Source organism: Pogoniulus pusillus, chromosome 6 (genome assembly GCF_015220805.1).
Source record: "Pogoniulus pusillus isolate bPogPus1 chromosome 6, bPogPus1.pri, whole genome shotgun sequence".
NCBI lineage: Eukaryota > Metazoa > Chordata > Aves > Piciformes > Lybiidae > Pogoniulus > Pogoniulus pusillus.
Window position 1 is genome coordinate 33,120,281 of NC_087269.1, and position 222,572 is coordinate 33,342,852.

General features: G+C 42.4%; 2 protein-coding genes and 3 long non-coding RNA genes across 7 annotated transcripts; 2 read left to right on the forward strand and 3 right to left on the reverse strand.

The window, feature by feature from the left end:
• Positions 1 to 17,140: 17,140 nt before the first annotated feature.
• Positions 17,141 to 34,267, reverse strand: LOC135176537 (uncharacterized). Its single transcript, XR_010302701.1, has 4 exons — positions 34,174 to 34,267; positions 27,429 to 27,545; positions 18,166 to 18,265; positions 17,141 to 17,298 (listed from the first exon to the last, which is right to left on the reverse strand). It is a non-coding gene; the product is annotated as an uncharacterized LOC135176537 (long non-coding RNA).
• Positions 34,268 to 40,961: 6,694 nt separating this feature from the next.
• LOC135176538 (uncharacterized) lies at positions 40,962 to 42,508 on the reverse strand. Its single transcript, XR_010302702.1, has 2 exons — positions 42,293 to 42,508; positions 40,962 to 41,449 (listed from the first exon to the last, which is right to left on the reverse strand). It is a non-coding gene; the product is annotated as an uncharacterized LOC135176538 (long non-coding RNA).
• Positions 42,509 to 52,986: 10,478 nt separating this feature from the next.
• LOC135176248 (uncharacterized) lies at positions 52,987 to 84,716 on the reverse strand. Of its 2 annotated transcripts, none has more exons than XR_010302580.1 (5): positions 84,628 to 84,716; positions 84,057 to 84,222; positions 81,782 to 81,861; positions 65,240 to 65,283; positions 52,987 to 53,501 (listed from the first exon to the last, which is right to left on the reverse strand). It is a non-coding gene; the product is annotated as an uncharacterized LOC135176248 (long non-coding RNA). The 2 variants fall into 2 exon arrangements; XR_010302579.1 differs by lacking the exon at positions 52,987 to 53,501 and adding an exon at positions 64,129 to 64,546.
• On the forward strand, positions 53,323 to 62,135 carry LOC135176247 (protein NDNF-like). The gene is made up of 3 exons (XM_064145139.1): positions 53,323 to 53,508; positions 58,074 to 58,207; positions 59,815 to 62,135. Exons 1-3 carry the CDS (start codon positions 53,327 to 53,329, stop codon positions 61,164 to 61,166), a joined length of 1,668 nt encoding a protein of 555 aa, XP_064001209.1. The 5' UTR covers positions 53,323 to 53,326; the 3' UTR covers positions 61,167 to 62,135.
• A 9,512-nt stretch (positions 84,717 to 94,228) lies between the features above and the next one.
• Positions 94,229 to 222,285, forward strand: BICC1 (BicC family RNA binding protein 1). Of its 2 annotated transcripts, XM_064145141.1 has the most exons (22): positions 94,229 to 94,683; positions 141,495 to 141,541; positions 162,622 to 162,691; positions 186,195 to 186,274; positions 187,823 to 187,981; positions 189,595 to 189,648; positions 191,106 to 191,300; positions 193,149 to 193,400; positions 197,094 to 197,225; positions 199,010 to 199,196; positions 200,993 to 201,151; positions 201,537 to 201,733; positions 202,027 to 202,168; positions 203,955 to 204,111; positions 206,097 to 206,262; positions 208,046 to 208,085; positions 208,715 to 208,869; positions 211,175 to 211,331; positions 214,431 to 214,591; positions 216,754 to 216,853; positions 219,391 to 219,523; positions 220,027 to 222,285. In XM_064145141.1, exons 1-21 carry the CDS (start codon positions 94,236 to 94,238, stop codon positions 219,519 to 219,521), a joined length of 3,189 nt encoding a protein of 1,062 aa, XP_064001211.1. In that variant the 5' UTR covers positions 94,229 to 94,235; the 3' UTR covers positions 219,522 to 219,523; positions 220,027 to 222,285. The 2 variants fall into 2 exon arrangements, with proteins under 2 accessions (XP_064001211.1, XP_064001210.1); XM_064145140.1 differs by having other exon boundaries at positions 219,391 to 222,285.
• The last annotated feature ends 287 nt before the right edge of the window (positions 222,286 to 222,572 follow it).

A 222,572-nucleotide genomic window follows, 5' to 3' on the forward strand; every position in this document is an offset into this window, starting at 1 on the left:
AAGATGGCAAAGATGGCAGTAAAATTCCCTCCATCTTCCCAATCTTTCTCCACGGCCAGTTCCCAAACTTTTTAATGGCTTCAAAAAAACATAAGAAGCAGAGTCATTCCACCATTATTCTGCCTGCTAGTTAGTGCTAATTGCCAGCACATCAATTATGACCCATTAATTTCTGGTTCTATTCCTCCCTTGTTCACCAGACATGATGTCAACCCAGTCTTTGGGTTGTATCAGTAGATGTTTTTGTTTTCATTCGTTCAGTAAGCCACCATCTCTCTCAACAATCATTGTTACAGGCAAATAGGCCATTTTCTGAAATGACTCTCACTTAAAAATGCAGATAACAGTTTGGTTCAGTCCAATAAGAACTCAGCAATTACAAGAGAAGGAAGAGCATACAGTGCTTTCACTTTGACAATTGTGTCACTCCTTAGTGCTCCTGGTACCAAGAGTATTTCCACAAGGGCAGTATTAGTTTTACTCAGCCACTATATGCAGCATGTCAAGCTGCTCTTTTCACATTATGCACTAACTGAAAGAACAACCAAGTACAATGACAGGTTGGGTTCAAAACTCTCTGAAGGACGGACCTGCATACAGCAAATCAGCTGATATTTTGTGCCCTCAACTATGACTTGTTCCTATTCCCTTAAATTACATTTTACCGCCTGATCAGTTCATAAAGTAAATGGACAGCTGCAGCAGAGAGCAGACATTGTAAGAGCTGAGTGCTGTAGATATGGCTGGCTGCCAAAGAACACATTGTTAAAGCAAGCAGCATAAAATGAAAAATTAAGATATTGGCACCAGGACCTATTGGTAAGAGCTGAGGGTCAGTAAAGGACAGAGCAATAATCTAAAAGATTTTTTCCACTAGATTAAATTTAGGACAGGCAAAGCATCCTTGCTTTGGAGAAGTGTTCTGCAGTGCTGGGAACTGAGGCGAGGCTCAAAACAAACATAACAGACCCTGCTGGCAGTCTGGCCACCACCGCTTCTCATTGGCAATTTGGTACAATCCTTCTTTATAGCACGGTTGCCGCAGCTGGACACACTCCTCAGATCAGTTCTGAAACGTACTTTGTCAGTAATCAATACATACTTTAATGTCTGTGTTTTATTTCATGCTCTATTTTGTTCTATTGGGAAAACAACAACAATTTCTTGAAATTGCCTTTTGCCTGAAAGAGATGCAGAATAACAGCAGCAAGGCAAAATAATGCATTCAGATGCTCCTTCTTCAGTAGCTGTCACCATTATCACCAGTTAATGTACATTGCATATGAAAATGGTTTGGAGAAATTCTCTAGCTGAATGGCTGAACATTCATTATTCAGGAAACTCCAGACTTGTGATTGTACAGCTTTTCCTCTGGGTACATACATCATGCACCAGTCTTTACTTACTTGTCATCCTGTACTGTTTCTCAAATAGTATCATGATTTTTTTATTGCTGCCCTATACAATAGCCTGTGATGTGTCTTTGTTCCTCTTAGTAATGCTATTGTCACTACAACCTACTGCTGCTTTATCGACTCTGAAGTCTTTGCATAAGTTGCATTTTACTCCACAGATGCATCTAAATAGTTTGTCAGTCTATATATCCCATCCCTTTTATTTCTGTGCCTGAGGTTATTCCTTCCTTTTGAGCAATTTAGAGCTGAAGCAATTAAGCAAACGGCTCCAAACTGAGATGGTGAGGCTCTTCAACAATGTCACATGGCATGTGACTTAATATTGCACTATAATCCTAAATATTGTTTTTCTGATTTCTTTATGTGGAGTCTAGGAATACTCCCAGTAGTCTCTGGAGAGCTAAGAATTAGAAGTCTTCTCAACATGTGGCTGTTCACAAGCAACAGGTGATCATGGCTACAGATTTCATTACTTGGAATCATTTAGCCAAAGCCCAAGATTTGAAATACAGCCTCTGTATGTGCCAGGAAATCTTGTCAGCTCAATGCAGTGAGATTTTTATCTCTCGAGGCAAGGCAGCTCTGAAGTTTCTAAGGTGAATTATGAAGAGTGTCCTTTTGTGAATATTTATTATAAAGGAGGAGCATCACTAACTCTTTCAATAGCTTATAAAGTGAATTCAGGGACTGAGACTGAACATCTTCAGCACAATATTCATTACTCATCTATGTCAGTCAAACATAGATCACTCTTACCTATATTGCACTGAACAAGAAAGCAACCTGTCTGTGATTATCAGCAAAGATAACCAACCCTGCCATGGAAGGTGATAACAAGGAGGAGAGAGAAGGAGAGATTTACTCAACCACATGATGGAAAACACATCACTTGGCATCAAGTTTTTGTGCCACATTCAGTCATGCACACATGGGAGAAGGGGAGGTGTATGCTTCCCTTGGAGTTTCCTCTTCACGCACCTAAATCTAGCTTATTTAACTGTTGGTTCTGATTATAATTGATACTTCTTTGGAAAGATTGCAACTTCTATGCTTTAAGGGCAAGACTTTAACATAAGGTGTTTCTCTGACCTTGCTCCAGGTTATATTTAGACATCAGGAATGAATTACTGGTATGAATAATGTAGCTTTCAGACATTTTGCATTAGAAAACTATACAGGAGAGCTTGGAAAACATTACTGATTTCAGCAGTTTAATGCAAATGAAACCAATAGGGGAAAATAGCCTTTTTCACATTACATGTTTTAAAAGGGAAATGTGTGGCATCTGTACCACCATCTAATTTCTCTTATGCAAATCATATCAACATGAAATGAAATTAGAAGTCACAGATTCATTCTCCTAAGCTTTCTCTGTGAACATTTCAGCTTGGATAATCCTGTGTCTGACACTTTAATCAAAAGGTGTTTAAAAAGGCAAGCCTCTACTCTACATACATAGCATCCATGTGGATTTTCTAAGCATATCCATACTGGCCCTAATTGGTTGTGATTGCCCACTTACTTTATCTTATAACAGTCAGAGGGTCCAGGTCAATTTCTCATCAGAAAACTAAATTACATTTGCATTATGTTAATACCAGATGAAGAAACAGGCTGAATATAAGGAAAGGCTAAAACCTGGCATAGAAAAATGAATCAGACTGCTTATGCACAGCTTGTCTTGGGCTGTACCAATCAGGGCTGATACAAATACATAATGTTAAGCTCCCTTCCACTTCAAGCAGCCCATTAAAAAGACCTGAAAAGTAGGACAACTTAGCAGCTTAATGTCAATCTAACAAAATAGTCTCTAATATCTTTGTTCAGGACACTCCCACCTGGGTTCTCTGCCAACACTCCTTCCCTCAGCTCTGTCTCAGCAAAGGAAGATCTAGGTCCTGGAGTGATTGAGGTCACTGGAGCAGCCAGCCCAGTGATATAATCACAAGACTACAAACCATAGGCATTTGAGCCTGCCCTAGCTGATAAAATCACAGCCTCTGGCTGACCCACATAAGGGGAGAGAGGAGACCCAGACAGACTAACAGCTGAGACAGCCATCAATAGAGATGCCCCACAGCCTCCAAACAAGCAGAAGTTCTCACTGATATTCTGCCTCAGGAGGCATTGTAAGCATCATTCATCACTAGGATCTCTGATCAGAAAGACACTACTAGTAGTAGCAAAGAGAATATATTAAAAAGGCTACAACAGCAGATCCTTTTCTGAGAGTTGTATGGAATAGGCTAAATCTAATCAGAGGCTGAAGACTGAAGGCTAGGATGAGTAATCTTTAGCCTAACACTTCCTCCATATATTACTGTTGCTAATGTTGAGACGTCAATACAAAAGGCCATTTTAAGGAACAAAAAAATTAAGCACAGGCATAAATTAATGAAGTTAAATGGAGTCAAATAACAGTAACAACCATAACGACTGCAGTAAAGAAAATGATAATATATATACCTCTTGTGAAAATAGTTTTCAGGAGAGCTCTTGCTAGACATTTTAGTTTTATTTGAAATACAGTGCTTATATTTTGCATAAATCTTGCACAATGGCAATGCAAACAAGGTACCCAGAAATCCAAAGTTGTGGTGCATGGCAGAAGATCTCAACTTCTAAACGAAAAGTTACACTGTTAGGCAGTGTAAGAAGCTATGAGTGGCACACTACTAGAACTCTCTTTCCATGCCCAATGCTACTCTCATGTTGTAGCAAACTTCCTGCAGCTTTTCTTGGGTGCATCTTGATTCTGCTGGGAAGGGTTGAGTCTCATGGGGAAAGATGTTTAAGCACAAGGATTGTTGCTGCAAATAAAGTTCCTGCAATCTTGCAGGGTATTTGTCTTCTGCTACTAGGAATGCCAAGACTCTGAAGAATGCCAAGAACTAAAATAATTAGTGGTGGAGATTTTTTCAGGATAGTTAGCAATTAGGCCGTGTTATTTACTTGGGTTTAAATTGTGAGTTACTAATTGAATTAATATAATTTTTTGAGCTGAGTAGGTGCAGGATTCATATTGTTTGTTTCTTTGTTTTTGAGCTTCCTGATACTTCAAACTAGACTATAAATTCCTAAAAGAACCCAAACCAAAAATCTCCAAACTATATTTCAGCTTATGTGATAATTTACCAAATAATTTACAATAAATATAAGTAAGTCTTTTGTGTATATGCATTCTTGAAATAAATTCCAGAAGAAATGAAGGACTTCATGCTCAAGCAAAATATTTGAAATACAAAGGCTGTCTCTAAGGTCTTATCTCTAAGACCTTGACTGCTAATTCCATATTTTAATAAAACAAAGTTAAATACTCTAAGCTCAACTTGTAAAACCTACTGCAAAGATTTAATGGACTTTAGTACTCACTTTCATTTATTCAGGATCCTATGGGACTCAGGCTGTGAATATCTAGTGACAGCTCATCCTCACATACCTCTTCTTAGATGCTCTCACAGCTAGTCACACAAATCCCCAGGCTGCTTTGTTCTTTGCTAAAAGATGAGTAGAACCAAAGGAGTGCCAATAGTACAGTATCCTCTGAAAGCTGTGAAGGGGGATAAATAGGGACACGAGCAAAACTTTAAATACCCTGGTTTCTCTGGTCTGTTGTGAACCCTGTCTCTTATTTTCTCATCTGTTTCAGATATCCCTCCCCCTTTGCAGCATGTGCTGACTTTGATATAAACAGTCTCCATTTGTTTTTCCATTGCCTTGAAATTATGGTCCGAAGCCTAAGGAACTACTTTTAAATGGCTTAAACACACTTTCCTAGTCCTTAGACTTGCAAAAATGACCAAAAACATGAGATCAAAGGGGAAGATAATGTGTTGACACTTGCTCAAATCCAAGACCACCAAAAACAATCCATCCATTTGAGAAATGAAAAACAGTGCATTCAACCTAAATGAACTGTTAGTTCTATACTTGCAGCTGAATATACAGTAATGCTTAGCAGAAGTTTCTAGCTAACACCTTTAAGAGAACTCTTAGCTTCCTGCTTCATGTTTACACATATCTGAGATGCTGTGTTCTACTCAGATAATTCCATTGTATTTGAATGGGTTTAGTATAAAAATATGTAGCTCACAGGCAGCAATTTCTAAATAGCAAACTGAATGCTATTGTACTGCTGGGAAATACACTTTTGTATCTTTTATATTATTAATGCTTCTTTCAGTGAGATAAATTCAAGTTTAGCTTCATTTGTGCTATACAGAAATCTTAGAAGCTGTAAAAACAACAACCAGCAACCAAATTGCTTATCAGCATTTTGTATTACAATATGCAAAGCCATGAACATCCCCAAAGTAAAGCTGACCAGGAGATGGAGTTTATGTATAATCTAGGACTCCTAGGCTAGACACAGGCAATAGTCAGGCATCCTCATAGCACCAATTCTGCCAGCATGCTAAAATTTTCCCAAACACTACAACAGCTTCAACAGGAATTAAAGTAATTGCCCTCAAGAAGATCAGCTCACTCCCATTTGCATGAAAAGACCAAAGTTTGAAACACCACAGTCCTAGAGACACCCTTGAGCATATTTCTTGTAAAGGCTGGAAGGAACAGATGGCTTTTGAACCCTGATGCTACTGGTGCTGTCTGCATGATGAAGCACTGTATCCTCATTTGTACTGATTGGGGTCAAATCAGCTCTAGGCTTTAATTCACTCTAACCACTGAGTATTTTTTCTAATTAGACTATATGTCATTACCTGTTCCTACAGTAATGATAACCTACTGAACTCTAATGAATCAATCCCATCTGCCTTGCTGTGCAAATACTCAGTCATTTAGCCACTCAGAATCAAAGGAATACACCACGACACAGAAGCTAGAAAGCAGAAGTGCTGCTCCATGCCTTGCAATGCAAATTGAGCATTTATTTTTGCTCCTGCTGTGATTTTCAGCAGAATTTTATTACTGGAGAGTTTCTAAGGTCATTCCCACAAGAACCTCTGACAGGCTGGAGAGCTAAACACAAAATACAAGAGCATGGATGCTATTCTTCAGCTATGAATTTATAGTCTTTTGTGAAGGGCAGAGATAAAGGCCACAGGTGCAATCCATCTAAATACCAAAACTTAAGGTCCGGTAAGAGTTCATATAGGTTGAATTTTGTTGACTCCAGCACCTGGTTTAGATCAGAACCTTTGGAGCATCACCCAAACAGGTAACAGATGTAACCCTGGCAGCTACTACAAAGTAATATTTGGAGCCCTCACAGATCCATTGATGTCCTGGAACACCAGTGCAACGGTTCATTTTATCCTACAAAAGATGCCTTACAGGCAGGAGAGACACGGAAGGGTCACATCCCATGTGTTAAGCTCAAAAGCAATTTAGAAACTGCTGCTTATTTAAGGGGGATTTAACTACTGATTCCAGCTCATTCTACCATAAATAGGAATCATTTGCAGGAAGAGAGAGAGAGAAAAAAAAAAAAAAAAAAAAAAAAAAAAAGAGGACAACAGCAGGTTTACAAAGTTTGAGGGAGAACAGATTTGCTATTCTCCCCTAAACCTGTACACATTCAGTACACCTCATTGCTTTGCAATGTCTTCTCTTTGTGCTTTTCTTCTCGTTTTCATGCCCAACCAACAGCCACTTTATAAGAAATGATTGTCCTGGTTTGAGGCTAATTGAAATATTTTAGTGAGAGAAATTAGTGCCATGGGCTAGTTGACTGAATAGGGCTGGGTGGTAGGTTGGACTGGATGATCTTGTAAGTCTCTTCCAACCTGGTTGATTCTATGATTATACCACTGGCTGGAAGAGAGAGAAGTGACTAAATTGTTATGTTCTTTCAGCTAAGATGTATCTGTGCTTGCTTTATGTACATTATGACAGTGAAAAGAGAGGCTTTTAGCTTTACATGTCCAGTCTAGATGTCTCTCTTTCCCAAAGAAAAGCCTTAGGAAAGTTTGGCTCTACATGCAAGATATTTTCCAATTGAATTTGTATGGGTAGATTTGGACAAGAATCTTAAGTCAATTTCCAGGTACAGTTATTTGCTTCTGGAGCATGAAGAACAAAGGGCTTGTTTATGGATTTCTCCATTGGCAATCAGTGATCTGCCAATAAAATATAGATGCAGCAACAAACTCCAGAGGTTTTGTCAGCATAAACTGATGCAGAACAACTGAAAATTTGCTCTGCTCTTGTGAGACCCCACCTCAAATATTGCTTATAGTTCTACTATCCCCATCATAAGGAGGACACAGAGCTGTTGGAGCAAGTCCAGAGGAGGGCCACAAAGATGATCCAAGCACTGGAACACCTCTGCTATGACGATAGGATGAGGGAGCTGGGGTTGTTCAATCTAGAGAAGAGAAGACTCCAGGGGGAGATTAGAGCTGCCCATCAATACCAGGAGGGATCCTACAGGAAGGCTGAAGAGAGATTTTTCATAAGGGTGTCTAGCAACAGGACCAGAGGGAATGGTATTAAACTAAGGGAGAATATGTGTAGACTGGATCTCAGGAAGAAGTTCTTCAGTACAAAGATGGTCAGACTATGGAATAGGTTGTCCAGGAAGGTTGTGGATGTCTCCTCCCTGAGGGTGTTCAAGGGCAGGCTGAATGAGGCCTTGAGCAGCTGAGTCTAGTTGAGAGGCATCCCTGCCCATAGTGGGGAGATTTGACCAGATGATCTCTAAGATCCATTCCAATCTAAGCCATTCTAAGATTCTATGAAAATTTGTAGTGACAGATTCCATACCAAATTCTCAAAGAAGAGATGCAGCAGGGATTAATTTCTATAGGGAAAGCTGTTAGATAGTCCAGCTACCTACTGTCAGCTGGCCTGGTGGATCTACTGGATCTCCCAAACAAATGGCATCAGGAACATCAGTGTCCCATGAATATTAATTATCAAAATAACAGGTTGCTTTCTAACAGCTTAGTGTACTATTTTCTTTCTAGTCTGGAATTCACACAAAGAATAGATGATAACTGCTCTGCAGACAGAAAAGCAAGATTACATGCTGGCTACCTGTGGAGCTATATTGCTTCAGGAGGATTATACAACACGGTTACCTGCAGTGCCAGGAAAGGAGACAGGATGGCCAAAAAGATCCATTCTTGCCTTCTTGTATCATGGGCTAACCTGCTTTTGGTCCCAAATATGCACTGTTGGCGAGTTTTTCATTGATCAGTGTAGGAATGGAATGGCTGTAATAGTCCATTAATGCAAGTATTGCATTATTCTATCCGATTACAGGAGGCATAAGAGGGCAGACACGGAGTCTTGAGTACACAACAGAAGTACAGATCTATACCTCCATAGAAAGCTGGTCTTGAAAGGATTGTGAAGGTCATTTAGCTGTGTCCTGGTAGGGTATAAATCCTGCCAGGCTGGTTTAACCCTTGCTCTCCTCATCCTGTTGTGGGTCTGGGAGTGGAGTCAGATGAACAAACAACAAGGGTTTGGCCCCAGCAAAGCTTTGAGGGCTAGCAGACTTAGTACCACCTGTCAGGTGTCTTGTGCTGCCCTCAACATGCCTGCGTGGTCTAATGAGGCACAAAGCTTTGAATTCATTGGCCAGAACAATGGTGCTAGTGTCTATTGGCCAGTTCCATTTTCAAATGAACTATTTAAAGGGGGATGATTTAGAAAAACACACCTTTCTGCATCAGCCTTCCTCTGCATTCAGCCTTCCTGCCTCTCCTCGTTTGTGGCTAGTTAAAGACAGCCACGTATTTACAGCTCACAGGTGCCAGCTTAGCAGCAACTCAGCTCTCCTTTCCTCTGCCTGGAATATTTTGTATTTTAGTCAGGTGGGGGGTGGCCCCTTTTCCCAGGTAACCACCAATAGAACAAGGGGACACAGTCTCAAGTTGTGCTGGGGGAAGTATAGGCTGGATGTTAGGAGGAAGTTCTTCACAGAGAGAGTGATTTGCCATTGGAATGGGCTGCCCAGGGAGGTGGTGGAGGCACTGTCTGTGGAGGTCTTCAAGAAAAGACTGGATGAGGCACTTAGTGCCATGGTCTAGTTGACTGGATAGGACTGGGTGATAGTTTGGAATGGATGATCTTGGAGGTCTCTTCCAACCTGGTTGGTTCTATGATTGCGAGTTTGAAAGTGTCTTTGATTCAGGAGACTTACTCAGGGACCAAAGCGTTGTGAGTACATATGCTGGAGTGAATGCCAAGACTCCATAAGCATAGTTGGAATGTTTCCTGGTTTCACATTCCTGTTTTCCAAGTACTCCTTGTTTACACTGTTTAATTCTGTGGAACTACTTCCTGTCAACTGAAAATCAAAGAATCTCAGGGAATCTTCCTGCTTCTTAAATAATAACTTGAAAATTAATATTCACACATTAATTAATATTAATAATTCATAATCAATTATTAATTTCCAATACAAGCTGTTTTGGGGCAATTAGTGGGAAAAGCTATCTAAAGTACCCCTGACAGGACCTGGGCCTGTAGAGTTAGGATCAGGGCCCAAGCAACTCTTGGGATATACAAGATGGTACACGGGACAACCTTACCCCATTCTGCACTGATCAGTCACTGATCATCTACAGGATGAGCCTGCTAAATAGAAAAGTGTGGTCAAACATATAGTTATGACATTATATCCCATGATACAACTTCAGGGCAAGATTTATTAATGCCTCTTTGCTTCTTGCACAACTGAAAAGTCAGCTTAGCTGGGTACTTGAGTATTATGATAGTTTATTTTGTGGTTTCTCTGAGATTTAAAGAAAGAATGAGAACCTATGCTTAACTAGGAGCTACACAAACACCCAGTTCTATTACTTGTGCCTTAAGGAAGTACATTCATCCTCTCAGAATAGTTATCATATGATTTAAAACAATATTTGACCTATACTCAGTTAATCACATCATGTAAATCTCATTGCAGTTATACATCTTACTTCCATGGGACAACAGCACTTCACCTACAGACTAATGCAAAGATTGATCCCATGTGCTATGTTCCCCCATTCAGCTCTACAGTGTACCTAGCTCACCATCATTATGTCTTTTCCATAGCAGAAGGTTCCTCTTGTACTGTCACGAGAGCAGAAAGAACTCTCCATGTGCTGAAGGAGAGCTGAGTATCAGAGCCACATGGGTTAACTGAACAGGCCAGGGAATTGATTTGTCCGCAGTGATACAGCAGAATGATGCATCACAGGATGACACTGCACAATCAGGGAGTCATACCCCCAGGGATGCAAGAGGAATTTTCCAGGTATCTGAACACTGAAGAGAGGTGTCTGAAATACATATTAATGTGCTTATGAGACTGAAATGGACCTATGCAAGGGCATCCAGCATATTCTGCATCAATAAACAAAATGTTTACCACACAAGTGATGCACAAGTTTAAGTTGCAAACTACAGATTTTTCCTTATGTTTAATACAAAGGACAACAGTTAAGGGAACTTGATGGGAAATTAATCAAATACATTTTATCTTTCCCCCCTTCAGTCTGTGACAGCTTTCCCAGCTGCAGTCTGGACTGCATTCAGCTCAAATCCTGCCCAATCCAATTCATAAACCAACTTCTCTTTTTCAGTCTGATTTTTCCCTGTTGTATATAAAGAGCTTGAGATGTTGAGAAGCTACCTGAACTTGTATCAGTGAAGTTAATCTCTCAGGCTTTCAGGTCTTACTTATGGTGGCAATTAGAACAAACAGAACAGTAATAATTTTTTTTCTTTTCAAAACCTTTATCCTGTGGCATCTACAAATCTCTTTGGCCTCAAATGAGAGCAGACAGGCAAGGACACTGCCACCCTCCAGGGACCTGGCCAGCTGCACTGAATGTGCATGTCACAGACAAATAGCAAGGGGCATTCATTTATTTTTTGGTCTTAGTTAACAGTTTGGCAGCTTCCAAGCCAGCACACAAGCAGGTTTCTTGTGCTGGAAGTCTAATCCCACTTCAGAATATTATGTCTATTTATTACTTCATTTTATTATGGGGAGTTTCCTTTCTGAGGTACCACAATCAGGAAGACCACTATGGTAGTTTGAAGCAGGCTAGAATGTTTTGGTGAGAAGAACTAGATAACAGGCTGTGGAAAGAAAACAATAGAGGTTGCTGAAGTTTCTTCATGGCCACCTAAATAAAGACTGAGGGCAGTTGCTTCGCAGTAGCCCCGAGAGTTGGGTGTATATTGAATATGCACCCTAAATAAATGAGGGGGAAAATCCAGGAGGAAAGGAAACCCAAGTTTCATCAGTTAGCACATTGAACAGAGTATGCTGTGCATCTGCTCCTGAGTTACCACAATTACATTTGTAGCTAAATTGCCATATCTAAATAGCGATGCTATAATTACAGTTTAGGGGGTTTTCTTCTGTTCAGAATAGCCATTTTCTTCCTTTTGTAACTATCTCAAGCTGTAGAATAGTCTGAAGTAGATCATGTAAGTTGTAGCCCAGAAATACTAAGCAGTATAATCCTTTCTAATTAGGCGAATAATAAAAAGAGTCTTAAAGTACCCAACGCCACAGATTGCTCTTGGCATGTGCATCTCCCTAACCCACCTCTGCTTCTTCCCAGCTCATAAACCCATTCATGGCAGTGCCTAGAGATGGAAGATAAACACATCCCATTGCATCCAGGCCTTTTCTGCCGACACACAGGCAGTCTTTATGACCATGGATGACTAACAGTACTTCTTACTTGTGCTAGAAGCTGCTGTGTGGCCCGGTGGAGAGTCAAACATACCAGCCTCATGCAGCCCTTGTGCTGGGAAACTTGTAAAGGTGGCCATGCAGGCACTGCTCACAGAGAACATCTGGAGCCCATTTCCACATTACTCTCAGGAAACCTACTCACTGAGACATACACACTGATGTGCTCTTTCATTCCTTGCCTTTATTCATGCATTTCTTACAGCTCAGCTATAATTACAAGCCCCACCCATGCCTCCTGAAGTCAGCAGAAGATCCCCACTGGAGCAGTGCTTTTGAAGTTGTGGAGGCTTTTTTTGTAGTCAATTTAGATTTGAATTAACATGAAAAACTTTCTACTTTATTAATTTCATTATGAGTCTTTTTATGCAGTTGAGCAATTAATTTCAATTCTCAATCAGGGCTTTCATTAAAGCATTGCTATTGTTGCAACCCTATTTTCAAGAAAGAATGAGGCATTCATCTCTAGAAAGATATTTAAACAGTTCCTCAATGTTAGATAAAGTTGCAATGTGATTGAAATTACTCATTATATACTATTCAGTTTAGGCTTTATGGTGTTTCCAGGCTCATGCCTAAAATTAAAATGAAGACTAGCTTTTTTCATAAGCTTATACAGGAACTGCATTGTTTCTGGTTTCAAAGTAGCTAGTTGTTTGCTTTGAATTCACACTGTACATAGATGGCTTAAGAAAATAATGTAACAAGCTGATATGCTCCACTCAATAATTTCACAATTTAATATAAATGTAGAGTACAGGCAACAGCCTACATTTTTTTACGTATACTTTGCCTCAGCAGCATGAGATTTAATTATTCTATTGAGTTTTGTAGAGAATTGAAATTTCTTTTGTTCCCTATTTCTTGCATGCCTGGGATGCACTAACCAGAGTTACGGCACTTTATGTGTGTGTATCGAAGACAGCAGGAAATCAGCATGTGATATCCCAGTTCTCTAGGTTCCACATGGGGAAAGGAGCAAGCAAAAGAAGTTGCCATGTAAAACCTTTGTGCTTTGAAGCTGCTTTTTCAGATATAGTCTTAATCCAGATTCTGCATAGCCAGAACAAACTGGAACCAGCCTGAGGCATTTCAGCATCAACTCTGCTCTTTATATACACTGAGGGGATAAAGAACAGCAGTATTTCCATGTACTGACCTGCCACTTCCCTCCTCCATCTTCCTCCCTGCCTTGCCCAGGCTCAGAGGTGCTCAGTGCCTTGGTTGCAGCTCTAAGATGCCTTCCATACAGGACAGTGTTAGTATTGTTTCCAAATCCTCTATTCACTGTTACAGCAACAAGAGCAAGCCACTAAAAAAAAACAAAAAATCACCAAACAACAACAACAACAACAAACCAACCTAAAAACCAAAGGCAGCAATCCCACTCTAACATATGGAGAGGTTGACAGCAAGGATGTTCACTGTCCTTGAAGGGCAAAGAGGACCTATTCCTAACAGGCACTGCTCTGAAGGCTGATCTCAGCTGCAGCACCATCTCAGTTGGTCTTCTCTCAGCCTAGGACTCTTCTGTGAGGGGTTCTGGCTGATGTGGGGGGGAAGATATTAATAGAGCATGGTACATGGTGCTGCATAAGTCAATGTGGTGTCTGAGTATTGACTTCCTACCATGAAGGCTGAGAATGGGGCCTGACCTCTGCCTGCACACATGGTGGTTGCTTTGTCTAAGCTCTGGAAAACTGGGTTAAATCTACATGCTTATTATTTGATTTCTTTCATTGCTTTTCAGAAGCAAGCACATTTTTTTCCCTAGAAACAGGAAAAAAAGAGTGGAACAGGTATTTATTCTGTGAGAATAAACATGATTTTTCCCTCTGTGTTTTGAGAAGGAATAAAAGGGCAGCAGTAAACAGCAAAGCTTCAGATTCAATAAGCTCCTTAAAGCAGCTGTGCTGATGCCTCCAGCCAGCAATGTGCTCATTTCAACAGCTGCATGACATAAATAGAAGCTGCTCACTCTTATCTCTCAGCTAAATACAGGCCTATGGGCTTTAACCCTTGTAAAAACCCTGTACTGTTCCTTCTGGGGGAAGCAATTGTTTCCTAATTGAAATGCCTCTAACCACATCAAAACCAAGTTAAATCACCAGGAGACCTGCTACAGCTTCCTCTTGTGTGCATATTGAGCATCCCTGGGTCTCTGATGAGGTCCGAGCTAAGGGAATCTGACCTGCATACTTATCCCAGTATGGAGATTGTCCAGACCATTACATTAATAAATACCCCAACAGTTATTTTGCTGAACATTCAGCACAGGTCCTAAGCATCCACAGGAATACTTCAAAAAGATGCAGTTACAGCCGAGATTTTCCCACATTTACACTTTCCCATGGTTTTAAGAGTAGATCCAAGTCTCCACTCTGAGGCAGACTTCTACTACCTTAGCCACCTGTAGGCCACAGTGGTCCAGCATGTTTCTGCAGTTTGTGGAACTTCTGACTTGGGTGAAATAAGCAATCTCATCACAGAAATCACAGTGCAGGTCAGCAACTCACCATCTGACTTTGCTAAACACAGTATTTGATAGATACTTATGCAGTGTGTGATCCCAAGGCCAGAGGTTGAAGCATCACTGCAAGACAAGGTGGTGCTTTCACTACAGAAAGCAGCCCCAGCTGCTGCCTCATAAAAACAGTTAGTGCCAGATTTAGAGTTTGATGGAAAAGGACCTTGCCTTGCTGTTTCAGAAGTTCTGGGCCCCTCAATTCAAGAAAGATGTTGAGGTGCTGGAACATGTCCAGAGAAGGGCAACAAAGCTGGTGAGGGGCCTGGAGCACAAATCCTATGAGGAGAGGTTGAGGGAGCTGGGCCTGTTTAGCCTGGAGAAGAGGAGGCTCAGGGGTGATCTTATTACTGTCTACAACTACCTGAAGGGGCATTGTAGCCAGGTGGGGGGTGGCCTCTTCTCCCAGGCAACCAGCAATAGAACAAGGGGATACAGTCTCAAGTTGTGCCAGGGTAGGTGTAGGCTGGATATTAGGAAGAAGTTCTTCACAGAGAGGGTGATTTCCCATTGGAATGGGCTGCCCAGGGAGGTGGTGGAGGCACCGTCCCTGGGGGTCTTCAAGAAAAGCCTGGATGAGGCACTTAGTGCCATGGTCTAGTTGACTGGCTAGGGCTGGGTGCTAGGTTGGACTGGATGATCTTGGAGGTCTCTTCCAACCTGGTTGATTCTATGATTCTATGATTCTACTACAACTCCAGCACAAACTGGTTTACAGAGTCTTTAGCATTACACTAACAAAGTAAAAAGCAAAATATTACTTCTAGCACTTATTAAAAATAATAAGCAAAATATTCCATTCACAACACAAATAAATGACATGTAGAGTTGTTTGCCTTCCTGTCTGTTAAATAAAATCTGACAGGCATAAGAAAAGCATTTGCTAAATTTATGCTGCCATCTCCCATGCCTCTGAGAAACTGTTTTTGGTTTTATTAAGTAAGACTCAAAACAGTTTATTGGATGCCCAAATGTATGTGAAGTGGTTTTGAGAGTTTCCTAATGAGGTGTACAGAAAAGAGTAGATGTAAAGTGTAGAAGTGATTATTGTGGAAAAAATGCCATTTCTTCCTAATGGAGCTGTTAAAAGCCTGCACTCTTCATGGAATTTTATTGCATGCATGAACAGGGGTGTTAAGTAGTACTTTAAGAGGATAGAATCTGCAGTGTGCCTGACAACACCTTCAGTACAGGAATTCGTTACTCTCATTATACAAAAGATGCATTCCAAGATGAGGAATTGTGAGAAAAATTAAAATATGGTGGGGGGCAGGGGGATTTTTTTTCCACTGTCTGCTGAATTAGTGCTAGTTCAGAGTATTTAATAATTCCTTGCAATCAAAGGTTGAGGTATGAACTACAGCAGCTTCCTTAAGTAGAATAATCCCCAGGGGTGTTCATGCATTCTCTTCTCAGAGCTGAAAAATGATGATTTATCTATTGCTCTAAAACATGGATTGTGTTTTTCAAATTGAAAAAATCCTAGCAAAAATAGATGTGATAAGTATTTCCAGATGCAGTCTTGTAATTAACATCAACAGCTACTTAGGGCTTTATGCTAATTGTGTTACCCAAATACAGGCTAATAATGTGAAAAATGAGAGGGGGAGGGCATTCTTAGCTGTCTTTACTGTATTGGGCAATTATCCAATTAGACTAAAAGATACCTCTAGGCTAATCCCTGCTCAGATGTTCAAGATAGCCAGACAATTTTAGAAACATTACTGATTGTCTGGAATGGTAACTTCTTATTTGTGAAACTGCTTGAATTGTAAGGCCAGATCTGTAAGACTTCCCCATGCAGAGAGGATGACTGAGGTTGCTTCAGTAAGGAGAGATGACCAAACACAAGTTTCAGGGGATTTGCAACAGGATAGCAGCCTTTTGCTCTTATGTCACTGGTTCAAATGCTGTCCAGATGGGAAATGGAAGTAACTAGAGGCCTTGGCAGCTGGCTAAATGGGTTTGTACTCTCCAACCAGTTGTAATGGGTGAAGCCACTCTCCCAGACTTCAGGCGTGACTGGAGAAGTGAGCACATGCTTAAAGCAAGCATCCTTCCCTAACATACTGCAGTTGTGAGCTCTAATTACAACGGCAAAGCCCTTTAAGATATTGAAGTGTTTTGCAGTGTATGGAATAGGTGTTTTATGGATCTCACCACACTAAGCTGCTCCATTTGCCTTCCCCCCTACACACACACAGTAGGTCAGGATTTGAATTCACAACTGAAGCAAAACTCACTGATTGATGTCTGACAGCATTTGGGTCCACTCTAATGAGAGCAGGACAGCAGCTTCAGTTCCACCTCCTCAGACAGCAGACTAGCTGTAAAATCTAGTCCAAACTGAAAAAAAAAAAAGAAACAAACCCAGGTCTGGAGCAGCAGGATCAGTTATGGGGCTGTCTGTGACCATGTGGCACTCCCTATCCTGTGCTCCTGGCACATGAAAGCTTCTAGTGTTACAAGCTGAACTTGCTAACATACCAGGCATATACCATGGTCCTCAGAGTGCTTTACAATGACTCTTTATTTTGTACATTAGTGTATTATACTACACATGGGAATAAATGCACAGCTGTTAAGATTCATGGCAGACTGTAGGCATCACTTTATGTTGCTGCTTCCCAAATGTGCAGACATTCCTGTTGCAGTTTACAGAAGATGCATTTTCAGTAGCCTGATTAATCCTGAATACATAAATAATGATGATAATCACTTTCTGGAAGCTCAGTTTATAGTTTAATTAACCTACATCTGCTGCCAAGAATCAAAGGCAGAAAAATATTGTTGAGGTATTAAATGATAGCTACCATTACACTTCCAGGGCATTACACACAACTGTAGTCACAGCTCTTACTGATTTTAGAGATGATCACATGGCTTCAGTGCCATGTAAGACTGAAAAATCTGGGAACTGAAGAGCCCATCTAACCTGCTCAGCATGCTAAGCATCCAAGAGCAGCAGTGAACACTTAGCACAATTAACAGAGAGAAAACAGATTTTTAAACAGTTTTTCAAAACTATTGAAGCTCCTAATGTGCATTTAAAGATTTGAGTTGTGCAGAGATCTTTGGAGAAACCTCTGGAAGAAGCAAATAAATCTAAGAAATTCAAGAGTTATTCTAGAAAATAGTGCAAGTCCTTAAGGAGGTATAACACAGCTTCATAGAATCCTTGAGTGGCTCAGGGTGGAAAAGACCTTAGAGATCATCTACACCAACACAGGCAGGGACACTTCTCAGACTCAGCTGCTCGAGGCCTCATCCAGTCTGACCTTGAACATCCCTGAGGGAGGAGGCATCCACAACCTTCCTGAGCAACCTATTCCAGAGTCTCACCACCCTTGTACTGAAAAACTCCTTCCTAAGATCCAGTTTAACACATAATACAGCAATACTGTTAAGTAGTAACTAAACAACACTGACTTAAGGCTCCAGCTTTGCCAGTGGGTTTATACACAAAGTAAGCATCTTATTTTCAGTTAGAACGTGGCATAGTGGTGCTGTTCTCTAAAGCAAGCACTCAATTTTCACTTTTCATTTAGTTAACTCACCTTTCAAATACAGGACTGTTCTAACCCAAGCAGTGATGCACTCTGGTATACATAATCTTCCCAGTTCAAGCCTTGATGCAGTATATCCAGGGAGGTCAAGCTGCAAACAAGCAAAGGCAGTTATGGCTTTCAAGGTTTATGTGGTAAATTCCTCTTTTCCTGTTTAGATGCCCATTTTATAAAGTTGCTAGGTTCATTTGTCCATTACTCTTGTGTTTTCTTGCTATCAGCTAGAAGGAGGTGTAATGCAGCCAAAATACACTAAGCCTTTCTGTCTTCCAGAGGATTAAATCTAGTACAAAACAAGGTGTGGCATGAGAGTACAAACCAAATGAAAGAGCATTGCTCATTCTGACAGGCAGCGATCCCAACACACCAGCAGTTTTCTCTAGCTCTTAAACCCCTTTGTTTGTTATTGAGGACAGAAGACAGTTTTGAAGAGATTCAGATTATTTTTAGTACCATTTTTACTAGTATTTGTTATGGAAAACCCTGAGGAATGCAAGAAATTTGTTGTACTGATATAAAACATGAGACCTTTGAAGCCAAAAGGATGGTGAAAGCTGTTGTGGGCCTGTCAGAAGCAAGAATTGACATCTCACTGCCAAGGAGGCACTAGGCTGTAAAAACAGGCAGAGAGATCAATAAATCTCATATTCTAGAATAGAAGAGGGTGAAAGATAGGAAACTGAATTTAACCCAAGACAAATTCCTTGCCTCAGCATACCATGACTCTGTGGGAAGTTTTGCTGAGATTGAAAAGGAACATACTACAGCAACAGGGATTGCAGCCTGAGTAGGAGGTTTAACGTGGATGGAAGGGAGGAACTGTATTATTTAAAGCTTTTGTTCAAGGTCAGCTTATGAAATATAGACCCATTTTGGACATAAGGACATTTGATTTGCAGAGCTCTAGATGATATTCACACAGTGGATATCACCCTGAGTCTCAGCAGGATAGTGGTGATACCTGCAGTAGTTAGAAAGAAAAAGTTGAGAAGCTGTGTTAAGGTTGACACAGACATGGTAGCAGCAAGGCTGGCCAAGGCTTTCATTTGGAAAGAGAGGGGATAACAGGAAAAGGATGCTGAAGTGTTCCAAAAGTCAGCGATTCCCTGGAGCTTTACATGCAAGATTTCTTGCAGCCAAGGAGGAGGAAGAAAATGGGATCAAAACTCCTGTGACCTTTCCAGCAGTCTCCCAGATCATTAGAGGAAGATCTTCTAGTAGACATCGCTGAAGGGCAGACAAAGGGCTACACAATGACAGTGTCACAGCAAGCAAAGGACAGGTTTAAGGAGGACAAACATATGGATGAATGTGGAAGGCAGCTGACAGGCCCATAATGGTGAACAGGGCATGCTTGATATGGGCTCTGTGAGGCCTGAGAGGGTTTAGCGGCATGAGGAGTTTTACTCAAGAGAAAACAGTGTCAAGGTCAATCTGGAAAGAAAGGGACTCCAGACAGGAAGGACAGGCAGCAATCACAACACAGCAGTAAACAGGACAGCAGCAGAAACTGGAGAAGCAGGCAGAGAGCGTGGGTAGGATTCTAAAGAACATTCGTCCACATTTTGTGCTACCAGCTAGCAGAAGCACTGCTCACACTGTCAGGGTTGAGTTTCAGCTTCCATGATAACACCTCTTTCACTCCCTCATCACTTTCTGAAAAAAAAAAAATCCTTAAGGACTGTAATTTTCCACGTTTGGTTGCAGCTTAGAGGGTGAAAGTGCAGAGTACTGAGGCTCAGCAAATGCCTGCAGCACTTGTGTTTCCCCCCACCCCCTAGCACATTTCTGCAGATGCATGCACACATCCATAATTTAACACTCTCCATAATCTATTGATAGTACATTGCTTGACAAAGAATATGCAATAGAGAGGTAGTATTACACATCCAATGAGAAGTGAAAGGGTCCATCTGGGCTTCAAACCTCTCTTCTGCATTTCTGCACATTGGATTTCAATTTTAAATTGCATTTCCAGATAAAGGCTTGATGGATCATTTTACTACTGGCATTGCACGTACAAAACACAAAGATAAAAGGATAGACATATTGATGTATGAAAGGTGCCTACAAAATATCATTCTAACACTAGATGGAAGAGTATTTCCCAGATGCAACATAAAATTATTTCAGAATTTCAACCTGAAATTGAAGCAAAAACTGAATGAAATGAATTGAAACGAACTGGAAAATGCCACCAATGTTTCTTCCTAACCTGCTTTTTCTAACAATGTATTCTGAAAGTCTGATTTTTTTTTTTCCCCTGGTAACTGCTGTATTCCAGTTTTCCACATGTAGTTCCTCCCAGATAGGAACACAATTTTAGACTGGAGAAATTAAGAAAATAGTAGTAATATATTTTCTTGGAAGCACAAATTCAGGTCACAACTTTGTGGTGAAATATTGAAGTATTAACCTTGTCTTTGCAGAGGATAAGAAACTGAAATCCATGAGGATGCCACAGAATGAGCCAAAAGGAGCAGATTTGCTGTTTGCAGCCTTGCATTCAGCCCTGGCTGTCACACTGCTCCAAATGCCATCCAAGCTGTTTGCTGCAGCACACAGCAAGGGTGCTCAGAGAGAACACAGCACTGGTGGCAGAGCATCCCAGCAGCCTTTCTTGAAGGCAGCCCATAGGCTGTGGTAACAGCTCACAGGCTGCCCAAGTTCACTAGTTTTCCATGCTGTGCATAACACACAGTTCATAGGTGTCACATCAACTGACTGCGACTTCTGTGCTCAGATCTGGGACAGCAGAGTAGGTGCAGATCTCCCTGCTACAAGAGGCTGGTGAGGGCTGCAGCCTGCTCCAGCCAGCAACCCAAATGTGCCATACACTCCATGCAGGGAGCTCTGCAGCTCCAACAGTTCAGCAGCATCAGCCTGCTGTCCTCCCAGACAGGGATCTCTGAGGCATTTACGTGTTTGAACGGTGACTAACACTGCAAGGCCATGTCCAGCACTGACACAAATAAGCAGCAATCAGATAGGGAAGGCAGAGCATGAGCTTTATCCAAGGCTGTGCAAAACTCCTGTCTGAAAAACAACAGAGCAAGGAGGTCCAGTATCCCTCCTGTTGCAAGGCAGGCAACATCTGACCATGAGAGACGGATTACACTAGCTGTGACGCAAGAGAAAGTGAAGAGGCACCAGGATAAAAATAGTGGGTGACAATTGCATCTTAGTCTTAGAGGATAAACACTTTATATTGCTGCTTTCAAGCACTAGCTTCAGGTATACATTATTCAAAGTTAATTATTTTTTCAAGTAATGAAATCACGACTACTTCCATGGCTTTGTTTTTACTCAAAAATTAATTATTGGCATTTATTCATGTCTGTAAAAGATGCCATCTGGGCTGTAAAACAACACACATTGCTAACCGAATGCTGAATAAAACAGGCAATCATTTCCAGGACTGGCAAGCTTTAAACTCAAATGTTTTAATCATAACCAAAGCAAATTTGCATAGAAAGGCAGTTTGAGGATATAAGTGGTTCTAATTGGCTTCTGTCTGTTATAGGCCTCCGTTATCAGAAGTGCAGCATTTATCCTCAACTTTGAGCCCAGCCTGACAGCAAAAAGAAACCTTTCAATATTAACCTTTCATTTGGTACCCTCTGCTGGCCAAAGCCAGCACAGACAGGGAAGCCAAAGCCCCAACCTCCAGTAATGAAAAAGAAGCTGAGAACCCATCAGTGACCTTCAGCAGAGACGACCTAATCTGTCACAGGGAAGAAAGCTAACAAGCACACTCAACCCGAAGTAGAAAAATCAATACAAGGCAATGCAATGCATCTCTCAAAGCCTAAGCAGATTTTCACAGTGCAGGTAGTGACACAAGCACTCTCAGATGTATCATCAGCTCTATTCACCTTCCTAGCATTAGCTTTTGTTAAAAATAAAATTGCTGCTCAGTCACCTGGAAGGAATGGTGAAAGCCTGAGGTATTTGGCTGCTCCTTCCTCCTTCTACTTAAGGAGGAATGTATGTGAATCACATCATAATCTGATCCTTCCTTCTCCTTTTCTACAGTGAAACTTTTAAGCAAGACATTTTTCAGTAGCTGTTATGCCCTGAGCAGGCAGGCCCAGAGCACTTCTCACCACTCTCACATGCTCTCTTTGCAACCCAGGAAGTGTTTTCCTCTAGGGATGCTCTCAGGCACAGGCCAGCATTGAGCAGTGCCCTGCTCTGCACAGTGATGTGCAGCCCAGGCTTTTCTCTTGGCAGCACAGTGCTTTGCCTTCCCTTGTTGGGGGCTCTACCCTGGCTTACTCAACACAATACATCTGCTCTAGGTTTGGCCTAGACAAGAACAGCCACCTCCAAGCATAGCTGACTATGAGCAGACCAAATAGTTATTCCCAATGAGGTAGGCTTTAATTTATCACAAATATATGATCAAGGTAACCTGTGAGCAATTGCTGTCAGCCTGCACTCGGCTCAAATCTTACTGCTGCTTTTCAAGCCCAGGAAGAAAGGAGCCTTCCTGTAGCTTGTATTAATCCATCTAGCCTAGACTTTACCACTCTCTACAAACTGCTGGGATAATAACTGGCTTAACTCACAAGAGAGTCCCCAGACAAGTATTTAGGAGGTTCAGCTCCCGATTCACAGCTCCAGTGCCACCTCATTGCTGATCCTGGCAGTCAATACTGTACAATTGCCTGCTTCCCTCTTGAAATAACCATCCTCGGCACAAGCAGATGAAGGTAAAGGCAGACCTCTCCTCTTGCATTTTGTCTCCTGTTTCAGGAGAAACCTCTGCAGGCTCACAGGAGGCAGTGAAGTTGTTAGACGTTCACGTCAAGTAACAAAAGCCAAGCAGAAGCCTGCAGCACACACGTGCCTTGGCCCTCCCCAGGTCAGGATGCAGTGTGCAATCCAGACACCTCAGGAAAACTGTCACTGTGCAGCGATACCAAAAAGCTCTGTCTGCTTAATGAAATCACATGCAATTCTTCTTCATCTACAGCTTATAAAAGCAGAGCCAAAACACTTCACCAGGAGTTAACCATCAGCACAGGCATACCTTGGCAACTGCTGGCTGAACTGGGCTTTTAAGTGGCACCTTGAAAAGGTTCTGCCTTTGTTAGGATCCACAAGGCCTCAAAGCTGTGCTTCCTGAGCTAGCAAAATGCCTGAACCAAATTTCTGGCAGCAGGGGAGAAGCTTCAGCAAGCAGCAAGGTGGAAGTCTTGTCACTGCCTTTGCAACTACAGAGTTACTCTTTTTTTTAGCCCTTTATCCCCAGACAGGAGAAAGATTCCCGACCACCACAGGTAACTTAGCTTTGCAGATCTCATGTGATCCTCCACCACAGGGATTTTGGGTTTTCTTCCTATGCCAAAATTTGGGAGCTTGAGGCCCCTTAAATAAAGGTTCCATATCTTTCCTATTTAATCTTTGAGGATGGCAGGAAAGAAAGAAAACCAAAAAGCAGGTACTGGGCATCTCTTACCTAGAAGTGCTCAAGAGCAGTTCTTGCAGCTCAAGAAGAGTCAGCCCACTCAAGCAGTTCCCTATCATTCTGGTACTTCTCTGTATTGGTGAACACCCCTTGGACAAGCCTGGCTCAGCTGGGGCAGCACACCAGCTCTCCTCATGTCTTCTAGGGTGGCTCTTCCCCGAGCAGGTGATGGGGACCAGATGAGCAGACAAGTAACAAATTAGCCAAGGCTCAGACAGGGAAGCTGTGCTCTTTCTTCTCTGGGCTACCTGGACTCTATGTACAGATGGCAACACAGCCATTTGTGCTGTACTCCAGAGTATTCAGGCTAGAAGCCAGATTAAAGTAAAAACAGGACAGAGAGGGGTAAAAAAATATTCTTCCTAACTATAGTGCAGCTTCTTGGAAAAAATGTTTTAAGAAGAGTTTTATTGTGAGAACTGCTGGGGTTCTGCTCCAGCTTAAGTCCCTGTCACTTAAATAACCTCTCAGGTTATTGAGGACCAAATGTGGCATCAGGTGAGAGCATTCACATACTCTGGCATACATTCAGTCCTGTTTTCTGTCCCATAGATGCTAGTTGCTTGGGTTTTTTTTTACCTGACAACACACAGCAACATCCCAGTCTTCTCCTGAGTCATTCATTAATCAGCTGGCAGCTCTTCAATGCTTGTGCATGGTTTAAAACAATTCATTCTTCCCATTGGCATGATACAGCATTTCTTGATTCTGTATTTAAATTGCCATTGCAAAGCACTGAAATCTGAAACCTCCTTAGAATTCCTATTGTCTCCATCTTGCTTAACCTTGACTATCACTATTCCTTGTGCAATGTGTAATTTAATCTGGGTCTTAACAAAATCTTAAGGCACATCATAATTAATGCAGCTTTGTGATGAAATTTTACTAAAAAGCTCTTCATCACTTTGTCTTCTAACCTGTAAGTAAACCAGGGCATTGCTTTAATCCATTGTAGCTTAGCACTCTAATAAGCTCTTAAGAACTGTGTTAGCAACAGATATTTTGTGAGATTAAACTTGGGAAAGTATGCCTTTGTCCACTGTTCTGTGGGTGAGATTCAGCAAATTAGAGGGACACAAGTTCCTCTGAAGTAGCCATTATCCAAACAAGATTAGAGGATGGCGTTTTAAAAACTCCCTAAATACTGCTGCAGCCAAAATGCAGGCTGGACAAAGCAAGACATTGCTCCCAACTTCTGTTTCGCATTCTTGGTTTCTCACAGTTTTAAAAATACACAGAATATGCTCAACCTTCCATTATTATAAAAATGCTTTCATTATCTAAGTTTATTCCTTCCTTCCCTTTTGGGAATATTGCAGTGGAAAGTCTGCACCTCAGAATATAGCAGAAACCACAGCTCTTGGCCAGCAAGAGCTAAAGAATCTTCCAGTTTATCTAGGCTGTGGCCTGGCATGGAGTACCAAAGCATTTTTCCACTACATATTAAACATGAAAATCCCCTCCTGTTAAATAACAAACACATCATTTCTATAAATCAGGCAGGAAGAAAATCCTGCTTCCTTTTCCAGATGCGTTTTCACTCCTCTTAAATGGAAGGCATTTAATTTCCAGATGTATTGAGCCCACGGGGGGAGAAGGTACCTCCTGAAGGCTGCATCTCTGGAGAAGTCTTTTGTCCTTCTCCAAGTACTGTCTTATACTCAGCATTGGTCGGGCAACACCTTGAGTCCTGTGTCCAGTTCTGAGCTCCCCAATTCAAGAGAGATGTTGAGATACTGGAACGTGTCCAGAGAAGGGCAACAAAGCTGGTGAGGGACCTGGAACACAGCCCTGTGAAGAGAGGCTGAGGGAGCTGGGGGTGTGCAGCCTAGAGAAGAGGAGGCTCAAGGGTGACCTCATTGCTCTCTATAACTACCTGAAGGGAGCCTGCAGCCAGGTGGAATTGGTCTCTTATCCCAGGCAAGCAGCAACAGAACAAGGGGACACAGTCTCCAGTTGTGCCAGGGGAGGTATAGGCTGGATGTTAGGAGGAAGTTCTTCCCAGAGAGAGTGATTTGCCATTGGAATGGGCTGCCCAGGGAGGTGGTGGAGTCACTGTCCCTGGAGGTGTTCAAGAAAAGACTGGCTGAGGCACTTAGTGCCATGGTCTAGTTGACTGGATGGGGCTGGGGGAGGATAGGTTGGACTGGATGATCTTGGAGGTCTCTTCCAACCTGTTTGATTCTATGATTCTATACAATTCAAAGTAAGGTCAAAGCCTGAAATAAAGAGTGATGAGCAGGCACCAGTACCTCCTGAAGCTCCAGGATTCTCATCTCACCAAACTGATTTTTACAGCAGCTTTGGGGCAAGGAAAGCTAGAGCATGAAGTAAGAACAAGCTGGTGAGTTGCTTGTTAGGGAAGAGACATGCAGGTGCTCCACAGCAGAGCCTGCTAAAAAGAACCCTGGTAGTACTAGCATCACTGGTAAACGTCTGACAGTGTAGTCCTAGCTCCTATTACTATTGGTTTATGTGAAAACAAAGCAGACTTTAGCCATTTTCATTTAAAGCAATACACGATTATTAACTATAGCACCCTAAATAAGGATGATATTTCCAGTTGACAGCTCTTCAAGTTCACCAATCTCTGTAGCTTGTGTTTCTCATTCCTGAGAAACTCTCAGATGCTGTAACCATTAATGGCTTACCTGCCACACTCTTGGGAGGGGCCTACTGTTTCTCTTGACCATATACATGAAGATCAGATTTGCCAGAGGTCATTCAGGGAGACAGCGGAGAACTAAAATGTCTTTGCAGTTTTAGTTCAGCCCCACCAAGGAAGCTTTTTAGCCTACATGAGAGGGGACAAACTGAAAGACTAAACCTTGAGAACTATTCCAAACAACTAACGAGGCAAAGTCTCAGAGTTAGCATAGATGGCATCCTTTTTGGCCTTCAAGAACTTTAATATCAATTATTGCCTAACACCAGAAGAGGCAATCTTATATTCTTTATCAAATCTTCATTATGTTTATTTATTTTACTCACAAATTCCAGCCTAGAACTGAGGTCCCTTAAACTCTGATCTCTTCTACAAATTTATGCAGATATAAAACAGGACCAATGTTTTCTGACACTGTGTATTTGAGCTTAAGGGGGCAAGAAACAAGAAAGGGAGAGCAAAGGAAGAAATGGTAAAGGAATCAGGGAAACGTATGAAAAAAAAATCCCACTTGAAAAGTATGACTGGCATAAAAATAATGTATTTTTTCCTTCCTCCTGTCTATTTTTCCCCTGACACTTAGCTTCCTTCCAAACACTTCTGTTACTTTCTGCTCCATTCCTGGCACTGGCAAGACGAAGCATGGCTAAATTAAAAGTCAGGCCCTCAGAACTACTTGATTGACTTACAGATCACATAGATCTTGAAAACAGCTCCCCTGTGGCGTGCCCGCAGAGTTCCTTTCTTCACAACAGAGCATATGCCCACAAGGAGCTTAGAGTAACAGCTGATACACTAAATGCTATTAGAGAAGAGAAATTCTTACTAGCTCTCCTTGGCCCTGACAGGCCAGACCAAAGCCAGCTATATAAACCGTAGTGTTCTAGAGAGTTTTGCATTTAAACTCGGACCTTAAAAGGACAGTCACGCTTACCCATACAAAACCTTTTCCTCTGTTTTCCAGGTTACTAGGATTTGCTGAGATCATGTTTCTCTGCAACCATATGGACATTTCCCCCCTTTTTTCTACACAGAAGCTGTAAATAAAGCTCATGAGAAACATGAAGCAAGCCAGAGCTAGCAACACTCTGGCATTCTTTCAAAAAGTAAGCTTACTTTAATTGATATTTAGCTCAAGGGCATGTTGCAAACACTTGAGGCACTGCAGTGTTCCCACAATTCTTCAAAGACAGCAAGTCTGTTATTTGCAATCTACTTTCCATCCTCTGAGTCCTGTGACACAGATAGAAAACAAGAAGGTTGACCTGGATGAGTGGATCAGCTGTTTGGTAGATGGCTCAGAAACCTGGTACAAGGATTTCACATAAGTAGCAAATCCCTGAAACATTCTGTTAGCATGGCACTCAAATAAATAACTCCTGCTGGAACCCCTAGGTCAACCAAGCACACAAATGGAGTTACAGTCTATAGGGTAAATTTGTTATATATATTTCACAGCCAGAAGGCTAGAAAATTACCTGGTTGATAAGGTACAGTTTAAATACATGCCAGTTTATGGGTTCCCAGAAACCAGCCATGTTCAGTGGCAGCAGCACAAAGCAAATAAAAACCACTTGGAACAAAAGACTTATTTAATAGCCAGGAAACAAGCAGGTCGTTAAAGTTGTGAGGGAGACCTTTAATTACTTGCAGAAGCTGTAGGAAACACTACCAGTTACATCTCTATAATAGATTTGAATTTGCAAGTCATCACTGGGAGGCTGTAATAGATCCTGAACTTGTTTTGCAAACAAGTTTAAATGTGGAAACAAATACTGTGTCTTTTCAATGGCAAGGAGAGAATATTTACTTTTTTACCAGCTCCATATTTCCAGAAGATTATCTAAAAACAAAAAGCTTTTAAAACACAGCTGCAATCATCAGGCTTGAGAGGTATTACAGAACATGGAACCATGCAAAGGGATTAATTCCTAATATCATCCAGCTGAACAGCATGAGCTCATCTGGGCTTGACCTTCGAATCCATCCCATTTGTAGGACCCAGGGAAAAACAATAAATCACATCTAACAAGCAGGCAATTTTTGGTTAAAACATTAAGAGAGATGGATGACTTCCCCTGCATCTCTATTAAGGAACCAAATTTTTCCTGGAGAGGGCATATTTATCTGTTCATGGCTGCTATGTTCCCATTAGTGCCAGGCAAATCATTCATGAGGGATCATCCGACACGGCACATCCCTTTGAGCTCTCAGATTGGCCATGAACGTGCTGTATTTCTCTCTGACCCGTTTGTAAACACAGAATGAGGAGCACAGGGCTGGCAGGTGGAGTGCAATTGCCACTTAGCACTTAGACCTGGGGACATAGCATTGCAGAGGGCATACATCCTTGTCTGGCTCAAATGAGAGAGACATTCAGCAAATTGCTTGCAGTGTATGGTGGAGAACGAAACCCATTTCCTACCTCTGACTTGTATTTTGGCTTTTCTATTCAAGAATTTAGTGATGGAGCAGAAATCACCCTGGAGACCTGCTCCAGGTAGACCTGCTCAGAGAGATGGGAACAGCCCTTGGGCTGCAGTGAACACCAAACAGGGGAGAAGAGGGCCCCACAGGAATCAGTCTGAGTTGCCACTGAAGGGTGGGTGGAGTGACAGGTAAAAGGCAATTCCAGTGCCTCAGAGTATGATTTTTTTCAGTGAATATCTGTCTAGCAAATCCAAGGCATTAAAAAAGGTCCAAACCAGTCCCTATATACCCTGCCTGCAACCAAACTGATAAATTGAAAGAAAACCAAATGAGACAGTGGGGCTTATGAAGACTCTGTGTGTGACATAGAAACAGGACATTACCAGTGGAATGTCTGAGATAGGTCTTTGCTGTTTTCAACTGTCTGTTGACCATAACCTCTGCCTACTGTCCATGCCTGTAATGTCTCAGTCCTCGACAGCAATCTAGAGTTGAGTGCTTCACAGAAGAGGGACTCAAGACTCCAGTGAAGCAGGACATGCCAACACCCATTTCTGTGCACTGTTGAGCAGTCTTTGGGTATCCCATCCCTTAAGCCAGTTGCACTGCCACCCTGGGAGCACTCAGAGGGAGACACTTGGAAATGCTTCGCTGCCCATCCTACACAAAAAGATTGTCACACAAATAGCCCAGCAAAATGGATCTCTCCCTCCCTTCTCCCCAGATAAGCTATTCAGAGCAGCTTTCCCACTCCCAAGTGCCCTCTAATAATCCCTGCCCATACAATCTCGGCAGTCAATGCCAGCCCAGTCTCTAGTTGCCTGTATCAGCAACATGCTGCTGTTTCAACACCTGGCATTAGCCCCAGTTACATCTCCACCTGTCTAGGGCTGGGAGAGCTGGCAGAGAGTAGGCAGCCTTCTGGGCCCCAAGGTACCTCTTGGCCCTAAGAAGATTTTCGCAAATGAGCATAATGATGTCAGTGGGGAAAGGGAATTATGGCTTGGAGCTAAATGCAGACAGAGCACACAACCTCATGGGTCTCAGTAGTGGTGAGCCAGCTGGCTGCCAGTCTCTGAAGGAAGAAAACCACAAATTTCTGCTTTTTGTGTCTTTGCCCTTTCAAAAGGCTGGTTCTAGAAAAACTAGTGGCCAGTACAGTCAAACACTGAGTCAAGAGGAGGCCGTCAGAATGACAAGATCTACCAGAAGTAACACAGAAGTACCAAAGCAGATAGTAAACCAAGGATTGAGAACAGGAGGATACAAACTGAACTGCTCTGGCAGCCTCTCTGCTCGCCCTTCATTGAGATAAAGACTCATTGCTTTACTGAAGAAAAACACCAACCAAGCAAACAACCAAACAACATAAAGACTCTTTCTACTGCAGTTTGCATGGTTCCCCATTCCCTTTCTGCACAGCCAGGAGGACTGAATGGGAAGAGCCAGGCAGAGTGGCCTGACTGCTTGTCCACGTTTCAATCTCATCTGGGTGGGAAGGCTGCAGCATGGCTGTTTTTTTTTTGACATAGAATCATAGAATCAACCAGGTTGGAAGAGATCTCCAAGATCATCCAGTCCAACCTATCATCCAGCCCTGTCCAATCAACCAGACTGTGGGAATGCAAAGTGAAGAAGGATGTGGGAATGGAGTGAAGAAGAATAATAACAGGTGGATGCTGACCTTGGTTCCCACCAGCTGCTGGCTACCTTATCTCAGAAAGGATAGATAATGGACACCTCATTAATAAGAAAAACAAGGTGTGGTTTATGCTGATGGAGTGGGTTGTCCTTGACTAATTATGCTAATGTGTAGGTGTGTGCATGTGGCCCTGAGAGTATTTATTGAGAGCCAAGCGATCAATAGAGGTCTCTGGCATAATTCACATTGAAACGTCTGGAGTCCATGTGGCATTGCCTTTGATCACACTGATCTGCCCATGGGCAAGCAATCAAGCAGCTAATTTTACAACACCAGACCATAGCACTAAGTGCCTCATCCAGGCTTTGCTTCAAGACCTCCAGGGATGGCGACTCCACCATCTCCCCAGGCAGCCCATTCCAGTGCCAATCACTCTCTCTGGCAGGAGCTTCCTCTTAACATCCAGCCTATATCTCCCCCGGCACAACTCGAGACTGTGTCCCCTTGTTCTCTTACTAGTTGCCTGGGAGAAGAGTCCAACCCCTACCTGGCTACAACCTCCTTTCAGGTCATTGCACAGAGCAATAAGGTCTCTCTTTTGTTATTTTAAAAAATTCCAGGAGTGCTGCCTTTCCAATAGCTGAACTACACACAAGAAATATGATGCACCACCATCATTAGTGCTAATTAAGTCTTACCATTACGAAGAACACACGCGAAATAAAAAAATTACAACCAACACACTAAGTCAGTTTAAGAGTAAGCTTCCTCAAAACATATAAACCACATTCTTAGTAAACACTTACTAAGTCACTCAAATTCACTTGCCAGGACCACTGCTTCCTGAGTTTGTGCACAGTTGCTGCAAAATTCCTTTCAATCGAGGTAACTTGGCAAGTTGAATATCAAATGTAATTGCTGTTTTGCTCTGATCGAGGCAGCGCATCTGCTGTGTGGGCCTTTTCCTTAACGTTAGCTTTCACCAGTGATCCCACTGGAAAGGGTATCTGAGAGCAGAGGTTGGCTTTCCTTTGGGGAACGCAGCCTGCCAAGGTCATTGCCCTTGTCTGCATCCCTCCTGCCTGTTATTTTTGTCCCTTACTGCCCTGACAAAACATGCCAACACACAAAGGCCAAGTAGCAGACTCCAGATGAGTTTTCACCTTACTGCTCACTGCATGTGTGCCAGGTTTCAGGTGGCAGAGGAAACAAACATCATTCACACACCTGCTGGGCTGGCTCGTGAAGTGCATGCAGAGAGGCTGCTGAACAGAAAGACTTTCAGGAAATAGTTGTAAAGAAATTAGCTGTAAAGGTGGATTCAAAATGTGTGTCTCTAGCTACTTTGACACACTGGGAGGTGGACACCTTTCCTACACCTGGGCTAGAGGAGAGCCCAACACAGCTGTAATCATGATGGTTGAACACATATTTGATTTTTGTTTTCTTGTTTAACCTCAAATATTGTAAAATTCCTCTATTTTTTCCTCAGCTGTCCAACTAGAATCCGGCAGCTGTACCACTTAACAAGGAGAGATCAGAAACTGTAAATCCACAGAAGCACAATCCCTTTCCTCTTTCCTATTCAGAGGAATCAGGCAAAAATTCGACCACAACTGCTGAGCTGCAGGGGGTTGCAGCTCCTAGCCATGGAATACATTATAGGGCCTCATCTTTCCCTGCTTCGCATCAACAGCTGCCTAAAGTCATGTGCAGTGCTCCTGGATAATGCCTGGTTGATTGTAAAAGCAAAAGGATGCTGCAATTGTAACTCCTGTTCTGCTCCAGAAGTCTTCCTATAGGTATTGCAACAAGAACCTCGCACTGTGCAGAAACCCAAACAGCATGTGCCAGCCTTAACATATAGATTGGCAAGGGGACCTCAATTCCATGCAGCTTCCTGCAGAAAGCAGCATCCATAAGCCACCTCAAACACAACCACATTCCCACCAATGCACAAGGCACTTAGACTAGTCAGCAGGTCACAGAGCAGTTACTGATTGGGCAACAGAAACCATGTAGCTCCAGCAGCTACATGCACCCTCAGCTTGTAGTGGTTTGGGAGCAGGAGGAGTCATATGAATATTTAATGTCTTCTTCATGTTTATTAATAGAGAGGAATTTCTTTCCAGTGCTTTCATTTGTAAAAATGTAACTCTCAGCACTAAGGATTGCCCCAGCTGCCCCTTTAACTTTGATAGGGGAGCAGCATGAGCCATTAGCTTCCTAAGGGACAGGAAGGGAGGCAGGCACAGTAACAGATGGCAGGACAGGTGCCTTACCAGACAGAGACCCTTCCCACAGTACCTAAGCAAGGCAGATTGGCGATAGCAGCCTCACATAGAGGTTGGACGTTAGGAGGAAGTTCTTAACTGAGAGTAATTTGCCATTGGAATGGGCTGCCCAGGGAGATGGTGGAGTCACCATCCCTGGAGGTGTTCAAGGAAAGAGTGGATGAGGCACTTAGTGCCATGGTCTAGATGACTGGATAGGGCTGGATGATCTTGGAGGTCTCTTCCAACATGGTTGATTATATGAAGATCATTCATTAAGCTAACCTACAGCTCTGGAGTAGAAGGGTCCACAGCAAATCACAAGCATAGCTGAGCTGAAGACAAGCATTTCTGCAACACAGCTCTGACCAGAGCTGAGAGCCCAGGGCTGGGCTTAAATAAAGCTCTGGGCAGAGGCTGGACAGGCCCATAAAAGCCTATTATTGGGGCTGGTAAGGACTAGTTTCTCCACAAAAGGTAGCAGTTTGTTCATCAGAAACACAAGTGAACTATCCAGAGGCTTTTTGTTTGTGCCTCAGAACAGCAGTGATAGAGAGGTGATAGCAAAACACACCAAGCTGCCTTGTCCTTATCTCCCTGTGCAGTGTGATTGTTTTCTACTGTAAAAATGAAGTGAATATTGATCAAAGTTATTGATTGTCAGCTCTGCAGATAGATATCCTGTGTGCATCCACAGAGCAGGCACTGCAAACAAAGACATGACAAATACAATGTCAATGGATGCAGGAAGACAATGACAGTCCTTCCATGATGTCAGGAAGAAACTGCTCTGGAGATTCTGTAATCTGGAGATTACACAGAGTGTAAACAATACCCTTTCCTAAATTTTAGCTGCTCAATGTGATGAGACTGCATAGCCTCACTATTTAAAAATCATTTTGAACATGACTTTAAGCATTTATATGCACCAACCCTTTCAGATCACTCAGTTTAAGAAACATTTCCATCCAGTTTTCATAACCCCCTTCAGCCCTTTCCCATTCTTTATGCAGCAGCAGGTTCTGTACAGCCTCCAACTGTGCTGGTGAGGCATTTGCATACTTTCCTCATCAAAAGTACCAAAACTGACTGTAATCAGAGGTCTATTGGGGAAGGAAGGGAGAGACAGAGATAAATCTGTGATTCTGTGATTCTGTGATTCTGTGATACCAGAGATCAGGGAAGTGAGAAGCCCTGCCAGCAATTTAACCCCTCATACCATAGCATTTTGTCTCTGTCTCGGTTCTAGTTTAAATTTCCCAGAGACTCAAAGATAGTTAATAGAACCAATAACAATTCACAGGATGCCTTTCCCTCTTCCTCCTCTCCTTTCCCAAAGAAAAGTAATAAGATGCAAAGAAGAAAAGGTAAAGTACACCCAAATAAATAGTCTCCCTTTGGTTTGGAAGTTAAAAGAAGAAGACAATTTCAACAATAAATAAAAGGTATCTGAGGTAGGGAAGTTACAGAAAGGTATAGGGAAGGGAAAGCAAGATACAAAATATATAAATACAACCAGATTCGATGGCAATGGTTTCATCCACCTCGTGGATTGTGGCCAGGTGGTAAAACAAAGAGCAGCAGGAAGCAGGATGGTGACACTGGGAAGCAGAGAGGCAGGGCAAGAGAGAAAAAGAAACAGCATCTTCCTCTGTTTTTTATAGGGGTCTCACCAGGAAGTGGGAGTGAGCTAACCACCACACCTGGTAGTGTTCACACCCACCCCTGGGGAGGAGTCAGGAGGACCTGGGGTCAGAGTCAGGACCACTCCCCCAGAAGGGTTAACCCTTTACAGTCTGCTACATGAATAATCCAGATGCTTGAAAAGTGCTGTTAACACTGGGGAGCGGCGCTAAACTGTTGGCTCTGGGTGGGTGCTGCTTCGTGTCAGCTGTTTCACAATACTGTAACTCACTTGTGTCCTTTACAGGTATTATTTTGTCATGCTTCTTCACAGTACTAATGAAAAATAGATAGAATGATATTAATAAGAACCCAGCCTATATTGTCAGCTATTACAACTGAGGACAAGGAACAATCTGACTGGCATCATAGAATCATAGAATCAACCAGGTTGGAAGAGACCTCCAAGATCATCCAGTCCAACCTATCACCCTGCCCTATCCAATCAACTAGACCATGGCACTAAGTGCCTCAGCCAGTCTTTTCTTGAAGACCCCCAGGGACGGTGCCTCCACCACCTCCCTGGGCAGCCCATTCCAATGCCAATCACTCTCTCTGTGAAGAACTTCTTCCTAATATCCAGCCTATACCTACCCTGGCACAACTTGAGACTATGTCCCCTTGTTCTATTGCTGGTTGCCTGGGAGAAGAGGCCACCCACCACCTGGCTACAATGCCCCTTCAGGTAGTTGTAGACAGTAATAAGATCATCTCTGAGCCTCCTCTTCTCCAGGCTAAACAGGCCCAGTTCCCTCAACCTCTCCTCATAGCAAATCTTCCTGGAGGCCCATCAGCATGTACTAAGTTAAATGAAAGCTTTTCAGCAACTGATTGGGAGTTCTGTGAACTCTAGGTAACATTCAACTATTCCTCTCCTGTGCACTGATGGGGAAGCTAATGAGAGCAGGAGCAGGGAGGTCATTCTGCCCCTGTACTTTGCACTGGTTAGACCACACCTTGAGTACTGTGTCCAGTTCTGGGCCCCTCAATTTAAGAAGGACATTGAGATGCTTGAGCGTGTCCAGAGGAGGGCAACGAGGCTGGTGAGAGGTCTTGAGCACAGCCCTGCGAGGAGAGGCTGAGGGAGCTGGGATTGGTTAGCCTGGAGAAGAGGAGGCTCAGGGGTGACCTTATTGCTGTCTACAACTACCTGAGGGGTGGTTGTGGCCAGGAGGAGGTTGCTCTCTTCTCTCAGGTGGCCAGCACCAGAACAAGAGGACACAGCCTCAAGCTGCACCGGTGGAAATTTAGGCTTGAGGTGAGGAGAAAGTTCTTCACTGAGAGAGTCATTGGACACTGGAATGGGCTGCCCAGGGAGGTGGTGGAGTCGCTGTCCCTGGAGCTGTTCAAGGCAAGATTGGACGTGGCACTTGGTGCCATGGTCTACCCTTGAGCTCTGTGGTAACAGGTAGGATTTGATGATCTATGATGTCTCTTCCAACCTTGGTGATACTGTGATACTGTGAGAGGGAAGAATGAAGTACTGGGAACCTCTGGCCTGACTTCTGTTGTGATGTGCACTCAGGCATGCCCAAAATAGAGATCTTAGTTGTGACCAGGTTGCTTATCTGTTAGAAAAAAACCCAAACCTCTAAAAGCTCATTTGTCTAGAAACACAAAGCCAAGAAGTTTAGGACTTCAGTGGAGGTCAGGAAATCTATTTTTTTCACCATCTGACTTGAATGGCAGCAGTGTGGTGTAACAGTGATCAATACCAAGAATAAATGATGAAACTCTAAATGGACTCTCAACATCAAGCTGTGCTACACTGTTCTGTCTAGCAGTCCATCTCAGATAAGAATGCATCGCAGATAGAACTGATAAAGGCCCTTAGACAAACCACAGGTGGGAGTAGATTAACTGATTATCATTCATTTCAGCATGCATCCATCTACTTGTATATGTCAGTCTTAAGGAAACAGCCTTGCTTCCTGTTTAATCTGTTGTCTTCTAAAAGTCAGATCAGTGATTCAACTTTTCCCAGCTGTGACTCCCCACCGAAGTGCACTGCCTGCTAGGTCCTCACCTCACACTGTTCCATTCAGCAGTGCAGAAAGGACAAGAGAGTCACAGTCTGAAAACAGAAAACAATGGACTTAGATGTAGGAGGAGCTGCATACTCACATAATTGATGTCTCAGGACATATTCATGAGGGAGAGAGGCAATCTGCGCTCTCATTTATGTCCATTCTGTGAAACAAGCGGCATCCCTGAGTGTGCAACTTCACATTCCTGTCTGAAGAGAGGAATTCTTTACATCAGCAAAGAGCATGCTTACCAAAGACTCCAGGGTTGGAAACACAAGTAGGAATTCCTCACTGTGCTCCTTAGTGCAGAATTATATGTTGCATACTATGTTTTTCTTCAGGGATGCCTGGATAGGTTTGGTATCCCTGATGAAACTGGAAGCTTTATTATTTCATTCTACTACCTTTAGTATTGTTTCTAATGATGATAATGTATTTATAATCTCTAGCATGGCATTATAAACACACCTGTTCTTCAATCTGCAGGAGCACTAAATGGGTAGACCACATACTACAAAGTAAATTTCCATTAATAAAGGTGCATGCTTTCCTCATACCTGTGGCAGAGAGGCACAAGAGTCATGCTGTCTGGTATTTTGTCCTTTGGCTAGCAGCAGCTCTGCAAGGAGGGAATCTCTTCTTCCTAATATAAAGACACACAACAGGTGAGGCAAGAACCTAGGCTAAAATCTTTTGAACAGCAGGCTAGAGGAGCAAGTACCAAATCTGCCACCAAGCAGTACTGCTATTGTCCAAAAAGCCAACATACTTTTTTCTTCCATTTAAGTTTAAAAGGCTGTTTTAAAGAAGTCTTCCACATGGAAAGGGTTTCCCTCTGACCACTCCTCTCTGTCTCACAAGACTTAACTGTCTTCAGTTAAGTCTCACATCTGACATCGCCCCTGACCACCTGTGTTTCCATCACTACATTGCATGCCCCATTCCTAGGCACAGAAAATGCTTGTAAAGTTCTGCTGGGAGCTAACCCACTGGAAGGCTTCACATCACAGAGGCAGGAATCACTCTGTCTGTTTATATGGGAGAGGGGAAAGGGTTGTCACAGAAAACAAATGTGTGTCACAGAGTGATTTTGCTTCTAAAGTAAAAGAAATCATTCAAGCTGACATAGCAAATCCATCTGATCACAGTCTTTATTTACTCTTGCAGTTCTTTAGGTGCATGTTAAGCACATGAATGTTAAGCATATGGAAGATCATATATGTGGGTGCACACTGCAGAGCACCCAAAGCCACTGGAAATGGGGCCCTCTCCCCTCATAAAACTTCTCACTTCACAAGAGACTGTTACATCCAAGGCTTGTACATCAGTCAAGGTCTCATTGTGGTGTTTGCCTTAAAGTCCTACCAGACATTTATATGAAGGGTTAAAGCCCAGTCTGATTGTATCACCTCCTGCCAAAAGCAGTGGGCAGACATGCTGTGCAGGGACTCTGAAGGTCAATGACAGAGGTCTGATCTGTGCTGTGGATGCTATATGCTTCCCAGTACAATTAAGAAGTTATAAGCCATCTCTCAAATAGAGTATCACCACACAGGACTTGTCAATCTGCTTTTTAAGATATGTTTGATAGCAGAATTTTCAAGGGCAACACAAGCTGGGAAACTGCAGCCTAACTCCCTCCATATGGTTCAGCAATTGGTGTTTTAATATAGGGCAAAGATAAGGTGTTTCAGTCATACTACAACCATTAGCAGTTATGCTTTCAAATTGCTGTGAAACTATTGCTATTATTTCCAGATGGTTATTTAGTTGGTTTTGTTTCTGGAATCTAGAACAGTTTGTGATTTTGCCAGGGTTTGCAAACATATCCCAAACTTTCTTTCATCTTCCTGGCTCTGGGTTTAGTAAGAATGCAAAAGTATTCTATTTCCCACTGAGTGCAAAGGGCAGACCAAAGACACACACCTGCCTCAAATGACAGAGTTAACAGTGGAGACAACATCAGAAATGGGGAGAAAACTGGAACCCCCAGTACTGGAGTCAGTGTTCTTCACATGGAAGTGTCATCTTCACAAAAGGAATTGCAGAGAATCATTGTGAGGATAACTGAGGTTCTGTGTTCCCATGTGCCAGGCAGAGGGCCTAGGCAAAGCAAACTCAGCTCATTGCAAAGGCTTTCAGTGATGGGTTATGAAGTGAAATTAACTGGGATGGGAACACACAGAGTGGAAGGTGGAAGAGTATGTGATAGAGTTCAAAGGAAATGTAACCAACAAAGTACCAGGCAGGACTTGTCTTTCTCTGTTTGGCCAGCTAACACTATGCCATCCCAGTTTTCATATCCAGTTGTCTATGGCAGGAAAAGCCCAGGGATATCCAGGAGAAAGCAGACTTTTTCTATTTTTTTCCAAATAAAACACCATCAGCAACAAAAGCCAAAACAAGTTTCAGTTAGACAGAAGACTTCTGTAACAGCACCTTAAAAGCATGAACAGTTTGAAGCCTTTGCATCTGCATATCAAGTTGTGCTGGGGGAGGTATAGGTTGGATGTTAGGAGGAAGTTTTTCACAGAGAGAGTGATTTGCCATTGGAATGGGCTGCCCAGGGAGGTGGTGGAGTCACCATCCATGGAAGTGTTCAAAAAAAGCCTGGATGATGCACTTAGTGCCATGGTCTAGTTGATTGGACAGGGTTGGGTGAAAGGTTGGACTGGATGAGCCTGGAGGTCTCTTCCAACCTGGTTGATTCTATGATTCTACATTGTCCCAGGTTGAGACTATAGGGTTAAAAAATTTCTGAGGACTAGAAGATTGTTATCCACTCCCATCATTCTGCTATCTCCTTATAAACTCACAACAAGGTCAGTTTGCTCTCCTTTCCTCCTCCTCCTGTGCTGTGTGTGGCAGAAGCCACTTTATCAGGAGGAACACGTAAGCATGGGCTGCCCAGGGAGGTGGTAGAGTCACCGTCCCTGGAGTTGTTCAAGAAAAGCCTGGCTGAGGCACTTAGTGCCATGGTCTAGTTGACTGGATAGGGCTGGGGGATAGGTTGGACTGGATGATCTTGGAGGTCTCTTCCAACCTGGTTGATTCTATGATTCTAAGCAGTAGGCCTCTTTGGATGGCAGAAGCATTGGCAGGGTGGGGGGAGAATTGGAGCACTGGGGAGTGTGGATTTAGTTTTTGGGATGGTGAAAAATTCAGTAGGGTTTGCTATGGATGGGGTGATTGCTTTATAATGCCCAGCTCTGTATTTTCTCTCTCTAAATATAATTCTGTATTTTCTCTCCAATTTGATTTGAGAGTTTAATTTCTGTTGGCTCTCTCTTAAAAAACACAACATATATTTAAATGCTGAGATACATATATACATATATACACTACACATATATATATATATGTATATAAAAATCATTGGTGCAATAAAATGAAGGCATATCCCTTATGAGTGCCTGGACTACATCACTGAAAAGACAGTGCAAAGACACTGATAGAGACTGAGCTCTGGCTCTACAGCAGCTTGGCAAGAGTTGACAGCTTTACAGAAGTACTTCAACAGAAGGAAGACTTGTACTCTCTACTTTCAGAGGAGGCTGTTACCTTGTGTTGCAAACCACATTTGACAGTGGACCTATCCCACAAGGAGAGAGCAGCTTCTGACACCATTTCCTGCCAGCTTCCACTCCTTTTCCTCCCTGCTTAGCTGGAAGGAGTGTGGATGTATCAGCAGAGTGCAGGCCATTAGCTAGCAGGGGTGCTGAGGAAGGTGGTCAGGGGGAGCTCAGGGAGAGAAAGTTTTCCACCAAGGCATCAGAGCAATCTCTTCTGAGCATTAATAGGATCTGCACCTGTGCTGTCTCCACGTAGTGTTCAGGCACCTCTGGCCAAGAACAAAGCCACTCCCCAGAGTTGAGCTCAGCCTCTGTGAATACGTTCAGCAAGCCACTCTAGTGTGGGGCCTTCCTGGAGTAGCATGATGCTGTGAATGGTTTGCTGGTGATGACCCAGCATATGGGCCTGGCCTCTCTCCACTGCATTAGTCCCTCAGGCTTTCCAAATAATGAAGATAGCTGCAGTTGCAGATCTTCCTGTGGGAGCTGCCAACTTGGAAATAGTGATGGGTTTTTTTTTTTTTTGAGAAATGGAAAATCTCAGGGAAATCTCTTATGTGGAAAGTTAATAGATAGATACTCTCAAAGCAGCTTGCAGCAATGGCCATGCACATTTCATTTTAATAAGTGGAAAATACATGGAGAGACCTCTGGATTTGTCAGGCTCTTTTGTACACTAAGCAGCTATAACAGATGATGAAATTGTGTGGGTTTCTATCTCTCTCCAGTTAAGCTTTGCTGTTTGTAGCCTTAGTTTTTTAACTGGCTTTGATTTTTGGTTTGTTAATGATGCAATAACAAACATGTTCCTATCACCTTTTAAAGCTAGGCTCAGCTTCACAACCACTCACCACTGTGCATAACTTCAGTGTCAGGAAAAGCCTTGTTAATCATTCATGGGTAGTGCTTGCAGGCTGAGGCCCTCAGGCACTTCTGCTGTTGTGAAAAATAAAAAGATTCACTCTGTAAAGCTGTAAGACATTCAAATAAAATACAAAAACGCTACAAAGAACAACAAAGCAAAACTTTGAAAAGACTTTGTTAGCTTGTTCATAAGAGCACAGTTTAGTTAACTTGATCATCTGCTCTAAAGGTCAAGTATGTGGGCTTATGAAACCCAGGAGTAAAGTCAGCTTAGCCCAAACAATGTCTCACTTATTTTGACCATTTAGACTGATGGTTTTCCTTAGCTGCCTGTTAGATTTCAAGTCTTCGTATCAGTGCAATGTGCATTCCCTAGTTCAGCTTCCTTCTATAGGTGAATTGGATTGGCATGTTGGAGTGTGAAGGCAGATTTCATTCCCTTGCAGTCTTGTAGTTGAAATATGATGGCAGGGAGATGTTACTCCTTCAAATAGATTTCTCTGACAACCTGCTTTGTATTTCTGAGTAGATCCTTCTAGGAAAATCTACTTTCTTTCCTCGCCTTTCTCCTCCAACTATTTCTCTGAGCCAGGATGCTTCATCAGATTTTTTTCCCCCTTCCTTCATCAGAAAAGTCAGGTGCATACTGCAGTGAAAAAATATTTTTGGTCAATTAACAGAAGCCCCTGCTGGCAGCAGTGCAATCACTCATCTAGTATGATAAAGATGCTCATCAGAGGTGGCTACAAAGAGATAGTTCCTTCAGGAACTAACTTTAGTTTCCTTGACAATAGCGCTGGGAGTAGTTCTGCTGAGAAAGCTGTTCTCCCATACTAGGCATTTAGCAGCAGTTGGCTTCCCAGCAGTTGCTTGTTCTTTTCAAAGGTTCCACTTCCCTCAATCTTCATCTGTATTGGCATAAATTCAAAGCTATTGATCTGGGATATCATATGTCAGACCAACTCACCCCAGGAGACAGGTGAGGTGGGACATACTTTTATTCTTTGGCCTACATAGTGGCAGATTGTGGAAACCAATGAAACAAATCACTCGTTTCATGCATGTTCTTCCAGCCAAAACAACTGATAAACCTGCACTGTAAAAATCGAAACAGATGAGTGTGTCCCCATACCTGCCAGCACCCAGCCTTTGGTGGCAATGACCTGGAGCTAAAATGTGGCTTTTCCTGCTCTCCCTTTGCCTGCCCTCCTGGCTCTCTATTCACCAACTCATCCCCTTTGCTCCTCAGACAGCATCTCCTCTCTTTTCCCCATTTCTCTCCTCTGTGTGTCAGGCAGTAAGTCCTGCTCTTCTGCTGTCTGGAGCAGCATCCCTATTGCTCTGCACCTACTTGAATCTGGAGAGCAGGGAGTCAGTCTTGGGAAGAGATATTTCCTGACCCTGCCTTATGACACCTCAAAATCTGCTGGGAGAGTTAAACACGTTCTGAAGCTCTGCTTCTGTTTCCCTCTGCAAATTAAGCACTTACCTGCTATTTCACCTGTGTTGAATGATGATGCCTTGAAATGATTCCTTTATCCTACAGCTTACTTGCACTGTTGCTTCCTTCTAGTATAGCCCCTTCTGTGACAGCAACATCTCACCCTTGGCCCTGTCCCAGTCCTGTGTCTTCAAAGCAAGCTGGACAACACTAGAGCTAATCTAATGCCAGAAGCAGTACTTTAACCAGACCGAGTCTGATGTGTAAGTAGCTGTGCCAGAGAAAAGAGAACACTGAATTAATCCCGTGTGAGCTTGGGGCAGTGCTTTCTATGCACACATTTGCTCCTGATTCAGTGCAAATCTAGTCCCAGTAAGCATCATGTAAAGTGTGAAATTTCCCCAAGTCCTGTGTGGTCCTGCCAGTGCAGTGCTGCCACTGCTTTATCTCTCACAGGGCTCTCCAGAGGCCCATCCATGAATCCAGGAACTTGTGCATGGAGACCAGGGTCACTTGAATACAGCAGAGGCACAAAACAAGGCAGGATTTCTTATCCTTGTCCCAGATATCTCATGTAGTCCTCCAGTATGAATGGGCCAATGGAGCTGTCTTAGTTTTTTTCTAGTTGCCCCTTGTGTTAGAGAAGCTTCATGAGGTGATTTGATGGGAGTCTTGCCTTGAGGATAGAGATGAAGTTACACGGTTCTAAAGTCAGGAGGCAGTCACAGTTTCTATCCAGGCCATGCTGGCACTGCACTAGATAACCTGCAATCTGCAGAACATGGGCCCCAATCATCTGTGCCACAGGAAAGAGGGGTGTAATGGCTTAGCACAAAGGCTGAGCCGCCTGCTCCCCCAACACAAGAGTGAGAGGAAAAGTAACACACAAAACTCAGGGTGGATACAAAGAGATAAGAGTTTAAAATAACATGAGATATCATAATCACAATGCCTAATTACCCTAACTAATAATCTAATGAATCCAATAATATAATGCATGATTACCTCAGGTTAGCCTATTTGCAGAAGAAGTGCAGTGAAATACACACCAAAAAAACACCAAATCAAACCAAAACCACAACCCCCCCTCCAAACAAACCCCAAACCACCACAAACCAGCATAAAACAGAAAACCAAAACCAAATCCAGTAGCTACCCCACACCCACTCACCACCTTCCCTGAAGGAAAGAGGCAACACCCAAGAAGCCAGAACCCAGAAGCAATAACTGCAACAGGAAACCTCCCATGTTGCAATCTGAACTTCCAGCCCCATATACTTTGCTCCAGTTAGCACTTTCATTTTTGAAGCTGGAATGACTGCAGCATGGTCAACTCAGTCCATGACAAGGAGGCACAAGGATAATGAGCTGAGGGAATTGAAGAGGAAATGCCTCTTCCACCCAAAGGCTGGGCAGTGCTCAGTCACTGCGTGGAAGCATAGATGTTATTATGCCAGAGCCAGTCTAGAAGCAGCAAGATTCATTCCATTTCCTTATGAAGGCACCAAGTACAACAAAGTGTCAGCTTTCAAGTTCATCAGTTACAAATTAAGCATAAATAGCCCTAATGAGCTCTAATCCTGCCACTTATTTATCCTTCTCCTTCTAAAAATTAATGGGTCTATAAAATAGTTCACAAATGTATAGCAGTCATGTTCTAAAACAACAACCCACCAAATACACAGTGTCATTTCCCTATAGCCCCTGATGCTGGCTGCAGGCACTGCTGTTAGTCGCTGGTCTTAGGTGTGCTACAACAAAGGTTCTCCACCCTCCTGCTAAGATTCCAGCTGCAGATGAGTGCCAGAGACAAGGTAAAGTTCTCTGCTTCCGAGGCTGTCCTAGTACAGCACTCCCTGCTTTCAGAAACCTGGAAGACTGCTTCCTTCATGGGGTGCTTGAGGACTTAACATCTTATCCCCAAGAACTCTGGAGAAGAATTAGTAAGATGACTTTTATAATTAGGCTTTCTAAATTGAAGACTCACCTCAGGGAAAGCTTTTAGTTTCTGGGAAAGAAAATGAGCAAAAGTAAACCAGCTAGCTCTGAATTTCCTGTAAGAGGATTCTCTGAGAGACACTTCTGCTATTTTGTGACCTTTTGAGCTTGCCTCTAGACAAGAAGCTGCATTGGTCATTCTGCAAAGCCCTCTGCAAATTAGCAGGGATCTGTATTCCTGCCCATTGAGGTGCACACATTACCAATCCTATGTAAAGATCAGAGAGGGACAGAAGACCACCATCAGAGGGACATAGGGGAAAGGTAGTCTGAGGAACAGAGGCAGGCACAACACTCCAGGTGTTGAAGTCACAAAGAGGAGTGCAGAGAATGGGGAACAGACTGGTCTGGAAGTACAACAAAAGTGTGCAAAGGCAGCTTTCCATGCAGTTGAAGACATGCCTTCAGCTACCTCCAGTCTTTTCTACCATCTCTGGGGACTTTGCTCAACATCCAAACCAAAGGCCATAAAGCCTGTTCAAAACCAAAGATGTTTCTACATAAGAACTCTGTATCAAAATGTGTTGCTGCCTGCTGGTCTGTGTTTGGCCAGCAATGCTGGAAGAGGAGACACAATTTTATGGCTGCTAGAAGTGATGTTCTGGTATGACATGGAAGGGTAATATCAAGAGATGCATGATAACAACTTCTTCACAGAGAGAGTGGTTTGCCACTGGAATGGGCTGCCCAGAAAGGTGGTGGAGTCGCCATCCCTGGATGTTCAAGAAGAGCCTGGATGAGGCACTTAGTGCCATGGTCTAGTTGATGGGACAGGGCTGGGTGCTAGGTTGGACTGGATGATCTTGGAGGTCTCTTCTAACCTGCTTGATTCTATGAGTCTATCAGATGGCTGTAAGATGATTTCTATGATTTTCTGTCCACTTTTAAACTTAACATTCAGAGGGATTTGCTCCATAAAGATTTTTGGCTAAAAAGTCGCTTCACAGAAAGAACTGTAATTGTTAAGCTCTCTCAGGAAATATGCAGCTTTTTTTAATTCAACAGGAAAAAAAAATAAACAACCCTAAACCATTAAAGTAAATAAGCCAGAGCAAGCAAAACACAGAAATTACTTTTCCCCTTCTGTGTGCACATGTATGAGATGTCCTGTATTCCTTCTATACAGTCTGACTATCACAAACAGTAGGTCACTGTGGTGATTTATGGCAGGAGTGGCAGATTTTTATTAGCTGTAATGTTAACTTATTCTTTAAATTCCTATGATCAAACATTAAAATGGATACTACTCCTCTGGGGACAAGATGAACACAATAACTTTATCTCTGCTGTGTGTAAAATGTTTGTAATTGAGCAGAAAGCCTGATCCCAAATACTTAAAAATGTAAGGCTCAGACAGCAAATGTGATTGGATTTCTTATAATCTAATCATTTTTCTCCATATGTGGCCCCCAATCTGTTTAGGATTGTTAAAATTCCTAGGTATTGTCATGCCCTCCCCAGAGAACGATGGGAAGAGCTATGGACAGCCTGGACCAGATGGGATGCCAGTGACTCCAGCCAGCAAAGGCAGGAAAGAGGACAGTGGTTAACTCCTTCTCTGCCAGCCACCACACAGGAGGTCTGGACAGGAAAATTAATGCAGGCTGCTTTCCAGTACTGTGCAAGGCAGCTTATAGCTTAAAGCTCCTGGGAGCAAAGTGATGCAGCCCATGGGGACAAACAAAAGCAGAGATCGATGATCACACACTTGTGAAAAACTGCTCAGTGCTGTAGGTGGAAATTTCAGTTGCCTGCAAATTCCTCTGCTATGTGAAGGAAGAGGGGCCCACAGGAGCCTAAGAAGGAAGTGAAATGCTGTAAAGGAAACCAGCATCTACAAGATGAAAGACCTCCTGGTCAGATTGAAGGTGTTTTAAAAAATCTTAGAGAGCAGCAACAAAGCAGACAGCCTCCCTCCAGAGGCATGAAATTCAGCAGGCTCATGCTTGATTTAAGTGCAACTCTGGCTGCTCAGCCTTCTCTGGCACTCTCTAACTTGCTAGTGAAAGGAGTTAAGCCAGCACTTGAGAACCTCCACTGCAAGAAACACTGTGATGCTCTTTGCCCACCATAGTGGATTAGTTCTATTTATACAAGTTTAATCCTTTGGCATATAAAGCAAACAACACTGCAGCTAGAAAAACCAAAATACAGGATTACCCTATTAAAATGGTACACTGATGGACAATGCCACTTCTCTCCTTCCTGGGACTTTAACTGAGATAACCAGCAGCTTTTAGCTAAGCTAAAGGCGAGGTGTTATTCCACACCCATCCAAACTGCTTTGATAGCTTGAAGGGAATGTTGTAGGTGTTTTTAAAGGCATAAATTATCAGGGCTTAACATAAAACTCTGGAATCCTAAGAGTATGGTAAGAGGAAAAGGAAATTAAAATAGCAGCTCAAGACCTTCAATTTGTTTTTCTCTTCAGTTCATCAAAAAGCTGTTTTCCATGTAAACATAAGAAAAAACTTTTTCTCTGCGAGGGTGACAGAGCCCTGGGACTGGCTGGCCAGAGAGGTTGTGGGGTCTCCTTCTCTGGAGACTTTATAAACCCACCTGGATGCATTCCTGTGTGACCTGCTCTAGGTGATCCTGTTCTGACAGGGGGGTTGGCCTCCACGACCTTTCAAGATCCTTTCCAACCTCTAATATTCTGTGATTCTCTAATACAGACTCCTTGCTGAGGACTTGAAGATTTTTCTAATGCAATGAATTTACACTGGCAGAAAAAAAAATTCCATCATAAAAATAAGGAATTTTCCCACTAAGTTGGATATAGTAACCTCAGAAGGAATCTCTCACATCCTACATACTGTGTCCAGTTCTGGGCTCCTCAATTCAAGAGAGATGTTGAGATACTGGAAGGTGTCCAGAGGAGGGCGACAAAGCTGGTGAGGGGCCTGGAGTACAGCCCTGCGAGGAGAGGCTGAGGGAGCTGGGGGTGTGCAGCCTGCAGAAGAGGAGGCTCAGGGGTGACCTCATTTCGCTCTACAACTACCTGAAGGTTGGAAGAGACCTCCAAGATCATCCAGTCCAACCTAGCACCCAGCCCTGTCCAATCAACTAGACCACAGCACTAAGTGCCTCAGCCAGGCTCTTCTTGAACACCTTCAGGGGCAGTGACTCCACCACCTCCCTGGGCAGCCCATTCCAATGCCAATCACTTTGTTAAGAACTTCCTCCTAACATCCAGCCTATACCTCCTATGGCACAACTTGAGACTGTGTCCCCTTCTTCTGTTGCTGGTTGCCTGGCAGAAGAGACCAACCCCCACCTCCCTTCAGGTAGTTGTAGAGAGCAATGAGGTCCCCCCTGAGCCTCCTCTTCTCCAGGCTGCACACCCCCAGCTCCCCTGAGAACTTCTCAATGTAAACATGCCATAAAGGGGATTATGGATCCAAAATGTAGAACGCTTTTTGTCCTGTAAAACCAAGATGTACTGGCAGGACAAGCCACCAGCTTCCAACACAACCTACTCCTATAATCTGACCTGGGTACATTTTCTGCAGGAAAATTCCAAGTCTGCTTTTGACTTACAGGCAATCCCCTGACCCTCCTGCTTATTAATGCCTCTGAATAGGAACAGAGTAGGGCTTTTCTTACCAGACAGTCCTTGGAGTGCTGGTTAGTTGCCAGGATTTGACAAAACCTGGAAGAAATAGAAACAGCTGCCCCACTATGGCACCCTCAACAGGTTTTAAGTGCCAGATTTTGCTTAGGCTCATCTTTCACAGCTTCAAAGGAAAGTGTGATTCTTTCTGGAGCCCAGCTGTGTGTCTGTGAAGACATTTTTTGAGCAATAATACTAACCAGAAGTATGTTAACTTCTCAAGGACATGCTAGCTCCAGTGGCTGTCAAGCAGTGACTCCAATAATCCCTACAACCAGGAGGGGACTGTTATAAAAATGTACCCCCACCTCTTTCCATTGCCATACAGACAAGACAGAATTGAGATTCTTTTGCCAAGAAGAATAGATTGGAACTTGAAGCCATGGAAAATGCAAAATGTATTTGGATGCTTTAATTCCCCCTGCAGATTTGATATGGAAGACATTACAAAGTGTCAGACATTCATAACCACTTCCACTCAGGGCTATGAGCACAGTTTACAACTTAATTAAGAAGGTATTTTGCAGGCAGATAGGTAGCCAGGAGCCAAAGCATAACAACATGTGCATATGTAGGAGACAGAACAGAACAATGATTTGTCTCATAACTGGAAGATAAGATTTACATCTCCCCATGAATTTTTCATGTGCTTACAGAGAATTCACTTGACAGGCCTAGAGGTGCAAAGGTATCTGTGCCTGGGTAATGGCCTGGGTCACAGCCAGTGCCTGATCCAGCTGGGTAGCAGGTGGGAAGATTGTGCAGTCCTGTTACCACTCCCCACTGTATCATACTAATGGGGGGGGAGACAAACTACAGCTCTCCTCCCCCTTCACACTGATACCATTTCCTGATGAACGTGACCTAACCATTTCAAAAGGAGGTTGCCAGGGCAGATGAATGGCCATGAGAAACATTTATGGTCAGATCTTTTTGTACCCCTCCTGACATGCTCTGTTGCATGGTTATCAAAGGTGTGTTTGTGGGCTGGGGCAGCGATGCTGCAAAAGAGCCACCAAATGCTGCTGGACAGAACTATCAGAAGTCCTGTCAGGAATGTGGGATGCTCCTCCAGCTTGCAGAATCCCTCACCTGAATATGGGAACTGAGGCTGTAATTCCAGAAAATACACACCTGAAGTATCTTTAAGGCTTCAAATGAGATCCTGTGACTGCACTCCAGTTGCAACAAAGCTCCCTTGCTTTTAGAATTTCTGATCTTTGAGCAGACTCGCCACATAACAGCACAAAAATCAGGTCTGTGGTTCCAAAGGTGGTCATGTTGATGGCAAACAGAATTAGGACAAAAGAAGGACCTCTTGACCAGCCTTTCTGGAGTCACCAACTCAGCTCTGAGGAGCAGCAGAGCCGGCTCATTACAGACTACATTCTTCTAGGGAAAAGTCTGTTGTATCAATTTTATGCCAAATCAAGGCTTTGATTTATCTCTGTTGTAACTCTGCTGAGTTCAGTCAAGCTGTCTGAGTCATGAATTTAGCTGTTAATTTTCTCCATAGAGTACTGTTTTTTTTCCCTTTGCTACAGCTTCAGTGAACCTCTGTGAACACACAGCATGCTCCAGAAAACTACGTAAGCGCACACATGTGAGAAGTATGCAAGAAATCATTGTGAGAGGAACTGGACTGCTTCCATACTTAAAGCATCTTAGCTTCTTTCACCTGACATCCTTACCATATTATTCAGCTAGAGACAGAACACTCCTTCAAGCATTTGCTTCACACCAATGAAATGACAGCAAATGGAAAGACTCCCTTTGCCTTCCCTGCAAGCTGAATCGTGCCCTGGGCGATGGTGTGTCTTGATGGCAGTGGGGAGGTTCAGTGAGGATAAGAAGGTGAGTTCATCCCTTCATTAATTCCTATGTTTGTTACCCAGACCCTACCTGTCATGTATTTCACATCAGACTGACAATTTGTCTGAACAATCATCTTTGGTTTTTTACCCTATTTTTGCTAGCTGTCTAGCAAACATCTTGCCACATCCTTTCCTAGTCAACACTCTGATCATACTGTGCCTGTATCAAGGCTCCTACCCCCAGGGTAACTGCAAGTCACTGTCTTCAAATCCTGAACATGAGCTTTTATTTTCAAGTACACAAATAAAAGGCTCGCCCTCCCCACTGTACTCTGCCTTTGCCCCCTGCCAAGTGCCTGTCTAGATGCTGACACAGGTTTCTGGAGCTTGTCTTTCTGAGCGGACTTGAAGAAACTGAGCACACACATCCCCACAGGGACAACCCTCCAGGGCTCCTTTCCTGACATCTTGGGCCAAGAAGCCAAGATGTGCAGGCATGAATCCTGGCTCTACTCAGCTCTCGCTCAGCAGGAGCAGGCCTTTTCAGGACTATGGCTTTGCTACAACTGCTTTGTAGCCTCAGCTGCAGGAGCAATTGCTTGCACTCACTGCGAGCCATTACCCACGCACCCTTTTCCCGCCTGCCCTCTCAGCCGCAATGCTTTCACACCACAAATACCCCCCCCAGCCCATACAGTTGTGGAGTTTCTACACAGCCTTCACAAGCCAAGAAAACTTCCTGGCTTAATTCAGTAGATTCCTGACAGTCTTCAAAAGATTGCTAATTCCAGTCTGCCTAAAAAATATAGAGCATTCCCTCCCTTACAGCTTTTCTGCCTTCCCTTCTGTGAGCCAGTCAGCACCTGTTGAGCCATAAAAAGTGCACCAGAAACACCTGACATTGAAACTTCTTCAGTACTGTGGGCAAAGAGATCACACACTTCATGGAAAGGCCTTCAAGCTGCTAATGCTAAACCAGCTTTCTGGAGTAGTTTAGTGCACCCCTGTCTGGCTTGAGTTAGGGAATAACAAGGGTTAATAGTGTTTGTTCTCTCCATCTTACCCCCGCACCCCCTCCTCCTCTCTGAGCGTTCTGTCAAAGACCTGCTCTCTGGCCAGCCACCATTGGGATTAGGCTGCTCTAACAGTCTGGCTGACACTGTGCAGGAATAAAGTCCTGCTGTCTGGAGGCAGCTCACACGAACCTGCTTCATGGCACTCCAGAAGGAACTCTAGAACTGAAAGAGCAACCATCAGGAATCTGAAGACTTCCAAATTATGCAAGTATAAAATAACTTCTGAAAACATCCAATTTAAGAAAATACCAAAACTTGCTGACTCTTTTTTTTCCTCTCCTTGACAGACTGCAAGCATTTTACTTACTACATCTGTTCAGGGGCCATATGGAAAAGTCAGTTCTGTTAAACTGGTTGTGCAGTTTTGGTTTTCATCTGTCTACAGAGATCTGAAAAGCCTGCGTTGTTTTGGCTTATGTTTTATCAGCGAAGAAAGCAAGTACTCTGGGGATCAGTTGGTCAGAACACAATAGGTAAGCAGAGTATTTTTTGTGTAGCATATTTCTATGAGTCTAAGCATATACTGTGTGTAATCGAGTGAAATCAGCCTTTAGGATGATGTTCTCTTTGGGATAAGCTGATTATAGGTTGGTTGCTTGCTTGCTTGGTTCGTTTGTTTGTTTTCCTGGACAAGAAAAGCTGAGCTGCCGTAGTGTCGGTCTGATTTGCAGGATCCTCTCAGCAGAAAGACTTTTTTCTTTTTCTTTATTTTTTAATCCTCTCTGAAGCACAGAGAAACTGATTCCACTGTCAAAGGTAAAGCAAAATATTTGTGGCTATGCTTTGAATCTGTAAGCTATAGCTAGACTACATGAATAACAGTGGCAAAGAAATGACTCAATCACATAAAAGCAAGCTCTAAGGACATTAAAAATGGGATTGCTATAATAATCTTAACTATTCTTTCATCTTGCTCATATGGCTGCTTAATCTTGCCTTCAGACAGGTGCTAAAAGCATTACAAAGAGCAAGAGAATATCCTGACTTTATTAGGATTTAAGTAGGACAGGCAAATAGCTTGGTAGTGCTAATTTCAACAATAATAATCTTGTCAGTACTGTAGATGTGCAATACTTAAGGAGTCACAGGGGAAAACAAATTTGTACGTAAAAATCTACAGCTATATTCAATGCTATGTTTACAGGTTCGTGTTTGGCATGGCTTTATAAAGGAATTGTTATTTTTATGAAGTGGCTTTAATTGTAATGGACAGCAGGTCAGCTGAATTGCAGAATTGTTTTCAAATGCCTCAAATATTCTTTATATTTGCAGGCAGCACGAGGAAAAGGCTGATTTCAGGGAAGAGTCAAAACTAAAAAGATGAAGCCTTTGTCTTTATGTTCTCTTGTATCATTAGCCAATAATCAGATGTAACCAGAATCTTTATTCCTTGCTGATTTTAAGATGCAATGAGCTACTTTTTTCCTCAAAAAAAGGGATTTTGCTCATAGAGCTCCCTCTGCTTTCCAAATCCCTGAGCTACAGCTGGCACCTGTACTGCAGGTCTATGCCCTTCCTTCTCCCTTGTATACTCTTTCCTGTCTATATGAAACTGGATGTAGAAGACATTAAAAGTTGTAAGGATAATCAATAACCTCACATAGTAGCACACTGCCAAAATTTCTTGTCCTAACTGGAGCTTCCTATCTGTGCAGCTCTGTGCAAGGTACACAGCACAGATTAAATAGCATCTGCATTTTTGGAGATGAAATAACATCTGCATTTTTGGAGATGATTTTGGGGACTGTTTATGTACATTTCACTCATAGATTTAAAGCTGATAATAAAGCCTTCTCACTAAGGAGAGGCAAGGGAGCATATATAGTCTTAGAGTGAATACAACAGAGCAGTTACAAGTTCCAGCGAGCAGCAAATGCTGAGATGTGCTGGAAGTAATGCAGGTGTAAAAGGGATGGCCAACAGCAAAATCTTGGAGTCACTTATCCAGAGGCTCTACAATAATAAAGCTTTTCTCCAAATCAGATACACAAAGAACTTAAAATCTCCTAAGTATCATTTCAGGGATACTTGTCATCAAATGGTATCTTACATTGCTCTGAATAATTTATCCTGATCCTTTTTTCTACATGTGCCTATCATCATGATGGATGAACTAAAATTAAATCGTATCCAACAGAGTGGCAGAAGCAATATTTGGTATATAGTGACCTCTGATGAGTTTCCAAGTGACAGTTACATTACAAATAACTCATCCTTGAAATTTAGCAAAACAACACCATGTAGATAAAAAAAAAAATGTTTTCAGCTTTAATTCTCCGCTCACTTTGTCAGTAACAAAAGGGTGTTTTTATGATTGCCTTTTGATAGTGCATCTGTACTACATTGATTGTATTTTTCCATAATAAAAGACAGCTTCTGCCATGAAATCTTTGCAGGAAGATCTGAGAACTATTTCTCTGTGAAGTTTAAATTATTTTGCAATGTGGAGATAAGTACTGTTTGAATGCCTGGCATCCTGTGATTATGACAAATAACTGGAAAGGCACAGAAAGGGTCGATATTTTTTCCTCCAAGACAGCAGTTGTTCATTTTTTGGTCATCTCATTTTGCAGTACTGAAGATGTTCTGGTTTTATCTACCCCTCCATCTTCTCATGGTGGCTTGCTTGTGTCATTCCATAAAAGCACCCACCACCAGATCTCAACAGAGCCTCAAGACTGATCTCTTCAATTTCTACCACTCCCCGATACTTGCTGATGGTAAGGAAACTACAGTTCACCTGCTGAAGGATATACCTAAAAGGTAAGAGCAAATCAATCATGCCTGTTCTCAAATATTCCCCTATGGCACTAGCAGCTGCATGCTACCAGTAAAGGCCAAGAATTATCATAGAATCAACCAGGTTGGAAGAGACCTCCAAGATCATCCAGTCCAACCCAGCACCCAGCCCTGTCCAATCAACTAGACCATGGCACTAAGTGCCTCAGCCAGGCTTTTCTTGAACACCTCCAGGGATGGTGACTCCACCACCTCCCTGGGCAGCCCATTCCAATGCCAATCACTCTCTCTGTGAAGAACCTCCTCCTAACATCCAGCCTATACCTCCCCCAGGACAACTTGAGACTGTGTCCCCTTGTTCTGTTGCTGGTTGCCTGGCAGAAGAGACAAACCCCACCTGGCTACAGGCTCCCTCTAGGTAGTTGTAGAGAACAATGAGGTCAGCCCTGAGCCTCCTCTTCTCCAGGCTAAACAAGCCCAGCTCCCTCAGCCTCTCCTCACAGGTCTGCATTCCAGGCCTCTCACCAGCTTCATCACCCTATACACCTGCTGTACACCTGCTATGCACCTGCAAATGTCTTATCAGTGTTTTTTGAATTTCCAGATAAATACCCCATTGCTGTCAAGCTCAGGTGTCCTTACATAGCCTAGAATCTGGAATGACCCTCTGAGGTGAAGTTTAGACTCATGTAAGCATTACAGGGAGCTTTCTGTGGTGTTCATCAGCAGAGCAGCAAAGCTGATAAAGAACTTCTGACCACAAATAGTTGTCACACAATCAGCCTGGCTTCAGAACTACAGACACATCAATCTTCCTACATTCACTATGAAAGACAAGAGCTTTACTTAAATAACTCACTGTCCCAAAAATCAATAGATATCTACACAAACTTACTAGAAGACCATCTGCCAGTGTCCTGCACGCTGGAAGTGTTTTTATTGGATGTCACTAATTTTACTAAGGACAGAAGTGCTGTGCACACAGAAATTCCACAGATGCTTCAATGCTCCAAATTATATGAAAACTTCTCTGCCATATCTAGGTGTGTAGTTGGTCTAGATACTACATCTGGCACTTCATCTTGGGTAGCTAATGTTGATCTGCTTGTTTGGGAAGAGATAGACTTCACATGGTTTCATCAGACACCACTCAGACAATGATGGGCACACCAGAGGTTTTGATATACACTCAAGCAGAGCTGTCATGGAGCAGAGGGTGAGCCAGATGGTTCAGTCTTGCTATGCACTGCACAGAAACTGGAACGTGGCACATGTTATGTAATGTGATGATGCTCACAAGAGCAAAACTAGGAACTCTCTTTGTTAAGGGGAAATGAGTATTAAAGACTCAGAGAAAAATTAACTTATCTGTGGCACAACTGCAATTAGGGAGCAAAGCCATCTTCTGTTTAGCATAACCAGGAATGGACCTTATGAACTCCAGTCACCAAAACAGAAAAGAGAGAGCAAAATTTTTTGTCTTAAAAGACTCAAGAACCTGGAACTGTTTCCAATGATGCTTGACTCTGGGCCACTAACTGTACCCTGAATGAAAGCCAGGCCTTTGGGTTAACATGACCTATCCGTAATTACTACCTTTGTCCTCCTAATGAACAAAAAAAACCCACGAATTGCCCTCACTTAACTGCAGAGGGAGTGACCCAAGTCCAAGCATTCCTGTGGCCATATGTACCAAAAGAAGAGAAATAGTCAAAACTTCACCAAGTAGACTAATATTGCTTTGTACTGTTCATTCACAGCAGCTTCTGCAATGAAGGCAAGTAAGTCAGAACTGACCTGGATGAAACTGCTATTGACATTTGACAATGTCCAGGACTAGCTAAAACCATTCAATTACTTCTGCTTCATCTGACGTCCAGGAAAATCTAGCTAAGCAGGCATATAGGAGGGACAGGCTCCAAGACCTTTCACTGAGCTCCAGTCAGGAAATTCTGATCAAAAAGTGTACTAACAGGTAGTTATCTAGAAGTTAAATCACATCTATCACCCAAAATAACCAGGTAAGTACTAAGATATAATATTCTAGACATCAATACAATATCCTATATTGTTTGCATCAATACAGTATCCCAGATATCAATATAGACTGGAGGATAGTGGAATTGAGAGCAGCCCTGCTGAAAAGGACTTGGGGGTACTGCTAAATGAGAACCTTAACATGTGTCTACAGTGTGCACTTGCAGCTCAGAGGGCCAATAGCATCCTGAGATGCATCAAAAGAAGTGTGGCCAGCAGGTCAAAGAGAGGTGATCCTGGCAACTGGTGTTGTTCTGGTGACACCTCACCTGAAGTACTGAGTTCAGCTCCGGAGCCCTCAACACAGGAAGGACATGGACTTGATGGAGCAGGTCCAGAAGAAGGCCATGAAGATAATCTGGGGAGGGGCTAGAACACCTTTGCTACAAGGGCAAGCTGAGGGAGCTGGGGTAGTTCAGCCTGGAGAAGAGGAAGATGCAGGGAAGCATAATAGCAACCTTCCAGTACCTGAAGGGCCTGGAGAAGGACTGTAGTGACAAGACAACAGGCAGTGGTTTGAAATTATAAAAGAGGAGATTTAGACTAGATTTTAGGAAGTTCTTTGCTATGAGGGTAGTGGAATGCTAGAACAGGTTGCCCAGGGAGGTAGTTGAGGCCTCATCTCTGGAGATATTCAAGTCAGGCTCAATATGGCTCAGAGAAACCTAATCTAGTGGAGATCACAGGATCATAGGATATCAGGGGTTGGAAGGGACCCAAAGAGATCATCAAGACCAATCTCCCTGCCAGAGCAGGACAATACTATCTAACACAGAGCACAGAGGAACACATCCAGACAGGCCTTGAAAGGCTCCAGAGAAAGAGACTCCATGACCTCCCTGGGGAGCCTGTTCCAGTGCTCTGTGACCCTTACAGTAAAGAAGTTCCCCCTTGTATTGAGGCAGAACCTCTTTTGCTGCAACTTACACCCACTGCTTCTTGTCCTATCACAGGGATCAAGTGAGCAGAGCCTGTTCCCCCCCTATCCTAGCCAGCCTTCAGATACTTATAAACATTTATCATATCCTCTCTAAGTCTTCTTTTCTCCAGACTGAAAAGCCCCAGGTCCCTCAGACTCTCCCCATAAGCCATGCCCTCCTGTCCCCTAACTATTGCTGAGCCATGATTAACTTGGTATCCACCAGGACACCCAGGTCCCTCCTCACAGGACTGCTTTCCAGCAGATCACCTCCCAGCCTGTACTGGTGGAGTTTATTATTCCTTGCCAGGTGCAGGACTCTGCACTTGTCCTTGTTTAACTTCATCTGGTTCCTTTGTGCCCAGCTCTCAGTCTGTCCAGGTCTCGCTGGATGGCCTCACAGCCTTCAGCTGTATCAGCCAAGCCTCCCAGCTTGGTGTTGTCAGCAAACTTGCTGAGCAGACACTCTGTGCCCTCATCAATGTCATTGATGAAGATGTTGAACAGGACTGGCCCCAGCACTGATCCCTGGGACACACCACTAGTCACAGCTCTGCAGCTGGACCTGGCACCATTGATCACCACCCTCTGAACTCTGTCTTGCAACCAGTTCCTAACTCACCTCACTGACTGCTCTTCCATCCCACACTTCCTCAGCTTGCTCACTAAAATGTCATGGGAGATGATGTCAAAGGCCTTGCTAAGGTCAAGGGACTACATTCACTGGTTCCCCTGAATCTACCCATTCAGTTATGGCTTCATAAAATGCTGTCAAGTTAGTCAAGCATGACTTCCCCTTGGTAAATCCATGCTGACTACTCCTGATAACCTTCTTCTCTTCCAAGCACCTTGAGATGCCCTCCAGCAGGAGCTGCTCCATCATTTTTCCAGGGATGGAGGTGAAGCTGACTAGTATATAGTTTCCTGGAACCTCTTTCTTGCCCTTTTTGAAGACTGGAGTGACACTGGCTCTCCTCCAGTCGTCAGGCACCTCTCCTGTCTGCCACGATTTGGCAAAGATGATGGAGAGTGGTAGAGCAATAATATCAGCCAGTTCTCTCAGCACCCTTGGGTGCATCTCATCAGGGCCCATGGACTTGTTAATGTTTAATTTATGTAACTGATCCCTAACCCAGTCTGCACAGACCAGTGGGGAGTGTTCTCTCCTCCAGGCTTCGTCTCCTTCATCCAGGGTCTGGAGTACAAAGGGGAGTTCAGCCTTAGGTGTAAAAACTGAAGCAAATAAGGCATTCAGCAACTCTGCCTTCTCTGCACAGAGGTTGTCCCTGCTTACTGCAAAGGGGTTGGTCTAGATGACCTTTGGAGGTCCCTTCCAACCCAAACCATTCTATGGTTATATAATTCACTTGAAGTGTGTTAAAATTCAGTGTCTATGGTAAGTGGACAAAGCTTCCAGCAAACACTATGGGATGAGGAAAACAGGCAGCATGTATTCTTCCTACAGCTGAAGGTCTCAAACATTTACCACCCCCTCATGTTGATGCACCTCAAAGACCAACAGTCACTTCTAACCACAGTTGAGTGACGTGCATCGGAACAGCTGAATACAAGAAGTCCCAGGCAGGCCTGAATTTCCTGACACTTTCCTTCTGGCTTTACTCCACATTTACAGGTACTACTTTGCTTTGGAGGAAGGTAGGGCGCTCGCACCCTTCACAGTAACAGTGACCCCCTGCGACGTTCCCATCGAATGGAGCATACTTGCGTACAAGGCCTCAGCAAGCTTCCTGGGAAAAGCAGCACGAGGTAAGACCTGCAGTTTGCCTAAGCAGAGACAGAGCAAGCCTAAGTTACTCCTAAGGGGTTCTGTTACGGGAAATTCCCCACAAGCTTTAACATCTCATGCTTCCCTTGGCTGTAAACTGCCATGGGCTGAAGAAGCACAGAATCACAGCATTTCTTAGATTGGAAAAGACCTTCAAGATCATCGAGTCCAATCGTTAGTTTCTTGACTAAACCAAATCCCTCAGCACAACATCTCATCACTATGAATCATTATGGTTGGAAAGGACCACCAAGATCATCCAGCCAGCGCAACCTTCATCCCAGCATGCTTCATCACTAGACCTCAAGCGCCACATCCACTCTCTTTTTAAACACCTCCAGGGATGGCGACTCCACCACCTCCCTGGGCAGCCTCTTCCAGTGCCTGACCACCTGCTCAGTAAAGAACTCCCCTGAAGCAACTTGAGGCCATTTCCTCCTGTCCTATCATTAGTAATTTGGGAGAAGAGACCAGCTCCAGCCTCACTACAACCCCCTTTTAGGTAGTTGTAAAGGACAATAAGGTCCCCTGTCAACCTCTTCTTGTCCAGACTAAACAACCCCAGTTCCCTCAGCCTCTCCTCATAGGTCATGTTTGCCAGACCTCTCCACAGCCTCATTGCCCTTCTCTGCACCTGCTCCAGCACCTCAATGCCCCTCCTATACGGTGATGATCAAAACTGTACACCATACTGTAAGTGTGGTCTCATGAGTGCTGAGTACAGGGCATGATCTCCTCCTTATGTGTGAAACACGGGAGACCAAAGGGGGTTATCATCACCTCAAATACATTAAGGATCACATGTGAAAATCTCTATAACTAAGGTTAATATCTGGAGACAGCTTTGAGTCTTCGAGGTTCCACAAACACAGATCAGCTTCATAAGCTGTTTGGAGTGGCCCAAACTTGCCTCTTCTCCCTCAGCTCTTTTTCTGTGGCTTAAGTTGTCAACCATTTTGGCCTCCACAGCGATGCAGAGAAGATGTAGGTGTTTATTTTTCTAGCAATACCATGTACCAGAGCAGTGGGCATTATGCTGCCTTTAGCCCAAGAGGAAATCCCATTCTCTAGCATGTTTTTTTGACTTAACTATTCAAACTGAAGTCTGAAAGCTAACATTAATGAGTTCTTACTTGTCAGGCAAGTACACCTGACTGAGAAGTTCAAATATTGTTCCTTTGAAGTGATAATTTTTTCCTCTTCATAGGACACAATGGCACAAAACTAAACCAAAGACAACTCCTTTCATAGAAAGTACAAGTCTCCTTGAAGAATACTCAAAGAGACAGCAACAGGACAAAGAAAATTGTTGGGGACATCAGACATTATATGAGTCAGGCTTTTGGAATTTGTGGGTTTATAATAACAGCCTTTTTGAAAACATAATTCTACAAGTGAACTGGCTAGAATAAAACCTACTCAATTTTTGTTTTAGTAAATTGCCAGTGGCAAAAAGAAATTCAGTTATAAATATTGTTTTCAGGAAGAGAATGAGATGTTCCCTGACACATGAACAATAAAACCTATGTGATGTGCTTTATTTCACAACTGTTAAAATACAAGTGACAAATCTGCTTTCTGCCTGCAGGTGGTCATGATACACAAGAAGTCTCCAAATCTCAGAAGTCTCCAAGCATGGTGTCCACCATTTTTAACTATAAGGGAAATTCTGTAGAGACTTACATGGGTATGTCTTCTCATTCTGCCCTTTACATGCTTGAGTTCTTATCCACCGAGCGAGACACACACATTACAGTCTACTTAACTACTGACACAACATCTGGGCACCTCTATCCAGAGCTTCCAATGGATCCACGCATAGATGTTGTTGGCATTGGGCATACAACAGTCACTCTGACCTGGAAACACAGCCCCTCTGTCTTGCAACACACAGAAAACATCCAGTACTGTCTCTTAGTTAATGAAAAGCACAACTACAAGAGCTTATGTGCTGCTGAGACAGCAATCAGATCCTCTGGAATGAAACTGCCACCTACACTAGGTTTGTCTCTCTCTCCATACCTTCTTGAACCACAACAGGTGATGATATTGTCCAACAGTGAACTGAGTATCATCAACAAAGTGAGTAGTGGTGAAGTCAGGCAGGTATGCATGGGTACCAAGAACACTTACACAGTGCCCAGTCTCAGTCCCAGCACTCAGTATTACTTTGATGTTTTTGTTGTCAATCTCCTCACAAATGCCAGCGCTGCTTACACTGGGACATTTGCAAGGACCCTGGAAGAACCTGAACCTAAGGTGATGGAGCTGAAAGATGGGAAAGTTATTCAGGTTGTCTTGGATGGGAAAAAACAGAAACTCTACAGCCTACAGTACCAGGCGAGGCACAAGAAAATACAATTCACCTTCCAGTTGTGTCGTGGCCAGGTACAGGTTCACATAACAAAGAATGGTAAAACAGTGGCTCTGGAAAACATCTCAGGACTGAGATATTTCTCACTGAAAGGAAAGCTACTGGATAGATATGTGGTGCAGCTGAGGTCCACAGAGCAATCCAACTCTTCTGTGAAAATCCAAGTTTCCCCTCACTTTCACAAGCCCTTATTCCCACTTCTTCCAGAGAGCTTAAAAATCAAGTCCTTCAGTAAACTGAGGACCTGCAACTCTGTCACCATTGCCTGGCTGGGAACGCAAGAGGAGAGCAAGTACTGCATATACAAGAAAAAACTTGAAGAAGACCAGATGTGGATGGAACTTCAGAGCGTGGACAGATGCTCCGGGCCTGAATCTCGGCACAAGTCAGAGAAAGTGCTTTGCAAGTACTTCTATGATGTAAACGTCCAGCGAGCTGTCACCACTGAGACCATCAAAGGGCTGGATGCGGGGACACTTTACATGTTTGATGTTTATCTCTTTGGGCCATCTGGCATTCCCATCAGATATCACAGCAAAGTTGTGAAGACCAGAAAAAAGTGCTGAAGGTTTTCAAAGAAATGTTTTGAAGTGAGTGAGTGAAGACTTATCAACATCTCTGCCAGCCCACGCCATAGCCTGTGCAGTTTAAAATATGCTGGTACACAAAAAGTTTTACAGTCGTGAGTTCCTATGGAGGAAACATCTTAGTTGTCTAGATGATTACACTTATTTTTACAGCTGCTCTCCTGTATACTGTTCTTGTTTGTTTGGTTGGTTGTTTTTTTCTTTTTCCTCTTCAGCTGTCTCATTCAGATATCAAAAACAGACCTGTGGAACAAATCCACGCACATGGAAATAAAATACCCACGACAGCAGCCATGGGAAATAGATTGGTTACCTAAAGCACTTCTGAAATCCAATACAGAAGTGATGGGAAATGCCTCTCGAGAAACACACATCATTACTTTAAAGGCCCAGAAAGTTTTCCACTTTGTATAACTTCATAGCTAATGAAGAATTGAGATACCCCACAAGTCAAGCTGCTCTTAAGAAACTGAACTTCCCTGCTGCTTGTACAGGGGTGGAGATAAAAAGATCTTACAAGGCAGTTGAACTGGTGTAAAGCTCCACACTTCTAAGTAAAGTAGGCTGACATACATCTTCCCCTATGACCTGCATGTTTGCTTGGCCTTCATTTCTAGAAACAACTGTGCTTGCTTAGAAGTGGACAAAATGGAATAGAGTCTGGGTCCAGCTTTTCTGTGGGCTATACAAACGCTCTGCTGTGCTTCTGCCCATTGAGGAAAGCAGCAAGTAAGGAAGCTTGCCATGGAAAGGAGGTTTTTAATCTAAAGTCTCTTATATCAAGCCTCTGTCTATCACCATGGGACTCCTGAGTGTAATATGTACTCACTCTTGACATCCTTAACCCAGCCTGTATCAACAAATGCATTGCTTTAGGAAAAATTAAATGTGGTTTCTATTAAGTAACATGGAAGGAAAATATTTGTAGTAAAAATCCCCACAAGCTTTTTGTTTGGTTGTCTTGTTTACTCGATTGCCTTCCTTTGATGTCAGGAGACACACTCAAGAAAAGTTTTTTGAAAGTATTCATAAAAATTCCCTTACACTCAACTTCAACTATCAGCAGAAAAGACATATAAGGAGATATGACAGAATCATGGACCCAGAGGTTGCCAGAGAAATCTTACCTGCTGTAATTATTTTTCCTCTACCACTACACTAAGCAGAGATATCAATGATTAATTCCATTGCTGTGTATTTCAGAAGTTTGCCTGTCAGTCTGGGTCATCCAGGTTCTAGTTTATTCTGAATAATTATTACCTGCAAGCAAGCTTTGAGGCACTCAGTAAGGAGTGAAGAGGTCCTCTGTGCATATACAAAGGATTCTGTGTTTTCCAATCCAAAGACTTCATAGCATTGTGCACCCTCCACTGTGCGGGCTGCACATCAGCAGACTCATTAGTCCTAGAACAGTTCTTGCCTTTGCATGGGATCAGCTGCACTATGTGGGCTTTGGCTAGGCTTACCCTCCTGCAGGCACTCTTCTAGACTGAGCAGTGCCAGGGCAGGAGCTGTGTGCTCTGTGACCTCCTCTCCACACTCTGTGGGCCTTCTGGCTAATTACAGGGGCTGGCAGCTACACTGCCTTCTTTCTAAGGCTAACTTTCTCTTCATTTTCTCCTGCCAAAACCAGTCTGAGCTCAAAGAGTAACAGAGGTCATCTCCACTGGGAAATCTTAATGTTTTCCTCTGCCTTCCTCCTCATTTGGAGGCATTTATAATCTGGATGAACTTCACTTATATACCATATAAATGTCTGCAATAACAACCATTAATACCAGTAGAAGAGTAACAGAAAGATCTCTTTAATGGCAAGTAAAATGTACTGCAGAACACACTGGGTTGGATGAGACCTCTAAAGGTCACCTAGTCCAACTCCTCTACAGTAAGCAGGAATATCCTCCACTAGATCAGGTTGCTCAGAGTCTTGTTTAGCCTGACCTTAATTATGTCCAGGGATGGGGCCTCCACCACTACCCTGGGCAACCTATTCCAGTGTTCCACCACTCTCGTGGAAAAGGACTTCTTCCTAACATCCAATCTAAATCAACCCTTTGCATTAACCCTTGCTTTTGCTCACTGTACACAAATGCCACTTGGAAATGGAGCTACACTGGCCCATTGCCTGATGCTAGTCCCTCTGCTGACAAATGTCTTACACAATGGAAATGGCTTTAGGCTTCTCCACAAAATCTTGTTTAGAGCTTTAGCCAGGAGGCCTGGCAAAGGGACAGAAGGAGAGCCGAGCAGAGCTGATACACAGGCAAAGGCTTGGTGCAGCACTGACGCTTAATCAGAATCTGGAGGGAAGGAAGGACACTGAGATGCTTGAGCGTGTCCAGAGAAGGGCAACGAGGCTGGTGAGAGGCCTCGAGCACAGCCCTATGAGGAGAGGCTGAGGGAGCTGGGATTGTTTAGCCTGGAGAAGAGGAGGCTCAGGGGTGACCTTATTGCTGTCTACAACTACCTGAAGGGTGGTTGTGGCCAGGGGGAGGTTGCTCTCTTCTCTCAGGTGGCCAGCACCAGAACAAGAGGACACAGCCTCAGGCTGCGCCAGGGGAAATTTCGGCTCGAGGTGAGGAGAAAGTTCTTCACTGAGAGAGTCATTGGGCACTGGAATGGGCTGCCTGGGGAGGTGGTGGAGTCGTCGTCCCTGGGGCACTTCAAGGCAAGGTTGGATGTGGCACTTGATGCCATGGTCTAGCCTTGGGCACTGTGGTAAAGGGTTGGACTTGATGATCTGTGAGGTCTCTTCCAACCTTGGTGATACTGTGATCTCAGGTCAGGAGTTATTTCAAGGACATTTTCAAAAGCCAAGAGCTTCTCCTCTTCCTGGCTTCACCACCTGTTCTTCACCTCTCCCGGGCCATTACCACACACAGAGGACTGACTGAGGCAAAGACCATTGGAGAGCTCTCAAGATCACAGTTTATTCCTCCTGCAGCCCAGGCTGTGACACAGAGTAGTGACTACCGATGCTGCATCAAGGGAGGTTGATACTAGTAACTAGTCCCTTGCTCACAGAAGGAGCTGCCGCTCACATATAACAGTCCCTCTATCACCAAAGGCCCCTGCACACAGGAGAGAGAATTCAGCTATAGAGAGGAACATGTTGTTCTGTCAAAATCCATTGTCTTTAATCTGAGCAGAGCAGTCCGCTTCGCTCAGGCATGCAGCTAGCCGTGGTCTGTGATACAGACCCTAGGAGCCACAGGGAATATTCCTCTCCATTGATCTTTCCACTGTGATTTTGCTTGTGTGCACCAGACCACAAATCTGTCTTCAGTTCACTCATGCCCTGCTTATGGAACAGCCTTTGAGTGGACTGAGTTTTGGCTGTCACTCTGCTCACTGCTGTCCTGGGAATGAAGTTTCAGATATTTAACTGTAACTAAACCAAAAGTGCTGTACTACACCATTGGTAGTCTTGCTACCTCCACCACCTGCTGATGTGCACATCTCCCCATACTCAACACTCAGAAGTCCTTCTCTTTCAAAGCTATTTGCAATCTTTTTGCCTTCTGTTCCTCCCATTTGACTAGTGCTTGCCTGCTGCAGTCAGCCCATAAACATTTCCCAAGCCACATTGACCTCCTTGCTTTTCTTCATGCTTTCTGCAGTGTCTCTTCTTAAATTTCCAAGGAAGCTGATTTCCCTTGAGCCACTCTGTCTTAAGCTGCCATCACTCTTCTCATCTGCTCCCCATCCCTACCAAACCTGAGTCACATAGGGAATTCAGATACATATCGTAATGGAGAACACTTCAAGAGCAATGTCGTCCTTTTGTGGATCATTTACAGCATGTTCCTCGACATTGCAGTCAGGCCAAAGTATTTTTCCCAGTGTTCAGTGGTGAGTCCCAGCTTTTGTGTGCTTACACATATCTGAAGTCCTGTCACAGCTGACAAAGTCTGAGGCTATGCATCTCTTCCCAGCACTATTAACAGAATTGCTCTCATTGCTAAGCCACTCCTCCACACTGGAATTTAGGGTTAGAATCAGCAACAGAGAAGGCAAGTAGTAAAAGAAAAGCAGGTTCACATGTACATTACCTTTCTCTGTGGGTTTAGCCTCATGAATCAGCAGGTGCAAGTATCTGAAATGCCAAGATAGTAAAATATGGCATTGTAACTTTGCCATTGTGTACATCCATAAGCCCCAAACCCCTGCAGCAAGGGTGCTCTTCACTATTCCATACAACTGCTAATTGCCAGAAGTCTTGAATCATAATAATTAATAATAGTTCATTTAAGTGTCATGCTTTGACAGATACTGATACTTAAAAGCAGCATAGAGGTTTCTGACACTGAGTTCAAGGACTGACAATATTTATGAGTTAATATTTAACTGACATGGAGAATAATCTATTTTGTCATTCATTTTCCCACTTCACTTAACAGCCTGTTTGTTTATTCCTTATTAAAGTTTCAACACAAATGTATATGCCCTTCAAAGTGAATCTGGTAGTGTTCCAGGAATTGTTCCCTATCTGCCCACAAATACATTCAGAGATGCATTCACAGCTTGGAGCAAGTTGGGTTGCTTTTGTTTTATTTCATCTTTGTATGTTTGCATGGTTTTTATAGCTAATGCTTTCCCAATCCAAAGACTTGCTTCTAGCTTAGGCAACATGTTAAGGATAGTCTTACTTTTTTGGCCTCAGGTGCCAGACTGAAGTCACAGAATCACACAGAATGAACCAGGGTGGAAGAGACCTCCAAGATCATCCAGTCCAATCTATCACACAGTCCTGTCCAGTGAATTAGACCATGGCACTCATCCAGGCTTTTCTTGAACACCCCCAGAGATGGTGACTCCACCACCTCCCTGGGCAGCCCATTCCAATGCCAATCACTCTCTCTGTGAAGAACTTCCTCCTAATATCCAGCCTATATCTCCCCCAGCACAACTTGAGACTGTGTCCCCTTGTTCTGTTGCTGGTTGCCTGGCAGAAGAGACAAACCCCCATCTAGCTACAACCTCCCTTCAGGTCATTGTAGACAGCAATGAGGTCACCCCTGAGCCTCCTCTTCTCCAGGCTAAACAACCCCAGCTCCCTCAGCCTCTCCTCATAGGGTTTGTGTTCCAGGCCTTTCACCAGCTTCGTTGCCCTTCTCTGGACACATTCCAGAACCTCAACACCTCTCTTGAACTGTGGAGCCCAAAACTGGACACGGTACTCAAGGTGTGGCCTGACAAGTGCTGAGTCCACAGGAAGAATAACCTCCCTCATCCTACTGGCCATTACTTTCAAAAACACAGAGATGATGTGCTTGTTTACATGTATACAAAACACTCCATTTTTGGACTGAGTTGCTGGATTTTGGTGGGTAGAATTTATGGACCATGAACACTGTAGCTAAACATCCTGGCCACATGCAGCTCTGGCTTAAAATATAATTTTGAAAGTCAAACAATATTAGAACTGACAGCAAGTCCAAACCAGTGACCCCAAAATGCCAAAGGCTTTCAGGTACTGTTAAAGCAGCTGAAGCTTTCTGGCATTTAGAGCAAAAATGGATGACTTGGCAGCTGAACACTCATTCTGCAAAACAACAAACCCCCACAAAACAAAACAGATTGTTATATCATTTGGGATACAGAAGAACAAAAGATGCATGGTTTGCTCATCAGTGTTCCCTGTTCTGCATATGCTGGATTGAGATATCAGTGGTGCAACAAAGCACAGAGAAGTGAACGTGCTTTTCTTGCAAAACAAAAGGTATTTCCTGGGCAAGTCTGTCAAATGATATTTAGAAATAGCATTGTAAAAATCAGCTAATCTAACTAGAAGAAAAAAACTGTTGTAAGTATCTGAATCATAGAATCATAGAATCAACCAGGTTGGAAGAGACCTCCAAGATCATCCAGTCCAACCTAGCACCCAGACCTATCCAATCACAGTATCACAGTATGCCACACTCCTGCTTCGCATTCTTCTGCAGAGAGGCATGCTTTATAACTCAACAATGAGCCCAGAGGATACTGTGCTAACAACCCCTGCTGGCATAGGCTGACGCTGGTCCAGCACCCCGGGCTGCCAGAAGATCGAGCATCCCAAGCAGTGCAGAGCTGCTCTGCTGCTGCCAAGTCTGAGAGCACAAGAGGGCAGTGTCCGGCTGCGAGAGAAGCAGAAGGAGCTTGATAAGACTTATCAGGAACAAATATTGTAACAAATTTGACAAGCCAAGCATATTGCTGATAAGATTATTAAGGCAGAAGAGATAGATAAAAAAATCCAAGGAGCTTACATTTTCTTCTCTTTTAGTCTGTCAAGTGTTCCAAGTTTGGAGTCTTTAAAATTAAAGGGCATTTAAAAAGTGATGGCCAAGGGAAAACAAAGTTCTCTGGACCATTACTTCCCTATCTCACTGACAACACTGCAGTCACCTCACACCAGAGCTGGATGTTCTACCAATACTAGAGGACATGGGTAACAGATCTCTCTTTGGCAGAGGTTTATTCCTCAGGGAATTTGGTCACTGATTTTTGGGGCTCTGCAAGAGACCAGAAATTTGCTTACAGTGACTGAAAGTCATCCCTGGAAAACTGTATACACTCTGCCCTATACTGCATTTGCTCTAAGGAAGGTTCTCTGCAATGCTGTTCCTCTGCCTCAAACTTATGAAAGTACCTGAACAAGGATAGACTTCCTCTGATTGGCAGCAGAGTAGATGAAGGAGATAAGCACCAGAGTGCAGGGTATTTTCCAGTTATTAGTATCAGAGACACTGGAAAGTCTCCAAGAAGGTGACCAGGGAGCTCAGTTCGAAAAGAGTTGTTTCAAACTCCTGTGCTAATTCACTCTGAAAATGGCACCCAGTGGGAAATGAGACCTTCATAGGCCAGAGTGGGAGCAGAAAAGTATGAAGAGTCTGAAGATAACAAGGTAAGTTTGATTTTTTAGAAGCTTCTAAGAAAAGGCTCAGCCTAGATTCACATTTTGCATCCTGATCCCAACTTCTTAAGTTGTCTGTTACTCAAGCAGGCTTTCTGCCTGGATGAAAATTTCTCCTGCATGACAGCCATCTTCAGCAGAGCTATGAAGGAGCCCTGACGAACGCTGCCAGTGGAACACATGAGTCCTGTCCCTTCCTGCTGCATCTTCCAGGCACCAGTACCACAGTGGTAACTGTGAGACTGACCACTTTTTCATTTTCTTTCCAGCAGAAGTGTGATGGTTTGGGTGTTACCTGCCCCCTACACCTCAGAAATCACCCAGACTAGACTCAGCTGGCTCTGGAAATATGAATGAAGCTTGTATTTACAGCTAGCACAATATACAAGCAGACATTTACAGTATATATAGTTCTACACAGAAATATACAAGGTAAAAGGTAATACAGAAACACAACTCCCCTCCCAGAAACCTGAGTCCCCAGGAGGGGCTCCCAACCACCCCTGCACCTTCACCCTGCCCCTCTCAACCTTACCCCAGTCCCAAGGAAGAATGGAGGTTTGGCCAGGGGGTTAGGAAGCAAAGTGGATTAGTCCCAAAGATGGAGGGTGAGGTTAGAGAGTAAGATGCAGCTCAGCCAGCAGCCCCAGTGAGAGTGGTTATCTAATGTTTTTTATTTCCTGTTCCTATACATCTCAGCAAGCCTACGAGTGAAGAAGACATCACCATTGTTTTCCTTTCACAGCCTGTAATCTAGTTCTTCTCACCAAAACATTCTAGCCTGCTTCAAACTAGCACACTCTCTTTACCTAAAACTCCAAGAAGGAAACACAGTGATTGGGCTGACCTAAAGAACAGTCAGAGATCCAAAGACTCACACAGTTATTTTCATAAGTGAGCCAAAACACACTGGTGTGGTAGTGTAGCAATCCTCAAAGCCAGATTTCCAAAAGCATGCAGTGCCAGCTTTTCAGCTCAGACTGAGAACCCACAAGCTGGCTAGACCATCAGAAGTGCTCTGCACACATTATCTCCTCTTGGGAAGAATCTTTTAAATCTGTCTCTAACTCAATGAAACCACAACAGTTACATCTGCAAACAATTTGTCCCATAATATTTTCCTCCCTAGTCATGCTTACGCAAAGGGAAAAAATGCTACTTTCATAGCAGCTACTCTGTGTTATTCCATGTACTGATGCTCAACTTTCTAGAGTACCTGAGACAAGGAAGCAAGGTAGGGGGGTTTGTCCCAGAACAGAACTTAGATACAAAAAAAAAAGTCCCTTCTAACCCCAAAACACAACTATTCTATTGCTTCTGACTTCAAAATAAATCATCTAAAAGTGCTGAGAGTCTATTCAAGGAAGTTGAATATGAAAAAAGTTGAATATTAAAATTGAGATACTGGAAGGTGTCCAGAGAAGGGCGACAAAGCTGGTGAGAGGCCTGGAACACAGCCCTGTGAGGAGAGGCTGAGGAAGCTGAGAGTGTTTAGCCTGGAGAAGAGAAGGCTCAAGGCTGACCTCGTTGCTGTCTACAACTACCTGAAGGGAGGTTGTAGCCAGGTGGGGGTTGGTCTCCCTGGCAACCAGCAACAGAACAAGGGGACACAGTCTCTATGCCAGAGAAGGTCTAGGCTGGATGTTAGGAGGAAGTTCTTCCCAGAGAGAGTGATTGGCATTGGAATGGGCTGCCCAGGGAGGTGGTGGAGTCACCATCCCTGGAGGTGCTCAAGAAAAGCCTGGCTGAGGCACTTAGTGCCATGGTCTAGTTGACTGGCTAGGGCTGGGTGCTAGGTTGGACTGGATGATCTTGGAGGTCTCTTCCAACCTGGCTGATTCTATGCAAATAAATTTGTTTGCCAGAGTTTGTCTTTCTTGAAGAACAGACTCAAGGAAGGAATTGAAAGACAACTTGGAGCATGCAAAAACTCTAAGTTTATGATTCAAAATGGGACTTTAGAGTCTAAATGCTCAGCTCACGTGGCATTATGCACAGGCAATTCTTACTAGAGTAATTGACAATTACGTTATTTAATAGCATTTTGAGTCCCAGAAACTGGCAGCAAACCTAAGATTCCATCTGCTTGGATAAAACTCTTCCTTGTCTCTAGGGCATTGCTGTTTATTTGTCCCAGTTCTGTTAATTCCATCTTAACCAGGTATTCAAAAAATGTGTGATAGCAGAATTGATCAATCAAAACATACTGAACATTCTTTTCTAGAAGAGTGAGAAACACTTCAAGTAGTTCTTTTGCAACATCCTTTGGCTACACTGTGCCCCCCCCCCCCCCCCCCCACTAGCTTCTTGTAAGGATGAGCAATTGCATCTATTATTGTCTTATTACAGTTTCTGACTTGAGCAAAACATTTACACACACTTTTCCTTGATTTAGAGCTGGAAGTTGCTTTTATAACAGCTCCCCGCCCACTCCTCAAGAAAAGCATGCAAATTGACCCAGCCAAGCACAATGACATCCAGTTGTAAAACTGCAAGAACACTCATGTCCCACTGCTAAAGTGTAAAAGTAAGAACATGAAACCAAAACCTTGGAAAAACCAAATCTTAATTGTTTGAGGAGAAAAATAGAAAATTGCCTGAAGCCTTTGCACAGGAAGGAGCAGATCCATGTCTCCTACATGAGTAGGTCATGAGATTGGCTTTCAGGCTATAGTTCTTCTACAAGAACCTGACATCCCCTAGGAGTCTCACCAAGGTTTGCAGAGTTTGTTTATGTGTTTCTTCTCTGCCTTGGACCAAATCTCACCTGCTGCATTGGGGTCCCTTCACACATCTTCCCATACACTGCCTGCCCTGTAGGGTATAATCACTGCAGAGCTCCCAGCTGTGCAGAGAGCACAAGTGCTCCGAAATGCTCAGCCAGTGAAGATGGTGCAAAACAAGTGGCATTATTGTCATGCATCTGTATTATGTTTCCCATATTCAGGGAGGCATTTTTCTGCTTCCTAGAAATCGTGCAGGATCAGCAAACTACAACATTGTGGCAAGAATACAGAAGAAAACCAAAAAGTAAACCAGACACAAACTTAGGATCCCTATCTGAATGTTGCTACTCCCAATGGAGAAATGGTAAAGAGCATACTGGCCTTTCACAAAATTATGGGTTGTTTTCAGAAGGCAGTTTTGGTTTAAATTCAAGTTGGTGTGGTGCAGGCTTGCATCCAAACCTTTCAAAAGCCAGTTCAGTTAAAACAGTTAAAGGAAGTAGTATAGGGTTTACTGTACTTTTTCCTTTCACAGTCAAATGTTTTGACTGGGAGCAACTGGAGTCAGAAGGTTTTCTATATTGTATGCATATTCAGGCAACCAGCACTAATCATGGTGGACCAAAGTGCTGGAACATCTCCACTAAGAGGATAGGCTGAGTGAGCTGGAGTTGTTCAGTCTAGAGAAGAGAAGACTGCAGGAGGACCTCAGAGCTGCCTCCCAGTACCTGAAGGGATCCTAAAAAAGGCTGGAGAGAAACTTTTTATGAGAGTGTCTAACAGTAGGACAGGGAGGGGTGGTTTGAAGCTGAGGGAGAGTAGATTTAGACTGGGTCTTAGGAAGAAGTACTTCAGTACAAGGGTGGTGGGACTACAGAGCACTGGAACAGGCTCTCCAGAGGGGTCATGGAGTCTCCTTCTCTGGAGACTTTCAAGGCCTGTCTGGATGTGTTCCTCTGTGATCTGTGTTAGGTAGCATTGTCCTGCTCTGGCAGGGGGGTTGGACTCGATGATATCCTTGGGCCCCTTCCAGCCCCAAATATGCTGTGATTCTGTGATTAGGAAGGTTGTGGATACATCCTTCCTGGGGGTGTTGAAGGCCAGGTTGGATGAAGCCTTGATCAGACAAGTCTAGCTGAGAGGCATCCCTGTCCACGGCGGGGAGGCTGGAGTAGATGGTCTCTAAGGTCCCTTTCAACCTGAGCCATCCCATGTTTGAAAATGCAACAATAAACGTGGTTAGGTTCACTCCCAATTTAAAGCATCTAACTCATTTCGCCATTAGGTGGCACCAGAGAACATTTTAACCTGACTACGAAGGGCTACTGAACTCCTAATCTGGAGTAGTTTTAAAGCAGATGCAAGTACTAAACTGGAAAGGAGGAGGGGGACCGAACCAAACCAAACAGACAAACCCCACGACCCAAAAAAAAACCAATCATCTTTGCTATGCACAACAATAACTTCCTTACTTGACTCTAAGTGATAGCTTTACACATATCATTAGAATGCAAGTTACAGATAAATCCAGGTTTTCTCTGTTCTTAATCCCACATGAGAACTATTTAATGTGAAGCTGCCATACAGTTTGATTTAAGTGAAATGAGTATCTTAGTAATGTTTTATTTGTCTTACCGGGGAAAAACCTATATAATTATATGCATATACAGACAGTTCCAAATGTATGCTGTTAAAATGATCCTTCCAAGAGTCCCTGTGCATATCTGGTACAGTTCCAGCTAGGTCTATGAATAATTTACCAGCTAATGAGCTCTTTTCTGTTTATGAAATAATACTCTTAAGAATAGTAAGGCAAGACATAAGCAGTAGCCATATGTTTCGTCTCGAATTCCAGCTAGACAAATGACCTGAAAATTGCTGTTGCAAGAACTTCTAAAACATATGGCTAAGTACAGGGAATTTGTTAACTTTCTGTGTCAGATCCAAGAATTTCCAATTATCAACAAAAGATGGCATACCAATCCAATTACTCCTGATATATTCCAGTCAAGACAGATTTTGAGTAACCATAGCTGTGTGGGTGTATGTGGTTTGAAATAACAAGAATCACTGAAAGTTTAGTGTAAATAAAGAAGTAGGCCTTCTACATATCACATCCAGACAAATGTGTCCCAGTGTGCTGAATGTGCTTTCAACAGGAAGCAGGAATTTTTAGGCATTCTACCAATGCTGATTTCGAGCCATCATAAACTTAGAGGTAGGTTTGCTTTCCAGCATTACAGCAAACTCCTGCAACAGCTTATTTATTTCATTTGTCAGCCGAAGAAAGTACATTTCTTACATAAGATAAAAATATGTTCCAAGTTTCAATGGTTTGTTTTGTTCTGGTTTGGGGGTTTGGTTGTTTGGGTTTTGGGTTTTTTTTGGGAGGGGATGTTGGTGGTGGTAGGTTTTGTTTCTTTGTTTTTGTCTTGTGTTGTATCATTATTAATTGCAGATTGTTTTTAAGACATCTTTGTGTCACTAGATTAACATAAGGCTACAATTAAGGGTCAGAACACTGGTATATTATGCACAGCACTGAGATGTCTGACTAAGCAACTGATTTTGGTCCCATGTTCTTACTCACAGCAGTGCTTAGACCCAGATACTGTCAGCATAATGTGCTTTCATACCATGTCTTTACCAAAAAATCTCTAGGCATTCTATTTGGCAGCAAGATGGGAAGGCAACGATATATGAACAACAACGAACCAGAACTCTGAGAAGCACTGAGGAAAAACCACAACTAACACATTTGTAAACTAAACAACGTGTCATAGTCACACTGTAAAATCTACTGTAACATCTTAAGAGCTGCATCAACTATCAAGGGTTATTCCCACTGAGCTATGCCAGTGTGTCAATCCAGGGCAATGACAATGTGTTCTTCACTAAGTAGTCTTCTGTTTTGTTGTGGGTTTGGGTTTTTTTGTTCCATTGGTTTTCTGCTTGTTTGAGTTTGGTTTTGGTTGGTTGGTTTGGGGGGAGGGTTCGTTGTCATTGCTTGAATCACACCTTGATCATGCAAGAAAGATAAATCATAGAATCAACCAGGTTGGAAGAGACCTCCAAGATCATCCAGTCCAACCTATCCCACAGTCCCATCCAGTCAACTAGACCATGGCACTAAGTGCCTCAGCCAGGCTTTTCTTGAGCACCTCCAGGGATGGCAACTCCACCACCTCCCTGGGCAGACCATTCCAAGGCCAATCACTCTCTCTGTGAAGAACTTCCTCCTAACATCCAGCCTATGCTTCCCCCGGCACAACTTGAGACTGTGTCCCCTTGTTCTATTGGTGGTTGCCTGGCAGAAGAGGCCACAGGTCACTTCATGCTGCATTTCTGTTTGAATTCAGCATGTTGAAAGCCACTGCTTCAGTTTTCTACATTTAGATTTGAACTACTTCAGCTGTTCTAAAGTTTAAGCCATGGATGGTAGCAAAACACTCAATGACAGTTATCCATAGGCAAGTCAGTTACTGAGATGCTTGTCTTTTCATCAGTCACTTTCCCAACATTAAGTCCCCTTGGGTCAGATTGTGCAATACCTACCAGAGCAGAATTCACTTACTACACAACAAACGTCTGGTTTGCTCTAGTGGGTATATGGCCTCACTAAAAGCTGCAGGAAAATCTTGAGTGGGACACTTGCTGAGGAAAAAGTCTGAAAGAAATCATGCCACTGGTGAAGGGAGAAGTAAAAGTACCACAAAGTCTGAGAACCTTCTCCTCCTTCCATATATCCAGCCAGACAAATTGGTCTTGAGGGAGATTTGACTGTTCCAACAAAAGTGAAAACACCCAACACTGTGGAAAATTATCTGCAAATATTTAGAACAGTCTAAACATTTAAACAACTGCAATTACAAAAGATGTTTTTAAGTGTCTAGAAAGGCATGTTTCCCCTAATGATTCAATTTAAGGCAATCTTTTCCTAATGATTCAATTTGCACTTGCATGAATCTGTAAATCAATGATTTATTGTGTTGAATTTAAGAGCAGTACCTGAGCTGTTAGTGTGGAAAATAGGCAGATGTTTTAAAACAACACAACTCTGGTCTAATTGATGTGTCATAAGGAAATAAAAAATAGAGGCAACATCCTCCCTCTATTTTGTACCAGCCTAAGGTTATCTTTACAGCAGGAAGAATCAAAACCCCTCATTGCTGTCTACAACTACCTGAAGGGAGGTTGTAGCCAGGTGGGGGTTGGTCTCTTCTCCCAGGCAACCAGCAACAGAACAAGGGGACACAGTCTCAAGTTGTGCCAGAGGAAGTATAGGCTGGATGTTAGGAGGAAGTTCTTCCCAGAGAGAGTGATTTGCCATTGGAATGGGCTGCCCAGGGAGGTGGTGGAGTTGCCATCCCTGGGGGTATTGAAGAAAAGCCTGGCTGAGGCACTTAGTGCCATGGTCTAGTTGACTGGCTAGGGCTGGGTGCTAGGTTGGACTGGATGATCTTGGAGGTCTCTTCCAACCTGGTTGATTCTGTGATTCTAAACACTATTCTAAAATCTGCTACCTCCATGCTATCTCAGTGTAGCTGACTGATGTATTTCTTCCAAACACGAGATAAAAACTAAACTGTTTTTCCTTATCAGAGCAAATAATATCTGGCAGTGTTCATAGGAATTTCCAATATTAACCCACCTGTAAACCAAAGAAAACATTTTCTCATAGCTCAGGAATCACAGTGCCACAGCAGCTCATTTGTAAGACACAGGAATGCTGCTTGTGAAAGTTAATCTGGTATGAGCACATGAAGCTTTTTGCAATGATTAGCTATTGTTTTATCAGCTCCATGTTGCAAAAAAGATAGATCTTTGCTGGACAGTTAATGTTATCAAACTGGCAAAGCTTCCTCACCAGAAGAATAAATACTAGTAGGCAAGAGGTTTTGCTCAGCATTTACACACCTTTTCTCCTACTATAATGTGGGAAAAGTATTCAGAAGTCTGTGCCATGAATGAAATAATGCATTTCTAAATCAGCAACTTCTGTCAAAACACTAGTCCTCACCACACAGTATGCTCCACTTAGCCAACTTGGGTTCTCTCAGTCTTGCTTATAGCAACAAGCACATCGAATTTTTTCCGTTCTGCTTTTCATGCTATTAATTCTGTTGGGGACTGTACTTTCTCCTTGAAGCACACGGTTGCACGGGCCATAGCTTAAAGTATGAGACTCTATTCCACCAACACTTAAGCAGACACATGAATTCAATCACAAAAGTAAGCATATTGATTTTGGTGAACCTATGCACATGCATAAAGCCACTCTTCAACACTACCATGAGTGATGGCCTACCTTTATAATCTAACATACTGTCTCAAGTCCTATGTGCAATCCATCAGCTTCGCCTCTTTCAGAGCAGTTGTGCCCATACTTTTCATGTATTTTCAGCACTACATTCTCAAAGAGGATTGAAGAAGTCTGCTCCTCCACATCAGAGTCAATGCACCAAATGTACATCCAAGAGTGGATTATTTGTCAGTTGTATTTCTGGATATGTTTCCACAAAGAAAGCCTTGTAACTCTCACCTGCTCTCACTACAAGACCTACGTGCCTTTTCCCACTCCAGCACTATTCAGTTTGGGACACAAAACAAGTACAGGAAGGCTAAAGATTAGTTAAGTCATCATGCTAAGCCACCACTCAGCATGCTGCATCTGTACTGATACACTGAAACAGTAGACTTCGCATATGGAAGTCCACATCTCTCTGCTTTCTTACATCACTCTCTGAAACCATACTGTCCTTCACTAACTCCAGCAGCTCTTTCCTGCACATAATGGCTCTATGGAAAAGCACAGCACTCACAAGCTGGAACTACTGTTGCACATCTTCAGATGAATTTGGTTCAATGGTCTCAGCCAGTGGTTTTGTACTGAATATTAGAAGCTTTATTTTAAACATCCTGTCAGAGTCAGATAAGACACACTCAGACCATTTTGGTATAAAATGCACAGCATTCTCAGAGCAGAATGTGCAAAATTCCCACAACTACTCCAGTTAATAATTAAAAGGCCTTCCCCTAGGGTTAACCAAGTCAAGTTAGTGATTCATCTCATTTAAAAGCGCACATATTAGGACAAAAAAAGAATGGAAAGCTGTTTGATTATTTCACATTTTATCCATGCATAGCTCCATATGATGACTCATAATTTAAGTGCAATGTGCATCCAGCAAAGTAAAATATTGCTGCATACTTGGGTAGTTGTGACAAAGTGCAGCAAGGCACATACCTTGAAGCCATCCAAGCCTCTCAGTGCCCTTTGGATCGCTACAGAACTACTCCAGTGACTACATCAGTTGAAACACTAAATCATGTGCGCAGAACACAGGCAGAGCTGTGCATGTAAAAATACATTTGCAAGGTCAATTGTACTTTATGCCTCCTACATGGTCTGCAACTTGCTACTGGTTGTCCTAGACAGTCACTACTCCAAACAGTGCTCTAAAGGCACAGTTGCTCTAATTCCAGCATTGTTCACAGCTTTGCAGAAAAACTAAGCCACAAGAGAAGACAGTAACTGGGGAAAAAAACGTCCAGGGGGCACAAAAGAGTGCAGGTGTTCCATTCCTATTGTAAATGAATCTAAACTGATTGCCTAATTCCATCAGTTTTCTCAGAATCCTATTTTTCTTTTTTATTATTAACATACCTACAAAATCTGGTAAGACAATAATGAAAGCAGTCTCCACTCTGACATTTTGAAAAGTAAATCTGTCTCTTCTGCTCTCAGAAAATTCTCATCAGGAAAACAATGTTAGTGTGGTCAGCACAACAAAATATGCCTATTTACTTGATGCCAGCTGACTGTAACATGCAGCTCCAAGGGTGAGACAAGCTGCTGCCTCCATTACACAATGAATAGTGCTTTCAGGCCAAACTTAACTCTATCCCCATGCCCTCACATCTACAGTGATCAAAACATTACATAAAACAAGAGAAAAGCAGCAGCTCCACTGGACAAAGCAGAGGTGTCGAACTTCCCAAAGGCCACTATCACTCCCATGCACATGAGATATACAATGGAACATCATCAGGGAAATTAAAAACATACAAACAAACAAAACCAACCAAAACTAAAATCAAACCCACCATGCACCATTGTTCCCTAGGAAAAAAAAAATCACATACAGCAGAAGTGCAGTAGTACAGCATCAAATCCAAAAGCAGAAAAAATGAGAGAAATTGGAATCACAGAATCATAGAACCATAGAATCAACCAGGTTGGAAGAGACCTCCAAGATCATAGAGTCCAACCCATCACTCAGCCCTATGCAGTCAACTAGACCATGGCACTAAGTGCCTCATCCAGGCTTCTCTTGAACACCTGCAGGGACAGTGACTCCATCACCTCCCTGGGCAGCCCATTCCAGTGCCAATCACTCTCTCTGTGAAGAACTTCCTTCTAATATCCAGCCTATACTTCCCCCAGCACAACTTCAGACTGTGTCCAAATAAATGCAAAGTGGAAAAAAATGACACTATGATTCACACATAAAAACATGATGTCTAATTATGAAACCAGATGACAAAACTGCTTTAACATCTGAGATTAAAACCAGTCTTTCCTTTTTTATTGCTGCTTCTGAATAAAAACTTACTTTATGGAAAAGCAGCATCACACTAACAATGTGCAGGTTCTAAAAATCAGTGTGGCCTCCGTGCTAACCTGTTCCCACTACCTCCATTCCATCACCAGCTGACTGCTCTTAAAAGAAATAAAAGAACTGGCTACTACTCAGGCAACCCATTAGTACCTGCAGCTACAGTAACACTGGAGACTGTGCTGAGGGGCAGCACTAATTGCTCCAGGAAAATACCATTAGATTAGTTGTTCAAGTCTGTAAATCATACAACAGCTTAGTATGGAAGGGACCTTAGATATCATCTACTCCAATCTCCCTGCCACGGGCAGGGATGCCTCTCAACTAGACTTGGCTGCTCAAGGCCTCATCCAACCTGGCCTTGAACATCCCCAAGGAGGCAGCACCCACAACCTTTCTGGTCAGTCTATTACAAAAGTCCCACCACTGTTGTACCGAAGAGCTCCTTCCTAAGATCCAGTCTAACCCTGCTCTCCCTCAGCTTCAAACCATTACCCCTTGGTTTAAACACCCTTCTGAAAAGTCCCTCTCCAGCCTGCCTGGAGGATCCTTTCAAGTATCAAAAGGCAGCACTAATGCACCCCCAGCTCTCAGCAGAGGTGTTCCAGTGGCCTTTTTCTGGACTCATACCAACAGCTCTGTGTCCGTCTTATGATAGGATAATCCTTGTGGCCTTTCTATGGACTCATTCCAACAGCTCTATGTCCTTCTTATGATAGGGTCACCAGAAGAGCTATTCAAGGTGGGGGTCTCAAAATAGTTTAACTCATATTACATTATGGCTTAAAGGCCTTTTCAGATGAATTCTGTATCAATATGCAATCTTAGTAATTACAGTGGAAGCCCAGGTTTGGCTTTCCTATTTGCAGCCCATTCATGCAGTAAGATAGCAAGCATTCCTATGTAATGAGTCCTGCTAATAATTTGGTTTAGATGCCTTTTTTTTTTTTAAAGAGCAATACAAACACTTGGCCAGAAAGCAAAACACAGGTTGGTTTTGGGGGTTTTTTTTTGCCTTTGTGGGGGGTTTGGTTTCGGGGTGGTTTTTTTGGTTGGTTGCTTGGTTTTTGAAGTCACATTTTAAAAAAGAGCACATAAGGAACTTAAAATTCAAGTATTGGGCAAACTAAAGAACATGCTTCATGCTATTGCCAAGGAGTATTTGTTACTGCAAAAATCTCTGGATCAAATCTTTAGCTGTTTCACGTGCACTCTAGCATGGCTGCGTCCACGAGCAAAAGGTATCCCTTCATGTCCACTGAAATTCTTGGCCATTTACAGTCACCAACCTGATAAAACACTATTACAGACTTGGTTTAGGAATGTAATTCAGTCATTTCAGTGCTTCCTGTCTCTGCCTCTGTGGGCTAGTAAACTTGACTTCAACAGTTTGGTTACATTAACCTAGCTTTTCTTGCCATTACTATGATGTTTGTCTTTCTTTTGAGCACTGTGAGTCATTTCCTTCAACCTTTGCTGGTTTGGCTGCAGTCTTTAGGATGGTAGGAACTGCCAATGCTCCTCTTCAACTTCTGGTTTTAATTCCACTGTGTGGAACTGTTTCTCTATTACATTGGTTTTAGCTAAGGTACTTTTGTTGAAACATTAGATTCTCACTTGATGCAAACCCTCAAAATCATACAAATGTATAGTTGAGAGCCCAAGCCCTGTGTTTTAATACCATTCTGTGATGAAGCCCTTGTAGATAACTTTTCCCCCCATCGTTAGAAACATGTCTGTACCACTCCATTCTTTCATTCCTTAGTTTGGAGTGAAGGGATAAATGGAAAGAAGTCTTTATGCCTAAGTATGCAAAATCTCTGGATGTGTTTTGATGACTCAAGTAGTTCTCTACATACTGCTAAGCCTTGGGCAGTGGAAAACACAGACTAAAAGGGAATATCAGTGCATTAAATCTTTGACCTCCTGATTGTGAGGAGAAATTTCTTACTGATCTCCTTCAGTACTGGATAACACATAGAACTCAAGCTAATTGTTAAAAAATAAATCTAGATGGACAACACATCTTTATAGAAAGGTACAGGGCAAGATGGTAGGTCCAGAAGAGATGAAGTGAAACTGGTTTGCATCATTTTTTGAACCTGTTGTGCTCAAGGCTCTTACCACTACTGAAATTATTCTCACTGATAGCAGACTTTAAAAGACTTCACAAAGGTATAAGATACCAAGTGGCATCCGTTGTCTGCTTCAAAGTGTTACACAGATAAGGACAACTGCTGAAACTGCCCCCACATAAGGCCACTATACACTGGCAAACAGGCATCCAGTAACCTTCCCAGCAGCACTAACAGGAGTGGGGTACTTTTCTAGTACCTCAAGTGCCAGATGTAGTCGCAAAGCAAGCTTGCTCCTCCTTCTCCTTCAGATGTTTAGGTCACAGTCTTCATCTGCCTCAGACAGAAACACAAAGGAAAAACTAAGGCTATTCTCTTCCCAGACATGGCTCATGTTGGAAGTGTTGGGGCAAACCCACAGAAGCGCTATGAAGGTGATCTGAGGGCTGGAACATCTCTGCAATGACAATAGGCTGATGAAGCTGGGGTTGTTCAGCCTGGAGAAGAGAATTCTGGGAGGGATCCTACAGGAAGGCTGCAGAAGGACTTTTCATAAGGGTGTCTACTGATAGGACAAGGAGTAATGGTTTGAAGCTGAGGGAGAGTAGGTTTAAACAGAATCTTAAGAAGTTCTTCAGTACAAGGATGGTGAGACTCTGGAATAGGTTGCCCAGGAAGGTTGTGGATGGCTCCTCCCTGAAGGTCTTCATGGCCAGGTTGGATGAGGTCTTGAGCAGACAAGTTTAGTTAAGAGGTGTCTTTGCTCATGGTGGGGAAGTTGGAGTAGATGATGCCCAAGTTCCCTTCCAGCCTAAGCCATTCTATGTGTAACAGGTGCATTGAAGTAAACTGCTTTTGTAAAAAAGCTCATTCACCAAACTCTTTGTCCTCGGTTGACTCAACACCCCACAGGGAAGAAATCTCTCATTCCTAAATTAGGTATCAAATTGATCAAACTCCAGAGCATATAGTGAAGTTCCACTTTCAAATACATTGGAAAGACACAGAAATGGGACTTCTGTCATGCAACCTTACAACACTATTTGTACAGCTTGGCTTGTACTGCTTCACACATAGCTGTATTTAACGGTCCAAAAAGTATGCTCAGTGTAAGGTAACACCCACAGAAACGGGCACTAGAAAGTATTGAGAAGCATTGTCTCCTATAAATTCTGCCTGCTTTGAGTTACTACAGCAAAACTAAGCTTCTGTATCACTAAAAAGAAAAATCATTCAGGAGAAAAATTATTTCAACTGTCAACTTCCTTGTGCTTACCATGAGGATGTCTCCCTGCCTCTTACCGAGTACTTGCTTGTCTTCCCATAAGGACAAGAAGGTTTTTTTTCCTCTCTGTACTGGAAATTAAAAATATTTATGAATTATTACTATTGATTTCTGTATGAACATTAATTTTATTATTAATATTCAAAAATCAGGACAATCCCCTGAGGTTCTTTGGATTTTCGGTCGACAAGAAGCAACTGCACAGAATTAAATAGTTTAAACAATCAGAACTTGGATAACAGTAACAGGAAAACAGGAAGAATTCTAACTGTGCTTATGGAGTCTCAGCATTCACTCCAGCAATATGCACTCATAACGCTTTTGGTCTCTGAGTATGTCTCCTGTATGAAAGACACTTTCAAACTCGCCATAATCCCAGGGTAAAATACCAAATACTCCAGGCAGAGGGAAGAAATGCTGCTGAGCCACTAGTGTGAGCTGCAACACGTGGCTGCCTTTAACGAGCCACAAACGAGGAGAAGCAGGAAAGCTCCGTGCTGAATGCAGAGAAGCATGGTTTCTAAATCACCCCCTTTCATATACCTGATTTTCAAATCCAAATGGCCAATAGGCACAAGCACCATTGTTATGGCCAAAGAATTCAAAGCTTCATGTCTCGTTTGACCATGCAGGCACGTTGAGGGCAGCACAAGACACCTGACATGTGGTGCTAAGCCCCTAGCCCTCAAGGCTTTGCTCATCTACTCACTCCTGGACTTGCTCCCTCCTTGACAGAAGAAGGAGAACCAGGGTTAAACCTGCCTGGCAGGATTTATGCCCTACCAGGACACTCATAGCCAGTTCTGTGTTAAAGTTCATGGACCTTTTGCCTCCCTTCCTTTACCACAGGTCATTTCTTTATTTTGTCTTTGAAAATAGAACAGAAAGTTCTTCAGGAATCATGCAAAACCAAGGACATCCACACTACCAAGAACATTAGGAGGGAGAGGAACCGAATGAAGACTATGAGAAGATCTTTTCAAGAACAGTTTTTTCCCTCCTGCAGTTCTATGAGCCCATGAAATATGAGGTCTGCCCAAGTCAACAAATGATTTTTGATAAAACAAACCAATCCTTAAATTTCCAAAAGGAGCTCCCTCCCTTTTTTTTTAAATATGGCTTCTCACTCCCTACATCTTGTTCTGCTACTCATATTTGCATCAAGTATATAAGTCAATGAATAACTGGAAATTTTGAAATAGTGGCAGCTGAAACTGGAGGAATAAGTGCCCAGACAGAGTGAAGGGTACTAGAGAAACAGTTGTCTTGAATTCAGAAGGTAGCTCACAACATTCTGCTTTTCTGCTACTGTGTCCATATCTCTAGGTGTTACTAAAAAGTCTGAACTCGTTAGAGTCCCACCAGCATTGCATCTGACATTTCAAAGAGTCCAGCACAGAGCCACAAAGGTGATACAGAGAGTAGAACATCTCCCTCATGAGGAAAGGCTAAGGGAGATGGGTCTCTAGCCTGGAGAAGGGGAGACTGAGAGGTGACTTCATTCATGTTCATAAAGATGTGAAGGGCACGTGTTGGGAGGATGGAGTCAGGCTCTTCTCAGTGATGTCCAATGATAGGACAAGCAGCAGTGGGTGCAAGCTGAAGCATATAAGGTCCATGTAAACATAAGGAAAAACTTTTTCTCTATGAGGGTGCTAAAGCCCTGCAGCAGGCTGCCCAAAGAGGTTGTGGAGTCTCCTTCTCTGGAGACATCAAAACCTGCCTGGATGTGTTCTTATGACCTACTATAGGTGATCCTGCTCTGGCAGGGTAGTTGGATTGGATGATCCATTTCAAGGTCTGTTCCAACCCCTAACATTTTCTGATCTGTGATTTCAGACACAAATAGACAACTTGCAGCATTGACATATACCCACTGGGAAGCAGGGCTCTGTCAAAAATCAAGGACAAGAGCTAATAAGGGGCAATCTTACAAGAAGAGGGAAGTTCCTACCAGGGAACAGTAAGGGCAGGGCTGCTCAGCAAGGCAGGAGCATAGGATAACACCAATCCAGGTGCAATTTTGCACTAACTCAAGAGATCACACAGAACAGTGTGCTGATAACGAGTCCTACCACAAGTCTCAAATGTATTGATGAATCACCAAGACCCATCAGAGAGTCACAGAATGAGCTCTGCTCTACAGGAAACCAGTGTCATGAGGCTACCCAGGGGAGACAGATGCCCAGAACAAAACACCTGTAAGCCATTAGAGCCACACAAGAACACAGCGCTGACCACAGACAAAAAGGGAACATCAACTGACCTGCTGAACTGGGCTGACACTCTGCAGCTTTCTCATCGGCAGCAGGATTTTCAGTTCACTGTTCCCCTTGCAGAGTCACCATCAGGCTCTGTAGCTCATAAGTTCTGGCTTCAAGTTGTTGACATTTTTCAGACTCAAAGTCCAGCTGCATGGACAACTTGCATACCTGCATGTGGGAAAAAACAGCCTGCCTTAGGAAGAGGAATCTGATGTCTCAGTAGTCTCTGTGAAATTCAATCAAATGTCTGATGAGCCTTAAGGCAAATGGCTCATGACACAATAGCAAGCCAAAGAGTACTTTCCTAGCCCAAAACACTACTACCGGGAAACTCAGGGCCATCCTTGTGCAGACACCAAGAGAAGAAAAAAAGCTCGAAAAGAAAGCAGCCAAGCCCAGAGAGGTTTGGGGGCATGTGGGGTGTGACAAGGCCACTGCTCCTGGATGCGGTTGGAGCAGAAATGAGTCTCCAAAGAACCCATGCAAAGATAGCAAGTAGCAGAACAGAAAGACAGCTGCCTGGAACACATTCCTAAGACACAACAAAGCCAGAGGTAGGACAAGGAACTGAACTCCACTGTAGCTCAAACCGAAAACAAATGCTTGGGACCAGACTTAAATGGAGTTGAGCCTATGGGTGTGGAGCCTAACTGGGACCTCAGCTGGGGTTGGTCAGGGACATTAAAGCCTATTAATGCACCCAGAGCTCTGGTAATTACATGTGGCTGCTGAGGACTCAGATGAGTAGCTGTGTTGAAATAAGAGCAAGCATGTTTTAATTGCTAAATCTATCTGGGTGTTTATTTACAGAACAGTGACTCATGAAGTACAGGCAATGTTACAGTAATTAAATGAAATATTAGATTTCTATGAGAAAACAAATCCTCAAATCTCATTTTTGTGTATGATATCTGGTAGACAACCAAAGGCTTATTCCAGGAGCTATCAACCTTTACTACTGAAGTGGAACTGCATGAATTACACCAACCACTTTACACACTATGGAAGCCTTCAGTGACTGAGGGTACCTGTACTGTGTGAAGGATATTTTTTCTAAGTTGAGGCACCGCTATAATAATTTAGTAAACCTTATCTGCTTATACAAATGGTGTGATGGTTTGGGAGTTACCTGCCCCCCTACTCTTCTGAAATCACCCAGACTGGACTCAGCCAGGCGGAAGTTAAGAAGCAAAGCTTTATATTTATGGCTCAGCACAATGTACAAGCAGATATTTACAATGTATCACAAATATATATAGAAATATACAAGTTAAAAGTAATACAGAAACACAATACCCTTCTCAGAACAGGTGCTTAAGAGGAGGCTGGATGAGACACTTAGTGCTATGGTTTAGTTAATTAGAAGGGCTAAGTGATTTAGATTTGACTAAATGACCTTAGAGGTCTTTTCCAACCTGGTTAATTCTGTGATTAGCTCTCCTCAGTGTCAGTTCTATCAGAAATTATTTTAAGTATGCTCTCCCTTTTCAATATACACATTTTCCTGCCTGCCACTTCAAGCTTATTTGTCAGAGAGAAAGAATGTAAAATACCTAAAACCCACCTGTAAAGATTACAATGGCAGAAGGAGAGTTTCAGAGCAGGAATAAATTTTCTTAAAACAAGATGACTTTTTTTTTTTTTTCTAGTGGCTTCTAAAGAAGTGAGAGAGTTCCTCTTGCAGTAAGGAAATAATATGGTCATTAAAATCAGGATTTAGTATTTAAACGCTGCTGAAAACATTGTAAAACTACTTTTCCTAATTTACACAGCAACACGGTGCAGTTCCTTTGACACAACACCTGACATGACAAGGAGATTAACTCTGAATCTGCATAGAATCTGCATAGAATCTGCATAGAATCAACCAGGTTGGAAGAGACCTCTAAGATCATCCAGTCCAACCTAGCACCCAGACCTATCCAGTCAACTAAACCATGGCACTAAGTGCCTTATCCAGTCTTTTCTTGAACACCTCCAGGGACGGTGCCTCCACCACCTCCCTGGGCAGCCCATTCCAATGGGAAATCACTCTCTCTGTGAGGAACTTCCCCCTAACATCCAGCCTATACCTACCCCGGCACAACTTGATTGCTGGTACAGTATTCATGTTCTCAGTCACTCTGGCTCTTTATAGTACCATCTGCAACTACATGTTAATTCACGCTATTATTTCTTATTCTCCTGACAAATTAGGCAACATATTTTTTTTTTTCTAATTAACAATATTTAAATCTTTCTTTGTGGTTGCTTTCTGATTAGATTTAGAATGTGAGTTTATTATGTTGCTTCTGAGAGACAGAAGGGGCAGGTTGCACTCTTGCCAGAAATTGCCAGCGCAGTTTCCAACGGGGCAAATTCCTGGGTTTCTGTGTCTTGTACACTCATTTCTGACATTGCAGCAAAGGCAAGGTTCACAAAGTCTGTCTGTTGAAAAGTCCTCCAGAGATTAAGATGTTAAAAACTGCATGGCTATAATAAATAATAGTGAGCATATAAGGTTATACAGCACATTGAATGTTACCAAATGTCAACACCTTGCGTGCGATCAGGCAAACTTCTTAAGCCTAGATCCTATGGTTTTCTGTCAGGTTCACCCAGGCAGTACTTAGTTCCCTGCTCATTCTCACATCCATTAATGGCTTCCTTTAAAACTTTTTGGTGATGAGTGACATACCAAAAAAAAAAAAAAAAAAAAAAAAAAAAAACTTTAAAAAGTCAAATATAGTGACTTTCTTTGAACAAACAAACAAACAAACAGGAAAGGAACTGAGAAAATTTTAGCCTGGTCAATTTCAAGACTGCTTCCACAAATATTCTGGGGAAAAAAAGTATCACACAAACTGGAACAGGTAGATTGAACAAGTAACTTAGTAAGAAGATCTATATACAGTCAGAATAGATCTCACAAGAATAAATCTTATCAGACAAATGTGCTACTATAGTAGATGAGGAACATCTGTAGAAAGATGACAAGCAGCAAAGTCCTTCCTTCAGACTTTGAGATGAGTTTAAATCCTATTTTCTGCAACATTGCCAGAAATTAATGTCAATCAATGGCATAGAAATGGGTGAACAATCATCTCCATGCAGGATTGTTAAGTTTGTTTCACTGTCAAAATGGAAGAATGTATCACACTGGACTGTGATATTCTGTTCTGGGCCCTGATCTGTTCCATGTTTGACTGATGATCCAGATGAAAAAAATGAAAGTATGCTTCTTAGAGGCATTAAAAATAAAATGGCAGAAGTACAGCAGGGGACACAGTCTCAAGTTGTGCCTGGAGAAGTATAGGCTGGATGTCAGGAGGAAGTTCTTCACAGAGAGAGTGATTGGCATTGGAATGGGCTGGAAGGTCGTGGAGTCACCGTCCCTGGAGGTGTTCAAGAAAAGACTGTATGAGGCACTTGGTGCCATGATCTAAATGACTGGCTAGGGCTGGGTGATAGGTTGGACTGGATGATCTTGGAGGTCTCTTCCAACCTGGTTGATTCTATGATTAGTACAAACAGATGTTAAAAAAATCAGGAGAACAGTCTTTAAGAAACAGAGGATGAAATTTAACGGGGACAAGACCAGGAGACCATGCTCAGCAAGAGTAATCAACACCAAAAATACACAACAAAACAATTAGTGGTTTTTTTTTTCACAGAAGGACCTAGGGATTATAGTGCATCCACACAAGCCAGTAATGTTATGCCATGGAGGTAGGAAAAGTGTGACAAACAAATTAGTAAGTGGAGTACAGATTGTGAGACACCTGATGAGATCATGCAGTTCTGTTCAGAGCTGTAAGGCCTCAGCTATGCAATGCTTTGTATTTCAGGAAAGATATAGACTCCTGTGAAAAGGGTTTGCTGAAGAACAGCAACAAACATGACCTCTGAGAATGAACTCAAAGACTTAGTAATTAAGGATTGGTGTGCAAGCATCAAAGCTTGCTACAAAGAAGAAATAACCATCACCGTGTCCATGGTGGACAGGATAAGAACTAATGGCTTCAAGTTGCAGCTAAAATAATCCAAGTTACTTATTAAGGGGAAAAAATACTTCTTGATGGTAAATGAAGCACAGGAATTTCCTGGAGAGGTCACGAAGACCTCATCATTAGAAACTGTAAAGGAGTGGATAAACAAATATCTGTCAGGAATGAACTTAGCATAGTTGGGAGATGAACTAGATGACCTTTTTGAGATCTCTTCCAATCTCTTTTTAAGGTCTCATGATTCAGTATAGCTAAAATAATGTTTCAGAATCTCTCTGCTCTTACAGTTCAAGAAAGAATTTATCTTGGGCATTTCTAGGATTGGAAAAGTCTATTTTAAACAGCTGTGGAGAACCTTCTATTTATTTGCTGGTGGGTCTTAAGTGCACAGTACACAGCAGGACACACTATATTATTCTGAGAAATTGGAGTTGGTGGATCCTACATGGGGAATATGGCATAATATGCATAAAGACAAAATAGGAGAGATTCTTACCTAAAAAACAGATGAATGCAATAAAGGCTCTTAAAATGCCACCATCATTAACTTTCACCAGTAATAAACCTCTCCAAAACACCTAAGACCATATTTAGCACTCCCCTTAGAAAAGCCTTTTCTAAGCACCACAGATCACTAAAGGTTCTGTATTTCCCCTCCTTCCCCCCTACTCGCTTTGAAGTTCACTTGCTGGTCTTTTTGCATGTGGCTCCCACCATTTTTCCCCAGGAAAAACAGAAACAACAGCACTTTGCTTTGTGTTGTGAGGTAGGTAAATTTGAGATCAAGAATAATTATTAAATGCAAGCTCTGGAGTACAGACTGTGCTGTATTCATGATGTCACATTGCATTGCTCTTTCTACTGGTGGAGTGCAGAGATAGCCACCCACCAGCCTCAGGCTTTGACAGCAGCCCTGAGGCAGACCCAAAGCCATCTAATGGTGCTCTCTGTGTGGTGCCCACCAAAGAGACCCTACACTGCTCTCAAACTGGGGGGCTTATGCAGCCCCAGAAAGCTGTGACTTATTACAGTAGATCAACTAATTCATAACATTCCTTTACATTGATGTGATCAATTTCATCCCAATAAATACCACTTTGTCTATATGCTGAGTGTGAAAATAAAATATTTCCCCATTCAGTTACATTTTTCCTGAGCTTTGCAGGTATTATGTACATTTGAGGTGAGGAAAAGACACCAGGACAAAAAAAAAAAAAAGGGAGAGAATGTAACAAAATAGACATGGTATGCCAAAATGAGAAAGATCCTGTTATTCTTTCCTTTGATCAAGCTGCTGGCCACAGAAAAATGGCCAACATAACATGTATATGCCAAAGTCAACGTCAGCTGGTGTTCTTTCTAGCCATTTGATCTTTTATCTGCCAGCTTCTACCTATTTTCCTCAATTGTACCCACATATAACATTATTTCAGCCATTTAAAATGTGGTTTTCTACTTAGTTCAAGTTTTCTATGTAACAGGCATTTTATTCTTCCACTGCACTACACCGGAGAAATGAAATACCATTTATGCAACTGAGTATATTACTGAATATATGCTCCTAACCACTAAAGCTCTTTCTTTCTTCCAACCATTTATACAGATTTTATATGTGAAATCCAAGAGCTTACTTCCTCTTTTTAGTCTGAAACCACACCATGAAAGGGTGATTTTCAGAAGATAGAAACAAAACTCTGTACACCATGATTTTCTAAGAGATCTTTGACTTATTATATTGTTTACATGGCTGCTGGAAAAAAAACCCAACCAACCAAACAGCAAAGCACTGCTGAATTCAACCACAACTAACTGATGAGAAAGAAGGGTTATGATAAAACACAACGAAAGGGAAATCCTACACTGAGAATCTCTGACTATGGTGCCAATCTGTGTGGCACAGTTGACTTGCTAGAGGGCAGGGATGCCATCCAGACAGACCAGGACTGGCTGGAGAGGTGGGCCCAGGCCAACCTCATGACATTCAACAAGGCCACATGTAAAGTCCTGCACCTGGGTCAGTGCAATCCCAAGCGCAGATACAGGCTGGGTGGTGAATGGCTGGAGAGCAGCCTGGAGGAAAAGGACCTGGGGGTCTGGGTTGAGGAAAAGTTCAACATGAGCCAGCAGTGTGGCACGTGCAGGCCAGACAGCAGCCATGTCCTGGGCTGCATAAGAGAAGTGTGGCCAGCAGGGCAAGGGAGGGGATTCTCCTCCTTTATTCTGCTCTCAGACCCCATTTGGAGTACAGTGTACAGTACTGGAGCCCCCAACACAAGAAAGGCATTGAACTGTTGGAGCGAGTCCAGAGGAAGGCCACAAAGATGCTCAGAGGGCTGGAGCACCTCTGCTATGAGGACAGGCTACAAGAGCTGGGGCTCTTCAGGCTGGAGAAGAGAAGGCTTCGAGGAGACCTTGTAGCAGCCTTCCAGTATTTGAAGAAGGCCTAGGAGGGCTGGGCAGGGGCTATTTAAAAAGTCTTGCAATGACAGGATGAGGGCTAATGGGTTTAAACTGGAAGAGAGGAGATTCAAACTAGATGTTAGGAAGAAGTTCTTTACAGTGAGGGTGGTGAGACACTGAAATGGGTTGCTCAGGGAGGTTGTGGCTGGAGGTGTTCAAGGCCAGGGTAGATGAGGCCTTGAGCGACCTGTTCTAGTGGGAGGTGCCCCTGCCTATGGTGGGGGGTTGGAACTGGATGATCTTTGAGGTCTCTTCTAACCTAAACCATTCTATGGTACCATGACTGTAAATCTCACTAGTTTATGAGTGGAAAATACCCCAAGCATTGCTTTGTTTGGAGGTGCTCAACCCCTGTAGCTGCTGTGGACTGTAACTGGTGTTGTCAGTATTTCTGAAATACTTCTCAACCACCTGAGAAACTTCTCAGCATTTAGATTGTGTAACACTGGTCCTGCCATCTAGAAGGCAGTGTTGTGGAGAGCTCCAAGGCCCGAAAATAGGCTCCTTTATGCCTTGCCTGGACATGTTTTTGCTGTCCAAACCAGAGGTGAACGCATTAAATGGATGAAAGGGGCACAACAGGCCTGGTGCCATGAAGTCTGGCCTGCCCAGGGTCCAGGTTGTGTAATGTGGTTGTAAACATGTCTGTGTAAGCCCACACGCCCAGCTCATGCTTGCCGGGTGCTAGGCCTGTGTGTTGACCGTATTTGGGAAGTCCAGGCCTGTGCCTTTAGCCTATTATGGTAAGGTTTGGCTGACTGCCAACCTGATTGGCCATTCTAGTGGCCAAGGGGCCATTAATCTCAGTCCACATTTAATGAATGGGGGCACACAGGTAAACAACGTGCTCGGGCTCCCCTGCATTGCACACACTCACACCCACTCGACCTCGTTCAGGCTCACTCGGTCACGTTCAGGCTCACTTGCTCATTATTAGGCCTAGACTCACCAGCACTGTTATTACGGAGACAGTATCTCACATAATCTCCCAGCCAGCTGTGCACACCTGCACGACACTGCAGTGAGTTATCAGGACCAGATCCTGTATTGCCTGCCTTTACCTATGGAGCTCAGACTCCTGTGTAGCTGTGCACCCTGTTGAATGCCCACTGCCTTATTATTGCCTGGTAAGGGTGCCACTGCTGCTGAGTTAACCAGGAGCAGACCCCACCTGTCTGCACGTGATTGGCCTGCTAGCCAGTGTGAAACTGTGCTCAGTCTGCACAGCATCGTACTCCTTCTGCACCTGAGGTCCTGCCAACAGTCCCTGGACAGAGCGTCCAGAAGAAGCCAGGAGACAAGGACAGAGACTGCATCCTTCGCCAGGAGAACAAGGTCAGAGATTGGCATTTCCCCAGACACCAGGAAGATTCTCCTTTTCCCAGAAGCCGGGAGGATTCCAGCCTCAAAGTCCACGGGCAAAGACTCCCCTGAAGTTTGGACACTTGAAATGTGATGTGATGTAGCCCCGGAGGGTGGTTGATAATTAATCATAATTTGTGAGTAAATGCTTTAATGCCTCTGTAATTTCTATTGCCTCCTGCCATACAGCAGGAAGAGCTTTCCGCCCACTCTGCTGTGCAAATAGTATATAGACCCCAAGTGGCATTAAGCTGCAAGGAAACTCCTCTCTCTGTTTATAGTTTGAACTGTTTGCTAGTTATTAATAAGTTATGGTTGGATACTACTCCTAGAATGTCTTTCATAACCATGTAAGATCCTTTAAAATATTAAAATACAGTGGTTGGGGGCGGCGAGAGTTCAGAATATTGAATTTTATAAACCCATATTTTTATAGAACATTATCTCGCACCAGTTAATTTCTCCCCCCCGCCACAATCGTCAGAGGCGGCAGAATAACCCTCCGTGACAAACTGGCGTAGTCATCAGGATTACACAGTGATGGAGACATTGCATAAATTGGGGTATAATATCACAGGATATGGGCTAGAATGGGCAGCTAAAGTTTGCTGCCAGCCCAAAATCTTATTTGAAAAACTAGCAAAAGACCCTCGAGAAAATCACACTTTAACCCTGGTTGCCTGTCTAGTGCAGACACTAAAAAACGTGGATGAAAAAAACCTGAGCCTAGAGAGAGAGATTGAAAATTTGGAATTTCAAAATCAGAGTTTTTTTGATGGCACATCAGCTAATACAGTAGCTAATACAAAAGATCTGGCCGAGCTATCAGCCCTCTATACAAAGCCTGGGCGAGAGCTATCAGCCTTCCGTTCAAAGCCAGGGCTAGAACCACTAGCTCCCTATTCAGCCCAGGGAAGCCTCAATTCGGTAAACAGCCAGGCAAGGGCAATCAACCCCCAAAGTCCAGTTGCCTCAGCAACCCCAGCCGCTCCTGCCAGCGCCTCATCTGAGCCGCGCTATTTTAAAGCAGAGCGACGGGATTCAAAAGCAAAAAGCCGCAAAGTTAAGAACGGCACGGAGCAAAATGCCTTCAATGAGCCGAAGTAAAGCGCGGTCCGCACGGCCAGCCTCCGCATGCGCACCGCAAACGCCCGCACTGCACAGGAGCCGAGCGAGACCGTCCGACAGCCGAGCCCCGCCACGCGGAAACAGCGGAAGCGAGGAGCCGGCAAATGCGCGCCTTTGAAAAGCCTCACCGCGATTCAGCGCAGGAATCCAGCCCGTCCGCAAGCCGCACATCCCGCGACAGCCGCGCCGCGCCGCCGTCCAGCCACGGAACCTCGCCGCCAAGCCACAAACCCGAGCCGAAAGCCGCTAAGCATCCCGACGTAATCCAAAGGGGAAATCTCGGGGAAAAGCCGCGAATCTCAAACAGCAGAAACCTGCTAAACCTTCAGCTTTAGCTGAGAGCACAGGAGACAGGCAGCACAAGGAAAGCCACGGAGCAGTACCGTGTGGTAAAAGGAAGGTGCACTTCAGAGACCTCCTGGGATTCAGGCACGGCGCTGCCGGAGCATCGTGTGGCAGTGAATAATCGAAATAGAAAACTTTGGAACGCTTTGTTGGAACGTGTGACAGGCAGCAGAACGTTGCTGTCAGAAAGGATGTCTTAGATGCAGGAGAAACAAGCCGGCTAGTGCCTGCTTTTGGGCTTAAACTCTTTGTGGTGAAACCGAGCCGTGGAAGGCCGGGTGCAGGTAACACGATTACGCATGAGGGTGAGGGGCGCGCAATCCGGTTCCTGGTGGAGCAGCGCAGCCCAAAGCGCTGGGCCGGTCTAATGCTGTCTCGAAAAACGGCCGAGCTGAAATTCGAAGCCCTCCTCGCTACAGCAAGACTTTTCAGCCACGCTGAGCCAGCGGCATACCCAGGCAATGCCGGTAAAACTTGGGCTTGCTCTTTCCCGCCGCGCACACAGGCATGTTTCAGGGGGATCGCTTTTGGGCAGAGCTGTGACATTTTGATGGGCCGTCGGCCCGCCTGTTGCGTACTTCACCTGACACCACACAATCATTGCCGATCCTCCCTCAGCACCACCACTCACCCTACAGTGGGGCCTGGCCCGAGCGCAGGTGACCCCCGGGCGCGCTGCTCACCGCTGCGCCCCAAAACCCGCTGACGAGGACCCCAGACCCCGCCAGAGGCGGAGGCGCGGCTGCGTGGGCGGCACATCCCCTCCTCCTGCCGTCCCGTCCCCGCCCCTCCCTCCTCCAGCCGCGCCACACCGCGCCGTTGCCCCCTCCTCCCGGGCCGCGGCCGGGGATATCCCCGGCCCCTCCCTAGCGGGCCGGCAGCGGCCCAATGGAGGCGGAGATGTTGTGCGGGCTGCGGGCGGGCTGGGGGCGCCGCCGAGCCGCGGACGCCGCCGGCCCGGGGATGCACACACTCGGCGGGGAGCCGGAGGCAGAGGCGGGCGCAGGCGGCGTCGTCGGGGCCGGGACTCTGGCAGGCGGCTGCGGCTGGGATGAGCCGGGGGGGCGGCTGTGGGGGCAGATAGCATCCCGTGGGGAGGTGGCCGAGTGGGGCTTGGAGCGGCGGCGGGGTCCGCCCGATAGTGCCATGGCAGCTCAGTGCGACCCGCTGAGCGGGTACCTGCAGCAGCCGCTTTCTGACCCGGGCTCCAACAGCGAGCGCAGCACCGACTCGCCCGTGCCCGGCTCTGAGGAAGACTCAGCCGGTCCGCCGCGACCCCTGCACAGTCCCGAGTGGGGCGAGGAGCGATTCCAGGTGGACAGGAAGAAACTGGAGGCCATGCTCCAAGGTGAGAGCGGGGAGAGTCGACGGGGGTTCTCGGGGGGCGCGGAGGAGTCCGAGATGGGTGGGGGCCGTGTCTTTGTCCCAACTCAGCTCGCCGTGCCGTGTCTTGCCTTGCCTTTCTCTGCGGGATGGGGAACTTGTCCGCCCCTGCGGCGCCGCGGAGGGGCGGCCGCTGGCCGGTTGGGTGCTGGACGTGGCCCTGGGTTGGCGTGAGCCCCGCGGGCCGGTCCCAAACTGCTGGGCGCTAACGTGGCCTCCTGGGCGCGGGATTCACGAGGACGGTGGAAGAAGCTCCTTGCTTCGCTTCCCCCCGCGGCGCATCGCGGCCGGGGGGCGGGTGACAGGGACACTCCCGCATCGAGAGGTGTCACCAGGGACCGTGCCGGCTGGCACCCAGCGCGCTGCGGGACTGTGGCTTTCGAAGTCGAGGTCTTCCAGAAATCCATCTTCCAAAAGTGAATATCATTGCTCTGGCAGGGCTGTTGAGGCTTTCGAGGAACAGCCGAGGCCGCCACGGAACGGGAGGGGAGTCTCCGAAGCCGGGCGTCTCGGCCAGAGGAGCGGGGACGGCTCCGGGAGAGCCGACGGCAGCCGCTCCTGCCTTAGAACTTGCTCAGCGCTTGGCTCTGTTTGCTTTCTTTCAGTTGAGTGTAGCGGCTTTCTTTTTCTTTTTCTTTTTTTTTTTTTTTTTTTTGACTTGAGGCTACATAGTTTGTCCCAATATGTTTTGAATTATCTCTCAGTGGAAGTTGCGTAGGCAGCTTTTGACAAAATACTACAGAAGTAGCAATTGCAGGTTTGGCTGCTAAAGAGCAGATGAATAGATTTAAAGCAATAGAGGATGTTGATGAGTGTGGTAATTCTCCGGGCGTGTTCCCTAGTGTTTGGTGTGAAGAGCCCATGACAGTGAGTGTAAGTTTCAGGTCTTCCGTTGTCAAATTTGAAGACGTGTTTGGATCAACAAGGAAGGATGGTGGTGATTTCCAAAGCTGCTCTTTACTCTGGGATTGGTTGTTTTGTAAACATTCAATATTACACCTACCCTGGTAACTCAGGGTACCTTTTCAAAATAACCCCCTCACAAATCTGTCACCGTTGTTCGTGTGGCACGCCACATGTTCATTCCATTGCCGGAAACAGGAGGTGCTCGATGCCTTACCGTCCTCTGCCACAGCACCTACCTGCCTCTTCCAGCAGTGGAGGCTGCAAGAGCTAGTAGGACAGGAGTAGGTGAGTGGAGTTGGTCATTGAAGAGCTGCGGTTTGACTTCGTGACTATAACGATCGGAATTTGTTTAATTGAGATTCTGTCTCCTGGGGGTGAGTTAATCTTTAATCACTTAATACTTGAGTGGTAGTAGAAAAATCTCATTATGTAATGTAGTAAAGAGAGAGGAATTCAGAGAAAGAGAGGTCTTGTAAACAGCAACAACTATTTATAAAGATGTGCTCATTGGAACTGTCTTAAAACCAAAATGAGAATGACATTGAAGAGAAAATGTATTCCTGTGTATGAAGTAGTAGGAAAAACAATCGGAAGTTAAAGCACCGTAAGAAAATTGAAGATTGCCTTAATGTTTTCCTCTACTACCAAAATTAATTTCCATTTCCTCATCCCACACACAGTTCTTCTTCTACTGCCTGAAATAATAAGCATGTGAGGGTAAGCAAAGCTCCTTATCAAAGTCCAAATGCCATATACGTTGGGTTGTCCAGTAGCAGCCACTGTCAAGTTGAGATGTTTTTGTTTGTCTCACCTATTTTTTTTTCTTTACTTTTAGATGAGTATAGTTAAAAAGGATATGATAGAGCACACTGAGTAAATGCAGACAATGCTGCCTGTTCGTTGATGAGAGATTGCTTTATTTCCAGTCTGGAGTACACATACTTGAAGTGATGGTTTGAGGAATTTTATTACCAGATACGTAACCTTTCTGTGAAGGAAAATATCTGTTGAATTTGGTAATAAATGATTTTGTGCAGAAATCTAAACTTTCTGGTGCGAGACAAACATAACAGTTCTTTGTGTAAGAAAACTGTGAAGTGTCTGTTAAATATTATTGCTTTCTTTTACTTTCTTTGCCATACTTTACAACCTTTTATCTCAGCTTTTGATTTCCTATGAGGCGGGTTTTGCTTATCTTGTTCTGTAGAAGACTATCTCAAGTATTAAGTAGCTCTGCCAGGATGTCACAAAGAGCATCCTGAAGCCAGGTCTATAACAAGTCCTCAGAAATTTGGAGTCAATTAAACTACTGCTGACTGTAAGCAGTATTCTATAATTTTTTCAACATTGTTTTTATTTCTTCTTTTTGGGGAGACATGTTTTAGGAGCAGAAAGTTTTGACTCACATGAGTAGGGAAATGCAGCAGAGTGCCATCTCAATAGGAACTTCAATTAGACAGTTTAGAGGGTCATGTTTCCTATGGTTTCCAGTACTAGAATCTTCCCTGGAAGTTCTTAAAGTGTGCAGAAATTGCATCATGGGAGGGAAACATCTCTGTAGTCTTCATCAGTTATGACCAGATTTCTGATTTCCAAGTTATTAAACTTCTTTTTTTTTAATTCAGACTGGTGTAAATACAATTTTTTTTTCATATTTGATGCTTTAAGCTTCCCCTTTTACTAGTTACTGGGAAGCATGTTTACTTTGGCAAAAATTACTTTAGAGATGGTTAAGACACTTAGGATTTCTTCTAATGTTCACCATAGCTTTCCTATATTACAGGAAAGTGAGAATGCATAATCTTTAGTTCAGTGTTTAAAGGTAAGTCTGAAACAGCATCTGCTGAACAAACCTGTCAGGAAGTGTTGCTATTCTTGCTGGAGGATCCCATGTAGTTTTTTTTTCTCTCTAGTCAACATCTGTTGTTTACTAATGATGAAATATTAAAAACAGTCGAGGTAGAAAGGTTATGAAGGAGCTCACTTGTTTGGTTTGGTGCCTCTGTAACATTCTGAGATTGCTGCTGAACTTTTATGTTCATTTCTGTCATGGTTATTTTTATCTTTCCTGCACTTGATATTTCATGGATAGTTTCTTGGGGAATAGTGATTTCAAGATCCATCTGGGTGTAGCAAATGGTAGATCTCATGATGGGGAACTTGGGGCACTTCAACAACAGGTAGAGTCTACAACTGGAGTAAATGCAATAGCAAAACACAGAGTAGCTCTTGTTCAAAAACAAGTTGATGTGGATAGTTTGCTACCATTTGTATCTGAAGAAGAAAACAAAATTGAATTAAGGTGTCAAAGTCTTGATAGGTTTGAGGGTGTTTCTTCTCCCACCTTTGCAATGATTGGTTTAGTATTTCTGGTGCTTCAAAGTGTGGTTCTGAGTAGCCCTAAGATAAATATGTTAAATGAAAGGTAGAGCTTATTGAAAAGCTTTGCTTTTTCTGATTGGAGGGTTTTTTTTGTATGACTGTCTCTTACTTGCTCATGGATGACTGGAATAATGTTAACTAAGTAAACCTCAATCTTTACAGTGGGGTGTAAGCTATCTTATGCTGCATGTCTTCATCAGTTTGTGGAACAGATCTGTTGAGGAAGAATTCTCCCTCCCACAGGAAGCAAGTTAGAGTAAAATGGATCAGCTATTCTTTTCTACAGTAATGAAAGATACATTTCATAGTAGCTCTATTAATTATAGCTGCTCTGTACTAAATTTGGTGAAAGCTTAGGTGACTTAATACTGCAAAATGATTTCCTTAGTGTATGTTACTCACTATAACTACAAAAATACAAAACACTAAACTTAGGAAAGTGAAATCTAACAGCTAATGTCACAGTAGTTAATAGACTTAGAGAAGTTGGCCATGAACCTTGAAAAATACAAACCAAACAAAAGCAACACTTCTTTTTTCTCTTGTATGGTGTGTTTTTTTATTGTCTAAAAAGTGCTATGCCAGTTTGGCATGTCAAATATTCCTTTTTCTACATCATGTTCTGTAACAGACATGGAGGAGTTTGTTGGGATGTGTGCACAGCACATGCTTAAATAGTTTGTGACTTCATAATACTCTATTATGCAGCAGTACTTGGGTTAAAAAACCAAATCCACCATGGTTTTTAGTGAGAGTCTAGCTTAAACAGTGGTGTGTGTGCTGTGTTGTTTGTGGCTCTTTAAAAGCAGCCAACAATGTGCCTGTTAGAATTCTGTGTATCTCTGATTTTTGAGTCATTCAGTTTGAGGACTTGTTGGGATTGTTTTCCATGATGAGATCTGGAAGTTTGAGTGATGTGAGGTTTTATCCTCATGAGGTAATTCAGTGTTTGTTTGACTTAATAAACCAATAGATGGAGAAAAGCACAGCCTGGCTTGCCTAGGAAACATGGTTTAGTGTTGACCCTTAGTTGGGGTCAAGGGTTGGTCTGGATCATCTTTGGGATCTCTTCCAACTGGATGTATTCTGTGATTCTGAAACTCTTCAGCATACTCAGCACCACAAGCACCCTGTTTGCTGAGCTCATCTTGCCAAACAGGTTATGTTGATACCTTGAGAATCATGGAAAATAGAAGTGCCATGTGCTGATTTCGCTCTGACTGCTGTTAGTGCTTTCATATGTTACCTGAAGTAGGTCAGAATGATAGGAATCATGTCTTAAGTCTACATTATATAAATTGTGGGGGAAAAAAAAAGTAGAATCTTAGATTGGTTTAGGCTGGAAGAGACCTCAGAGATCACAGAATCACAGAATATGAGGGCTCGGAAGGAACCTCAAAAGATCATCTATGCCAAACCCCCTGTCATGGACAGGAACACCTCTCAACTGGACTTGTTTGCCCAAGACTTCATTCAGTGTGGCCTTAAACACCTTCAGGGAGGGGGCATCTGCAGCTATTCTGGGTGACATAAATAGTAAAGGATCACTTGGTATTTTTCAGGCAGTAAGGATAGAAGTACTGTAACTCAGACTTAGTGTGAGTAGTCAATACAGGCAACTCATTTGAATAACCTTGTGTAGGTCTCCTTGCTGCCATTGCAGTGTTGAGTGAGCACTCAAAGGTATTTTTCACCTGTCTTGAGCAGTTAGAAAAATGATCAACTAGTAATTTTTTACCAAATGGAGTTTCACTTCTCTTAGAGGAATTTGACATACATACTTGGGTAACTTTTTCCCCCCCAATTTCATCTAGGTTTAAGTTACTGTAAGTCTAATAAATTAGTTCTTTTGTCTAAAGATCACTTTTAAGACTTTGCTTATGCTGTGTGCATTTTGATCCTTGGATGGATAACTAACTGATTTTGTTTGCTGATCCATCAAGTGGAAGTTACTGTGTTTAAACAAGTATATTTTCCCTACTTAACTCATCACTATGTGGAAAAATGTACTTTTACTACTACTTCTACTTCTCCACTAATTTGTTTCAACTGTAGTGTGATGGTTTGGGTGTTACCCACCCTCCTCCCCCACCACTTTGGAAATCAGCCAGACTAGACTCAGCTGGCTCTGGAAATTTTTGAATGAAGCTTATATTTACAGCTTAGCTCAATATACAAGCAGATATTTACAGTATATACAGTTATAGACAGAAATATACAAGGTAAAAGGTAATACAGAAACACAACTCCCCTCCCAGATACCTGAGTCCCCAGGAGGGGCTCCCAACCTCCCTTCCACCTTCTCCCACCTCTCTCAACCTTACCTAAGTCCCAAGGAAGAATGGAGGTTCAGCCAGTGGGTTAGGAAGCAAAGGGGATTAATCAGAGAGGCTAGAGAGAAGTGCAGTTCAGGCAGTGCCCCAAGAAGTGGTGCCTTATCTGTGTTTGGATTCTTCTTCTTAGGCAGTTAAGCCTGTGAGTGAAGTAGACGTCACCCGTGTTTGCCTTTCACAGCCTGTAATCTAGTTCTTCTCACCAAAACGTTCTTCTAGCTAGCTTCAAACTAGCACATGTAGAGAATGATACATTTATAATTGTGACAAGCAGTGCTTGAGGGGTCAGGAAGGAAATAAATCCCACATCTGAATGTACTAAAGAAGATGTAGGTGTTATAGGAAACCTGGCCCTCTACTGAGACTTTTTTATGAACAATAGTTTTATTAGAGGCTAAACCCTGAAGACATGAATTAATAGATATTGAGTGAGTTAGCTGCTTAATAGGCAATTGCAACTTACATTGAATGATCCTGACTGTGGTGGCTTCACTGTGGGGATGGCAGGCTCTGTGCTAAATTTTTGTTGGTTTTTTTTGTGTTTAAATGGCTAAGCAGGACTCTTCTAGATTCTTCTGTATGTATGATAGTGGCAGAAATCTGTACAATACAACTAAATGTACTGCCATCCTTGGAATAGTTGGCGTACCTCACTTGTAACTGAAGTTATAGTTACTCAGCAGTGGTGTTTTTTACTTCTGTTTAAGGTTCCCTGTGTCCCTGTTGGAGCTTTAAGAGAATTGAAGTATATATTTTCTTTGACAAGACTGAAACTATATTTGTAGGTCCTAAATCCTGTCCCTTCTCCTAGGTGCAAAAAAAGTGTGGTGTGGTTTTTTTTCCTACTTAATCGTGAGATTTCTGTTGCTGGTTTTCATTTTACAGGCTTTTTTCTTTGCAGTGTATCAGCCTAACCTGGACAAGGACATACTTGTGGGGAAACTGGAACCCTTCTAATAGCATTTACATTTGGTGTTTAACTTGCATTAGCAAGAAAAAAATTGTATCAAGTTCTTGGTCAAGTTTTCAAATCCCTGAAGTGCTGAGTAGTCTATTTCTACAAAAATAAATATATGAAATGTATTTGTATGACTTGTAGTTTAAAAATGTTCTTGCATTCCACTGTTAACAATCGTAATAATACCACTTTCTCAAGTTACAGTGTTTTTTAAGTAGTACAACGGGCTATCATGGTTTGGCATGAACTGCTAAGTTAAGTATTGCTGGCTTGCACATTCCTCTTGGTTATATTGTAATCTTTGCCTCCATTGGAAAATATGTCCTATTTTGAGTACTTAATTCAGGCTTTTAGCTTTGTCTGTCAGACAATGAAACATGCTGGTTTTCTTTACTTTCAGACCTCTGTGCTCAACCAGTAGCTTTTTATACTAATACTCCTTGCTGTGAGACTCAGTAGTGACTTGAACGAACTTCAAGCGTAAAACGTTATATGAGTGCACGTGAATTGAAGCTCCGAGAGCTTGTTAACTGTGGGCGGTTCTTGTAGCTGTAGAAGTGAGTACTTCATAAGGATTCTTTAAGATGCTATCTTTTAATCAGTGGTAGTTTTAAAAGGAATTAGATTTCTTAAACATATCTGCAATTTTTGTTCAGTGTCCATTTTATGACGAAGCTTTCCTGTCTGGTGTTCAGATCAGTATCGCTGTTGAATGGGGCAATGTAGCTCTTCATGTTTCAGTGACTTTATAGCTGGTTTATGCAGAGATGCCTACAGTGATATCCTTTTTACTGGAATAGGAATTCATACTTCTCAAAAAACCTGCTTCCTGTTAAAGGTTCATTGATGTTGGGAGGGAATGTTTGTGAGTGATAGCAACCCTGTGCCAGGTCTTGGCGTGGAGCTGTGGGAGTAACTGTAATCCTTGTAGAAAATGCAGACCTGTATCCTTTCTGTTATTATCTGTCAAGCTAATAGAACCTGAGAAATCAAAGCATTGAGCAAGTTCTCTCATGCTTTTACGTGAAAGTGTAGTTTCTGGATAGAAGGGGAAAAACTTCTGAAGCCTACACAAGACATTCGTAGAAAGGTTTAGGTTGGAAAGGACCTTAAAGATCATATGGCTCCAACCTCCCTGCCATGAGCAGGGATACTTTCCACTACCCTGGATCATTCAAAGCCTCATCCAGCCTGGCCTTGAACACCTCCGGGGAAGGAGCATTCGTGACCTCCCTGGACAACCTATTGCAGCATTCTGCCACCCTCACTGCAAAGAATTTCTTCCTAATAGGTGGTGTAAAGCTGCCTTCTCAAGCTTCAATTGATTCCCTCTCACCCTATCAGTACAGGTCCTTGTAGAAAGTCCCTTCCTAGCTTTCTTGTGGGCCTCTTTCAGGTACTGGAAGGCTGCTCTAAGGTCTTTCTGGAGCTGCCTTTTCTCCAGGCTGAGCATCCCTAACTCCCTGTAGTGGAGTTCCTCCAGTCCACTGATCATCTTTTTGGCTTCCTCTGTATCTGCTCCAGCAGTTTGATGTCCATCTTACATTTGGGGCACCAGAACTGGAGTCTCACCAGAGCAAAGGGACAGCATCACCTCTCTCATACTGCTGGTCAGATTTTTCTTAACATAGCCCAGGACACGATTGCCTTCTGGAGTGCGTGTGCACATTGCTGGCTCTTGTTGATGTTTGTCCTCAACTAGTGTTGAGTTTACTATCACCTGACACCCCTAGATGCCTGAGATGGATAAGGGATTTAAAACAAACACAGAATAGAGACAACAGTCGGTGTCTGAATGGGGAAGTCAGCTGTGCTACTTGGCAAGTATTAATTTTGATCCTGCAGCCTAGATTCCATGAAGAGAGGTTGATGGCCATGTAGTAACATTGGTCTGTCCCAGTCATTAGGGTGGTGTGTAGCACAGAAGGCAAGAAGGCACTGAATAGGCATGTGCCTACAGCTCTTGTACCTTCTGGGAAATCCACTCAAGTGAGTATGTCCTTGAAGTGCCTGTGTGCTAGTTTGAGGCAAATGGGAATAATTTAATGAGAGATACGAGATATTAGATTATAGGCTGTGAAAAGGAAACACTGGTGATGTCTGCTTCACTCATAGGCTTGCTGACATGTGTAAAAACAAGAACAAAACCACAGACAAGACTGTTGGTGTGTGTGGGTGTCTGTTGCAGCTGGTGCCTGCACTTTTCTCCTTGGGCTGCTTCTAACTAATCCTTCTGCTTTCTAACCCCCCTTGCCAATCCTCCAACCTCACCTTGCACGTAAGGGCAGCTCTGGAATAAGGTGGAAGGGTGGTTGGGAGTCCCTCCTGGGGACTCTGATTTCTGGGAAGGGTATTGTGTTTCTGTATTACTTTTAACTTGTATATTTCTGTATGTATTTGTGATACATTCTAAATATCTGCTTCCATTTTGTGGTAAGCTGTAAATATAAAGCTTCATTCCTTAACTTCCAGAAAGCTGAGTCTAGTTTGGGTGATTTCATAATAGTGGGGGGCGGGTAACTCCCAAACCATCACAGCCTGATAGAAATGCAAGTTGCATGAGTGCCAGGTAGGTGGAACTGGAGGTCTGCATGCAGTTGCAGGGCTGTCTGTGATATTGCTGAGGTCACAGATGTGGGATAGTTCTTGGACTGACATTCTTCAGTGACTAGAGACTGGCTTTTTAGAGTGGTTATGCCCTTTCATATGAGAGAGCAGTGAGTTTCAGGGAGCTCTGGCTTAGGGCAGAGGATGAGCCAGTTGTGAGAGTGCAAGTCAGAATTATTGGGTAGACCAATCTGGATGCTATGAGTGTTTGCTACAGACTACCTGAATAGGAAGAAGAAACAGATGAGGTCTTTGAAGAACTTGGAGTTGGCAAGTCTTGAATTCCATGGATGGGTTTAATTAGTTTGCTCTCTGCTGTGAAGACACATCAGAGCGCAAGCAAGTTTTAAAGATAGGTAATCAACAAGGTGAAAACAGAAGGTACTCTGCTGGACTTGGTACTTGCAAGTGAGTAAAAACTGCTGAGGGATGTGAAGATTGAAGGCAGCCAGGAGAGACCTCTACAGGCTGGAGAAATGGTTCAAAATAAACATCACGAAGTTCAACAAAAGAAACATGAATTTCTGCACCAGAGGGAGGATTGCCCCATACACCATCACATGTGTGAGCCAACAAGCTGGACAGCAGCATCCTAATGGACAGGCTGGTCATGAGCAAGACTTCAGTGTGGCCTTGGGAGAAAGAGGTCCAGTGGCATTGTGGGCTATGTGAGGAAGCATGCTAGCAGGTTGGAGGTGGTAATTCTTTCTTGCTACTCAGCCCAAGTGAGACCTCAAGGAGTGCTGTGTCCACACCTGGATTCCCCACTGCAAAATAGACGTGGATATGCTGGAGCACATCTAGCAAAGAGCCACAAAATTGCTGATGGACTGGAGAATCTGATGGAGATGAGGCTGAGACACTTGAGGCTGTTTAGCTTTAATCTTGAGAAGACACAGAGAAGACCTTATTAATTTTGTGTGTGTCAGGGGTTCTGGCAGATGGAGCTAGACTCTTTTCAGTGAGCCCTAGTGACAAGATCAGGAGAAAAATCTCTTTTATGACTTCTGAGAAGGAAACAATTTGTAAAATCTGAAGACATTTGTGCTGAGGTGAGATCATCAATGTCTCTCTTTGGGACAGCGAAGGAATCAATGCTTCACATGAATTTTACCTTTTTCTTGAGTTATAATCCAGTATTAGATTTGGTATTTTGATATTAGAGCATAATCATAGAATCAACCAGGTTGGAAGAGACCTCCAAGATCATCCAGTCCAACCTAGCACCCAGCCCTATCCGATCAACTAGACCATGGCACTAAGTGCCTCATTCAGGCTTTTCTTGAAGACCTCCAGGGACGGTGCCTCCACCACCTCCCTGGGCAGCCCATTCCAATGCCAATCACTCTCTCTATGAAGAACTTCCTCCTAACATCCAGCCTACACCTACCCTGGCACAACTTGAGAATGTGTCCCCTTGTTCTATTGCTGGTTACCTGGGAGAAGAGGCCACCCCCCACCTGGCTACAATGTCCCCTCAGGTAGTTGTGAATAAGGTTTTAAATATGCCTCTTTTTTTAGGTAAATGCTTGAGTATGAAAAGTGGCACTTAGCAGCCTGAACTGTGCTTGAGGGTTGATTTAAAATTGTGGCTGAATATAGGGGTATGTAGGCCTTCCCTAGGGCAGTAAGAAACATCTGCTGGAAAGAAGTTGATCTCTACATTCCACCTTTAAAAGTCCTGGTAGGATTCCAGTTTGTTTAACTTCAAATTTCTTATATGTGATTACTAATGCTCTTTAATGTTCCATCTTGAAACTTAAAATTATGAAGAAATCAAAACTTATTTGAGCTACCTTTTGCATTTTTAAGCTATGGGTCTCCTGAACAGGTAGAAAACTCATTAATACTTCCAAGTTTTTGTTCATGTACTACTGCTGTTCTTTAGAGCATGTGATGTGTGTGTATGGTTCAGCTGTTACAGCTGTTTATGGTGGCTCCAAAATTTAGGCTAATGATCATCCTGCAAATAATTATTTACCATTTTAGTACTGTTCCCAAGGGTTTGTTTTCTTTGGTTTTAATGTGTGTGATGTATTTGCACAGACCAGTGCTGACAACTGGCCTTTGCCTGGTAACTGTTGTTATATGATGAACAGAGATGATCAAAACGTTGGACCAGCTGACCTCCTTACACTTGATTTTCATTTTAACCCTTGTGGTATCTCATGCCAAAATTGTATCCTGTCTTAATTCCTTAAATAGATATTGACTAAAGTCAGGGTTTTGAACAAGCAGCACTGATAACGAGTGTCAAGCATGTTTTATATTTCCTTTGCTTGCACTAACCTGACTGATGTGGTCCTGGGTTTATGTGAGGTGATAACACATGGTGACTGCAGTGTGTGCATGGTAACTGAGTCCATACCCTAGGCTGGTGCTGTGTCAGGATGAGTCTGGCTGATGTAGTGGGAGTTACTTGGGAAGGGTGTTTGTGCCAAAGGTCCCACATCCACCAGAGGAATATGGTGTCTGGAGTAGGCAGCTCCTGCTAGGGCAGGTCTTGCTATGCATGTTTTAGCCTATTCTTGACCACACGAGGGGTGATGTGTTTGTCTGCAGATCGCAGTCTTGCAGGGTGGTTTGGCTCTTGGGAGTATGGCAGGGGAGTCCTTGGCAGAAAGGGGACTGCAGCCTGGCTGGGTGAATTGGGATACAGATCTTCTGTGGCAATGAACTGACTGCTGCTGCTCTGTTGTCTTCAAATAAGTTTTAAAATGATCATTGCTCAAGGGTATGATAATCTCTGGTAGCTATGTGTGCTGCTCAACTATTTGAGCTTGAAGTAAGGCATAAGATTCGCTTACAGGAACTGGATAAACTAACTGGAGCTTCAGTGGCTAAATAGTGGGAATTGACTGCAGGTTGGTGTGACCTTGCTAGTTCAAAAGGTGTAATTCATATGATCCATACTATGCTGTGTCCTCCTGAACTTTATTTTCCTGCTGATGGCATGTTAGAAGGTTGTGAAAGCAGGTCTTTGTAATACAGCTTAGACTGAAGCACAGCGATGTTGTCCCAATCGTTTGGATTCTTGTGTGTAAATCACAGAAAAACTTGTTGTGCAGTGTACCCTTCCTGAAGTGTCTTCCTTGCACATGTGAGAGAGAAATGGCAGGACATAGCTTGGTCTTTAGGTTTCTTTTCTTTCAAGGGTGAAGGGTTTAAAAATAAAGTTGATGAATGTGTCACATGTGACATGAAAGACAGACAATAATGCATCTCGACTTAATAGGCACCAGATGTCCAGTCATTCAGAGCACCTTCTAAATGGCCAGCAAGAGTGTCTTTGGAATTTGACATCTTAAAATCAACCATTTTCTTAAGACTGTGGGTTAGAGCTACTATTGTCAAAAGAAAAATGACAACTAAGCATTACAAGTTACCAAAGCTAACATCTGCTAGACCTTAATGATTAGATTTTGACCCATTTTGTTAAAGACTAAGCACTAATGGAGGACTCTGGTCATCTGGGAGGACACTTGACAAGACGCACAGAGTCTACAATCATCTGATTATTTTTAAGATGTGTTTAACATGTGATGTGTGTGTATGGTTTAGCTGTTACTCCATCTGTAGAGAAGAGGAATTGCAGCCCAATAGAAAAGTTACTGTACTAGGAGGGATATTTTCCCTTGATCTGCTCTTGAGTCCTTGGTGAAATTGCCTTTATTTCCCACATCTGATTTGGTAGTTGAGTTATTTTTTTCAAGAGGCAGAAGGATGGTTGGTGCAGTGCTAGTGACAGCATAGCTTCAGATTTCCTGTTCCTCTGCAGTTCCAGTACACCAGGTTGCTGTAAACCTTGTGTACTTGATAAACCTGTATGGAGAATCATTCTGTCAAGCATTATGGAACTAGACATTGCCCACTTCTCTGATGGAAACATGTGTAGGTGCAAGTGAGGCAAGAGTTGGCTATTTTCCATTTGCCAAACTTCTGTGCAGGACAGGGACAGAAGGCTTTGCAAGTCTTGGTTCCATTTTCTGCTAAAAGGGAGATCTGAATCAGGTCTTCATTGGTTTTGAGGAAAAAGAAGCAGTAATCACTGTTCTTACACTGTTACTGTGAGATAAACACTGTGTAGATAGTGCAGAATTTTCTTGTAGTGCTGTTGCTTTTGTAGGTACTTGCTCTGATCCTCTCCCACAGGAAGGATTGTCTGTCTTCTTTTCTTCTGTTTTTTCGGTTGGTGGGGTTGTTGTTTTGTGTGTGTGTGCCTGCCCAATCTTTTCTGTAAGCAGCTGTGGAATGGGGAATATTTTAGATCTTTCAGTCCTTCCCTAAAGTCTTTTAACTTGCAAAGGTAATTTAATGTTAAGAGTTATAAAGCCACAGATGTTTTTTGTTACAGACCCTAGAATATTACAGAACTTTTGAAAGGAAAGGTAGTAAATAAAAATGAATGCCAAGAAAGGAAAAAATGAGACATCATTGAAGTGAAATAAGGATATAATTTTAATATGGGTATTGAAATAACAGATTCAACTGTGATATTTATTTCTTACTTGGTACCAAGTATCTGTAAAATCTTGGTACCAAGTGTCCTGTTGCCTATACTAGCACTATGACAACTGTCAGAACAAAACCAAAATGACGTTCTGTTGCCTGTGGAATAGGTGTCTTTGTGTGGTTAAACTTCATTCTTGGAAAGGAATTGTGCTTTATTTCCTTGTGAGAAAACCTTGCGACTTTTTTTTGTGGTAGTGTTCAGCTGAATGGTTTCTAATAGGACACATCTGAAAATCATCATCAAGCCAAAAAGTCTGTTCTGAAAGAGGCAAGTTAATAGATAATTTGAGAGAGAAATTGTTAATAGTAATGATGTGCCCTATTTATTCCTTAAAGTGCTGTTTCAGTTCTTGTGAACATATCTGCATGCAATTTTTTCTTCATGTAATATGTGCACACAGAAAGCGTCTATTTTATGGTCTATCTTGCTAAAGACTATTGATACTTAAAACTTGATGAAACTTTCATGGTGAGGTTACCAGGTGTTTCAACATGTTTAATGTAATTTCACCACTCCATTTTTCATACATGATTTTTTTTTTTCAATGCTACTTGCAAGTGATGATTCCCTTTTCCTTTAAAGCAAAGTCTGGTTTGAGGAATCTGTGTTGCCACTCTAGGTTAAGCATTTAACTTTCAAATTTGCTGGTTTCCCTGTTGCAAATAACCTTGTGTGAATGGAGGGCTTGAATAATACCTGTTGTTACTGGCTCTGTTCAGTCTGTGGCAGCAATAAATTTTGAGTGGAATATACTAGATTGGTAACGTAAGACCGAGCATCTTGAGAAATGTGAGCAATGAAATTCATCATTCCAAAATAAATATTAGCTCAATTAAGCGATGCAGTGATGCATTCTTCTGTTTAAAAGACAGCTCTAGCAGATTTGTATTTTCTGAGATATTCTCAAAGACCTCTATGGGAAGATGTCTGAATTGCTTGAGTGGAATATAAATTGCATTCAGTGAACTGTTTGCAGTATGATTAAACTGGAAGCTAAGGGAAGGTTGTCCTGTGCAGGACGTTACACTGTGCTGTGGAAGTCACAATGAGCGAAAGCTGAATTGCTTAGTAAAAGAAAGTGCTTTAAATCATCTCTTGGTGTGTAATATGTATCACAGAATCCTAGAATGGTCTGGGTTGGAAGAGACCTCCAAGGTGATTTAGTCCAATCCCTCTTGCAGTAAGCAGGGGCATATTTGTTGTTTCAATATGAAGGACACATATATATGTCAGCCTTACTGTGACATGCCCTCTGCTTCAAAGTATATAAGGTTTGGGCTGCCTTTTTCTGAATGTGGAAGTGCATCTGTGACAGAAGTGCTGTAGAACAGTGAAATAGTAAATTACATCAAATGACCTTTGTTTATATGCAGTTAGAGCAGTTCACATAGCCTTGCTTTAAGGAGTCTGAATATGGAACACAGTATTAAAATATCGTTTCATATAGTGGGAAAGAATGTTGGTACTTCTTAGTGAAACAAATGAGAGCTGGTTTTCCTGAGGAAATTTACTTCTGGAGTGTGTGTAAAATAGCTGAGAAGAGAGAATCTGTTTCTAATCTATTCCATGTGCAGAAACAGTGAATAGATTTGATCAAATATTTAGTCCTTTAAGAATTCCTTTTTGAAATATGAACATATCCTGCAGGATTTTCTCCTGTGTGGAAGACATTACCATCATTAGAGTCCAGCATACATGGATACTCAGTGTGTGACATTTTTTTAATGCACTGAACAATTGAACATGTAAGGATGTTTTCTGGGTTGCTTAGCAGCAGTCAGGTTTTTTACTTTTAAGTGGCCTTCAGTGACATCTTTAGATTGTTCAGGGATTTGGCAGAAATAAAGTAATTCCTATGTTTGAAACATGAGGAATCGTTTAAGCCATGAGGAGGAGGAAAAAGGAGGCTTGACTTCTAGTAAAGTTTTGTTTGTATTTAAACATTTACATTTAAACTTTATATTCTGTGTTATTGTAAATGTTTGGGAGACGTGAGTGCTAGAAGAGTATTCTATTGTGTATTAAATAAAGCTATTTACCATCTGAAAGATACAAACTTGGGTCACAGATCACTTCACAGTTGTAAAAGAATTGATATAGATCTGGTTGGAGGTATATTTTCTGTATAGATAGCTGAGTATTGCTAGTGCAGTTTGGAGTTGAGACTATAAACCAACAGAAATGTAAAATGTTTAATGTACTTTTTCCTTATGGAACATCAAATGCCTATTTGCAAGAGTCTTTTAGTTGGATGGGTCTCCTGTATCACTGAAGAGCTTGTCTTGGCTCTACCTTATGCTGTTTCTTGAATAGCCAGCAGAGAGTTGGAGAGTGTTTTTAATACCTGTTAAAGGGTTATATGCTGTCAACTTCATGCTGCGGCTCCCCACTGATTTAGGATGCTTTTGGTGTCTCTTCCCCATTATGTCCTCTACATGAAGCGTTCATGTTCCAAGCCAGGTAGTGGCTCAGATCTAGGGAGAGCTTGCTGCTGGACTGAGTAAAGCGTGGGAGAAGCAAGTGGCAGCATGAAAGGAAAGATTTACATAGCTGCCTAGGCAGGTTAGCCAGGCCAGAACTCTAGTAGAGCAGTGTGAAGGCCAAGTTTTTCAGATGGATAGGAAATATTTTTAAAGTGGGAAATCTTGAGAGATGAGAGGCAGAGACATAAGAGGATTATAAAAGTCTAGTGGCTTTAGATGTACACAGGAGCCTTCTCTCTGTACATTCCACAGCAGCCAGATGTGCTGCTACTGGAGGAGATTCTTTGTTGCTTCTGTAGAGATTCTTTTTCTCTCTCTCTGCTCATACTTGGTGAGTGGTTTCTCCTCCTCTCATAATAATCTCTATCCTGCCTTCTTCCAGCAGTGTGATGAATCAAGGTGAACTGGAGCATATTCTGTGTTTTTGTAGCTGGTAGAGAGTTAGGGTTGTTTGCCCCTTTGTGCAAGTAAGAGCAGGCTAAAGGCAGGCAAATGAACATGCAACTTTCTTTCCTCCTCTCCTGTCCTGCCCTTACAGAGAGAGTAGAGCTTTGAACACTTAAATGTTTGTGTCAACTTTAGTGTAAATAGTGATTTTAATGCTACTTATCTAGTTTGCCCTTGTTTGGTAGTTCATGAGCTAAGCTTTATTGAATTTAATGGGATAGTCCTCTCAAGGTTTTTGAGGTCAGAAAAGAGCTTGTTTTTAGTCTGAAAACACCTGTTTTAGGCAACTTATTATGCAACTCTTCATTTTGTTTTTCATGTTCTCTGATAATTAGTACTTTGTTTTATAAATGGTGCTTAGTGTCCCAGATAGTTGGAACTAGTGTGTTACCAGCTCCTTTTGCACAAGTGAAGACTGTTTCGTGACGTTAAGGCACAAGCTATTAATTACTGCAAAACAGTGGTTTGCAGCTTACTCAGCCCCCACATTGAGTGCATTAGGAGTTGGTGCTCGAGCTAGGTCCTTGGTGCTATTTCTCTAGCAATGTAAGAATAGATGTCTCTTCTGGAGAAAACTCAATAAATAAAACTCAATATAATAAATGTAATAATTATGTAATGTAATAAAACTCAACCTATGATCAAGTGGGCTTATGCAGACACAAGTAGAGCTGGTGTTTATCTGTGACAGCTTAGCCAACAGACGCCAATTTGTTGTGTTTTGTTTGGGTCTTTTGTTGGTGGTTTTCTCTTTTTCCCTAAACCAAAATGTTTCTTCTGACACCTTACATTTTTCAGCAAGTTTACAGGAAAGATTTGTGTCAGCTTCTGCAAATTGGTTATGCCAAGACTGCGGTTTTATGGTAGCTGACCTGCCTCATGATTTCAGAATGGCACCGCAGATTGCTGAAAAGTATTTTATGGTTAAAGCCAGTTGAGCTCTGACAGGAAACCTGAATTCAACCAGAATCAAACTCAAAGGAAAAAATGCAAACAGGAAATGTATCTTTTTCAACAGTCTTAATAGGGTCTTGTGAACTCTAGAAATGGAGTAGCCCATCCAAACATTCACCTCTTAATTCCTCCTCTTATTTTTTTTATGCTTGTTTGCAATTTGCAGAGACTTGGAGATGCTTCTGAGATGTTTGTTTTTTACCTTTTATTCTGACTGTTTCACTGTTGTGTCCTCTATATCACGACAGCTCTGGGAACTTTGCTGTGTCTGTGGAAAAAGAATGATTTGTGAACTTAACTTTTGTAATGGAGGAGTAAATAATTAATTGAGAGAGGGTGTTTTTTTCAAAGTTAATATTGTTTATTAATTTTCAATGTTCAGGAGTCTTGTCCCACCCATTAATTTTAATAATAACTGGTCATGGAAACATTATGCAGATGATAACATAGGATCTAGAGTGTTTAAGAAATAACTAGCAAAAATATAAATATTAATTGAACTGGAAGAGAAGGTTCTTGCAGTCAATGCTTGCTCACTAGATGGACTCAGAAGTTCCTTTCTGCTTCAAGGCAGAAAGCAATTAGTGAATTACAAGAGGCTTTTAAGTATTTACTCAAAAAATATTAGTCTCCCGATTTGCAGGGCTAGCTACAGCTTCAGATACTACCCTAAATGCTTTCAGGGAATTCTGTCAGTGTCTTGTCAGCTGCTGATGCTTGACAGGCTGCTGGGCAAAGGAGGCAGATGATCTGTGACCTTACCCTGATTTCTCTGGATGAGCTGTGTGTCCCTTCAGAGCTCCTCATCTTGGCAGGTTAGGCAGGATGTCTTGCAATGTGCAGTCTTAGCATGTCACACTGGCTATGCAGGCCTGTTGCATGAAGGCATTTGACAGAATTGTAGAATCAACCAGGTTGGAAAAGACTTTCAAGATCATCCAGTCCAACCTATCAGCAAACCCTATCCAGCCAACTAGACCATGGCACTAAGTGCCTCATCCAGGCTTATCGTGAACATCTCCAGGGATGGTGACTCCACCACCTCCCTGGGCAGCTCATTCCAATTGCAAACCACTCTTTCTGTGAAGAACTTCCTCCTAACATGCAATCTATACCTCCCCTGACACAACTTGAGACTGTGTCCCCTTGTTCTGTTGCTGGTTGTCTGGGAGAAGAGACTGACCCCCCACCTGGCTGCAGCCTCCCTTCAAGTCGTTTTAAACTGCAATGAGAGAACCTCTGAGCCTCCTCTTCTCCAGGTTAAGCAACCCCAGCTCCCTCAGCCTCTCACCAGCTTCCTTGCCCTATTTAAACCGTGTTCCTGGTAAACTTTAAACAGACGGTTTCTAGGCAGACAAACACAGAGCATCAGGGTTTGTTTCTTTGTGGCAGAGCATCTTGTATTACCTGCTTATCTCATTTATTCACACAGCTCAAGACTAATGGGCCTTTGATCAAGAACAGCCAATCAGAGTTGACAGTTAGCCGAGCTTGACCGTATTAGGTGAAGCCATAGGCTTACTTTACCCAAAATTGGGAAAGACACTTGGCTTCTGCATGCCTTGTTCAAGGTCTAGGTATGTATCTTGTTTACCACAGGATGTAAACAGGAGTAAAAGAAGTCTGGGCAAGCCAAGATCCTTAGACTCAGTGGCTCCATGTTCTTAGTCCTCTTTCCCACAGTTGCTTCTCCCTAAAACAGAGAGAGGGAGAGCAGAAGAACATGTCTGGGCAAGCCAGGACATGTATACGCCTATTTTGGCCTATTAAGGTCTACCATGACAACTTGGCAGACCAATCTACTAGTCTCTCTGCAATTTAGTCTTAACTATATGTGTCACTTCATTGCTTTTAAATAACATGCTGAAGAAAGGAAAGGGCAGCTGAAGTAGTTGAAGTAGCACTGGTAAAAACATCATAAAGGAAGGAACTTAAAAGCATAAATTGTTAAAGTCTTTGTGAAGTAGAGAACACAGTACTGTAAAAAGTTGTTCTTCAGATAATGGAACTGTCAAATCATGGAATCAACCAGGTTGGAAGAGACCTCCAAGATCATCCAGTCCAACCTAGCACCCAGCCCTATCCAGTCAACTAGTCAAGTGTGAAGATTAGAGCTTCAGGTGATGTGCTGTACTTGTGCTATTGCCTGCAGTTGGTGGTTCACAGAACGTTAGGTGTTGGAAGTGACCATGAAAGATCATCCAGTCCAACTGCCCTGCCAGAGCAAGATCACATGGAGTCAGTTACAGAGGGATGCATGCAGGCGGGCTTTGAAGGAGTCAGTTACAGAGGGATGCATGCAGGCGGGCTTTGGAGGAGTCAGTTACAGAGGGGTGCATCCAGGCGGGCTTTGAAGGAGTCAGTTACAGAGGGATGCATCCAGGCGGGCTTTGAAGGAGTCAGTTACAGAGGGATGCATCCAGGCGGGCTTTGAAGGAGTCAGTTACACAGGGGTGCATCCAGGCGGGCTTTGGAGGAGTCAGTTACAGAGGGATGCATCCAGGCGGGCTTTGAAGGAGTCAGTTACAGAGGGATGCATCCAGGCGGGCTTTGAAGGAGTCAGTTACAGAGGGATGCATCCAGGCGGGCTTTGAAGGAGTCAGTTACAGAGGGATGCATCCAGGCGGGCTTTGAAGGAGTCAGTTACAGAGGGATGCATCCAGGCGGGCTTTGAAGGAGTCAGTTACAGAGGGATGCATCCAGGCGGGCTTTGAAGGAGTCAGTTACAGAGGGATGCATCCAGGCAGGCTTTGAAGGAGTCAGTTACACAGGGATGCATCCAGGCGGGCTTCGAATGTCTCCGTGTGAGGAGACTCCATAGCCTCTTTGGGCAGCCTGTTCCCGTGTGAGGGTGACAGGACAGTGGAAAAAGTTTGCCTTTATTTTCAGTCCAATTTGCACCCGTTGTCCCTTGTCCTATCACTGGGCATGACTGAGGTGAGCTTGGCTCTGTCCTCCTGCCACTCATCCTTCGCACCTTTATAAATATGAAATAGGTCACCCCACAATGTCTTCCAATCTATTATTGGATAGCATTCTGGATCTTGGTGGGGTTTTAGGGGGTTTTTTGGTGTGTAGGTGAAGTTTTGTTCAACTGTAGAAATAAATTTGATATAAAACCAGCTGGAGTCTCTGCTGAGAAATGGGGAAAATTCCTACAGATGAATTGTGATTCCAGGGAGACCTAGTTAAATAGAGTCAATAGTGGGAGACTTGATGCTTATCATGTGTGCCTGGAGCTGTTTGTCGTTTTTCTGGAGTAGGCATAATGTAGTTGCATGCTGTTTATTCTAAGCAGACATTTCCACTTCAGTGAGAATTTCTCTGAACTTACACTGACAGCAGAGTTTGTAATAGGAATTATAATTATGAATATTAACCAGGCAAAGGTATTGAAGTTTGAAAAGTGTTCATATTAATTTTCACCAGATAATTTATTTATAAGATATGAAATCCTGCTTGTGGGTATTTACACAGGGAGCAAGCAAGTTTAAACAGTCAATGTTTGTATTTTGCTGGTTTTGCTCAATTTCACCTTTTAGAGAGATGCTTGTAGTGCAATACTTTGCTTGCCCTTTAGGGGTAGTTGAGAGCCTCCTTTCTGCTGAAGCAGAACTTCAATTATAAAGAGGGCTTTTAGAATATTTACTCACAAAATAGTATCTCAGGACTTTTGGGGCTGTATTTTAGTTGTAGACAGTACCCAGAACACTTTGAGGGTTGCTGTTGGTGGTGTGATACCCACTGGAGGCTTTTGGACTTCCCCAGGACTCTGACAGGGTGCTGGGGCTGGCATGGTCTCTGGCCTGGTCTTGGTCCCTTCTCAGATGGATGGTGTCTGTTCCAGGGTTCTGGTTTCCTCACAGAGGTTTGCAGGTATGCAAGCAAGCACAGGGTCTTGCTGGTGGCAGTAATGTGCTCTTTCACCATGTACGCTGTGGTGAGGTCTCTGTAAGTGAGCTCTCCATCTAGGAGCAGCTTGTTGCTTTCAGCTCACGCTGAGGCTGGCATGGGTTTTGGGTAGCTTTTGGCAATGATTCCTGCCTACAGCAGGAAGACACTTAACGACTCTCTCTGGTAAACTGATGCATGGCAAAGTTTCCAGGTGGCCAAGCTTGACGCATCAAAGCTTATTACACAGCAGAGATGGTTTTAAGCATGGCAAGGCAGAGCAAGGCAAAAAAAAGCATGGCATGGTGAAGTTGCTTACAACTTGTGACCATGTTTTATCAACTGCCTGAGACCTCTAGCCCCATTTGTTCACAGATACTCACTAATCAGAGTCGCGCCTTGCTGAAACTAGCCAGGGGCTTGCTTTATTCATGTTTGGGAAAACACAGGCCATGCATAAATAAGTGTATGCACTTTGTTTATCACAGGAGCATACTTGATGACCCCAGGCCTTTTGTTGTTTTTCTGGCAGAGGGAAGGGGGAGTGGGGGTAATCTTGCCTGGACAAGCCAGGGCACACTTCAGACCTTTTTTGGCCTTCCATGACCCAGAGCTGAGCATCTGCTCTGCTACTAAGAGTTCCCTCTCCAGTGACTTGTCCTTTTCCTTTCCTAATGCCACTATGCTTTAAGATTACTGAATGAGTACTCTCCTAAGTTAGAATTCAAGACCTAATTCCTATGCAGATACCCAATGACTGGAAGTGGAAATTTCCAGTATAATACATGTGCAAAAAAGCTCTGCTAGGATAATTTACACTGTTATTAACTTCCTCTTTAAGTGCCTTCTTCTGCAGCCCTGAGATACTCTTTATTCTGCTTAAAGACTAAATCAGCAGGGGAACTAGAGCAGCAAGTCTCCTCTTCTGCTTAGTTTTAAAGTTTATCCTTTTAACTACACAAAGAATGGAGTTGGGTTGTTGTTTTGTTAGCAGTTTGTTGTGGAACATATTGAAGTCTACATTATTGCAATGGAAGAGAATGTTAGGAATCTGTTGTGGACAATTATTTTTCTCCTTTTTACCCACAGTGTTTTCTGTATCCTTATGGCAATGAGCAAGGGCTGTGATTGCTTGTTTAATTTTTCTGTTCCATAATGGTAAACTTTTTGTCCAAGGGATTTTTGATCTTTGAGTCTCTTTCCTGTCTTAGGAAAAATAATAATTGTAAGATCAGCTTATTTAGCTAAGATACATGCTTATTACTTATCATTTTCAGCCTTGATTGTTGTTTGTTTGTTTTTTCCTGCTTGACTTGGTGACATTATCCAACATTAGTCTAGGCTTTGCGTAGTTCTTGCATACTGGTGATAATACTGACCTGGCTTTCTCTATCCTGAGCCATTGTGCATGGTTAAGGAGGCTGAATAATACAGACCATGAGCTCAATGTATTGAGAAGAACAACACATTTAAGTAGGTGATCAGTAGAGGGTTTTTCCTTAAATTGTTAGAGGAAGCTTTAGAGGGTCGAGTCAACTTGCAGAACTTCACAGAACTGTAAATCTTACCCAATATGTGAAAGACTTCCTTTGTGAGGGCTTAATGAAGCCTAGACAAAGTAAGGGAGGACTGAAATTTTTTTGTTGTTCTGATTGTGATACTTGCCTGTTTGCGTTGCAGTTGGTGTTGAAAAATCATGGGGCTTAAAATAGTCCCCATAATGAAAATGAGACTGAGTTATATCTTAGTCATATGGACAGTGAGATTGATGGCACCCTCAGCAGGTTTACAGAGGATACCAAGCTGAGCGGTGCAGTTAATAAGTCTGAAGGATGGGGTGCTATCTGGAGGGACCTGGACAGGCTGGAGAGGTGGGCTGAGGGGAGTCTCATGAGGGCTCATAAGGTGAAGTGCAAGGTCCTGCACTTAGGTGGGGGCAATCCTAGATATCAGTGCAGGCTGGGGGATGACAAAATCAAGAGCAGCTCTGGGGAAGAGCCTTAAGTGTACGGGTGGATGAGGATCTGTACATGAGCCACCAGTGTGCACTTGCAGACCAAGAGGCCAATGGTATCCTAGGCTGTATCAAAAGAAGCCTGGGCAGCAGGTTGAGGGAGGTGATTCTGTCACTTCTCTGTGCTCTCATGAGACCTCACTTGGAGTCGTGCATCCAGCTCTGGTGCCCCCAGCACGAGTGACATCCAACTGCTGGAGCAGGTCCAGAGAAGAGCCATGAAGGTGCTCATGGGCTGGAACACCTCTGCTACAAGGACAGGCTAAGGCAACTAGAGTTGCCCAGCCTTTAGAAGAGAAGGCTCTAGGGGCACCTAATAGTGGCCTGGTAGTACCTGGAGGAGGCTATCAAGAAGGCTACAGAGGGACTGTTTACAAAGGCCTGGAGTGATTGGATGAAGGGTAGTGGTTTGGAATTAGAGAAGATTCAGATTGGATGTTAGGAACAATTCTTTTCCATGACGGTGGTGGAACACTGGAATGGATTGTCCAGGGAGGTAGTTGTGGCCTCATCCTTGGAGAGAGTCAAGGTCAGTCCAGACAAGTCTAAGTGACCTGATCTAGTGGAGGGTGACCTGGCTGACTGCAGGGGGGTTGGACTAGATGATCTTAGGAGGTCCCTTCCAACCCAGAAGCATTCTGTGATTCTATAGTGCATCTACATTGTAGGTCAACGTGCACTTCTTAATGGGGTTTTTATATTCCTGCTACTTATTGTTTACCATCATCTTGTATACAAGTCTCTTAATACGGACTTTGGAGAATGAAAACCTGCAGCATTTTTTCCCTATATTGACTAATTAGAAGTGATTAAGAAGTAGAGCAAGGCATTGCTTAATTTCCTTAGTGCCTCTTAAAATCAACTACAAGCTGGTATTTAGGGGACACATTAGCCAGATATGAGTGCATTGGTTAGTGTGGCTGATCTGTGTTCTGAGATGATGGTGGTAAAACAAAACTGAGATCCTTTGGGCTATCAAGCAGTGAAGGTGCCATTCTGTGGTTTAAGTCTATCAAAGCTATGTACTTAAAATCTTGTTTTATCATCAGTTATTTTGAACATAAAATGCTGACATTGTTCCTCTTTGGCTATTGCAAACAAAGATATTGTTGTGGTTTTTTTAAATGATAGTTAAATTGTCTCCTTCACACAAAGCTGACCCCAGAATATGCCTCTGTCTGGGACTGCTGACTTGGAGCTACTTCACCCTGTTCTCAAGTGGACTGTATTTCTTCAGGAAGGTTCACAGTTCAATTTCCCTGTTTGAAACAAAGCTGTTGTTGAAATACAAATTATGTATTCATGCAATGTTCTTGTTTGCCCACATGTCAACTATACATGGGACTGAGATAAATTAAAACCCATTTATTTGTATAACTCAATTGAAAACAATTTATATGCTTGCTTACATGTTACATTTTTGTAAATCAAACTCCCTTGGGCACTTCATAAGAGCAAATGTGGCTCTATAAATAAAGGGGTCTTTTTTCTCCTACTGTATCTCTCTATATTCCTACTCTCAAGAACAGTCTTAGGAGAGTGCTCCCTGATTATGGCTGTCTGCTGTGCTACTTTAAAAATTCTTTTGGATAAAATGTTTCATCTTATCATGCTTACTTGATATTTAGGTTGATGCTTTAGGCTAGTTATTTCTTAGCCTTTTAAAGTTTTAAAACAACTTTATATGTTTGTGTTAAATACAAACATGCTTTCCTGTAGTTAACAGTCTAACATCTGCTGTAGCAATCTAATCTTTACATGTGCTTGGGTAATTCTAAGTTATTTTTTTGTCTTTTATCTAAGCAAGTGGCCTCAGTTTTGGTTTTAGTCAACATGAAGTCATCAGTGGCATTCTCCTTGGTAATAAAATTCATCCTAAAGGTGTTTGTACTGTTAGCTGAGCTTCAGAAGTTAGATCTGATGCGTGTGTTAATTACTTCACTTATGACGACTACAGTGTTTTAAAGTAGATTAGCTTTTTCCTTAGTGGTTCACTGATGTTCCTTTCAAATTAGTGAGACTTCCAAGTCCCTCAGAAAGCGAGTATCTTGGCAAAAGCTTTATGCAGGCATGAAACACATGGGCAATATCGATAAAACCTGTGGGCAATATTGATAAAACCTGGGTTGTTTTGCAAATACAACGTGCTGAGAGGTGTTGCCATAGGTGGCTTTGTCATTCCTCTTTGAGTGATGGAGAATTACAGGTTTTGTATTTGCCATCTCGTTGTTTAAAACCTAATCTAATTTGAAAACTCTGTAAGCTTTATCAATTAAGCAGTATGTTGCAGTCCATCTTGGAATTATTTTCTTTAGAAGAATAGGGTGATGTGCTTCCTGAGTGAAGAGGTATTTACCACTGTACTTGAGACTCTCTAAATATTTTTGTGTTAGTACTGAATGTGCATACAAGATAAAATGTAAATATAGACTTTCAGTGTGCTGTTCATGCTGGTAAATGTCATCTTGGGATAAGCTAAATGCTGGCCATGATGCTTACCATGATTTTGGCATTGATATGCCTTGCGCTGATCAGCAGTTGCTTAGAAATGACAATTCAAGGTTCGAAGTCATGGAATCACAGAAAGGTTTGGGTCAGAAGGATAAGATGACCTTTGCAGGTCCCAGCCCCCCTGCAGTCAACAGGGACATCCTCTACTAAGTGAGGTTGCTCAGAACTATGTCAAGTCTGACCTTGAACACCTCTAAGGATAGGGCTTCTAACTACCTACCTGGGTAACCTGTTCCAGTGTTCCACTGCTCCTCTGGTAAAGAACTTGTTCCTAACATCCAATCTAAATCCCCTCTTCTTTCAAACTGTTGCCGCTTGTCCTGTCACTGTTAGCCTTTGCAAACAGTCCCTCTGCATCCTTCTCCTAGGCCCCCTTCAGGTACTGGAAAGCTGTGATTAGGTCTCCCTTCAGCCTTCTCTTCTCCATGCTAAACACCCCCAGCTCCCTCAGCCTGTCCTTATAGGAGAGGTCATATTCAGTGTACCTTATAAACGTGCGTTGTGATGTACTAAAACTTTTTGTTACAGCTCACATTTTTATGTATTTCACACCTATACATGTTTGTTCATTACTGGGTAAGCACTGAAAAAGAGAGTTGATACTTGACGTAACACAGGAGAAGCAACCTATTCACTGAACTTTTTCTGAAGCATCTGAGTTGAATAATGCTCAGCAGGAATGCTAAAAAAATTATTCCTGAACACAGCATTACTTCTAAATCAGCTGCACTAACATCTTGCTACTTAATACTGTTTTTGTTTGCAAGAAGACAGTATTTCTTGAGCTAGAGCTCCCACACAGGAACTGGAGGCAGGAGTGGGCCAAATATTAGTTCCTTGCTCTTTATCGTTTGTTTTTCTAGATTTTGGCAGAAACGGCACATTCTTTGTTTTAATTTTTCGCTTCCCCACACTTGACATTTTATATCCTTTAAGTTTACAAATTTCTTTCCAGTTTATTTTGCATGAACTTAAAACTCTTCTAAACAGGGCTTTCTTGAGCCTTAAAAGTGGGAATGAGGGACTTTTCATTTTGGAAATGCTCAAGGTTAGTAGATAACCGAGTTGCATAACTCGGGATTGCAGTTGTCTAACCACAAAACAATGCTGTATTGTTTACTTGTGGTCGTGAATTTAGCTTAAGTGTTTCCTGTGCTGTATCACAAGGTTGTATAAGTGGAGGTTTGTAAAAATTCTCTGGCATATATTTTTCTCATAAACAATGGTTTTGGAAATAGCTTTGTATCCATAAAAACACAAATTAGCTAGCAGGGGGCTAGGTACTGGTCTCCAAGATCATATGCTGTAGGTAATGATTTGCTTGCATGTGAAAAGGGAGGACTCTGGATTTGAGTAACGTTTTGGGGGCTGTCATTGTAGGCCACATAACTTCATTCTCCAATTCCTGGCTCTTAAATGCTTGTCTCAGTTTAATGAAGCTTGAATAAGAGGTTCACCAGTCCACAAAGACTCGCTTTCAATTCTTGTTCTGCCTACTGGTACTTGATGTTTATATAGAATTAGTCTGATACCTCTAACGGTTTTGGAATATTTGCTCCAACTGCTTCAAGCTATTAGGTTTCAGTCCTCTGCAGAGTTCCTTCCTGAGCACTGAAAAGTGCAAATGGAGACTGCTCACATGTTGTAAGTGTAGTGGTTCAAAGGCATTGCTAAGGCTTCTTAGTCTTTTCAACATGGACCTTGTCTCTAGGGTGGTGGAGTCACAAGAAACCTTGTGGTTAATAGATTTGGCTTTCCATAGACCAGTCTGTTAAGACTTGAAGTGTGGGGAGCTTTGTGTTTCTGTACAATACCCATGTAACCAGAATATGTAATCTGGAAACCAAGGAAAATGGAATTGAGCATATTTGTGTATATGAATGCATGGTCTGAAAATATATGTGGGGTTTGAACTATTAATCTGGTGATAATCTTCATTGAAATAGCATGTTTGGGTACTTCTTCAACTACTGCATAGTTTGCAGTCTTGACTAGTTTTTGTCTTGGTGATCAGTCTAAGCTTCAGACAAGTCCCTATGTGAAGACTGCTAACAGCCTACATCAGTGCTTTAAGACAAATGGGGCAGTTAAAACTTAACTGCTTTTTACCACTTATATGTAGTCTTAGTGATCATATAGAATCAACCAGGTTGGAAGAGACCTCCAAGATCATCCAGTCCACCCTATCACCCAGCCCTATCCAGTCATCTAGACCATGGCACTAAATATCTCATCCAGTCTTTTCTTGAACACCTCCAGGGACGGTGCCTCCGCCACCTCCCTGGGCAGCCCATTCCAGCATGTCTATATTTAACTTTGGGGTCTTTCTGAGGGGTAAGTCTCAATAGCATTGAGTTATTAGAATATATATCATTCTACATTCTGCCAAGTAACATTTTTTGAGGGTTTTACCTTTAGATGAATAACTCATGGTCTCTTTCCCTTGACCCTCTGTAATACCCAGAATGAGCTCAATTTCATAATACTTGAACTAGCACGCATTCCTGGGAGGTACTTGGTTCCAAGGCAATCTGGAAAAACTTCTGGATTTATAGCACCTAGGACTGCAAAGCATTATACTGTACAGCTTTCAATGCAATAGTAATGAATCCATTACTTTGCTGCTTGCTTGAGTAACTTGAAATTCTGCTTTTATGTATGCCTTTACAGTTTGGCAAGTAAGCTAGGATTTCTGAAACTGTATTTAATAAACAGTATGTGGCTGGTTGGTGGTGGGTGGTTGGTTTTTTCTCCCAGTGATGAAGAATTATCCTTCTGTCCTTTAGCTTTTCATTTATTGTAGATAAAATGCTAGGAATAGCTGGTGAAAGAATGTAGTTGTAATTCACCTGAATTCCCCAACGGTTGCCACTTAAGCTGGTGTGAATGCTAGGTTCCTGGCTAGATTTTAGCACTACAATGTAAACCATTGCAGGCTTTTATCTTGCTGTAACACCTATCTAGAAATCTTGTTTATTCAATGGAACATTCTCTCTTCACTCTGTGTGTATCTGTTTCTATATATTTATATGCATAAATGCTTTGGCAGCTGTGTGTAACAGTTGTGTTTTTCAATATGTGAACTTTCTGTAAGGAAAAAAATCATGTAGATGTTGAAAATGTGGACATAAAACCAGCTGTGAAAATAAAACTTTTTCACCTTTACCAGGGGGGTCTAGAGTTTTGTTGTGCTTTGATCTTCTTACCTAAACAATTACTTAATTTCTTCAGTTTTTTTTTACAAGCAGAAAGATCTTGGTGTTGTGAGCAAACTTTAGCTTGGTGAAGTAACATACATTGCTGTGGTTTTGTGTTGATAGATGATTTAAATTCTTGACCTAGCCAATGTACGGGAAAATAGGTGCAAAATTACTGCATGCTTTGTTGTGGTGATACATAGCTCTAAACTTGATGTGTGGTTAAGTTTCTTGTTTCCTCCACCAGTTGAGGACATCCATCCCACACAGTTGTCTTCACACGGCTACTTTGTGACTTCCACATGGATGTAACTTTACGTTGATGTTTTTGTAGTATACAGAACTAACAGCTTGCTCCTGAGCAAAACAGATGAACTGCTTTTATTCAGATACCTAGGTTATGGTGATAGATATTTTGGTGATATATATTTTAAACAATAAGGCTGTAAAATGCTTGGTGTCGTCAATTGAGACAGAGAGCATTGCTCTGTTGGGCTGCATGGTGAAATGTCAGTACTTACTTTGTGTGTTCTAGAAAGAGGTTCTGTATTTTCTCAGTTATCAAATTAAAGACTTTGTGGTGTTCTCCCAGTGCTTATAGAGTCATAGAATGGTTTGGGTTGAAAGGGAGCTCCAAAGGTCATCTTGTCCAACCTCTTTCAGGTACTGTAAGACCACTGTAAGGTCTCCCCAGAGCCTTCTCTTCTCTGAGCTGAATGACCCCACCTCCCTTAGCCTGTCCTCTTACTTAAATCTGTTAATATATTTTTCTTCTTCACTATTAAATCATTTTGTCTTTTGCTACTTTGTACTGGTTAATAGTCTAGTTGTACTTGATGAATAGTGTAAGTGGGCTTGGTTTTCTGCATGTGAGTTCTAATTACTCATTCAGAAGGAGTAAAAGGTACAAAAAAGATATAATTTGACTTTACCAAATACTCAGTGACCATTGTTGCGTGGCCACTGCTGCAGTAGTGGTGTCAGTAGTGTAATGCATTACATATTTCATCTAGAAGAGTGACTCAATCTTACCCTGAACTGGAAATCAGTTCTTCTTAATTTTAACAGCCATCTTCTAGAATCTCTCTACAATCATATGTCCTAGAAGTAGAAAATACTGAGAATAAGAAAGTGTTCTATTTGATTAATACTTGTAATATTGATGAAAACACTTTATGCTTCTGTGGGAAAGGACATTTATAGGCTTGCAATGAATCAAGTTGATAATTGAAATGATTTTCACTATGCTGGTTATACAAAGGTACAATGGGTGCTAAATGTTTCAGCTCCATACCAAACAAAGAGACTGGCAATATAAAAAAGGAATGAGAGGATCTGTGAGTGGTGTCTGGGAGAGAATTTACACCAAAGGTGATTGGTCTGCCTAAAGAAAAGACTGGAGGGGAACCTTAGAGCTGCCTTCCAATACCTGAAGGTATCCTACAGGAAGGCTGGAGAGCAACTTTTCATGAGGATGTCTGGCATGGAGGATTGTTTTAAGTTGAGGAGGAGTAGATCTAGACTGGATCTTAGGAAGAAGTTTTTCCATATGAGGGCAGTAAGACCCTGGAATAGGTTGCCTAAGGAGGTTGAGAATGCCTTCTGCCTGGGAGTCTTCAAGGCCAGGATGCATGAGGCTTTGAGCACCTGAGGCTAGTTCAGAGACATCCCTGTCCATGGTGGGAAGATTGGAGCAGGTGATCTGTAAGGTTCCTTCCAACTGATTCTATGATTCATCTATTTTCAAGGTGATTAATACAACAGAAAAAGGCAGACATGGAAAATGCTCAGATTAAGGGGGAAAAAAAATGCCAAGTACCCTAAATGTGAGTCTGATCTGTTTCTTATGAAGTGTTACCAGTCATGTAGAAGTGCAGAAATGGCAGCTTAGATGCCTAGAAAAGGATTCATAATATTTATCCTTCAAAAATTTGGAGGCTGTTGTTGTTTGTCCTGATAAAGACGCAGAAATGAAAGAGTGTTTTTTGGACAGAAAAAGAGAACTGTTTGTATTTTGTTCTCAAAATATTCTAGTTCCATCCAGGAAGCTGGAGAGTGGGGAGTTGGTTTTTAGTAAAGGAAGAGATCTCTTGTTTCCAAGTGAAGTCATTGTTGTTTTGGGGTGTTTGTTTGTTTGTTTTGTCCTTGTCCATATGTTTGGAAAATCTGGCTGAGCCTAGTGGTTTATAATAGATGCAGTGCCTCATTTTTTCCCTTGTAGCTCAGTATGTAACCTGCCTTGCAGCAGACTTAAAGTGGTTTCCTGTATAAAGCTTTGTCTTTGACTTATTCTTGGCTTCTCTCCTGTAAATCCACATCTGTGAATGACTCATAACAAGCAGAGCCATCCGAAAAATATTGTGTACATTTTAATCCAAATCTGTAGGGGTTTTGTTCCTAATTTTTTTACAGCCTTGCTGCATTCCTACTTCCCAAGTAATTAATCATATGGTATCTTGTACGCGTACCTGACAAGAAAACTGATTGTGCATTGAGAGAAAGTTGAATGCTAAACAAATAGAAAGAATATCCTCAGCCATCAATCTGCTGAGAGCAGAACTTTTGTATTTGGCAGGTCTCCTCTGTCAGCCCCTGGGGCACTTAGGATCTTATGATTTTCTTTTGCCCTGTAAACAGCAAGTTCTGTTAAATGGATACTCTGGCTTGGTGGAAGAGTTGGATGTGTCGGGCATTGGCAGCAGGGATGAGTCCTGTCTCCTGAGACAGTGAAGGACTTCTTTTGAGCCTTCACAACATCCAGTGACTCAAGGCAGTCCTGCCACAGAGTATGTTAGAAAAACGCCAAGCTTTACATCTCCTCGATGACTACTTTGACTTGTTCTCAGTGTGACAGCATGAGGGTAGTTCAGTTAGCTGTCCTGTGCCTTCAGGACTGTATGGTGACTAGGCTGCAAAGAAGAGGAAACATGCTAGAGCCTACAAGATGGGTCCTTCCCTTTTTTCATCTCCTTCAATACCTTCTTAGGTCAACAGCAGTCCCCCAATTGAGCATGAGTTAAATGTATGCCAGTTTATACACTAAGAACAACAAGGGAGTCAGCTGAGGTAGCAAGTTGAAACAATGGCTGAAATGGCTTAACCCTACTACGTTTTTTTGATCCCTTTAAGTTGTATCATGGAGAAAGCATGCAGTGTTGGAGAAATTGGGTGGTGGCATCAAGAGATCTCCATTGCTGCAGTGAGAAGCGGTTTATAACAACTGTAGGTCATATGGGGTATTGGTTAGGTTTCCTTACAGCCATCAGAGCAGCCCTTCTCCATCTGTCTCCTCTAAAACTACCTCTCTTTGGATCATGGGTCAGAGGAACTGATATTACCTGGACTAAGTCTAATGTGGGAGAGGGGTCTTGCTGACTTCATGACTGCCCACTGACTGCTTCTGCCACTTCTGTGCCTACAAAGAACTTGAAACAAATTTATACAACATGAAAACTTTTTGGCCAGCTTGCATTTTTGTTAGCTAAGGGATTTCTTACAAGCCTTCTGCTGCTCTATAATCAACAGCAAGAATTGAAAAGGGACAGAGTGATTTCCATGGACTACTCACTTTCTTCTGTCAGGTTATGGTTGAGCAACTGAGTACTCTAAGGAAAAAGGCTCTGATTTCAACTCCAGATTTTTCCAGCAATACTTAGGAAGGTAAGGACAAACTGTAAAAATTGTAGCATCAAACTAAAGCAGCTAGTAAAAGTTTGGATGAAAAAATTAAGTCAAAAACTTCATCTGGAAAGATCAGCTGGCATATCGACTATGGGAACCAGCAGAGCCCTGGAATGCTTCTGAAGGATGACATAGGAGACATCCAGGGACATTCTACTGAGTATGCTAAAGCACAGAGTAGAGTAATTCACTGGCACGGTATTAGCATAGACTACCAGAAATCATTTTTGCTTTTTGGATTTTCAGAAGAAAAGAGAAGCCAAGTAACAGAGATGATCAGGTCTTTGGGGCTTTAATCATAGAATCATTTCAGTTGGAAAAGAACTGTAAGATCAAGTCCAATCATTATTTAACTCTACCAAGTCTGGTGCTAAAACATGTCCCAAAGGACCCCATCTGTGTCTTTTAAATGCTCCCGGGGAAGGAGATTCAACTCCTCGCTGGGGAGTCCATTCTACTGTTGAGAACTCTTTCAGTGAAAAAGCTTCTTCTCATATGCAATTTAAACCTCTTCTGGTGCCACTGAAGGCCATTTCCTGTTGCCCAAAATACTAAGTGTCAGTCTGCGGGCACTAGTAGAATAGTTTTAATCGGGTAGTACAGTGCTGACAGCTAGTCTGTTTTCCTGACTTCATTCTGAAGAGTAGCTGGCAGGAAGCAAAGCTTTCACTTGATTGTGATGGTTTGGGTGTTCCCCGCACCCCACACTTAAGAAATCACCCAGACTAGACTCAGCCAGCTCTGGATGACGATGACAAGGAGGATGAAAGCGAAGACGAAAACAATATCGAGCCAAATGCAAGCATTTATTTTTAGATGCTTGAGCGTGTCCAGAGAAGGGCGACGAGGCTGGTGAGAGGGCTTGAGCACAGCCCTAGGAGAAGAGGCTGAGAGAGCTGGGATTGGTTAGCCTGGAGAAGAGGAGGCTCAGGGCTGACCTTATTGCTGTCTACAACTATCTGAGGAGTGGTTGTGGCCAGGGGGAGGTTGCTCTCTTCTCTCAGGTGGCCAGCACCAGAACGAGAGGACACAGCCTCAGGCCGCGCCAGGGGAAATTTAGGCTCGAGGTGAGGAGAAAGTTCTTCCCTGAGAGAGTCATTGGACACTGGAATGGGCTGCCCGGGGAGGTGGTGGAGTTGCCATCCCTGGAGCTGTTCAAGGCAGGATTGGACGTGGCACTTGGTGCCATGGTCTAGCCTTGAGCTCTGTGGTAAAGGGTTGGACTTGATGATCTGTGAGGTCTCTTCCAACCTTGTTGATACTGTGATACTGTGAAATTGAATGAAGCTTATTTACAGCTAGCACAATATACAAGCAGCTATTTACAGTATATATAGTCATATACTGAAATAGAGAAGGTAAAAGGTAATACAGAAACACAACAATCCTCCCAGAAACCTGAGTCCCCAGGAGGGGCTCCCAACTGCCCTTCACCTTCCCCCTACCCCTCTCAACCTTACCCCAGTCCCAAGGAAGAATGGAGGTTCGGACAGGGGGTTAGGAAGCAAAGAGGATTAGTCAGAGAAACAGAGGGTGAGGTTAGAGAGAGATGCAGCTCAGAGCTCCCCAGCAGGAGAAGTGCCTTATCTATGTTTTGATTCTTCTTCTTGTATCTCTCAGTAAGCCTATGAGAGAAGTAGACATCATTCTGTTTTCCTTTTCACAGCCTGTAATCTGGTTCTTCTCACCAGAACATTCTAGCTAACCTCAAACTAGCACAGTCATGATCTTCATTAAAACTGTGAATTTTGTGCCACGCACTTGACACTGCTGCATGTCAGATAAGGAGCGGTTGAGTGAATGAGCTAGACCTATGCATGCCTTTTGAAGGAGAGATTTCTAACAAGAAGGGGGCTCCCAAAGCATCCCCAGCTTCGCAGCCTCCTTTCAGGCTGTGACTTGGCTATGAAAATAGAGAAACAAACAGGATTTCTCTATACAGAGACTTGGTACACAGCTTTCTCCCTAGAGATAAGCTTGGTTTTGCAAAATGGGAAAAATCTGTTACTCATCTAAAATCTGCAGTTGCTGTGTGTTAGGTTATTGGTTCTAGATAGGCTTTTATAGCTATGCAACTAAAAAGAAAATATAGAACTGGAGGGGAAAAATTGACAAGGGAAGTAACCTTCATTGTAAGCCTTCAGGGTAACTGCTTTTCCTGATGATACTGCAGTCATCACCAGATCCTTGGAGTCATTGTGGAAAATAGAAGCAAATCTCTGTGAATACATTTGAAATCAATGTATTTTTTGGTCTTCAGAGAGTGTCAGTTGGTGTTTCATTCTCATTATGTTTTGGCAGTATGTAAGAATGTAATGGAAGTAAAGATAGTTTATTTTAAGCTTTCTCTTTTCCTCTGTAGCGGTGGTGTTTGTCAGAAATGCTGGCTGGATGAAACTTCACTAATTGTAGTTTAGGATGGTTTTAGTTAGTTGTCAGTGATGAAGGCTCGTGCACACAGAATTTGAACAACAGGTTAAGTTTCCTGCCTCAGCCTGCCTTTTTTTCCCAAAACTAGTGGTCTGCACATCTGGCGTCTTCATGGTGAGCTTATTAGCTTGCATATCAAGTTTCTTCCAACAGAAGGAGATACAGTGGAACCCACCCAAAAATGTCCAGATATGACAATAAATAGACTGTTAAATTCACTGAGTGTGCTGGAATTTTTTCAGCTCTTCTTTGGCTGCACTGCCAGAGGAAGAATGCTCACATGTGAACATTGTGTGTTTACACTGGGAATGTTGTCCGCATTGTTTTCAGACCTTTTCAATAACAACAGGTGACATGCTTATTTCCTCCTGCACTGCAGAAGTTCTTGTGTCACAAAATAGGTACAAATTGGATCATTTTTGTAGTAGTGCAGACACTATGTAAGTTCTGGTGTGACAAATTTGTCAGCATGGTATATGGGCAGGTAAATCTTTGCTCGTGTTCTTGGTTATTGGGTGTGCCAGCAGCCTCTAGGTGATTTGGCGTTTTCACTCACACCTGCTTTCTGACGCCTCTATATCCTCTTTGACACCTCTGATACTCTCTTTGGGTTTACTTCTTACCTGTCTACAGGGAGCGTTCTCAAAACCTTGTTTATCTGAGCTTAAGGAAGCTTAAATGTCAGATCTTCATCATTGACTCTGGAGAACTTGGGTCACATTTGGGGAGCCCCTTGAGAGATTAAAATACTGAGACTGATGCTATGTGTTGCAGATTACTAATAAGATGTGTTCTAGTAAATACTGAGAAGAATATGTAAGCCAACTGAAAAACAGGATTCACGACTGTTTATTATGCAGATTTCTTGTTTTATTGGGCCTTGTTGATTTTCTTGCCAGACCCTTTCATTTTAGCCAAGTCATCTCTCTATCCGACTCAGTCTTCCAGTTTTCAGCTTAGAAACTCAGCTTTGTAATCACAAGGGAAATGGAAAATTGTTTTGTTGGTATTCAGGCAAATATCATTCAAGGTCCTATTCATTTTTTACCAAGTATACTGTACCTGTTTTGTTCCTAAAAGGCATATTTTCAACAGCTTGGCTTACTTCTATGGGTATTGCCTTGATACAAGCAAACTTTCAGACTATACATGGGATAGTGTCTGACTTTGTGCACAGGGATACAATGTTTTGATCAGTTTCTGGATCAATGACAAAAGTTTGTTTAGTGTTTTTGTTTGTATAACCATCTTGGTAACTTCTGAGAAAAGAGAATGATTATGGTTGGAAAAGACCTTTGGGATCATCAAGGCTAAGCATAACCCACTAAACTACGTTCTGAAGAGCCACATAGTGTGTGCTTGCAGCCCAGAAGGTTCGTGGCACCTTGGGCCACATCAAAAGGAGCATGGACAGCAGGTCGAGAGAGGCTCTAGTGAGACCTCACCTGGAATACTGTGTCCAGCTCTGGAGCCCTCGACAGGAAGGACACTGTGCAGGTCCAGAGGAGGACCACAAGAATAAGGGTGCTGGAGCACATCTCCTGTGAAGACAGGCTGAGGAAGCTGGGACTGCTCAGCTGCGAGAAGAGAAGGCTGCAGGAGGACCTAGGAGCTGAAGAGGGCCTACAGCAAGGTTGCAGAGGCACTGTTTGCAAAGGCCTGGAGTGATAGGGCAAGGGACAATGGTTTGCAATTAGAGAAGAGGAATTTAGATTGGATGCTAGAAACAATTCTCTACCATGAGGGTGGTGGAACAGGTTGCCCAGAGAGGTAGTTGAGGCTGCATCCTTGGAATTTTTCAAGGTGAGGCTAGACAGGGCTCTGGGCAATATGATCTACTAGATGATGTCCCTGATGAGTGCAGGGGAGTTGGACTACATGACCTTTGGAGGTTGCTTTTGACCCAAACCATTCTATGATTCTATTGACATGTTTCATGAACAACTCCAGGTATGGTGACTCCACTACCTCCCTGAGCAGCCCATTCCAATGCCTCACCACTCCCTCTGTAAAGAAGTTTTTTCCCCTAATATCAAACCTAAATCTCCCCTGACACAACTTGAACCCATTTTGTCTTATCTTGCTATTAGTTCCTTGGAAGAAGAGATTGACATCAGTCTCCCTGCAACCTACTTCAAGTTCTAGAGAGCAATAACATTGCCTCATACCCTTTCCCTCTCCAGACTAAACAACCCCAGCTCTCTCAGCCTCTCCTTGCATGATCTGCCCTCCAGACCCCACACCAGGGTTGTTGTTTTTCTGTGGAAATGCTTCAGGACCTCAACATCTTTCTTACAGTATAATCTTTCAGTATGAAGGACTGTCTATTTCATTTAAAATAAGCTCTTGCATAGCATACTTCTATTGGAATTGCATAAAAATTAAATCTAATATGAGGACAACCTCAGCATAAGCATTATGAATTTTCTCATTCAATGGAGGTAGGGAAGGTCAAGGATAGGGCATGTAGATAGGAGAGGTAAGGGTTAATTGATAACATCAGGTATATTGCTTTAGAGTTTCTTGAAATTCTGTGAATTTGTCATGCTAAGATCTTGTCTCCTGTTAAAGATTACTTTGGATGCAAGAAATTTTTTTGTTTTATCACTACATATCTGTTCTCTGTTGATTATGGTCTTTCAGTGCAGCTAGAGGATAAAGACTTTGATACTAATTCACTTAAAGGTAAATTCACTTATTACATTGTATTTTCAGTAACCATTTCAAGAGTTAAGGAAATGAAGCACGAAGCTGACATGTGAGATGAAGACTAAGTTTGGAGAATTTATTCAAAAGACTGAACTGGTATAGCTCAAGTTTTGTTCCTGTAAAATAGGACCTATATTGTTGTGATGGTTTGGGTGTTCCCTGCCCCACACACACTTGGAAAATCACCCAGACTAGACTCAGCCAGCTCTGGGAATTGAATGAAGCTTATTATTTACAGCTTAGCATAATGTGCAAGCAGATATCTACAGTATATACAGTTATATAGAGAAATATACAAGGTAAAGGGTAATACAGAAACACAGCTCCCCTCCCAGAAACCTGAGTCCCCAGGAGGGGCTCCCATCCGCCCCTTCATCTTCCCCCTACCCCTCTCAACCTTACCCCAGTCCCAAGGAAGAATAGAGGTTTGGCCAGGGAGTTAGGAAGCAGAGTGGATTAATCAGAGAGGCTAGAGAGATGGAAAAAAATGCAGCTTGGAGCTCCCCAGCAGCAGAAGTGCCTTATCTATGTTTGGATTCTTGTATCTCTCAGCTAAGCCTATGACTGAGGTAGACATCATTCTGTTTTCCTTTTCACAGCCTGTAATCTAGTTCTTCTCACCAAAACATTCTAGCTAGCTTCAAACTAGCAGAATTGTAACTTATTTTTTGTAACTGAAATAACATTTGCAGTAAAAGTTCAAGTTCATTTTTCCATGTGGACTTAGAAGAAATTACAATTGGGCTTTTTTAATGATTTGGTGATTATGGAGACAAGTGGTGTACTTCATGGATACCATAATAGTTAGCACCTGTTTCAACTGTTTTATATTTGTATTGGCTGGAACTTCAGCAATCCAATCTATCTTGAAAAGCAAAAACCTACTATAAAGTATTTCATGGTATGGAAAAATTATAATAAACAGAGTACAGATTAAAATATAAAATGCTTATTATGCACATTTACATGGCCTTCCATCTGCATTTTTGAAAGCAGCATTACATTTTTGTGTAAAAGTAGTCCCAGTGTTTGTGAAGGTGAGTTCTGTCATCATTCAATACCATCAAGTAGCCTTTCTGAGAAAACAGTGCTTCCTCACCAGCAGAGGGTGGCAGAAGTGAATCATTTTGTCAGAGGTCAGTACACTCTAATTACTATTTTCTTTATTGTTTCTCTTTAAAATCTGCCTGGGGGGCATGGACCATTGAGAGAAGAGTATGGCTTTCTAAATCTCATCTGGAGATCTTGTCAGAATACTGATACCTTCATGTTTTTCATTAGAGTCACTCTTAAGGAGTTGTTGTTGTGCACATACAGTTGAGTTCAAGAAGTGCTTTCATAGGCAATAGTCTCTTTTTGGTGGTACCCAGTCATAGGATAAGGAACAGTAGGTGCAAATTAGAACATTTCTACATGAGGAGACACTTCTTTATGGTGAAGGTGCCCGGGCCCTGGAACAGGCTGCACAGAGAGGTTGTGGAGTCTCCTTCTCTGGAGATATTCAGATCTCACCTAGATGTGTTCCTGTGTGACTTACTCTAAGTGATTCTGCCTTGGAAGGGGGGGTTGGACTTCATGGTATCTAGAGGTTCTTTCCAACCTCTAACATTCTCTGTTTCTGTGACTTCATGGAAATACTGCCATGCAGTACACTTTTGGTACCCTAATAGTAACTGCTCTTTTACTGAGGTTTTATTTTTAGTGCCTAGTCCTGCTGATGAAGGAACCTGTGGTTCTGGAGGACTTAGATAATTTTGCCTGCTACTGCTTGTTGAAGCTGTGGTTGCCCAAATACCTTCAGCCTATCTATGCTGGAGCTGCCAGCAAAGCTAATCATAAAGATCTCCTTTGCTCTGCCCTATCCAGCTAAGTAAGGCTAGGGGCTCTGCCAGTAAATGCTGGGTTTTTTTTAACCAAGAATAAATCTCGACTTAGACCGCCCTCTGTGGCTGCACAGAACGATATGCAATCGAAGGAGAGCAGTGGAAGGTGGAAGGGAACATCAAAAGCTTTTTTGTAGCTGCTGATAGCATTCTTAAGAAATAAGCCTGTCTGCCTTTCAGAAGTAGCTGCTTGAACTTGCCCTTGAAAAACATTCTCACAAGTGAGGATACTGGGGCTCTAGTGACCTGTATCTACAGGAGGAAAACTCTAATACTGGCTTGGTTCTATTATTGTTTGTAAGTGGGATTTTGTAAGCTATTAATCTAACTGCACTTACTGATGCAGTGTTAACTAAATCAGGATTAGTGATGGTAACTCAGTAGGTGTTAGGCATTAGTGTCACTTCTTAACGTTGTTAGTGACTAATGTGGTGTTGAGAAATCATTCATTTGATTTACTAAGTCAATAAAAATGCAAATCTTAATCTGAATTTAGTGATGACATGGCCTACATCGTATTTGCTGTGCATCACAGGTGCAGGCTCCCTCAGCTTCCCACAAAACACTTGTTCTCTTGGAGTTCTGAGATACAGGGAATTCCCTGCTTTTTGAAGGATCCTTGATTTCTTATTTAGGTTGTAATAAATACTAGTAAGATTACTGAAGTAATGCCTAGGATACATTCTTCAGATAATTTTTGAGAGCTTCTTTAGTATGTGATTTCAAAGATGAGGTCTATTTTGAGAGTTGGGGCTAACAGTCTCAAAATGATTATCATCAAGATTATTGAGAGTACATGTACACTAGATATTAGGGAAAAGTTCAGTGTGAGAGCAGTGAGAGTATGGAATAGGTTGCCCAGAGTGGTTGTGGATGCCCCCTCCCTGGACATCACAGTATCATCAGGGTTGGAAGAGACCTCACAGATTATCAAGTCCAACCCTTTACCACAGAGCTCAAGGCTAGACCATGGCACCAAGTGCCACGTCCAATCCTGCCTTGAACAGCTCCAGGGACGGCGACTCCACCACCTCCCCGGGCAGCCCATTCCAGTGTCCAATGACTCTCTCAGTGAAGAACTTTCTCCTCACCTCCAGCCTAAATCTCCCCTGGCGCAGCTTGAGGCTGTGTCCTCTCGTTCTGGTGCTGGCCACCTGAGAGAAGAGAGCAACCTCCTCCTGGCCACAACCACCCCTCAGGTAGTTGTAGACAGCGATAAGGTCACCCCTGAGCCTCCTCTTCTCCAGGCTGAACAATCCCAGCTCCCTCAGCCTCTCCTCGTAGGGCTGTGCTCAAGCCCTCTCACCAGCCTCGTCGCCTTCTCTGGACACGCTCAAGCATTTCGATGTCCCTCCTAAACTGGGGGGCCCAGAACTGAACACAGTACTCAAGGTGTGGTCTAACCAGTGCAGAGTACAGGGGCAGAATGACCTCCCTGCTCCTGCTGACCACACCATTCCTGATGCAGGCCAGGATGCCACTGGCTCTCTTGGCCACCTGGGCACACTGCTGGCTCATGTTCAGGCGGATATCAATCAGCACCCCCAGATCCCTCTCTGTTTGGCTGCTCTCCAGCCACTCCAACCCCAGCTTGTATCTCTGCATGGGGTTGTTGTGGCCAAAACATTTTGGAGGCCTGACTGGATGAAGCCTTGGGCAACCAAGTCTAGTTGCGAGGGGTCTGCACCCATGGCACAGGAGTTGGTGTAGATGACCTCTGAGGTTGCTTCCAGCCTAAGCCATTTGATGATGTGATCTGGCTAGAGAGAAGCTGACCTGACGATGCAATGACCTAGCAGACTTCTTTTCTAGACACAAATTAAACCTTGCTTTTTATCTGTTCATCTGATTTGAGGTAAACATCAACTTACTAAATTGCAGCTTGTTGTAATGAACACTGCAAATGTTTCCATTTTTAATGACTTGTGCATAAATTTCATGCCTCTAGATTGCTTCTCATCTCATTTCCCTGCAAAAGCTGCTGTTTGTCATCTTGAAACAATCTATTTGTGGGGGTTGGTCTCTTCTCCCAGGCAACCAGCCACAGAACAAGGGGACACAGTCTCAAGTTGTGCCAGGGGAGGTAAAGGCTGGATGTTAGGAGGAAGTTGTCAACAGAGACTGATTGGCACTGGAATGGGCTGCCCCGGGAGGTGGAGTCACTGTCCCTGGAGGTGTTGAAGAAAAGACTGGATGGGGCACTTGGTGCCATGGTCTAGTTGACTGGATAGGGCTGGGTGCTAGGTTGGACTGGATGATTGTGGAGGTGTCTTCCAACCTGGTTGATTAGCCTCTAAATTATGAAAAGAATGGGTGTGTATTCTCCTTGTTTGCTTTCTCATACTGTGTTCAGATATGCTAGAATGTGTCTTTGCCTGCTTTGGAGAGGAGGAGACTTGGAGATAATGTCCTGTGGAGACTAAATGTTTCACAGATGTGCTGGTAACCTTCTTAAATATGAGTACTTAATTTTCAATATAACCATAGATTAAAATAGGAGTAGTATCCCAAAAGTCATAAACTGTCAAAAAAAAAGATGTTTTTTTCATAACTCATAGAAATAAGAAAGCAAATATTATGATGCAAGTAGATTAAAAGACTGAACTAATGTATTTGATGCTAATAGTTGTATCAGAAGGAAGGAGGACAAAAGGAGGAAATAGCTGTAGAACATAATATCAAACTGCAGATTTGTAGATAGCCTTTTATTCTACTGAAAGGTACCATCTGAAGTGTAACTTGCTGCTTTAGGCAGCAGTTATGGCTGTCTCTTAAGTTATTATTCAGTGCATAATGGTGAGAATAACTACATCAATAGTGAAAAAATGTTTTCAAAGAAAAATTATCGGAGACATACCTCTTCTTGGATTAAATACTGCTGCATCATGGACACAAAATATTCAAATACTAGTATATTGCATTAAGTTTTTAGTTGTGTGAAGACCTGCAGAGATCCAGAGACCTTAAATGTTAGTCCCCAAAACCAAAAATGCAGTATGGCCTTTCCTTCCTTGTCATAGATGAGACCTGACAAATGGGTTATCATAAAGCATATCTTATATGCTGAAAAGATATATTGAATAATCATATCTTCATAGGATGGTATGAGGACTAAACCCACTCATTGACTAAAGCTGTTTCTGAAGTGCCTTTTTGCTCCAACTTTGCTGTTCTGTGTAAATGCCCTGCAGAGCATCACTGTTATTATCTAAACCATCTCTTGTTTGTATTCAGTTTAGAAATCATGTGTTTGCAGCTGGAATAAAATCTGTCTCTTCTCAAAACTGCAACTTCAGCTTCACATCTGTCATGTTCTCATCTCCAGTTTGTCTTCTGTACCCTGTGATTGAAAGCATATTGGTCCTGTGTTTCACTTGAAATAGCATGGTAGTGCTCCTCGTTTCCCAGAAGTGTTTTGTAGCTGTCCCTGAGCAAATGGGAAACTTGTGAAACACCATATATCTGAAGTGGCTGCTGTCAGGTTTTATTGTCTGCTAGTACCTGTGGCTTCTGAATCTGAAAAACTGAAATCCTCCTCAGTGATTTTTCACTGCATCCAGAACACCCTGTTCTGGTGAAATGTGTGCCGCTCTCTTGTAGGCGCTTGGGGGTTTGGAGGGTGAGGAAAGCTTTTTTCTTCTCCCATGTGGAATTATGTTGTCTGGAGTCGCTCGCAGCAATATGACTGCTCGACAGGCTACATTCACTGTCTCTGCTCTGACTGCACATGAATTCAATATCTAATACAGTGCAGGAGTATATCCTTTCTCTGTGCTGTTAAAGTGTTGTTGTTTTTGAGAAGTTTATTTGAAATGTAATGGCCTTTCTTTTTCTGCGGCAGAAAATCATCTTGCGTCAAATTGAGGCAGCAAGATTGAGTGTGTGCTCAGCAGGCTTGCAGATGATACTAAGCTGAGTGGTCTGGTGGTTAAGATGGAAGGACAGGATGCCAGCCAGAGAGACCTGGAGAAGTGGACCAAGGAGAATTTCCTGAGGTTCAGTAAGGCATAGTGCAAGGTTCTGCGCTTGCATCAGGGCAATGCCAGTTACCAGTGCAGGCAGGTTGAAGATGAAATTGAGAGTAGTCCTGCAGAAAAGGTACTGGGGTGCTGGTGGATGGGATGCTGGGCATGAGTCAGCACTATGCACTTGCAGCCCAGAAGACCAGTGGCATCCTGTGCCACATCACAAGAAGCATGGCTAGCAGGTCAAGAGGTGATTCTGTCCCTTTGCCCTGATATTGGTAGGACTGGGAACAGTGGTTTGAAATTAGAGAAGAATAGTTTTGTACTGGATGTTAGGAAGAAACTCTTTACAATGAGCTTGGTGAAACACTGACATAGCTTGCCTAGGGGAGGTAGTTGAGACCCCATCACTGGAGATACTCGAGGTTATGCTTGACCAGGCTCTGAGCAACCTGATTTAGTGGAGGATGTCCCTGCTGCCTGCTAGGGCAGTTGGACTAGATGACCTTTGGAGGGCCCTTCCAACTCAAACCACTCTAGGATTCTGTGCCTCTGACCTGTATCTGTTAGACCACATGAGCAAAAGTGCAGTCAAGAGTTTGGAATTGTTGGTGTAATCTGAAGAATGAGGGTGACCATGTACCTGCAACAGTTTTGAAGCCAGGGTGATGGAGTAGGCTAGAGGCTTGTTGTGTACAGGAGAAACAGAAAAATCATGATAATGATGCTTCTTCAGTAATCCAGTACCATTTAGGAAACTTTCTTTGCACCTGAGTTCTGTTTGGAGGTTGCTCTCTTCTCTCAGGTGGCCAGCACCAGAACAAGAGGACACAGCCTCAGGCTGTGCCAGGGGAAATTTAGGCTGGAGGTGAGGAGAAAGTTCTTCACTGAGAGAGTCATTGGACACTGGAATGGGCTGCCCGGGGAGGTGGTGGAGTCGCCGTCCCTGGAGCTGTTCAAGGCAGGATTGGACGTGGCACTTGGTGCCATGGTCTAGCCTTGAGCTCTGTGGTAAAGGGTTGGACTTGATGATCTATGAGGTCTCTTCCAACCCTGATGATACTGTGATACTGTGAAATTAACCTCTTCATGATCAGCTTGAGCTGCTGTGTGTTGAGTTGGTTGCTAGGTCTCAGGCTGCAGCGTGAATAAATTACAACACAAGATACTGCCACACAGTTAAGTCATTTAATCAGTGCAGTTATATGCATGGACTAAACTTAGGTTTATGGGTTTAAATTCATGTGGTAGATAATTCAGGCACTAATTGAGGTATTGTTCTGAAAAATCACTGGATTAGATCATTGCTGCTGTGTTCTAAATGGAGGTTTTATTCTGCTGTTGTGGTGGTGTCAGCACTGTTTTACAAAAGCACTCCGACAGCTCTATATTCTCTGTTTTCAGTCCACATGTATTTAGTTATTATTCTTCCTTTTAGTTAGCATTTCTTTGCATGTAAATGCAAATGTCTTAGCATGACCAGTGCAGCCCTATGCTACAGGTGGCATTTCAGTTTACTGGCACACATACCTCTGGCAATGCCTGGTTGCCAGCTTTTTCTCTCTGAAGCTAAGGTACTGGAACTCTTCCATGCATGCTCCCTTGCACCAGCTCAATTGGCACTGCAAGAGATGTGTGTTGGGTACCACGAGGGTGGCATCCTTCATTGTCTCTTCTCCTCCACTTAGGATTGTTGTGAAGAGTGTGTTTTGATGGTGTGGCTTTTCACTACATCAACACTTCCATCGTTCAGCCTTTGGGCTTTTTTTGTTTGTTTGTTTGGGTTTTTTGTTTAAATTTATTTTTAGGCTAAGAGGGTGAATGTCTCTCAGTTTTTCTGTGCTTAGCAAGTGCTTTTTAGCCTACAGTTGCGAAGCCCTACCAGTAGCCATGTTAAGTGGTTCAGTGCCAGTGTCAGCTTCAAGCCACCTTTTTGGCATGTGGTTCTCAAATGCGCTCGTGCCTCGGGTTCTGTACGATGGCACCACTTCTGGTGTGAGTGTCTGGGGCTGCCTTCTGTTTTTCAGCTACTTTGAATCAGAGTTAGCTTGGTGGAAATTACCTGTTGCAGAATTTCACTGCGTAAGAAACAAGTGAGAAAAGAATATTTAACAGCACTAAGAAGCATTTAGGTTGTTTTGTTGGTACTTTCCAGTAGTTTTATATTTCACTTCAATATAAAAACACAGAATGTGATGGTTTGGGTGTTCCCTGCCCTCCCACCCACCCCTCACTTTTAGAAATTACCCAGACTAGACTCAGCCAGATCTGGGAATATGAATGAAGCTATTTATTTACAGCTGGCACAATATACAAGCAGATATTTACAGTATATACAGTTATATACAGAAATATACAAGGTAAAAGGTAATAAAGAAACACAACTGCCCTCCCAGAAACCCAAGTCCCCAGGAGGGGCTCTCAACCACCCCTCACTTCCCCCTGCCCCTCTCAACCTTACCCCAGTTCCAAGGAAGAATAGAGGTTCAGCCAAGGGGTTAAGAAGCAAAGGTGAGTGGAACGTGTGCTAGAGAGCAGTCAGCAGCCCAAGCCAGAGTGAGAGAAAATGGCAAGAGTGTTATCTTATGTTTTCATTTCTTGTTCAGCAAGACTCTGAGTGAAGTAGACGTCACCATTGTTTTCCTTTCACAGCCTATAATCTAGTTCTTCTCACCAGAACATCCTAGCTAGCTTCAAACTAGCACACAGAACAGAGAAAAGTACTTCTAACATGGTTCTGGATTAAGTTTTTTAATCTTAATGTAGCAAATCTTAGGTATTAGTCAGTTGCTGATGGATGTTTATTGCATGAGGGGGGAAAAATACCTGGAATTATTATGTCACAGTAGCATATGCTGCTTGAGAATTTTTCTCTGATGCATTCAGTAACCAGGTTTTCATTTGGTTTACAGCTGCTGCAGAGGGCAAAGGTAAAAGTGGGGAAGACTTCTTTCAGAAGGTAAGAAAGGTATTTTTAATTCTAGAATACAGTTGACTAGAGGAAAGATTTATACTCAATGCTCAATCAAACCGCTTAAACTTCATGTGCAGTTTCCACTGTACTGATCACGTTTTAAATGTTCTTGAGACTTAGTGTTTCTGCTAACCATCAGCTGGGATGTGATGAGAAATATGTCATTTGGTGTATGCTAATGCCATTCATGCATAACAACTTAGTTACTATTGAGAGTGTCCAAGTATGCGTTGTGAAAGTCTGTGTTTTGCTTTATAGTGGGGGGATTTGTCCAGAAGATGTTTTGAGGTGGTCTTAAGGTTTTTATGTCTATGGATAATTGTGACAGCCTATTACTGGAAAAACTTGCTATGATAAAATTGAAAGCTAAATATTTGGTTGAGAACTGGAAAGGCCTTTTAAGAAAGGAATGTACAATCCACAGAGTGATTCAATGAATTTTGTGGTTAGACAGAGGCACGGATGGATTGGGGGAAAAAAAAAGTCCTGCAGCAACTAAACTACAAAGAGAAACATGGTCAAGAACAATGACATTGAAATGGCTTTTGCAAAGCAACATGGCTTTTTGGTTTGGGGTGTGGTTTCTCTCCCCCCCACAAGAATTATGTGCAAAATATATTTTAATTATGTTAATGAAGATTTGCATACTATTGCTTAAAAAAAAATCTGCTTTTTTCTCTTTCTGTACTACAGAGAAGACAGAAATGCCTGGAAAGTTCTTTCGACTAGTTGCCCGTTAAGTAGTTTGCTGAATTTTCCACATCTTTTTCTTTCTTAAGTGGTACTTCAAAAGAAGTTTCCTTTCAGATGTGATGGATTAGTTCATCCAGCACGTGATTGTCAGACGGTTTGATGAAGGCTGCTGGGGAGGAGTGTATATACTACTAAAACATTTGCTTTACTATTTTATAGCAATCTGCAGATGTTGGTTGTGACTACCAGTGAGAACCACTTTTCTGAACATGGTTCTTGTGTTTCACTGTCTAATCTTAGTGTGTGCAGAGAGTAATGTCAAGACTTCTCAAAACACATGGGGATTTTACATTGGTTCATAGAATCATAGAATCCATCAGGTTGGAAGAGACCTCCAAGATCATCTAGTCCAACCTATCCCCCAGCCCTATCCAGTCAACTAGACCATGGCACAGAGTGCCTCAACCAGTCTTTTCTTGAAGGCCTCCAGGTACGGTGCCTCCACCACTTCCCTGGGCAGCCCATTCCAATGGGAAATGGTGCTCTCTGTGAAGAGCTTCCTCACAGAGCTTAACCTCATAGCATATACTTGATTCCATAGGTCGTTCAGTTGACAACACTCTCCTCACGTTTGCACAAATTTGCTCCTAATTTTTGCATCCACTGACAAAATACTTTGAGGGATTTATGTGTTTTCCATGATTTATAAATTTGCAGTGTGCATCTGGCTACTTCAGTAGGTACTGTGGGTGTGAAGTACTTCACTATGTATTCATTAGTGAAACAACAAAAGAGATAGCCTTGAGTTTAATAAGAAATAAAAATCATGCTAGAAATTCAAGTACATGGATAATGGCTTGCTGCTTATTCCTATTGCTAACTAGATGTAGTAGCTATTTTTGTGTAGTAGAGTTACAGTTATACATGCACAGAATTATAGATAGAGCGCATCTGGGTTTGGTCAGCCCCAGGCACAAATCCAGGCTGGGTGCAGAGTGGCTTGAGAGTAGCTCTCAAGAGAGACTTGGGTGTATTGATTGAGAGGCTCACCGTGAGTCAGCAATGCTACTCACACAGCCCAGGAGGGAAACCGTGTCCTGGGCTGCGTTTAGTGCCATGGTCTAGATTGGGTGCTAGGTTGGACTGGATGATCTTGGAGATCTCTTCCAACCTGGTTGATTCTATGATTCTAAGAGGAGTGTGACCAGCAGAACAAGAGCAGTGGTTCTGCTCCTTTGCTCGACTCTTGTGAGATCCCACCTTGAATACTGCATCCTATCCTGGTGTCTCCCTTGTAAGAAGGACACAGAGCTGTTGGAGTGAGTCTGGAGGAAGGCCACAAAAATGATTGAAGGGCTAGGACACCTCTTCTGTGAGGATAGGCTGAGGGAGCTGGGCTTGTTCAGCCTAAAGACAAGATTCTGAGCTATCTTCTAGTACCCAAATGCATCCTACAGGAATGCTGGAGAAAGGCCTCTCTTATGAGTATCTAGCAATAGGACAAGGGGGAGTGGTTTGAAGCTGAGGAGAGTAGTATACACTGGATCCTAGGAAGAAGTTCTTCAGTATGGTGGGGGGAAGGCTCTGGAATAGGTACGTCGTGGATGCTTCCTCCCAGGGGGTGTTTAAGGCCAGGTTAGATGAGGACTTGAGCAGATGAGTTAAGAGGTGTCCCTGCCCTTAGCAGGGAGGTTGGAGCAGGTGAACTCTGAGGTTCCTTCCAACCTAATCCGTTCTGTGATAATCATTGTATAGGCACCATGTGGGTGCTGCAGTAGAATAAAGCTGTGTCACTTTAACTGACAATTTTAGTCTCATCAGCTCTAGATTACACACAATACTACAGCTAATAAACCAGATGGAACCTATCTTCCTTGCAAGTTTTCTTTTGTTAAAAAAAAATGTTTTGGGCAGTTACTCATAGTTTACTCACTGTCTCTGTCTGTGCAATTTCCTTTAATCAGGGTTAAGCTTTTGTCTTCCTCATGTGAAATGAATAAGGCAGAGATTTCTGGAGGTAAAATGAAGACTCTTTGCATGTGTTTCAGGATGTATAGTGAGGAAGAAAGTGATTTGTAGCATTAGAAACACATTGGAAAGTAAAGCAGCAAGATATTTTCAGAAACTTGATATGAAATCAGAACTATAGCAAATGGATTTTTGAGGAATAGTTTTGGCAATGAAACTACACAGGGCGTTTTTGGCAGGCTGTTGAGTAGAACAGGGAGGGGAAGTGCATCACTAAGGCACATGAAGAACTGAGGGTGTAATTTGCCATGAACAGTATTTTCTGGCAAACTCTAATCTCAGTGTGCCTAAGTTATTGTTGGATGGAAGGGACACGAGAGGTGAAAGTAGTTTTTATATCAATGTCAGAGTGACAAGTAACAAGGGAATGATTGGAGAAGGTGTTTCTCTGTGTCAAGGTATGCAGACCGAGAGAGGAAAGAGAAGGCTGGTGCTGGAGGGAGTGAGACAACACTGACTGCTTGCAGATGGCTCTGGAAGTGGCTGCTGGGTCTTGCTTGGTGGCTGGTTGATAGGCAGTAGTACTCAGTCACTGGTTTTGGCCTCAGGAGGAATGGAATGGAAGTTGACTCATTTGCTCTCTGAACAGGGCTTGAAGTTAAGAACTCATCTTGGATTGTTAAGCTTTATAGAGTATACTCTAGTGAATCTGTGCTTTTAGAAAGTTAATACAAGGTTTGGGAGCTTAGTTGTCTTCGACTGGTCTTCAAAGATGTGAACAAGCAGTATTGCTTTCTTGGATTTTTATATTCAAGCAGACTCTCAGTGAATGTGGACTGCTCCTATAAACTTGGACTTTGGAAGTTCAATGATAACAATTGTCACAGAGCATTGTTTCACTGAGCATTTTAGCAGAAGCAAACACATGTTTTGCAATTGCTGATGGATTCACTGGGGCTTAATTCTGTTATGTTCTTGGCTGCAAGCAGCAAATTAATATGTCTGCTTTGTCATGACAGGGGAGATGAAGTCATGGAGCATCCTTTCTCATGCTCCTGAATTGAAGTGAAAAGTGAATAAATGGTTTCTGGTACTGTCACTTTAAAAAGTCTGCAGACTTCAGCATACTTTTTTTGTACTATTCCAAAGTTCTTGTGCTGCTCCCAGGGGGTGGGGCATGGAAACCTAACGTAGACTAATGTGGATTTTTCAGAACCATTGTGAACTGCTAATAATTTAGTCACTGATAACTGAATAATCTGATAGGTTTTTTTCTAGAGGTCTCTAATCTGCAGTTCAGTGTCAGGTAATCTCAAAAAAAATATGGACTGGTTTGCTGTTATGTTAGGTACTACTGAAGTAAAAGATCCTTGTGGACCTTACTGTATACGTATTGTCCCCATTAATTCTGTGAGTAATGCATAACATGAAGTTATAACTTGTTCTTGATCCACAGCCCATTTTCAGTTGATGGTGGCATTTTTCCATTGAGGTCTGTAACATCTGGTTCATGCCTCATAGGCAAGCAAGCCCCTTCCCAGACAGAGTGAGGACATTGTTCCAAGGAACATATAATTTATGTAGCAGCCTAGATCTGCATGGCACTTCTACATAAAATAGAAGGAGGAGGTTGGTCTCTGCCCTGAAGACCTCATAATCTGAAACAGATGAGTGCTGGTCATGTGGACAGAGGGGAATTTAATGCATAATTTCTGTTTGCTTTTATTTCTTGTCTTATCAAGATGATTTTTTTTTTCTTAAACACTTGGAAGTCTTAGTGCTGGTGATAACCTTTCATTGTGAGATTTCTCAGAGCATGGGACATCTGCTGTATGGTGGACAATAGATGCTTGCTGGTTTAGTAGAAACGGGGTGGAATTCTTGGATTAGCATTCAGAAGGTAGCAACTGGAAATGATGTACTCTTGGAGCTCTGCTCAAATGCTTGACTGTAGGTTATATTTGAACTACTCAATTTGGCACAATTCAGTGTCAGTTGTGGGCTTTCAGGCTCTCAGCTCTTTGTTTCCTGTCTTTCAGGAGTTTGTCTGCAGAACTGGGTTTTGTGGAAAGCACAGTGTGCTACCAGCCAGCTCTAACTTGTGGGTGTTACTGTTTCTGAAGGATTAAGATGAGGTTTTGTGGATTGCATTGTGTGATTTGTGTTTGTTTGTTGGTATATTTCTTTAAGAGATGGTATTTGTAGGAATGCAGTCACTTTCACTGTTGCAGATACTTAGGGGGTTTAAGATCTCAGTAGGTTTAGGTAAAACATGTTTAAATGCTTGTGATTCTCTTAACTGCAATCTCCTACTTCCTGGAGAGGGATGTAATAATCTTGCTTGGAAGTGGAAAAATTGAACAGGGCTAATAGTATGTAAAGGAAGACTGGGGCTTGTTTTGGTGTGTGGTTGGTTTGTGGTTTTTTTTTTTGTGGGGTGGTGTGTTGTTGGTTTTGTTGTTGTTTTTCATTTCAGTTCCTGTCTTTACATGTAACACTTAATCTGTGGCTTCTTTATCTTTTTGAGTATCACCTTAAAAGATGCTGAGGCCATTGTGGAGGTAATATTTGGCAAAACCATCCTTTAAAAAGATTGTTCTTTCAATGTATGTATGTATATATGTATACATATATATACAGGAAACAATAGTGTTAAGATAAAGTATAGAAGTCACAGTTATTTGAAGGCATGAAAAATAAATGTATCAGTTTGCACCTTTGTTTGCTGTTCTGTTTGGTTCCTCTTCTGCATGCAGTAGTTAGTAATGAGTGTACATTACCTTTTATTTGTTTAGGAGGCTTTGGCAGCAAAGGCAGTGAGGAAGCTGCCTCAAGGCCTGTTTGTTTATCTAAGACACTAAAAGATCTTGTTTTGCAACATCCTGTGTTTTCATGTCTGTCTCTGAAAAATGTTTGGTGGTTTGATCTGGGGCAAACCTTGTAACTTGGGTAGAATTCTTCTGTGTGATTATATGAATAGAGTATGTACAGATGAATGCTTTTAAAGCATAGGTACTGTATAGTGATACAAATACATGTAACTGAAAAAATACTTTGTCTGCAGTAGGTCGGACTGAAAGGTGTTTGGGCCTCCTTTTTAATCTTTGACCATGAAGTGTATGTAGATCTTCAAGTGGTTTAGGGCATTTTCAGGCACAAAAATATAGTAATCATTGACCTGAGACTAAGAGGGTGATGATTATCCATGTTCACTTCTGAAGGGCTTTCCATGTGTCTTCATCCATGACTTCTCTTGGAACTGCCTTTTGATTATTATGGTTTCCCTAAGGGTATAATCTCATTCCTGATGGCAACTGCTCCACGATCAGTTTCTTTTCCAGTGCCATTGATCTTGCTAGCAAGATGGATGGAGTTCATGATTACTATACATTGCCATCAGTTTTGTTTCTATTTGAACCACAGAAGTGGTGTTGAAGTGTGGAAGCTTTCATATCTTCCACTTCTTTTGGGTAGAAATCAGTATCTCTAAGACTGGAGTTTGGCTCACAGCATGTGACAAGGATATATTATGATCACACATTTCCAGAATTGGCTTGGAACACCTGGCTGGGCTAGGCTGTGATGGGAACATTGATAGGCACTTCTAATTTGAGCTTCCTGTGAAGAGTAAGAGTCTGCTCAGGGAGGGTGATAGAGACTGAAGTTGAGAGCATGCCAGTGAACGTCAATATGTGCAGGGCTTAGCGAGATTGAGAAGTTTGGCTCCCTTTTGGCAAAACCACACCCAGTGGAAGGAAGGAAGGAGACTGTTTAGGTTGGGTTGGTTTCTCTAAAAAGGTACATCAAGAATGCTTACTTAACTTTTTGCTTAGTTCAGCCAGAGAGAAGTAGTGGAAAGGCTTCATGCTTGTAGGAAACAACATTTGTCCTGTCTCTTACATAACAGTCATTCTGTTCAGAGAATGGATTGAGTTATGGGGGTTTGTTTTACTTCAGCTTTAGTTTGTATTGTGTTGCTTCTGATACAACAAGGACAATCTTGAGTTGATCCTTAATATGAAAATACTCTCTAGACCTAATCCTTCAAGTGCCCAGTACAGGTAGAAGTCTTAGTTCTCAGAAACCACAGTTCTGAATTCTTCTTCTGGCCAGAAACAATGGGGATTTTTGTCCTATGGCTCTCTACATCTCTGCTTTGAGCTCTATGCTCCAAGTGTATCAGAGTTTTAGCTGCTAGTGAAGTTCAGTTTTATGCCACTTTATTCCAAGGTGAAACAATTTCTCGCCATAATAACTGAGATGCTTAATGTTTTTCTTCCTGAAAGTTAAATTCTCTTTTCAAATACAGAAGGGATTTTGTTCATCAGAAATGCTTGTGCTCTTTCCCTCTGGGGAAAAAAGGAGGTGGGGGTTGGGAAAGGGAGAAGAGATGAGTAGGGAAATGATATAAAGTAATGATGCACACTGGGTTCCTATTTGTAATGAGGAGAATCACTGCTTCTGCTTTTGGACAAAAGACTTGGCTCCATTTTGGCATTTCTGATGATGTGCCCTGAGGGCTTCATTGTTAAGCAGTATTTATTTTTCTTAAGAGAAATTTCCCCTTTCTGTTACTTGTGTAGATTTCATTGATGACATGTACACAGCTACATTTCACTCTCTTATTTAAAATGAAAGTATTACCTGTGACCTTTGATATTTTCATTGAGGCTGAAACTTTCTGCACAAAGTAAATGATGTTTTAGTCTGGAACACATGAGTGCTTCAAGGCCACCTGCTCAGAAATTACTCCCTGCCCTCACCTGCAGAAAGGTAGCATTAGTACTAGGGAGCAGGATGCGCTGTGCTGCCTTCTAGTTAGACTAGCAGTTGTGATGTAAACTCTCTAAATTCTGTTTTTGAATTTCATGTGTAGACCATCTTACCATCGGGAAAAAAAAACCCACTATGCCAAGGCTTGGGATAGGAATTCATTGCTACACCCAATGTGTAGGTTAGACTTGCTAAAAAGCTGCGTACTTGCACCGAGCTTTGGATGAAGTTTTTGTCATCTCCAGTGTGTTTTCCAGTTTCTTACATACTCCAAACTCATTAGTCCTGGATGCTGTGCTGTGACCACAGATGTGTCCTAACTCTGGCACTTAGTCTGACCTTGCCAGTCCCACAGGCTGAATTCACACTGTCAGTTCCTGAGTAACTTTACACAATGACTTTTTGTCTTGCTCTCTCCTCTGCTTTCTCCACCCTGTCTCCTCTGCCCCCAACTCCCCTCCCCCCCAAAAAAAACCCTACAAAAAACAAACACCAAAACTAATCAACCAAAAAAACTCACCCACCCAAACAACAAACCATTAAATATAATACTCCTTCTGGTTCCATTTACACCCATTGCTCTGTTCTTCCTGCCCAAATTCATGTTCAGGAATTAGTCATCCTCTCAGGTTTGCACCACTTCTGCATTACAAGAATCAGTAACTATCAGCCCATGTAGACTTTGTCTCCTATGAGCATTCAGATCTCTTCCTGCTTATATAGCATTATTTTTTTCTTTAATTTTAATTTTTTTAAATGCAAATGGTAGTGAACTTAACTGCTGGTAACATATGCTAACAGAACCATGCTAGAACATCTTTCCTGAAAGCCCAAGTGTAAGATGAACATTTATGTCTGTGAAACAAAATACTCAGGCTGGCAAGGTCTGTGCAGAATTGGTTTTAACTAGACATTTGTAGGCTTGATTTGTACAGTTGGCACCATTTGATTAATACTGAATTATAATGTGCATCTGGTGGTTTCATTGCTCCATGGAGAAAGACCTTGGAGTCCTGATGGAGGACACATTATCCATGAGACAGTAATATGCCCTTGTGGCAAAAAAGCCCAACAAGGCCCTGGGATGCATTAAGAAAAACGTCCAGCAGGCCTAGGGATTTTTTCCTCCTCCTCTACTCTGCCCTGGTGTGACCACACCTGGAATGCTGTGCCCAATTTTGGGCTCCCCAATTAGAGAGAGACAGGGATCTGTTGGAGAGAGTCAAACAGATAGCTACCAGGGTGATTGCAGACTTGAACATGTCTCCTTGGAAGAAAGACTGAGAGACCTGGGACTGTTTAGTCTGGAGAAAAGAAGGCTGAGAGAGGTTCTTATCAATGTCTATAAGTATCTAAGAGGTGTGTGTCAAGAGGGAGATAACCAGTCTTCTTGGTGCCTAGTGATAGGATAAGGAACAGTGGATATAGCTGCAATACAGGAGGTTCCATCTCAACACAATGAGACACTTCTTTATGGTGAGGGAGCTCTGGAACAGGCTGCCCAGAGAGATTATGGAGTCTCCTTCTCTGGAGACATTCATAATCTGCTTGAATGTGTTTCCATGTGGCCTGCCCCAGGTAATCCTGCTTTGGCAGAGGGATTGGACTTGATCTCTAAAGGTACCTTCCAATCCCTGACATTGTGATTCTTTGACACTGTTTATGTTGGTCTTACTTTGTCTATGCATCTTTCTCTTCAGACAAATGTTTCTGTTGTCACACTTAAAATTCCCAATTGATTGGAACTCTAAACATCAACATATTCTGTTCCTTGGCCCAGCTTTCATTGTGCTTCTATAGACAGCGTTCCAGATTCAATCTTGGTTTTCTCATATTTGGTTTGGTTAAGGAATACTTGTTGAACTCTCTGTTCCTTTTTTTGTGCCTACTTCGAACTGAAGCAGTTGGAGCACTTGTTTTATGAAAACTGTGTGTGTAAAATGCAGCTTCTTTGCATTTTGTGATGGATAAGGACCTAGATCTGTCTTAAAATGAGTATTTGTCTGCTACCAAACCACTTTGCAGATGTTACGGAGTACGAAAGAGTACCTCTCACCAGACTGACTTGAATTTTATTACTTGTTTAAGATTGCTGTAGGCATAAAGGAAAATTAACAATCATAAAATGAGGATGATGCTTATCTTGTGGTTAGACAAATGTGATAAGACCATTCTATTCCTTACAGTATTTTCAGTTAACTCCTGAATTCATATTGTATTCTGAAGAATATTCTAGGTAATGTTTGGAAAAACAAATGTTAAAAGATCTGTGTCAGCTGAAGGATGACATCATGTAAAGCTCCCTCATGCTTGGGTCTCATTCTTGTAAGAAACTTGGCTTTGGAGTGGTTTTGATGCTTGAAAGACAAATCCCCAAAAATTTAGAATCATAGAATCAATCAGGTTGGAAGAGACCTCCAAGATGATCCAGTCCAACCTAGCACCCAGCCCTATCCAATCAACTAGACCATGGCACTAAGTGCCTCATTCAGTCTTTTCTTTAACACCTCCATGGATGGCAAATCCACTGCCTCCCTGGGCAGCCCCTTCCAATGCCAATCACTCTCTCTTGTCAAGATCTTCCTCCTAACATCCAGCCTATACCTTCCCCAGCACAACTTGAGACTGTGTCCCCTCGTTTTGTTACTGGTTGCCTGGGAGAAGAGCCTAACCTCACCTGCCTACAGCCTTCCTTCAGGTAGTTGTAGACAGCAATGAGGTCCTCCCTGAGCCTCCTCTTCTCCAGGCTAAACAACCCCAGCTCCCTCAGCCTTTCCTCATAGGGCTTTACTGCAATCTTTGATTTCAGACCTGACTTTGTCATTCCTGACCATACTTACAAAGGTTTCACAGTTATTTTGTCCTAAGGCTATTCTGCCAGTGCTGAGATTTAACCGCTGTGCTTAACTGTTTTCCACTTCATCCTTTAAACATCCCTGTGAATAATCAAGCAATTAAAATGCAGCCATAGAAGAGGAAAAAGATACACAACAGGGTTCAGGAAACTCTTGTCCTGGAAGAAGTGAAGGTAGACATGGGTGGCAGGAATCTTTCTACCTGCAGAGCTTAGTAGCTTTGCTGTCCTAAAAACTATCTTCCCATTAATAGTCCATGTTTATGGAAGCACGTATGTATCATGTTCTGAAACCATGGTACTACATTTTTTTCTTCTCCTATGGATATCCCTATGTTCTGTTGTTTGGTTCTCTTCTGATTTTTTTTCCCCTTTCTTTGTTGTCTTGCATGGTTACTTTCATCTTTGTCTGCTCTAAAATTGGTAGAACAAAATTTCTTTATAATCTGGAGGAAAAATGATGTTGGAAGAGAGCCCCATTAAAAATGAGGGTGGGTATACCAGTGTAACAATCAATCACCTTCCCTCCAGTAGCTGTGTGTGAAATTTTCTTGGCTATGAATTAGCTTGGTCAGTGTATGAAGGATATAGTAATCCATACAGAATTGTTTTTTACTTAAAACTGATTGCAATTCACCTTCAAAACAGGATTGCAAAACACTTAGTTGGAGAATTTTTGTCATCTTGGCCTTTATGTACATTAATTCTTCTTCCTAGTGCTCCTTGCCCTTCCTTATTCTCATCCTGCTCTCACACACTGGATTTTCTCTTCTGCATCAAATTTTACATGTACATAGCTGCATCAGGAAGCACTTGTTTCTTGAGAGTACATGTTGGGGGGGGGGGGGGCATTTCTACCTTAAAGTGCTTGATAGTTCTTACCTTACATGAGTGAGGGAGATATTTATCGATGCAGTATTAAAATACAGACTGAGACATTTAGAACTTGCAGATACAATTTGCTCTGAAGTCCCAGATGGTCATATTGCAATAATAATTCTCTGGAGGTGCCCTTAAACTTGCTGCTTTAAGGTATGCCCATGAAATCAAAGTTGCCTGTCCTGCATGTCAAGTCTCTCCCCAGTATCTGCTTGATGTAGAACTAGATCCATGCAATTTTCTTTATCTGGCAGAGGGTGAGGGGGACTACAGATTGAGCTCAGCCATCTGTATTTTGTCTCATACTTTAGTGTGCTTTTATTGCTTTTCTGTTTGATAATTATTGTCCTTGTTGACTTTTTGCTTTGACTTCTTACATTAGCATTGCATCAAACTTTTTTTCTAGTTCAAACTTCATACTGCTTAGATGGCATCTTACTTGACTGTACCTTTTTGTCTCATTGGAAGATGGGTTTACACTAAGAAATGCCCCCTCTGTGAGAGATGTAGATGTGGGGTTGTAAAGAGCATGAGGAATGATGCTAAAGATAAGTCAGATTATAGTTTGGGCTCAACATATTTATTTGTTTGTCTGCATACAGGGACAGTTGCTGAGTGAAAAAACAAAATCTGTGTGATGGTTTATCTGCTTCCCCATTGTTAGGAAATCACCCAGACTAGACTCAACTGTCTGGAAGATAAGGAATGAAGCTTTATATTTACAGCTCAGCACAACATACAAGCAGATATTTACAATATATACAGCTATATACAGAAATATATAAGTTCAAGATAATACAGAAGCACAGCATCTCTCCCAAAAATGAGTCCCCAGGAGAGGCTCCCAACCACCCTTCCACCTTCTTTCCACCCCTCTACCTTATTGCAGAGTTGGCCTTATGTGCAAGGTGAGGTTGAAGGATCAGTAAGGGGGATTAGAAGGCAGAAGGATTAGTTACACAGAAGCCACGCACACTGACTTTCCCACTCTGTCTTATCTGTGTTCTTGTTTTTCTACATCTCAGCAAGCCTATGAGTGAAGCAGACAACACCACTGTTTCCTTTTCACAGCCTGTAATCTTTTTCTCATTAACATATTCCAATTTGTCTGAGACTAGCACAATGTGAAAGGACACTATTTTTTTGTCCTTCTAATGTTGCTTTGTCACTAAACCTGCTAAAGAAGAAAGTTTGCCCCCAGAGAGAGCTGGATGACTTTTGGCAGGGTTTAATTAGAAGAATCACTGCTTGCTTCCCTCCCATGCTTCTTGTCCACCTCTGTGTCTTAGGCTGCCTTAGAATTCATTATGGTTTTTATTTTAATGATTGTGATCACCTGTAGTTACTCAGCTTAATTTAGGTTTTGGACTGAGGAAGAAATTGCCATGATGCCAGCATCCTAAAGGTGTGAAGATCAGAGATCAATAACAGCACCACCTATAAACAATACTATTTTCATTTCATGAGGTTTGAGTGAAGAAAATGTCTGTTTGCTATATTTTTCTCTTGACTGCATGTAAAAAAATTCCATTTGAGTTCTGAAATGCTGAAGGGTTGTCACAGAGGGGGGAAATGAATTGATGTGAGATGGTGTTTTATAAAAATCTATCATTTATTAATTGTAATATTCTGAACTCTTGCCACCCCCAACCACTGGATATTAATATTAATATTTGTTCATTAACACTGTTGTGGAAGCCATTCTAGGATATAACATCAAACAGTAACTTGTTAATAACTAGCAAACATTTAAACTATAAACAGAGAGAGGAATTTCCCCACGGCCAAATGCCACTTGGGGTCAATAGGCCGCTTGCCCAGTAGATGGGCCCAAACTCTTTCTGCTCTATGGCAGTGTGCTGGTTTGGGCTGTAACCCACCCCTCACACTTTTGAATTTGCCCCAGCTAACTCAGAAGGACTCCAGGAATATAAATGAAGCTATTTATTTACAGCTAGCAGAATATACAAGCAGATATTTACAGTATATACAGTTATAGACAGAAATATACAAAGGATGAGTAATACAGAAGCACAACTCCCCTCCCAGAAACTTGAGTCCCCAGGAGGGGTTCTCAAACCACCCCAACACCTCCCCCTACCCCTCTCTACCTTACCCCAATCCTGAGAAGAGAATAGAGGTGCAGCCAAGAGGTTAAGAAGGAAGGTTAGTGGCAGTGAGGTTAAGGAGATGTGGCTTGGTGTGAAGCAAAAAGCAGAGTGAGAAACAAAATGGAGAATGTTATCTAATGTTTACTTCTTGTTCCCAGAACTCTCAGTGAGACTGATGAGGGAAGGAGACACAACCATTGTTTTCCTTTTCACTGCCTATTATCTAGTTCTTTTCACCAAAACATTCTAGCTTGCTTCAAACTAGCACAGGCAGAATTACAGAGGCATTGAAGCATTTACTCACAGATTCTTATTAATTATCAATCGCTCTCTGGGGCTATGTCACAGCCTATACAAGTGTCCAATCTTCAGGGAACTCTGCCTGTGGAGGTTGAGGCTGGAATCCTCCCAGATTCAGGGGGAAAGGATGTGGACATGCAGACAATCTCTGACCTTGTTCTCCTGGCTTCTTCTGGATGGTCTGTGTATTATGTCCAGGGATTCTAAGGAGGACCTTCAGGTGCAGAGGCAGGGTGTTGTGCAGTCTCAGCACAGTGTCATGCTGACCACACAGGCCGATCACGTGCAGACAATCCAGGGTCTGCTCCTGGCAATAGTAATAAGGCAGCAGGCGTGCAGTAGGGTGCACGGCTGCGTGGGAGACTGGGCTCCGGAGAGGCAGGCAGTACTGGTGCTGGTCCTGGTAACACACTGCAGTGGCGTGCAGGTGTGCGTGGCTGGCTGCGAGCCCAGGGGAGACTCTGTCTCCATAGAGAAAAGTAGACAGCACAGGCAAGTAGCAGCAAAGCAAGCATTAGAGTGAGCAATGCAGGTGAGCACGTTGTTTACCTGGGTACCCCTATTTATCAAATGCGGGCTGAGATTCATGGCCCCTTGGCCACCAGAATGACCAATCAGCTTGGCAGTAAACCAAAGCATACCATAATAGGCAAGGGCCACAGGCCTGGCCCCCCAAATATGTGGAGAGCATGGGCCTTGTACCTGGTAAGCCATGAGCTAGACTTGTGGGCTTACACAACTGCGTTACACAACCTGGGCCCTGGGCAGGCCAGGCTTTATGGCACCAGGTCTGTTATGTCCCTTTTGTGTTCATTTGTGTCCGTTTGGTAGGTAACCAGGTTGTGATGGTTTGGGTGTTCCCTGCCCCCCCCCCACTTTGGAAATTACCCAGAGTAGGCTCAGCTGGCTCTGGGAATACAAACGAAGCTATTTATTTACAGCTAGCACAATATACAAGCAGATGTATATTTCGGTCTGTACTGTATATAAAGTAAAAGGTAATACAGAAATACAACTCCCCTCCCAGAAACCTGAGTCACCAGGAGGGGCTCTCAACTGCTTCTGCACCTTCCTGCTGCCCCTCTCAACCTTACCCCAGTCCTAAGGAAGAATAGAGGTTCGGCCAAGAGGTTAAGAAGCAAAGGTGAGTGGAAGGTGTGTTGAAGAGATGTAGCTCAGTCAGCAGCCCAAGCCAGAGTGAGAGACAAAATGGCAAGAGTGTTCTCTAACGTTTTCCTTTCCTCTTCCCAAACTCCTTTGCAAGACTCTGAGGGAAGTGGACATCACCCTTGTTTGTCTTTCACAGCCTATAATCTAGTTCTTCTCACCAAAACATTCTAGCTAGCTAGTGCACACAGGTAAAAGCCTATTTTGAGCCTGTGGGCCCTCCATGATGTGGGTTTTGGGGGATTTTAAGTTGGTTTATTTTTTGCATTCAGGGCATTCCATTTTCCATCCAAAATCAGCTTTAAAAAAAAAAATTACAATGCAGGAGAATTTTTTTTCTTTTACTGTGTTTAATGTAGCAACTCCCCAAAGAGCTTAAGCTGTTCAGTTTTTGAAGCTGGCACACAAGGAACCTCAAAGCTTTTCTTACAGCTGCCTTATAGCTAAATGTTCTCTTGGTTTTTGTTTTGTTTTTCTTAACCTTGGAAGCCCAAGGATTTGCAACTAGATTTAGGTGGGTTTTTTGGGTTTGGTTTTTTTCAGGGTCTTGGCACAGTCTTATTTGTTTTGTTGGTGTCTTCCAGTTGGTGTCTTGTATCATCTTCTCTGTGTTTTCCACTGAGAATAGCTTGCATATTTTGGTTACATAAACACTATGATTTGTCTTGGGGAGAGAAGAGGAATGGATGTAAATAGATGATTACTTAGCATTTCAATAATTTTGAGAAGAAGGATGAGATTATTTACCATAGGATTCATTCTTGTTGCCAGATAGGCTTACACCTTTAGGCCAATTGCTTCCCAAGGTGAGGAAAGTACTGATGAGTGTAAACTCTTTCACTTACTTCAGAAGGGAAGCCAAAGCAGAGATGCTACTCTACAAAAATCACAAGCTCTGTTTCAGTCATCCCTAGGCTGAATTTCCTTTAAATGTTTTGTAACAAAATTATTTATACAACTGAAGCCTATTATATGTATCTTACTTACAAAGTGAGTTTGCATTTTGCTCATTGAGAAGCAGTCCTGCTATACACTAGGGTGTACAGCGTAAGACTCGAGTTTTTGCTAGCAAAGCTCTTTGATTGCAATGTGCAGTTGAGGTTTTTACAGAGCTATCCCAAATTTATTTCAGAAGGAAAAAACAAACAAAAAATTCCTATCACTTAACTCTGCCTGGGTTAGAATGGCAACACAGAACTGAGATCTGATGCAGCAGTAACAGCAATTTCACATACTACACTAAGTTGAGTGGTAGTGTTGATCTGCTTTGGGGAAAAAAGGCTCTGCAGAGGGATCTGGACAGGTTAAAACAATGGGCTGAGCTCAGCAGAGTGACATTTAATGAGACCAAGTGCTGGGACTTGTATTTTAGTAGCAACAACCCCAAGCAACAGTACAGGCTTGGGGCAGAGTGAGAGCAGCCTGGTGGAAAATTACTTGGGAGTGCTGGCAGACCAACAGCTGAACATAAGAGCCAGCAGTGTGCCTAGGTGGCCAAGAAGGCCAACTGCATCCTGGTTTGTATCAAATCCAGTGTGTCCAGCACAAATAGAGAAGTGATTGCACTCCTGTACTCAAGCCTGGTGAGGCTGTAGCTTGAGTACTGTGTTCAGTTCTGGGCATCACAGGATACGAAAGACATTGAGGTCTTGGAGCATATCCAGAGAAGAGCAGTGAGACTGGTGGAGGGTTTGGAGGGCATGGCATATGAGGAGCAGGTAAGGGAGATGGGGTTGTTTAGTCTGGAGAAGATTAAGGTGAGATCTTACTGCTCTCTACAAATATGTGAAAAGAGGTTGGAGTGAAGCTGCTGCTGGTCTCTTCTCCCAAGTAACTAGTGATAGAATGAGAGGAAATAAGTTTAAGTTGTACTGGGGGAGTCATATGTTGGACCTCTTCCTTGAGAGAGAGTGGTGAGCGGTTGCCCAGAGAGGTGGTGGAACTGCCATCCCTGGAGGTGTTAAGGAAGCTGTAGAACTGGCACCTCAGGATATGGTTTAGTGGTTATGGTAATTGGGTTACAGTAGGACTTGATCTTAAAGGTGTTTTCCAGCCTTAATGATTCAGTGTTTTTGTGATTTATGCTGTGCAGAGTCTCACTATTGCACACTTTTTGATGACATCTATACCTTCATGTTTTACTACTATAGGAAAAAACTCATGCTGTTTTCTAGAGCCTTGTGATGCTTATTTCACTAAATACAATAGATACATGATATAATAAATGAAGCAAGCAGTATAATTTGAACTCTTCATTAAAGCTCATGGCAGAGCCATGATTTCTCAAAAACAAAACCTGAAGTTACTTCCCATAGAATCATAGAATGTCAGGGGCTGGAAGGGACCTCAAAAGGTCATCTGGTCCTGCCCCCCTGCCAGAGCAGGACCACCTACAGCAGATCACACTGGAGTGCGTCCAGACAGTTCTTGAATATCTCCAGAGAGGAAGACTCCTTAACTTCCATGGGCAGCTGGTTCCAGTGCTCTGTCATCTTCACAGTGAAAAAAAATCTTCCTCAGGTTCACATGGAACCTTCTATGCCCCAGCTTCCACCCACTGCCCTTTGTCCTGACACTGGGCACCACTGAGGAGAGGCTGGCTCTGTCCTCCTGACACTCACCCCTTATATATTTATAAACATTAGTGAGGTCACCCCTTAGTTGTCTCTTCTCCAAGCTAAAAAGCCCCAGCTCCCTCAATCTCTCCTCATAAGGAAGATGTTCAACTTCCTTAATTGTTTTTGTGGCTCTGTGCTGGACTCTTTCAAGCAGCTCCCTGTCCTTCTTGAGCTGGGGGCCCAGAACTGGACATGATACTCCACATGAGGCCTCACCAGGGCAGAGTAGAGAAGAACCACCTCTTTTGACCTACTAACCACACCTTCAATACACCCCAGAATGGCATTGGCTTTCCTTTCCACAAGAGCACACTGCTGGCTCATGGCCATCCTTCTATCCACCATTGCAAAACTTCTTTTAGGCAGTTAAAGATCTCAAGTTGTTTTACAGGCAAGATAAGTTATTTTCACTAGTGAAAAAATGCCGCAGCAAGAAACTTTTTTTTCCCCCTCTCTTTTATATCAAGTGGTTTTCAAAACTGGAAGGGATTGTTATTGCAATCAGTTTGGAATTTATTATAAAATTTAATGCTTGGAGTTGAAAGCCAGCACATACTCTGAGCATTTTTATACCTCAGCAAATGCATTTCATTTAAATGTATCCAGACCTTTTTTTTTTCTTTGCCTAACTGCTGAAGACAGGAGATAAACTTGATTCTTCAATGAACAAAGAGAGTCAGCGCTTTGGTCTAATGCAGTCATTTTTAGCATTGCATTCTCCAATGAGCTTAAGGCTATTAGTTGGCCAGATCTCAGTGGCTGGCAATTCTAAGCTCTCCTTTGAAGCTCTCCATATGCATCTGTCTCATGTGTCTCCAGCTAGTGTGCATGTCTGAAGTGATGGCCTTCCCTTTTGCTCTGCTTTAGCATGAGGAAGGAAGAGGGTTTAATTTCTTTCAAGGCAGGAGTCTCCAAACTTTGAGAAGGGTAACGGGCTTCAGGGATGTAACTCTTGTCTTGAATGGAATTCATTTGCTCTTCTATCTCCTCTATTGTGGTTCCTTTCATGTTAGATCTTTAACTCAGTCCTGCGCTGTTCTTTGTTTCAGCATCTTCCTTCTTTCAGCTAATGCTTTCCTATTGTCTGTGTATTTCTTTGCCTGGTGCACAATACAGAACAATTAGAGCTCAAAGTCTTCTCAGACACAAGTGAATTCCTTAAATAGGAATTTTTTTTCCATATCTGAGATGGAAAATCATGAAGTATTCTGTTGCTGGTAGAATTTTACCCTCCTGGAAATGTCTAACTTCAGCTGTAACTTGATATCCAATAGTTGCTGAAACCAAAAATACTTCATAATGAAATCTGGCTGACACTTTTAGGTTTTCCATGTGATGTGCTAATCTGGAAGTTTTGATGATATCCTGGAGATGTGGATGTAGAAAATAAGAATTAAGAGCTGTTAGACAAGTTCTGAATTAAACTATTGTGGGAAATTTACTGTTGTTGTAGCAGCTGTTTTTTTAAATGCATTTATTCTTCCTCTTGAAATTCACCTTGCTAATTGGGGTTTTTGTTATTATTGCCTATGGATGTTGCAGCTGACTAGAAGTACTAAAATGCATTGATTTGCTGAATTTGTCCCACTGTTGCTATGTCCACTCATTGTGTATTGTAATTCTCATTCATATTAACAGTCAGAAGAACACAACTATTTTTTTCAGTCCTCCTGAGGAGATTATTTTGTCCTGTATAAAGAATACTAATTCAGACTTTGAAAGTTGCCATCTGAAAAGGAGGAGTGAGCTTTTCAATCACTTTCCCTTTTACAGCATTCAAAGGTTCTATCAGTTATTCTGATTTAAGGATTTTTCTAGTTTACACTGACCACTTGAGAGTTTATTGCCATGATATGCATTAAATCTCCTTAGTAGTCAACTACCCACCTGCGTATTTATATGTAGACACAGTATCTAAAGTAGTATGACCCAGCAGATCAAGGCGAATAGTTTTTCCTGTCTGCTCAGTTACTGAGAAGCTGAATGTGGAGTATTTTGTCCAGTTCTGTCCCCCAAGAAAGATCCTTACAGGGAGATGTGATGATAGTGGATGGCTGTCAGGTTGATCAAGGGCATGGAGCAGTACATACACCAAGAAGCTGAGAGCAGGGTTTGTTCAGCATGGGAGAGATGATGGAAAAGAACATCAGTCTTAAGCTACACTGCGGGTGGTTAGAAGATGGGACTTGAGTTAAGTTTCTCCTAAGAGAGCACAGTAAGAAGAGCTGAAGTTTTAGCAGTGGAGGAATCATGTGTCTTAGTGAAGGTGACCATGCACTGGTGTCAAAGTGTGCCAAGAGCCTATGGAATCTGGAATCTATTTCTTTCAGGAGAATGAGAACTTCATGGACGAGGCCCTGAACAACCTGATCAAACTTTGGCACTTCTCCCTGCCATGAGAATGAGCTTGGATTTAAATGACTTCAAGGTCCCTTTGTGGCAAACTTGTTCTGCATTTTAGCATCCATTCTAATTATTAGTCAATCTGAGAAGAGGATTGCTCTTAACCTCTTCTATAATTAGGTACTGACATTTTCAATGGAGATGGGACAGTTGAGCCTGTTGCTTTATAAAATCTTACCTGTGTGTGAACACAACTGAACAATTTATTCCAGCTGCAAATTCATCCGGGCCTTCAGTAATCAACATATCCATTAAAATTGCTTCATTTGATTCAGCATTTCATCATATTCAATAGATACATTTTCTTATCCTACAGCCTGCTCATGATGGACTAATGTGTGCAGGTTTTTCTCATTCCCTTAGGTCCTCAAAGGTGAAAGAATCTTACCATAATCAAGTGTGATGAGAAATATGGTCTCATCATACATGTTGATGAGATAGCAATGTAAAAGAGAAGTTTTTCAGGCTCAGTAAACATGTTCAGCATTTCTGAGAACCTGGTTTCAGTTCATATATACCAAGTGTTTGCTGTTACCCATTTTTTTTCCCCTTATTATCACTGAATGTTAGTGTTGCACTGTAAGTCTGTTCTAGTATTGAATTCCATCGTTGTATGCTTATGGCTCACTCAATAGAACAAAGGCAGCAATAGAAAGTGTCTGTGTGTCAAAGAGCGACTCACTGGATTTCCAAGTGTGTACAGGATTCTTCCCTGTTGTCTAGTTGGGCATTTACAGATAGGTTACACACTGCTTTGTGAGCAATGCTGCCAAGTCTCTCCCACTGCTAACCCAAGAAGAGTTTTTTTTTTATTATTACTATTTTAAAATCTGAGTAGACTTAAAATGAAAAGCTGTTTGCAGGGAAAGGTGAGACAAAAACCTCCAACCTGAGGAAGCAGAGGTATCCTGAGTTAGAGATGCAAAAGCACTTGATTTCAATTCAATAAGCTTTGTTTAGAAACCCATTTTAAGGTAACTAAAGAAGTACTTAATTGCAGAGCTTTGGAATTCCATCTCAGCTGGACCTAGAGCATGATGTAGCTAATAGTGATCATCTGATCTTCATGGAAACTGCTGAGCATCTTTTGGACTGCTTTTGCATGACCAGATCTCAGCTCCAGCTATTGCCAGACAACAACAATTCTCAGGAGCAGTAGTTAATGATTTATGCTATTTATAAGTAATAGTAGTCAACACATTTTAAAATTATAAATGTGATCTTTGCCAAGAATGAACTTTTGGGTCTGTAGGAGAAGAATAAAACCAGAATTCTTCATAAATGCTTTGTTTTTAACAGATTATGGAAGAAACAAATACACAAATTGCTTGGCCATCGAAGTTGAAGATTGGAGCAAAATCCAAAAAAGGTATTTTTTAAAAATTATTCATGGGATGGGATTAGCTCCTAGAGAATAGTAAAGCCACAGAATAAACAATTCTGTCTGTGGAGTCACTGTATCAGTACTGGGCACCAGAAGTGTTCTCAGTGTATTGTTGCGATAAGAATTTCCCATTGAAGTTCTCAGTTCTATGAATGTATTTGAAGTAGCTTGCATATTGTGTGGGTATTTTTATCAGTACTCCTGTATTTGCTGTCCTCAGCATGTGTGCTTTTGTATAATTGTTCTTCTAATCTAAACAGTTTATTTTACAGCAGCCAAACTCAGTTTTTCTGGCAATGTTGTAAATTAGCCTTTTTGGCTTCTTTAAGAAACCTAAGTAGAGATGTTTCTTTTGAGTGGCCAGCTGTTGCATTTTGAGATGAGCCTTGTAGCTCTGTTCTTGAGGAGTCGCTGCTGTGATTGAAGTAATATTTAATTCCTCTTCTGCAGGAAAAATGAAATGGAGAGTTGTTTTGAACACCTAGGTTTGCATGTACTTCTGTTCAGGTGGATAGATATTTGAAAGAAGGAAGTGGAGTTCAAATGATCTGTATTTTGTTTAGCACGTACAGGTGGAGATGCAGGCTCCCTAGAAAGGTGCAGGATTAATAACACTTTTATGCTGTTAAGTAAGATTTGGTCTCTAAATTACTTTCCTATAGGATATTGAAGTATGAATGTTTTTTTGTTTTTCTTCCACTTGCGTGGAAAAATCTCACTGAAGGGGAGAAGTGAGGCATGAATTCAGACTGGAAAAAATGCATGTGTCATTTGTTTGTATATATTCATACATTTCCAGTGATGTGAGCGACAAAGTCTCTGAGCAAACCTGTGCTCCATTTGTGCTGTTCTGCATGCTTTCTGTCTGAGGTGCAATCAATTGATACGCAGCTGAAGCTCCTCAGGAAACTGAGTTAGATTTCTCTTTTGAGGGGAGAGAAGAAGGAATAAACCAGTTCCTGCGCTCTTAGTTTCTTTCAAATTTAAATGAGCCGAGTTCTAAAGATGAAAAGCGTGGATGAAAAACCATGAGAGAGAGTTTGAGGTGTCTGGCTGGGATTCTGGATTGGTATTTAGAGATGCAGTTTTATATGTAGATTCATTTCAGCTATTTATTAGTGATCTCAAAGACAAGAAAATATTTTTTGTGATGAAGCACTCTACATATATTGAATTAATTTGAATAGCAGGGGAAATAACAGCTAAAACTTATGAGCTGATAATAAAACTGAGGAGAGGGAGCACATAATGCAGCTGGGCATACAGAGTGCATCTGCAGTGGGAATGATTATCCTGAAAAATCTTTCTGCAGAAGGAAACTTTAGATAGTGATGGGCTGCAAATTAGACATTTTAGTAGTATGCTGTACTACCAAAGAATGTTTCAAATGCCTGTGGACTACAGGTAAACTGTATAGTTAAGATTTTTACTCTCTGGCTAGCTTTGGTCTGGGAAGCTCTGTATATGGACACCTAAGCCAGTAAATTACAATACATGTACAAAGAAGGCCTGAAGCTAGAGGTTCCTATTCTTTGTGAAAGAATGTCACTTACATGTTTTGTTTACTCTTGGTATCAGTTGTTTGCAATTCTGTAACTTCCCATTTGCAGCTCCAGCAGCTGTTTATATAGGGAGAATATTCTAAGTGTTTGACGTACTCTAGCTTCGCTTAATGGCATTCTGTGATTGAGAGGAGAGTCTGCAACAAAGAACTGGCTAGTTTTCTGAGGATTTGAACTCGGGACATTGTGTATTTCCTCCTCTGAGTTGGGAACAGAGTGCATGATAAACAGCTGTTCAGTGAGTGAGGTGGACAGTCTTGTACCCCAGCCATACTACCCACTCTAATCATAGAATGCCTGATTGGAAGGAACCCCAAGGATCATCTAGTCCAAACGTTCTAGGTAATAGTGTAGTTTAAATGAGGTGGCCCAGCTCTCTGTCAAGCTGAGTCTTAAAACTGTCCAATCAATCAAGCAATAGCAGATTTTTCATCTATTTTTCCTCTATAATTTGCATGCAGTGTCAGAAGCTTCACATTCTGTAAGTGGTATGTTGTGCCCTTTGGTCGTTCGCAGATTTCTCCCCCAAATGCCATTTGTGTATCTGGTTCTTTATATTTATTTTAAGCTGATTTTAATTCACACTTTCATCTCGTGTCCCCAAAATCAGGTTTCAGTAACTCTTTTTTAATAAGCTAGTTTTTGTTATAAAAAAAACTACATGCACGTTTCATTAGTGTATCTCAGAGGCAAGCCAAACTCCTATGTTAGAATGGCAGGAGGGGAGAAAACTTGCTGGTACTGAAGCTGTAAGAAGGAAGGCAGCAATAACTTGCCGCCAGAACTACTGACATTGATTTGGTTTCACACTTCTCATAAACTTCTTTTGCAAACTGTCTTGCAAGCAGTGTCTTCAGCTGCTGGGACCATATGCAAAACAGAGTTAGCAGCTGTAATTCTATATTCGAAGCAACTAACTGTACCAAACCAAATCAGAAAAACATTGCTCCCATGTGTTTGAATTTTCTTGAGACACAAGGGAAGAGCTTTGCTTGTCCAAAAGGAATTGTGAAGCTAGAGACTTAATTTTTTTCTTAAAACAGAAATGTCACTACATGGTGAGATTAAGGCCAAAGATATGTACTCCATTACTTCAGACCTTTAAGTCAACGTTCGGTTGTTTCCTTCTGTTTTGTGGTAGTTTACACATCAAAAGGAAGAATGAAGGGAGAGAGGAGATGTGGAAGTCAGGCTAAGCAACTTTATGAATGCATGTAAATATAATGCTGAGTTACTTATTCTTTGATCATAGGGTTTCTTATCTTTGATCTGGTTTTATACTTTCCAGCTCATTTCTTATGCTTTAGAATTACTCAGTTCTGTCAATTTAGTTTGTCAACTAAGTTTTTACCAAGATTCAAAACTGCTTTTTGATGGTGAATCTTTCAGAGACAAATATCATACATGGAGAACTGGTTAACATATGACTAGTTCAGCATTGTACTTGCTAATTTTTAGTGTCTCAGGAGCAGACACTTGATAATTTACATATGTCCTGTGGAGAGAGAACCCACCTGGATGCAGTCCTGTGTGACCTACTGTAGGTGATCCTGCTCTGTCAGGGAGGTTGGACTTGATCTTTTGTGTCCTTTCCAACTCCTAACATTCTGTGATGATATTAATTTCTTAAAACAAATGCATGCCTGACTGTTACTCAGTATTGGAACTGCTCTGCATCCTGTATTTGTGGAAAGGAGAAACTGCCTTTCCTGAGGAAAAAATGCCATGTGTTTCACTGAAAAAAAGCTATGGATTACACCTCACATTACTTACATCTGCTGTTTAGTCCAATGTATTAAGAGATGTCAGTGGTCACATTCAAACCCAGTAATTGATGATGAAACATCAGTGAAAATGGAGGAGTTAGTAACTCTGTGTAGCATTGCTCTACTGCAGTTGTGTGAGCTATAAACAGCATTGTAACCTCTTCAAATACGTTTGGAGGTTTCTGAATTCTCCCTCTTCATTCCACTCCCTGCAAAAGAACACCACAACAAAAAGCAGTAAACAGAAACCCCACAATAAACAAAAAAAAGTACAAGCAAAAGCCAAAACAGACTAACAAAACCCTCACACTGCAAAAAAAGCTTCTAACCACAAGACCCCAAAAAGCCCAACTGAAAACATCCCTGTGCAAAGCCACAAACCTAATGAGTCAGCAGTGGAGAGCACAGGGAAAAGTGTCTGATAAAAGTGTAGAGAAATGGAACAGTGCTCTCCACTTGGAATTGTCACTGGGATCACTGGAGTACTAAAAAGATTTCAGTGCATACTGGTAGATCTTTGTTTAAGTAGCAGGTGGCTTGGTGTACTGCAGAGGCTGGCATGTTTGTGGAGTGAAGTTATGTGATCTGAAATGTTCCTCAAGAATCTGTCCAAGTCTGAGTTTACCCAAACACAGATAGATTATCTAATGGTTTAGGCTATACACTACTTTGTCTTCTACAGCTCCTTATGTTGAAAACCCTTAGACTCTGTTTTCAGCAGTTTGGCATCTACAAGACTGTGACCCTTACAGCCTGAGTATATAATGGTATGTTGTATAGGTGTCCAGGGAAGAGCAATGAGGCTGGTGAGGGTTTTGGAGGGCATGGTGTACGAGGAGTGGTTGAGGGAGCTAGGATTATTTAGTCCAGAGAAGAGAAGCCTAAGGGGAGATCTTACTGCTCTCTACATCTACCTCAAAGGAGACTGGAGTGAGGTTGGTGTTGGTCTCTTCTCCCAAGTAACTAATGATAGGATGAGAGGAAATAGGTTTCAGTTGTGCCAGGGGATGTTAAGATCTGACGCCAGGAAAAAGCATTGAAACAGGCTGTCTAGAGAGGGGAATGGAGCCACATCCCTGGAGGAGCTCAAGAAGCTGTAGATGTGGCGCTTCAGGACATGGTTTAGTGGTCATGGTAGTTGGGTTACAGTAGGACTCATTCTTAAAGGTCTTTTCCAACCTTAGGTTTTCTGTGATTGTGCATGGATCACTACCTTCACAGGGAAAGAGTCTCCTATCAATAACCAGTCTAGTAAGGTGGAAGTGGCAATTACTTGGTGACCCTGCACCTGTTCATTCCAGAGGAGCTCTCCATCTGATTATACAATGGTCAAAACAAGTGCTTTAAAATAAGCTTTTGAAGTTACTCCACTATGGCATCAGGAGAGACAGCTGTTAAACAGGGATGTTGTGGTCTTATCACCCTTGTCTTGCTGCATACTTGAGATCTGTCCCTCTGCCTCCATAGCTACCTGCTAGGCAGCTTAGACGTCCAGCCTGGCATGCCCTGGTGTCAAACCCTTTGGCAGGGAGAGCTTCCAGGGCTGCTGGTTTATTGAGACCTGTGCTCTTTTATCAGCAGATTTTTCTTGAGATGCTTCATTTTGGTTCCCAAGGTATAAAGTTGTAGGTCTGACTCAATACCAGTTCAGTAAAGGTTTTCTTTAAAATTGGTATTTAAATGCCTTTTCCTTGTTGGTGCCCATGACAACAGAACAGTTGGTGTGGGAATTCTGTGTCAGCTTCCTGTGCATGGGGCAAAACTTCCTTTGCACCTTTTATTTGACCTTTGTAATGCTGATTCTATGATTCTTCTGTTAAGTAACTAGCAATTTTTTCTTTTGAGAAAGGATTATTCATACTGCATACTATTTTTCATAGGAGAAGGTGAACTCTTGGTGTCAAATACCCATTGAAGCCCATAGCATGTTTTAGTTTTGGTTTTCAGCATGTACCTTTTCCTGGCTTCAGTTGAAGAAGTGTTTGGAAAGACCAAGTCATAGAATCAACCAGGTTGGAAGAGACCTCCAAGATCATCCAGTCCAACCTATGACCCAGCCCTATCCAGTCAACTAGACCATGGCACTAAATGCCTCAGCAAGGTTTTTCTTGAAGACCTCCAGGGACAGTGCCTCCACCACCTCCCTGGGCAGCCCATTCCAATGCCAATCACTCTCTCTGGGAAGAACTTCCTCCTAACATCCAGCCTAGACCTCCCCCAGCACAACTTGAGACTGTGTGCCCTTGTTCTATTGGTAGTTGTCTGGCAGAAGAGACCAACCCCCACCTGGCCATAACCTCCCTTCAGGTAGTTGTAGACAGCAATGAGGTCCCCCCTGAGCCTCATCCTCTCTTGGAGTATAACTCAATCCCACTTACAGTGGTTCAGAAGGTTTCAGAGGATGTTGAGAAGTCTTTGATTCAAAGTAATACTTGACCTTGATATGAAGAACTTGCAGCAAGCTTAGTTGAGGATGGTAATTGAAACATACTAGTTGTGCCTCGAGCGTTCGTCAGTGAGTGGTAATGTCATAGATGGGTAAACTTGATTCAAAGTTTTGTTTTGTTTTGGAACAAAACCATCTTGAGGAGACAAGAACCCCAAAACACCTTTCAAAAGCATGGAGAAATTATCATGCACAGCAGAGATACGCTTAAGGATCTTATATTTGCACCAGTACTGTTGGGGAAAACACTACGTTTTTAGACTTCAAAAGAGTGATATGGTATTCTTTACCTAACAACTTTCTGTATAGTCTTTCTAGTCTCTTAATACTGTATTTCTATAACTGCCTTGCAAAGACCAATCTTCCCCAGAGACAGCCAGTGCATCACCTGATGCTTCAGGCTTTCCTGCTGACAGCAGCACTTGTGGGTAGGGCTGGTTCCAGCATTCCTCTCGTCAAACCTCTGCAACTCCTACAAACAGTCTAGAATTCAAATGTAAGTGAATATCATCCTGTCTCTATAAATCTCTGTACTTTATAAATGAAATTCTGATTATTACTTTAACTGCTTTAGTTTCAAACATTTGTAGACTGAGTCTGGGCCAAAGACCAAGTGCAAGCATACAAAGCCATCGACAGGAAGTCTCTAATGACTTCCCCTGGAAACTGTAATTTGACTCATGCAATTTTATGTAGTAGCAGTAGGAGACACTACCTGAAAAATCACTACAGCAGGGTTTTCAGGATCTTAAGTTTTTCATCAGTACAGACTTAACTTTGTATAAACAGTGCTAGTAATTTTATTCCTTGATTATAAAACAAAACTATCATTTCCTGTAAAGCAATTAAGATCTCAAGAGCACAAAATCCAGGGCATAAATTGTGTTCTTGTGGGTTTTTTTTTCTGCTTACAGATTTTTAGTAGTTACAAAATAAGTGTGATTTTATGGTAAATGCATGTCAGGATCTCTTAGAGCCTCTGCTTCTGTATGTGTGGCAGCAATTTGAACTGCTGAATTGGTGTAGTTTAACTGGTGAGACAGATGCTATCTGGCAATGTCTCTTAACAGAGCCTAGTCGCTGAGGACTGCTAGCAGCCTGTACCCCCTATACTGTGAGGGGGAGAGGCGAATGATACCTTATTAATGAGAGGAGAGCTGCAAGAAAGGAAAAAAGCTGTTAATCAAGTGGAATGGGGAAAGCAAGTGACATGAAAGGAAATGGGAGACTGATGAAGAGACTGGAGACAGTTGGTCAGAGGTACATGTGATTCAACAAATAAATGGCAGGAAGTGTAATGTTAGAGTGGGAGTCTTCAAGAAATGAGGATTTTGAAAGCAATATGTATGTAAGGGCTGGGGTTAGTGATGAAGTTGGTGATGAAGATGAGATGTGGAATAAGGAAGACTTGGTGGAAGGCCCAAATGAAGAAATACATACCAAGAAGTGGAGATGAAGATTACAGTTCAGTGTTTATAGGTGTCTGGCATGGACTTGTAATACATATGCTGGTCTTGGAAGTTAGCTTGGACACAATTCTGAGGTTTCTCCTTGGTGGATATTCTGGAGAAAAGCTGGTAGACATTACTGTATCGATGCAGAATTCCTTTAGTGTGCTAATCCAGTGACTTGATATCAAACACGTTGCTTTGCTCATCTCTGCTATCTTCACAGAAACATCACAAATATGCAGTTTAGAAGACAGCCCTTTCAATTTGTTAAACATTTAACAGATGTCTGGCCTTTTGTCAAAACACATGTGTGATTTAAAGTGCTGGGAACACAGAGCATTACTTCCTAGTCCTTGAGCTGAGGGTGTTGGCACTTCCTACCAAAAAATCACAAAACAGACTGTGAGCAAGGTAAACGAGGCAGCAGTAAGAGTAACTGGATTGGAGTGCAGCTGTCATTCAGCTTACCGGAACAGCGTCCAGTTGAACGTGAAATAACAAACTGCCTGGATTTTGCAATGCTGGAGGAGAGCAGCCAAGCGAGTAAAATGAGGAGATAGTTGGCTTCAACAAAACGTAAGCAGTTTTGTGGAACTTGCTTAAAATATTGCCATGACAAACAGTTCCCACCAAGATTTTTAGCAATAGGTTTGTCAATTTACACTGAGTTATACATGTGCACTATGTATGCATGTGTATCCTCATCTCCTATTGTAGTGGAGTCCTTGAGAAACTAAGCTCAGGTGTGCTTTCCTGCCCATAGGTACTGTCAAGTGGAGAATTCCAAATGTGAATTAACTTGATTATAGATGTACATTTGGTCCCTTCAAAAATACCTTACCTTTCAGAATGAGCATACTCTTTCTGGGGAGGGGAAAAGCCCACTGAACATAGTCATAGAATATTTTGGCTTGGAAGGGACCTCCAATGACCCGTTGCTGTCAGCAGGGACATCCTTCACTAATTGGGCTGCTCAGAGCCATTCCAGCCTGACCTTGAATATCTCCAGGGATGAGGCCTTAACTACCTCCTTGGGCAACTTGTTCCAGTGTTCCACCACCCTCATGGCAAAGAACTTGTTCCTAACATCCTATCTAAGTCTCCTCTTCAATTTCAAACTGTTGTCGTTTGTCCTATTGCTCCAGGCCTTTGGAAACAGTTGCCCTGCAGCCTTTTTGTAGGCGTCCTTTAGGAAGGCTGCTATTGGGCCTTCCTGCAGCTTTCTCTTCTCCATGCTGAACAACCCCAGCTCCCTCAGCCTGTCCTCATATCAGAGGTGCTTTAGCCCCCTGCTCTTTTTATTGGTCCTTCTCTGGACCCACTCCATCAGGTTCATGCCCTTACTGTTAGGGGCCCCGTAGCTGGACACAGTAGTCCTGGTGAGGTCTTACCAGAGCCAAGTGGCAGGATTATTTCTCTTGACCTGCTGGCCACACTTCTTTTGATGCAGCTCAAAATGCCATTGGTATTTGCAGTATTTGTTAGTTTCTTCTCTGCTTGCAGGGAGTTTTCCTGAAACTTAAGGATGTTCAGTGACTTCCTGTCCTTGGGTCGGAGTGGCTGGAGAGCAGCCAGACAGAGAGGGATCTGGGGGTACTGATTGATACCTGCCTGAACATGAGCCAGCAGTGTGCCCAGGTGGCCAAGAGAGCCGGTGGCATCCTGGCCTGCATCAGGAATGGTGTGGTCAGCAGGAGCAGGGAGGTCATTCTGCCCCTGTACTCTGCACTGGTTAGACCACACCTTGAGTACTGTGTTCAGTTCTGGGCTCCCCAGTTTAGGAGGGACATTGAGATGCTTGAGCGTGTCCAGAGAAGGGCGACGAGGCTGGTGAGAGGCCTTGAGCACAGCCCTATGAGGAGAGGCTGAGGGAGCTGGGATTGTTTAGCCTGGAGAAGAGGAGGCTCAGGGGTGACCTTATTGCTGTCTACAACTACCTGAGGGGTGGTTGTGGCCAGGGGGAGGTTGCTCTCTTCTCTCAGGTGGCCAGCACCAGAACGAGAGGACACAGCCTCAGGCTGCTCCAGGGGAGATTTAGGCTGGAGGTGAGGAGAAAGTTCTTCCCTGAGAGAGTCATTGGGCACTGGAATGGGCTGCCCGGGGAGGTGGTGGAGTCGCTGTCCCTGGAGCTGTTCAAGGCAGAATTGGACGTGGCACTTGGTGCCATGGTCTAGCCTTGAGCTCTGTGGTAAAGGGTTGGACTTGATGATCTGTGAGGTCTCTTCCAATCCTAATAATACTGTGATACTGTGAAATGTAGCATTCAGCTTCTGCTTTCTGTTAGATACTTCACTTTGTCCCATGCTGGGCAGTGTTTTCATTAATGATAACATGCATTTGGAGAATCTGTAACTGACATCAAGGTGACAGAACACAATTTACACTCAAAACCAGCTGGAGAATTGATGCAAAATCTTGAAGAGGTTTCTTAGCCTCAGTGATTCTATGATTCTAAGATTGACAGTATTTGCCTGGTTTACAGTTTGGAAGTCATGCACACACAAAGTATCTAGCCTGTCTTTTGTGAGTGGCTGCTTTCCTAAAGCTGAGATACTAAGCTAGAATTGCTCACAGTGTTTGGCTCATGGGTGTTTTGAGGGAAAGAATCTCTGTGGTTTTAAAACTTCTCTTAAGTGTTTACTTCAGGTGCTGTCTTGCTGCTGAGATTCAGAGTTTGCCTATAGACTACTTGTTGCAGTTTATTCCTTATTTTATCACAAGTAGGTAAATATCTTCTGCAATGCGCTGCTAAGACGATCAATATATGTTTGACTTGGAGACTTGTTAAAGCAAGTCTCTTGCTGATGTTGTGTTTATTGTTTGGAATGCAGATTAATTGCAGCGTGTATTGCAGTTGCTGTATTATGAGCTACATCTGCATTTTGTTAACTTTCTCTGTAAATGAGAAACTGCCAGTGCATACTGTTTCACATACTCTGAGCAAAAAGTCTCCAAACCCTAGAGTAGTGTACTTCAAAACAAGAGACAACTGCTGTGTTCAGAGCACATGTTTGTTTATTTCGCTTTTGGGGGGGGCTTGTTTGTTTCCTCTGGAGGAGCTGACCCAAGCATAGATGACTTCTCCCTGTTTTGCAATAAATTAATGAAGAGAAGAGACTATTCCAGGATGTTTGAAGTTAGGCCATGGGAGTTCATGTTGATTCTTTTCAATCTGAGCAGTTAAATACGCACAAATCGACAGCATTCCTTGTGCCAGCAGCTGGCAGCAAATACTTCATTTACTGGAGTATTTATATGAGCTGCTGCAATTTCAGAAACCAGACAGATCAATTAATTCTCCCCTCTTTGCGTGCAGTGTAGGTGAACACTGGGAGCTTTCACAGACATCACATTTGCTTGAGCCTTTGATCTTGTTTGCAGTCAGCTTTTTGATTCTTTTGTGCCCAGTGCCTGCCTACTGCAACAAATGGTGATTCTAGGCAAAAATGTAAAATCATGAATTTGCCTTGGCTCAGGAAAAGGTGCAAGGCACTTCTGGTCACATTTCTGAGTGCTTTAAGGAAACAAAGTCTAGTTAGCAAAGGAGCCAGCTAATGGACATGGTACTTTAAAGAAAATATATCTATCAGTGACTTGAACCATGTTCATTCTTCTAAGAAGTGTAGAAAGAGATTTGGAAGTTTCTACTTCTGACCAGGGCTTGCTGTGCTTTTCCTGTAGAAAAGCAATTTGCTTATACTTGGGCAAAAAGGGGAGAGCCAAGATATGAACACAGTTATAATGTGAAGGGAATTATCATCAAGGGGGTCAACATACAGTGAGAGTGCTTGGTAGTAACTGGAGTAAAAACTGACATTTCAAACACTGGAATGCAGTAATCTAAACTATTGTTGTTGGAAGTAAGTTACTTGGGAGTATAAATTTGTTGCAGTCTCTCACTTAAAACTTGAGTTTAGCTGAGTTTGAGTTTGGATTTTTTTTAGGAGCTTCTAGCCATTAACAGGTAACGTAAAATGTGCTCTGTTCTCTGCTTACTTGTAAACTAGAAACTGCACTATAGAATCAGACAAGTTGCAGGAAACCTCCAAGATCATCCAGTCCAGCCTATCAACCCTATCCAGTCAACTAGACCATGGCACTAAGTGCCTCATCCACTCTTTTCTTCAACATCTCCAGGGACAGCAACTCCACCACCTCCCTGGGCAGCCCATTCCAGTGCCAATCACTCTCTCTGTGAACAACTTCCTCCTAACATCCAACCTATACCTCCCCTGCCGCACCTTGAGACTCTGTCCCCTTGTTCAGTTGCTGGTTGCCTGAGAGAAGAGACCAACCCCTGCCTGGCTACAGCCTCCCTTCAGGTAGTTATAGAGAGGAATTAGGTTGTCCCTGAGCCTTCTTTTCTCCATGCTGAACACCCCCAGCTCCCCCAGCCTCTCTTCACAGGGCTGTGTTCCAGACCCCTCACCAGCTTCATTGCTCTTCTCTGTACATGTTCCAGTACCTCAACGTCTCTTCCCCTCTAATTCCCACCTCTTTGTTTAAACCCAATTTGGGGGCATACGAAAAAGCAAGTCATTAGAATGACTGCTAAAGTATGCATCACACAAATGCTCAACAGGCAATTAATTGTGCAGAGGTGAGTTTTGCTATTCATAGAATCATAGAATCGACCAGGTTGGAAGAGACCTCGAAGATCATCCAGTCCAACCTATCCCCCAGCCCTATCCAGGAAAGAGACACAGGGACAGAAGAGATGCAGAGAAAATTTGTTTGAGAATAGCTTAGGTGATGATTTCCTGATTTAAAAGGCAACATTTGACAGACTTGGGACTGCTTCATCTTGAGGAGAGAAGGATGATATTATCAATGTCAATAAATATCTGAGTAGGTGGCTGTCAGGAATGAAATTGCCAGTCTCTTTGGTGGTGGTCAGTGATAGGACAAGGAATAATGGGTACAAACTAGGACACAAGACGCTCCACCTCAACATGAGGAGACATTTCTTTATGGTGGGGGCGACAGAGCACTGGAACAGGCTGCCCAGAGAGGTTGTGGAATGTCTACCTGGATGTGTTCCTGTGTGGCCTGCCCTAGGTGGTCCTGCTTTGGCAGGGGTGTTGGATTCGATCTCTGGAGGTCACTTCCAGCCCCTAATGTTCTGTGGTTATTACCTTTCAGGTATTTAAATACATCACAAAGAAATTACACTTGCAGAGGAATAGTGTGGGCAGTTTATTGTTTACTTGCTATGAACCCCTCCCTAAAGAAAAGTAGAAGGTTATAAGTAGGTCACTGATCTTCAGGAGATGAAGGTTTGCTTCCCACAAGAGATGCAAACTGCATCATTTAGAATCAGTGAATGAGAGTAATCACTGTTGCAGTGTCATATGAACACAGATTATGGTACATTATGTTGTACTTAAAATGTGTAATTCCACATTCACATTAAACATTTCTTTGTACAAAAGCATCCTGACCTTTTCAGCTGTCATAAATTATTTCCATCAGGTGCCTTTTTTCATGATGAGGTGAATCATTAATAGATTTATGCAGAAGATGGACACAGTACTTTCCCTCTCTGCCTTTTTTTTAATTCTTTCATCCTGCACAGCAGTGCTGCATGGAAAAATCTGTTTCATTTCTATGCTGGCTGGTTTCAAAACTGAAATGAAATTTAAAATAACACTTTGTGCTTTTTCAAAATGAAATTTTGGAAGAAAATTGGTCAGTGAATGGCAGAAACGGGTCGATAACAATCAGCAAACGTTGAGTTAAACTACATCTGCTTAATATCATAACTTCTGAAGTGCTAAGTAATAGCTAGTACTTCAGATTTCAATCATAAGGTGTAGGAATGTAATGTGTGTGGCAATGGTCTAACTTCCTGTATCAAAATGAAAATAAGTGGCACCTGATAGCTTCAAAAAGAGAATAGAGGATGTTGCTTCTTCCTTAGCATCTGTCTATGCTAAGTAATGTTATTTCTGTCTGGTCATTAAAAGACAGTAAAGGCAGCAAATATAATCTGCTTGCATTTGAGGTCTCTTTTGTGAGACTACTCAGCCATTAAGTTGATATTAAGTTTAGAACTGTTAAAGCTTTGGTAGACTTGTCAATTCTGTTTGTCCTGTTGGTTCAGGTATACCTAGTGGAGTGGTCTTTGCTGGAGGCTTGCTTCACCCTCCTCTTCCAGGCACAGAGTAATTTCCACTACTTGCAGGAGCTGTGCTAGGTTGTGTGGCCCTGCTCTGGCAGCGGGGGGGTGAACTCGATGATCTCTTTGGATCCTTTCCAAGCCCTAATACCCTGTGATCCTCTGAAATTCAGGTTACTCAGTAGTATGCAGTCAGAGCAATAAGACCTTAAAAGGCACAGCAGTAATGAGGTTGTCATTTCTGTCATGTGTATTAAAAGACAAAAGAGGCAGCAAATATGACCTACTTGCATTTGAGGTCTCTTTTAAGGGACTACTTAGCTATTGATACTAAACTTAGAACTGTTAAAGTTTTGTTAGACTTGCTGATTCTCTTTGTCCTGTTTGTTCAGGCACACCTAGTGGAGTAGTGGTCTTTGCTGGAGGCTTGCTGCACCCTCCTGTTCCAGGCACAGAAGAATTTCCAATACTAGCAGGAAATTCATGTTATTCAGTAGTATGCATCAGAGCAGTAAGAGATTAAAAGACACAGCAATAATGAGGAAGACAGCAAAGTAAGTGAGGTCGGATTTGGGTGTGGGTGAGTTTGCAAAGAAGGTTTAGGCTGAGGCAGCTGTTAAGGCTCATGGGGCAGATACTGTAGAATAGGCCACTTTATTGTGGCCTTCCAGTGTCTGTAGGGGGCCTACAAAAAAGCTGAGGGGGGACTTTTTTGGCTGTCAGGGAGTGACAGGACTAGGGGGAATGGAGCAAAGATGAAGGTGAGGAGGAAGTTGTTCAGCATGAGAGCGGTGAGAGCCTGCAATGGGTTTCCAAGGAAGGCAGCTGAGGCCCCATCCCTGGAGGTGTTTAAGGCCAGGCTGGATGAGGCTGTGGCCAGCCTGATCTAGGGTAGGGTGTCCCTGCCTGTGACAGGGGAGCTGGAACTAGATCATCCTTGTGGTCCCTTCCAACCCTGACTGATTCTATGATTGAGTAGGGCTTGGAAGGAATCTATGGAGATTGAGTCCAACCCCCCTGACAGGGCATGTTCAGCTAGAGCAGGTTATATAGGATGGTGTCCAGACAGATTTTGGAGGATACCAGCACCTCTCTGGGCAGCCTGTTCCAGTGCTCTACCTCCCTCTAAGTAAAGAAGTTCATACTCATGTTTAGATGGAATTTCCCATGTTCGGGTTTGTACCCATTACCTCTTGTCCTGTCTTTGGGCACCACTGGAAATAGAATGGTCCCATCCTCCTGTCACCTGCATTTGGAACATTTACAAGATCCCCATACAGTCTTCTCTAGTCTGAAAAGTCCCAAGTTCCTCAGTCTTTCTTCAGAAGAGCGATGTTCTTGTCTCATAATCATCTTTGTAATTCTTTACTGTACACTCTCAAGCAGCTCCATGTGCCTTGTGGACTGAGGAGCCTAGAACTGAATACAGTACTCTAAATGAGACTTCACCAGGCAGAGTAGAGGGAGAGGAAAATCTTCCTTCACCTGCTTGCCACACTCTTCTTGATGCTTCCTGGATGGCTTTTCCATAACAACATTGTCACTGTTTTACCTTTTCTGTGTGCTTGTTTGTGTGTAAGAAACTGAAATTGTCTCAAGGCTTACTCATGGAAGTTATTAGGTGTATATGTGCAGTGGAGATGTAATATTGTTTTGGATAGGGTTGTTGTAGACTGCTTTTAAGTCTTTCACTAGATCTATCTTATAATATCAAAGATTTTTTGCTTCCCTTTGTTTCTTTTCTGTCCTAGACATTGTGTTTCTGCATTAGTACTTTGAGATACGATGGCAACAGACCTTTGAGTACTGACTTGTGAAATGATTGGTTCCATGGTGAAAAACAAAAAGACATAACAGGTTTTGTGTTCTGCAGAGAGATCCCTTACTTTGAGTGTCTGCTTAGGCTAAGGGCTGAAGAGCACCTGCCCAAGAAGTAGCACAATTGCAGCCTGACTTGTGTGGTTTAGTGCCTGAATGCATTTGTAAAATGTGTCTACTGAACTCTTTCAGAAAAAGTAAGGAATTGAAGCTAATCATGGTGCTAAGAAACTGAAATTGTCTAACTGAAATGGAGTCTCTGGCTGATGACAATTAATTCATTCTCGTTTCTTCTTTTCAGGTGGTTTTTCTTCTCTACCTTGGCCTTCCCTTCCTCCCTTCAAATCTGGTCGCTTTACTGCTAAAATTGCCATATGCTGTTGCCTCTTCCCTGTCTTACCTCTTTGTTGATGCTTTAAGAGAAGTCTTTTCAACTTCATTTCTTCTGTCACTGGGTCCGAAATCCAGTCTTCAGTACTTTATTTCTCCAAAAATAATAAGTTGTACAGGTAATACATATTATTTTTGTTTTAAAGCTTACCTGATGTGTCTGGCTAATTTCACTTCATTCTGGGAGTTGTGAACGTTAATCTTCAGTGTTGTGCTGGGATGTTTCAAAGCTACTGAGAGACCTAAATGTGGGATTCAGCTGTGATTTGATGTAGAATGGCACATCGTATTTATTAGGGTTTTTGTTTGAGATTACATCAAACTGATGCTTCACTTAAGCCATTTTATTTAGCCTGTTAGAAGGTTTAAAGTATGAAATCTTTGAGAAAAGAGGCTTTTGGTGTAATATTTTTGTGTTAAGGTTGTTGTTTCACCCAGTCTCCATAAGCATATCTGTGTTTCTGTGGATATATATTTGTACCTGATTTTATAGATGGTGGAGAATGTAAAGAGGGTGAAGTAGGTTTCACCACCACATGCATTGAAAAGCAGTGCTCTGATACTTAAATGACCCTCAAAGGACTACAGAAGAGCAACCAAAATGTGAACAGTGCAGAGGGCTGCATATGAACTGCTTCCCTTGGAGCTGTGGCAGAAGCAGTGCAACAAATATTTTTTGCTCTGTTTGTGTGAGACCCCCACTTTCATTGCTGTATCTGCTTCTGGTATCTCCATCAGAAGGAAGGCATAGAGCTGTTGGAGTGAGTCCAGAGGAGGGCCACAAAGATGATCCAAGGGCTGAAATACTTCTGCTATGAGGGTAGGCTAAGTGAGCTGGGGTTGTTCAGCCTAGAGAACAGAAGACTCCAGGGGAAGCTTATATCTGCCTTCTAGTACCTGAAGGGTATCTACAGAAAAGCTGGAGAGAGGGACTTTTCATAAGGGTGTCTAGCCATAGGACAAGGCAGGATGGTATTAACCTGAGGGAGACTAAGTTTAAACAGGATCTTAGGAAGTAAGGGTGGTGGGACTCTGGAATAGACTTCCCAGGAAGATTGTGGATGTCTCCTCCCTGAGGATGTTCAAGGCTGGGTTGAATGAGACCTTGAGCAGCTGAGTCTAGTTGAGAAGTATCCCTGCCCATGGTGAGAAGATTAGAGCCTACTCTGATCTCCAAGGTCCCTTCCAAAGTAAGCCACTCTGTGATTCTTTCTGTGAAGTATTAACTTTATCTCTGCTTCCTTCCCATATTCTGATTTGGACAGAAACTCTTTTTAAAGGTGGTTTAGAATTACATGCCAGTAAGGGAGAAAGTTAAGAGTCAGAAAGTTCTGGAAAAACAAAGAATGTTTCCAATGTGTGTGCATATGTCGGCAGTGGTTCTAGCTTTTTCCCAAGGATATTTCATAATCATCTGTCTGTCCACAACAAATACATCCACTGGAGTGTCCAGAGCCTCAGGATACGTCTGCTGTGAAGACACTATAATTACTTGCAGCCCCTGTTAGGTTTCATGATGCTTTAAGCAGGCTTTTGATTAAGCCTACCCAACCAAGTTAGCTACTTGCGAACTCATTTGGAGATGAGGATGCTGTAGTCTAATTTGAACTATGTAAAAATCTGAACCTGAGTGAAAAATACCTCATTGAATGGTGTGTCTGAGGATATGCAGTGTCTACATCAGGAGTGCATTCATTGCGTTCTGCCTTAATGCATGAGTAGATATTGGTCAATGGTTGTTGTTGTTTCACCTTCTGTGGTTTTAGATAGTGGGAGGTGAAGTTCACAGTGGTGAATTGGAGAGAGGGTAAGATTTTTTTTCAACTGATAAGCCAACAGCAACAAGTGCCCAAGTGGCAAATTTCCTTTCTTATTCAACCCAATCACTTTGCATATGCCCTTAATCAAGAGCATTTTCTGCATGCTTTTAGCCTTGGTATTTCTTCTCCATGGGAGTGAGTTGAGCCTATTTCAAGTCTTTCTGACTGTCTGCAATCCATCTTAGTTTGGTCAGTGAATATACAGTCTAACAACTGTATACACAGCATTTCCTATTTTATTTAAAAGCCTTAAATGCATTTTCAATTCAATTATTCTTTTTTTTCCATGTTAGTGGGAAATCCTACTTGAACTTTTTGAGGAATTCACATGTTTTATAGACACTGTGTTGTAGGCTGAATTAGATACTCACTGTTTGAATATAAGAGCGTTCTCTTTTTATTCTGACTTCTTATAGAGCTCCATGTGATTGGGCCAGTAATTCATGAGCAGATATTGGCAGAACCTGTCCTTAATAGTTGGTTTCTTGACATTTTTTCCCTTGGAATGGCTCAATAATACTTATGACCTACCCAAACCCTAATCAGCTGCTTACTAAGAGTGACTATCATCTACCCTGATGTTGCCCAGTTGTCTAACTATTTTTAGAGTAATGGTGTTTGTGTAACTTAAAGTCTGTCCAATCTGTAAACAAGCTAGATGCATAGCTGTGGTCTGAAGAGCTTGCTTGGCCATTAAATGTAATGCCTGAATTCTGAGGCCTATGCACTTAAGTGGCTTAATTATTTGAATTTCTTCTTGTCTGGCAAAAGCTGGTGTGGATGCATTTACACTTGCACAAACATTTTTGCTTGGAGGCCTGTTTTGTTTACTGACATGTTGCACACAACAGTAGCTGAAAAAGCTGGAGGCTTCCTGTTAGAGCTGTGGACAAAGGCAGAGGAGGTGAAAACTAAGCCAAAGTGTGGAGTGAGGAATTTGAGGGTGGGAGCAATTAAAAAAAACAGAACACTTGAAGGCAGAAGTCTGGCAAAGTGAAGACTGTTGGGAAAAACTTCCAGCGTTTTCTGTTGTATAACTTTAAATATTCCCTCATTCTTGAGAAGAGGGTGGGGTAAGGAAGGGAAATCTGTTCAAATAATCTGTTCAAATTAAGTTTATCTTTTCTATTAAGGAAGAAGATACTTTCCATCACAGTTGATGAAGAGATAGACTGCTGTAAAATGACACTTTATATTTTGCAAGACACCAGTCATGAGTAGAAATACTTTCCCATTTCTGATACCACACTTTAAATACAAGTATTAGAGCCTTATGTTTTCAGCACACAGATTTCTATTGAAGAGCTTTGTTCTGACTTTACAAATAGTGAGGCTTTGGTGTCTCATTTCTTCATTAGTGGTAGTCAATGCTAGTTCTACTTCAAGTGTACTACCAGCTTACCAAAAAATAAGAGGGGAGAGGGAGGAAACAAGATACTTGTTTACTTCTGGTTCCCCCTCAGCCCCTCACTCCAGTGCTCTGTCTGGTCAACACCTGCACAAAAATGACATCGTTCTGGCCTCTGTTGCAGCAAGAACAATTTGCATGGGAGTCAGTTGGTCTTCAGTGTATCCATTTAAGGCTTTGTACAGGTGCTGTGATCAATTTAGGTCAGTCTAGACACTGCCTGGGGGTTGATTTAATATTTCTCAGTATTGGCAGTACTATAAATACATTACACTTTCTGTACCTATGTGCCTGAGTCTTTATCACAGTTACTTTGTGACTTTTATCTTGGTTTGGGCTTGGAAGATGAACTGCTATGGCTGTACCCAGTAGGTATTTCAAATGTTAAAGGCAGAGCTTTATCCAACTTGTCTTAGTATTAAGGCAGTGTAGTAATTTCTTTGCTCATGTAAAAAATGTGATTGTTAATCAACACAAGAAATTGTTGCACCTGAAAAGTAGATGACAAGGGGGAAAATTATATTCAACTTTCTCTAATGTAAACACAATAGCAGAGAGACATCACTTGGCATATGCAAGTACTGAACAGCCTAAGTTTTTGGTTCCAAGAAATAATAAATTGTTTGGAACGGTTTTTAATGTATTTGGCTCCTTATTGGTGGCAACAGCTTCAGAAAACATTCACAAATCCAAAGTCAACTGTTTTAATTACTCCCACAGATTGATGCACAAAGACCTTATGTAGTGATTTCATTCCTGCTCCTGAAAACAGTTTTCAGCTGCTATTTGGTTTTGGATGTTTCCACAAAATAGTTCTGATTAACCAGAAAGCTGAGGGTGAATGACTGGTGGAACCTGAACAGGTTTTCTTTCCTCAGCAGTCATTTGAGGTCAAGTGAAGACAAATTTGCACTGGCTTTGCAGGAAGCTTGGGAGAAAATTCTGTGTTGATTATCTCCTGTTAAGTCTGTCTGTGGTGTGCTGATTAAAAACAGAATCTGTCCTTTACTTAGAAATGATTTAGCAAGGCAAAAAAGCAGGCAGCTTCTCTAGCATATTTTTCTTAACGATTGGTCAGATGACAGTACCTAGGGTTGGGCTCAGAAAAAGAGCTGATATGCTAAGTGATTGGGTAAGGATATCTGGGCTTGTACTGGACAGTGCTCTTGTGCAGTACAAATTCTGCAATCTAGGGGGAGTGGCGGGGAAGATAGAACAAGAACCAGTGAATTCCAGTGGCAGAAACTAATCTGTGAGACTGAAACTGCTCATCAATTAGAGCACAGGGTTTTCCACTGTTCTGCCTTTTTACAGAGGTACAGTAATGCAGGTGAGTGGATCAATTCCATAGAGAGCTATATTGGAGAGATTTAAAGCTCTGTAATATGCAGGAAATCAGTTTGTCATCTAATTGCCTCTCTGATTTTTTTTTTTAATGAATTTGAGGTGGTCTGGTAGTTGAGTTAGTATTAGTAGGGTATCTGTTTTCCTGCAGATCACACGTAATTTTAATGTACTTTGAAATCCTGCAAAGCCAGTTCAAAGCATTTAAAAGAACTATTAGCTGCACATAACTCTGCTCATGCTAAATTTCCATGTGGATGTCATGTCTGAAGTGTGCTTCCTTGAAGGAAAGTGTGCAAGTCTGAAAGGAAGAATTCTGTTAAGAGAAAATGAGCTTCATATCCTTTAACAGCTGCAGTGTCACTGAATAGTCATCAAGGAAGGCGAGGATATCTAGGATCTGTTGGAAGAGATTGTTAGTCCTGTGTCTTGTCAATGAGTTTTTTTGCTTTGTGGATTTTTCCTTGCTTTTGTTGTTTGAAGCAGGCAAATAGAAAGGTTAGTTGTAGAAATACAAGATTTGTTGTTGTTGTTGTTGCTGAAGATGTCAGTGACAACAAGAAAGAGAAGCCCAAAGCAGATAAGGAGTGATAAAAATTGGTATTCTAAAATGCGTTTTCACTCATGGCTCAGCAGATACTGTTACAGATTGGTAGTCATCTTCTTGGCTTCTAAGCTTGGTTTCAGATCTTTTTCATACTTGTAACCAAATGGCTGTTGAAGTAGAATGTTTACAAATATGTGAAAATCAACCCCGAAGTGGTGCTCTGGTTCTGTGTTTTCACTGGTTGTCTCTTCAGAGGACTTGGAGGGCACATAGTCTGCTAGAATCTGCTTCTGGGAGTCTCTGCCTGCGACATCCACTTCAAACATCCCCACAGCTTAAACGCATTAGAATCACATGTCTTACTGTCAAATGAAAAAAAAAAAGAAAGAAAAAATGCCCTTAAGACCATTTTGGGGGTTTGGGGTTGTGTTGTTTTGTCTTTGCTTCGCTCCATTGTGAAAAGGCTGAAGCAGCAGATTTTTGGAGCTCCTAGATTCTCTGCGTGTGCCATGGTTTTGTGACCACAGCTTTTTTTCCCCCCCTTTTTTTTAAAAATGAAATATATCTGTTTCTCAGAATTCAAAATGCTGCATTTTTTTCCTTGACTTTCATGAAAATTGGCAGAGAATCCTGTGTTCCCTCAGCTTTTCTGTATCCCCAGCTGAATGTGCTCAGAACTTCTCAGCAGTAAAAATGAAAAGGGCTTTTTTTTTTTTTTGGATGTTTGTTGGAATGATTATCCAGGCATGGCTTAAACAGTTCCAATTTTCAGTTGAGTGCAACAGGTTTACAACCCAAAATTGTAGTATTTGGAATTTCTTCAGTAGTGAAATGAGACGGTGGGAAAGGCAAATATGTTGTGTTGCATTTATGCTTTTACTTGCCATTGAGAGTGTATTTACTTTTATATAACATAAATTGAAAGCATCTGTCTAGCATAATAAATTAGATTAATTCACTGGCCAGAAAATGAATGATTCTTTTTTTTTTTTGAGAACAGTTCATTTCATCACAGTAAGAAAGACTCTGCAATAGAGCAGAGTACTCAAGAAGTGGGGAAAGATAAATAGGCACCACCTGCAAAATAAGATCGTTGTTTCTAGTTCTTAGAAATGTTGGCTGATAGTTGGAGGTGTTTTGGTTTGAATTAAATCGATATGTTGACAGTCATTTCGCATCGTGGCACTTCATGCTTCTGGGCACCAGGTGGTGCTGCTAAACTGACTATGAAGTGTCCTTTTTTGCACTTAAATAATTGATACTTGGTTGAGTTCCAAAGTCAGTTCTGTACTTTCTGACCAAGTGTGTAGTCCACGATGCAGAGTTGTGCCTGGTGATTCAGCACAACTCCTATTATAGGACAGTGGTCTAAAATTGTACTGCAAACTGAACCGTGCTGTGGAAGCAGTATTTTGGATCTCACTGGGCAAAACTTGTTAGCAAATGGTGTTGCTCTTGGCTTAGTGCCAAATACTAATTTGTGTACTTGAGACTTTGGAGATTTGGTTATAAAAGTGTTTTATAAATTTGATTTAATAACTTCAATAAAAGAACTTCCAATGGAGGCAGGCACCTTTATTGCCAGGTTAAAACTGCTAGGGATAGTTGTACAGACCAATTAAACACAATGAACTGAAGAGTCTGAGAGTTTTTCTTTTACATTGTCTATGTTAACTTTTAGTAAGGCTATCAGTTGTCCTCTTGTTATATGTGAGAAGACATAGTGGTGTAGCTAAGTAATTGATTCATTGCCCTGCAGAGGGACCTAGACAGGCTGGATGGGTGTGCAGAGGTCAATGGGATGAGATTTAACAAGGCCAAGTGCAGGGTTCTGCACTTTGGCCACAACAACCCCAAGCAGCTCTACAGGCTGGGGACGGAGTGGCTGGAAAGCAGCCAGGAAGAAAGGGACCTGGGGGTACCAGTAGGCTGAAGATGAGCCATCAGTGTGCCCAGGTGGCCAAGAAAGCCAATGGTATCCTGGCCTAGATCAGGAACAGTGTGGCCAGTGGGACGAGGGGGGTTGTTCTTCCTCTGTACTCAGTGCTGATCAGGCCACACCTTGAGTACTGTGTCCAATTCTGGGCCCCTCAATTCAAGAGAGATGTTGAGGTGCTGGAACATGTCCGGAGAAGGGCGACAAAGCTGGTGAGGGGCCTGGAACACAAACCCTATGAGGAGAGGCTGAGGGAGCTGGGGGTGTTTAGCCTGGAGAAGAGGAGGCTCAGGGCTGCCCTCATTGCTGTCTACAACTACCTGAAGGGAGGTTGTAGCCAGGTGGGGGTTGGTCTCTTCTGCCAGGCAACCAGCAACAGAACAAGGGGACACAGTTTCAAGTTGTGACAGGGTAGGTCTAGGCTGGATGTTAGGAGGAAGTTGTTGGCAGAGAGAGTGATTGGTGTTGGAATGGGCTGCCCAGGGAGGTGGTGGAGTTTACTGTCCCTGGAGGTGTTCAGGAAAAGCCTGTCTGAGGCACTTAGTGCCATGGTCTAGTTGACTGGCTAGGGCTGGGTGCTAGGTTGGACTGGATAATCTTGGAGGTCTCTTCCAACCTGGTTGATTCTATGATAATGCTGTGATACACATTTGAGATGGATTTCTCTTTGTTTTAGATTGGTTATCATGTTTAATAAACTCATCTCATAATTCTCGGAGTGGGGTTGAAGGGATGGAATAACAAATTAGGTTTTTATGTGAATGCCAAAGGTTGGTGATACAGTTGAACTGTAAGAAATTGATTCAATTATATGTAAACAGTGAGGAAATGTTTAATAGCTGTTTTACTCTATTTTTCTTACAAGTGTTTACTTCTTTGTAGATCCCCATATTAAAGTCTCTGGAAAAAAGGAAAATGTTAAAGAAGCGAAAGAGAAAATCATGTCTGTCTTGGACTCAAAAGTAAGAGATTATTTAGAATGCCACCTTAATATTTTGTGGTGAAATGGATCTCTTTAGGTGGGCTCATTCAAACTGAAGGCACTGGTTAATATTTCGACTTAGTCTCCAGTACATTCCTTCTGGATGTTGATATTTGGACATATTTAAACATGCTACATGAGAATTCTTGCTTTAGGAAACATTTCCAGAATTAAACTACATAGAAATAGTATTTCCAGCCATGTGGCTTGAAAAACACATAGCTTGTTTGTTGGATTGGGGATTTTGTTTAACATCTGACAAAACAGCTTCCCTGTAAACAGGGACACTGAGCAGCTACTTCAGTGAAACTAAAATTTTGTTTGTCTGGAGTTCAATATTAGGAACATTTATGCAGTTCTATTTTGAACTGTTGTTGCCTTCTTACACTCAGAAACACAAAGATTGTTGTGAGGTTTTGCTGAGGGAGCTAAGGTTATTCAGCCTGGAGAGAAGACACTAGGGGAACCTTAGAGCTGCCTTCCAGTACCTGAAGGGGTCCTACAGCAGGCTGGACAGAGACTTTCTAGATGGATGTCTAGCAGAAGGACAAGGGGATGGTTTGAAGCTGAGAGAGTGTAGGTTTAGGCTGGATCTTAGGAAGAAGTTCTTTGTTACAAGGGTGATAAGACTCTGGAACAGATTGTCCAGGGAGGTTGTGAATGCCTTCTCCCTGGGGGTGTTGAAGGCCAAGTTGGATGAGGCCTTGAGCAGCCAAATCTAGTTGAGAGGCATCCTTGCCCATGGTGAGGAGGTTGGAGCACATCATCTCTGAGATCCCTTGTAACTTAAGACATTCTATGACTAAAATTTCTGGAAGATATGGTCTTTAGACAGGAGTCTCACGTGCTATCCCATAGCCATTCTTTTGGGGCACTAGGCATGGCTTCTGCACAGTTCTACACCAGCCTGCCAAAACGAACGCTCCTGTGGCAAACTCCGTTTTTAGAACAACGTTGAATGTTACTGGAGACTGTTGACAATATGGTTTTTAAGAGCAGCTGTAGCTGTTGTTTGTATATCTTAAAAATGGATGTACCAGAAAAAATTTCTAGGCTCATTGGAGAAAGGAGCCTGTGATTTTTAAGTCACATGGCTTTGACAGGCCACAGTCTTCATCACATGATTCCTTCAGGTCAGGCAGGGAGGTATGACTGCAAATAAAAAAGGAAGGGGAAAAAGCCAAGACCACACAATTGAAATAAATTAGAATGGATTGCAGAAGGACATTTAAGTCAGACTTGATAAAGGCTAGGGCACATTTTCAAAACCTTAGACACTTCATGAAGATGTATCTTCATAAAATTTTATTTCCATGTAATTTCCTCATTGGAAAGAAAGGATAAATAGTTTATCATCTGCCTGTGGTCTGTATTAAAAACATTTTATTTGAGTAGAAGCTAATTCAGTTTAGCCACAGCAAAAACTGCTTTGGAAATGTAATTTTGAATGTCATTCTTGAACTCCGATTACTCTAAAATACTCAGGTTCTGCTGCGAACAAATCTAACCGTATGTGCTTGACTTCCAGAGCAATCGTGTAACCTTGAAGATGGATGTTTCACATACAGAACATTCTCATGTGATAGGTAAAGGTGGCAATAATATTAAAAAAGTGATGGAGCAAACAGGATGCCATATCCATTTTCCAGACTCGAATAGGAATAATCAAGCAGAGAAAAGCAACCAAGTATGTATTGTTTAATGCTGAATTCATTTATACTGTAATTCCTCAGAGTGTAACATTGCTGAAGCTCTTTCGTCACTTGGGTTTTCTGGGGACAGTGAGTTCATGCTCAGGGAAATAGGATTTTGTGTTTACGCTGTGTGGAAAGCATGGGACTTCTTAAGTGAGCGAGTCTTCAGAAACAGATGGAAACAATTTGTGATGTCTGATGAATCACTTCAGCAGTTTGAAAGTATAAAATTATTTTGAGCATACAGAAGTCAACAACTTAGTGTGAGTAGTGGAGAAGCAGTATAAAAAGCACTGCTTCTGCATAGTTTTTTTTTCCTATTCAGCACCTGATTTCATTTAGTAAGGTCCTGCATCTAAGTCAGGCCAGTCCCAATCACAAATCCAGGCTGGTTGCAGAGTAGGTCAACAGTAGCTCTGAAGAAAGAGTCATGGGTGTATTGATTGAGAGGCTCACCATAAGCTGGCAGTGTGCTCTTGCAACCCAGGTGGCAAATCATATCCTGGGCTGCACCAAAAGGAGTGTGGCCAGCAGGCCAAGAGATGTGATTCTGCCCCTTTGCTCTGCTCTTGCAAGAGCTCTGTCTCCAGATTTGGTGTCCATATCATAAAAAGGACACAGAGCTGTTGGAGCGAGTCCAGAAAAAGGCAAAGATCGTCTTGAGGGCTGGAACATCTCTGCTGTGAGGGTAGGCTCAGAGAGCTGGAGGTTGTTCAATTAAGAGAAGACTCAAGTGGGATCTTAGAGCTGCCTTTCAGTGCCTGAGGGGATACTGCAGGAAGGCTGGAGAGGGACTTTTCATAAGAGTGTCTAGCAATAGGACAAGGGGGAATGGTTTGAAGCTGAGGGAGAAGAAGTTTAGACTAGGTCTTAGAAGCTCTTCGGTATGAGGGTGGTGGACCTTTGGAATAGGTTGCCCAGGGAGGTTGTGGATGCCTTCTCCCTGGGAGTGTTGAAGGCTGACTTGGATGAGGCTTGAGCAGCTGAGTCTAGTTGAGATGCACCCATGCCTGTGGTGGGGAGGTTCGAATATATGATGTCTAAGGTCCCTTCCAACCTAAGCCATACAATGATTCACTTCTTGCTTTTAGTTTGTAGTGTGGCTTAGTTGAAAGCTAAACTTGATGGATAGCTAGCAAAATAAACTTCCTTAAAATAAGTAATTGAATCTCACTTCTGGAGCTTTTGTCATGTTAGTATTACCAGAATATTGGTTCACTTGAGTTGTTGTATTAAGAATTTCTTCTCATGCATCCTAGTGGCTGCTAAAGCAAAATACAGTTGAAGAAAACCTACTATGGTTGAATATTCATGCTGAGCAGGTGAATGCAGTAGTAATTTCCTTATTTGATCCCAAGAATGGTATTGTTTGTCTTTTTCTAGTTGCTTAAAACTATATGGTCTATGACCCATAACTGTTACACTGATTGTAGTTTTCAGCTGCTTTTAGAGAATAATTAGGTTGTCATCAGGTCTGAAAGTGAAATAAACAGTTGCTGTTTGGGGTTTTGCTTAATTTTAAAATGAGAACTCAGGTTTCTGAATAACTTTTCCACTGCATCATTGAATATGTGATGCTATGTTTTCTATATTCTTGCTCTTGCAGGTGTCTATTGCCGGCCAGCCAGCTGGAGTGGAGTCTGCAAGAGTCAGAATTCGGGTAATAGACTATTTTGTTGTAGTGTTCCCTTTAAACCTGAAAGGGAAAAACTAACAAAGTTTTGACAACTTTAGGGTTGTCTGTCTCTGTCTTCTGATGGTAGAAATATAGAAACAAATGTGAGTATTTGTGTGAGTAAACTAGAAATGATATTATAAAGGCAGTGATTCCCATCCTGGCCAAAGCTGGGCCTTGAAAAGAAAGTCTACAGTATAAGCAAGGTGTATTTTTAAACACAGTATGGAACAGTTTGCACCTTAATGTAGTCTTCACAGATGGCCTGTAGTAGCTTGGGCATTTGTGTCAATCTGTGGCCCGGGAAAGTCAATTTTTGCCTTTTGAACCATTGTTTGTTTAATTTGGGTAAATCAGTTGGTAGAATTCAGCGCCATTCATCACTCATAGCACTTTCCTACCTTCTAGATTTGACTTCTGTGTTAATTTGTGTAAAGCATTGGGTAGAATTCAGTGCCATTCATCACTCATAGCACTTTCCTGCCTTGTAGATTTGACTTGTTGTATGTATTCTGGCATAATGTAATGCATTCTGGAAACTTTATGCATCATTATTGTAGTCAGGTATGCCACTGTCACAGCCTTGGTCTTGGCTGTCATGAGGGAAGCTGATATTTATGTAGCTTTGTAACTGATTTCAGAGCTCAAATTAATTCATGTCAGAGAAGAGACTTCTCCAGGAAGTTTTACAAACGCTGAGCTATTTGTGTGGCCATTTGAGCTAGATTTCTAGCCCAGACATTAAAAAAAAAATCAGAACAAAGAAACTTAGACATGGAAGCTCCAAGTGGAGCAGTGAACATTCTAGGGATGGGCCATATAATGGCAACAATGGATAAGTGAATATGATTTCATTAGAGCATCAAGAGCTTTGTCTGGAAGCACAGTTTGTGCCTTGCCCTTGCTGCTTCTGCTGTGCCCACTGCTATCTGCCCTGCCACTGTTAGGCTGCTGCTGCTTTGCTGCCGCTTGACCCCTTCCCCATCTTCCTTAAGGTTATTATATTTCTGTAGTAGTTTATTCTCTTTCCACTGCTATATTTAGTTTTAACTTATAAGAAATACAAATTTCTTTTTTCCTGACTTCCCAAAAAATCCATGCTTTAGTGAGTTTACTGGCAGAGAGATCCAGCCTAACCCAGGGCAGCATGGAAGCAGTTAATGCACATTAGTATGGAGAAGAGCCTGGCTTAATTGTTGCTACTTAGTTGCAAAAGATCCTGCTATTTGGAGGGGGGGAACCCCCCGAACCACCAGAGGCTAGGCAAAACAAATATCTCCTGTGAAAAATCAATGCCTTTTCCAACTCAGGGTAATATTTTTGTCAATGAATCCTGGGCAGAGGATTTATGTTAATTTAATCATCACTGCCTAGTAATAAAAACTGTATTTTCAGTGATTGTGGCTTTGGTTTTCAATATTTACTTTGCCATGTTGTTGTAGGAGCTGCTTCCATTGGTACTTGTGTTTGAATTGCCTATTGCCGGAATTCTCCAACCGATCCCAGATCCTAATTCTCCCACAATTCAGCACATTTGTGAGACCTACAACATTTTGGTTTCCTTTAAACAACGCTCTCGAATGTATGGTGCCACAGTCATTGTCAGAGGGTCACAAAATAACACTAGTGCTGTGAAGGTAAGGTGTCCTCTTCAGCGGCCACAAACGTGTTCATAATGTAGATAACAGCTTTTAACTCATGTTGCATCCTGCCTCTTCAGTAGGTGGTGTTGTAGAATCACTTTTTGAATCCTAGGGATTTACTCTGTTCTGATGAGCCCTCACATGGAGTGCTGCATCCAGCTTTCAAGCCCTCAGCACAGGAAGGACATGGACCTCATGGAGCGGGTGCAGAGAGGGGCACTAAAATGATCGGGGCTTTGAACACCCCTCCTGTGACAACAGACTGAGGGAGTTGGGGGTGTTCAGCCTGGAGAACAGAAGGCTGCAAGGAGACCTAAGTGACCTTCCAGTGCCTGAAGGGGGCCTAGGAGAAGGCTGCAGAGAGACTGTTTCCAAAGGCCTGGAGTGATAGAGTTGAGAAGCCATGTTCTGAAATTAGAAAAGGGGATTTAGATTGAGTGTTAGGAAGAAGCTCTTTACCTTGAGCGTGGTGGAACACTGGAATAGGTTACTCAGGGAGGTAATTGAGAATAGGTTACTCAGGGAGGTAATTGAGGCCCCCTCCTTGGAGATACTCAAGGTCAGGCTGGACATGGCTCTGAGCAACCTGATCTAGCAGAGGATGTTCCTGCTTGCTACAGGGGTGGGGGTTGGACTAGCTGACCTTGGGAGGTCACTTCCAACTCAATTTGTTCTGTCATTCTTTGATTTATTTTTGCTGGTTTGTTTTTTTCCAAACTGGTTTAGGTGAGGTATAGATCATTTGATCTATTGGAACTCTGTGAGCATTGCAGTCCTATCCACTATAAACCATTCTATTCTTTCTGCATTTTTAAGTTTAGGATTTAACAGTATTCACCTGAAAATTGTCATCTGTTGGGGCTTTTTTAATCCCTTGCACACTCAGTTGGCTTTCCAGCAATTCTGAGGTATTATGCTAATTGTACCTATTATTAAGTCAAAACATAGCTCATACCTTTCACTTCTACCCTCCAAAAAACCCTACAAACTTCTCCTCCGATGACTTCTTCATGGTTTGATTTTTCCCAGTGTGCACCTAAATACATAACCTTGAAAGCTCCCCTGACAGTCAATGAAACTGGTCTTGCAAAACCAGTGCTGAGAGATATGAAGTTGACAGTCAAGTAAAGGAGCTGCCTTGAGCCTATTTATCTTCATAAAATAAAAAAGCTTGCTTATTAAGCACTGGCAGTGTGACAGATTGTGGTCTCAGATGGGTGTATCTCATGCTGAGGAGAATATCTTGGGCTAAAACTGGAAGACAAACTTTGCAGGTACACCTACCCAGATAAATCTCCTATTGACTTGATTACAAAAGACACCCTGTTCCTAAGAGTGTCTAGTGACAGGACAAGGGGGAATCATTTTAAGCTGAGGGAGAGTAGGTTTAGACTGGATCTTAGGAAGAAATTCTTCTTGGTGAGAATAGTGAGACTCAGGAATAGGCTGCTCAGGGAGATTGTGGGTGCCTTCTCCTGTGGGGTATTCAAGGCTAGTTTGGATGAGCCCTTGAGCAGCCAAGCCTAGTTAAGAGGTGTCCCTGCCCAAAGCAAGGAGGTTGGAGTAGATAATCTCTAAGGCATTCTGTGAGCACAGAAAAGGTCACTTGGGACCAAGCCATTTGCCATTGTCTCACTGCTTTTTACAATGGTGGTGAAACGCTGCATTTGGTCATAAAATTGGACTCGTTGTTGGAGTTCAGTCTGTTAACTTCAACAAACCAATCAGCTTGTGGAACAAATGTATTTTTAGTGTGGGATGCGTGACATGGAACAGTCTGAAACACTGTCTCGTACTTCTGTGAGCGCTGCTTCACCAGTTCTTTGCATTTCTCTCTCTCAGGAAGGAACAGCCATGCTTCTGGAACACCTAGCTGGGAGCCTGGCCTCTGCAATCCCTGTGAGCGCACAACTAGACATTGCAGCGCAGCATCATCTCTTTATGATGGGTCGAAATGGCAGTAACGTCAAACATATCATGCAGAGGACTGGTGCTCAGATCCACTTTCCTGACCCTAACAGTCCACAGAAGAAATCCACTGTCTACCTCCAGGGCACAATTGAGTCTGTGTGTCTTGCCAGGCAATATCTTATGGTAAGTGCTGGCTGGATGAGGCCTTGAGCAGCCAAGTCTAGTGACAAAATGTCCATGCCCACAGCAGAGAGGTTGGAGTAGATGATCTCTAAGGTCCCTTCCACCCTAGGCCATTCTATGATACTTTTTGGTAAAGCTTCCTTGGAAAAAAAAATGCCAGATGATGGAAAATGAGGTCATTCTGAATATATATATATATGAATAAAGTGGCAGTTAGCTTTAGAGAGAAAGGATCACTGTTCACATTACAAAAAAGCTGATTCAGTTGTGAGATCTCTCATTTTGCCAGAGTCTTGTGAAAGTTTGTGTTTATCCAAAATACTTGTAATCTCTGGTATAATGTTTTGGAAAACGAGGTGGGTAATATCACTGCAATGTTTTGGAGGTATCTGTTGTTGAGTAGTTTGTTTCATTTTGCCAACCTACCTTTTCCATGCTGGGGAGGTTTCTTTTGGCAGGAAGTGGCAGGAATTTCTTGGTTCCTATGTAGTCCAATTTTCAAGGAAACTGGGAAGCTATAGGAAAATACTACTCTTTAGTCTTCTAGCACTGTAGCCTCAGTACTGTGAGGTCTTCTTGTAATGAGTTATGGTGCTAAGTATTTTCTTTTTCATTACAGATATTTGTCATATTGCTAATGTATAGGGTTAACACTCCTGGGGGAGTAACCCTGAACCTGACCCTAGGAGTCTTGGCCCCTCCCCAGGGGTGGGCCACACTCCAGGTGATGGTTAGCCCACTCCCCCCACTTCCTGTGGTATAAAAGACAGGAGCTTTCCTGCTTCTGGGTCTTTTTCTCTCTCTCTCTCACTTCGCTCCCCTTCTTAGGTGCATTGGTTGGGATTCAAACCTGAGTCTCCTGCATGGCAGGTGAGAATTCTACCACTGAGGCAAAGTTCCTGCTCCTGCTGTGCAGAGGTCCATGAGTTTGATTCCCTGTGGTTACCTTGTCATTGTTTTTTTTTATACCACAGGAAGTGGGGGGAGTGGGCTAACCATCACCTGGAGTGTGGCCCACCCCTGGGGAGGGGCCAAGACCCCTAGGGTCAGGTTCAGGGTTACTCCCCCAGGAGTATTAACCCTATACACTCTTTAAACCTCGCAGGAGTCTTTAACTTTCATAGAATCAGTCGGGTTGGAAGAGACCTCCAAGATTATCCAGTCCAACCTAGCACCCAGCCCTAGCCAGTCAACTAGACCATGGCACGAAGTGCCTCAGCCAGTCTTTTCTTGAACACCTCCAGGGACACTGACTCCACCACCTCCCTGGGCAGCCCATTCCAATGGCAAAACATCTCACTAACTACCAATTATCTATCAATAGCAGACACAAGGCCTAGGACAGGCATTGTTGTAGTACTAATGTTTGTACATAGGTTTATGTGTATGGACACTTATAAATAAGTGGGAGGATTGAATCGAAGTCTAATTCAAAGCTGGTATCAGGATAAACTGTAGATTCATGGAATGGTTTAGACTGGAAGGCACCTGAAAGATTATCTAGTTCCAGCACCCCTTCATCATGAGTGGACACCTTCAACTAGGTCAGATCACTCAGAGCCTCATCCAGCCTGGCCTTGAACACCTTTGGGGAGGGGACATTCATGACCTCCCTACCATAATACCATTAAGTTCCAGAAATGCATGTCTCTTAAATGGCACTGTATCTTGGTGTATAGTGGAAAGCAAAAGCACATTGCCTTTCTGTTTATGCATTTGTATTCGTGACTTTTAGATTCTAGGATGTTACAGTCTCAAAATACTAGGAGATAACTTTATTGAGGATAGTTCCTTGGTAAGACTCAAGTTGTATGTTTCTGGATATTTATCAAGTGGAAGCAAATGCATTGAGCCATCATGTGGCTTACACCTTCATTCTAGAAACTTAGAATTGTGTGAGGGCCATTCCTTTTAAGTTTTGCAGTTGGATTTAATTCCAAACACATCAGTACAACTTAGTGGATGTGAGTGGCATACTATATTACCCTGTAAGAGCTGTACTGACTGGAAGCCTTGGTGTGTTTCAACTCTTGCACTACATGTCCTGAAACTATTGCTTCCAGTACATAAAACAAGTGTTAGAAGTTCTACATCTTCTCCTCAGCCCAGACTCCGTGGTTTCAGGTGTGTTTTGATTGTCACTAAAACATACTGAGACTTTTTTGGTAGGTTTGCATATAACAATGAGGAGTGCACAATTCTGAGTTCAAGAAGACATTGAGAACTTGTCTTTTATTCACTTGCTGTCAAACACCTTTTTTTGGTCTGTTCTTCTTAACTTCATCATGTAGGTATTCTAAAGATACAATAATGAAGACTTGTGTAAAAACCAATTTAATATGCTTACAAAACCTGATTTTTCTGTTTTCCTTGTTAGCTTTTGGTGAGACTTCCCAATACTGCTTCCTGTAACTTTTTTTGGTAAAGCACTTGAAAAAGGCAAGGATGGATTGGATGAGCCCCTCTCAGTGGCTCTGTTACTGTAAAATTATTGAGTAATGATTTCAGTATTTTTCAGTAGATTTTATTCATAACAGTTCTTCCCAAACAACTTTGTTTTGTGAGAGTTAAATTGGATTTTTCAATCTTCTGGAAGTGAATATATATAAGATGAAGTGAATCCATATAAGATGCCTTGCTTTAAGTTAGTTTAATGTGGGATTGTAAGTACTGTATAGCTGTAGATGGTACTGTTGAGAAGTGCTATTTAAACATAAAATGAAATGAACTAGTGTTCTGAAGAATAAATACACCAATTTGCTTTTCATTCTGAAGCAAATGTATCTTACTGTGTTGGCTTTTTTTCCTGGTGAATTTAAATTCATTAAAAAATAGGATTTGTTTTCACTGACTTTTCCCTCTTATAACACAACAAAAGTAAAGGCTACAATCTAATAATTTCTAGCTATTCTGTGACCACTGAGGTTTCTCTCATTTCTTGGGTTTGGGCCTTTTTCAGGGCCACTTCTTAAATTCAGTTTTAGCATTTCAAGTATTACAGTGACAACATCCATCTAACTAGATAATATCTATGTGATCTAGGACAGGGGAAGAGAAAGGTAGAAAGTTAAGGCTTTTGCAGTGGTGCTTACACATGACTTCTTTCAGACTTGTTTCTTTATCTGAAACATAGTTTAGCATAAGCCGTTGGAGTGTGTGAGGATCCTGCTATCAGTTCATGACAAGATAGGAGGAAGTTCTTCACAGAGAGAGTGATTTGCCATTGGAATGGGCTGCCCAGGGAGGTGGTGGAGTCACTGTCCCTGAATAAGGCACTTAATGCCATGGTCTAGTTGACTGGGTAGGGTTGGGTGCTAGGTTGGACTGGATGATCTTGGAGGTCTCTTCCAACCTGGTTGATTCTATGATTTAGTAGGAATAATGGTTTCTGAATTTGAGTCCTCTGGACCCCTCTAATTCTGCATAAATAGCTAATGCAGAGTATGTATGTGCTGGTGGAATGTCAAGTAGTCCACAAATCGTTTTACCCTTTTACTGCCAAGCTGTTGGTTCAGAATCCTCGAGTGGAAAGATACAACTCTATTCTTGCATGCAAGGAAATTACTTGACTTTAAATTTCATCATTGCTGTATTTTTCTGAACTTACTGTATCACCATGTAGGTTATTAGATGCTTTCATAGGAAAAAGGTAGGTTGTAAGTCTTAACAAAATTTTGTGTCTTGTCTTTTTAGGGTTGCCTTCCTCTTGTGCTCATGTTTGATATGAAAGAAGAAATTGAAGTCAATCCACAGTTTGTAGCACAGCTGATGGAGCAGCTAGATGTCTTCATAAGCATTAAGCCAAAGCCAAAGCAACCAAGCAAGGTTGGTGAAAAGCTAATGTATAATTTTGAAGTTTTCATGACAGCTTTTCAGAGCTGACAAGTTGACATGTTTGGTCCTCCTCCTTAACTTAATGGATCATAAACTTGTAAAAGGCATGTGTATCTTCTGCTTGAAGTATCCGTTTAAGTGTTGCAACAGCTCTCCTTTAAAGCAGTTGGGCTTTCATTAAATGCTTGGCAATACAGTGCTGAGCTTTTGTGTCCAATATACTGATAAAATAAATCAATTATGGGACAAATTATATCTAAGAACTACTCTTGATTTGTTTTTAAAGTGGTTAGTCTTAAATTGCAGCGCCCCCACGTAACTGCAGTGCTTCTTAGCAATCAGAACTAAACAAACAGAAAAAAGACTAGTGAGGTCTGGCTGTGTTCTGCATAAGATGTAGAAAAGAACCACAACAAATGGAATTACAAAATACTCAGTGGGAGATGTTCGCTGTAAAATAATCAGGCAATTATGGGTTGGTGACTCCCACAATTATCCATGTTGTATGTAATGCCATGACAAACAAAGATTGCAAAATATTAAGTAAGCATGCCATTGTGTTAATAAAGAAGGTTCTCAGTGTAGGAATACCTAAAATCAATACAAATAAACATTTTGTAGAGACTGTACAAGAAACGTAACTTTTTGTTTAAATTTTTCTAGGCTTTTGTTAATTTATTCTCAGGCAGCTGTGAGTTTAATAGCTAATCCAAACTTCTTTTTCTTGTCCATGTTAAGGAATTGACCTCAGCTAAAAGGGGAGAAGAGGTTTTAATTGCTGTTTCACTTCCAGATTTTTCTCCATAGAATTGTTTAGGCTGTAAGATCATGGAGTCCCAGCTGTTAACGCTACCAAGTCTGCTGCTACACCATGTCCCTCAGCACCACATCCTCACAGCTGTTAGAACCCTTCAAGGATGGGGACTGTACCACTGCCCTGGGCAGCCTGGTCCTAGGGTTTGGCAGCCCTTTCAGTGAAAAGATTTATTATTTTTTTTCTTCCTAATGTCTGGTCTAAAGCTCCCTTGACACAACTCGAGGCAGTTTTTTGTTATGTCACTTGTTACCTGGGAGAAGAGACCAACCCCAATCTGGGTGTTCCCTCCTTTCAGGGACTGACAAGGTTTCCTCCCAGCCTCCTCTTCTCCAGGCTTAACCTCAGTTCCTTGCAGTTGCTCCTCACAAGATTTGTGCTCTGGAGCCTTCTCCGTTTTTGTTTCTCTGGACTTGGTCCAACACTTCAATGTCCTTCTTGGAATGAGTGACGCAAAAGTGAACCCAGGATTCAAGGTGCAGCATCACCAGTCATGTCCTGCAGGTCTCTCCCCTACTGTTTTTGAAAGAGCTGGGGATTTTTCTGACACTTCATCTTCCATAGTCCATAGGAAAGTCCATGATCACAAAATACATTCATCAGGCTTCACCTCACAACCATGGAGCAAATACTTTCCCATCACAACTTCTGTGGTGGGGAAGCTTCTAAGGAGCTTGGCTTTGCTTATTTAGCAAGCTCCCAAGTTACATATACCAAATAGGAATCAAAGTATAATAGTTATTATTCTTAGACAGAAAGGTCTTTCCTCATTCTGAAGTGCATATAAAATCCCTGAGCTTATCAAGGCTACTGAATGTGAAGAGCTGCTGACAGACTTTCTGCTCTCTGACAGGCTGTTGACAGCTGTGACGCCATATTAGGAGGAGTTGTATGTTGCAGATCTGTGTTATGTGGTTGTGTTACTCAATAGTTTTTCCCCTTTTGCTTTTTTCCTGTACAGTCTGTGATTGTAAAAAGTGTTGAACGAAATGCCTTAAACATGTATGAGGCAAGGAAATGTCTCTTAGGACTTGATAGTAGTGGAGTGGCCATAGCGTCGAGTCCTGCTGCTGTCTCCTGCCATGTTGGTCTGTCTTGTTCTGGTTTGGATATCTTGTCCTCAGCAGGACTAGGACTCACTGGGCTTGGTATGCATTATATTTTTTACATATATACATCTTTTTTTTTTTTCATATATATATTTGTTTCCAATTAAGCAACTCGCACTGAAAAAAAGGACTTAATATGTTTTGCGTAAGGAATTGTGTTAAAGCATTAGAGAATTCCAGGAACACCTGTTTCTTTAAGGGTGTGTTGTATGAGACTTCCATGATCAGGTGCCTATCTGATCTCTGCAGAAAAGCTGCTGGAAGCTCATAAACCATTCAGATGAAAGGGGAAGTATGGGTTCATAGATTCATGGAATGCTTTAGGTTGCAAGGGACCTTAAAGATCATCTAGTTGCACCCCCCTAGGTGAAGTGGGATATTGGTTTTGTGACTTGCAGAAGAATCTTTTTCAATCAAAGTTTCTTTCTTTGACAATACTGCCCTGAGCTTAGGTACTTCAGCCTGTCAGTAGTACCACGAAAGTTAACATAGCTAATACTGTCCCTAGAGGTGTTCAAGAAAAGCCTGGCTGAGGCACTTAGTGCCATGGTCTAGTTGACTGGATGGGGCTGGGTGCTAGGTTGGACTGGATGATCTTGGAGGTCTCTTCCAACCTGGTTGATTCAATGATTCTGTTCTGCCTCTCTCTTGCTGTAACTCAACACATGCTACTACTTTATAGATTACTTCTCAATATTGAATTTAGGACAGAAATGTATGAGCCTTCTATCTTCATGTAACTTTATAGAAGCAGCACACAGACCAGAGTGGAAGCACTGTGTTGTTTTCAAGTTCTTCAAATACCTTATCAGAAATGTTTAGGAAACCAAACAACCCCAGAAGGACTTGGTGACAAATCTTGACAGAATTCTCATGTAACCATCATACTTCCCAGGAGTGCTCCATACTTCTGTGTTACATGCTTTATTGGGAGTCACTCAGGCCCATGTAATTGTGCCACATGACTAATTCTAGTGCTGCTTTCATTATCTTTCTGGCCATGTCTGTACATTGGGATAGGGTTGGAATTTTTGTACCTCTTTAAAGTATAATGCCCTGTAAATGCTTTTGCATGAAGAACTGGTTTGAGGCAATGCTTTATTAAGAACGAGCCTTTGGGGAATGATTTGCAATCAGTATTGAAGATACCTTAAAAAATTGACTAGTTCCCAGTGTGGAAGTAGTTCATTCAAATAGCTTCTGAGAAAATGTCTGAAATGAAAGTAAGGTTTTGTGGTGCAGTTGTTTTATTGTCTTCCATCTGACAGAAAGAGTAGAGGAGATGGTGGGGTGAAGGCTTGTTTGGTTTGGTAAAGATTTCCAAGATCATCAAGTTTAACCATCAATTCACCACCACCATGGCCATTAAACCATGTCCCCATATGCCATGTCCACACATTTCTTGAACACCTTCAGGCATGGTGACACCACCCCCTCCTTGGGCAGCCTGTTCCAATGCCTGACCACTCTTCCAGTAAAGTTTTCCTCATTTACAACCCAAACTTCCCCTGGCAGAATTTCAGGTGATTTCCTCTAATTCCGTCACCTAATAAACATGTTTAAGAGAAGAGAAGCTTGTTACTATAGCAGCAGAGTCCAGTAGAAAGACATAAAAGATGTTCCAGTTCTTCTTGGGCACAGGATTCCCACTTTGAGAACAAGTATGTTCTTAATGTACTCTGTGCATCAAATTCACAGGTTTAATGTTAAAATTGTTTGTGGAATCTATGCTGGGACAGTTTAGTGAGGTTTTGGTTGGGTTTAATACCTTTGTGAAAAATGTTTTCCTGTAAGTTTTAGCTAAATATTCACTTAATGTGTGGGTTTTTTTTTAGGCCTTTTAGGTCCAACAGCCCTGTCAGTCAACACCTCAACTGCTCCAAACTCACTGCTGAATGCTCTTAATAGCTCTGTGAGTCCCTTGCAGAGTCCAAGTTCGGGCACACATAGTCCCACGTTGTGGGCAACATCTCTTGCTAACACAAATGCCACAGGTTGGTAGAAGTTAAATGTGAGTTAAATGTACTGTGCAGCACTAAGTCATTAGAATGACAATTGAAAAGGTTGGAATGATTCATTGTTCAGAACCTTAATTCTTGATTTTATTGTAGCACAGATGAATATCTGGATTTCAGTTATAACTTAATGAGAACTTATGACACGCTGGTGCATGCATGTTTTCATCTGATTTGTATGGAAAACTACATTAACCTACAAAGTAATGGTTAGATAAAGCAAAGCTAGGTTAAGTTTTGGCATGGGAAACTTGGGTAGTGCTGTATCAAAGATAGGTGACGGGAGAGACTTTGGTGAAGTACTATAATACATGAGAGGGTCATGTTCCACTTAGGCTTTTTATTGAACTACATCTTGTTGCAGGTTTTTCTGCTATTCCACACCTAATGATACCATCCACTGCCCAAGCAACTTTAACTAGTATTCTGTTGTCTGGAGTACCTAACTACGGTCAGAACACTCCTTCTCCTCCACCAGGCCTGACTCCTGTTGAAGTCCATGTTAATGGCATGCCATCAGAGAGTAAAAAATGTTCACCTTCTTTAAATGGTCATGTAAAGGTAAGCAGAGTTATCTCTGGAGCACCACATCTGTTTGTACTAGACCTCTACTAAGAAAATCTGGAAGAGAAAACTGACTGTATTAGTAGGTTCTGAAGGCTGCTAAGTTTAGAAGTAAAACAGTGATGTTTTCAAAACATGACTTAAAGATGGAAAAATGAAACACTGAATCATATTGTCTTCCTATGTCAGGAATTAATTTCTTGTTCTCCTGCAGAGATAGGGAAGGGAAATTCTTTCATTATTTCCTTAATCATAACAATCCCTTCAGTGGTTTTCAATGATCATTTCAGACCTCAAGTATCAAGTATGCTGCCCTGTCTGCCACATCACTAGGAGAAAATGTGTTGAGCACAAACCACAGTGATCCAGTAAGACAAACAAGTACTCATGGTGCCGCAGAACAAGTAGCTGCCAAGTCAAATAATGCAGAAGGTAAGATTTTGATGTTTTATCCTTTCTGCCTAGTAGCATTAGTGCAGTCTGTTAGGTTAGTTTGCAGCTAGGTAGAGTGTTTTGGTGAGAAGAACTAGATTACAGGCTGAGAAAGGGGAACAACGGTCATGTCTACTTACATCTCAATCCCTTCCTGACCACCAAAGCTGCATGCCCTGCTGCTGTGTCATTCCTAATTCCTCTAGCAACTGTCTGATAATGGTCTCTATGAGCCGACTTTGACTCTTCTTAGCCAAGCAATCCATGTAGCTGAATCCAAACATATATAAGGTTGTCGGGAGTTGCTCTCTGTCCAGTCTTAGAGCTGCATTTCTCTCTCTCTGACCTGATTAATCCACTTGCTTCCTAACCCCCATGGACAACCCTCTATTCTTCCTTGGGTGCAAGGCAACATCTAGGATAAAGTAGAGGGGTGGGAGAAAGTGAAAGAGCTGTTGGGAGCCTCTTCTGGGGACTCAGGTTTCTGAGAGGAGAGTTGTGTTTCTGTATTACCTTTTACCTTGTATGTTTCTGTATATAACTGTATATACTGTAAATATCTGCTTGTATATTGTGCTAAGCTGCAAGTAATAAGCATCATTCAATTTCCAGAGCCAGCTGAGTCTAGTCTGGGTGATTTCTAAAGTGTGTGGGGGGGGGTAACACCCAAACCACCACACTGTATACAGTTCATAAAATATTGCCCATGCATTGCTTTTGCAACCATGTCACAGGAAGATCTTGCTGGATCTTCCTGATTTAATGTCAAAGTGAACAGAAGAAGTATCCAAGCTGTTTTGGTCACAGCTTAAGTAAATATAAATGTGCCCATGACATCTTATTTCTCTCTGCTCTTAGGGAGTAAATAACCTAAAGAACATTTTATTATCTTTTACAGCAGCTTAGCTTCATTGTTTAAAACAATCTCTGCCTGTTTAAACAAAAATATATATTTTTTTGCTTTTCAGTGTTAAAAAAGAATCAATACCTTTGAGAAGGTTGTTGCAGAAAATCAGGTCTAGATGATGCTGCCAAACATATCTGCATGTTTCATAACAGCATTTCAGTTATTTCCTTTTTGAAGCTCTTCTGGTCATCCTTGAAGGGCTGGAAAGACAGTTCCACTTCAGAGCTGAGCAAATGTGTAAAGGCCTTGTTTCCCATGCAGATACTCTTACTAAAGAGTTGTAGTCATTTCGTAGAATCAACCAGGTTGGAAAAGACCTCTAAGATCATCCAGTCCAACCTATCACCCAGCCCTATCCAGTCAACTAGACCATGGCACCGAGTGCCTCATCCAGGCTTTTCTTGAACACCTCCAGGGACGGTGCCTCCACCACCTCCCTGGGCAGCCCATTCCAATGCCAATCACTCTCTCTGTGAAGAACTTCCTCCTAACATCCAGCCTAGACCTCCCCTGGTACAACTTGAGACTGTGTCCCCTTGTTCTATTGCTGGTTGTCTGGGAGAAGAGACCAACCCCCACCCGGCTACAACCTCCCTTCAGGTAGTTGTAGACTAATTTGCATTGAAGGTTCATTGCCCAACTAAAGTGATGAATATTTGTAAAAAGATGTTCTGCAGATATTTGAACATAAAAATGAGAGCTTTTACTCTAGCAGAAATCATCCATCTGAGCACCTGGCAAGGTTTATTTAAACTGAATATGAAATAGTTCTCTGAGGGGGTGAAAGGCAGATTATCTTCTGTAGTTGTCCTTCACTCATTAAGTTCACTAGGAGATCAGAGATCTTTTGTTTCAGTGCTCTCTTTATTGGTCTCCCAGGTTGCAATGATGCTTTTGTGGAAGTGGGCATGCCAAGAAGTCCATCCCATTCAGCAAATACCAGTGATCTGAAGCAGATGATGAGCTCTTCCAAACAGGCCTGCGCTAAGAGACAAACAGTTGAATTACTGCAAGGCACCAAAAACTCTCACTTACAGTAAGTTAAATGTACAACTACAGAATAATGACACTTTCACCATGCAAAAAACGTGATGGTTTTGTAGCTGGGAAGGGATGGTTCAGTCATAAGATGCTGAAAGAACCAATTTAAGTTCAGCTTGGTTTTTAGTCACATGGGGCATTAGTGTACTCCCCAGTTTGATAATTGCAAAGCTTGCATGCTTTTTGTATAGCCTAAATATTTTACTCAAAAGAGCCTTTCCTCTCTCACAAACCACTGAGCAGTTTTCCTTTTATATGTACCTGAGTCTGTTTTCTTCTTAGAAAACTGATATTCAGGGTGTAACAGCATGTTCTCAAACACTTGGCTCAAGGACTTGTTTGCTTATTGGGATTTTTTTCAATAAACCAGCAGTGGGATAGGCTCTTTTGAATCATAATATGTTTTGGCAGCATAGGTTTTGTGATTAACACAATGTTTTGACCAATCTACTTGAATTAGTGTTTTCACTGTTCCTTTAGGGAACTGTTTATCGTCACTGCTTTCAGATGCATATTTTCTCTTACCTCATTTATTTACACTGTTAAAGCTGTGATGTGTATTTCATTATTTTTGCTTTCACAGTTTATATATCCAAGGATTCCTGCTAATCAGACTCAGTTGTTTGTCAGATGATTGTTTGTATGTTTTGTTCTTTTGTTGAGAATGTAGTGCTCAGTTTTCCTTAGAATGTTTTCCTGGAGTAGTCTACAGCATCTCAAACACTGACTTCACTCTGAAGTAAGAGTTGATACTTTCTTAGCATAGAAATAAAATGTGGGAGATTATTAGCAAGATAAACTTAAATTAAGACATGCTTTAGCATGTAAGAATTTCAATTACTGAAGCTCTAAAAGCAAGTAGGACCCCCATTACCTTTCTTAGTCCTCATTTTGCATCTGTCTTTGTCCTACTACTATCAGCATTAGAACAGTTGGCCTAAGAAAGGCTTAAACATGGTAGAAAAGGAGACTATTCCTGATGGCTAGCATGGATTCATGAAGGGAAAATCATGCATGACCAATCTGATAGCTTCTGTGATGGTGTGACTGCCTGGGTAGATGAGGGGAGAGCAGTGGCTTTTGACACTATGTACCATAACATCCTCATAGGTAAGCTTAGCAGGTGTAAATTAGATGAGTGGAGCATCAAGTAGGTTGGAACTGATTGCGTGACAGAGCACAGACAGTTGTGATGAGTGGTGTAGTGTCTAGCTGGAGACTTGTGGCTAGTGGAGGCTGTGGGTCCAGTGTTGTTCAGCATTCATCAGCCCCGTGGCTGGCAGAACAGTGTTCTCAAAGTTTGCTGATGATAGAAACCTAGGAGGAGTGACTGACACACCAGAATGGTGGACATGTTCACCATGAGCCAGCAGTGTGCCCTCACGGCCAGTAAGGCCAAGTCTCCTGGGGTGCATTAAGAGTCACGTGGCCAGCTGGTCATGGGCAGGTTCTTCTTCCCCTGTACTGTGCCCTGATGAAGTGGAAAGTGCAGTATGGTGACCAATTCTGGGCTCCCCAGTTCAAGGATAGTGAAAGTACTTAAGAGAGTCCAACAGAGGGAGGTGAGAACAAACAGGGCACCAGAGCATGTCACTTAAAAGGAGAGACTGATACACCCGTGGCTGTTGAGCCTGCGGAAGAGAAGACTGAGAGGGGATCTTATCAGTGCTTATTAATAGAACAGGCTGCCCAGAGAGGTGGTTGGGTCTCCTTTGGAGACTTTCAAAGCCTGCCTGGATGTGTTCTTCTGCAACCCGATCCAGGCACTACTGCTTTGGCAAGAGAGTTGGACTAGAGAGTTTCCAGAAGTGCCTTCCAACTCCTGCCACTCTGTGGTTCTCTGATCCAAAATGATATTTCTTGAATTTTGCTGCCAAACTTCTCAGGCTAAGGCTCAGTTATTAAAATTGCCACTTTGCAATTAACAAAGTCTGCATGTGAAAAAGAGGACTGGAGTTAATCCTGATTTTACCTCCACAGTACTGCGGAGAGGCTACTCTCAGATGCAGAGTTAAGTGCCCCTGAAAGTCCCATGGCTGATAAAAAGGCTCCTGGAAGTGAAAGGGCAGCAGAGCGAGCAGCAGCTGCCCAGCAGAACTCTGAAAGAGCACGTCTGGCTCCACAGCCGTCATATGTAAACATGCAGGTACATTTGTCTGAATCAACCCAAACCTAGCACAAAAGCTGACAAAGTGAAATTGCCATGGAATGAAAAAGTAACTGTTGACTACTAGGCTGACTTGCCTGAGTGGAAAAAATTTCACAACAAAGCTGTGAACCGCTCTTCAGCTGAAAGTTATCACCTAAGTCTTGAGGAAAACCAAGCCCTCATCCTTCTGTTGAACAATAAAACTAAGTACAATGAATGGCTGTGTTAGTCTACACAGGCATCATTTCTTTGTTTAAAAACAATACTGCTTTGAGAAGGGAGAATTGCATGTGCAGAAGACACTTTGACAACTTTTCATTAGCAGCCTCAGCACTGCTTCAGGCTCCTATAAAGGGAGATTTACTGCAGTAGCTATGCTGGCATTGCTTTACAGCTGTGGATCTGTGCATGTTCTCCTTTGTTTTTTCTCTTGCACTGTTCCTACTTCATTAACTACAGTTCACTACTATGCTATCAACTACTTCCACATTCTTATAGACACCTTTGATTGCCAAGTAGTAGTAAGAGAGTAGCTTTAAGTACAGATCAACATGGAGTAGTGGGACGAGACTAAGGTTAGTGTTTTGCAGCCCATTTCCTTAGCTATTCTTCCAGTTATTCCAAGTAGTGTATTTTAATACTTCAGGCTAAACACTACCTTGATTTTGGTTTGTTGGGTGGTTTTTTTTATGGCTTTGCATGTTAGATTTACTAATCCATAATTCAAAGTTACTTAACCAGGGATATTTAAAATTCAAATCTTTCATTGCCTTAAGTGGCACCAGTACCACTTTCTTTGCTTTTTCAAATTGGCTCAAAACTTTTCCATTTAGAAATGTGCATGGCAAAGAAGTGGATTTGAAAGATGATTAAAAATGCCTGTAGTACCTAGATTTGCTGTCTAATATACATATTACCTTTTTTGTACTGAAGTAATGTTTAAAGTTAATAGGGACTGATGATTGTGGTGGTTTGGGTGTTACCTGCCCCACACACACTTAAGAAAAATCACCCAAACTAGACTCAGCTGCAGGAAATTGAATGAAGTTTTATACTTACAGCTTAGCACAATATACCAGTGGATGTTTACAATATATACAGAAACATGCAAGTTAAAAAGATATTAAAGAAACACAACAGCCCTTCCAGAAACCTGAGCCCCCAGGAGGGGCTCCTAGCCACCCTTCCACCTTCTTCCCACCCCTCTACCTTACCCCAGACTTTGCCTTACATTCAGGGTGAGTTTGAAGGGTTGGCCAAGGGGATTAGGAAGCAGACAGATAAGTCAGGCAGCAAGTTAGGTCAGAGAGAAGTTCATGCAGCCTCAGAGACAAAGAGCAACTCTGGTATCTCTACATATGTTCCTGTTCTTACACATCTCAGCAAGCCTATGAGTGGAGTTGACATAACCGTTGTTTCCTTTTAACAGCCTGTAATCTAATTCTTCTCACCAAAACCACCTAGCTAGCTTCAGACTAGCACAAGAAGCTATGCTTGAAAAATATTGTAATAAAAAACATTCAGCCTAAACAGTCTGTAAATGCTGCTGCAGCCTCACTCAAATGGGTATCACATAGTCACTTTAAACCTTTTTCTGTTTGAGTGAGCACTTTGCGGCTCCTACTGGACCACAATCAAATCACTGTGCTGTACTTCAGGTTTCTCCTAGATATACTCACTGACCACTTCTAAAAACCTTTGTTTTTCTGAAGTGCTGACTACTGAAACTACACTTAGGTAGAATGGCCATTAAGCTACCTTCTGCCTGTTTAATTTTTAGGCATTTGACTACGAACAGAAGAAGCTACTAGCAACCAAAGGTACGTGGATAAACAGTGACTTCCAAAAAGTTTAGCACACACATGAAAGAATCTTCTGAAGGTTGTTTTGTCAGCTGAGTTTTTCTTTTTTAATCAAACCTAAAACTGATAGTGAAACATTTGTGGTTAAGGTTTCATGTTCCAAAAATTTCTTAATAGCAACAGAGTATGAAATAAAGTATAAACAACTTGCAGATGGGATGCCCTCTGTGTGATGCAAATGAGGCCTCATAGCTGTAACACTGGTTTTGTTTGGAGGCAAATTAAACTTTAATGTCTATGTTAAATTAGTGAAGTTGCTCTTAATTTCAGTGATAAATTAAGTTAAAGAATTGATAATGGACTTAACTCTGTTTTTGACCCTGTTGGAAAACAAACTAAATACATCTACAGCAAAAGAAAATCAGAAAAACCTCTTTCAGAAACAGATGAAAGTCTTTTGGCTTCTTGTGGGCCTGTGGGGTTTAAATGTCTTCTGACAAAGTAAATTATCTCAAGGAAGGGTAGTATTAAAGCTCTGTAGCAACTGGAAGGGTTTAGACTTGACCATCTGGTGGCTTGAAGTCTGATAGCGTACATGACTTCAGGATTATCATCTCAGTACCTTCACTGATATGTCTCTTTTTCAGCTATGTTAAAGAAGCCAGTTGTAACAGAAGTGAGAACACCAACAAATACTTGGAGTGGTTTGGGATTCTCCAAATCTATGCCTGCAGAAACTATCAAGGAACTAAGAAGAGCGAATCATGTATCGTACAAGCCTTCTATGACAACTACATACGAGGTATACAAAAGTATATAGTAATGAAAGGTTATTTCCAATGAATGATACTGGTGTCACTCTTAACAAATACCTAAGTGCTTTCAGCCTAACTCCCAAAATGTCTGTTTTAGAAGTTTTGCTCTAGCATTCTAGAAGTTTCTATTTGCTTGAACTTCTTTTGATGCAGCCCAGGATGCCACTGGCCTTCTGAGCTGCAAGTGCACACTGTTGGCTCATGTCCAGCTGCTTCTCTGTTAGCACCCCCAAGTTCTTTCCTCAGGCCTCTCAATTTCATCATCTCCCAGCCGGAGCTGCTATCTAGGAATGCCCTGACCTAGGTGCAGCACCTTGTACTTTGCCTTATGGAACCTCATGAAACTCTCCTCAGCCCATCTCTCCAGCCTGTCTAGGTCCCTCTGGATGACATCCTTCATACTTATCAACTGCATCACTCAGCTTGATATCATCTGCCCTGTTACTCTTTGCTCTTCTGCAAGACCTGAAATCTATTACTGCTTTTCTTCATTTGTGAAGTCATACTAACCATAGCTCGCAACTACTCAGTTTTGCCAGTGACAAGGAACCATCGCTTCTTTTTCACAGTATCATCAGGGTTGCAAGAGACCTCACAGATCATCAAGTCCAACCCTTTACCACAGAGCTCAAGGCCAGACCATGGCACCAAGTGCCATGTCCAACCTTGCCTTGAACAGCTCCAGGGACGGTGACTCCACCACCTCCCCGGGCAGCCCATTCCAGTGTCCAATGACTCTCTCAGTGAAGAACTTTCTCCTCACCTCGAGCCGAAATTTCCCCTGGCGCAGCTTGAGGCTGTGTCCTCTCATTCTGGTGCTGGCCACCTGAGAGAAGAGAGCAACCTCCCCCTGGCCACAACCACCCTTCAGGTAGTTGTAGACAGCAATAAGGTCTCCCCTGAGCCTCCTCTTCTCCAGGCTTTAGTGGTCTGTTTTCCTGAAGTGTAGGAAAGATTGCTGCCTCCTGAGTTCTATTTTGCAATTGGAATTTGTTGCAGATGTATAGAATACCTTGACCGCCTGTACAGATGGGCAGAGGCCAATGGGATGGGGTTCAATAGCTCAAAGTGCAGGGTGCTGCACTTTGGCCACAACAACCCCATGCAGAGATACAGGCTGGGGTCGGAGTGGCTGGAGAGCAGCCAGACAGAGAGGGATCTGGGGGTACTGATTGATACCCGCCTGAACATGAGCCAGCAGTGTGCCCAGGTGGCCAAGAGAGCCAGTGGCATCCTGGCCTGCATCAGGAGTGGTGTGGTCAGCAGGAGCAGGGAGGTCATTCTGCCCCTGTACTCTGCACTGGTCAGACCACACCTCGAGTACTGCGTTCAGTTCTGGGCCCCCCAGTTTAGGAAGGACATTGAGATGCTTGAGCGTGTCCAGAGAAGGGCGCCGAGGCTGGTGAGAGGCCTTGAGCACAAGCCCTACGAGGAGAGGCTGAGGGAGCTGGGATTGTTTAGCCTGGAGAAGAGGAGGCTCAGGGGTGACCTTATTGCTGTCTACAACTACCTGAAGGGTGGTTGTGGCCAGGAGGAGGTTGCTCTCTTCTCTCAGGTGGCCAGCTCCAGAACAAGAGGACACAGCCTCAGGCTGCGCCAGGGGAAATTTCGGCTCGAGGTGAGGAGAAAGTTCTTCACTGAGAGAGTCATTGGGCACTGGAATGGGCTGCCTGGGGAGGTGGTGGAGTCGTCGTCCCTGGGGCAGTTCAAGGCAAGGTTGGATGTGGCACTTGGTGCCATGGTCTAGCCTTGGGCACTGTGGTAAAGGGTTGGACTTGATGATCTGTGAGGTCTCTTCCAACCTTGGTGATACTGTGATACTGTGATAATAAAATAGTTCATTTGGTTCCACAACTTTTAGCTAAGTGTGTGGTATCAGTAGTAGTACCTATTTTTTTATAGGTGTGCCCTCAGCCAAATCCATAGTTAGTAGCTGCATTCAGGGAATACTGTTGCCTTGTCTTTTGAACATTGTGACCCACAGTGATAAGAGTTGATAATTAGTACTTCAAAAAAACAGATTTTTGTATTCCTGTAAAGAAAAAAAAAATCCACAAACTCCTCAAGGGTGGCAGAACTGTTGTTGTTCTGCTGTGTGTAGTACAGTTGCTATTGTTGATTATTGTGCACTTGATACACTTAGCTTCAGGTAGATGTTCCATTATGTTCCTTTGACTACTGATCAACTGCTAAAACACTGTTTGCAAGCATTAAAAGCTGAGGTTTCTTTAACTGAGCTTCTTCAAAGAAAATACCTGCATGGCAGTGAAACTTCCATTTTCTATTTTGCAGGGTTCATCAATGTCTCTCTCCCGATCCAGCAGCCGGGAGCACCTGGGCAGTGGCAGTGAATCTGATAACTGGAGAGACCGCAATGGGCTCGGGCCCACAGCACATAGTGAATTTGTCTCCTCGATTGGCAGCCCCAAACGGAAACAAAATAAATCAGGTGGGTAATTCCTTCAGATCTGGTTTAGGAAATAAATAACAATTGAGATCAATTAATATTTGTTTTTCTCTACATGTTTCCTGGCATCAAGTGAAAGCAGTGTGAGATTGTGCACTTTACATACAAATAATGATCCCAAAAGAAAACTTTTCATAGAATCATAGAATCAACCAGGTTGGAAGAGACCTCAAAGATCATCCAGTCCAACCTAGCACCCAGCCCTAACCACTCAACTAGACCATAGCACTAAGTGCCTCATCCAGTCTTTTCTTGAACACCCCCAGGGACGGTGCCTCCACCACCTCCCTGGGCAGCCCATTCCAATGCCAATCACTCTCTCTGTGAAGAACTTCTTCCTAACATCCAGCCTAGACCTACCCTGGCACAACTTGAGACCGTGTCCCCTTGTTCTGTTGCTGGTTGCCTGGGAGAAGAGGCCACCCCCCACCTGGCTACAATGTCCCTTCAGGTAGTTGTAGACAGTAATAAGATCACCCCTGAGCTTCCTCTTCTCCAGGCTAAACAGGCCCAGCTCCCTCAACCTCTCCTCATAGGATTTGTGCTCCAGGCCCCTCACCAGCTTTGTTGCCCTTCTCTGGACATGTTCCAGTATCTCAACATCCTTCTTGAATTGAGGGGCCCAGAACTGGACACAGTACTCAAGGTGTGGCCTGACCAGTGCTGAGTACAGGGGAAGAATAACCTCCCTTGTCCTACTGGCCACACTGTTCCTGATGCAGGCCAGGATGCCATTGGCTCTCTTGGCCACCTGGGCACACTGCTGGCTCATCTTCAGCTTACTGTCTTAGCAAGACATTCTTGATGAAAGCTCTTTACTGTCTTAGCAGGGCTTTTTTTGAGCTGTACTGAAAACAGACCTGTATAAAAGCTTATTTCTAGATTACCATCATTCCAATCTCTTATCAATGCAATAACAGCAGCCAGGTTGTTACTGGGCTATTCGCTCACTTGTGGAGAAGTCAGTCTGTGCAGATGCTCAGTTTTCAAGTTTCACACTCTTTATGGTGACAGAAGAAGGCTGCCTGTGTTTGGTACAGCCTAGCACATGATTTTACACAGTGGTTTTTATGGATTCAGGCTGTGTATTTTGTAATCACTTTTCAAACAGCATTTAAAACTTAGAAATTAAAAATTCAGTTGAACTGTTTGGAAGTATATTTTTACTAATTTAATATGTTGTTTTAAAAGAGTTCAAATTGAAGTTAGAGAATACTGGTCCATCCCAACTCACTGAATTACAGGGAAATCAATAGTACAGTTAGTTTTTTTCTTTTTGTTGTATTTTTCTTGTAAAGGTGAATAAAATCTTTATCCCAGATTGTCTAAGTACACAGGTAGCAGTGGACATCCTAAGAAAGGACAATTTCAATTGGAAAGTAGCCATGGTTGGTATACTTGAATTTCTATTTGTATGTGCTTTTATTCTAGACTGAATAGTGAAAAAATTGAGCACCACTCTTTTCAAGTCTCGAACAATCAACTTAGTGATTGCTTTGTTTGTCAAGGTTAATGTTAACATTTTCAACATTGAGCAATTTGTTCTCATTTCCAAGCTGGAGCTGCAGTTGGTAGCAGTTCTCCGAACTCTGTTGTAAACTCTGCTTCTAACTAGTTTGTTCCCAGAAGAGAAGTAAAGTAGCATAGCCAGTTGTGGGAAATGGTAATTTGCACATTCTGTTGGCATTCTACAGTGAAGGCCATAGCAGAAGTCTTTGGAACCATCTTAATTTTACTTGCCTGGAAAAGTATCCTTTACCTTCTGCAACCCTCTGATGCATTCACTGTTGCTCTTCCCTGTGTCTGCAATAAGGGAGGGGAGGACTCGCTGCAGGTCAGTTTGTAGAAATCCTGGTCTTAGGCAGCATGAGGAAAAAACCTCTGAGCTCTGTAATTACATGCTATGAGATGGATTTGCACTGCAAAATCAGTGTTCATGGGTGTTTTAAGAACTTCACCTGGAAACTTCTTTTAAATATGTAGCTTTTCTTGAGTGTAATTTCAAGTTGTGTAGGGAGCAATTTCTAGTCTTTTATGTTGCATTTGAGATTGGTTTGTATTATACTATACTGACAGCAAAATCATGTGGCTGCTGTGTAGTTCTTTTGCCAGGAATTGCTCCAGCATGGCTTTCCCCCATCATAAGACCAAAAAAGGCACAGTTGGTTGCATCTATGTGCAATAGTGTTTTATAAAATATTTGCTAGAGAAAAGATGAGAGAGAGCTTAAGAGGAGGAAAAGCAGTGGGGTCTTGCAGCCCTTTCCCCTGTATGAGTTCCTGACTTGTGCTTATTTGAGGGTTACAGTATCACAGTATCACCAAGGTTGGAAGAGACCTCACAGATCATCAAGTCCAACCCTTTACCACAGTGCCCAAGGCTAGATCATGGCACCAAGTGCCACATCCAACCTTGCCTTGAACTGCCCCAGGGACGACGACTCCACCACCTCCCCAGGCAGCCCATTCCAGTGTCCAATGACTCTCTCAGTGAAGAACTTTCTCCTCACCTCGAGCCGAAATTTCCCCTGGCGCAGCCTGAGGCTGTGTCCTCTCATTCTGGTGCTGGCCACCTGAGAGAAGAGAGCAACCTCCCCCTGGCCACAACCACCCCTCAGGTAGTTATAGACAGCAATAAGGTCACCCCTGAGCCTCCTCTTCTCCAGGCTAAACAACCCCAGCTCCCTCAGCCTCTCCTCGTAGGGCTTGTGCTCAAGGCCTCTCACCAGCCTCGTCGCCCTTCTCTGGACACGCTCAAGCATCTCAGTGTCCTTCCTAAACTGGGGGGCCCAGAACTGAACGCAGTACTCAAGGTGTGGTCTGACCAGTGCAGAGTACAGTTCATACAATGTGATTTTTAATGTGTGGAAGACTTACCCAAACAAGTTCCAGTGTTTGCTCTCAGTAGAAAACTAACAAGGAGCTTACTTAATGCTCTTCATTCTCTCACACCACTGAGACACTTTGTTTTTCTGAGTACTAAAGATTTAGTAATTTGTTAATCATGTGAGTACAACATTTATGTGACATAAAATCGTGCACTCCTATCGTGGGACTAAAAAGTGTGCTTCTTGCCTTTCAGCTGAACACTATCTCAGTAGCAGTAATTACATGGACTGCATTTCCTCGCTGATGGGAAGCAATGGCTGTAACCTGAACAGTTTGTTTAAAGGCTCTGATCTGCCTGAGCTGTTCAGCAAACTTGGTTTGGGCAAATACACAGATGTGTTCCAACAGCAAGAGGTTAGTGTTCCTTAAAAGACATTTTTGTGTTTGTATTATGTTTTCTAGCAGTAGTTGACCGAAGCTGCTCTGACAGGAACTGTTCTTTCAAAGCCATATCATGCATCTCTCAATTTTCAGGTAGCCAGCCTGGACATGAGTATTCCTTTCTTCTGCTGCTCTTATACTGTAAGAATTAAACTAGGTTTATGGGTTGTTGGGTTATTTTAATTCACAGTATCACTGTCAGAGTAAAACTGTATTGTAGGGATTGAGAGAGACTTTGGGAGATGGAGTCCAACCTCCCTGCCAAGACAGGTTCACCTGAAAAAGGTAACATAGGAACATGTCCAGGTTGATTTGCAGATTAAACTTTGGCTCCTACTAGTGATCTAGGATGGTAACTAGAATTTAATGGCTTTTGGTCGGTTTCTTGTGTAGGTTCTAGCAATCTATATTGCATTCAGTAGTAACATCTTGTTTCAGCTGGTGCTGGGATCACATACGTGTTCCTCTCCACCTGTGTATTAGTTGTTTTCCTTTGATCTGCTCTCAAGAGGGAGACATGGCCAATCGTTTGCAGGAGCTTTCCACCTCCAAACTGATTTCCTCCAGGTGCTAGTGTTTCATATCTGTAGAATAGGTGGAGTCAACTTGGTTGTGTGCAGGTAGTTTACTCTGACAGATTCAGCCACATCACAAAAGTGGAATAAGCCCAGCTGCAAGACTTAGAGGTTTAGATGCAGAGCTCCAGAGCTCGTCCTGCAGATGCTGTTTTATGGGAAGCTGTTTGTGTCACGCTGCTGGACCTGGGTGTACTAGTGAGCAAAAGAGATGTCTGTAGGGGTTGTGTCAGTATCTCACATAATACAGGGGAAGGACCACAGCTGGATTTGACATCATCTTGTGTCATGGACCCATATGTCTGCTTTGCATCTTTATCAGCAGTGAGGTCTGTATCAGTTGCTGGTCTTGATTATGCACTTGCACGTGTTCTTCTCCTCGACCACACAAAGTGGGTTCTTGCCCAGACTGACAACATGAAGAACAAACTCTAATATTAGGACCCTCCATTCACATTGCGTGCGTTGCTCCGGTGTGCAAATGTTTAGCTTCACAATTGCTCCTACAAGAAACAGACTGCACACAACTAGAGACACATTCAAGTGTGCTACTGCAAGGATAGACATGGGGCTAATGTGTACCTTCTCCTGTGCACTAGGTCACTTCTGTCTGTCCTCACAGAATCATCCTGGGCCCACTGAAGTGTACTGCAGCTGTCTCAGCCCAGGGGCAGCTGGATCTCGTTGATTTCATGTTGGCATTTCTTATCTCTAATCATGCTGCAGAAGTGCTGGGGGGGAATTTTATTTCTGTGCAGTACTGCACGAAAGTGCTTAGGAGCTGGCTCTACCTGAGCTCTTAAACTTTTTTGGGTTGCAAAGCACTGTACTGACAGATGTGGGATAGACACCAGCATGGGATTGCGTGCCACCAGTCTGAAAGTGGCAAGGTCAATCCTCAATCTGCCCAAATAAATCCAGCTGTGCCTCAGATAATTCTGTGCACAGTTCCTCAGGTTTATCTCCTCTGTACTCTCCTGCACATTCTCTAATACCCATATTATCCAGACATTAATCCTTGCCTAGGATCTTAGCTATTTTTCTAAAGAGGAGAGAGATTTGTGCTGCTTTCTAACAGTAAAGATGGAGTTTGATAGATTTTTTTTCATTTTGATTTTTTTCCTTCAAGAGCTGCTGAGTAGGTGTGAGATAAGCCAGATGAACAGCATAAAAACTAAACAGTTTTCCATTGCATTCCTGTGAATTGTATTTGGAGAAAAAAAATCCCCAAAACTTACATACCTGCACACACTTGGGAATGGTGCTCATTGCTTTCACTGAAGTCTCTCACCAGTCGTTGAGCAACCATCCTCTGCTAACCTATTACAGTCTGAAGAACCTATCATATCTACAGAACTGGTAGCTGTTTCCAAGTACATTGTAGCAGTTGTGGTAAATACTCAATCTTAAGTCACAAGTAAGATTAGGAGTGGCTTGGCAGAGTAACTATAAAACACAGTAGGGGAAAAAAGAATTAAGCTATTCTGAACCACTTTATAGCTTAACACTTTTGCAGAGAAACCTGTTTTGCATAATTTCCTTCATTCTTTTTTACTCTAGATTGATCTGCAGACATTCCTTACTCTTACTGATCAAGATCTGAAAGAGTTAGGAATTACCACTTTTGGTGCCAGGAGGAAAATGCTGCTTGCAATCTCAGGTAAGTAACACAGATTATCGCTTGGTGGTTTTAAGTATTGTTTGTGTCCTTGCTTCAGTTGTGGGGTTATAGTTGGCAAAGGTGGCAAGTGGTATCCCTCAAGGGTCTGTATTGGAACCACTGCTGTTTTCTGTTCAACATCTTCATCAGTGATATTGACAGACAGATGAGGGCACCCTCAGCAAGTTTACAGATGATGCCAAGCTGAATGGTGTGGTTAAGTCTGAAGATTGGGATGGGTGCCATCCAGAGGGACCTGGACAGGTGGGAGAGGTGGGCTGAGGAGAATCTCATCAGGTTCAATAAAGCCAACTGTAAGGTCTTGCACCTAGGTCAGGGCAATCCTTGATATCAATTCAGGCTGGGAGATAATGAAATTGAGAACAGCCTTGCAGAAAAGGACTTGGGGGTGCTGGTGGATGAGAAGCTGGACATGAGCCAACATCATGCTCTTGCAGTCAGAAGGCAAATGGCATCCTGGGCTGCATCAGAAGCATGGCCAGCAGGTCGAGAGAGGTGACGTTGCCCCTCTGCTTTGATGAGACCTCACCTGGGGTACTGTGTCCAGGTACGAGGCCCCTAACACAAGAGGGCCATGAACCTGATAGCACGGGTCCAGAGAAGGATCATGGAAATTATCAGGGGCCTGGAACATCCCTCCTGTGACAACAGGCTGAGGGAACTGGAGTTGTTCATCCCGGAGAATAGAAGGCTGAGAAAGAACCTAGTCTGCATAGGTGATCCTGGTTTTCTTTGCATCAGAAGGCACTTAAAACCCAACTTTTGAGAGCTTTTGTATTGTCCATAAGTTTTCAGTTGCGTAGTTCTGTGTCCCTTTGGAAAGTGCGAGCTTGATAGAAAATTTGTTTCACAGCAGACTGTGAACTTTGTTTTATGTTCCTGAACTATGGGCCCTAGAAGCTCTGGGGCTACAAGCTCTGCAGAGTCTGCACAGTACTAGATACTGGTCAGAAATATCACTTTCAAGCTTCTGCTTCCACATCCCCTGCTTTATTGATCAGCAGAGCACCCATCCTACCGCAGAAAGCTGCCTGGTTTGATAGGGTTTTGGGTTTGGTTGGCTTTTCTTTAGGGTAGTTTTTGGATTTCTTTTTCCCCAAGGCCAGTTGTTTCTGACAAACACAGAGATTTGAAAAGAAACATGACTCCTGACATTCTCCCAACCTGCTGTAATTAAAGGGCCCTCTTTGTACCTTACATGCAGAAAGTTGAAAGCCAAATGAAGTGTCTTACGTGGTGCTGTAGTACACAGTGCCTACTTAGAATTTCTTTCTAGTTGTAAAAAATAGCAAGTGATTTCAGGTTATGTAGGAGTGCTTTGTTGTCACTGTCTAGGAAGTGAATCTGTATCACCACAGGAAGAATTTTCTTCACGGCTCCATTTTAGCACTCAGTCTGTTGCCTTATTTTCCCCTAGTTGCATCTCCTCTACAGATACCATTAGTAAATATTGCTTTAGGAATTTAAAATTGCAGCAAAAACAGGATAAAAATGCAGTGTTCTTGATTTAACAACAGTCATGAAATCTCTTCCAGCGGTTTGTAGCTACCATGGAGTTTGTCTACGAGAATAGAAAAATTGAGAGCAGAAAAATGTTTTGGATGAGCAATCGTTAATACAAGCTTAGGGTGCAGCTTTGAGTAGGGGGTGAGCATCTGGATTTTTCTGACAGTTCTGGCTGAAATATGCTTCAGTGTTGTCTTTAAAGAGTTGTGCATCAGGAAATGATCAAGATCCTTATAAGCTCTTCTGTCATCTCAGTTTACATTCTCTGGGTTTGCTGCAGCCATACATTGTGTACTGTCAGGAAGATTGCAGCCTTTGAGTGTTGCAGCAGAACCATTTTGAAGTGTTTCAGCTATCTCAATTTGATCTAAATCAATATTGCAAGATATTGTCTGGTCCACAACATACCAGTGCCAAATGGCAACTGCACCAAATAGATGTTTGCATCCCTGGAGCTTCCAGGAATGCATTGTTGTGATTTCCTTCTCCCTCTGCCCTGGTGAGGCTGCATGTGGAATATTAGGTCCAATTCAGCGCCCTTCAGCTCAATAAGGACCTCGGGGAACTGTTTAAAAGAGTCCAGCATAGATCCACTAAGATGCAGAAGGGAGTCAAACATCTGCCTTATGAGGAAAGGCTGAGGAAGCTGGGTCTCTTTAGCTTGGAGAAAAGGATTCTGAGAGGCAAACTCATTCATGTTTATAAAGATGTGTTCTATATGAACATAAGGACAAACTTTTTCACTGTGGTGTTGGCAGATCCCTGGAGCAGGCTGCCCAGAGAGTTGTGGAGTCTCCTTCTCCAATCAGAACCATCCTAGATGTGTTCTTGTGTGACCTCCTCTAGGAGGTCTTGCTCTAGCAGTGAATTTGGACTGAATGATCTTTCAAGGTCACTTCCAACCCCTAACATTCTGTGACATTTTCTTTTAGTTTAAATAGAAGTTGTTGGGTTTTATTTACATCAAAACATAATTTTCTGATCAGAGATGTTTTGTGTGACCTTTCTAGAACTGAATAAAAACCCAAGGAAGCTTTTTGACCCATCCAACATACGTGCCTCCTTCCTGGAAGGTGGAGCTAGTGGAAGACTGCCGCGTCAGTATCATTCGGACATTGCTAGTGTCAGCGGTCGCTGGTAGCAGTAAGTTGTGACTCAGTCAGCTGTAAAGATGGACATGGCAATCCTGTGGACAGCCTTCACTGCACACCACCCTCTGCACTTTGGGAGTTTGGGTGTCAAGGACCAAAGAGTTTTTGTCTGTACAATGTTGTGCCAAAAAAAACCCCAGAGAGAACACATTTTGTCTGTCTTTGAAAACACCAAATGTGGGTTACATTTTACTAGTGTAGGTTGGACAGAATTTGCAATAATAATAATATAGGGTTCTTTGTTTAGTATTTTATTACCTATAACTATAATGTATGCACTGAATTTTTACTTGGAATGAAGGAAGAATGAAGAGCTGGGCTGCCAGAGAGCATAGATTTTGGTTTTATCAAGATGGATTTTTCTGGTACTGCTTAAAATAATTATTGAGGTCTTTCTGCACTTTACATGTTCTGATTTCTTGTCCTGTGGAAATTTCTCTCTTTCATTTCCATCTCAATTTTTATATTGGCACTAATCAAATTATTTTTTTTCAGGTGTTCCTGCATTTAAGTCACATCTCACTATAATGGTACTAGAAACTGGTTCTTAAGCAGATTTTTTCCTTCTCTGTCTCCCTGGTAATTATCTGAAGAGATTGTTCCAAAATTAAGCCACTTGGTAGTGGGCCAGTCGAGTTATGCTCTTAGGAGGCAGTCTAATGCTGCTTTCAGTAATACTCACTGTAACAGATGCAACGGAAGACCAAAATGGACCTTGCAATATTAACCCTTTGCAGTCATCATATTTAACTGCTGCCTGTTATGCTAAAACTGTTTTTAATGGTTGTCTCAAAGCAAAGGGCTATTTTTAGTACCCTGCCACTAAAGGACACTTATTTATATCAGACTTCTATTTTTAGATTCTATACACCTACAATACATAGCAGATTAAACTGATCTACTACAGCTTTATGGTAGAGAATGAAAGGCATTCATCAAGCTGGAGCTCTGGGCTGTCAGTTTGATTAACTAGATGACTCATTAATTTGACAAGACAGCACTGTTGCCATTTAATAAATGACACTTATTACTTACATGACTATGCATGCAGCAATTAAGCGACCTACATAAAATAGGTGTCATAGCATCTGTTTTGTTCAATCTAGATTTGTAGTTGTCAGCTGCAGAAGTGTTTAAAACTCTGGAGATGAACTATTTCTGAAACAAGTTAAGTTCAGCAGAAAGAGTCCATGTTGTAAGTGGCTAGAGCTAACTATTGCATTCGTATACTGTGAAAGTCCAAATAATTTGGCAATGTTATTCCTCTGTCTTTACAGACGTCGTGTTGTGGGTTTATGAAGGGTTCTGATATAATGAAGGAATTCATAAAGTGCCTCTTTCTGCAATGCAATATGATGTTTCCAAGCATGAATTTGTTGAAAAGCATTCCCATGAGAAATGTTGTGAATTACCTCTACTGTAATGTATTATTTATGTTCAGGGTACAAGCCTTTTGAGATGGACATAAACCACTGTCAAGTGCTCTTACCAGAAGGCATTAGAATAACATTTACAGTAGTTGGTTTTTATGCAAAAATGGGTGAGAAATAGTTTTGACACTTTCCAGGGATAATTCTTTCTTTAATGGTGAGAATGCAAAATTATGTATAGAGATATTTGCACAAACAAAGGGATGTTAAAGAAACTCGAGGGCATAGATGATCAAGAAATAACACGAAGCCTTGTTGCGGTTAGCAATAATACCTGCTCAGTACTCATTTCAGCCATATCTACTTAATGGTGTATAGCTGGGAGACTCCCTCTATAGATCAAGCAGCAGTTAGCTTCCTCTGCTACAGATCTGAGTGGATAAAACTGCATCTGATAGGCACGGAGTTGTTCACATCAGATTCACTGTGCTGAAATGCCAGAAGCCAGTGTCCACATATTGATGAGACATTTGTCTGCGTTACATGGGCAAGAGCAACTTCATGGAAACCCTCCTGTAAGACACAACTTCTGATTTTACAATTCTTTACACTTGTGCTTACTTCTAAGCTCACAGACAGTCCCATTCACATGGACTACTTACGTGCTTACAGATGAGCTGTCATTGAAGTGTTTGCACTTGCAAGACCAGGGCTTGCAAATCAAATTGTAGTCAGTCATGTTTATTTCATTAAAAATATTGTATGAAATCAATATTCAGCCACACTTTGTACAGAATATTCTGCAACCCCTTCTTGCTTGTTTTGCCTAAACTTAAAAGCATCAACCAACCTTTACACTCCTAGATATTTTTTAGTCTTTCCTAAGTACATATGTATCTAGGCAGTACTTATATACTCAGAAACTGATTTTATTACAGTATTAAGTTGATGTGGTCTCTTGCTGAGCAGTGCTTATATCATCTACACCAAAGTAAAGAATTTCCCATTAACAACATGCATTATTTTTTTTTTTTTTGATAGGGTTTCACACACACAAAAGAACACACTGGAAGAAAACAAAAAAATTTTCTCACTTATTTTGATTCCACAAAGGGAATATGACAGTACTTGGTACCGTATCCTGAGTGTTGTATTATGCACAAGTATTTGACTTGCTACATAAAAAAAATGTTAGTTTTAAATCTGTGCCTTAATAGTGACCAGTTATCTGTAAATACAGAGCAGATACAGATTGTATTTTTGTGGGTTGTGTCCTTTTAGTGATTTTTTTTTTTAATAAAAAGATGAAATTAAAACATTTAAAAATGGGAATTTTCAAACCTAATCAGTGTTGCATAAAATAAATTTATATAACTCTCTTGTATTCTGATTGGTTAATGAAGTGGGGTTTTTTATATATATATATAGATCCAGTTCCAGGGATGCTTGCTTGTTAATAAAACATAAAACCAGCAGTATTTGTCATAACTGCAACATGTTTCTTTCACATGCTAATGCTCCATGTATTTTACTATTCTTTTTATACCACATGGAGCATTTTTTGTCTAGATTTTAAATGAGAGTGCTTTTCTGAGATACCCCTCCTTAAAGATCAATACAAAAGCAGCTAAACTATCTTAGGCTCAATTCTCAGCAGGTTTTAATGGTTTA

Excerpts from the sequence above, each read along its gene's own strand:
- LOC135176247 (XM_064145139.1), top strand. The coding sequence starts at position 53,327 with ATGTTCTGGTTTTATCTACCCCTCCATCTTCTCATGGTGGCTTGCTTG. Across the intron at positions 53,509-58,073 it reads CTGAAGGATATACCTAAAAG|GTACTACTTTGCTTTGGAGG; the intron begins GTAAGAGCAAAT and ends CCACATTTACAG. Across the intron at positions 58,208-59,814 it reads CCTGGGAAAAGCAGCACGAG|GTGGTCATGATACACAAGAA; the intron begins GTAAGACCTGCA and ends TTCTGCCTGCAG.
- BICC1 (XM_064145140.1), top strand. The coding sequence starts at position 94,236 with ATGTTGTGCGGGCTGCGGGCGGGCTGGGGGCGCCGCCGAGCCGCGGAC. Across the intron at positions 199,197-200,992 it reads ACTAGGACTCACTGGGCTTG|GCCTTTTAGGTCCAACAGCC; the intron begins GTATGCATTATA and ends GTTTTTTTTTAG. Across the intron at positions 211,332-214,430 it reads ACGGAAACAAAATAAATCAG|CTGAACACTATCTCAGTAGC; the intron begins GTGGGTAATTCC and ends CTTGCCTTTCAG.